General features: G+C 41.5%; 3 protein-coding genes across 12 annotated transcripts; all 3 read left to right on the forward strand.

The window, feature by feature from the left end:
* The first annotated feature begins 2,832 nt into the window (after positions 1-2,832).
* On the forward strand, positions 2,833-45,703 carry nfkb1 (nuclear factor of kappa light polypeptide gene enhancer in B-cells 1). Of its 4 annotated transcripts, XM_084009547.1 has the most exons (24): positions 2,834-3,155; positions 4,601-4,644; positions 5,315-5,396; positions 12,480-12,520; positions 13,510-13,608; positions 29,635-29,786; positions 29,864-30,027; positions 30,178-30,336; positions 32,842-32,946; positions 35,600-35,691; positions 36,557-36,695; positions 38,764-38,916; positions 39,032-39,136; positions 39,798-39,959; positions 40,753-40,882; positions 41,040-41,154; positions 42,035-42,248; positions 42,788-42,957; positions 43,054-43,156; positions 43,545-43,684; positions 43,988-44,057; positions 44,898-45,061; positions 45,361-45,493; positions 45,587-45,703. In XM_084009547.1, the coding sequence occupies exons 2-24, from the start codon at positions 4,606-4,608 to the stop codon at positions 45,670-45,672; spliced, it is 2,817 nt and encodes a 938-aa protein (XP_083865673.1). In that variant the 5' UTR covers positions 2,834-3,155; positions 4,601-4,605; the 3' UTR covers positions 45,673-45,703. The 4 variants fall into 4 exon arrangements, with proteins under 4 accessions (XP_083865670.1, XP_083865672.1, XP_083865673.1 ...); XM_084009544.1 differs by having other exon boundaries at positions 2,833-3,155; positions 45,361-45,703; XM_084009546.1 differs by having other exon boundaries at positions 2,833-3,147; positions 45,361-45,703.
* Positions 45,704-50,828: 5,125 nt separating this feature from the next.
* ube2d2l (ubiquitin-conjugating enzyme E2D 2, like) lies at positions 50,829-63,625 on the forward strand. 2 transcript variants are annotated; one of them, XM_084010358.1, is made up of 8 exons: positions 50,829-51,163; positions 57,957-58,020; positions 58,117-58,148; positions 58,643-58,720; positions 59,817-59,922; positions 60,348-60,441; positions 61,017-61,069; positions 63,026-63,625. In XM_084010358.1, the coding sequence occupies exons 1-7, from the start codon at positions 51,140-51,142 to the stop codon at positions 61,063-61,065; spliced, it is 447 nt and encodes a 148-aa protein (XP_083866484.1). In that variant the 5' UTR covers positions 50,829-51,139; the 3' UTR covers positions 61,066-61,069; positions 63,026-63,625. The 2 variants fall into 2 exon arrangements, with proteins under 2 accessions (XP_083866484.1, XP_083866485.1); XM_084010359.1 differs by lacking the exon at positions 61,017-61,069 and having other exon boundaries at positions 50,833-51,163.
* Positions 63,626-70,390: 6,765 nt separating this feature from the next.
* On the forward strand, positions 70,391-218,000 carry LOC311013136 (transcription factor COE3). 6 transcript variants are annotated; one of them, XM_084009081.1, is made up of 17 exons: positions 70,391-70,580; positions 71,146-71,264; positions 90,024-90,180; positions 91,981-92,044; positions 94,743-94,798; positions 100,975-101,048; positions 108,683-108,751; positions 159,332-159,413; positions 159,494-159,611; positions 164,167-164,300; positions 165,820-165,946; positions 186,454-186,542; positions 199,992-200,057; positions 200,801-200,975; positions 205,951-206,130; positions 211,358-211,447; positions 213,602-218,000. In XM_084009081.1, exons 1-17 carry the CDS (start codon positions 70,503-70,505, stop codon positions 213,631-213,633), a joined length of 1,710 nt encoding a protein of 569 aa, XP_083865207.1. In that variant the 5' UTR covers positions 70,391-70,502; the 3' UTR covers positions 213,634-218,000. The 6 variants fall into 6 exon arrangements, with proteins under 6 accessions (XP_083865207.1, XP_083865203.1, XP_083865202.1 ...); XM_084009077.1 differs by lacking the exon at positions 70,391-70,580 and having other exon boundaries at positions 70,846-71,264; positions 164,170-164,300; positions 211,319-211,447; XM_084009076.1 differs by lacking the exon at positions 70,391-70,580 and having other exon boundaries at positions 70,847-71,264; positions 211,319-211,447.
* Positions 218,001-288,358: the final 70,358 nt, after the last annotated feature.

Raw genomic sequence — 288,358 nt, forward strand, 5'->3', positions numbered from 1 at the left:
CCATAATCATTTATATAACATTTAAAAAAGATTCATACACAAAGCTTTAAATTGCAATGAATGCGTCAAAAATAAATACAAATCTGGGTTTCAATCTATGTGACATTTGTAAAACTTAACATCAGAAACAGAATAATCCACACAACGCACGTCAACAAAATGTACTGATGTTTAAAATGATTGTTTCCGTGTGATCTTGTATTACATTTGCAGGAAACCTGCGTTGACGTAATAAATTACATGAGGCAGCAGTGCCTGATTCTCTTATCTGATCTCTGAATATAATCAATTCAAAACATCACCTTACAAACATTTAACTTTCCTCTGAGGTCAAGAAATACTTTTTTAAGAGACAAAAAGACAAAAATAAGGAATTTAATACACTTAAAAAAAAAATATATATATATATTTTTACACAAGCAAACAATGCTGAAAGTTAAATTAATTAATCATAATTTGTAACTGAGATGGATTCAATTCATTGATATATAATTAAATTATTTACCAGCCTTTTAATGTGTAATTAAGCTTTGGTCTTTTCTCACTGTTTTCCTTGAGTTGATTATTTTTTGATGGTCACAAAACCCGTCGCCTCACAGCAAGAGGGTTCAAGTCCCAGTTCAGGTTCGGGTTTGCATGTTCTTTGCAAAGTCATAGAGGTCCAGGACGACAACAAGGACCTGGAGAAGCTCTGTCTGAAACTGAAGAAGAGGAGAGTAGTCTTCTCTCTCCTCAAGAAGAAGATCCAGGACCCGCAGGCAGAGCTGCAAAGGATGAAGGACAAGATGCACGAGAAGGAGATGAAGAAGAAAGCCAAGCAGGAGAAGGAGGAGAAAGAGCAGGAGGAGAAGCAAAAGAAGAGGGGTATGTTCAGCCACCAGGAAAACCGGTGTGGCAGCGACAGCAAGGTGGAGGAGGCTGCCGGTTGTTCAGCGGAGGCTGGACAACAGTAACTCCCCCCTTCCCCTCTCCAGCCTTCCCACCTTCCCCTCTCCACCCTTCACCCCTTCCCCTCTCCACCCTTCACCCCTTCGACTCTCCATCCTTCCTCCCTCCCTCCTCATCTACCTCCGTCACCTCCGTCACCTCCATCTACCTCACCACTCCTTCCACCCACTCCCCCCCCCCCCCCCCCCCCCCCCTCCCCCTCATTCAGCAGCACGGTGGCTCAGTGTTCAGCACTGCAGCCTCACAGAGACGCTGCCACCCGTCCCTCTGTGTGGAGTTTGCATATACTCCCTGTGTCTGCGTGGGTCTCCTGGTTACCAGGTTTCCCACTAAATCCCAATCCCAATATGCACTTTAGGGTTTTCTCCTGGCGCTCAGGTTTTCCCACATTGTATACATATATATAAAAATATATGTATGTATTTAAAAAAACACAAAAATATGTGTCAAAAAACAAACCCATATACAAGTTCAAAATAAGAATGAATGACATCATTCCATTCCATCCAACAAAAATGGTCATGTGACATCATGTGTGTGTGTGTGTGTGTGTGTGTGTGTGTGTGTGTGTGTGTGTGTGTGTGTGTGTGTGTGTGTGTGTGTGTGTGTGTGTGTGTGTGTGTGTGTCTGACACACAGGGTGTGTGTGAAGCGTCAGTGCAGTACTGTGGTAGTAGTGCTTGTAGCTAGTGCATGTTGCATGTTGCTTCTACTTGCTTCCTTCTGCTTTCAGCTACGGCCACCGGCTAGCCTCCTTTGGGGGTGAAAAGAGGAGCAGAGTTTGTCTCCTCCTGCCGGTACATAGCCTCTCCACCACCAAGACTCCTACAGTGCCTCCTCGCGGCCACACACGGTTAACTGGGTACCTCACAGTCCCAGGCTAAACTGTAGGAGATCGACTGTATTGAAACCCAGATTTCTATTTATTTTTGACGCATTTATTGCAATTTAAAACTTTGTGTATTAATTTTTTTAAATGTTATATAAATGATTATTTTCATACCTTGAAAAAAAAATGTCTCTCTCTTCATGTCTCCCTGTGATAGACTGGTTACCTGTCTGTCTCTACATGTCAGCCCTGTGATAGACTGGTTACCTGTCTGTCTCTACATGTATCCCTGTGATAGACTGGTTACCTGTCTGTCTCTACATGTCAGCCCTGTGATAGACTGGTTACCTGTCTGTCTCTACATGTCTCCCTGTGATAGACTGGTTACCTGTCTGTCTCTACATGTCTCCCTGTGATAGACTGGTTACCTGTCTGTCTCTACATGTCTCCCTGTGATAGACCGGTTACCTGTCTGTCTCTACATGTCAGCCCTGTGGTAGACTGGTTACCTGTCTGTCTCTACATGTCTCCCTGTGATAGACTGGTTACCTGTCCAGGGTGTGCCCTGCCTTCACCCAATGATAGCTGGGATCGGCTCCAGCCCCCCCGCGACCCTGAATACAGGATAAGCGGTAGACGATGGATGGATGGATGGATGGATAGATTGATTATTTTTATATTATTTGTTACTTTTTCTTACGCATAGATTTATTTTATTTGTATTATTTTGTAAATAGCATAAACGTTTCACTCTTAGTTGGATTTATTTAATTTAACCTTTTTAGCATTGTCTTCATGTCTGTGGGTTAAACGTTAATGTTGGATTACATTTTCTTCGTTTCAATTGTTTTTTAGTTTTTTTTAGAATATTTGAATTCTTTGAAGTTTGTTGTACAGACATGATTACAATTAGTTCAGTTGCTGTTCTGCAATATAAAACAAAAAAGGAGACTTTTTTTCTTCGTTTTTTTTTTTTACAAAACATACTTTTAGATATAAAGACAATATTTCGGCCTAAGAGTGAGACCTCTTCATATATTGCCTCCTCTCTGTACGTCACAGGGAATTTCCAGTGGGGAAGGAAATCAACTTTATGAACAACTAAGACAAACTTCACCTGAAGGATTTTGGCTGCTTGCTCTTGGGATTAAACATCACTGTACTCTCTCGGATTAAAACTATTTTCTCTAACTCGATTGACGCCGTCGTCTCGCGTCATGACGCACTCCAATTAAACCTGGTCGTTGTAAATGGATCCGCTGGTTCAGCGCGAGCATGGCGAAATGATGTGCAAAAGTCAACCGAAGTGAAGTAGATTGAGGACTGTCACTCATTGTTCATGTTGAAAATCCGACTGTTACCCCGAGCGAAGTAAGCAGGTAAGAACACGTCAACCGCACACTTCACATTAGGGCCAACTATATTCACATTTATCACCATTTATCACCATTTACAGTTGTTACAGTGGGTAACAGTGCCACAACAGTGGCAGCTTGCTTTGTTATGCTACTCACTTCCTTGTTAGCCAGGTATCTTTGAGAACGTCACACCAAACTCAAGTCTTAATAATGGCAACTTGAAGTTTCATTTCTTGTCAGCAAACGCATGGATTTCGTACTTCAGCACTAAGTATAGGTTTTGAAACAATGACAGCCACTGGTGAGTTCGGCTTGTGTACTCAACATGAATTCCTGTTAGTCGCAGTTCGAATTTAAAATAACTTTACTTGCTCGATTTCCTACCGCGGTCCACGTTTTCTCGGCACCGAAAGACACTGTGGAAAAAGCCGAAACTTATATTTAAAGTAAAACTGTTATGTTGGTTTTATGTTTGCCGAAAACAGGACGGGATTCGACTGGCTCTATAAAGTGATGCGCTATGTTTTACACTTCAATTTCTTAAGGTGGGTAGTGAAACAACCGTTTAACTGGCAGAATTTTGAATGGAGTTTCGTGTTACGGAACCTTTGAGGGCTAGCCTCCAGTTAGCTAGGACAGGTAGGCGGTTTGCACTGACTCTCACTGTAATGTATGAAGACACGAGTCAGACAGTCACTGTGGTTCTGTTGGTGCTGTAGACGTATTAACTGATTATTACAATTTATTTTTTCAACTGTCGCTTTAATGACACGAGTAACAAAAACAGTCCGGTAGCGCTAGCTAACTGTTAGCCGGAGGGCTAGCACGGTTTACACAGGCGCGTTCATGTGCGTGAACGCGCGGCACGAAGCAGCAACAAGTTTCAAAGGGATTATTTATTATAGAGAACAATCATTTTATTAAAAGAATACACAACATAATATTTAATGTAAATAATACATGATGTATTGTATACTTAATACAGAAATGTTATTATAAAAAGTAATGCACTAAATTATTTGAATGATCATAATAATAGTTATTTTAATAAAATATTAAAACAAAAAATCAATTATATATATATATATATATATATATATATATATATATATATATATATATATATGTGTATGTATATATATATATATATATATATACATATATATATATATATATATATACATATATATATATATATATATATATATATATATATATGTATGTATATATATATATATATATATATATATATGTATGTATATATATATATATGTATATATATATATATATGTATGTGTATATATATATATATATATATGTGTATGTATATATGCCTAGGTAGGAATGTTTCTAGGCGTTTAAAATAGTTAAATTATAAATAAACAGTATAGTGCAGAGTAATACATGTATTTACTAGTGCATGTTAGACTGTGAGTGTAATTTGTATTTTGACCTTTGACCTGCAGACACCATGGCTGGAGACGACCACTACCTTCATACTTCCAACCAGGTAAACTCACCTCTAACTGTTCTTCTTTTTGTACAGTAATACAGCAAGCCACATATTGTGTTATAACAAGATTTACCTAATTATTATGAATAAAATATCTTGCCATATTAAAAGTTGTAGCCCTGATCCAGGACCAGAAAACAGACACTTCTTTCTCAGTGACTCGTAACTTGTCATGTTAAAATACATACTTGCCGTGTGAAAGAAATACTCCGTCCCAGAAGTGGCCTCCATTAAAAGATGACGATGATTTGAGCATAGAAGTTGAGGTATAAAATCTACAAAATCGAATCATAATGATGAAATGGATTAGAGCTGCAAAAATCATTACCATTGATCAATTACTTGTCAACCAATAAATTAATTGCCAACTATTTTGATAATGGATTTATTTGTTTGAGTTACTAAGAAAAAAATTAAAACTTCTCTGATTCCAGCTTCTTGTGAATATGGTTTCTTTACTCTTCTATGACAATATACTGGATTTATTTGAGTTGTGGACGAAACAAGACATTTTAGGACATCATCTTTGACTTTAAGTCTTTACTTTCTGTACTTATTACCTGATCCATTCATTAATAATTGACAGCGACATTTCTACATTTAGCTTTTGTTGTGGAAAGGTTTCACCTCGAAGTGTCCTGACTTCATGTATGACTTTTTCTTTCAGATTTTCGACAACATCATGTTGGACCAATCGTGGGAGTTTACACATTTTCCTGCAATGTCTCAGACCACCTCCCTGCGGACAGGTGAGAGTCTCACCTTCACACCTTATTTTAAAGAGCTTGAAGTGTGAATTCTCCCTCAGGTCGAACCCTAACCCCCCCCCTTTGGAAAAGTGGGCAAAGGTTTGAGAGATGAAACCACACCCACTTCCATATTACAAAAAGCCTTGATGTAGCATCGAGCCAGTTTATTTATATAGCACATTGAGCACATAACAACGTGAGTCGATCCAAAGTGATTTCTAGTTTAGGCGGATGGGTTATGATCTGTCTCAATACAGGTATGCATAATTAAAGACATACAAGGTAATGTAATACAATACAAGTAAAAATTAAAACCACCGGTAGATTAAAGACCAGTAAGAGGCCGTTCAAAATAAATGAAGACAAAAGCCATTGGTGTGCTTCAAACATAACTAAAAAGCAAGTGAAAGAAGGTCTTTAAATTTGATTTAAAATTGTCAGTGGTGGACCAGGATGTAATGTGGGACGGGAGGCTATTCAAGCCTGGGAGCAGCAACAGAAAAAACTTGTTCAGTTCTGGTTTTAGAGTGGCTGAAGGACTGAAACAAACATGGCCGCTAGAGTAGCTTGGAAAATGGTGATATGGCATGGAATTTGATGGATTTAGGATTAATGAGAGTTACACCCCCGAGGTGCCTGTGCCTCACTCCCTGCCGCTGGGAGTCCAGTTCGCTGGGAGGAGAGCCACGCCAGCTTAGTAAACGGACCATTGCAGCTATCAACTGGATTTCAGCCATTGCATACTCTAGCATCTCCATCTCCGAATTGGCCGTCTCCTCTCCTCCCAGCTGTAGTCTCCTAGTGGCAGGGAGCAGGGACCCCACCAGCACACTATTACACTCACGTTACGTTAGCACTTTTCAAAAGTTGTTTTTTTTTGGGGGGGGGGCTGTTTTTGCCTTTTATTGAGAGAGAGAGTGAAAGGGGGAGAGAGAGAGATGGGGCTGACATTGCAGAAAGGGCTGCTGGTCGGATTCAAACCCGGGGCCGCTGTGGTGAGGATTGAGCCTCGGTGACGTGGGGCAACAACTCTACTACTGAGCTATCCTGGAGCCCCGCGGGGGAGCGCTTTTGTAAAGTCACCTTGTCAACCACCGTACCTGTCGAAGTTGTTCATATAGTATTTGAGCGCCAGATTAACGCGGTACAGTAACAAGATAACATCATCCAGTTTATTAAACCACAGAACTTTACAAAAATAGCTTCAATCTCAGCGTCCGAGAAGTTTTTCTTTCTCCCCCTCTCTTTTCTTGCTTGCTCTTTGTCCACATGTCGACAGGATCTACTTAGTAACCATCACCTCCTTATATGGTGCTACAAGGGCGGGGTCTCGGCTAAATGTTGACCAGCAGTCAGTTTACGATTGATTGACAAAATCATGAACCACAGACATGGTCAGGATTTTAGAACAGAAGTGAATTATGTGCAAATCTACTCACCGGTTTCAACATGTCATGAATGAGACCCATGGTGTGTATTCACAGTGTATGAAAGCTAATTCCAGATGATCAGTCAGTAACACTGATCCACCAGATGTTGTAATGTGCTGATAGCTTAATTTCCGTCCACAGAAAGGAGAGAGCAGACTTGTGCTGTGATTGTAATGTAACACGGTCGTTATTGAAAAAGTCAAACCTATAGGACGGTGTGGGGAGACGAGGAGGAGTCTGATTAGAGAGCGTTCAAATTGTTGTATTTCATGATGTAGATTAGCCCCAAACGGTCCACTCTCTCTCTGAAGTGGCCTTGAAGATTTTAGAAGAAGTTAAGAACATTAACACATTGTTAAAATGTGACATGAAATTTGATGTGTTTCATCACATTTCATTTATTTAGTTTAGGCCCCTATTAGACTGATAGTTTGCTTCTTTGCGCTTTTTCAATCGAGGAGTTCAGGGTGCTCCTTCAAAAACATGGGGTGCGTCGAACGGAAAACACGAAGCGCTCAACAACGCAAAAGCAGCTCATTGAAAAAAACAATGACAGAAATTAGCCCCGGGCTGCAAGAATGTGCTCTGTCTGATCAGGAGCTCATGGTGTTCAGTTACTCTTTAATGTCTTTATCTAACTGTTGGCCTAATGTTCAATCAGCAGCTGTTTGCTATCAGTGGCAGCTCCCACTTTACATGGTGGATGTAGTTTCAAAGAGCCGTTAGTGACCTTCTGTCTTCAGATATCAGTGTCACGTTGTGATCAGAGCTCGGTTCTCTCATCTTAAATCAGAGTTTGCAAACCTGCTATCCCACATTAAAAAAAAAAAGTGTTTTTTGTTTGGCACTCCCTCTTCAAGTATTACTGCCCTAACTACCTGTGTTTTAACTGATGTGATCCATGGGAACCATTTACACAAACACACAGGCCTGATTGTTTGACTGATTGTTTGACACAAAAACCGACATTCCATTAGACAACTGATTTAATGTGTCACGACTCCAGTTAACAAGGATCTGATTAAGTGCATTTATTCAGTACTTTTTTTAATCAGAAATGATGTAGTGTGCCTTTATTGTTGGTGAATCTGTTTGTCAACCTAATGGATTGTTTGGTCCGTATTGAAACAATGGATCTTTAAAGTTAAAACCTTTTTTTTTTAACACTTGTAGTTAAAAGCTGAGGTGGACAATTTATTTTATTGTTGGTGGTCAATATTCTTTAAAAAACAAACGTATCTGAACAGTTGGAACTGCCACTAGGAAATCCTTGTTGTCATCTTTGATTTGTGATTCTGTTTGCAGCATTTCCGATATGATATGTTCTGCTTTTTCTGTTTTAGATCAAACTTAAAACTGAGAGGAAGTCAGTTATTGTACTGGCTGCACATTTGCTGCTGATATTCTCTGGGTCATAACTCATAACGTTCATAAAACGTGAACACACAGACATAATACACACACATTTAGATTGGCGTGACTTACACTTCCTGGGGATATCATTATGTCTGATGTACATTCAGAAAAAACCACTGACAAATCGTAAGAAAAAAGACGTTGCAGAACTTGCGTGAGAATCTTAATGTCTTAAAGTTTTCTTAAGGATTAAAGTGATCCAATGATCGCTGTCATTACATTTGTAGTTACAGTTCAAACAGGAGCTGATCATCGATCATTCAGCAAACTTTTAATGGAGGGAATTTGACTCTTTGACATGTTAACAAATAAACAGGGACTTCATAGCAACATACATACACTTCCTGTTTACAGGTGTGTTGATTTTGTCTGAGGGGGTGTCCACAGTGTCAGATTTAGAAAAATCCCGTCTCATTCTGAGACTTAGACAACTAACAAAGTAATAACAGTACTAATACCACACTATTCACATACTGTTACAGAAAAAGTACTAATACCACACAGTACAAATAGTCTGTTACATTAAAGTACTAATACCACACAGTACAAATAGTCTGTTACATTAAAGTACTAATACCACACAGTACAAATAGTCTGTTACATTAAAGTACTAATACCACACAGTACAAATAGTCTGTTACATTAAAGTACTAATACCACACAGTACAAATAGTCTGTTACATTAAAGTACTAATACCACACAGTACAAATAGTCTGTTACATTAAAGTACTAATACCACACAGTACAAATAGTCTGTTACATTAAAGTACTAATACCACACAGTACAAATAGTCTGTTACATTAAAGTACTAATACCACACAGTACAAATAGTCTGTTACATTAAAGTACTAATACCACACAGTACAAATAGTCTGTTACATTAAAGTACTAATACCACACAGTACAAATAGTCTGTTACATTAAAGTACTAATACCACACAGTACAAATAGTCTGTTACATTAAAGTACTAATACCACACAGTACAAATAGTCTGTTACATTAAAGTACTAATACCACACAGTACAAATAGTCTGTTACATTAAAGTACTAATACCACACAGTACAAATAGTCTGTTACATTAAAGTACTAATACCACACAGTACAAATAGTCTGTTACATTAAAGTACTAATACCACACAGTACAAATAGTCTGTTACATTAAAGTACTAATACCACACAGTACAAATAGTCTGTTACATTAAAGTACTAATACCACACAGTACAAATACTGTTTTCCAGTAAAATGTTCTATGTCAGTAGAATCAGTCAAATGTAGTTAAAGTATTCAACTCTGACTGTTGATTCTACTATCATTAGATTATTATGATTTAGGATTAATGTAAAAGTAGGATTTTACTGTTGTAGTTGTTGAGCTGGAGCTAATTTGAACGATTAATTAATAATTATTTTCATTATGGATTAATCTGCTGACTGTCAATCGACTTGACTTGATTGATTTATGGACTAATCATTACAGCCGTATAAACTGTTGAGGAGTTTAATTTATAACTAAACGTGATATTTTGTAAACTCTTCATGTGTTTTATGTGTTAAAATCTCCATTAGTAGAGTAACAAAGGTGTCAGATAGATGTAGTTGAGCAGATATTAACAGTATTTTGGATGGTCCAGCTGTGGAGGAAGAACATCAGAATCTGTATTTTCACTTTGGAAAGTGAATGTGTGTGTGTGTTTCTGTATAAAAACTTCCCATGTGATGAAGGTAAAATGAAAGGTGAGTTTCATGACGTGTTGGTGTCTGTTCTCTGTGGAGACGGTGGGGCGGAGTTTCTCTGCTCTCACTTCCCTGTTTGAGTGTGTTACTCGCCCAGAGTCAGAGGGGAAACGGGCTCCTCTTTAAATCTACATGTGAGAAATGATTTGATTCATCAGTAGTAGAAGCAGTGACCTTGAGGTCGGCAGTGGTGGACAAACTACTCTTTTTTTTTTTTTTTTTTTAAATGGGTCCATTATTGGAGAACGCTGACAGGCTCGGGTTGTTGTTATAAGTATCTGACAACATTATGGAAAGGGGAAATTAAACCTTTTTCTTTACCTTTCGCTTTCTGTCTGTTATAGACCGTTTTACTGCCAACGTCATCAGAAATATGCGTATGCATGTTGGGAACCTTGGTGGCATATTGTCTCTGCCATCCAGACGAGTTAGAAGCTTTAAAGTTGAATTAAAGCTGTCAGCAGCAACTAAATGTCTGGCTGTTACATGTTTATTCATCAGAATGGATATTCCAGCTCGACTCGAGCTCTACCTGCATCTGTGTTTGCTAGTGGAAACTGACATAAATGGTCGGCATAGATAATAAACACGGATATATTTCCACCTAAAAATACTGTGACAATAACAATGCTAAAACTACGCAGTAAAAATATTCTGTTACAGTAAAACATTGCGGCTGAGAGTCACCAGCTAACATGGTCGCTCATTAAAGCGGAACACCGGCGGCGTCCACATCTGCAGGCTGTTGGCGTGTCGACTACCACTGGACTGTTTGTAGCGTCATCACTGAAGTCAAAGCTCTGATGTCCTGCTGTTTGACGTAGTTGGATCATCTAGTTAGTTGATGCTCATAATGTCTCACTGTAATGTTACACAACAAATACATGTTCATATGTGGCCACTAGCTAATGTATTCTACCCACTCACTAATAGCACACCCATCTGGAGTCATTTCTTTAGGCTGCATTCACCATGTTTGGTGGTTGATGTTCTTACATAGCTGACTAGCTGTTGCACTCGACTGTACATCCGTTACCTAACTGCGTACACACACCAGCGTACGTCATTATCGTTGACCAAGTGAAGAGGGGTCTATTGTGTCCTCGTCCCACATAAGGAGTTTCACTCATGTGTCACTCTTTACACTGCACTGTTTTGCAAACTGTTTTTCTCTGTGCACATGTTTTTAAATGAGGGATCTAATTCCCAAGAGACCTTATTTATAAATGAACACTCCTGACCATTTTTGCTGCCATTTCCACCTTATATTACCTTGAACAGGTACATTTTTGGAAGTAAAGGACTCTATGAAGTTTAATTACTCTCATAACTCTGAATGTGTCACAAGCTTCACAATACGGGTTGGGACCCAAATGAAGACACAGATGAAGAGGTTGCAGGAACAATGATTTAATGACAAATAAACTTAGGGAAGGAAGTCCAGGCAGGCGGGCAACAAACAGGCTTGCAATTAAAGAAAATCCACAACAGCACAGGGGAACAGGCTGGATTATAGTAAACCGATTAAACGGTACGAAGTGTCAAAGACACGGGAAACACACAGACTAAATACACAGGGGACTAATTGAGTAACAACACACAAGTGGGCAGACATGAGGGCAGGCTGAATGTTGATTGGAGGAAGACATAAGGATACAGGGCAAGGCTGATGAGACTAGGGCCCATTATCAATGTCCGCTCTCACGGTCTCACAGACTTGGCTTGAGGCTTAGGGCGGTCCACTGGCACATCGTCAGGTGCATGAGGGCTTGTAAGCGGTTTTCTTGAGCCCTTCATGCCCACTTTCTGTAAGTTAGCATCGATGCAGACTATGCCTGAGGGAATTACCCACAAGTCATGGTGGTGTGACGTGAAACAAGGGGTTTCCAGGGAAAATAGGTCAGCACATGTGTGACATATTACATTTAGCCTACACAGAAACATTAACATCGGAGATTTAATATAGAACATAAAACACTTGAAATCATAGGAATAGGAGGATTACACACCTGGTTTATTCATCAACTGGTTGTTTTTAATTTGCTTATTGAACCCATTTAAACTAAAATAACTATTATTAACACTTTGATGATTCAATAGTTTCTTCTTGTCTGTAATGATAAGAGCCTGGAAGACATTCAAATCAGGCTCTAAAAAATAGCAAATAAAAAATGGCACTTTTAAATAAAATGCTTTGTGTCATTATAGTAACGTGACATGTCCAGTGCTGTCTCATTTGTATTTACCATTACAAGTCATCGCAGCCTCTCATTCAACCATCTACCAGGTGGCATCAGTTCAGTCCCTGAGGGTTCAGGGTTTAAGGGGGGGACGTGGAGATTGGGCCAAATACCACATAGGTGATACACAGAAATGTGGGATAACTGCAAGAACAGGAAGTAAAGACAAAACAAGACAGAAACTACAAAATACAAGAGGAAATCAGCAAAACAAAACGAATGTTAAAGTTGACTCTGAGTTTGTTCTGTGTGTTTTCAGCTGACGGACCGTTCCTGCACATCATGGAGCAGCCCAAACAGGTAACACTCACCTGTCCTTTATGCAGGATTTACTCTGATTATTTACACTTTAGTTGAAACTCCTGCTGCATGATATTTGGAAAAGTGCAATATATTGTGACATGAAAAAAAAAACAGGAATTATCAACAGATGATGACGAAGTACTTTGTTGTTCAACAGCATCATTTGTGGAGCTGGAATATTTCCATAGAAAGCTGAAGTTGCGTTTCTTTCTGCAACCCTTTCAGTGTTTTTCTCCTGTTCCGTGCTCATTTTCGGGTTGTGGTTGGCAACTGGCTGGCCCTGCTCTGATTGGTGGTTTGCGGTTTATGCAGAGCTTGCATGTCACTCACTCACAACAAACTCTAATCAACAAACTGTATCCAAGAACATTTAAATCTGAGTAAAATGTTCCATTCGACTTCTCTATAAAGAAGTAAAACAAAATAAAATAAATAAATAAAAACAAACGGTGTACAGAGAGAAAATTCTGACAGAATCTGAAACACAACATACCTTTAACACATCCATACATTTCAGATTTAACTACAGAAGATAGTCACGAACAAAATTGAAATCTACTGAATTATCTCCATGGACACAAAACGCATCCTGGTTAGGTTTAAACATGGACTACGTACAGTTGGGTTTAGGCAACAAAAGAAATGTCAGGTTCACTTTGGGACACGTGGTGTCCAACACCGGTCTCGTGGTTGAAAGTCCTGTGTTGATGGACCCATCCACCTATCGGTAGTCTTTTTCAAGATTGAATCCCTGGCTCTGAACGTTGCATGGATGTGTTTAATTTGTGAGGCGAAAAAGGATCCTTACTGACTCTCCATTGGCATTGATTTCATGCTCAAATCGAAAAATAAGCTGTCCCCGTACACTAAACCAATCTATTAAATTTGGCAACTATTGCTGCCATGAGACTGGGTTGCAGTTTGTGCTCATGTCTTCTTATGAATGTGTGTTTGTATGACGGTGTTTGTTTCTGTTTGTCCTGCAGCGTGGCTTCAGGTTCAGGTACGGCTGTGAAGGTCCGTCTCACGGCGGCCTGCCGGGAGCCTCTAGTGAGAAGAACAGGAAGACCTACCCCGCCGTCAAGGTAACCCTCGCCTTCTCTATTCAGCACTCAAACGCTAAGTGTTGACCTGCCAACGTCCACAGACATTTGGGTTTCAGACATTAATGAGGTTGTGCTTTGTCTCTGCTGAATATACTGCAGGTCATCAGTTGAGGTCACCTGTGTGGTGTTGAAAAGCCGGCAGGTGACATTTGAAACTTGTGTACAAAAAACATAAAAAATGATGAGGCTAAAAGTATAGTCCAGGAAGTCATATCACTGACATGTCAGAGAATAATGAACACGGAGTGAGTGTGGTTGACTTGTGTCTGCAGAAACACAGTTTCCTGTCAGCTGACTCGCTCATTGTAAAGTAGACGGGCTTTTTGTTGTCGCTAGTTTGAGATTTCTTTAAAGAGGTTTTGTCTGAATGACAAACTAAATATGTCATGTAAATAACAGATGAGACATTAAAACAACAATAAAACATGCTGATATCTGATGGTTGTGATGTTTCTCACTGGAACACACAATCTGAACTCTTCTTTTTACAGTTTTAAATTTTTTTATATATATATATATATATATATATATATATATATATATATATATATAGCTTATTTCTATTTTGATCACCCACGCCATGTTTGGGGGAAACACCCTCGTTGCTGATCTTTAATTACTCTAGTATAGTTTCTATTGTTACTTCTCTTTTCATTCAAGCTGTATTTACCACTTACTATTAATATATTTATTTCTGAATTTATGCTGATGAAACACCTGAATTCTGGTTCCTCTGGGGCTCAATAAGTTCTACTCCCATTTCTTTTCTGGAGCTTACAGTCACCTTTAAAAGTGTTGGTAAACACTGTAAGATATGGTTGCGAGCTCCTTGAAAAAGATGGCAAATGGATTTTATAGATTTTAAAGACAAAGCTGTGAACTAAAATGTTCTAAAATTTGCTCTATATTTAAATTGCTAGTTCCACAATGTCGGTCTGAAGGACCAGGACGTACCTTTCTTCCTTTTAATTGCTGAGCTATTATAAAATAAAACAGTCTTCAGGATTATTTTGGAGGATGTAGTTTTATTCATTGACTTTTATTCATTGACTTTTATTCATTGAGTATTCAATTATTATTCTGAATATAAGTCAATGTTCTCACTTTGTAAAGTAAGACTTGGTAAACATTCAATTTGGATATTCTGAATAGGCTATATTATTTATTTATTTTATAGGGACAGATACAGTATGAATAGATGAACAGCTCTTTGATGCAAGTATCATGGTGTTTATAGTGGACGGCGACGCTATTTGGTAACACGCATCCGAAGGGCATTTATGAGATTTGAGAAAAAAGTTTAATAAGTAATAAAGCATACATTAAAAGCTCGACATGAGTACAGGTTTGTTCAATCAGGATTTGGTAGCTCTCTTCAGACATGTATACAGTATATGTCCAAATTATTTATGTTTTAGCAGCTTTGGACATTTATAGAGCCCATTCAGAATATGCATCTTGCATGTTGGCAATTAGTTCTGTGTGTTGAACACAAACCGTCTCGCCAACGGTTTACAAGGCTGGAGTAGAGATGTGTGCCCAAAAGAAAAGAACAAGAACCACACCTGTTTTTAAACATTGCGGGGCTTGACATTAACCCCTGCCCAGTGCAAGTTAACTCTGTGTTGCTGCTTGTAGAATACCTCATCCATTTGTCCAATCGATCAAGTGAAAGATAAATCTGATCTTTATTAGGCGCCATATTCAGTAAAAAATATGCAATTGGGAGATTGTCTTTAATACTTGTTGACATTGTTAACAAATCTATTGAATTCAGCAAGAGGAGAGCTAATTATTTAATGTTAGCTGTTAGCAGCCGGTTGGCCACAGGGTCCTGCATAGCAACATGTTGGAAAAATAACCTAATCAGACACTGTAGGCCTATAATATTGTAATTCATTCCCATCATGCTGCTCAGAGTAATCACAGTGACGGTTCTCCCTAACACAGTCCTGCTTACAACGGAGTTAACCGCTGAGGTCAACAGAGGCTGCATTGAGCAGATGTATGAGAACTATATTAACATAAACTCTCACCGGCCACTTTATTAGGTACACCCTGAGAGTACCAGGTTGGACCCCCTCTTGCCTTCAGAACTGCCTTAATCCTTCGTGGCATAGATTCAACAAGGTACTGGAAACATTCCTCAGAGCTTTTAGTCCATATTGACATGAAAGCATCAGGCAGTTGCTGCAGATTTGTCGCTGGCAAGTCCATGATGTGAATCTCCCGTTCCACCACATCCCAAAGGTGCTCTATTGGATGAGCTCTGGTGACTGTGGAGGCCATTTGAGTGCAATGAACTCATTGTCATATGATTTGAGCTTTGTGATGTGGTGTGTAATCATGCTGGAAGTAGCCAACAGAAGATGGCTCCACTGTGGGCTGGACATGGTCAGTATCAATACTCGGCTGTGGCATTTAAACGATGCTCAGCTGGTACTAATGGGCCCAAAGTGTGCCAAGAAAATATCCCCCACACCATTACTCCCTCAGCAGCCTGAACTGTTGATGCAAGGCAGGATGCTTTCATGTTGTTTATGCCAAATTTTGATCTGATCATCCAAATGTTGCAGCAGAAATCGAGACTCATCAGACCAGGAAACGTTTTTCCAATCTTCTATTGTCCAATGTTGCTGAGCCTGTGTGAATAGTAGCCTCAGTTTCCTGTTCTTAGCTGTTCTTAGCAGCACCTAGTGTGGTCTTCTGATGCTGGAGCCCATCTGCCTCAAGGTTCCACGTGTTCATGTGCGTTCTGAGATGCTTCTGCAAACCTTGCTTGTAACGAGTGGTTATTTGAGTTACTGTTGTCTTTCTATGCGCTCCAACCAGTCTGGCCATTCTCCTCTGACCTCTGGCATCAACAAGGAGATCATCTGTGAAAATCCCAGTAGATCACATTTGTTGAAATACTCCGAGCAGCCCGTCTGGCACCATCAACCATGCAACCATCAAAGTCACATATCACCTTTCTTCCCCATTCTAATGCTCTGTTTGAATTTAAGCAGATTGCCTGAATGCCTTGAGTTGCTGTCATGTGATTAGCTGATTAGATCTGTGTGTTAACAAGTAGTATGGAAAAATATGTTCACCCTCTGGGGGGCAGGGGTTCGTTTAGCCTCTCTCTAGTGGCTCCATGTGGCTATTTGAATATCACACACAACCTCAACTGGACACTCGATGTATAGAGACCGTACTGAGCAGCTGCATATGGAAATAGCAGTGCCTCAGACAGGAAGACTCTGCAAAGATTGGTGACAATTTGAAAAGCTGAGAAAATCATCAGGACTTCACTCCCATCCATTCAGGACATGTCACTCACACGCTGCCTGACAAAGACCATGAACATTGCTAGGGATCCCAACCCATGGACTGTTTGCCCGTCTACCCTCTACTTAATATACATATGGTGTACAGCTACTAGGGATGCAATGGTACAGTTTTCCCACGGTTCAGTATGCATCACGGTTTTTGGGCTACGATAACGATACGGTTTCGATATTTTAATATACAACTACTCAGACTAGCAAAGGCAATATTGCAATGTAAAAATAATTAAAAGCAGCACAGATATAATCAAACCACAAACTTTATTAAAAAACAGTGATCAGATCAAATTAAACAGCAAACATAAAACCACACATATTAAATATTAAGTTAAGTACTAAAGGTACAGACACACCAACTCCGGCAACAGACGTCAAATCAACGGATCCCATTCATTGTCTATGTAGAGCAGGAGCTCCGCATGATGGATACGGCACGTCGAGTTGGCGGCCCTGTCGCCGTACGTGAATTTGCATTAAGTTCGATAGATTGGACTTTATGCAAATGACGTCCGTCCAACGCAATGCCGCCGGCTCCAGAAACTTCGTTCAAACTATCAAACTAGGCAGTGTTGATCAAATATGAATCCAGATTCTGTTACTGCACTACACATTTCCCGCCTCAAATGTTTTCAGAAACATGCTTTAGCGTGTAGTTTAACTGTAAAATGAGATCGTTTGTGGCCCGGCCGCCATGTTGGAAACGGCATAGCGAAACTCAAGTCCCGCCCACTTGAACACAGACCTGCCCACTCGCCGGTGCGTTCGACGGTCCGTTGCGTCCGTATCCGTCGCTGCCGGAGTTGGTGAGCCAATCAGAAGGTCCCAGGAGCCAGCCAGCGCTCCTCAGCGTTCAACATTTGCATGCAGAGCGCTTATTGGCTCCTAGGGAATTCAGGGACGTTCTGATTGGCTCTGAGGCGGCATGACCAGTGCATGGCACTGAGCCTACTTTGGCCTGAACAATGTGCTGCGGCTGCTCTCAGTCACTGCTCCCGAGGGACAGACACAGCATGCGCGGCTGCACAATGTTTTAAAAGTTTTTTGCCAGGGAAACGTACCGAAAATACCGTTGTTTGCCGTTGTGCATTGAACCGAACAGGGCGTATTGAACGGTTCGGTAAAATACCGAATATTGTTGCATCCCTAACAGCTACCACGTTCTGCAATGTTTTCTCCCCCTGAGCCTTCAGACTGCTTTACTCCCAGACAACCTTGTTAAAATCACCGCGTTGTTTATTTAATCTAAAATGACTGCATTACTCGAATTAAATCCATTAAAATTCACGCCTTGATATCAAATCACGTCTGAGTCTGAAGCTAGAAGCAGGTTCTGGGTTCACTTGTTGCTAATGTCTGGCTGCTTCCACTAAGTTTTACTAAGTGGCCCGGGTGAAGCTAGCTGAGAGTCTCATTTCAACGTATGCCGACCTCAGTAACAAGCACGCTCTGTCGGCACAAGGAACACATGCTCCCTTGGCTGCATCCCACTGGTCAAACTTTTCTGGCTGGCTCTGATTGGACTTTGTAACCAGGAAGCAGTGAGACAAACAGGCTTGTATGAGATGCTGCTCAACATTGGTTTACGATCTGCAATTCATTGTAGTGAAGAAGATCCTGGTCAGAGAACCACTTCCAAATATGTCCCAGTATGAATATGAGCAAGGCATACTGCGAGAAGATGAATGGCGACTGTTGAGTCGTATCACTACGAGCCTGAAACACAAGTCGGAGGTCTAACTTTCAGCCAATCGTTGACCTTCTTCATACTTCATAGGTCGCTAGACCTCTTTTACTAGGGCACGTGCCCCAGTATTGATCTGCCGTGCCCCAGTAAAAACTCCCGTTCGAGTTTTAACGAGCTACTATATTTGGCAGTGGATTAATTTATATTGATAATAACGGTAAAATAATGGATTTTCTTTCTCATCCACAATATCAAACCAACGCAGTTTAACCCAAAATACAAGCTGAGGCGCACACCTTGTGGTCCGGGTCCGGCGCACACATTACGTCCGTGCACGGCAGTGTGCATGTCGTAGCCGGGGCACCGCGGCGCGCACGCATAGATAAACGCAAAAAAAAGATATCAGTCATGTTGTTTTTTTAAACGCAAGTCGGTGTTTGACAAGCTTAAACATGGTCAAAAAACCATAGACAGGATATGGTTTACTTTAAAAATACAACAGGCCCCCCACCACTTCTCTCTCCCACCTGCCCCGCTCGCCCCGATGCCCGCAGTAGCCGGCGTGAAGCGGCACAGTGCGCGTAGTTTCTGACAGTGTTGCGGTCGTTCCAGTAAGTAACAACAACGACGTGTTACACATTTCCATTACCACTCAATAATCACCACCAGTCCTCATTCCTGCTGCTCTGAATCACAGACCACTCTGTGTTGTTTCATAGGAGTTAGATAGCTGACGGTTTACCGCATTATCTTTTAATTTGAATACAATTTAATTTATAGTACTTTGTAAACCAAGTGATGGCTCAGCATTAAAGTAAGATTTACAGTGATTTCCCAAACCCCAAAAGTCTGATGTTCTTCATTCACAAATGTGGGAATGATACTCCAAAATCAACAAAAACATGTTGAGCATGTTCATAATGTATGTTGAAATAAATATGAATTAGAGATTAATATCTCTACATTTTTACCTTTCAGTTTTAGCAGCAGCAGTATGGCTGTGGCAGTAATAGTGGGCTAAGCAAGGGAAGTTAATATAGCACATTGTATAGCACATTTCATACACGCAGCGGGAATTCAAGGATGTTTTTTGTGATTTTAGTAATAGGGGGCCTGTGCCCCAGTAGAGCTTTATGTCTAGCAACGCCCCTGGGTACGGCCCTCTGTGCTGTCAATCACAAGAGAGCATAAGGACATAGGAGGACATACTGTCTTTTCACCATCCGAGTAATTCAAGAAGACACAGTCAACAGTCCGAGACCCGAATCTGGCAGAAGATTTCCTCAGCTTCGGGTCTCAAAATCAGAGAGCTGTCAGATTTATTTTGTGTTGTTTTCAAGGGAGGATCATTTAGTAATTATATATTTTTTGTTTTACTGTTTATATCAACCAAATCTCCCACAATCCCTGTCTGCAGTAAGACAACCCTGTGAGGTTTGTGGTCCATGTGTTGAGAAACTCGGTGTGAGCTTCCATCATATGTTGTTTCTGTTGGTGTTTTGAGTCTGAAGCTCCCACATGTTCTAACTAAAACCAGAGGAGACAGGAAATCCCCAGATTCCTGTCTGCCTCTTCGTCTCTACTCACTCACTTTACTGCACTTCACTTCAGAAATAGATCTGAGACTTGATTTTCACTGTCGTAACTAGGGTCGCAACTCACAATTATAGTCATCGTCGGTTTATCAGCAGATTATTTTCTATATTCTATTAATTAATCGTCATATATATATATAACATTTCTGAAAATATCGAAACATTAACATTGTGATGTCTTTCAGTGTCTTGTGTATCAGAAATTCAGTTTAACTTGATATAAAACAGAGAAAAGCAGGAAATTCCATATTTGAGAGGCTGTAAAATAGCATTTCTGCTTGAAAACATTTTATCGATAAAAGAATGTATGATTATTTTTCCGTTGTTCGTTGGACCTCTAGTTGTAACATCTCATAATCCTTAAAGCAAACCGTCTCCCAGTGATGTGAAGTTAGTTGTTTTTCATTCTGGATTCAATTATTTGTTCCAGAATAAAATTTGCTAAATAATTTTTTTTCCCCTTAATTTTATGCAGTTTTGCGTTTGAAATTAAAGTATTTATTCACATGTTCATGTGGGTATTTTATGTCGTGAGTGAGATTAAGTCATCAGAACAAAGAAGGAAGTGTTTTACTGTGACTGTGTTTGGTTTTTGCGTCATGTGCGCGTTGCATGTCGAAGCTGCAGAGTGGGAAAACCCCTCCTGTTGTTCTGGTAGGAGCAGTGGGATGATGGTGATTATGACGATTATGATGATGAGGTTTCTGACTCACCAACATTCTCTGTGAGGACGTCTTTAACAGAAATATGTTAATATTTTTCCTGGTAATTGATAAATCATCCCTGAAATCCATCATTCATGGCTTTTAAGTAGCTGTTGCATTGTTTTCTGCTTCACTTTTTATCCATTAATTATTTTACAAGGTCTGTTCCCAATAATTTCCTCCTAAAGAAGTCTGTCATTTTGTACTAAATGTAGGAAAAATCCCCCTGAAAAATGTGATTAATATGCACACATTAAATATTCCTTCAATATTAATTTATTATCATAAATGTATTATTTTTATTCTTCACCTATGTTGAATTCTATGCTTGGCTCTAGACCTTTTTAAACATCTCAAGGTTATACTAGCGGATAATTCAAATGAGTAAATACATATGTTTTCACTATGATATGTAACAAATTATATACATAATTATATATGTAGTTTTCTGGAAATGATTCATAACACTCTTCTTATGTAAAGCTTTAGTAAGGTTTTTACCGCAAAGGTCAAAAAAAGATGTTTCCAACAAGAAAAATTATAAGATGGCAAAAACAAAAACCCTCACGCTCCCACCGGGCTCGTTCACGCCCTCATGGCCGTAACATCGTTATAATCATTTCTCTTTCCTATATCACAAGCTTTTCACAACATAAAAATAGATCAATAACTATGATTACCATATTCCTTAATAATTGTTTCTATAAACAGTGCGTTTGGACTTTATGATGCTCTGGAGTTATTGGAATTGTTTGGATCACACAAGAACAATCCTGCACAAATCTACAAAATATTAACGTGGTATAAATACATAAATGTGCAATAATAATATTAGCATTATTAGCCTGCTATTTACCTGCACAAATACTGACGTTAAACACAGTAAATCGACAACAAATAAAGCATTTGAATGTCAACATAATAAATTATGTTTCAAATTTGGTACAGCCCAAAAACGTTGTAGATGATTTTAATGAATGGTGCAGAAGCCAATTCAAACTTTCCACACATTATTTGAATAATTATAGAAACTAATATTTATTGAAATAATGTATGGAATTGTGCAGCTCTGGCAGTGTGTGTGTGTGTGTGTGTGTGTGTGTGTGTGTGTGTGTGTGTGTGTGTGTGTGTGTGTGTGTGTGTGTGTGTGTGTGTGTGTGTGTGTTTTATAGCTGACATCAGTGGAAATCACAGAAGTAGGTTGAGTTTTGGGATAAAGAATCTTCTGCTGGTCTGGACCTGCCCAGGTTGATAATATTTCCCACACACCTCTGCTGCTTCATGTCTGTTGGGAATTTCCTCCTTTGACACCCTCGTCATGAACACCAAAGGTGTTGAGTTTCAGCTCAGAGATGAAACATCCAGAGGTGTAATATCTCTGTTAGCGAGCACCCACTCTGGCCCAGAAATACTGTTTAAACCCTTTTTTGTGACGACACGTCGACACATCGCCGTCCTACTTCCACTACATGTGACTCCAAGTGGCTCACTTACAGCCACAGGCTGCTGACATTTCTCAAATGTTTCCGCTCAGCCATCGGTGATGTTCCACACAGTTTTCTGCTTAAAGATACTTTTCACTCAGTTATTGATTTACTACATTTACAAAAGTGCACTTCAACAAACGGCGGACGAATTATGGTGCATTCACTTGCACCTCAGATGGTCCCATTTCCTGAGTCAGGAAATTGTTCTTCTGACTATGGTCAGTACATTCCCTATAACTATTCTAATACTGCTTTATCTGACTTGTCAGGGTTAAAGCCAATAAATAACCTTTCTAACTAATTTAGGTCAAAACGATGTGAGCACAAATGTATCTGCAATACGTGGATAAATAATACAAATTCTAACCATCAACCCGACATTTCTGCGTAATATGATTTCAACTTTGCATGTCATGTACCAAATCTTCATTGACTTAAGGGGAGTTCATGTGAAGTTTCCCAGTGGGGAAATCAAACAGGCTGTAATGTTATCGCATGTCCACTAAAATGTCTTGACTTGTTTAAGTTTACTGTGATTTATCAGTCCACAGTATGTGCAAGCTGATATTCTAATAGCACTAACCCTAGACTATATCCTTCTATTTCTATTGTGAAATTTGAAGAAAACGTTTGCTCAAGCAACATGATGTTAATTCCAGCTTGTTACAGGCTGCAGTATTACAATACGGAAACAGGAAGCTGTTCCTGTTTGAATCCATGCCTTCTTTCACCGAAGACTCTACCATCCTACTTCTCACCTCATTTATCTTCAAGCCAGCATGATGTTCATTGAGTAAATTATGGTCCATTTAGAGTCCAACAGACCAGAAGGCAGGGGATGCTTTTGGGCCGGGCTACCTGGTGATTGACAGGGCGCTACCGCGGCCTTGCTACCGTGATCTCGTCCAGTCTGGGACAACTCCAAGAAAGTTAATTGGAACATTTTGTTCACCTAAAAATGCCACCTTCTTGTGTCACTTGACTCAAACCAATGGGTGACGCCATGGTGACTACATCCACTTCTTATATACAGGTTGCCACAGACAGGAGTCATTTCACAGGTTCTGAAAGTTTGTAAATGCTCTTACACTTTGCTCTAAAAGAACAATTTAACTATTAAATCTTCTTCATTCAGGGTTAGGGTCAGATTTGGTCCATTGGGACTCATTTCTTCCTCTTAATAAAAACATGTCCTGCTGTGTTATTTAGAGTTCATTGTCTCTTCTTCAGATTTTCTTATCAAGTAATAAATGAAAGTGTATAAGAGTTTGTGTTTTACTGCCTCAGGATCAGTCAGATTCACTGTTTGCAGCAGAACTCCACCAACTGTTTCAACCTGCTGGCAGTGACAAATACAGCAAATACTAGTGTGAAAATGTCAAAGCCAGGAAACCATTTTAAACAGCAGCACTCGGTGTGTTTCTAGGAACTGGGCTTGTGTGCCGGAGCGCTACGATTGGCCGACAAAACCGGGAAGAGGAAATGGTGCTGGTGTTGATTTAATGCGGCAGTTGCAACGTTTCTGCAGGCAAAATACCTGCAAAGACATGATTCTCTCTCTCTCACACACACACACACACACACACACACACACACACACACACACACACACACACACACACACACACACACACAGAGAGTAGACAAAGTCTTCGTTTATCTATGAGAACGTTATGAGATAACATGTAAATCAATGAGTGTAGGAGAATTTTTAAATGCTGCAACCTCTCTTCCTAATGTTTTATTAGATGATGTTTTACTCTTCAGAAAGTTTATGGGCTGTAATCAAAATGTCCTCTTTGTCTGAGACAGTTTATCTCTCTATCTATGCAGACGGAAAGTATTTGAATGGAAGCTGTGGTTGGCTGGTGATCGTCTTGATTGTAAAGATCACTGTCATTATCAGTAAATTATGATGTCAAATAGGCATATTATGAAAAGTCTGTTTCCAACGAGCCTTTATAACAACCTGTCTGTATATTAAAGATCTATACTTAAGTGATGTTATCAACACAACATAGTTATTTGGAAAAATATTAAATATTGTGATTTAAATGAATACAGTTTTGACTGAAAGCAGTCAGCTCAGCTCTTCTGGCAGCATCTAAAGAATTTCCCAAAAGATGATTTTTGCAAACAAGATTATAACTTGAATAAGGTTGTTGTTGGTCAATTTTAGCAACTTAACTATTTTGACTGATTTAAATAAATTGAACACAGTTATGCTTGAAAGAATAATCCCTGTCACATTTGTCATGATCCTCTGTTTACTGGTAGTCTTCAAGAGTTCCATATTATTCAGGGTGCCACAGAAAAACAAATTAGTAGCATTAATTAATAAAAAAACATGACATATCTGGAGGTGTGGCGTTGGAAAGAAGTGAGTTACCAGAACTCTCTTAGTCAGAGATGCAGTTTTCTATTCCCTGTCTTTCAGGGCGGGACAGGTTGTATAGTCCGCTGGATGGTAGGGCATCCACGGGGAGGAGATCAGTATTTATGGGCAGTGAGGTGGTCCCTACAGATGACCTCACTGAGATCATAATAGACCGCCGGTATTCCACTGAGGTCTAGAGCTTGTGAGGTCTGTGTATCCGGGCCGTCAGAACCTTCACCTGTAGAAAAGGCAGATTTCATGTAGCAGGAATGACAAAGTACTCCAACTGGTTATCCTCCCCCTAGACCAGTGTTCTAGCAGCCAGAGGTGACCCAGAACCAGAGGAGTTGACGGGTCCCAAATCCATAAAGTTGTCTTCGGCTCCTTGATCAGTGAGAGCTTGGAGGGGCAGAGCAAGAGACCAAAAGTTAAATGGATCAAATGTATACAATGTAACTAAATACAACCGTTGCTTTGGACCTTGGTCCAAACTTTCAGGTGTGAAAATCCCCTAAGTCTTTTAGTTCCCGGAGCTCACATCCAGCCTGGACCCAAGACCCAGTTCCATTTTTATCACAGTTTATTCTCACTTTTTTTTAAATATCAAGGACAAAAATGTATAAAGAGTCAAACCTTTATTGTTTTATATTTTACATTTACATTTACATTTAGGTCATTTAGCAGACGCTTTTGTCCAAAGCGACTTACAATCAGTACATTTGTCAAAAGAAGGAAACAAGGAAACCACAACGTATCATTGCCGATAAAGTAAGAGCTAAAAATAGAACAAGTGTTAGGTCCTCATCTGAGTAAACTATCAATCAATCAATCAATCAATATCCTTTATTTAACCAGGTAAAATTCATTGAGATTAAAATCTCTTTTTCAAGAATGACCTGGCCAAGAAGGCAGCACCATGATATAATAAGAACAATCAACCACAATTCTCATACACCACATTCAACGTCAGGTAAAGTACAATACAAGATCAGGGACAAGACTATATGAAGATTGAAATGAGTACAGTTAAAAATTAAATAAATAAACTGGTGACAGATGAATGAAAAAACCCGGCCATTATCAGAAAATAGCTTTACAAACAATTGCATTGACCAAGAGAACTATCTTCTCTGTCCTTCAGGATTCCTTTGAATTCTCCCAAGGTGACCAGCTCCGGCAGCTTCAGCTGCTTTTGCACAGTGTTCCAGGCATAAGGCGCAGCATATTGAAAGGCCTTTTTCCCTAACTCAGATCTAGCTCTGGGTACCAACATCTGTAACACATCCCTAGAACGCAAACCATAGCTACATTTATTTGTGGACATGTAAACACATAGATATGAAGGGACCAGCCCAATAAGACACTTGTAAACAAAAAACAACCAATGTGAGAGTCTGCGTACAGATAGCGATGGACATTTTGCAGTGGCATACAGGGTACAATGATGGACATGATTTCCACAGCCAGTTAAAAATCGCAGAGCACAGTGGTAGACGGTATCCAATTTCTTGAGGTACTGGTCAGGGGCGTTTATGAACAGCAGGTCACCGTAATCTAACAACGGTAAAAAGGTCGCAGTGAACAGACGTTTCCTGGCCTGCCATGAGAAGGATGATTTATTTCTAAAAAAGAAACCTAATTTAATTTTTAATTTGGAGACCAGTTTCTCAATATGAAGTTTAAAAGACAAATTTTCATCAATAATGAAACCCAGGTATTTGTACGAATTTACCCTTTCAATTTCGGTCCCATGACTAGTTAAAAGCTTTGGCAAAACTTTTGGTAGAGCTTTTCCATTTGAAAAAAGCATTAATTTAGTTTTATCAGTATTTAAAACCAATTTCAATTTTGTCAGCTGTGACTGCAGAACGTCCAAAGCAGACTGCAGGAAATGAAAAGTGTCTGCCACTGATGGGGATGAACAATAAATAATAGTGTCATCTGCATAAAAATGACAGGCAGCATTGGTTATTGAGTCACAAAGATTGTTTACATAAATAGAAAACAACAATGGCCCTAATATGGAGCCTTGGGGCACGCCCTTTGATACAGGGAGAGAGGAGGACGAGGACCCAGCAAACTGGACACATTGCGTTCTTACTGACAAATAATTCGAAAACCAGTCTACAGCCTGCCTAGATAAACCAATTTTGACTAGCCTGTCTACCAAGGTGACATGGTCTACAGTATCAAATGCCTTGGAAAGATCAATAAAAACAGCAGCACAATACTTTTTACAATCCAGTGATTCAATTATATCATTAACAACTTTTAATGTTGCAGTAATTGTGCTGTGTCGTTTTCTAAAACCTGACTGGTGTTGGGATAAAATATTATTCACGTCTAAAAAGTCTTTCAGTTGGTCACTGACACACTTTTCAAGGACTTTGGCTAAAACACATAGTTTAGAAATAGGCCTGTAATTGTTTAAAACTGTAGGATCACCTCCTTTCAACAAAGGCAGGACATAGGCAGATTTCCAAATGTTAGGAATCTCATTATTAGAAAATGTCAGATTAAAAATATGGGTAAGAGGTTCTGCTATGAAATCTACAGCCAACTTCAAAAATAATGGCTCAAGCTTGTCAGGACCTGCAGATTTAGCAGGGTCCAAATGTTTTAGGGCTCTATAGACCTCAATTACGTCCAGTGGAGCAATAATAAAAGATTGAACACAATCGTTATTTGGGAGTGGAGATGGAGAGGTATTCTGCATATTATTAGAGTCCGGATGTAAAGACTCAAATTGAGAACCGGAGGAGACAAAATGTTCATTGAAGCAATTAAGAATTTCTAATTTATCAGTCAGCCTACATGAATCCTTTACAATACATGTTGGTAGGTCGTTTGTGGCCACATTTCCAAAAGAAGATTTGATGGTTTTCCAGAATTTTTTAGGATCATTTAAGTCGCTAGTGGTTTTTAAGAGGTAGTATTCAGCTTTAACCTGTTTGACAAAAGAGGTAAAGCGGTTTCGCAGCTGTCTGAAAAAACTAGTAGTTCAAGAGCAACAGTGCTACGATCAGAGTGCTATAGGTAAGGGGTTTTTTTTTGGGGGGGGGGGGGGGGGCGGGGGGGGTTAGTGGGTCATGCTAGTCGAGGTGAAGTCTGAACAGGTGAGTCTTGAGCCTTTTTCGGAAAATGGCAAATGACTCAGCTGTCCTGACATTAGTCGGGAGTTCGTTCCACCACTGAGGCGCCAGAACAGAGAAGAGTCTGGACTTTGCTGAGCGACATTTGTTTGATTTCAGCGATGGTGGTACCAGCCGGCCAGCTGAAGTAGAGGAGCGAAGTGCTCGCTTCGGGGCATGAGGTTTGACCAGTGTTTGAAGGTAGATGGGTGCCGTTCCATTGATGGCCCTGAAGGCCAGTGTCATCGTCTTGAATTGGATGCGTGCTGCAACAGGGAGCCAGTGGAGGTCAGGGAGGAGGGGGGTCACATGGGAGAATTTGGGTAGATTGAAGATAAGGCATGCTGCAGCGTTCTGGATACGCTGCAATGGTTTAATCGCAGAGGCCGGGAGTCCGGCCAGGAGAGAGTTGCAGTAGTCAAGGCGGGAGATGACCAGTGCTTGGACCAAGAGTTGCGTTGCATCCTTTGTGAGGAGGGTCCGAATCCTGCGGATGTTGTAGAGGGCAAATCTGCAGGATCGGGCCACAGCAGTGATGTTGGGGGTGCAGGATAGTTGGTCATCGAGGATTACACCCAGGTTCCTCGCAGTTGACGACGGCAATACTGTGATGCCCTCGACAGTGACCGACAGGTCCATGCGAGGGCAGTCTTTCCCTGGGATGAAGAGGAGTTCGGTTTTATTCAGGTTAAGCTTGAGGTGATGTGCAGTTGTCCAGACAGAGATGTCAGCCAGACAGTCCGAGATGCGAGTTGCAATGTGAGTGTCAGAGGACGGGGGAAAAGAGAGGAACAGCTGGGTGTCATCTGCGTAGCAATGGTAGGAGAATCCATTTGATGTGAATACAGAGCCTAGTGATCTGGTGTATAGTGAGAACAGAAGCGGTCCTAATACTGAGCCTTGAGGGACACCCGTGTCCAGAGAACAGGGTTTGGACATAGAGCCATTCCATGTGTCCTGAAAGGTGTGATTTGTCAGGTATGATGTAAACCAGGCGAGAGCAGAGTCAGTTATGCCAAGTTCAGCCAGAGTGGAGAGGAGGATTTGGTGGTTGACTGTGTCGAATGCAGCAGATAGGTCGAGGAGAACGAGAACGGAGGAGTGGGACGAGGCTCTGGCGTCTCGCAGGGACTCGGTCACTGTGAGGAGGGCCGTCTCAGTGGAGTGAGCAGTCCTGAATCCTGATTGATTAGGGTCTAGGAGGTTGTTCAGCGAGAGATAGGATGACAGTTGGTTGTAGGCGGCACGTTCCAAGGTTTTAGAGAGGAATGAAAGAAGAGATACAGGTCTGTAGCTTTGGATATCAGTAGCGTCTAGGGTGGGTTTTTTAAGGAGAGGCTTCACGGTAGCTGTCTTAAAATCCACTGGAATGACACCTGAGGTGAGGGAGGAGTTGATCAGGGTGGTGAGGAATGGCAAGATGTCGTGTGAGATGTCCTGGAGAAGAGAGGAGGGAATCGGGTCGAGGGAGCAGGTGGTGGCACGGTTAGATGTAACAAGTGCGTGAACGTCTTCAGAGGTGAGGGGGCTAAAGCTGGTAAGACCATCCGAGTTGAGGGTTGGGGGAGATGTCTTCTGGGAGGGAATAGGCGTGAATGAGGAGCTGATGTCATTTACTTTCTTGGTAAAGTAAGTAGCAAAGTCATCGGCAGTAAGAAAGTTATGTTTTTTCAATAGAATATTATTTCTGTGTTTCAGATCAGTAACTACCAAGGTCCGGCCCGGGTGGTGGTCCAGCTGGTGACAGCGCTGACCCCCCACCTTCACCTTCACGCTCACAGTCTGGTGGGAAAACAGTGCGACAAAGGGATCTGCATCACCGACCTGCAGCCCAAAGACTCCAACATCAGGTCCGCAGACACACAGGTTGTAAATGAAGGTGTAAACAGGTCTAAAGGTGTGAGACTCACAGGTGTGTTTCTGTTAGTTTTCCCAACCTGGGCATCCTGCATGTGACGAAGAAGAACGTGGCGAAAACTCTGGAGGAGAGAATGATTGAGGCCTTCAGGCTGGGATACAACTGTGGAGTCTCCATCCACCCAGAGATCGACGCCATGCTGGGGGAAGTCCGAGTCCCGCGAGAACTCACAGGTCAGTCCTGCTCAGTGTGTGTGTGTCATCCTGCAGCCTAAAGTTCGATTTTCTTCATTTTAAGTCTCTGCCTTCTTATTTTTGAGGGATTTGTCTTCTCATGTTGTTTTTTAAAGTATGTCTGACCGCCCCCTTCCTCTCTGTCTTCAGACCACCAGCACAGTGTGATCAGCAGCGCTGCCTCTCTTCAGGCTAAAGAAATGGACCTCAGCGTGGTTCGGCTCATGTTCACGGCGTTCCTCCCCGACAGTGACGGAGGTTTCTCCAGACGACTTGAGCCCGTCGTCTCTGAACCGATCTACGACAGCAGTGAGTCTGAACGCAGTTACACATCCAGACGCTGTAGGCTGCTTTGTTACTATTGGATTGCTTCTTCAGGCTGTTCCTTCATTTACTGATGAGACGGGTTGAAATAGTCACTGTCCCGATCGATCGACTCATGTTTGTTATTTACAACCCGTCTTTGGAAACATTTTGCTGTGTGGGCTTTACCTGAGATTTTAAATCTGTATTTTCTTAATCTAGTATTTAACCACAGCAGAGTTAAGATTCATTTTCTCCTTAGTTTCACATGGTGCCCAGCTAACTTTTCATCTCAGTCATATTTTCCATCTGGTTGAAAGACTCATCTGTGTCTGTTGAGGAAGAGAAGAAGAAATGTGAATCAACATACACAATGTCTGAAATGACATTGATGTCACATGCAAACCTGCAAACAGAGCAATAGAATAATACCGATATGAAATTATTTAAAGAATATACAAACTATATAGAGATTAACCCCACACTCACTCACCGACAGATGTGCAGAGACACCTGCAGGTTGCCTCGGTGTTTGGGATCTCTCATTAAGTAAAATGATTTAGGGGGAAGAAACATGAACAGAGTTTTCATGTTCTATGTGGATGTTGTTTGTGAAGTTTTTGACCATTTTGGTTTGTAAGGATTTAATGCTGACAAAATGTGTTTTGTCATTTGTTGCTCTCACATGAAGAAACAGCTTTCAACACTCAGAGAGAAGAGAAAAGAAAAGCGAGGTTTTCTTTTCTCTTCTCTCTGAGTGTTGAAAGCTGTTTTTAAATGTCAAGATTACATACTCAAAGCAGTGTTTAATGGTATTTAGGAAAAATACTTTTCAATAGTAATTTTCATACATTTTTCTGTAGTAGTAGTAGTAGTAGTAGTATGCAGCTGTGGCTCAGAGTAATATTTTGTTTTTTATCAAAGACAGGAGTTTGTGTGGGATGTTGGCCTGCTGTGAGCTGCACTTCATATTTATAACTGACCTCTGATCTATTGTGCGATCGTGGTGATTATTGAATCACAATGGCCTGATTCAGCAGTCCAATCATTGCTTTGTTCCATTGAACTTTTGCCTCATTTAAGACAGTTTACCTGGGAAACTGACCAATTTTCCAGTCATTGAAAACATTGTGTTGTCCTGGAAATTTATTTCAAAATTCTGGTCTTTTACTTTAGCTGAGAATCAACTATTATTTGTTAGATCTTCTCAAATTAGATTGCAGTGCACGCTAGTATAGATTTCACAGATAAGTTGTAGCTATAGACTTGAAATCATCACTGAAAATGTCATGGAAAATGATCTCGGTAACCATCTCATACTGTTGAAGTACACCAGCATGAGGTGATTACTGTGTTAATGCAATACAACTCTCTGCACTGTTTTCTGTCTTGAGCTCTATTCATACCCAACACAGTGTACGTGTCCCCAGTCAGAGGATTAGTGTGAAGTTGTCTCAGACCGCCTGGTTTCATTTCCCTCTTCCTGCTGGTTTGGTTTCCGTACGTTGCAGCTTCCTGTCAGAAAAGTGAAAATCATCACTTGAGGACTGCCCTGCACTTTGACTTGAGAACAGACTCAAACTGTAGAGTTGAGTTTATTAATCCTCTGTTAAAAGTTTTCGATCTAACGTTCAGTTCTCCACTAGAGGCTGCAGAGTTCTTGACAGCCACAATAAAAGTTTTAGGGGGAACAACAACATACTGATGATTTGTCTGTTTAACAGTAACAGAGCTAAACATGTGAAGTTGGTCCTGAAGGTAGCGCTCCAGGAAAAACGGCCACATGGTCTTCCAGGAAAGTCTAGGGCATATTAAACCACAGCACACATAGATTATATATTCAGGTTAAACACTTAAAACATATTTTTAAGGCTGCGCTTTTCAAGGTTTTCAAGGAATCGTAGGAAGCCCAAACTTTCTTAACAATGTTTTCTGGTTTTGCATGCACAATAAATGAGACAAAAGTTCAACTTAACAAAGACATTATTGAACATTGTTAAATAATGTTCATTTAAGTTCAGCAGTGTTGTGTCTCATTCGTTATTATTAAGTTGTTGTATTTTATCAGATGCAAACAAAACAAACAAAGTTCAAGGTTTGTTATTTGTCACATGCAGATACAACGAAAAACATGATATCGGCATTAAATATCAGCATCAGCCATTGACCAGTCCCAGTCGTTGACCCCTAGTGTGTTACACAGTTATCATCATTACTTGTATATCATGACAGTTTGTCATTCAGGGGAAGTAACGTTTACTGGAAATGTCTTTTCTGGATGATGAACTATAAATCTGTCCACTGAAAAAAGATGAATGAGCCTCTTTAACCTGCTGGGAAAGATAAGGAAGCATGAAGCCGCACAGATGTTATGGTTTACGTGTAGTTGACAAACCCAGCAGGCTGAACACCAACAGGCGTATGTATCAGTGTCGTGGCTGGGAATTGAACCCGCAGCGTTTTGTTCTCTCCACTGATCGCCCTCCTGTCTTTCTGCCTTTGTTCCCTCAGAGGCTCCGAACGCCTCCAACCTGAAGATCGTTCGGATGGATCGAACTGCTGGCTGTGTGAGTGGAGGAGACGAGGTCTACCTGCTCTGTGACAAAGTCCAGAAAGGTGAGGCGGGATATCAATGTGCAAAGTGCAATCGACAGCAACACAGCACAAACACACAGTTGATGCATAAAAAAGCCCCATAAAATCCCAAAGCTGAAACTCAGTCCTAGCTTTGATTCATCGTGAAGCTTTTTCCTTTTCTGGTTTCTGTAAAGTTCAGACTGGATGTGAAAAAAAGATTTCCATTTTCACTTCACATCAGCCAGACGTAAACAGTTTCCCTGCTTTCACAACGTCACAGTGATGTTGAGGTGTGTGAAATGTAAATATAGTGTTCTATATTGGTATTGATCAGCTGATATCACCACCTGCTGGAAGGAGTGTTTAATCCTCCTCGCACATGTTTTAAAGCAGTGGTTTTATCAGTGATGTTCCTGAAGGTAGATAGATTTTAACCGATCTGATTGGTTAGTAGCCATGTTATAATACCTACATACCCCTTCTATGATCTAGCATGTACTAAAACCACTACAAAATGTTAACTTCTAGCAGGTGTTTTATTTTACGGAAAATAAAACACCTGCTAAACGACATGCAGCGCTATGTAAAGAGGAGGTTCCACAATGTTGGCCAGAATCTGCAAACGGCAGCATGAATACACCAACCACTGCCTTTCTCTGCTGTTTGTTAAGTGCATTTCCTCCGTGGCGTTGCGTTGGCTTTTAAGTTGGCTTGGAAAGGCCCGGGCTGACATTGGCTCACGTCTCAAGCTGTGATCTTCACAGCACCCCTCGCCCAGAGAGAGGCCCTTCCCCCCTCCCTTCCCCCCTCCCCCCTCCCCCCCCCCCTCCCTGCGTGAGGGGTCTGTGGCGATGCGGCGATGTCGACAACCCACCCGATGCGTCTTCAAATCTTGCTTGCTTTGTGGCTTGACTTTCTCGCTGTGTCATCACAATTCCTATTCATGTACAATCATTGTGTTTATGATTAAATTATTTACTGGATCGGAAAGTTCTTCATAGATGGAGCCTCTTAATTTTGCTCTCAAAACTAAACAGATATATGCATTTACCTTTCAAATGTACATTTTTTTCCTTCTGGGTGAAAAGTTTGGTATTTTTTATATATCATTATATATATTAGGGATAGACCGATTATCGGCGCCGATATTCAGCATTTTGACGCAAATCGGCATCTGCCTTTTTCTTAAATCCGACGGCCGATAAGAGATCAATTTAAAACTGGGTTATTTTGGCTCTGATGGAGCCGCGCCTCTCTGTCTGCAGCATTGTCCCACCCACAGCACCATCTGATTGGTTACACACAGAGCCATGGCATGGGTAACAGCCAATCAGCAGTGAAAGCTGTGCATGCTCAGTGCTGCTCACACACGGAGTGGAGAAGCTGCGGAGGGCAGATATACGTTTCGAAGAGAAGTTAACGCAGCAGACTCTCCTGAAATTGTAATAAACATCCCAGTCCTTTACAACTCACTACTAGTAACGTTACCATGAGCCCAAAACACAAACATAAGCGGCAGCTCTGCTCGCTCGCAGTCCCTCCAGAGGTGTCTGTTAACTGAGACCCATTGTAGCGTAGACGCTACAAAAGATCATGTTGTCTTTAGAGCGTCATAACTCCGTAATGGTTTGCGCTAGAAACATGCCGTCTTTTTCCTCTTAAACTATAGAAACGGGGCTAAATAACGGTACCCTGGTGCCTATGTGAGCCATTTATTTCTGACAACAAAACGAACGCGTAAAGTCGTAAAATATGTGACTAGATGTCTCCTCGTCTCCGTGGCGCATTTCTCCGTTTTGTTTATGTATATCGTCGATCACTTCTCATCCGCCATCTTGCTAGTGACGTATAGAGTTACGTTTATGTCTCGGACACTCCTATTGGCTCCCGTAGCGGCTTTTACAGCCAATCGGAAAGCCTGATTTACGTTTGGCCGTGAGTTGTTGTGTTTGCCCAAACGGGAGACACAGAGGAGTTCAGAGCAGAGAAAAGAACGGTCAAAAAGTTACTGTAGTGATAGAGAAAGTTAAATACATAAATGGCACAGAAGTAGTACACTATATACACACATATTTAGGGCAGGGAGAGGAAAGGGCCATTGCTGGCAAAACAAAACGCCCATGGACACTACTCAAAAGAATATCCATATTTCATAGACAGAAGCAGCTTATTATTATTATATTATTATTAATATTATTATATTATACATGTTGCAATTCTGAAAAGCTGTTTAATAAACATATGCTTAAAGGCATTTAACAGAAGTTAAGTGTTGGTGTTTGTATTATTCAAAATTTTGACACCAGTATTTTCACTTTTACCGCAAATGAATATCGGCTTCGAATATCGGTTATCGGCCTCCTTGACTACTAATAATCGGTATCGGTATCGGCCCTGAAAAAACCATATCGGTCTATCTCTAATATATATCGCAGGAAAAAAAATATTGCAATGTCAATTTTTTCCAATGTGGTGCAGCCCTACTCTGGTCTAATGTTATATGAAGCAGTAACATTTTTGTTGCCATATGTAAACCAAATTTAACTACTAGAAAATGTACTATTACTATTTCTTGCAAGATAATTATGAATGTGATGCAAATAGTATAAATAGTGTGTGTGTGTGTGTGTGTGTGTGTGTGTGTGTGTGTGTGTGTGTGTGTGTGTGTGTGTGTGTGTGTGTGTGCTTCCAGATGACATCCAGGTTCGGTTCTATGAAGAAGACGACTCGGGGTTGACCTGGGAGGCTCTGGGAGATTTCTCCCCGACAGACGTCCACAGACAGGTCAGTACGAGGAGTACTACTGTTTATAGTAGTATTAGTTAGTTATTTTTTATCCAAACATGAACAGATTACGTAGTAGTAGATTCATTTTAATCTTGATGTGTGATGGTATTGTATTAATGCCATAATTAGTAATTAATAATAGTCGTTGTATCAGTAGTAGAGGCAGCATTATCTAGAGCAGTTGTTATTGTCATCATATGAGTAACTACCTAAATATGTCTCAATATTTTAAAGCTATACTTTAATGTTCACTTCAGATTGTCCTGATAACGTCTGAGTGACACACAACTTACTAACTTTCACACAATTATAGTTATCCCTGAAATACAGTGTGTATTATTCATTCTTTTTATTATTTAATTAAATGAATGTGAAAATACCCATCACTTTCACCAGAAGGTCGCTTTTAATTTAAATTCAGTTCTTATGTATGTATATTCAAACCCAGTGCAATTTTTGCACATTTGGGTCAGATTGATACAAATTGACGTGGTGATGCTAAAGCATCGTTGAGATTCTCCTCCTGTCATCACTGAATCAGAAATGTAGGCCAAACATGTCGTAGTGGTCTGCGGTCACACAGAGGTCTACCATAGAACCTCACATTAGTACAGAGACCGAACCAAACTAAGTGGAGAACCCAGAGACTCTCCGGTACAAGCAACACTTATTTATGTGTTTATGGAGCTGCTACTATTGATCACCCAATTCATACGAACTCCATTCAGAAAACAAGCATTTTATTTGCTTATCATCTTGCAGACAGAAGTATATAAACGTACTGCAACAACAACATGGAGGCTAGTTTCAAAATAAGCAGCAGGGTTAAACATGACATTAACGTGATGGTCTCTGCCGTCAGTTCGCCATCGTGTTCAAGACTCCGAAGTATCGAGACCAGAACCTGCAGAAGCCGACGCCTGTGTTCGTCCAGCTGAAGAGGAAGTCTGACAACGAGACCAGCGAGCCCAAACCCTTCACCTACCACCCTCAGATCATAGGTAGGTCAGAGCCTCCACCCTCAGATCATAGGTAGGTCAGAGTCTCCACCCTCAGGTCATAGGTAGGTCAGAGTCTCCACCCTCAGATCATAGGTAGGTCAGAGCCTCCACCCTCAGATCATAGGTAGGTCAGGGCCTCCACCCTCAGATCATAGGTAGGTCAGAGCCTCCACCCTCAGATCATAGGTAGGTCAGAGCCTCCACCCTCAGATCATAGGTAGGTCAGAGTCTCCACCCTCAGATCATAGGTAGGTCAGAGTCTCCACCCTCAGATCATAGGTAGGTCAGAGCCTCCACCCTCAGATCATAGGTAGGTCAGGGCCTCCACCCTCAGATCATAGGTAGGTCAGAGCCTCCACCCTCAGATCATAGGTAGGCCAGAGCCTCCACCCTCAGATCACAGGTAGGTCAGAGCCTCCACCCGCAGATCATAGGTAGGTCAGAGCCTCCACCCTCAGATCATAGGTAGGTCAGAGTCTCCAGCCTCAGATCATAGGTAGGTCAGAACCACCCTCAGATCATAGGTAGGTCAGAACCACCCTCAGATCATAGGTAGGTCACAGTCTCCACCCTCAGATCATAGGTAGGTCAGAGCCTCCACCCTCAGATCATAGGTAGGTCAGAGTCTCCAGCCTCAGATCATAGGTAGGTCAGGGCCTCCACCCTCAGATCATAGGTAGGTCAGAACCACCCTCAGATCATAGGTAGGTCAGGGCCTCCACCCTCAGATCATAGGTAGGTCAGAGTCTCCACCCTCAGATCATAGGTAGGTCAGGGCCTCCACCCTCAGATCATAGGTAGGTCAGAACCACCCTCAGATCATAGGTAGGTCACAGTCTCCACCCTCAGATCATAGGTAGGTCAGAGCCTCCACCCTCAGATCATAGGTAGGTCAGAGCCTCCACCCTCAGATCATAGGTAGGTCAGAGTCTCCACCCTCAGATCATAGGTAGGACAGAGCCTCCACCCTCAGATCATAGGTAAGTCAGAACCACCCTCAGATCATAGGTAGGTCAGAACCACCCTCAGATCATAGGTAGGTCAGAGCCTCCACCCTCAGATCATAGGTAGGTCAGAGTCTCCACCCTCAGATCATAGGTAGGTCAGAGTCTCCACCCTCAGATCATAGGTAGGTCAGAGCCTCCACCCTCAGATCATAGGTAGGTCAGAGCCTCCACCCTCAGATCATAGGTAGGTCAGAGTCTCCACCCTCAGATCATAGGTAGGACAGAGCCTCCACCCTCAGATCATAGGTAAGTCAGAACCACCCTCAGATCATAGGTAGGTCAGAACCACCCTCAGATCATAGGTAGGTCAGAGCCTCCACCCTCAGATCATAGGTAGGTCAGAGTCTCCACCCTCAGATCATAGGTAGGTCAGAGTCTCCACCCTCAGATCATAGGTAGGTCAGAGTCTCCACCCTCAGATCATAGGTAGGTCAGAGTCTCCACCCTCAGATCATAGGTAGGTCAGAGTCTCCACCCTCAGATCATAGGTAGGTCAGGGCCTCCACCCTCAGATCATAGGTAGGTCAGAGTCTCCACCCTCAGATCATAGGTAGGTCAGGGCCTCCACCCTCAGATCATAGGTAGGTCAGAACCACCCTCAGATCATAGGTAGGTCACAGTCTCCACCCTCAGATCATAGGTAGGTCAGAGCCTCCACCCTCAGATCATAGGTAGGTCAGAGCCTCCACCCTCAGATCATAGGTAGGTCAGAGTCTCCACCCTCAGATCATAGGTAGGACAGAGCCTCCACCCTCAGATCATAGGTAAGTCAGAACCACCCTCAGATCATAGGTAGGTCAGAACCACCCTCAGATCATAGGTAGGTCAGAGCCTCCACCCTCAGATCATAGGTAGGTCAGAGTCTCCACCCTCAGATCATAGGTAGGTCAGAGTCTCCACCCTCAGATCATAGGTAGGTCAGAGTCTCCACCCTCAGATCATAGGTAGGTCAGAGTCTCCACCCTCAGATCATAGGTAGGTCAGAGTCTCCACCCTCAGATCATAGGTAGGTCAGAACCACCCTAAGATTTGTGTGTGTGTGTGTGTGTGTGTGTGTTCAGACAAGGAGGAGGTGCAGAGGAAGAGACAGAAGACGTTGCCAAACTTCCAAGATTTCAGCGGTCATGGAGGAGGAGGAGGTCTGTACCGAGGAGGAGGTGGAGGAGGTCCTGCTGCAGGAGGAGGGCCCGGCTCAGCAGGAGGAGGAGGGGGAGGTAAAGTTATAGACAGTTTGGGCATTTCAGAAAAATATAAAACATGAAAACTTTCCTTCCTCAGTCTGAGAAGCCTGTCAGCTGATATTGTGGGTGTGTTTGATTTGTCCTCCAGCTTACCTCCAGGGCTTCACTACCTACAACTATGGCGGAGTAGGAGGAGGTGGAGGTTTCTCCACTGGATACTCAGCTGGTCTGGGAGGAGGAGGCATCAAACACGGTGAGAGGAAATAACAAAAGCTACTGTTGGTTTAAGATGAATTGGGCACTGATGGAACGTGTCCACAGAGAGAGAGGACGTCACATTTACTGCTCTCATTTACATAGAGTTGTGATCTAGGCTATTTTATTCAAATCAGGGTCAACGTCCATCACGACTTTTAGGAAGTGATTCACCAACTGTGTGGCTTATTTCTCGCCTGAAATGTATTCAGAAGTGCTTGACATAAGAAAAGTTTCAGAATGAGCTGCACTGTTTGTCCGGTTTGAAATCTGGGAGCAGACATGCAAACGATCCTGTATTTAAACACCACTACTGTCCCTCTGATGCTTGAAATAAAGCTGGGAAAAAGTTTGCATGGTTTAATGATCATAAGTAAAGTAAATCAACAAAACAATGAGGTGTGTAAGTCAGCAGGTCAGTGTGGATGTAGTGATTGGCTGAGAGAATGGTAAAGATGCAAACAAAGGGAGGTGTCAGTCAGCAGGCCAGGGAGGAGAGTGAGGGCATCTTGCAGGTGTGATCTATAGCCTCCTGAGCCCCGCCTGCTCAGGTGTGCTGCATCAAACCAGGTCTCAGCTCCACCCATCAAACTACTGAATCAAAGTAAACAAAGCCAGCGATGGAGAACAGAGTGCTCAAACCAAATGTTGTGTTACAGCTACCGAGGGCAACACGGCAGACGACAGCGGCGATGACAGCGATCCAGGTGATGACTCAGGGTCAGGGGTCGTGCTGGGAACAGACCAGCCAGGAGGCCTGGAGGTGGGGGAGAGGACTGAAGAGGGAGGGGTCAATGTGGAGGAGCCAGAACCACACAGAGGTACACATCTGCTGCTGCCATCATTTCAGACACGTGCTTATACTAAGGCTGTCCCGAAGGTTACAGGTTATAGGTTCATTACTGAAGAAGCTTCTCCTTCAACGTGTGAGATAGGAAGTCAAATGTCACTATTACTAAACTAAAGCAGCCAGAATATGCTGTGGTTTATCCAGCTGTGCAACAGAGCAAAAGGCTTTAAAATACTTTTGAAGCAAAAGTGATTGATAAGAATTAGCAATACAAAGCAGTAATAGCTAAACTAAACTTTATTAGATTTAGTAACTTTGTGCAGTTATTTTTACTGTCTTCCTTGATTTGAACCTGATCTCCTTCGCTGTCCGATGCTTGTTAAATGTCCTTGTTAACATATTTTAGTTTAGATCTGGGGTCAGATTTATTTTCAGGTTTTGTTTAATACTATTATTTATTTTCATTGACTAATTGTCTGGTCTAGAAAATGGTGCCCATCGCTGATTACATATTCAGATCCAACCAGCAGCCAAAACACAGACATTAATATAATAGAAACAAAGAAAACAATCAAATCTTCTCAGATCTGAGATGCTGGAATCTGTGCATTCTTATCATTTTTTGTTTTGTTTATTGTTTCAGTAGATTGTGTGCCTCTTCATGAAACTGTCCTTGTATGATCAAACGTTTGATTTGTTTGCTTAACTGTGATTAACATTGAGTTTTATATTTTTTATTTTTTGTTTGTGTTGCCTGCTGACATTTGACATTAGGTACGATGTTTTGCTGTCTGTTAAAATGATGTTTTGTGTGTGTGATGCAGATGAGCGGTTGGTTCAGGCGACCAGCAGACAGTTGGAGGCTCTGTTTCAGTACTCAGTTACAGGAGATTCAGCATTCCTGCTGGCTGTACAACGGCATCTGATGACCGCGCAGGACGAGGATGGAGACACGTCAGTAAAACACAAAACACACACTTTTTTATCAGACTCTCATTAGAAGTTCTGTCTGGCAAACAATTTTAGGAAGTGTTCCTTAGAATAGAATACAAATTAAAGTACAATGAGTCTTTCCTTTTAATTTTCTCCATTTACATCTTTGTCCATTCAGTGGGCTCCATCTGGCAGTCCTCCACAGCCAACAGGAGGCGCTGAAGAGTCTGACTCAGGTTGCCTTTGCTCTGCCTGGAGAGGAGGTGCTCAACATGAGGAACCACCTCTACCAGGTACTACAAATAGTTCTCGTCTAAGCAGGTCGCCTCCTACTTCAAGACCAAGAAGAGAAAACCTGTTTAAAGTAGACTTTCTAGTTGGGGAATAAGCAATAATGAAGCTCTCTGATGAAGAGAGAAGTAGCACGAAAGAAACTCACTTGGGAAGTTGGAAAAAAAGATGTTTTTATTGTTAAAGAACGAGGAAATGATGTCGGTAAGGAAAGGATACTTCCTGGTCCATTGAGCAAGGACGTTTACTATAGATAGGGATCATGGATCAGGAGCACTTCTGTGGTTAGGGAGCAAGGATGCTTACTAAAGTAGTTGCAGTGCAAGTAATGAGCAAGGAGGAGACTTAAGTTATTGAGAAATAAACAAGTTAGTGACTATTTAGGAAGCAAGAAAGGTTCCTTGCTATGTAGGGAGCAAAGAAAGCAGCAAGAATTGAAATAAGAAATTATTTTGGGGGTAGGGGGCAACAAACAAGGATGCTTAGAAGTCAATGGGTCTCACTAGCTGCTAACGAAAGAAAACTTCCTGCTTGGAGGGATGGAAGTATCATTCAGGTATCATTCATTAGAATTCAGGAAGCTATGGGTTAGAAGGGAACTCAACTCTAAAAGCAATGAGGAAGGAATTGAGAATTAAGAAGTTAGTGCAAGGAAGGCAGCGTTGTGTGTAGGGAGTAAAGAAAGAAGCGTTATAGTTCGGAGGGAACGGGATATGAAGCAAGAACCAAAGACGTTCTCTAGTTGGAGAATGAGAAAATGATCGGTAAGTAAGTTTCCTGGTTGGAGTGAAGTGTACTGCTTAGGGATCAAGGAAGATTATTAGTTGCAGGAAAGAGAGAAGACTGGTGGCTCTCTGTAATCTCTTCCTCCATGTATCCCAGACTCCTTTGCACCTGGCTGTGATCACCCAGCAGAGGGAGGCAGTGGAAGCGCTGCTGTTGGCCGGCGCCGACGTAACGCTGACAGATCGTCATGGCAACACTGCGCTCCACCTGGCATCCCGGCTGGAAGGAGGAGGAGTAGGAGGAGGGATGGTCAAGTTTTTACTGCAGCACAGAGAGATGAGAGAGCTGCTTGACCACACCAACACAGCAGGTACACACACACACACACACACAGCAGGTACACACACACACAGAGCAGGTACACACACACACACACACACACAGCAGGTACACACACACAGAGCAGGTACACACACACACACACACAGCAGGTACACACACACAGCAGGTACACACACACACACACACAGCAGGTACACACACACACACACACAGCAGGTACACACACACACAGAGCAGGTACACACACACAGCAGGTACACACACACACACACAGCAGGTACACACACACACACACAGCAGGTACACACACACACAGCAGGTACACACACACACAGAGCAGGTACACACACACACAAACACACACACTAACACAGCAGGCACACACAAACACAGCAGGTACACACAACGCAGGTACACACACACACACACATACACGGCAGGTACACACACACACACACACACAAACACAGCAGGTACACACACACACAAAACAGGTACACACACAGACACAAGAAAACTGAATGTTTAACACGTTTAAGAATCCTCAGTCTATTTCCATGGTTCCAGGTCTATGTGCGATCCACCTGGCAGTCCTGGCCAATCAGCTGTCTTCTCTCAGGGAGCTGCTGGAGGGTGGGGCTAATGTTGAGACTCAGGAGCGCAGCTGTGGACGAACTGCCCTCCACCTCGCCACCGAGAGTGACAACGTGTCACTGGCTGGCTGCCTGCTGCTGGAGGTACAGACCGGACTGGGGATACTGGAGTGACTGGTCATACATATCAAGTAGTACCCGGTTAGGTCTAACAGTGTGTTTGATGTTTTCTGTCGTTAGGGAAACGCCAAGGTGGACTGCTTCACCTTTAATGGCTCCACACCCCTCCACATCGCTGCAGGGCGGGGCTCCATCAAGCTGACAGCTCTCCTGATGGCTGCAGGTACACACACACGCCAGGACATTGTCAGCTTAGCTTAGTATAAAAACTTGAGGAAAGGGCACGATAGTGATCGCTGAACAATACAGTGTTTTTTACAAAAGCTTTAAAAATAGATGATTAAAATGAATTCAAAACAGAGCTTTTGTCTGTGAAGATGAATAAAACACGGGCTTTACAACTACTTCCTGTGTTGATGTCGATAGATGTGGTGGGAACAGTGGGACAATGGCAAATGCAGGTGTAACGTTGATATTAATGGTATTTAGTTACGATGAACTCTGTAAGTCGAGGTAGTTATAGAGGCATTACGAGTTTCTGGAGCAACTGCACCTGTAGCGACGCGTCTCTCTGATCGGGCCCTGTGTGTTACTGTTTTGTGTGTTTTCAGGTGCAGACCCTCAGAAGGAGAACTTTGAGCCACTCTTCTTCAGGGAGGATGAGTGCTGTGATGAAGAAAGGGATGAAGATGATGAAGATGAAGGCTACATCCCAGGAACCACTCCACTCAACATGGCCGCCACCACTCAGGTACACTAACTTCCTGCAGGACTTGGGACAATTGTTTGTACATAACTGTCACCTCCAGGGGTGTGTGAGTACGCTGTGACATAACTACTGGGTGGGGCTACAGGTGGAACACTGTACCTTCAAAATATATTTAAAACAATACTCATACTTCGCTTAAAACATCAAGTCCCACAGATTTGACCCAACCTTTAATTCTTAAAGCTGCATTAAGTATCGTTGAAAACTAGGTGGCAAACAAATAAATAAAATTTTTCACTATATAGGAAACATGCACTGTTTGTCTGATGGTGTGTGTGTTTGTAGGTGTTGGAGCTTCTGAATGGAAAAGAGTACAAACCAAAATCTCCACACAAAGCCTTCACACCTCCTCAAGGTGAGTTCAGTCTCTAATCAAATATATGTATATATATATATATATATATACTCTTCCAGTCTCTGGGTCTCCGTAGCAACCTGCTGATGACACTCTGTGACTCTCTAAGCTCATTGGCCACTTCCCTCTGACAACATCCTGTTTGAAGCCTTGCATGGCGAGGTGCTGTTGATCACTTGTTAGGTGTCGTCTTGGTCTCATGATGTCAACATGTGAACAGCGTGATGAAGACGATGTTTAAATACCAACTCTAATTGAACCAGGACATTGATTGGTCGATTCAAGGATCAAACAGCTGTTGTGAATTTTGCCGTTTAGCTTCTTGTTAGAGAACAGCAATTAAAAAGTACTGAAACATTGAACAGTTGGACACGTACAGTCAAAAGTTTAGTGCATTTTAGGTTCATCCTGAAATTTCACCTGAAAGCCAAATATTCCTAACTTTTTGTGTGTGTGTGTGTGTGTGTGTGTGTGTGTGTGTGTGTGTGTGTGTGTGTGTGTGTGTGTGTGTGTGTGTGTGTGTATATATATATATATATATATATAGAGAGAGAGAGAGAGAGAGAGAGAGAGAGAGAGAGAGAGAGAGACATGTGTAACCTCCGACCTTTGAAATATCAGCAGCGAAGAGTAATTCAATTGTGTTTCCAGGGGGAGAGAAGGAGGGAGGGAGGGAGGGAGGGAGACGAGAGAAGTGGCATAACAGACACCATATAAAAGTAAAAAATAAATAAAAAAAACAAATGAGTTGGGATAAGAATCCTCTGACACATACAGAAATGCATGGCCTGTTTCCCTTCATTTACTTTCATGTATATAAATGTGTGTGTGTGTGTGTAGGCGACCTGGCTAGTCTGGACATGGAGGTCAAGCAGCAGGTGTGTCATGCTCTGGACAGTGAAGGATGCTGGGAGAACCTGGCTCACAGCCTGGGTCTCGGGATCCTAAACATGGCCTTCAGGCTGAGCCCCTCCCCCGCCAAAACACTGCTCAATAGCTATGAGGTAACACACACACTCACACATATTAAAACGGTTTTGTGTGTCAAATGAGAGAGTAGGAGAGAGAGCTCTCAGAAAAGTGTAGAACTATTTAAAATAAGTGAATCCAAATGTTTAAATCCAGATTAAATTAGATACATTCTGAAATAAATGAAGCCATTTGTCTGCATTTCATAAACTTGACATGTATTGTATTTGAAATTTAGTAACAATTTTATCTACTTTAATTGTAGCTGTCTTCATACAGGTGCATAAATTGTCGAGTCATGACCTCTGACTCTTGGAGTGTGTTTCTGCTGCAGGTTTCAGGCGGGACGGTTAGAGACCTGTTGGCTGGTCTGAGGTCAGTGGGGGAGTGCAGAGCGCTGAGCGTCCTGGAAGTGGCGCTGCGTCACCACGACGACGAGGAAACGCAGATAACCAGTGAGACGAGCGGTAAGCAGACCCGTGATGATCAACGGTCAGATCACATGACGTTCCTGTTGGTTAAAACGTTGAGTCACTCAGCTGTGGTTTGTGTCTCTGCAGGCGGGTCTCAGGTTCAGGACCTGAAGGGGGACGTTCGAATCGACAGTGGGGTCTGTGACAGCGGGGTGGAGCTCTCCACAGCGTGACCACCTCATTGGTCCGTCTCCAGTTGGGTTTTACAGAAAAAGCAAAGAAAAGAAACAAAAAACGAATGATTTGGTTTGATGCCTTTTAGCCCACACTACACTCCAACTGCTCAAACAAAGAATGTATTTTTGTTCCTCACATCGCTGTTGGTTCACCCAAAAATACAAGCAGAGTCCCTCAAACGTCACACGGTAGAAAGGTATAGATTTGATTGACTTCATGGTATTTGGCGTTGTGTTCTGTTGGCTGCTGAGCGAACATATGAAGGGGGAGTGGACGGTGGATTTTCAGACTTCAAACCTGCAGGATGTTTTTTTCTGCAGCAGACGTCGACTGTCTGCAGGGGGAAAGGTGCTATTGATACTGAAATGATTGTAAAGAGGTTAATTTGCTGAATCGGATCGTTTAAGATGGTTTCAAATCTGTCTTTAAGTAACATTCACATGTCCATGGAAGAGTTGTTCATAATAATTCCTTCTGTTCATACCGAAGTTCATCTGAACACACAGCTGTGTTAAATATTTGTTCTCTGTGATTGTGTTTTCGCTAAAATGCAGGATGCTACAACTGTTGCTATCAGGAGATAAACTGCAGTAAAACAGCGTTCAAATGAATCTACCAGGAACTTTGAGCTCACATCGTTTTTTCTTTCAAGGCTAAAATCAGTCTGAAGTCTTGTCTTCACTGTTGCAGAGACTCTGGGAAGTTACTGCTCTAGGCCATAAACCCTCTGTAAAACCACAATATTTTGGTTTTTGTAGCAAGATATAACATGTAACTTTGTGAGCTTTCAGGGTGCCGATAGGTGGATGTTGTTACCTTTAGACAGAGCCAGTCCCTCTGTTTCCAGTCATAATGCTAAGCTAACTAGCTGTAGCTAATTGTCTAGTAACTAAAATGTCAAACTGTTCCTTTAGGAATAAATTATACCTGATATCCCCCACACCATTACTCCAGCAGTAGCCTGAACTGTTAATGCAAGGCAGGATGCTTTCATGTCGTTTATGCCAAATTCTGATCTGATCATCCAAATGTTGCAGCAGAAATCGAGACTCAACGGACCAGATATTTGGGTTAAGGAGCAGGTGGACAGGTGTATAATAAGTGTATTAGTGTTATGAAGGGATGTTTTCAGTCAGTATAAGGAGTGGGAATCATTAAGAACAACTCTTCATATGTGAATATGTGAAACTCCTTCAGGTGTGCACGTTTTTAAAATCTGTTTAGTGTTTTCTAATTTTAAGGGCCATTTATTTTCTGTCCGTTTCACCACTGAAAACTTTTAAAGACTCATAAAAACAGAAACTTAATGAACTTACTATGAAAATAATGTTTTTTCGTGTATCTTCAGTGTGTTCCTTCTGTCTTCCTCTGATAAGATAACTGATATATTTGAGCACAAAGACGGAAGCAGCCTCAACACATTATGCAAGGCATTGTGGGTAAGGAAGTCCAGAGGTGTGAGGTGTTGTAGTCTCTTCTCGGCATGAAACCAAAGCTTTTCTCTGATATTTATATCTTTGCCCTGCACTGTACAGTTCAACAGCAGCATTTCATTGGTTGCTATTTTTTAAATAAATTTGTTTTTTATATATATAATCTCTTGTTACGTTTTTTTGTATTTCTAACTGCAACTTAATTACTTTATTCACATAATTATTTCAATGTGTCCTTGTATTGTAAGTCTGCAGGTGATATTCAGTGTTGAGTTCCTATACCTCTGAATATTTTTAAATGTAATATTTGCCCAAAAATATACATAACGTATATTAAAGCTACAGTACATATTTAATTTTACATCTTTTTTTCTATTCTATATTAAATATTTAAATATTTCTTTATACTTGTGTAAAAATGAAACGTATAAAACTGAACCATCAACAGAGCATCATTCAAAAACAAGCCTGTAGTTTTAAGGTAGTTTATACATCAGTATCGTAGTAACTGGAAATACTTAGAAGTTGTGGGTGCAGCAGCGCAGCTGCCTCACTAGCTTAGGAGGACCTCAAAGTTCTTTTTGCACTCAACACAGAAAATCAGGAAATAAAAGTCTTCAATCCAAAGTTCTTCTTTTGTCTGTTTACTTATGAGCTGCAAAACATACAGTGTACAAAAACTTAGGATCTTTACTTTTCTGGATAAACTAACTGAAATTAAGTGTAGGTAAAACGACTGTATTACTCCAAGGTCCAGTGGCTTCTGGCTGCTTCACGGGTTTCTTCACATTCATACCAAATCTAACAGCCAATCAAATTATGTTATTTTATCACTCATATTTATCACCAGTCAACTATTGTATTCTAATTTCAACAACAAATGCAACACAGGATTTCTTAATTCTAGAAAATATAATATAACTTAAATTATTTCAATAACAAATTGTTCTTTATCTAGAAATGATAATTTCCATACAAATGGCTTCAACAGAAATGTTTGGGGTTGAGTTAAAATAATAAAGTTACCATGCGTGTTTGGCCTGTATGAATGTGTTATTTCTGCATACTAGGGTCCCTAAACAGTCTTGTTTGCATACATTGACAGGAAAGCTGAGACTCTTGTGGATCGGTCCAGTTCTCTTCATGCGTGATGATGTTTGTCTTCATTGTAGACATTTGTTCAAAACTTGAGGTCACTGTATGTTCTGACCTCTAGAATAATCACAGCCTGGTGAGACGTTATAACCCCAAACTAGGGAGCGAGGACGTCAGAGGACGGGTGGCTGTCACAGGGAGATTGACAATAAAGGGGTTCTGAACAGTTTACAGAACAGAAGAGCTCGCCAGCCGTCACTAAAAATGCCACTCCTGGTGTTATAATGTGGTATTTTGGAGGGATTTTTGATGCTGACTTATGAGACATAATAGAATGTGAGGATAGTCATCAATTCAATCATAATGTTCTAAGCCCTTTGACACATTCACAATGTCTTTATTTTTAATAATAATGAAATAATGATTTCTCATTTATAACAAGAACAATGTGACTCACACTGCTGAGCTGCATCTCAATGAATATTCAGGTTTCTAGCTTTCAGATGAAGTAAACCATTTTAATGTGGCCTCTACTGTGGGTCCTAAGGGTTAATAACACAACACATAAACAATATACTAACACACACACACACACAGTTATATAAAACTGTGTGTGTGTGTGTGTGTGTGTGTGTGTGTGTGTGTGTGTGTGTGTGTGTGTGTGTTGTGTGAAGTATTACATGGGACATTCTACAGTACTTTTACTTGAGTAAGAGTTTGAATGCATGACTTGTATTTCTACACTGTGGTGTAGAGTACTTCCTCTGCCCGGCTCACTGTGATAATAATACAGGCTTCTCTATTGTTGACTAGTCCAGGAAGACAGTCCAGGTTAGTGTTTGTGTTGAAAACAGGAACTTAAACTTTGTTCTCAACATTATTTTGTAACTGGGGAAGTTTTTTTCTGAACATAAATGTAAATACTTTAAAACTGGACCCAGTTGAACCTCTCGACAAAGTCACTGAAATTGTCAAAGACTAGAAAGCCATTAAGTAGTTTTCATTAAGTTAACTGCAGCAGTGGGCTGTTTACTTTATTTGAGTACAATCTTGAGGTATTTCCATAGTTTGCTACTTTATACTTATATTCCATTTCATATTGTTTTTTTATTCCTCTAACTATTTGATACTTGCAGTTACTCGTTTTTAAATAAAACAAATTATTTGCTTTTATGGTGATGCTACTAATCTCCCAGTAATGATCTACGTGGCTCCACATTGAATAACATCAACATTCAAATGCTCTTACGTGTGTTCTTTAGTGAGAAATATTGAATAATAATATTCTACAATCATAAGAAAGAGCCATATTATATAATACATTTTTTTTATTTACTTTCTGCACCGTGCTATTTCTACTTTTAGTATTGAGTGAGTATTTCCATCATTTTTGTATTTGGTTTTGAATCTTGCTCAACCTGAGGTACTTGTCCAAAACAACTGAAATAATAATAATAATAATAATAATAATAATAATAATAATAATAATAATAATACCAATAACATGTATTATTATCATTATAAACATTTGAATACATTTGTTAAACTGTAAACAAATAAAGAAATGTGAAAATGTGTTTTCCTTTTTACAAAGGGAAGCATGCAATTTTTACAAGAAAAGCTTTATTTAAACACTGAAACTCACAACTGGTCTGCTATTTCAACAGCAATAACAAGACAATGTATGCTGGAGGCAGTGCATGGAACACAACACAGAGCTGGAGGACATGAGGGGACATGAGGATTAAAGGCAAAATACACCTAATTAAATAAGTTACAAATCAAATATATTACACAAGGCTCTGGGCTGCATAAGGATTGTGCAGTACTAAGAGTGTGGGATTTAAGGAAGACATGAAGACAGTGAGGTTGGGTTTCTGATTAGAAACTTGGTGTGTACATGGAATTTTCCTCATAACATAATTAGATTAGATTGACAGGCAGTTAATTTGCAAAAAGACCAAATGAAATACAGTCAATTCATATCTTGAGTTGAGTAGCCTCTCTCATTCTCTGTTTAAATGTATAGTGCCCAAAAAGATGGCTAGTTGTTGTTTCATCCGTGTGGTGACAGAAGGAACAAAGAGAGACAATGTTTAGACTGTATTTTAAAAGATTTGAATGAAGTGCATAACATCTGTGTCACATTTCCAGAGACACCTCTTGCACCTTATTTGAAAGTAAAACCTCCCTGGGTAATAACCAGGTCTATGTCAGCATGATTCCAGACGAATACAGAAGCAGGTGAACAAATTGAACCTCTCTGGATTATTCCTCTTACACATTGGTTGTACATTTTCAACTCCAGATAAGAGCAAACTATCTAAGGAGTATATGACTGTTACATTCTGATAAGAATGCATGTGTATACACCAATGACACGCATAAGAGTAACTGTTTCAGAGAGAAATTCAGAGAGTTTCATGGGAAGCATTTCTATATTGGATTTTTGTTACAAATGGTATATTTGTATTTGTATGTATTTTATTGCATTTCTATATCACTCTTGTAGTTACATTTTAAACCTGGCGTTTCTCCTGCCACCATGTTGGTTTTTTTTTCGGGTGCCTTGAAACAGCGTCAGAGTGAGACCTCCTGCTCCCGGTTCTCTGACAGCTGCTCTCTGGATGAAACGGAAGACATTTTGAGCTGCTGCGGTCGGTCAGTTGTTCGAGTGTCAGCCTGAAGTCAGGGCTGACTTGCTGGAGAGTCTAGTCTCCAGGCTTGAGCTGTTAAAGTCCGTTTGAAATAGACAACATTTAACGACACAGTTGAAGTTTAACCGGCGTATGTGTAGCAGAGCTAGCTAAGCAAGCCTACAAAAGCTAGCAAAGTCCTAGATGCTAGTTAGTTAGCGTCACCTAGCTGGCCTGCCCTCCTCCTTCTCCACCTCCTCCTCCTCCACCTCGACAGCCGGTCCCTTAACGCAGACACAATGGCTTTAAAACGAATTACCAAGGTAACGGATCATCTTGTTTACCCCACATTTAATGTTGACCTAAATCTGACCTTTTGTAACGTTTACAACTGGTGTCTGTGTGCCGTTAGCTCGTTAGCTAGCAGTGTTAGCTTCTTCAGCGATGACACAACATTTGACATTTAAACCGTCAAAGTGTAGCCGGTTTGAGTTGAGGCATTTTTACTTATATTTTGCGTGTTTCGTTTCCGTGTGTCAGTATTTACTCGAGGCAGCTTTTCTTTGGGCAGAAAACCCTCCGTCACGGGTCGGCAACGTTTCAAATGAAACAATAACCTGGTGTTAGCTTTAGCTTCAGGCCTCTGACTGAAATGTTCCCACTTAATTACAATAACCCAACTGTCTTTTTTTTACTGACACCATCTTTTGTTATGTCCAACTTTAGCTTTCGGTTGTCTGTTTCACTTTCGACTCTTTTCATAAGGAAATCTGGTTTCGTCAGGTGGAAGAAGCACATATTTAACGGAAGTAAAACTAGTAATACCACAATGTTGAAATAATATTACTTGTATATGTCCCGCACGTAAATGTTACTAAAGCCAAAGTAAAAAAAGAAAAGGGATTTAGAATTATGTTATGTATTTATGAGTCATTCTATTATGTGAATAAAGAATCCTATTATAAAATATTTCCATGCAAATATACTGTATTATTTTTCTCATAGTAATAATAACGATTAATTCAAGCAATATTATATATTTTTGGGGTGAAATTTCAACATAATCTGATATTTTCACTTTATGGTGATTATATATTTGTACTAATTGTATTTAATTTTCCATCAAAATATTATAACTTACTCTCTAAATCTGTTTTTGTTTCTGTTCTTTACAGGACCCAGAATACCTTGTGATAGTTTATGATTTTATAAGAAAAATCACATTATGGGCATAAATAATGTAATTATTTTCACAATTTAATTTCATATCTCAGTAACAGTGTATGATACCACATAGCATGTTTCTGGTAGTTCAATAAATAAATGGGTAGTAGTCTGTGTACTCCTGTGTGAAGTCAATATCGTTCTCATTTGATTAAAAACTGCAAAATGAACACAACAAGTGAAACGAGACGAAACTAAAATATTTAAATATATATATATATTTATTTATCTCATTGAACAGAGTGGTAATATAAAGTGTGATGTAAAAACAAAACCACAATCTTCAAATTATATATATTATATATATTCAATTTTTTGTGTATATTAGTTTCCAAATATCGCGATATATGATTTTATCACCATATGATTTGATTGAAAGATGATATATAATCATATTGGATTAATGCCCAGTCTTAAGTAAAAGTAGTAATCCCATACTGTAGAAATACTCAGTTACAATAACAGTCCTGTGTTGATACGGTTAAAAGTACAGTTGTCCAGTCTGTTGAGGAGTAGTCACTAGTCATTCAGAACGTAAACATTGGTCACATGTTCCAACGTACATTTAGAGCCAGGACTAGTCGAAGTGCAGAGTGAGCCATATAGCCCCGGGATTAGGTTAACAAATCAGGGCTCAACAAGTAGGATTGCCTGCATGACCTCAGGGCAAGTAAAATACCATGTCAGGCTATTTAATATGAGTAAGTGGTTAAATCATTTTTTTCAGCTAATGATGGACGTGGCTAAGGAATGAGCCTTCTTCTATACTGTATTTCTGTTTTACCACTGAACTACGGTTAACTAAAAGTGCTCCATAAATATCCGAAAGCTGAAACTTGAGCCATCGCGCTTCCTTCTCAGCTTGGTTCAACTGCACATGCTCCGTACCCATCGGGCGCTCGCGGTAAAAAGGCGCAGCTGCAGTTTGAGAAAGCATTCAAATAATCCTGGAAACGTGAGTTTCGTTGGGTGGCATTCTATGTTGTGGGCCAACGTACAGCTATCTTACTTTGCTGAGTATTTCTTTGAAATACCATTTACTACTTTTTAAGAGTCTCTTTAGGTTGTCCTCACACCAACGGCTGGACAGAACATACTCTAGAATGACTAAAATTCCCCAAATTCTGTTTTCTTACCCATTAATCGACTGAAAAACAACCAATGCTTTTATTTGCCTGTTAGAATATGAAACTTAATATATCGGAGTTGGTCAGACAAAGACATTTGATGACGTCAACTTGAATATCTTCCAGTATTTTTGTGAGATTTTAAAAATTATTTTAGGAATGAATGACTGAAACCAGTTGTTGCAGCCCTTTTAATATGGTATTTTATAAATGGTTCAGTAGGCCGTAGGTTGTTTGGACTATTGAGCTGTTTAGGGGTCACAATACGCATTTTGTTGTATTTTGCACACTATAATAACGGTAAACTCTAATATTTGATACTCAATACTGCAAACATAATTCAGTAAGTACCCTGAAATTATGTGGCGCCAACTACATTTTAAGTAATATATTAAATAATTGATAAAAAACAGTCAAACACAATATAAAAGTATAATTGGCAGGGTCTTTTAATAGTCTTGCCAGTTACCAGATGCAAGTAAATTTCGTCTTTGAGTAAATCATGGAGACCACCTGCCTAGAATTTCCAAGCTGCTGGTTTGCTGTCACTTTAGTCCAGTGGTGTTCTGGCCATCTGGCATACTGGGACCAGTCCCAGCTCTTATCCTACCCCTAATTCTCTGAACTTATTACTGCTACTCATTTTTGCACGCTACTATGATATTGATTGAAAATTTCACAAGACCAAGATGACATGCTAAATAGTAACTGATATAGTTAAAAGCAATTTGTTGTCTTTGGCTGGTATATATTTATTATTTATATATCTATCTGCCTTCTTGGCCTGGAAGCTAATAGTTAATTTTGGTCCCTGATAAAAGGATTAAAGTATAGTTCAATAATACTTCCTATGTTAAAGGCATAGTTTGACAATGTAATACCAGTGTGGCTATCAGACGCTAGATAAGTTAAATTAATCAGATTCATCCGGGAACAATGAAACAACACAAAGACGTGGAAGAAGAAAGAAGTTTATATTAATATCTAGACAGCTGTATGATACCCAGGACAGGTTTTTAAACGTAATGCTCATCAAGCAAACGTGTCTCGAACAAGTTATGAAAGACTTAGGTTAGCTTTCAGATTCTGTGTGGCAGCAGGATGTTTTTCAGTGTCTAAAACTTTAATGTAACTTGCTTTTTATTTGCGGAAACAGAAAATCATTTCAGTGGAAAGAATCAGTTTATGTTCTTAATATTTTTCTAGTATTTCATCATGTTCCCTCAATATTTGTTGAACTTAGGGCTGTACTGAATGTGAATGATTTATTTTTTTAAATTTGTTGCATAAATGAAGCTTTGAATTTCTGTCTTCATATCTTATGACTCACTTTAAATCAAGTGATTCATTGGTTTAAGTTAGCTAGCCTTTTATATGAATTCACATCAGTTAGTGTGTGCCTCCTATTGTGTACGGCAAGCAGGAGGTAAACCGTTTCCAAGGACTGAAGCAATATTTCATTAGAAACAAACATTTGAATATTGGAAATAATTACATTGATCTCTTTTAAAGAAATGGCTTGGATTTTACAATGCGTTATTGGAAATGTTTGGATCACACGAGTCAAACAATCCTCCACAGCCACCACTGGAATCTAATTCAACCATTATATTATTACTATTGTGTAACCTGGTCTTCATCTGCTACCATTTGCTTTAAACAATGAATAGCTATGCAACAAAGCATGAGAATGTTTTAGATTTTGAATGTCAACATTATGAACTAAGCTTCAACTATTCGGTACAGACCTAGTTTTAGTTTATAAATATGAAAGTGGTTCTGAGGATTTTCCAGGGAACATGTTTGGTGCAAAAATAATCGATTGAAAAAGTAATACACTTTTTTTTGCCCATCAACATCACACATACTTTTACATCAGGGTAATGGTTTGCTCTCCCAGCTGCTTCTGTCACAGTCACTTCTGAATTCCTGACTGTTTTCTCGCCTCCCAAACCCAAGTCAAATCTGAAAGATGAGCTGTGTGTGTGCCGAGCCTGTATGACACACGCACGCACAACACACGCACAACACACGCACAACACACACACACACACACACACACACACACGGCTTGGCTTCTGCAGGCTGGAAATACAACCCCGTCGTCCTATAAGCAGCCATGTGTTTTCACCCCTTCCTTTTGGCTGATATATCCTGATCTGGCCTCCCGACTCTTCTGTCCACACGACTCTGCGGAGTAAAAATAGACGTGCTGCTTACACATCAATAATGACTTGTGTGTCTCGGTTTGTTTTTAATGCTGCATTCACATGACGGATAAAGGTTCAGCTTCAGGCCTTGGCAGCTGTTGTTTCAAAATACAGGCCTTCATTTGTAGTTTTGTTAACTACTAACTTAAAACTTTTCCAATCAATTATCTGGTCATAAAATGTCAGACATAGTGAAATATCTAAATTAGTACTAGGGCTGCACATACAGATTTTTGTTTTTTATTGATTCTTGAGGATTATTTTTCAAATACTTTTTTCCCCAAATAAAAAACATATTTCAATATTTTATTAAATTATAATTTTCTTAAAAATACAATCAAATACAACATAATGCCTGATCAGAGAGATATTGAACCTTAAATTCAAAAGGATTGCTGTGACACATGGTTCAATTTAATTACTGTATAATTTCTTTGTTTGTATTGTATCAAGCAGCATTGGCTAATGCTAGCTAATGCTAACATTCGCTATGAGTTTGTTGACAGCTGATTTGATTTGTCAGTAGATTTAGGTTCTCTGGCATACTGTATAACATTTTTGTTTTAGTTTGTTTTGCTATTTTAGTTTAGAGGGGTGCAACATTACGACAGTCAATGGAAAGTCACAAATATCACCTGGCAAATAAACGCATAATCCTAGCTAAGTGTTTCAACTGAATTATGATGCTCGGTACCAGCTTGGACCCATGGTTACTTACTCTCAGCTGATGTCATTAATACTGCAACAGGAAATAAACGTAAGGCGTTTAGAATGTTTACGCTAAAATGGCTTAGTGGTTGTTCGAGTCCGAGTCCCAATTCAGCAGCAAGGCCTAATGCAGTGGTTTTCAAACTGGGGAGCGCGGCGAGAAGGGCCCAATGATTTCCGCGATGCGGAAAACGAACGGTATCACGGAATTTCACAATGAAAATTGAATCAAATGTAAAACGCGGAATTTCGTTGAGTTTATAAAACTGGGGTTTCCCCGAACATTCTACGTGTACGTGTAACTGTTCTTTTGTTTTGTCAACGTAAGAATGACTCGACCCCCAAGAATCCGTGTGATGAGCAGCTACAAACAGAATCTTGCATCAGAATCTTTCAGAAATGAGGGAGTTGCCGGCAGCCTCTGCCCTCAGTGTATGAATAGTGTGAGTGGGTAATGTAGACATGTAGCGTAAAGCACCATCAGTGGTCAAAAAGACTAGACAGCGCTATAGAAATGCAGGTCCATTTACCATTTCATAGGCAACCACAGCTGGTTGCTAGGTGATGGGAGCGGCAAAGGTGACAGGAAATCCTCTGTAGACCACACCGTCTCATTTTGGACTGCTCAGTTTGGCCTTCGTGGTCTACTTGAATTGAGACACAGCTAGAGTCTACCCATGTCTCAGACATGCTCACCTCCCTGCCGCTCAGTGACTAGACTACAACACATCTTAAAACGCTGTGTTCTAACAGGAAACGTACGTCTACTGCGTTGCATCCTGCACGTCATCTCTACAAACCACCTGTTGACTGTGTGTTTGAGATCAGACTGGAGACGTAACCACTTAGTGGATGGGTGATACTTCCTTTCTTCACATTTGTACTTTTAAATTGGGTTATTTACTGAAAATGACGTACAGTAGGCATCAACAAGATTGTCATTAGTTATGCTCATTTACCTTGATAAGGCAACTGAAGCTAGACGACACCTTATTTAGGTTTTTGTAGTTAAATGAGATGGTATTGTATTGATAACTCCTTAGTTTAGCTTAATGAATCAGCCGTTGCCTCGTCCATTGCAGCACTTTCAAACTGAGCGCCAGGAATAAATGGAGACATGGTGTCCGACAACAAGTCTGTTAAAATTGGCAGCGCCAGCACTAACGTACAGCGGTTCAATTGACAACCTGGTTTGCTGTTAAAAAAAGAGCTGATCTGTTATTCTCCACAAATATAAAGTATGGTTGAAATGTGAAGTCTTGACAGTTGCTGCTCGTTCTTTAATAATGACCATTTCCTGTCTAACCTCATCTGAACTCAACCCACTCTCCCGCTGTTTTAATTTGTGACTCCTGAGGACTGGTGGCATTGATTAGTCCTGAACTCTTTGCTGTATTATCAGTTCAACACATTAATAATAATTTAATGGGACTTCAAGGTGATAATTAACCAATGAGCTTATTATCATGTTCATATATCTTCCTGCCATAAGTTAAAGGTAAAACAAAAAAAATTCTTTAAAGCCATCCAACAAGTCATACCTTTTATAATAACACAAATCTTGCTATGGATGCCCCCTCAAGATTTTTAGATTTATTTATTAAGTGACGATACTGTGTGGAATGTGTCTTATTTTCCAGGCTTTAATATCTAATTTAGTGAAACTTTGACTCAAACTGTTCAAGTGTGTGTTTGTCACGTAAAAGACGGTGTTGTAAAATCAGTACCGTGGCTGAATTTGAGACCGGTGACTGTGATGATACCGGTCCACCGCCCCCCGCCGGGACTCTAATCCCAACATGTCTCCTTTATTTGAACTCTTTGTTTTTGTTCTCCTCTCTTTTCAGGAGCTAACCGATCTGTCCAGAGATCCTCCGGCTCAGTGCTCCGCTGGACCCGTCGGTGAAGACAGTAAGATGATTTTTCTTTTTTTTGCAAATCCTGTTCTTCATAAATAAAACAAATACAGACAGATAACCAACCCTCCCTTTTTCTTCCTCTTTCCAGTGTTTCATTGGCAAGCTACTATTATGGGGCCTGTAAGTGTCAACTTCTCTGAATTAAGTCTCAAGTGTCATGGCTGCTCGTCTTTCACCGTGTGTGTTGTCGTCCCTGCTCTATTTCTCTCTAGCTTTTTCTTTCTTCGCTGTGTCGTGATAGTCTATCGAGGAATAGTCAAAGGCGCAGGGCTATTGTTGCCATAGTAACATAAGTTTCCTCCATGTCACAACACCATCGTTCCTCTTTCACCATTGTTTACAGTTGTTTACAGATCCGAAAAATCGACATGCTAGACTTTCTATCGTGGCGTCCCTGATGCGCCATTATTTGTTGTTGATGTATCTGTGACAATTTCTGGCAATATTCATTGTGAGTAAACTGTAATGCGTAATGTGAAGTAAATGGCTTGTAAAAGTATATGAAGCGCAACTATAAAAGAAATATTAAAACATAGTATGTAAAGTATTCTAAGGAGTAATGATGAGTTAATGTATAAATGTGTAATCTGTTTTCTCTGTTTTTTCTGCTGCAGCCTGACAGTCCATATCAGGGCGGTGTATTTTTCCTGACTATTCATTTCCCTACAGATTATCCCTTCAAACCACCCAAGGTCAGTAAGCAGCTCCTGTCACTCATGTTTCTGATGTCTTCAGTAAACACAGTTTATTATGTGTTTTATTTACTTTAAAACTAAAACTGCACCATGCCAATCCTTTTTATTAAATGTGAAGAATAGAGCTGAGCCAAAAAACATCAACAAGGCAACGTGAAACGTGTTGCTGCTTAACTCTCTGCTTCTTCTTATAGTGTTTATTGGTAGTTGGCAAACCAGCTTTGAGGTGCGTTACCACCACGAAGTGGACTGGAGTCGCTACCCTCTCAGGCTACTGTCCAAAACAGGGTCCTCAGAGTAAAATGACTCAGAAGTGTCTCAGTGTTAGCCATGATGAGAGCTGTTTGAATTCTTTAAATGCTAATTAAGGTGCTTCAATGCTTCCTTCCTTATCTCCTTTAGCACAGGTGAACAGTGAAGCATCCTTTACCAAAGGAAAGGAGATAATGCCCCACAAATCCTTGCGGCAACAACATTTTAAAGACACAAAGAGTCCAGCCGTTCATGAAAACAAACGATATGCCTATCTTGCATATTTAAAAATTCTCTTCATACAGACGTATAGAAATGGTTTCCTTTTAATGAAGATGAGTGAACACCATTTTGCTTCACTTAATTTGTGTTTATTTATTTAATGTGTTCCAAATTAGGGGTGGACAATATCTCTAATATATGCGATGAACAACGCCATAGGAACGCACGGGGCAACATTGTAGTTTCACCACGGCAGCGTCAATCAGCATCGTCGCATTGTAGTGTACGAGGCTTAGTCAGGTCCTCTGTGGTCGTCTTCTCCTGAATCCTCATGAATTCTCCTTTACGTCTTTCCAGAACCCCATGACGTTTTCTGTCAAGGATAATGTTCTTTTTTTTTTCAGCCACATCCTCCATCTCATTATGTTCAACTTGGGAGTAGCTGCTGAGTCAAATGTGACACTTAGTGGTAGAATTCTGTTTACCAGTCTGGTCTGCTGCTTGGCTTAGTGTCAGATAGGATTATATTAGGATATTTTTTTAAATGATACAATCTGTTAATTAAGCTACTCTGATCTGTGAAGTTGATCCTCAGTTTATTCTCTTCTTCCTCCTTCAGGTCGCCTTCACAACAAGAATTTATCACCCAAATATTAACAGTAACGGCAGCATCTGCTTGGATATATTGAGATCACAGTGGTCTCCTGCATTAACTATCTCTAAAGGTAAGACTCGTTAAATTTAACATGATGCAACTACCATTCACGAAAACAAAAAAGTAAAAATAAGTATTACTTTCTTTTAAGTTTCACCAATTCACCAGATGTTGACCTTTCATCTGAAAACAAAGTAATTTGTGCTTCAGAAGCCAACTTTGTTTTTTTTTATTGTAACTGATTATTGATAAAATCCTCATGATGATCCTCAATGTTCAAATATGAATGATGTAAAATAATAGCCACCAGATGGAGCTGTGTGCTGCTTTAAGGTGTTGCTGGTGTAATTTAAATATTTTGTAAATTCATTACAGTAATCCATTTTAGTTAACGTAAATGACAGTTAGTGCCACTTTTTGTAATTTGGACTAACAGTAGACTTTGAAGATATACACGATATTATATAAATGTTGATTGTGTTTTTCTCTCTGCAGTCCTTTTGTCCATTTGTTCTCTGTTATGTGACCCGAACCCTGACGACCCGCTAGTGCCAGAGATCGCCCGCATCTACAAAACAGACCCTGTTAAGTGAGTTCTGTTCCTTTTAAACATACAACCTACTGCTAATATCCAGGTGTGAGTTACATCAGTTAAACACAGAAACAAACTCAATCTTTAATTGCTTCTTTCTTTTACATTACATTTTTCATTTTCAAATCATTTAACCTTTATCGTTAAATTTATTCACAATACAATTTATACTGTATATAAATGGCAATGGCCAAAATAAGGGTCAGTAAATAAAACACATGGTGCAGGATAAATGAAAGCAGTTACTGAGAATAGTTTGAAGAACAACAACAACATGGGATCATCCTCATCTCCTGAGAAAGGACCATAATGCTGAATTACAAACGAGCTTTATAGATGTTTTAAATAAAGTGTTTGACCAACAGTTTGGGTCACAGATAGAATCATACGTCATCTTCATGAAGCAGGTGAGAGATGAACATGTGAAATATTTGGTATCTTTTCTCTGGAGGCTGGCGTTCAGTGTTCAGCTGGGGCTACAAACCTACATGAAGCTGAAATTAAAACGTAGAGTCTGTAGTGAAGCAGCAGCAGCAGCACCATGATGTTTGTAACCAACATGTCTGTCTCAGGTATAACAGACTAGCCAGAGAGTGGACAGAGAAGTATGCCATGCTGTGAGAGGGTAAGAGCTGAGCTGTCGTCTGATTGGACCTCACCTGAGCTGCCTGCTGAGTCTCAACAGTCTTTCTGTAGAACTGGACAGGCCGGATTTGGACTGGAAGCACGTTGATGCAAAGCATGGCTCAAGATACAGAGACCGAGTCTGAGCTGCTGATCTTTCATGTTTTAGCCATTTGATTAATAAATCCTTTACATTCCTGCAGTTCACCAAAACATGTTTTAAAATACGGAAACTACTTTAAAGGATCCCTTTAATCAGACAGTTTAGATGATTAAAGTGATGGTTCAGAGTGAAATGCACCCTAGGTAATTTCCACCATGACATCCAGCCAAATACCCCCTCAGAAGCATTTTTAGTGAGGGTCAGCATTGGTCAAGATAGGGCGATCAGCCGAATGGCTTAGTACTAGCGCTATAGTACAGAGTGTACAAACTTCTGCAGTAGTACACATAGGGTCTGTACTCACAAAACGAGGCATTTGAAAGTTTGTAAGTACATCAGGACTCAACGAAACGTTTTCATACTCTTGCGTGAAACTTGCGTCACGGCATCGGCTGGGTAAACATGGAAGCTGCTATGCTATGCTGCGGTAGCATAGCAGCCGAGGATAGAAGCTATCAGGCAAATGTTCATTTAAATAAACTCCTGGTGTACTTACAAACTTTCAAATGCCTCGTTTTGTGAGTACAGACCCTATGTGTACTACTGCAGAAGTTTGGTAACATTCCATGTATTATTAGTGGGGTAATTTACGAGATATACCCTCTGTACCGTAGCGCTAGTACTAAGCCATTCGGCTGATAGCCCTATCTTGACCAATGTTGACCATCACTAAAAATGCTTCTGAGGGGGAATTTATTTGGATGTCATGGTGGAAATGACCTAGGGTGCATTTCACTCCGAACCATCACTTTAAACTGTTGACTTATAGTGAGAAAAATGTGGAAGAAATGTCTGTTTAAAAAAAAACAACAACAAATTTGAGTTAACATTTATGGAAATCCACATAAAGAAACCGTTTGTAAAGAAAGAAGATGATTAATCTACAAATGTTCAGCAGGAGTGGAACAATAAGCTAAAACATGAAAACCTCATTACAGTTTCTGCCTCATTTGAATTAATTGCTGTTTTTTGACCTGCATGCAAATTCAAAGAGACTTCAATGAATTCCGTTTAAACCTTGCAGCAGCGAAAAACTTAAAAACTGATAACGAGACAACAATTTAATTTGTAACATTCAAAGACTGCTCATGCAGCAAAACAAATGTTATTCATTCTGTGTTCACATTTAACTTCAGTCAGGTTCAGATCCTTTACTTAAGTGAATACAATAGAAATACTCCATTACAAGTAAAAGCCCTGTATTCAAATTCCCACTTATATAAGTATAATTTAAGTATCAAAAGTAAAGGTAATTGATAAAAAAATCATTTTAATAAAAATAATTTACATGGAGACACAACTAAACATTCTTTTTTTTGGTAAGAGGTCAGAAGTTAAGGTGTCAGATCATTCTAGTGCAGTGAAAATATTTTCCTCTCAGATTTAGTGGTGTAGAAGTATAAAATATATACATATATATTGTATTTATTTTAAAAAAAAAGGTAAAATATTAGTTAATGTTAAAAAAAATCAACAAAATATTCAAATTGTCAAATAACTGAATAAATATGGGTAAATCTAAAACATTAAGACAACTATTGTTGGGAAAATAAAAGAAACCTGTGAAAAACAAATTAAATTAGTTTGTTTAACCTTAATTTCTCCAGGATGAGTTGGCTGGATGTAGCTGCTCTTTTAGGGCTCTTTCATTTGGAATGGAGACCAAATGAGGGACAGGAACCTGCAGCAGGTGTTGCAGCGCTGAGTGTGTGTTGTTTGCAGGCATGGCATCATCCCTGTTCCCTGTTTGACCCGCCGGTCCACGTTGACTCACCTGCATGTTTCTGCCTGCAGGTACAACAAGACCGCTCAGGAATGGACTCAGAAATACGCCATGTGACCCATCTCCTCCTCCTCCTCTCTCACTGCTGGAATAAACTGTTTGATTTTCTCATGTGGCCACGCCCCCTCCCACTCATCAGCCAATAACAGCAATTTGTTCATTATTTCTTTTTTGTCCTAAATGCTTTTTAAATTCTTGATTTTTTTTTCTCTCTGCTTTTCAAAATAAAGTAAAACAATAAACCACGTGAAGGGCTGAGGATTGAGCTGTGAATGTGCCAACTGCAAATCAAAACGAAAAGAAAACACAAAGCAGAGTGGGCTGAAGAGAGAACTGTTACAATAAATAAAGTAATAATTTAATGCATGTCAGTGATTGGTTCATGTGCTGCTGAGATAAAAAAAAAGAAGAAGAAAAGAAACGACAGCCTTTTTTGGTTTTATTCTGTTTTTGTTTTGTTGTTTTTAGACGAGAGAGCCGTTAGTTCATCCATCATCCAACACTGTTCTCCTCTTTTTGCACTGAAGATGAAACTCAAAGCTCTCAACGGCTGATTGATCAACTAATAGCTCTGTGATGTTTTTTTTCTCAATAAAGTTGAACAAATTGCAGTTTTTCCATTGTACTGTTTTTTTTTTTTTTTTTTTTCTATATGTGTATTTTACGGAAGCAATTATTTCTGACCAATAATCGTTAAAACATTCAGTTTCTTGTAAAGAAACCATAAGACTAACTACTTTTGTTGATTGGGATTTTATTCAAAAGTTTGATTTGACATTTAAAATTGATGAGCTCTTAAAAATGGTACTGGAAGTACTTGGATAAGTAACTGCCTTGTTTTATAAATACTCAGTTACAAGTAAATGTCCTGCAGTCTAAATTATACTTCAATAAAAGTACAATTACCTGAATGTAATTGGAGTATGTAAAGTACTTTACTCACTAAGCCTTACTCAACTAAGCCAAATGTTAAAGTACATTTACTTTTATGCTACTTTCTACTTCTGTTTCAATACATTTAGTTACTTTACAAATGAAGATACTTTGCACAGAAAGCATACAGGATTTTATCAAAATGATAGCCATTAGATAAATGTAGGGCAGTTGAAATCTCAGTGTTTACCTTTGAGATGTAATGTTAGTGGAGGAGCAGAAAAGTCAAGTATCTCAAATGATGCAGCAATGGAAGACTGCATGCAAATACAATGCTTTCTTTCATGAAGTATGAAATAATGTCATATTTAAATTGCTTAAGCGCAATTATCATGTAGGTGTTGAAACATGGGGGGGTTGACATATTTACTATTTTCAGACATTTAATAGATGAAAGGATTCATTCGTTTGTGAATCAATTAATCAATTTATCTCAAATTGTTTTCTCAAACATTTTAATGTTTTTATATTCATGTAAAAGCAGTATGAATGTAGCGGTGTAAACAGCACAATATTCCCCTCTGAGATGTAGTGGAGGAGAAATGCAGTAGCCTAGATGGAAATAGAATACTCGAGTAAAGTACAAGTACCCCCAAATTATACTAAGTACACTCTATGTACTCCACCATTGTAGTAAACGGGTTTGGTTAAAATGTGTCAAAGGAAAAAACACGCAGGAGAAGAAGTGGAAGCTGAAGGCGCTGGCCGATGAGAAGAGACTGAGAAGTTTCTGTAGCTGACCCATCGGACGGCGAGCAGCCAAACAATACACACGGTAAGCACTCACGAGAGTTTCTATATCAGTTAAGCGGCTAATAAGTGTTCAAACGACTGTATTTAGTAGACATACAGCGGACCGCTGTGCTAATAGCGCTCAAAGCTGTTAGCATAACATTAGCCAACAGCTAACGTTAGCTAGGTGTCACGTCGAAAAGGCCAGTCTGTAGTCAGGTGGAAAGTTATACATTTACTCTTTACTTGTACTTTTCTTATACTACTTTATTATTTTATACCTGTATTATTATTATGTTATTGCACTACATGTATCTGATAACTTTATTTACTTAAATTATTATGATTAATACATAATGTAGTCTAGTTTTGATCCTTAAAGTTAAGTAAATAACTACTTTACTCTGAAGTTTACTCTGAACTGAAGACATTTGAAAACCTGGGAACAGTCATTTATAAGAGTTTATTATCATTTTAAATGTTGGTTATATTATAAATAATGTAGACGCATTAATTATTTTGAAGCATGGGTGTAATGTGCTGTTCCATCCATTAGATGGCGCTCTTTACCTTTGAGTGACTTGTTAACCAGCGAACTGGTTTCATTCTTTCTTCTAAATCCAACAAATACTAAATACAGTCGGAAACAGCTCGTTCTGTGTGAGATGTGTCTCAGTTTAAAACATGTCTTTTTAGCACACGTGGGTCTGACATGAAGTATTTGACTCTTGTACTGTAACAAAATTGCGTTTGTGTTCTAAAATCATACGATTTAACTTTCTTTTAAATCTCAAATATTTGTCATTCGCCACATTTCAAGTAACGTCCTTTAAGGAGTAAAAAAAGTAAACGCACTTCATTTTGTAGTCAAAAGGTATTCTTTAATTGAATAGTATCTATCATATTACATCACAACTTCCCCCAAAACATTTACACATGGGGCCTTTTTGGTAAATTTACTTTAACTTGTGTAAAACATTATATTGTCTGTCCTGGTAATGACAACAAAAACAATTTGTTGATGTTACAGACAGCGTCACGTTCACCACAGCCTCCAGACTCTTTCACGCCTGTCACATGTGCTCATTGTGAACCCCCGCCCCCCAGCAGGTGGTCTGCAGGGTCCAGGGTCCTCTGATCCACCAAGCCTTTAGTCTCGTTGTTACGTCCACCTTTAGAGACATGTTCTGTCTTTTTGACGTGTTAATTGAAGAATTTGTGGCCTGAGCTTTAGAGTTTCCCCTTTTGCACTGCATGCCTTTCCGTCATTGTAAAAGGTACCGAGACGGAAAGGGCTGTCAGAATCGTTCTGCCTCTGAGACGGCAACAGAGGAGGAACAAGCCGGCCTCTTTGTGAAGCCTGAACAGAGCCTGCTTGACCGGGACTTATTACAAGCTCACAACGTTGACCCGAAGAAGAAAGAAAGCCGGTAGTTGCTCGCGCAAGGCCGCCTTATTATCATCAACATGTTTATGATGCACAGCAACTTCACTTGCACTTGAGTCGTGTAAATGTTCACTACGAGCAAAAGTTCACCTTTATTGTCGTTTTGGTGTTTTTGTAAAGACACTGTTGAGGCTTCACGTCGCAGATCAAAGTTCTTTATAAACGTGCGATTGCAGCATTGAGGGCTTTCTTTCTGTGATTCCGGTCGAATCCCTGTGTAAAAACACTGAGTTTCATGACATCTTTGTCACATTTTACTCTCTGTGGCCTCGTTTTACGCAGTACATTATCCAGTATGATTCTTTGGAAACAGCACAAGCATGACGAGAAGAAGAGAGAACTCAAATGTGTCTTTTTAGGGTTATGCTATGAATCATTAAAAAGAATAAAATGCAAGTTGATTTTCTTTGATAAGTTATTTTTTATAAAATTTGCAATAAATGGAGTTTATTTATCCAACATGTTTCCAAATCCACACTGTTTCCGATATTGAAAAAAAGAGCTTTACGTGGTGAACTAGAACCTCTCTGAATGTATGATTCATAACTGTCAATCATGGCTCCTCAGAGGAATTTAGGTTTTTTAAAGGATTTGATTACATTTAGGACATTTAGCAGAGGCTTTTGCTTACAATAAGTACATTTGTCGAAACAAAGAAACCACAACATATCATTGCCGATAAAGTAGGAGCTAAAAATAGAAACACGTGTTAGGTCCTCGTCTGAGTAAAGTAGCTGTTCAGCAAACATACCTTAAGAACAACAGTGCTATGATCAAAGTGCTATAGACAGAATTAGTACAACACCTTTGTCTAATTGTAGAATCAATGGATTTGACGAAATATTACTATTTAAAGCTTTAATTTGGTTTCTTTTTCTGAAAAGTCACACACTTTTTTTACAGTTCCTGGCTATGATAAATGGTGTAATTCTGATTGATCATCTTTAACTCTGAGAAGGTTGAGATTTTTTCACTATTTTTTGACACCGACCAAGTGATTCATCTATTAATAGAAAAACACAATCACCAGATTAATTGATTTAGTTTCACAATGTTTCTAACAAGCACTTCATCAGTTACCGTCACTTCATAGTTATGTAGTTATTGTACTGCCTATTTACCCATTTCTATATGGTTTGTTCCTGTTCTGTGTCTTTGTTTTGTTCAGAGTACTACAGTTAGTATACGGAGTACTTTCTAGTAGGACAAAACATTCTTGAACCAAAAAATCTTTGACGTAAATTTGTCTTTCTTCTGTCTTGAAGTTGTTGTATTATTTGCTGATGAATTTCCCTCCAGGTTTAATATAAATATCATCCATAGCTTAGTTGAATCCTTGTTGCATTATTAGCACGCATGTCTATTAATATTGGCATCTTTATCTATGTGGTTGAAAAGATTCTTCATCCATCATCGCCGTGTCTGATATGCAGTACCTGCTTGTGTCCACTGTGTGGCGCCGTGTGCTTGCAGACTGCAGCCAAACGGAGCAAAGTGAAACATTCCCCTCTTTCTTATAAAACGTGAATAAAGTAGAAAACATATTTAAAAAGCAGGTAAATCTGAATTCATATGTCTCCATAGAACCACGGGGCAGAGATTTGAAGAACCTTATGAAAGACTAGAGAACCATCTCAGGTGTTAGTTTGAAAAGAAAATGAAAACATGTTTGTGAATTGACTATTTGTGTGTTTGTAATGTCGGTCTGAATTAACCGGCTCATTTCAAACTAACATTGTTCTTTAAGGTTCTACAAAGGTTCTGCAGTAGGTTTTACACTGATTCTCCAGACGGTTGGTTTGATGAGGGTTAAAGGGATCCGAGGGGGAACTGATGGTTTCTTTAGGAGGTTCCAGGAGTGCTTGAGGCAGTTCCAGGTGTTCCTAGGAGGTACTTTGTGTTTTTAGTGGGTTCCAAGGCATTTCGTTATAAGGGAGCTTCTGGTAATATTCAAGGAGCTCCAACAAGGTCTTGGAGGCATATCTTGGGTTCCACGGCTATTAGGGAATGTTCTAGGAGTCTTAAGGAGTTTCCAGGTTGATACAGAGTTTCCTTCTAAGGTTCTTGGGGTTCCAGAGTATCTGGAGAAGATTTAGGGTGTTGATCCTTTTTACGGTGCTTCAGGTTATTAGAATGACTGAAGGAGGTTCTAAGAGGGTTCAAGGAGCTCTCTGAGGCATTGTTCTTTCTTGAGTGGGTTCTATGGGTTTTAAATTACGTTCCAGGAGTACTTATAGGCTTTCCAGTCTGTTCTGGTGTTCCGCAGGATGCTCAGAACAGGTTTCAGGGCATCTAACGGAGGGTCATGTAATTTAAAGAGGAACCAGGGGATCTAGAAGCGGTTTCTGGTGCTCTGAGGTTGATCTCTTTCGTGGGTTCCACAGGCTTAAAGGAATTTCCTGGACTTCAGAGGTGATCTTAAGGGTTCCACAGGAGGTTCCGGGAGTACCTGGAGCAGTTCCAGGTATTTTTAAGGGGTCCCAGGAGTTCTAAGGGAGTTTTTAGGGAATACTTCAGGTGCTTGGAGATCTACGGCGCGATCCTGATCCCTTTTAGGTCTTGACTGGCTTCCTGGAGTTCTTGAATACATTTCAGGTTCCAGGGTTCTAATACTGACATAACATCATCATCATTATGTTATTTTTTTTTAAATGACTAAATAACGGAAGTATTATGATCACCAAAATAAAATCAACTGAAATTAAATAGATTTTGAGACATAAATTAAAACATCTCACTCAAGTTTTTTAAAATAAATCCAACATGTTGTTTCGAAATGAGGTAACTATTATTTATGACACATTTTTTATTAAGTCTTTTTGTGTGTTTATTTCAAGCACAAGGTTTTATTAATAAATGGAAGCGTAAATGTATTTAGGTGTTATTACTGAAGACATAATAATAATAATCATCATCATAATAATAGTAATACTAATAATTGTCTTAACGAAGTGTACCGATGAGCCTGTTGGTTTATAAGCCGGACCATCTTCTTCATCACCTTCCTCTTCATCGCCAACATGTTTGCAGCGTCTCATTGACTTTTTCTCTCCGCGCACACAGATATATTTCCAGGCTTTCCAGACGTTTCTGTCTCCCTGGAGGAAGGCAGCGGGCTAAAGGAGGATAAATATTTAATCAGCGCTGCTCTGGAGTTTTTGCTTAATTAGAGGAATTCTGCTCCTGCCACGAAAATGAACAAAAATGACTGCTGGAGATGTCAAACCCCCCAAAACATCAAGAGGGATGATCAGAGACGCGCACAAATATACTATTATTATTATTTTGATTGGTAGAAGTATTGATCGATGCTGCGAGGCCTATTCTGTTTAATGTAAATTCTAAAATTAAAGTCAGATTATATAAAAGTGTGAAATAAAACACTTGTACTAAAACGCATCTTATTAGCAGCTGCCTCCCGGTGCGTGTGTGTGTGTGTGTGTGTGTGTGTGTGTGTGTGTGTGTGTGTGTGTGTGTGTGTGTGTGCGTGTGTGTGTGTCGGTGTGAGTGTGAAAGAGAGAGAGAGAGAGATGGAGAGCGCCATATGTCCGTGCGTAAAAAAAGCGCAAATTGGTGCCAAATTTACGCGTCGCCCGTGTCAGTCAGCCTGAACGCGGGATGACAGAGGAGATTATTCCACATGAAACCAGTTAATCCCCCCCAAAAATCTGAAGGAAGTCTGTGAGCTTGGAGGAAGGGAATACAGATTTGTGTTGCTGATGAGGTTCAGTATTACAGTCTCGTCTCCGCTGAATAAATGCGGATCGGGCCCGAGCGGAAACAGACGTGGAAGGTTTGGATGAAGGAGATCCAACCTTCTGCTGCTGCAGCCCGTCAAGCTCAACAACTCATTTCATGTCGGATAGAGGCGAACACAATAACACCACGTCTATTTAACACACCTGCGGCGTCATAGAAACACGTATCGGAATCAGGCAGTGGATGGGATGTGAGCACATCAGCGGACGTTCAAAAGACTTTAGTCAGAAGCGTCGCTCCTCCTAAATGTCACTCATTGTATTCTTACGTTTAAAACCTCGTCCATCACCAGCGCTCACATCTGTTTATCTCATTAACTGCGATCCTTCCCGACTTGTTTTCACTTTAAAAGTTGATTTTTTTTTGCAGCGCGCGCGGCCGAACACGCGGAAACCCTTATTTGGCGCACGTTTGAAAAAGCAATGACGCAACGCGCGCCTTCTGCCAATGAGACGCCAGAGGTGCGACCGATATTCAAATGAGCTGGCCTTATTTGGTCGTGACTCCACCCCCTCCCTATCCACGCCGGTCCCACGGGAGCTCCAGAGCCCCGGACCCCGGGAGAAGGAGCTCTCCGCCGGGACAGAGGAGCCATAAAGAGCCGGGGAGGGAGGGGGATGAGATTTCTCGCTGCCCAATCCCCCTGTTCCCCCGGGAGCAGCAGCCTTCCACGGTCCGTCCCTCCCTCTTGTTTGCTAATCATTTCATTTTACTCCTTTTTGAAGCAGTGGCTTGTTTTTTATCCCACTTTTCATTTTCCACAATCCGCGGCTGCTCGCCTCCCTCTGATCCCCGGCTCTCCACGCTCCGTTCTCCCGGCGTCAGGCTCTCCGGATCCCGACTGATTCTCGCCTCTCTCTTTCGGCTCCTCTGAGATGCTCTCCCCGCTCTCCGCGCCTCTCTCCGCCCTCTTTTAACTTCACAGAGACGCCGGTTTAAAGCCCGGACTGCTGCGAGCCGCGGCTGGGATCTAAAACAACCCCGGAGAAACCCACAGGGATCCCGGGCTCTTCTTTGGATCAGGACCCGGTACTTTGGGGAAGCTCGCTCGTGTGTCCTCCACCCCTCCTCCTCCTCCTCCTCCTCCTCCTCCTCCTCCTCCTCCCCTCCTTCCTTCAGCATCGCTCCTCTTTTCTCCACCTTAATCCAGGTGGTCCTTTGGCTTTTTGAGTGGCTGGTACAGGGAGGATTATTCTTCTTCTTTCTTGTTTCTGGTGAAGACAAAGCTCCCAGAAGGACACTTTGATGTTCTCCATCCAGGACAGCCTCCCCCGGGGGGCCCTGACCATGAAGGAGGAGCCGCTCCCCACTGGCATGACCCCGGTCCGCTCCTGGATGCAGGGCGCAGGGATTTTGGACGCCAACACAGCGGCCCAGAGGTAAAAATATCCCCAAAACCACCAACTTTCATCTGTGTTGTCTGCGGTGCCAATGAATGCCACAGTTAGCCCGTAAAACCCGGCGTGAAGGTGAAAGTCGCGTTTGAAAAGTGAGGTTCAGTGTGCAGAGCAAAAAAGAGGAGAAAAGTAATTGAAGCACATGGTTGTTGTGTTCCTGCAGGAAGAGTTAGTCACCGCTCCAGGGTCAGTTTGCACTTTGCAAAAATAAGAAACTAAATCCAAAGGACGAACGCGTTTATCTGGGAAATGATACAATAACTAAAGCACGCAAAGTTTGAGAGAAAACTGTCAGAGCAAACAGGAAAGCATCAGCTGGACATTTAGCGGAGCTTTGGTTTACTTCTCAATGCAAAAGTCACCGGATTGCGTTAATAATTCAGAAAGTAAAACAAAAATGTCCTTGGACATCAAACATAATACAAGAGAGCATGACCTCACATCAGTCATAAACTGTCTTTCCTCCTTTTCTCACTAATGCAAACCAGCAGGGTTAATGGTTTCAGCGCTGAGCAGTAGCCTCCTCATCCCGGCTCACTCCTCCTCTCCGGCGGATTCCGCTTCACCAGCTGCTCGGTGCGACCGGAGACGGGAGCCCAATTTCCTTCCCCGCGTCCACGTATCGTTATAAACCAAAAGTCAAGTTGAAATAATGTTTACATCTCCCATACCGCGGCTGTGATTATTTATTGAAACAAAGCTGACATGCGGTTTGGTGCTGCACGAACACACCGCGCGCTAACAGCGCAGAGACGCGGCGGGCAGAGCGCGGAGCTGCAGCCGCTGCTCGGGTCCGTTCTCCGGGATTCTTAAAGAACATTTAAGGGTTATTTAGAAAATACTTGTGAGAATTAATACTTTACTATTCAATGAGATCACTCGGCGGTTTTATCTTTCCTACAAATTACCTCGTTTGCTAATTCTAAGGCGGAGGGTCGAATAAAAAACCCGTGAATTTAAGCGATATTTTATTTATGAACAGAGTCGAGGAGGAAATAAATCTCAATTAAAGTGGGTCACAGTTTAAATGAAGAGGTTCTACAGTTTGTCAAAATCCAGATAAAATATTTGAACATGTTGACCTCCGTGATACAAACACGAAGCCCCGCAGAGTTTCACTTTGAAATGAATGGATTAAACCGTTCTATATCATTTAAAAAAACCCTAAATCTCAACAATTGAAGAAATAATTTAAAGTAGAAATGTGATTGACCAAAACCCCTATTTTAACACTAAAATATATGTGCAGTTTAAAATATAATCTAAATCTATCTGTCGGGGTTTTAAAAGTCACAAAATCCTCCTTTGTCTTTGTCTGGAAACTCCAAAGTTATTCCCGGTGAAATATGAAGTTAATAACGAGAGTTTTGAGGGGCTAAATTGCTGAAGTGTCTCTCTCGGGCAGTCGCAGGTGAGCTGAGGTGAAATTTGACCGCTTTACAGAAATAAATCAATGCAGGAGTCGCAGCGCAGCCCGGGTTTAAATCAGCTGAACATGACGAGCTGCTGCTGCTCTCAGGCTGATGAAGCTGCAGCGACCAAAACGCACATCCATCACCTCCGGAAAACTTGAACACGGCCCCTTCTCATCCCGCGGGCTTTTACATGTGGTCCGCGCGCAGAGTCCAGAGACACCTGCGAAAGAAAAACAGAAAGAAAATCCAGTTTTATTGTTTTAATGTTTAAATATGTGATTCCAACAAAGCATCATGTGTGCAGTTTAACGCACAGAACAGACGAGTTTTAAAGCAGCGTCAAACATCAGAATCCAACACGCAGCGGAAACACAAACTACTTTCAAAGAACACAAAATACAACATTCAAACAGAAATGTGCAAGAGGAGCAAAGATGGCAGAGGAAATGCAACAGTTTGAAACATGCTATTTAAATGCACAATTAAATAGCTGGATAACAACCATTTGTTTTAAATGTAATTGATTATTTGTTTTATAGAAAGTCAGCAAATTGTAAAAAATAAATGTCCACATTGACATTAAAATGTCCAAAACTCAAAGAAACTCAGGTTATGTATTAGAAGACTTAAGAAAAGCAACAAATATTTACATTTAAGAAGCTGCAGAATCTGTTTTTAAAATGACTGTAAACAATTAATCAGTTCTTCAAATGTTAAAATGTTCTTCTTGAGCTAATCAATGAATCTCCTAATCTGCATGCAGATTAAACGGTGGGTTGATGTTGCACTAAACTCCAGCTGAATAAATAGAAGTTTATGTACCTGCGGAGGTGGAGTACGTGTTGATGAATAGATGTACTTGTACTGTATATTCCATGTCCCTAACACTTTAATATATCTGTTAAACTGACACAAAATAAAATGTACTTCTGCAAAAACTTACTTCACAGTAAACAAAGCTGTGGGGACGTAAAATATTCAGAAAGCTGCTGTAATATTTTAAAGTTCAGATTTACCAGCCGGCTGTCAACACTGATTCTAAAGTAACGAGAAGAAAAAACACCATGCATGTCAAGTCTACATGCAGGAAGGAGACATGTTGGTGGGAGGCTTGGAACGGTCCCCACAGAGGCTCCTTTTGTCCTCAGCACTCGATTAATTTCACGTCTGATTGAAGAAGTTTGAGTGTCTTTGTGTGCATTTAAACAGTCAAACTCCCCTCAGATGGGAACCAGTCACTTTGACCCTGAGCAGCTAACAATCGAGATCTGATGTTAATGTCATTTGAATCAGAGAAGGTGGAATACATTTTTACGGTTTTATAGAAATTCTATAATGATTAGTTTTCAGTGTTTTTGTCTGCTTGCCGTCTGTTTCTTTAAACTGCAGATTTATTGCATTTAAAAAAAAAAAAAAAGGAAAAAGATAAATAATGAAAGTTTCAGATTACTGAGTGAGTGTGTGTTGTGCTTAAAACCCCAAATCAGACACCACAAATGTTGCCTTAGAGGGCTTTACAATTGATTCAACATTAGACACCTTCTATCCCTCCATTCAAGAGAAAAACAAGAAAAACAGGGCTGCCTCGCCGTGGTGGAGCCATGTAGAATCACAATGAGAGGAAAGAAGGGGACGCTGTCGGTGAAGAAAGTCTAATATGATGTAAATATGAAGGGATCCGACAGAAACAGGATAACAGTGATGCCGAGCTGTTTGTCTCCTTCATTCTGAGAATCTATACAAACACGAGCTGCAGCTGCTTGTTATTGAATCCATCAGACTGTTAATGATCAGGCTGAAGAAAAGAGGTTCACCTGAGACCTCGGTGGAGACGCACTTCTAATCTTTAACTCCTCTTATATTTTAAATTCATCTGTTTCAACAACCAGCTGTGTGTTATTTTTGGATTAATGCTTTTAGACTTTAAAGGGAAAACCTCAGTCAGGACAAATAAAGAGCAAATACAAACGCGTGAGAAATGAGAAAGTCATCTTTAAAACCTGGAACTTTAGCTGTTTTACAGCATCTTTAAATAATGAATGAAGCTGTAATCTTACCTAAAATAATAACTGAAAATCCCCATTTTGACCTGCAGTTTTTGAGATGTGATCTTTAATCAACATGCAAATGAAATACATGCAATAAAGCAAAACCTGCACCCAGAGTGGTCTGACTGATGTAGAAAGTTCCCACTTTAGTTCTGCACTTACGGCACAAATTATCCTCTATATAGCATATGTCAATATCTGTGTAATATTTAGTGTATTTATATGAAGTTTCACACCAAAACAAGCAGTTAAAATCTGTCTTTTAGTCGGTGCTTTACACAAGTCTGCAGGATGAGCAGGAATCAGGCAATTTCTCTTTGGACTCTGGTAAAAACCTGTGACGGCACGTCATCAATAATTACACGTGAAAATAGGAAGAAACAAGACGTTTAAAAGAAAGGAAAGTCATAATCCAAAAAAACAGAACATGAGATGCAAACAGACGGTAAAATTCAGTGTTGATGGAGCAAAATGTTCTTCATTTCAATTTAAAGTGGATGCTGTTTTAGAGGAGAGCGTCCTCAGAGTCAGAGCAGCTTATCTGTAAGAGGCATTTAACGGTCACTGTAGGAAACAATCCTCCGTTTACAGACGGGACACGAACCTGACGCTGCTCGCTCTCATTTTCACATCCAACATGAAAGAAGTTCCGCTTTATTTAAGGGAAGACGAAGCATTCAATTCACTGATATGAGAGCAAATGACAGGAGCTGTGTTGTCTGCTGTAGATTTGTGTGGTTTATTTCTGAATAGTGAAGCTCTCCGAGTGTTTGTTGTTGTTCTTGGTGCTGAGAGTCGCAGGAAGACAGCGGTTTGATTCCCCGTGTGGAGGAATCCGTTTGTGACGGCGTTAAATCAGCGCCATCTAACATGAGTTCAGGATTCCTGTTTTCCCTCCTTTATTTATTTGTATTTCCACGTGTGAGTTTTGGTGCGTTGTTCCCGCGCTCACATTCCAGATGTCTGAATGGAGGTAGCTGTCGAGTCCCAGCAGACCATCATCGGGGAGTTATTCAGCTAAAATCACACTCTTAATGGCGTCCCAGAAAGCAGCTGAAGTCCCTGATTACAAAATGCCAGAGAAGAAATGCGACTCTTTTATGTCCAGATGAGAAAAACGTATAGTTGTGCAGCAGCTGCATCACAAAGTAGGGGAGAGAAATGTAAGCTGGTGATGTCTACGATCATTCATGAACTCGCTGGTGACTTGTATTAAAACTATCTTGAACTCAAAGAAGCATAAATAATTTTTCCTACATCTTCTGGCAGTTTCTCAGAGAAGACGTGCGTGTCCCTGCCAGACTGGACGCAGGACGTTCCAGTTAGAGATGATGGTTTGGAGCAGAGAAAAGCCGATAGAGTCGATCACATGCACGCCAATGATCAGATGTGAGACCAGCCGAGTTGTAACGACCGTGACGACAGCTCAGCAGAGACAGCATTCCTGTCTGATGCTTTAATAATAATAATAATAATGACATATAAACGGCCGTGTCCTGCTCATAACTTAAGAATGAAGCTGTGTTTTATGAAGTTAACTTTCGTGAGAAGAGATCTCCGATTCAGAACAATAATTTACGTTCGGCCGCTATCGGACGCCAGGTCTGCCGGTAACGACAGTGTGTTCAGTCGCTGTTGTTCCTGCTGCACGGCCGGCGCCGTGAAGCCCCCGTGAAGCCCCCGTGAAACCCCCGTGAAGCCCAGTGAAGCCCCCTGAAGCCCCCTGAAGCCCCGTGAAGCCCTCGGCCACCTGCAGTCTGCAGCGACGTCTCCACATGTGAACCTGATCAGGTTTTAAAACGTTCCTCACGGGGGGATCTATTTCACCTGCGACGTGTCGACGGCTTTCCTCCGTATGAAACCTGAGACTGATTGTTTAAATGCACCTGTGACTTGTTGTTGCCCTTGTAAAAGGCGTGTTAGAGGTCAGAGGTCAGCGCTTTCCTCAAGTGCACACACGCTGCTGTGGTGTGTGTGTGTGTGTGTGTGGACGTATTTGTGCGAGAGAGAGAGAGAGAGAGAGAGTTTCAAACCGCTGTGAGTGAACGCATGCATGAAAGTAAATGAAAGCGCTAACAGAAAGCAGACGGCCTTGTTAGCCGCTGACCTCTCGTCTCAGGTTGCATGTCTTCCTCTGAGTTGTGAGCAGTTTAGTGACGTTTCAGGTCCGAGCGTGCAGTAGTTCACACAAAAGCAAAACGCTGGAAACTAAACGGGATTCAGTGCAGCTGAAATTTTAGAATTCAATCAAATGAGAAGGCAACATGTTGCGCTCCCGTCCCGTCCGAGGAGAGGACGGGACGGGCGTGCGTGAGTGTTTTAAAGCAGTGTTTCTAACGCGGTGTTTCTTCTTAAGATTCGAGAGTAAAGGTGATGATTTCCCACGACATGAGACCAAACCATCACATGTAAACGCTGTAAAACATACGGCCCACAAATCCAACCCAACACTTCTAGTCTGTTTACCCTTTCATCAGGCTTTCTCTGATTTTTAATCATAATTGTATTTGTCATATAGAGATACTATTATACGCTACTTTACCAGATCATATATTATGCTTATTGTTATGTTTATTTTTGAAAATGATTTTAAAGTATTTTAAACCACTTTACAGTTATTGCACTTGTCGGCTGGAATGACAAACTTAGCGTTGTTGACTTGTAAAATCTCGTGAAAAGCATGTTTTTTGTGTTTTGTTCTGTAAACGTCTCCTCTGTTTGTAACCGAGTCCTGAAACTTTTATTTTCTACAAACTATTTAAATAATCAGCCTTTACTCTCAAATCTCTTCATGATTGCATCTTGAAAAATGCTATAAACCCTCCTAAACTCCTTCAAGTAGTGATTGTCTGTTCTAATGATTCCATTCTAGTTTCTACTCTCTAATATTTCATATTTCATATTTCATATTAGAGAGTAGAAACTAGAATGGAATTATTCATATTTCATATTGATAAATGTTGGAAAAACACAAGTGACCAAGACTTTATTGTTCCGTCAATGTGTTGTTTTTTTAAACATTATAATAATGCCAATATACAAAACCAAAATCCTGAGTGATGGAATATAAAGCCTGTGTCAAGGAGTTTTCAGGGTGAAACATAATTTTCTTGATGCAATCTTAAACCTTATTATATCATCTTCAATGACGCTGAAGCTCATTTCGGGAAAATCTCAAAAACAAGTCGATTTGTGGTAAAAACTGGTTTTAACCATCACAGATTTTTGCACTTGTTTTAAGAAAAAATACACTTTTATAACTTAATAACGGGCAAAAATGATGTGTTGACGGAGGTTTTTCCTGCAGTGTTGACAGGTGTGTGTGTGTGTGTGTGTGTGTGTGTGTGTGTGTGTGTGTTGAAGGTTCAGGTGAAGTGATTTCCCTCGACCCTCCCTGACATCGCTGTAGAAAGAACAGGGTAGAGAAAGAGTGAGCAGAGTGAGTGATCCTGCCCTCCACGCCCTGTCGGTGTCCTCTGGGGTTAAAGGGGGGATGGACTGCAGGTTCCCAGGCTCCGTGGGGGGAGGCGGGGGAGTCCAGGTAGTGTTTGGATGAGGTGAATAATCGCCGACGGGGGGATTCCCCACTTCGCTGTCATTCGTCATCGGCTCAATCATCGGGCCGTTTGGCGTTCCACCCGGTGCTCCCCGGGGGCGTGCAGCAGGGCGGGGATCAGGAATTCATACACGGTCCTGTGGAGTCTGTCAGTGATGGATCTGAGCGCTGAGAGACTTTTTATCAGAAAGCCGTAACTCGCGAGGGTGGCGAGGAATGATGGAGGAGGTCAGCGGAGGCCTCAACCGCTCACTACCTGTTTTTTCCCTCCTTTTAAAGCTCTTTATTCTCCCAGCCGGGTGTGAAAAATGCACTTCCTCCTGCATATGCATTTGTCAACAACCTCCTCCCTCCTCCTCTCCACGTACACACAATTAAACTCTCCTGAACGCCGCCGTAAGAGCGTGTTAGATAATTAAACAGCCAGCAGATGCCGCGTCAGCCTCTTTACTGTAAATCCTCCCCGACACGTCGTCCTCCTCGTTGTCCTCATCGCCGCCGCGGTGGAAGTGAAGTTGACTCGTGTAAATAAACCGTCGACACTCGAGCGAGGCTCTTTTGTCTCCTCGTGGCCTCACAGAGTGTCAGCCGCCGCACGCCGCCGCTCGGCTAATCACAAGCAGCCCCGCGAAAAAAAGGAAAAGCTGCAAACAATTAACCCCGAGCCTCGTCTGAGAGGAGCAGGTGACCAGGCTAATGGGCTCGGCCAGGGTGTGTGTGTGTGTGTGTGTGTGTGTGGGGTGTGTGTGTGTGTGTGTGTGTGTGTGTGTGTGTGGGGGGGGGGGGGGGGGGGTGTTTTGGAGGAAGCAGCTGAGTAGAGAAAACATGCAGCTGCATTAGCTCGGCTCTCCATCCATCCTGAGAGGTAAAATACCAAAACATCGGAAGTAGAACCTTAAAGATGTTAAAAAAATAAATCCTCTTCACATCTTAATAATGTGAAGAATTTGGTGTCAAAGAGACGGAACATAATTTCCCGCCAAAAGAGCCATTTAGACACATTTCCTTGAACAGATTTACTGAATTGTGAACGCGCCAGTATTTAGATTTATTCACCAAATTCCATTTGAATGATCTGTGTTTTTACAGCTTTCAGACGACATTTTGTGTTTTTCTTATTTTCACAGTTTTTCATTTTGTCTTAATATGTCAAAGAGTAAAATCACTGGAGAGTGACTGGAAGTAAGCAGGGTACCCTCAATGCACCACAGTGACCAGTGAGTGACTTTTATGAATGAGTTGAAAGAATCTGACTTATCGTGTTTTATCCGCCAAAAAACTGAAAAATCACCTCTTTTACATCTCGAGGTTAAACCTTCTCCTTTCTGCTTTTGTCACTTGTTTTAATGTACCAGTCAAACACAATAATCCATAATAATAATAAGTATTTAGAGTACATTTCTAATATTGGGATATTTTGAACCCTGAATGCATCACACCAACCAGAGTTTGATGACTAAATGAAATCAACAAATTAATTTGGGGTGTACGCCTACAATTACATTTCTTATTTTCCTAATGATCCAAGTACGTCAAACATGGCAGACTAATCACATGGACTGAAAGTAATCTGATTACAATGCGTGAAAACCCCTGAGATTTACTGACGCCTGAACGCACCACACACAGTTTGATGTCTTTGAACAGATGCAGTTTTACTCGCTTCTGAAGGCTCGCCGTGAGTTTAATGTTACAACATGTTACTGGAACGTAAACGGTCATGATTTGATTGTTTCCGGTAGCAGCTTTGACTTTTAGCATTATTAGTATTAATGTGTCTAATAGCATTATTATTGTTCAAGTCGAAGGTGAAGCTGCAGAACAAACAGCTGCAGGTTGGAGTTTGACGTCCATGAAACCTGCTTATAGGATGCATTTTCACACATTGAGAACCTCACAGAACGTTCTAATTAACACACACACGCGCACACACACACACACACACACTCGGGCAGTGTGTGATCGTGTGCAGAAGCTCCTCAGTCTAAAGACTAATTTGTTGGTAATTGCAGCATGACAGGAGCAGCCATTTCAGCATCGAGCCACCGTTTCCCCGAGCCAGTCGCCCTAATTAGGAATGACACACGCTATTAAGGTGCACAAATGGAAATCAGTCAGCGGGCGTTTCCTCCCCAACGGCGGCATCGCCACTGGCGAACCCACAGCCAGCCGGCGTAACACCAAAAAAAACCTCCCACAATGCATTTGTGATAGATTATGCATCTTCAAATCAACATGAGAAACAAATCAAATCAATTTGTTCCTTCGGCAAAGCAACTTAGATTAAGTAGATCAATAAAGTATTACATAAATCAAATGAATCTGATTACTTCCCGTTGCTCTCAGATACATTTGACTCTTTGATGAAAGTTAAGTCAAACGTGGAAAAGAAGAGAATGATTATACGTACTGTCTCACAAACAGAAAACACAAAGTGATACATTTTTCCTATGGACTTGGTGGTTGGAGTCTGATTAGAGGTGTAGGATGTGGTGGCGTCGAGTGGTGGGGTTGCCTCTGCCAAGTATCTAGAGCCAGTGTGTGGTTTGTCCATTCTGGGCTCCCGTAGAAACATGCTGGCCGGCTTCATGACGAGGATCTACTTTATATGTAGATATGAACGGCTTATTGTGAGCACAAACGTGTACTATACTAACGAGTGATAATACACACAAGAAAACACAGGGCTGAGTAGAGGACTACATAGAGGACTATATATAGGACTACATAGAGGACTACATAGAGGACTACATAGAGGACTATATATAGGACTACATAGAGGACTACATAGAGGACTACATAGAGGACTATATATAGGACTACATAGAGGACTACATAGAGGACTACATAGAGGACTATGGAGAGGACTATATAGAGGACTACATAGAGGACTATGTAGAGGACTTTATAGAGGACTTTAGAGAGGGCTACATAGAGGACTACATAAAGGACTACATAAAGGACTACATAGAGGACTACATAGAGGACTACATAGAGGACTATGGAGAGGACTTTATAGAGGACTTTAGAGAGGGCTACATAGAGGACTACATAAAGGACTACATAAAGGACTACATAGAGGACTACATAGAGGACTACATAGAGGACTATGGAGAGGACTTTATAGAGGACTTTAGAGAGGGCTACATAGAGGACTACATAAAGGACTACATAAAGGACTACATAGAGGACTACATAGAGGACTACATAGAGGACTACATAGAGGACTACATAAAGGACTACATAGAGGACTACATAGAGGACTATGGAGAGGACTACATAGATGACTATGGAGAGGACTACATAGATGACTATGTAGAGGACTACATAGAGGACTATATAGAGGACTACATAAAGGACTACATAAAGGACTACATAGAGGACAAGCATCTTTTGTGTTCAGAAAAGCTCTATATAAATGACATTTCTTATATTATTATAGAGGATTATATCATCTCCCTTCAGAGCGATGGATGATGGTATAACGTGCTCGGTTAGTGACCATGGGTACTTTTCAAGATGAATGGTGGGATACTTTGAGTCACTATATAGGGTATAATAGTTGTCATTCAGGCACACTACAACATGAAGAGCTCACTATAGAATGATTAGTGAGTGATTTCAGACGCACGCCATGAAGAGAAAACTAGAATACCAAACACATCATTTTAAATTGGTGACTTTTCCAATGGTTTTATTAATTCACTATAATCCAGAATGTTCAGATCATTTGTTCACTGATCACACACAGACTATTACTGGTAAATGCAGGTCCATTTAACTGAGTTGTGTATTACCTGACATTGATAATTGGAATTTAATTATTGATTAATGAGTTTCCTGTTGCTGGTCATTTAATGAAGGAAAAATCAGTACAACAGGATAAAAGTGGAGCAGATTCAGGAGGACGAGGATACAACTAGATTTATTATCAACATTTTTAGTTTTCAGTGATAAGAGGACGAGGAAGAGGAGGGATGTGTGTTTTGGACAGTGGTGACATGACAGCACACACACACACACACACACACACACACACACACACACACACACACACACACACACACACACACACACACACACACACACACACACACAACACACACACACACACACACACGCCTGCTGTCTTCCCACCATGCTTCAGCCTCAACTCATTAGTTCATATTACACGGCTAATAAGAGCTAACCAAACAGGTGTGTGTGTGTGTGTGTGTGTGTGTGTGTGTGTGTGTGTGTGTGTGTGTGTGTGTGTGTGCTCACAGGCCTGATAGGGTAAATGTATTCGTGGGTAATTGTGCAGTCCTGCATAAATCACCACACACACTGTACATGAACAATATGTGCATATTTTAACCGTCCAAACTCGACTTCCATAGCAATTAGAGAGGAGTGTGTGTGTGTGTGTGTGTGTGTGTGTGTGTGTGTGTGTGTGTGTGCGTATATAATTACATTCATGCTGGACGATCAGCAGGGCACATTACCATCCGACGCTAACACTCAGAGCCAAAAACAAAAGAAGTCATGTGATGTCAGGAAGTGGGTCATATCCTTTTCTGATTCTTCTGATTATTATTCATATCTTGCACTTCTTTCATTAAAGTTGAACAGAAACGCGAGTTCATATATGTCATACATGTTTACAGTCTATTATTGTGTCATCCTGATGATCTACACTGTAATCTTCTTTTGAGGAGATTACGGAGAGTTTTGTGACTTGTGATATTGGTATATTAAATTGTAAGGAAATACAAAACAAAAATACTCATACAGGGATATGATATGAACAACAGAGAAGCCGTCTTGGATCTCAGGCTCCTCAACAACACTCATTACATACAGTATGTGTAAAACAGACAATCTAAGACATAAACAGTGTTGACATATATATAAAACACACAATAATTTCAAAGTGAATAAACCAAATTGAAATTTCTTAGCAAAAAGTAATTGCAGTTTCAGTTAGACTTTAAATACATGTAATTATAAAATACTTCGTCCCTCAGCAGGAAAATGAAGGTGAGGCTGCAAACAGACGATTCTTTTCCATGCATAGAGAACAACAGATGCAAATATGACAATGTGGGCTTCACCCGTTTCAGTTTCAGCATCTGTTGAGTTTGATTTCTGCTCAGATTAACTTTCAGATTGAAATGTACACTCAAACCACAACCTGTAGTGTTTGTGTGTCCTTCCAGTCTATCTGTGTGTGTGTGTGTGTGTGTGTGTGTGTGTGTGTGTGTGTGTGTGTGTGTGTGTGTGTGTGTGTGTTGTCTGTCAGGATGTGTTTGCTCTGACTTTGTTTCCCACTGAATCAGATTTAAACATCCACTGTTTATTTGATTAACATTCTGGCAGGCAGCCAGTGTGTGTGTGTGTGTGTGTGTGTGTGTGTGTGTGTGTGAGTGTGTGTGTGTGTGTGTGTGTGTGTGTGAGTGTGTGTGTGTGTGTGTGCGTGAGTGTGTGTGTGTGTGTGCGTGAGTGTGTGTGTGTGTGTGCGTGAGTGTGTGTGTGTGTGTGCGTGCTGTATGGCTCATTAGTCCGCTGTGTGTATTTATGTGTGTGTGTGAGACGACAGGCCATGCTGGTTAAAGACTCAAACGGCGGTCACACTCCATCTCCTGTTTGATTAATGTCATGGTGTGTGTGTGTGTGTGTGTGTGAGTGTGTGTGTGTGTGTGTGTGTGAGTGTGTGTGTGTGTGTGTGTGTGTGTGTGTCACATTTAATGTGCTCATTTTGGAGGTTTACGTTCATGTTGGATTGTTTGACCTGCAGCCGTTTGTTCTCCATATTATTTACTATTTCAGTGGAAAACCTTTTTTCAACCAATCACGTTGCAGAACAGACGTATCAGAACGTACGCTGTACAACAGCAGGAAGGCTCAGTAGTCCGGGACAGCAAACTTTATTACTCCTTTCAACCTTGACAAAGAGCTGCTCTTACCTTTCACAATAAAAGCCCTTGCCATATGCACCGTGTTTACCAGAGGGCTCTCAGTCAGAACCGTTCACTAAAAGGAAACTCAAATAGATCACAGCAGCTTCGGCGATACAACAGTTCAGCGCCGACTGACTTCCAGGCAACTTTTACGTGTTTTCGTGCCGTATGTTTGCCAAGCCCCTGCTGTGAAAGAACTTTAGTGGGCAAATCTGCAAGACAAGATCCAAAATGGCGTGTCCAGTTGCCCCTTTTCTAGTGTTTTTTAATGTCTGACTAAGTCCTGTAGGAACTGCAGTTGCTGTTCGTTGTTGTTGCAGGTGTGGTCATTTAGGAAGGAGCACACATTGTTAGCAGCATAGCATGCCGTGAACAATGTGTTTACATCAGTAATGTTGCGTTGTCCCAGTCCTCCGGACAGCGTTGGTGTCTCTAGACTCTTCTCTGATCAGTTCTGGTTGCTTGCAGCTCACAGGCTGCTGATTCTTAAACAGAAAAACAAACTGCTCAGAGAGCTGCAGGAAAACTCACAACATTAACTCATATATATATATATATATATATATATATATATATATATATATATATATATATATATATATATATATGAGTTGGAGCTACATGATGTTTACACTGAGTGAAACCACACACTCTGTATTTTGTTACGGCTGCTGCAATCCATCACATAGAAATATTCTGCATCATTTTACACACATTTCCTCCAAATTAACCTGACAGATTTGTGGAAATGTGATATTTCTGGGAACTGCGAGTCCTCCCCTAGAGTTTAAAATAAAGTTTTGCTTCCTTGAAAACAACAACGTGTAGGTGAAGCAGTAGATGTAGAACCAGTAGAAGACATTGTTTCAGGGATCTCTGACTGACCCTCATTTTAATTTGAGAAAAAGATCAACCTCACAGTTTAAATTGCAATATTCAGGCCGAATTTATTCTCTCTCTCTCTCTGTGTGTGTGTGTGTGTGTGGATATGGACTGACTGCACAGGACCGGCTGTCTTGCTCAGTAATTGTTTGCAGAGTGCTTGACACGACTCCCGCTGACCTTTAATTTCAGGCTTTGTGGTGGAAACGTGCAGATCGCCGGCCGCAGCCTTGTATTTGCTCTGTGTGTGTGTTTTATTTTTTGCTCTCCGGCTGCTGGCGGTTGATTTACACTCCGGGCATGTTCGAGTGAGCCGTGTGCCATCGATACTGTTTTTATTACACCTTGTGCCAAGTGCTAACAGCCGGATACGAGGCGCTGTGACGAGTGGATGCAGCCGCAATTAGCATAATTGAAATAATAATAATGCTAACGAGCTTTCTGAGTGGAGGCAGAGCAGAGAGGATGAGCAGCGATCGCTGCAACGCATTGTGTGTAATTGGGATAATGGTCTGGTTTAGTCGATGCTTTTGATTCCGGATGAAACAGGTGCCAAATTCACCAGAGCCAGTTTGTTTTAGAGGTAAAACCTACACCTGTATATCAGGTCTTTGTCTTCATTTTATTACAAACGGAAATGAAATGTATCCCAACAAAAGCTTTGTTTGGATGCAATGTCATAATACTGATATTAAAGGACCATTCTGCATGTTGCAGCTGCAATTTATTGAAATGATCTGCGAGTGTAGCAAGAATATGTCCACCGGTGTCCATCTGCATCTTGAAGCAAGAGAGTCAAGTCGCTGCACTACAATTCAGATAAAGATAAATGTTATTGATCCCACAGATGGAAAGTGAGGTGTCCCAGCAGCAGAAGTACAAAATGAGACAGATGACTAAATAACTTAAATATTGCATGAGCATATTCTGTATACAAAATAAAGCATGGAAAAATAAAAACGATAGATACCACCTAACACACGCTCCAAACACAAGGTTAACATTCACTGTAAAGTGTATTTAATTGAAAATGATCATAAATAAATGAGGAGACAGAATCCTGACTCCAGACCTCGTTCAGAGATATAAAGTGTGGTTTTCACTGAGCTTTGCAGGCAGAATTAAGAATGAGAGCATCATCTTCCTACTTTGCTGCCAAAATACATGATGAACTTACAGAATCCACCATGTGGGTGAGATATCATGAGTTACAGAAGTAACTACTCTTAATCAACATTTTTGTGCGGTTGATATTCATTAGGAGTTTTTGTGTTTGTGTCCAATATTCTCTCTTTTAGTTCTGTTTTGGTTTCCAGCAACTCCTGGGGGAAATGTCTCCTTAGCTGCTAAATGAAATAAAGTCCACTATGTTCACCAGCTCGTCTCTAGCGGGGTCTGTCTGCTGTCAGAGTACCTTCTTATGGGAAAACGACAGAGCGGTGATAGTGACCGATGTGGACAGATAAACAATGAGCTGAAATTCAGTTACAAGTAACAACATTGTAGTAAAACCCAAACTAGGAGCTAAAAGAGGCAAATAAGCTATTTTTCTGTAAAGTTCAATTGATAATATACTTAGAAATATTGATTTATACCATTAAGAATATATGTTTTGCAGTGTAGCCTGGTCTAAAGGACTATGACCCTGGAAACAAACTCAAAGATGTTAATTTGCTAACAAAAATCACTAAAACGATAATTAATCATCAGAATAGTTAACAATGAATTTATCTGCTGATGCATTAGTCATTGAGCTTCATAATATATATAATATAAGATAGTTATTATTAATTCCACCTCAGCAATAATCCACTTCATATCATATTTCTGCATAATGAGTACTTGATACGTATATTTTGCAGATGATGTGATGTTTTATCTTCAAATGCAAGCCTGTACTTGATGTTTCCTCCACCACTTATGGCATCAAAATAGCAACATGGATAAGGACAGATGCTCGTGGATGTTTTTCTCACAGGAAGTCATTGAGAATATCTGGAAGTGTTGACGTCTACCACGCTGTGATTCCTCTTGTGTTATTCCTTATTTTAACACTGTTGTGTTTTCTGACACTCGGCTGCTTTGTTCCGACCGAGCCTCCTTTTAAAACCAGACTCTTAACCTGACCGACACACACCTGAGCTGCCCCCCCCCTTCCCTCAGACTCTCGACGCCACCGTCCTCCCAGCCAAACGCTTCCAGTCGGAAGAATCAGCTTCCAACAAACTGGCCTACAAATGAGGCATTAAGTATTGGTAATGGAGGTGCAGAAAGGTCACGGCTGTATTAATCTGCCGTCTGGGGAATACACCCCTGAGCCGGGAAACACAGAGGCCGAGAGAGAGCAGGCAGGCTTTCAAACACAAACCTCCAGCATGAATAAATATTTATCAACACCCGGGCGATCATATTGATCATAAAGCGTTTTAGGAAGCAAAACGAGCAGGGAAATGAGACTGATGTAAAAATATTCTTCTGTTGTTTGGAGCGTGTTCCCCATCGGATGCTCGGGGGTTCTCTGGGCTGAGCACAGAGGTCGCTTCCTGCAGGAACATACACACACACACACACACACACGCACACACATACATACACACACACACACACACACACACACACACACACACACACACATACATACATACGCAGGAACATCGATTTTATTTCAGGATCAACAAGGATTTTTATCCACTTTTCCTTAAAATCAACTGCTGACATTAACTCACTGATGTTTTTGTCTTTACACACTCAGTTAGCACACACACACACACACACACACATACACACACACACACACACACACACACACACACAGACACACATTAACACACACGCACACACACATACACACACACACAGTGAACACATTTTTATAGTTTTAGATGTGATGCTAAAGTAAATTCTGAGATTTTAATAAAGGCATTAAATCAAAAGTATGATGACATCTGACCTCCATTATAATGAAAACAATCATAAGGAACCAAAATAAATGTGTAATCCCATTAAAGGATAAATGTTTCCTTTATTTCAATTCAATTCTCAATCAATCCAGCTTCATTTCAGACACATGGACCCATCAAAGATTTTTCTTTTGAAATTTGAAATAACGTTTAATAAACACGTGATCTGTTTATGATTCTCTTAATATAATAATTACATTTACACTAGTTTTGTGTGTATACTGTGCCTCTTTTAAGAGATCCTTAATTTTATGAATAAAATATTACATTTAACCTTTTTACAAACGTTGGTTAAAACAAACACAACAAGACAAAGCAAATCAAGATAAAACAAAGAAGCAATAAACCATATCTTTGGAAACGTTATTCCTCAGTTTTTGTGCCTCCAGATCTCCTGCAACATGCGTCTATTTCTGCTCATCACATGGAACCACTAATTGCCCGATGCTAGTATGAATGTGTATGAATGATATGAATGTGCGTGTGACGGGTAAAGGTGACTTGTAATGTGAAGCGTCTTGAGTAGCTAGTAGCTAGAAAATAATGTATATAAATGCACGTCAATTTTCAAAATCAACTTTGTGGTACGTGGTTTGGGTTAAACTAACCATGTAAGTAAAGCGACAACCAAGTGAATAAAGTAATAAACACTAACTTTTGGTTGCCTATGGGACACCAGCAGCAGTCTACCAGGTGAAAGGTTTCACTTTTACAGGTTAAACTCATCATCATGTTATATATGGAAGTCCGTGTCTTCTTCCTCCTCCTCTGTTGTCCTCCTGTCCTGCTCCATCATGACCTTTTGTCTTCCATCACCTGTCTTCCTCCATCACCTGTCTTCCTCAATCACCTGTCTTTCTCATCACCTGTCTTTCTGCATCACCTGTCTTTCTCCATCACCTGTCTTTCTGCATCACCTGTCCTCCTCCATCACCTGTCTTCCTCCATCACCTGTCTTTCTCCATCACCTGTCTTCCTCCTCCACCTGTCTTCCTCCATCATAACCTCTCGTCCTCCGTCTCCTGTTGTCCTCCTGTTTATTGGTCATTCTCCTTTATTAATGTGAGGACAGTGACAGAGTGGAAGAGAGAGGGAATGCGGCTCAGTAAAGGGCCACAGGTTGGATTCGAACCCTCTCCAGTAAGGACTCTTGGTACATGCGGCTCAGTAAAGGGCCACAGGTTGGACTCGAACCCTCTCCAGTAAGGACTCTTGGTACATGCGGCTCAGTAAAGGGCCACAGGTTGGACTCGAACCCTCTCCAGTAAGGACTCTTGGTACATGCGGCTCAGTAAAGGGCCACAGGTTGGATTCGAACCCTCTCCAGTAAGGACTCTTGGTACATGCGGCTCAGTAAAGGGCCACAGGTTGGACTCGAACCCTCTCCAGTAAGGACTCTTGGTACATGCCGGCTCAGTAAAGGGCCACAGGTTGGATTCGAACCCTCTCCAGTAAGGACTCTTGGTACATGCGGCTCAGTAAAGGGCCACAGGTTGGATTCGAACCCTCTCCAGTAAGGACTCTTGGTACATGCGGCTCAGTAAAGGGCCACAGGTTGGATTCGAACCCTCTCCAGTAAGGACTCTTGGTACATGCCGGCTCTACCGAGTGAGCTATCTGGAGAGACGATTTTAGAAAGACTGACACCAGACGAGTGAAAGTAATCCAGATCAAAAGATCAACATTTAGACATTTAGAATGTAAACAAACCAAATCTATGAAAGAATGCACGTGTGTGTTTTACTGTTAATGCAGCCAGCGATGTTCTTATAGACCACAGTACATGTTCTATAAGAACGCAAAGCATTACCTGGTTTCCTGCAGGAACATGTCAGGGCTTCATGACATCAGCCTGTTAATACGACCTGGTGTTCCTAATGTTTGGGTGCATCCTTGTCGATGTGGACTTTTCCAATAATGCCGTGTTGTTCTGTGTTTCAGCGGTGTTGGTCTGGCCCGAGCTCACTTCGAGAAGCAGCCGCCGTCCAACCTGAGGAAGTCCAACTTCTTCCACTTCGTGCTGGCGCTGTACGACAGACAGGGTCAGCCGGTCGAGATCGAGAGGACTTCCTACATCGACTTTGTGGAGAAAGACAAGGTGACGTGTCACACATGTTCCTTCATCACCATCAACACACGCTGCAGTTTATCTGGACCCAGTGTGGACGTCATAACACCAGTGCCTCCCTCTCCTCTAGAGTTCACTCTTCAGCCGGAGAGTTTACAGACTGTAACCGACAATGTCACTACTTATTAAACCTTCCAATAAATGTGAGCTAAACCAGCCAATTATCCCAAGAAACAACATGATATCATTCATATATTTCACACCTACAAATAGACAAAACATTATAATAATTCAATTTCACAATGGAACATTAATCATGGCTATGTTAAATTTGTGATAATGGAACAAACATCTTGTGTGGAATTATATCTCCATCCCAAATACGACGACGACGACTACTACTACTACTACTACTACTACTACTACTACTACTACTACTACTACTAATAATAATAATAATAATTATAATATCCAGACAGGTTGAGGAGTGTTTGTTGTTTGATCGGCTGCCAGCTGGCATTAAAATCTTTCCCTCCACCCACCCACTCACTCACTCACCTCAACTCTGCTTTGACCTCTAGTCTCTCGCCCGATACCCCCAACACACTCACACACACTCACACTGGGAGTGAGCCAACACTCCCAGGCACAGTTGGCAGCGAGTGACCGACCGATGGAGACTGAAAGGAAAGAGACAGAGCCGAAAGAGGAATAGAGAAGAAGGAGGAGGAGGCGTGAGAGAGGATCAAGAGAGAAAATAAAGTGTTAAAGAGACATGAAGAAGAGATGGGGATAAAACAGATGCTCAGATATTTGTTAGTTAGATTTCAAACCTGTAACAACAAGAAAACAAGAATAACCAATACATTAAATAGTAATCATATACAGCACATTCTCTATCAACAAAATAAAAAAACCGATCTATACATATAAATAAATAAGTGCCTGTATACAAGAAGTATACAGTTATTATGGTCCTACCTCTTCTACAACTTAAATCATGTTTATCATAAACAGAATAATTCATTATTTACCTTAGTGCTAATCAATCAAACATTAATCAACTTATTTTACAGATAAAGCATTTTACAAAATATAAATAATAAAAGTATGATGGAAGCACATACCCACTCTGAAAAGAGTGAAATAGATACAAATGTGATAATAATAATAATACAGGTTATTTATAATGCACTCAAAGCAATGTTGCACAGTGCTCTAAGTGGTTGAACCAGTAAATAAAACATTTCAGGACTCGGCAATACAAATTATTTTTAATAAAATACCCAAAAGCAATGAGTAAATAAACAGCAATAACATTAAAAATGACGAAATATTGTGTCCCGATTACAAATGGAAAAAGCTGATTTTGTAAGTCAAACCTATGAGATAGTGTTTCTCCAAGTGTCTCTCAAAATAAAAATTATCATTATGTTTCTTGAATTTGACCAAAAATCAATAATAGACTGTGTAGCTCATTATTTTTGACGTATCTCATGTAAGTTTGATTTAAAAAGACAATGTATTATTTATTATCAGGCTTTATTACTTAGTTATTTGTAGGGAGAACGACTGCCTCAATAACAATCCAACTTTGATCTTTTGTTCTTTGGGTTGGTTCTTCAAATACTCAGATTACTGTCAAAGTACATGGATTTGAAGTGAGTTATTTCCAGTACTGTAGTGTACTGTGTGTGTCTGACTTTGACAGGACCAGCTCTGGCTGTGAGGCCTGCAGCTGCTTGCTGAGAGCAGCATCACTTCCTGGTGGACTGCAAATGTTGTATTATCACACCTTCATCACAGTCACTCTCTGTGTTTGTGTGACAGGAGTACAACGGAGAGAAGACCAACAACGGGATCCACTACAGGCTACAGCTCCTCTACAGCAACGGTGAGTCTTAATATAATGTCATCAGCATATGTGTGTATATGTGTTTCCTGTTTGGTATAAAGATGTCACGCTACCTGGACTAGAAGCGTCAACATTAACCAGGCAGGTTATGTATTCAGTGAAAGAAATGAGTCGAATGAAAATCTACATTTGGTAGGATTTAATGCTAACAGTAGTCCTGCCCCTCAATTAACAGACCGGCCAATACGAACGTTGCATTTCTGACCCGGTCCAGCAACTATCCAGCTCCGCTCCAGACACTCTCTGCCGTTTCAGATGTTCTTCTAATACTCGCTACCTGGACTGCTCCGAAGGGGATAGACGTTTAAAAATGCTACGTTTCTACCTAAAATCATATGGAGCTAACATTAGCAGATTACGTTGGCACATCATTAACTAGCATTAGCACTTGTATGCTAGGCTAGCTACTGAAGGTTTACTGAATGGCCTTTCAAAGATTGTAATAGTGAATAAACAAACAGTGCTGTTCCTTCATTTTATCGTCTTCTGTTTGATCACCGGCGACGATGCTTCACTTTTACACTTTAGCTTTTCGACATCCTGGATTTATCCTTCAAACGCAGATTGTAGACCTTTCTGTCTGCTTCTCTCTGAAATCAATTTTTAATTCTTCCAAAAATGTGATAATTCTAGTGCAGATAGTGATAGTGTGTAGCTGTGACAGATTAGAGAAGATTAGATTTCCCTAACAATCACTAGAGACCGTCATAGCCACAGTCGACACTGATGCATATCTATGGTTTCAAGAGCGGAGCAGAGTAAAAACAAATTACGATGTGATATCTCTGGTGGATTCGAAGGTCTGGACCCAGACAAAATACTAGTCTGGTCTCCTAAAATGATGTTCCCACACAACCAAACTGAATTATGTTTCAGGGTTCTTTTATTTCTGGAGTATGAATGATGAATTAGATTCAAATGAGTCTATGTAGGGAGAAGATCTGGGTGGTGGAGAGGTCAAAAAACACAGGACTTTCACCCAGGAGACTGCTGTTCGAGTCCTGTCGTAACAAAGTACTTTTGTAGCATTTTTGTTTAGTTTCAATTTCATAGGAATTTTAAGTCAAACCATGATGGTTTTTTTTACAAAACAAAGTACTATGCAGCGTTGTACCCGTTTTAATTTAATTTTGGTTGTTAACCACGTCTTTCAACCAACTGTTTGGTCTGGAAACAAATTCCCAGGAAAGGTAACTGAGAGTGCAGTTTAGTTGCAACTTACCGTCGTTTTGTTGGAGACGGCGTTGGATTGACAGCATGAAGTTAATACTAAATTTCTCCATCTGTAAATGGCAGCTCTGTAGGTCAGGTGAGTCTTTGTTCAGACTGGAGTTCAGGGGAGCAGTATTGATTGATGAAGTGGAGCTAATGATTGGTCGCTCCCACAGGTGAACGCGTCCTTTCCTGCATGAATTGGAAGTTTGTAGAGGGAATTTATATTAAAGGTCACCTCAGCAGACTTATAGTTGAAGTGAACTGTGAGGCTGGAAAAAGGTTTTCATCATCAGCACACACACACACACACACACACACACACACACACACACACACACACACACACACACACACACAGGGACAGACATCTGGAATATCTGACAACTAACCAAACGTGAACTCTGTTTTGTCCATCGGGGGAAAGTGGAGGGATCTTTTACTGATTCAAAACACACAGCTCGGCTTTGCGCTGGCACGAGTCCAGAGCTGCAGGAGGAGGACGGCCGTAATGCTCTCAGACCCCTGCAGAAACGCCAGATAAAGTGGGACATAAAAGAGCGTTTTCTTCCAAAGGGGGATAAATCACTCTAATATGAGTCGGCATCGTCGGATTAGCATCGTACAGAGGTAATTGACCTCATCTGCAACCCGGGACAGATAGCCGCCATTTAGGCTGCAGACTGCTGCAGCACTCAGAGCGCCGAGCGAGGAGTGAATCATGTCAATTAGAAAGCACAGGAAGCTGCGAGGAAACGGCCAGAAAAACATGAAGGGAGGAAAAAAACTCCCAGCATTGAATACAATTAGAGCTACTCCGCCGCTAACAGGTGTTCCCTGCAATTTGCTTCCTCCACCCCATGTCGTGTTTGTGTCACATTTACGCTTGGATGCATAGCTAATAAAAGACAAGCAATCCTGATTGATAATTAATTTGTCGGAGAATGAGGATTCCTTGTTATCCTTGAGGAAAAAGGCAGCGGGGGGGCGGTGGAGGGGCGGGGGGAGCTCGGCAGTTAAAGGCGGCGCGGCCTATAAATAATAAACAGCTCTGGAGCCGCGCTAATGTTTGTTTTTGCTGAGGGGGGTGTTAGCGTAGCCGAGACGGGATGACAAGAGCTACAGAAAACATAAATACACTACCGGGACATAAATAATAACGGAATTCATTAACGGAGCATTATTAGGAGTCTCTTCTTTTGTTGGGGGAGGCTCTTTTACTTCACATACTGAGATAGCATTTGCATAACGGGCTAATACATGCATGCATGCATGTATGTATGTTGGTGGTATGTATGTGTCATCGGGCAGTTAATTCTGCTCAGACTCACAGGGAACGGTGCCAGCAGCGAGTGTGTGTGTGTGTGTGTGTGTGTGTGTGTGTGTGTGTGTGTGTGTGTGTGTGTGTGTGTGTGAGTGTGTGTGTGTTGCAGCTGACTAATGTGTGTGTGTGTGTGTTTTTCAGGCATCAGGACAGAACAGGATCTTTTTGTTCGGCTGATAGACTCCATGACCAAACAGGTAAGAAGACTCACACGTTATCATTTATCATAACAACACGACTACAAACAACAACAAACATGTACATTATCATAAGAGACTGGCAGGAATTAAAGAGGTTGACCAATCAGTTGATTTAAATGATGAGTCAAGGGTTTTTTACAGTGGGAATTTCAGATACATCTTCATATCACTCCATAAATTAGAAAATATCGTCAACAGAAAATACATTTTCACCTCGTTCTTAGTAATAAATGTTGTTCAAATGACGCTGTGAATGATATATAAATAAACCCCAAAAGAGACAAAGATAGGAATGAAAGTGTATGGTTTAATAATGTAAGTTATACTGAAGTGGAGATTTCTGAGAAAATGGCCTTTAAACCTATGGATTGTAGAATGTCAGACATTTGGAAGACACTACAGAAATGAACTAAAATATATCAGCATGAAACTTCAGCAGTTGATTACTGACATGAAGACAATACTTTTTGAAATATTCCAATGAGGCATTATATATCTGGTGGAGAAATTTAGGAGAAATCTACAGATGCAAACAGAAAAAGTAATAAAATAAACATCTAAATCTGGATTCTGGATGTTTTCTTTCCACTAGTCTGAAAAAAGTTATGCTATGGAAGCAAAATAGAACAAAATCCCAAATCAAAGTGCGTTAAATATGTTTATTTCACATAAATTCATTTGATGCTCAGTTACCAGTATAGAATCAGGTTTATTGGCAGGTAGACTTCTGTCTGTAACAATTAACCTACTGCAAAACTATGAGAAAAATACTCTAAAATATGTACATATGTGTTTTTAAGAGAGCTGTGCAGCAACGTGTAAAAGTTAAGTAGTGATCGATATTCAATCAGTAAAAACAACTTAAGTCATAAATCCAGTCACAGTTAGATGCATCTGGTCTCTGCTGTCTGGTTAGCGTGGTTTAGCATAACGACTGGCAGCAGGCAGAAACAGCTAGCCTGTTCAGAAACACATATCCTAACACCTCTACAGCTCACTGATGAACACCTTCTAAATCGCTTGAATCTCAGCTGCTTTCCTGGCAAATAGTTCCAGCATGTAACTAAAACCACACATTTCTCAGACTCGCTGCGACTCTGGAAACACATTACCCATAAATCCAATTATATAGTAATGCTCAACCAATCAAGCACGTTTTTAACCCCAAAATATTCCCTCCAAATCTGGTTCTCCTTCCTCAAACTTTAACCAACACTTAAAAACTCCCCTTCCCTTGGAGAAACCCTTCGTCTCACTCTCACGCCTCCTCCTCCTCCTCCTCCTCTACACTCCTCTTACTTACTTTCCTAAACTCTGGCAGCGCTGATGTGTTTTCCTTTCCAGCTGTGGAGCTCCATCTTTAGCTGACTCCCACTTTTCCGGTTTTCACTCACTCAGAACCCCCGTGTGGGATTTGAACCTGTGAACAGTTTCTGTGCCAAGAAAAACCCCAAAAATATTTTCAAATTCCAGTCGATCCTGCCAGCCGACCGCCCGGCTTCATTCCTGACGTTCACTCGACTCCAGATCCTCCGGTTCCTCCAGTTCCTCCAGTTCCTCCCACCTAATGCTTTACTCTGAGATGTAATATCCATCTGAGCACAACGATCTAAACAGTTTTGGGTTCCTACGTTGAAGATCTCTTTACAGAGGATCATTTAAAACAAGAAATTGCAACAAACAAATGAAAAAGTCGACATGCAGCGGATCACAAAAGTCACTGTGTGGACCGTGAAAAATCAATTCCACCACTCCGAAGTAAAAGCCTTCAATTCTGAATGAATGCTTTTACTTTGTTATAGTCATACTTTTATTTGCATAAAACACACAATTCAAATAATGATTAAATGATAAATTATTGTAATTTTGTTTAGATTAGAAAAATCCCCAAAATGAATTACAGCATATCAGCTTTGAAATGAAATTAATCATTCAAATCAGCAGCTTTATGTTTATTAAGTTTCATGATTTATTGTAGACAGACTTTGTGTTTTTATTATGCGTCATGTTTCAGTTTTATCCACTACTTTTAATATAGTTATTACAGTTTAGATTGAATCTATTTTTGTTTTTCTGTTGGTCCACATAATAAGGATCTGCATCGCAGGGATGCACAACGAAACGCAGGTGTAGATCATTGGCTTCACAAGAAAAACATGACAAATAAAACAAAACCAAAACAGTCGTGAATTCCTGTAGTGCATTTTTTTTTATTTTTAAAAAAGAAACCAAGTCCTACCTGGCTCCACAACTCTACTTTGTTGAGGAAAATGCCAAAACTAAACCTGGTATGTCAGTGTGTAACTGGATTTTAGATGCAGGATTCCCAAACAAAATGACAGTTTATCAAATAACCAAAACAGAGCGACACACAGTGAACCTGGAGCTTTGGTGGTCCCTGGGGGTCCGGGCCCCTGGGGGTCTGGTTATCCAGCCGTGTGCTGTAGGAGCCAAGATGATAGAAATGAATAATCAGTACTACATAAAATGCTCTAAATCATAAATCATGGCCACACACCTGTGTAAGCGTCGACCCGTCCTCTCGGCTACACCTCCTCCTTATGTATCCCCCCCCAGTCATATCACCCCCGGCCCCCCCCTGCTGGTTGGCCCTGTCGGCATGTCACCGATCGATGTACCAAGCGGCTCCACCACAAAGCGTCAGCCATGGAAACCGATCAATAGGCCCTAATGTGGCACAGCGACGGCACACTGGAGACAATAATCCTGACATCTCCCCCCTCCTCCCACATGTCTCCACCTTCACCTCCCATTACATGACACCCCATTGGTCGACAGTCAGACCTGACAGACGGGTCGGCTGGAGTCCCCGCGGATCGATAAACCCCGTCGAGGGCCTGTTAGGGGCCCCGTGTCCGTGGGATTGTCAGAGCGGGGAGCCGCTGAATTAATGCAGATTGGAGGCTGAAGGGCTCAGTGTGACTTCAGCTGTCAGATCCAAAAATATATTTTGAGCAACAAACAAAAGTTGTTGAAGAAACAAATCTGAGACTGAAGGCAGAGTCATGACATGCATTAAACCCTGTAAGGACCCTCACAGACCCTAAACCTGAACCCTAAAACAGAGTCTGAACCCTCCTATGGCCTTTTAAAGTGAAGACCAGACATACAGTATGTCCTGACATATTTGTACATTTTTGGGAAAATGCACTTTCTAAAACTTTCCAAAAGTGTTGTTCATTAAATTGTTCATTAATTGTCCTCACTTTCTTTTAATGACTTTATAAAAATGTACTCAATTTCAACTTTCCATTTTTAACTTTCCAAATATGTCCACACCTTCCAAAATATATTCTCAATTTACCAAACATTTAAAAACATTCTTCCAAAATGTACTTATTTTACAAAAACTGTCCTCTCCATTTTCAAACTTCACTCTCCAAAAGCTATTCTAACTTTCCAAAATATCCACTATATCACAAGATGTCCTCCAATATTTCGAAATATAAACTTTTCTATCCTCACTTTTATTCATCGCTTTCTAATAAAGTCCCCATTTCATAAAACACAATTTTAAGTTTAAAAAATGTTCCTCTCCTTCTAAATTGTTAACCTCCAAAAGAAACATTTCCTTTATTTTAAAATATCCTGCCAATACCTGTTGTTTTTATTCTAAATAATAATATTCTAAAGGGTCCAAGGATGTTGCCACTTTATAAAAAAAGGCTACTTTCCCTAAAAGTCCTCACTTCACAAAAACTGTCTATACTCCTCAAAATTCTGAAAAATGTTCTCACTTTTTGAAAATGTCCTCCTCTGGTCTGCATGAAGCCGGTCCTCACAGAGAGGGACATTCAAAGCTCGTACACACAGAAGAAATGTGGACGTTAACCCACAAACAAGCATGGAAGTGGACGTGCAATCACACACACTCACGGGACTCCTGCATCACAAATGATGATGTATAAATATCGACCACCAAATCTACACACAGTGTGTGTGTGTGTGTGTGTGTGTGTGTGTGTGTGTGTGTGTGTGTGTGTGTGTGTTAGAGAGAGTGTGTGTCTCTGATGCAATCCACATCCCTCCTGGTCAAACTGGAGCATTTTAATCCAGAGGAACAGAGCCAGGATCAGGATCAATAATGCAGAAGTGGTCGTTATCCTAAAAGTATTGTACCCCAGGGGTGTGTGTGTGTGTGTGTGTGTGTGTGTGTGTGCAGGGCGGAGGTCTGTTTTGACTATAAAGGTGGATGAGGTAGTGGTAGGTCATCGTAGGAAAAGAGGGGAGGAAGGGGGGAGGACACATACACACCAACACACGCACACACACTAACACACAAAGACACACACTCTTACTGGAGTTCATTTACAACCACCAGGGTATTACATACACACCTACACACACACTCAGCTACACACAGCGGTCATCCGTCATCCGGACGCTGACATGACAGCTCGGTGGGGGTGAGGAGGAGGGTGGTGGTGCTGGTGGTGGTGGGGGGGGGGGGGCTTCATCCTGGGGCGCCGCCCGCCATCTGGCAGGGAATTCTGGGAAGGCCAGAGGAGGCTGAGACCACCAAAAGGGGAGGCGGTGGTGGTGGTTGGAGGCCATGCTTGACTTTGTTGTTGGTGCTGAGGTTCAATCAAAATAAAAACAACACCTGCACATATCAACACATCAGCTGTCCCATTCGGTCACATGACCTGCATCTAACATTAGGACTGGTTCAGAGGCTCAGTGAATTGGTCCCAAAGGTGCCTTCTTTGGGCCCCTGTAGTTTTCCTGATGTTCTTTTATGCTACTTTTTCATTCAAAGTTTGATGGTTTTTATGATTTGGGTGTTGCTTTATGACCACCTCCATTGGTGATGACATGCCACCTCCATTTGTTACCTTCTCCCCCATGCATCCTGTCTTACGCTGCTGGCATGACATCAAGGCATTTCAGGCTCTTCATCTACTCGTCTGATGGTTACTCTTGTCTCGTAGCTTCTCTTTCATAACCAAATCCCCCCCCCCCCAAAAAAACCCCCAAAAAACACAAGACAAGCAACAAGCTAGCATCCAATACACACATTCAGTAGCAGTTCATCCATTCTTTCTGCACCATTGTACACAACACACACATAAAACACACACTTTAACCTTAGATAATCTTTAACTAGGTTCTTTAGAGAGGAGGCGTTCTGATTTATCTCAGCTGGGTGGAATCCTTCACTCTGACCCACAGACTCAGGAAACAATATAAGGCTGTGTTTGCCTGAGAACGTTGTGGCCTGAGTTGCAGGTTGATCAGGCTGGAGACGCTCTATTGCCTTCACTGGAGGCAACAGCGTTTATTCAAGTTTTATAGTAATCCATTTTATTTATTGGCGCCTTTTAGTCTAAAACTGAGCTGGCTCCAGAGCCTAACTGGAAACAGTGTTGTGCTCCAGTTTGAATAGCCCACGTTTTCCTCCTACTAGAAGAACCGTAAACCTGGAAACAGTGATATCACACTTTCCAAAATGGTGCATCTTCCGTCCTCATGATCTCTCTGGGCTGCTTTACTGATGTCTGGTCCGACCTTGTTCAGGACAACTTCAGGCATGTTCAGGCATGTCCCTAATACCATCATTTTCAGTGATTCCCAGAGTCTTTTTTAATAGTTTTCATGTACAACCTCCCTGATGTGTATACGATAATACAATTCCTTCAATCTTAACATTAGATATTGATTGTATTTACAGTTTACATTAAGCACATTTTTAATACAGAGTTCAAAAACTAGTCTAGACAAGTCTAGACAATGAAGGTCATCTGCCAAGTAAACTGGTTAACATTTGCAATAAACTGGTTTGTCTGTATAGTGCACACTGGGTTATCTTTGGGTTAAACTGGTTTATCTGGAGATTAAATGGATTTATATTCAGACAATTGTTTTACATGTGCAATAGGATTCATATGCAGTGTCAAATCATTATCATTTTAACCTCTTAACCTCTAAGAAACCTAACCTCAACCCTTCAACCATATTTGATGGTGATAATGTTAAAACATACAGCCTTGTGTGGAACTACCACTTCTAGTTACCTAAAACGTGCAAGTAGAAAATGTATCACTTATTTTAGTGTAACAATGTGACACTTATGAAAACCATTTAGACGGTGTGTCAGCTCTGTATTGAGTAAATCAGTATCTCACTGCCTGGGTGTGTTTCTGTCCCATCAGCCCATCCTGTACGAAGGTCAGGACAAGAACCCGGAGATGTGTCGCGTCCTCCTCACCCACGAGATCATGTGCAGGTAAGACACGAGCACTTCACCCTGTGATGATGTCACACAGACGATGATGTCACACAGACGATTGCTGTGTTGTCCAACCTGCTTCTTTTAGACTTTTATCCACAAGGCAATTTCTTCTATGGTACAGTGTTTAATTTTATGCCCCACTTTTTTTCATTTAACTGTATTTCTAACTCCAGCTGCCATCTAGTAGATTAAAGTGTAGGTCAACTTCATTCATTTCACTCCGTTTCACAGAGAAGAAAATAAACAACCCGACGTCTCATTCTCGTACAGCCAGCTTAACGTTCTGGTTTAAATGTGTTTACATTCACATTATGCACTTCCTTGTTTTTATTATTCCCAGTGCATTTTTTTGTTTACTGTTCCTAAAATATTAATTCACAAAGAAAAAAGATTATGTTATAAAGACATCCAACCTTATTTTATATATTTATATATATAATGGTTACATTCCTGCTCAATATTAGAATTTTAGAATTATTTTGCTTTCTATTTTATTTTAATAACATTTATAAAATGTCTTAAAATATTATTATTATTATTTATATTATGTATATTATTAATAATAATATCACTTGCTATTATTATTAATACATTTTTTTTTGTTTTAAGATTGTTTATGGATGAAGGAGGTTTGTGTGTGTGTGTGTGTGTGTGTGTATTGTGTGTGTGTGTGTGTGTGTATTGTGTGTGTGTGTGTATTGTGTGTGTGTGTGTATAAGAGAAACAAAGAGCAGCTGTTGCTTTGTTGTTCATCACACCAATCAACACGTTTCCTGCCCTGCGTGTCTCTGCTCTTGTCTGTGAGTTAATGGGTTTACTGGTTCACACTGAAGAAGAAGAAGAACAATAAGAACAATAAGAATTAGAAGAAGAAGACAATTGAAGAAGAAAAAGAAAAAGAAGAAGAAGAAAAGGAAGAAGAAGAAGATTGAAGAAGAATAAGAAGAATAAGAAGAATAAGAGTGAGGGGGAGAGGAGGACACAAATAGGACACACACACACACAGTCTCAGAACATATGTGTTTAAAACAAGTTTATACTTTACATTTTATTTATTTATTTCAGGTCTGATGTTCATGAATGTTCATCAGCAAACTGGTTTAAGTGAATAAAAACCAGTTAGTACAGCAAAGTGTTGATAAGTATGTGAAAGTTAAAGTGCTGAATCGTTGGTCATCACCTGCCTTCTGGTGTAAATGTGGAGTGAACAGGTTTGGATGTATTCAGCCTGTAACAGAAACAGGTCAGGAGTTTGACCTCCCAGTGTGTTTCATCTCTTTTTATCCCACACTTCAGTGGCTCTTACCTTCCGCCTCCCCTGACTTTATCGGTGTGTCGAGCTCACTCCCCCCCGCCAGATTCCTCCGATACAAGCTTCATTTCCATAACGACGGCTGGCTGTCTGCATCTCTGAGCTTCAGTCATTATGTGATTGAGTGCGATTATTAACCAGCTTTCCCCTGATGGATGCTGTGTTTCCATTCGCTAATGAGAGAGGGATCAGAGAGCGGCTCTCTCTGTCTCTCCACCATCTCGCTCCCAGGTGAGCCCATCTTCATGGCCGTCCCTGTTGGTTTGTCTACCTGGATCACACTCGGCAGGCTGCGGGCCTCAGGTGGAGCACCTGTTTCAGGTGGAGGGACACCCTGTTACCTTCTCATGGGATTATTAGAATAACCGGAGTCAACTCTACTATTTCCATTTTGGAAGAGGGGAAAATAGTTAATAATAATATTGACTCCACTAGATTCGTACTGAACATTTACGTTTTAAAGCCAATAGGAGATAGATATGACCAAAATATCAGTTTATAAGCACTCTGCTTATGTATGTACTATGTCTAGTACAGTGCAGATCTCTGCCAGGTATGTGACTGAATAAATACAACACACGATTGGCTAACCGTCTAGACAACAACGGGCTGTAAGGCGTTGTAAAACACATTTCTGTTCAAACTCAAAAACAAGCAGCCATTTATATCAGCTCAAATTCATTGTAGAGAACTAGAAATCTTACCAAATAATGAAACTCACCCGTCTGTTCACGTAGGTACAGCAGTGTGTGTTCTCGTACTGCTCTGCTGTAAACAATGAGAGATTAGCCGTGGACAGACACAGAGATGCACACTCACTCAATCTTACATGCACTCACACACGACCAATCAACCCGTTCTCCTTGCCGAGGCGTTAATGACGCGGCTTGGTCAGTGCTCCTTTGTGTCCGACACTCATTTAGTGTCTGAGCGTAGCGACGTAGCCACCCAGTGCATTATGGGCTCTTTAGTCACATGAGTCGTTAGTGTTGATAGTCTGACCCTAGTTGTTAATCAGTCATGTTAACATCAACCTCGCTCTTTTCCTAAACCTAAGTGCTTTTGTTGCCTGAACCTAATTTCCTGTGAGGACGGAGGTTTATTTGTTAGACACTTTACTTGTAACTAGTGTATATTGACACTCGAGGGGAACGTAGAACCTCATGGAGCTCTGAACAAGCTGTGTTATTTGCTGCATTGGACCGAATGCATGATCTTCCTGGCAGAGAAAATAATAATTGCCATAGGGCATTTTTACAGAATGTTTTGGAAAGATGTGTTGGCAACTTTACACGTCATTTATTCATATAACGCCGAATACAATGAAAATATACAAGCATATCACAGTAAAATAGGATAGATAGAAAGATAATGTTTTAAGGGTATTTACAGATCGTAATGTTTGAAATAATTAAAGTAATTTAAATTCATACAATTTACCTTTAATGTTTTAAATTTAAACATCATTCTTTCTTTCAGTTGCCTCCCAGTTACTTTTTACTTTCTCTATTTGCTCTTGAACTCTTGTGTTTATTTATGAATAATAACAATAATAATCTACAATAACCTTTTTATTAATCAAGATAATGAGGAAATATTAATTAACTGGCAAGTTGCAGAAAATATTTTTTGCCATTTAACAATACCATATTCACTCACAGCATGTTTAAACATTTTGTGATTTTGTTATGGTTATAGTTGTTTAATAAGAAAAGTCACTGAGACACGTGTTGCAACAATTAAAGATGAAAAGTAACTCCGATCTTTAATTAAACGTAGAGAAACAAAGTCTAATAGAAACATACTCTCTTGGCGGTCTGTGAAATTTACACCAAGACGCTCCTCAGTCAGTTTATTTGAGATCCTCCAGACATAATGGTTTAAGTGTGAGTGTTGGTGCTGTGACCTCCTCATTGTATCATTGCAGCACATTAACCAGCCTTAAACGGGACTCTGCTGCTTTCCAAAACTACCAATCACAAACCAGTGAGCAGCCAGGTTGGCACGCCGGCGTTGCCAGCGGGCTCCCGGAGGCTCGCCAGCTCCGGGCCGCTCTCCTCGCCTCGCGGCCACCTTTCCTCTCCACCGCTTGCTGCCAGGCTGCAGGCAATGCTGAGGAAAGAAACCCGCTGCCACGCTCACCGAGAGGAAGCGTGGCTTCCAGGCCAGGCGGCGCCGACTGCCGGCTGGCTGGCTGGCTGGCTGGCTGGCTGGCTGCAGCGCATCATCAGGCCTGGCTGCTGCTGCTGCAGCCGAGGCGTTCCAGGCCTTCGGGTAATTACAACACTTGCCCTTTGAAAGCGAGCCCTTCGCTGCCGGCCCCGTCCTGCTCGGTGTTATCTGGACGCTGTGATCCGAGCGCCGGGCCTCTGACGCTGCACGGCACTGTCCTCAGGGAGCCTTTGAAGTGCTCTCTCAGTTTTTTTTATTATTTGTGTGATAGTGGAGCGCTTACATGCCCGCACAAACCTTCTCTTTGTTGCCTTAAGTAGATTCCACTCGTGGCCACGTCTGAAGTGGCTGCTGAGCGGCGAGGAGGAGCAGCCAGCAGTAATGATGCCTATGTGGCCCCGGCCGAGGCTCGCAGGCCAAACTGGCTCCTGTGGCTGAATTATTTTTGGGGCCTGAGAGAGTATGTGATAGTGTGTGTGTGTGTGTGTGTGTGTGTGTGGTTTGTAGAGCGACCTGAGGAGGTTCTCTGCAGCAGCGACCAGGCACAAACGCTCTCCACCAAAATGAGTGACAGTGGCAACCACCCACCCACACACACACACACACACACACACACACACACACACTTTTTCAGCCTCTCACACACACACTCTCAGCTTCCCTCTCAGGTTTGTGTGTGTTGTTCCTCTCAGTCATTAGCCGGCCGTGGTGTTAGCCTGTTTGCGGCCCGGGGGGAAACGTCATTAAGGCGATATTGTGGACGCTCAGCCAAGGTTTGTTTTTGTCTTTGGAAAGGGGCCCCGGGTCCCTGGAGGGGCCCCGGCAGTGCTCCTGGGGTCCAGTTTGTTTATAACACTTCTTTGGCAGTTTGGAGGAGGTTGTCACCACAGCAGCACCAGTGGGTTTCCAATGCTAATTGGTCTCCTGGAACTTTCACTAATGGTTCCAAGTAGCTGGGGGAATAAATTATTGTGGCGCATTCTATGGCAACAGTCACACATACACGTACATGCAGACGGCGGGGACACAAACACAGCGCTTAGTTTATGATTTTTCTGTACTTAGAGATCAAACGGCGTGATAAATGATTCATAAAGCGTCTCATTTGGCATTCGCAGCCTCGATTTGACGCTTGTTTGTCAAATGGCAATTTGATTCAGGACAGCATGGGGCGAATGCAGGAGCGTAATTGGACGTTGCGGGTCATATGCAATATGATTAATTTTTAAGAATTACCGGAAGATATGTTAATGACCCTCGCGGCGATAAGGAAGATGTGAATTCATTGTGTGGAGCAGCTTGTCGGGCGATTATAGGCAGATAGTGTTGTTGTTATTAATGATAGATGATCAGCTCTGTCACGTTCTCAGAGAGCTCCACTGATCTTCACTCTTCTAAATTAATTCTGACAAATCTCTCACATTTCTGCCTCGTCGGAGGATGAAACGTTTCTTCTGAGGCTGAACGTTTCACTCTCATGTAAGAGAAGAGATGCAACAGTTTAGAAGAACTCTTCTGTAATATGCAGAAATGCTCTCATCTTAAATAAATGTATGAACATACAAAAAACTTTTTAACCAAAGCTTAAAAAGTAAAACCCACTTTGTTGCAGCAGTGCTCCTGTCAGTGTTATATTATATTACCAGAACAATGAATTATCCTTCTCAAGTCAGATTTGAACCCTTTGATGACTTTAGACTTGACTTAATGAGTAATAATAATAATAAAAAAGGATTTGCTGCTGGTCCCTTTACTTTGAACTCATAATCATAACTCAGATAACCTCCTTATGCCTCGAAGATTAAAAATGATTAGAAATAAATGTTGAAGCAGCCAATTAACTCTTTACACATAGCAGGTGAAGGTCCCTCAGATTCAGTTTGAAAGAATCTAAAAATAGCATTTATTTTGGTAAATATGAGTTGGACTTGTTATTCATAAAACCGAATCAGTAAACCAAGACTGTTTGAAGGCAGCACAAAGCCAGCTTCTACAGTGGGTTAAGAGATGCTGAATGATGTGATTAATGTACCTTCATTAACAGCAGATTTTGCACACCAAAGACAGATTTCTGCCTTTTGGACTCAATAACTAGAAAATATTGTTTTATCTTCTATTCAACACTTGAGACACATTAGTTTAGTTGATATTTGTAAACCAAAAGGATGCCATTTCCCTCTGAATAGCAAACATAAAAACATTTCACAAGTACCGTCAAAGTGTACTTAAGTACTTTACTTCAGTAACTTTACTTTATCATAAAGTTTTGAATGTAGTTTAATTTGTAAAAAATGCTGCGGTAAAAAAAACATGGAAATCATCACCAGTACCTGGGGAGATGTTTAACAGGAATATGGTGACGTTTAAATATTTGGTTAATTTTCATGGAATTTAAAAATATATACCTGTAGCACAGTGCATCTGCATATAATATAATTATTAAAAATTGCTGCAGTAAAAAGAAAAGAAACAATACATGTCTACTACTTTGATATAAATGTACAGTACTTTATTATAAAGTACTTTGTTATAGGTGTACTTTTATAACAATGTACAGTACTTTGTTGTAGATATGCTTGGTTATAAAGGTACTATGTTACCTCCCCTGATGGACTCTGAAGCTCGTGGTGCATTCACTGACTTCCTCCGGCCGTCAGAAACTAAGTGCAGCACATCTGAACAGCCTCCCATCTGTCTGATGATATTAATGTGTTGGATTCAGTCTGCTGCTGTTCAACATGCCACACTGACCCACGACACCAAGAGCCTCATTTGGCTCCACCCGTCCCCCGCGGAGCTGAAACAGAAACCCAGCGCTCCCTCCAGATGCCTCCACAGACTGCCGACAAGCTTCTGGTTTCCTGGTTTAACGTCGGAGTCGGTGGGCTGTTTGGATGAAACGCTCGCTTTGCCCTCTGGCTACCTGGACGGCTGTTTTAGTGAGCAGCTGTCCGGTTGGCTGGCTGGTTGTCAGGGGCGACGGCACCGTGGGTTGGGTTGGGGGGGTCCACAGTGGTGCCTCCGTTGCTGGGTGTCATCCAACTGTTAGTGACCTTGACTTGGACCCCACCCAGCTGGAGAGAGAGAGAGAGAGAGAGGGGGGGGGGGAGGGCTGCTTTTCAAAATAAAAGAATATGGCAACACTTTATTTTGCAGGTCTTTCCTAATACTTCCCTGAAAGTTTCCCGGAGAGAATTATGTCATTTGATGTCAGATAATGTACAGTTGAGTTTCAAAACAGTTTTTCCCCTTAAATAAAACTGAAGTTAGAAACCTTTTAGTTTTGTTGCTGCAACCTTTTGGAACAACAGACATTTTTAAATGAACCAGTTTGAACTGAGTGATTTCCTATTTCTATGTTTTAAAGCGTGTGCATGCATTATTTCTACTTGCCTAGTCAGAAGTTGCACATTGATCAGTTTGTTGCTTCTCTCTGAGGAGCAAAAACACAGCATGTGCTGTTTGACCAACAGATACTTTACTGGAGTAAATGTACTGCAATTCAATGTTCCAAAAACATATAGTATGCAGTATAAAGAAAAAGTATTATGATGTCTGTGATATATTCGACTTTTGGAATATTATTATTGACAATGCATATGTGTGCATATGATAAAAAAAAAATCTCCTTATGAAATCTTTATCTGAAAAAGTGTTTTTTTTCTTTAAAAACAACCTGCAGTAGTTTTAATCTGAGTTCTGTCACAGCGTCTGATTCATTCTCCTTTCAAGACGAGAACACAGACCTTTCTAAAAAATATTACTGCTGCTCTGGCAGATTTATTCATAAACAGAAATGACATGATGTATTGAAGATTCTTTGAGTGTAATCTTTGAATGTCTTTATTTTTATTTCAAAAATATTTAAAATGTATTCCATTGTATTTTCTGTTTTTTTTTTTAGCTTTAATTAGTGAAAAAAGGACATATTTAATGTGTTCATGCAGAAATACGACCAACACCTTCTTGTCTGTGTCTTTTTATCGATGCTACATCAACATGAGGGCTGATGCTAACGTTAGCCGCGCTACATGTACAGTGTCTGCGGTGTCTGTGTTGTTTCAGCCAGACCACCATTAAAGTGGTAAAACCTCCACCGTGTAAGAGGTTGAGTTAACGCTCAGCGTGTCTTTCTCTCCTCCAGTCGGTGTTGTGACAAGAAGAGCTGCGGGAACCGCAATGAGACGCCCTCTGACCCCGTCATCATCGACAGGTAGGAAGTCACCTGATCTCAAACTCTACCGCCGTGTACCTGTCTGTCTTCTCTCTTCCAACACAAACACACTGTTTCACGCTGAACTCGTGAAGTCGGGTTCAGGTTTGTCCGGCTCAGTCCGGGACGCTCATGTTTTCATCAAGCAGGACGTTTATGGAAAAGAGTTTGAGTCAGTTCCATATTTGGATAAGTCTGCTGAAAAAAGAGTATGGGAGTATTTGTGTTTCCACACTATAATTCTGTTTTCTAAAACATAAAAGTGATAGTTTCCAATAATATAATGTTTTTCATGGCGTTTGGAAAGAAACCATTCGACATCTCCAGTAACAATTTTATGCCACAAGGAAGATGGAAAATAGTGTCGTCTTGACAAGACAAGTGGCCTGAAAAATGTGGAGAAATAAGAATAAATAAGAAATAAGAAGAAAAATGTGAAGTGTATAGGAGCCCTGATTGGGTTCATGTAATAAAGAAGAGGACTGAAACATGCAGCATCTTTAAATCTGCTGGGAAGTATTCTCTTTCATGTTGAAGATCATAACATCTTTAGTTTCTTTAAAGAAATATGTTGCATCTGACAGTGAGACTGGTATAGAAGGAATGATTTAATCATCAGCTGTTGTCTTGAGGTGAATCTTTCTGTTTCCTGCTCTCTGGTTGCTGCCGTTGAACATCTTTCTTATCCTGCTAACAGGACCAAAGTGGTGTTTGTTTTGTTCTTCACTCGTTTACATTCACTGCTTAAGTTGCTACTCCAATGAACATCAACTTGCTGCAGAAGGATAATCCATCACACTCAGCGTTGAATCATCTTTCTCTTGACAAATGAAAGCTAACTGAAGGTCTACTGACTCTCTCTTCACCCAGCTGTCGTCCTTTTACAAACACAGCCGTCCTCGTCATCATCATGTCGGATCTCTCGGCTGTTTTCTGGTGTCTCACTTCTCCCGCACCTCTTACTTCCGACACGATACTCCACTGTGTGAATTGTGTAATCAACACCAGGCGGATAAATGAGCTTTAAATGCTGCAGTATGAGCGCTGATCAGATGTGATGGGACGGACTGTCTCCTTCCTGTTCTCGTCATAATATCCAGATACAACTTCATCTGTCGGAGCGTCAGGTTTCTGACGTTTATCTTGTAAACGTAAATATATTTTAACCGAGCAAGTCAATCTGAAACCTTTATACTAAAGTAACCTGATACGGCAGGAAGACCAAAACACGGACAAGGAAGCCTACGTTGCTTCCTGGTCTGTTTGACCCTAAATGGACCATAATGTACTAAATGAACATCATGCTGGATTGAAGAAGACTTGGAACTAGAGATCGAGACCATAAACTCATGTTTACAATGTTTACTGAGATAATACATGAAGAGAGAAGGAAGTAGGCTCATTTTCTTATAGACTTCCATGCAATCAGATCTCAGAGTTTAAGGCACTTCTGCATTGGCTTCACTCTTCAGACGTTGACGCCTGAGTGATATAAGACGGTGATGGTTTTTGGAAGTAGAGTTCCTTTAATGCTTTGTGACATGTGTTGCCATGGAGTCAGTGAGTTTTTTAGTTTCCAGTCTGCCTCTCAGACAAAGAAGGCACTAAGTGTTTTAAAGTAGCTTAATCTCCTCCATTGGGTGTGTGTTGGTGAGCAGCCAGACTACAGTCACTAACTTGTTGTTTTTAGAACACCTGTCCCTGTCACCCCCTCTCTCACCCGTCATTATCCTTTTACTTAGCTGATGGGAACAAAACCATATATATTTTAAAACCAGCATTTCATTTATATTTCATCCAATGCCACATTAAAAAGAAAACTCATCCTTCAGTATGAATATTAACTCCGACAGCCAATCAGATGATTCCACCAACTCTTTAGCATCACAATCCTTTATTAACGCTGCGTTCGTCCTCGCCGTCTAATCCCTCCGCCCTCGTTGTCCTTGGAGTCGGCGGCTGTCCGTCACAGCGCCCGGCTGTGATTGGCCGGGTCGCAGTGGTGGGAGCCAATGACCTCAGAGGGGGTCAGGAGTGAGAAGGGTGGGGTGGGGGGGCGTCGGTAGCAACTCCATGTTGGCTCATTAGAGAGGCCTTGGACTGCGGCCAGGACACACACACACACACACACACACACACACACACACACAAACACACACACACACACACACACACATGCTCATAAAGATGATACACACTCTGAAGACATGCTCGCTCTACATATATAAGAGACAATGTATGCTCACATGTTTATACATGCCAGAATGGGAATACACACACACACACACACACACACACACACACACACACACACACACACACACACACACACACACACACACACACACACACACACACACACACACACACACTTTCCTGTCACCTCAGGCTGTGTGTTGTTTCTGGGTGTGTTTGATGGGTGTTTTTAGAGGTCTTGTCACCTCTCTGTGTGTTCTGTCACACATGAGATGGACTCTATACACCACCCCCCAAACACCTACTGACACAATGCATTATGGGTACTGCGGGTTCAAGTTGTATAACCACTCAACTGCATCAAAACTGTCCAGTGTGTCGCAATAAGGAAGATAAAAGTCCCCCAAAATGTATATTTGTGCAGATAAAATACGTTAATTCTATTATTTAAAATGTTGTTAATCACAATTCTTTTGCAAGATATGTTCTACTTTCAAGGGATTTGACTCTCAATACACACAGTGCCTCTTACACTGTAGGTAAATGGCTAAAACAATGTCAGACATAAACAACAGCCATTATGTTCAGTCAAGTAGGTTGAAAAGAATACACATATCTATACACAGGTTAAATATTTGCTAAATATTTGAGCAACAGTCAAAAACCACAATGCCTTTACAATAAAACTATGAAAGGAATACTTAAATAATGTGTTAAATATTATCTATTTTCTTTATCTAAGAGGTGTTCAGTTGTGTGCAGACGTTCATGCTATGAAATATAAAAACGTAAGAGTCCAGAAGATGTGGAGACTTTCCGTTAATGTGATGTCTACGGGGCATTTATATATGAAACTGTGAGATATTGTTTCTGGTGTTCCAGGGATCGACCTTTGAGTTCTCTACCTCTCACAGAGTATAATGCTGCACTCACACTGTTGTGTTGTGACATCAGTGTGAGTTCACAGCAAACTGTCTATTTCCTGGTTTCTCTGCAGCTCCACCGCTTTAATTAGGACACGACAGGACACTGATACTAGTCCACTAACCCAGGGAATACACACACACACACACACACACACACACACACACACACACACACACACACACACACACACACACACACACACACACACACACACACACAGTTATTGTGTGCATATTAATGGACATGGACACACACACACCCACACACACACTGTGATTTACTGCAGCGCTGCTTGTTTCTCTGCATTTTAGTGCCTGTTAAGAAATGCAGGATTTATTACTGTGACCGCTCTGATACACACTTAATCTCACACACACACACACACACACACATATATACACAACACGTGGGGGGGGGGGGGGGGGGTGTTTAGTGACCCATCATGCAAATGATGTAGCTCAGTAGCTACAGTAAAGCAGTTTAATGTTGCGAATGCACGTTTCGCTTCAGTAAATCAAACTGAAGCACACACACACACACACACACACACACACACACACACACACACACACACACACACACACACACACACACACACACACACACATCATTTAACAAAATGCTGTTTTACCATTTTCCTTCATCATGTGCGATTATTTGATTTATGGATATTTCCTCATCTCCATGCTGTGACCTCTGACCTCCTGACTGCTGATTGTGCCTAATCCTGAAGAGCGTTGATCAGTCTTAGCAGCAGTGATGTTCATAATGGTTTGTCCCTGTGTTGTTGCCTTAGAGAGCTTTTATCAGACTTAGAATGCGGTTTATTGCAAAGTAGGTTTTCACATACGATGGATTTGTCTTGTCGTTGGGTGCAAATCAACAAACAAATTATGAGAAAATAAGAGTCAAGAAATCTAAATATAGAACAGAAAGAAATAAAAAGACTGAAGAAAAGAGGTAGGAGACAGCATGGGTCAAAATGGCCTCGTTTATATAGCGCTTTTCTCCAAAGCGCTTTACATTAATGACTGACATTCACCCATTCACTCACACATTCACACACCGACGGCGGAGTAAACCATGCAGGGCGACAGCCAGCTCGTCAAGAGCAATTAGGGTGAGGTGTCTTGCTCAGGGACACCAGGCACTCAGCTAGGAGGAGCCGGAGATCGAACCGGCAATCTTGCGGTTACCAGGCAACCTGCTCTACCTCCTGAGCTAAACCCCCCAAGTTTAAGGTGCTTAACAAACTGCGACCAGACGACATGGTGCAAAAACAAATCATGAAAAAACGAAAGAAATCACACAGAAAATTAAATAAAAACAAATATTTCAAGAAGTGGTCTAACCAAGGTAATAATATTACTCTGTGGAGGCCGACAGATATCTGAGACGTGTAGAGAATATCAGAAATATGTTTCCTGGCGAGTTAGATGAGCTAACTCCAAAACACCTACCGAGCAGCTTTACTCCCCAAAACAAGTTATTTTACATTTCAGCCAGTCATAGTGTGTGTGTGTGTGTGTGTGTGTGTGTGTGTGTGTGTGTGTGTGTGTGTGTGTGTGTGTGTGTGTGTGTGCATGTGTGCGTGTGCATATAAATGTGCGCTGATGTTCCTCTCAGAGGTCGCTTTGTTTCCTCCGGTTTGCCGTTAATGGCTGAAATCCTGCCGAGGCAGCAGAACGCGGCGCTGACGGATCGCCGTAACACCGCCGTTATTACACGCTAATATTGCAATTAGATGGGTGGACAAGTTGCCCGAGCGGGGCAATAAATTGCCACAGAGTGTCAGTGCGTACGAGGAGGCCGAGCTCTAATTACCCAGAACACACCTCTTCACCCTCCCTTCCCCCCCAGCTCCTCTGCTGTCTGACCATCACCCTCCTGCTTTAATGGCTGGGCCTTACATGGAGGTCATGACTCCCACTTTTACACACACACACACACACACACACACACACACACACACACACACACACACACACACACACACTCACACACACACACACACACACACACACACACACACACACACACACACACACACACACACACACAGCACTTGTTCCTCTAACACCATTTGCAGCTTTGATGTCATCTGTAGAGAGGTGAGTTTCGAGTGATGGAGAGCGACCTCTGACCCCCACCATCAGCCTCCTGCTTCACCTCCTGCAGGGACACTCCGGTCCAGTCAGATGTCGGAGAGGACGAGTGTAACGTCTTACTTGTAACGTCTTTACAGATAGATGTCATTCAGTTTAGTACATGGAGATCAAACTGTACGATGGCTCCACCAGAGCAACCTGCACAGCCTCATGGCAGTTTAAATTGAAATCTACTGATTCTTGTACATGGACAGGAATTTTCCTTTTTTTTTATTGTTGTTCAGCACGACTTTCATACTAATGTAGTTCAATTGGAAGTTTCATTCGTGCTTGAACCGTGGTTTCAGTCGGGGCGACGTTACGCTACAAACGCTTAGGCAACAAAACCACTGCGATGTAAATAAAACATTTAATGTCTGAATCATACTGTTCATCTTTGTTAGAATAGCTATTATTGAAGGAAAGAAGAACATTAATATAACAGAGCTCAGTGACTTACTGCAAGATTACATGTTAAAACTACATTTCCCATCGGCCCCGCTGTCTGCTCCCCCCTCCTTCTCTCTGAGAATAATACACACATTGAAAGGGATTTCCTCTGCCATCTGAACCAAATTAAAGGAAATGTAAAGGGAAAGTCAAGGCCACTCAGTTTTTATATGATGTTTTTACTTTTATTTTTGAGAATGAATCATCGTTTGCAACAATGAGCCTCTGCACAGCGTCTTTTTCTCACAGTTAAGATGCTTTATCTTGTTCCGGGAGCAGAAACAGCAGCGAGGAAGCTTTGATTTACCACACAGAGTTTTCTATTGTTCTCCTTCATGTCAACTCTTTATTCTTTCATTCCTACCCCGTTAGAAGTCTGCCTTTATTCATTTGCTCTTCATAGTTGAATGTTTTTCTTCCACCTGCTGATTTGTATAGAAGAGTTCACCAGCCACACTCCATCCTGATTCCTAATGATCGGCAGGACATGACTCAGAGGTTGTTTTTCTGACGCTGCATTCATGTGCATGTTTGATGTTAGTGTTGCATCATATATATAAGTGACGGCTCCATCTTAAGCAACAGAATGATAACTTCAGATGGATCATCGATTGGTCAAACATGTTGTGCTGCATGTTAATGCAACAGTTTATTAGAGGACAAAAACCTCTAATTGAACTCTTGATTGTTAGGAATTTACTGACCCTGCAGACAATGGAGGGTTTGAGACGTTTCTGTGGATATATTGACTACATAAGGTCCCATGGTGGTCAACAGGAAGGGGCGGGACTTAGCCTTTCTATTGTCAGATGGCAGCGCCAAGCCAGTAATGATGGTTTGAAGAGATGCGTCCTGGGTGAGAATCACTTGTTGTGGTAGGGCCTCCGAGTGGTACCTTTAAGTCTCGTTTCAGTGTTGGACCCTATGGAGGGTTAACTCCATAGGGGGCTGGTTGGCGGTGGTGGTTATCTGCCCCCCGTGGACCCTTCCCAGCAATCGTAGTGTATTGATCGGGGCGAGCAAGGCCCATCGGAGCCGGCCAGATTAAGAGTATAGATTTACAATAAAAGCAGGACATTACTGGGCGGGCGAGGCTAAAATTGAAAGGAGAGAGAGAGATCGGGTGAAGAAGGATGGAGAGGAAGAGTCAGTCAGAGCTGGAGAGGAAAGGCCTGGAGTTTGCCGCAGGGGATTCTGGGTAATTTGAGTGGAGGATCTGGGTGCAGGTCAACTGCTGCGACGTGATTTCTGGTTTATGTTGAAGGAAGCGGTTGTTACGACTTGTTAATGGGGTTTTATGGAACCGACATGGATGGAAGACCTACAGGGCCAATGCATCATGGGTAAAGTGGGATCATGTTGTACTGACGGGTTTTACTTTGAAGGTCGATTGTGATAGAGAGATATATTTAAGATTTTGTAGCAATATTGAACGTCCCCAATCAATTTTTACTATTTCGAGGCAACAAACAGGCTCCATTTGTTGAAACGGTCAATAAACAAAATGAGTGTTTTGTAATGACGTATTTGAACAGATGACGCTGCTTCTGGTCACTGTTAAACCTCCGAGACACAAGCACGCCTCGGCAAAATATTCAACATATTTTCAAGTCAAAGACAAAATGATCAAACGTAGTACTGTTACTAGCCTTTTCACAAGCTTTTAAAATATCCTAATCTTCCTTTGTGGGTGAGTTTACGTAATACAGATGGTTTTAAATGGGTTTAGATATATGTAGCTGTTTACCAGGCAGGTAAGGTAGACTTGAATGGAAGATGCACAGGTGCATTATGGGAGATATAGCATCCCATTTATTGTACTAATAAGTAAGTATTTAAAAAGTATTTAAAAGTGATACAATACTTATTTTGTGTAATAAGAAGGTTTTTGATTGAAAAACAAGTATGGGATAGAGAAGTTTATGTGTAATAATTATTAATATAATGACCTTTATTTATATAGCAAAGCTATTTAGAACATTAGAAGAAGAGGTCCTCCCAGTCCTCCCAGTATACTGTAATGCAGGAGGCTACCTCTGGTGTGGGACGTCAGTGTGTCCAGCGTGGATTTGGGCAGACTTTGTGTGTTTGTGTTTGACGATGGTGTAAAATATAGATGGCGGCAGGACGCGGCGGCAGGTGGTGGCCTGATGTTCTCGCTGAATTATTCACACAAGCACCCGAGGACACACACCTAGTTTACCTTTAATGTTTGAGTCATTTCATTTCTTATCTGTTCTCCTTCACATTAGAGTCATCCCTTCTTGTTCATGGCTTTCATTACAACCCTTCACGTGTTCCCCTCGGAGCACGACAAGATTATTTTTGCAGCATTTCAGAAGTTGACTTTGAATTTGTACAGAAACGGAGCGAGGTGAGAGGTTAAGCATCGGCCCCGTTTTTAGAGTCGTGTTTACTTTCTGGGACCAAGAAGAGAAACGAGAATAGCTCGGAGGAATGACGAGCGCTGGCTGTGTCTGTGTGTTTGACCTCAACGTTCCTCTCTAGAAAAACGACAGCATCAGTTGTTTGTTTATGTTCAACTGAGGAGGAGGAGGAAGAAGGAGGAGGACGATATCTTCTCCTCTGTCTGTCCAGCTTTTATTTAGATTCTCCAAAGTGTTTGTGGTGGTTTTGGTGGTTTGGTGGGTTAATAACCCTCCCGGTGTCTGGGTGCCTCCATTAGGCCCCGGTGGAGACGGCTGGGCCTGCGGGGGCCCTCGGGGCTCGCTCAGGTTTGATGTGATCCATGGAGAAATGTTCATTGGCCCGCGGGTGCCCACAGGAGAGGAGGTGTTTGTATGCAGGCAGGATGGATGATGGAGGAGAGCTCACCTGGTGGACTGAAGGGTCCATGACCTGATCCCTCAAATCCAGATTCACACACAGGAGACCGGAAATCAGAAACAGATTTATTTGGCCGGGTATGCAAACCCATACAAGATGACTCCATTTATTTCATCTCTCACAATATTCTTAAGAGAAATAGAAGTAAAAGCAAATAAGAGAATATGAAATGTGAATGTACAAGTCAAGTATAGTCAAGTAACTTGTAAACAAAACAAATAAATAGCTAATGGGTATATTATACATGTTAGGTTTAGCCAACACAAGTTAGTTAGGTTTAGGAAAACCATCATGGTTGGGTTTAGAATAATAACCTACAGTTTAATTAAATCTACACAAGTGAATGTTAGTTTCACTTTGAGACATGTGGTGTTTAACACCGGTCTGGTGGTTGAAAGTCCGACATCACTAGCTCTGGACGTTGCATAGTCACATGGATGCATTTAATCTGCGTGTCCACCATGAACAAATGAATACTTAACTAATTAACTTTCAATAGAAATTCAGTTTACTGAGAAATGAAATGGAGAAAGCTTTTCATATCTGCGATGCTGCCTATTTTTGCTGCATTTTCAGAAATTAAAACCGATTTAACAAAAAGAAAACTCACATTCGAGAAAAGATTAATTTTGAGGATCCACTCCATAGATTTACGTCCAACCTTGGATATGAACCAGCCTTCATCAGCTGGTCAATGTGATTACATCTGGAGCATAAACGCAACTAAAACAGAAAGTACGGACGTGGTAGAAGCCCTGAAGGCAGCACCGTCTGTGGTCTTGGTTCGGAGTCTCAGGTCTTGGTTCAGGTGGGAGCAGAACTGAGCCCGCCCCATCAGCCAGCAGTCAGCTACTTCCTGTTGACTCTTAATTGGATTGAGGAATTACATCCCCACCTGCAGGTTCGTTAGCTGCCTCGGTGTCAGCATCCAGCTGTGCTCAGCTGGAAACACCCTCCCCCATATATGCCCCCAACCCCGACCCAGGGTGGGGTGCTCACTGGGGGGTGATGGGAACTTTGGGAGTCCCCTTCCCCCCACCCTGCACCTTCTCCCCTCTCCCTCCCCTCTCCAAATCCCCCTCCCAGCATGCACCTCACCCCCTCAAGGCAAATCACCTTGTTAATCTCAGCACACACACAAACATCAGTCCTCCCACCACCAGCAGCTAGTTATTACTTAATATCATCACACCTATTCTGTCTTTTTACCCCTGAAACCGTTTTTTAATCCTGTTTACGCTGATATAAAATGTCGTAGATTTCTCCTCTAAACGTTAGTAGCATCACATCCACTTCAGGTAACATGAGAGATAAAGTAAACAACACGTTAGATCGGAATTATGAAATTACAATAAAATAAAAACATGAGATTGGATCGCGTGAAGAACTGGCGCTAGAGGGAAAGGTAGAGCGCCATCTTTTGAAGCTTTGGAGGTTGCATTGGAGTGAGAACGTATTGACACAGCACACCATTACAACATGCAAAATATACAAGAGACAATAGTGCAAATGGGCAATGTACATGTAAATAATACTAGACATATCTCCATCATCTGTATTAATGCTTGTTGTTCCTCAGACAGTTTGAAACTCTCGTGTTTTGATCAGGTCTCATTTTAATATTTTTGACATCCCAACTGAGATCATTAAAGTCCTGCTGTTTCAGTTTGAGGGTTCAAATCCCGGTTTGGGTTCCTTCTGTGTTGAGTTTGTTTGTTCTCATGTTAGCGTGGGTTCTCTCCGGGTTCTCCATGTTTACGTGAATTGATGACTCTAAATTGCCTGTAGGTGTGTGTGTGTGTGTGTGTGTGTGTGTGTGTGTGTGTGTGTGTGTGTGTGTGTGTGTGTGTGTGTGTGTGTGTGTGTGTCAGCCCTGAGATAACTGGCGACCTGTACAGGTGAACCCTGCTTTAGCCCAAATGTCTGCTGGGATCGGCTCCGGCCCTCCACGACCCTTAACAGGATAAGCAGTGATCTATAATGGATGGATGTTTCAGTTTGAAGATCTCATGAAACAACTGCTCCCATTTAAATGCGTTTTATTCACCAGCGCATGCTTTAAAACGAATAATGGAGGCTGTTAGAAGAAAGGAATGGTGGCAAACATTTCTGCCCGGGGGGCCCCAGAGCGGGTGGCCCCGGCCCTGACTGAGGTAGCCGAGATAAAAAAAGGTGAAACGATGGTGGAAACGTCAGGTGTGAGTTTATTCAGCGTGCTGTTGGTCGGTTTCAGTATTCAGGATGTCGACACTCTCTTTCTCTTTCGTAGCTTTGCTCAGTCTCAAGCTCGCTCGCCCTTCTTCCTCCTGTTAATCACTCGAGTGTTTTCCCAATTAAGAATGCACTGATAACCTTCCAACATGCACACACACACACACACACACACGCGTACACACACGCAGACACGCACACACAGACACACACAGTGGTTTAATCAGGAATATGAGTGCGGTGTGGCTAATTAAGGACGACCATCCGTGGGCTCCTGCCTCGCCAGCAGATGTGGGGGAGGGGAGTTTGTGTGTGTGTGTGTGTGTGTGTTAATGTGTTAGCAGACTTTTGTTTGGCTCTCCTGCTACTTTCTGTCAGAGGACGGGATGATCACTGGTGATTGGTTAGCAGTCACAAATGGTTATGGCGATGTGCCGCCATGTTGGAAGCTGATTGTCTGATTCTTTTGGTTGTTTTTGATAATATTGATCTTGATATTTTCACTCAGCTTCACTTGGTACAATTAGATTTGTCCTTCTTTTTTTCTTTTTTTACCAATTTAAGTGAATTAAACCTGAGGACTTAAAACAGAATGTACAGTTTAATTATTGCTTTAAGGACAAGAATAGGTGTGTGTGTGTGTGTGTGTGTGTGTGTGTGTGTGTGTGTGTGTGTGTGTGTGTTTCTGTGCGTGTTTGTGTCTGCAGTGTGAAGAATGAAATGTGAGGCGGGCGAGTCCAGACAAAACGACAGCAGGAAGAGCGATGGAGAGACGGGTGAGGGAGGGAGTAGTGTTAGGTGTGGATGGACAGGTGGGGGGGGGGTATGTAGGGAGGGTGTGTTTGATGGAGGGGTGAGAATGAGACAGTTGGGGGGGAGGAGGAGGACAGAGAAGAGGGCAGATTAAGAGGGTATTGATTTCTATATAAAGATGGGGGATGTGATATGGGGGGAGGCAGAGAGGAAGGGGGAGGCAGAGAGGAGGGGGGAGGAAGAGAGGAGGGGGGAGGAAGAGGAGGGGTGGTTGCAGGAGGAGAGGAGATGGCTGGGGAGGAGAGATGGCGGTTTGGGTTACATAATGACCAAAGGCCTTTTTCAGACTTCTGAAATGAGTTTTTTGAAAGCTCTGGAAAAGATAGAAGGTGGACTTTTGGGTGAAGGCTAATTTCATCCCAGGTTTTTATCCTAGTACAGCTTCATCAGGGCGCGTCAGGGGTCGGCAAGTACTAATGTCAGTCATCTTCTCCATGGTTACCTTCTTACAGTAAGTCACATAAGTGTAGTCAGCGAGGCTACATGAGAAGTAGCCGACGTGTATCTCCACTTTGAGAGTAGCTAGCGCTGCAGGACGTAGCTGAAGACGACGGGACCTAGATTACTACAACTGGACGTAGGAGACGTAGAGCCGATCCCAGCTGACATTGGGCGAAGGCGGGGTACACCTGGACAGGTAACAGTCCGTCACAGGACCGACATGTAGAGACAGACAACCATCAATGAATTCATCAATGAACCTATCCCCATCCTGCATGTCTTTGGACTGTGGGAGGAAGCCTGAGAACCCAGAGAGAACCCACGCTTACACGGGGAGAACATGCAAACTTAAACCCGGACACAAACCATATCGTAATTGCTATATCTGTGTGTGTGTGTGTGTGTGTGTGTGTGTGTGTGTCTACAGTGTGAAGAAATAAATGTGAGGCGGGCAAGTCCAGACAATGATGGCAGGAGATGGAGAGACGGGTGAGGTAGGGAGTAGTGTTAGGATGGACAGGTGGGGGGAGTAGGTTAGGGAGGGTGTGTTTGATAGAGGGGTGAGACGGTTCGGGGGGGGGGGGGGGGGGGGCAGAGATATAACAAGATGTAGATGATGACGACAGGATGAGATGACAAATACAAGAGACAACATCAGTATGTAGCGTATGATGTCGATTATTACAGGATGTAGGTTATAGCAGGACGTAGGCCATGACTATGATGACGATGATGGTGATGATGATGATGATGATGGGACGTAAGTTTGGACCTTTAAGTGTGAAAACTCAAAGGCCCTTAAAGCTCTGCTGACAGTTTAACATGCTGTTTAAATGACATCATATGCACAGGTAGACAAACACACACACACACACACACACACACACACACACACACACACACACACACACACACACACACACACACACACACACTCAGCAGCATTTCTGAAGCATGACAGAGTGTGTTTCTACCTGCCGTATGGAGCCGTGTAATCCCTTCGCACCACAGCGGGCGCCCATCAGCTCCACCACCGTGCCAGGATTAGCTGAGAGTGTGTCTGTGTGTGTGTGTGTGTGTGTGTGTGTGTGTGTGACTGCTGGTGTACTATGGGTGGGACCGCCAGGGGAGGAGGCAGCGTCACCCTTATTCAACAGTAAGACACGTTCTGTAACTGAGGTTTCCTCAGGGACGTTTTGTTTGGCTTGAGGTTCAAAAACAAATTCCTGATTGTGTTTATTCGTATTTAAGTTCTACCAGCTGACATTTGAACACAGCGAGGTGCTGTTGAGAAACTAGCACTGTTCCGTTTTTAGAATGTTGTTATGGACCAGAGTCGACCAAAGTTCAGCTGGACGCCCAAGACACAAACCGGCCGTGTGAACGTCTGTGGACCTGTGTGTGTTCACTCACATGCAGCATGAAGAAGCTCCAGGAACTGAAATGTAGCATTAGGAGGATTTTGCTCTGACAAATTAACAAGTCTAGGTACACACATGCACACACACACACACACACACACACACACACACACACACACACACACACACACACACACGCACACACATTTTCTGTGAGTTTTTCCAGCGTTACAAACAAGCAGCTCCACATTTTTTTCTGTGAAAGCGTGAAAACAATCGAGCAGCTGAGCTGCATCCTGCTGCTCGACACACACACACACACACACACACACACACACACACACACACTGCAGCTCACTCACCCACAACACAAATCAATACCAATTTATAATTCAGGATTGCTGGAGTTTGGGTTTTAGGGCAGCCTGGCTTCCAGCCTTCATAAATATTACAGTGTTATTGACTTGATCTCAATGAATTGGAGATTTTCTTCTTCTGCGTTTTTTTCTCTTCATTGCACCCCCTCCTCCCCCCTCCTCCCCCCTCCCTCCCTCCCTCACCCTCCTCCTTTTCTTTCGAGTCTTTCTGAGCAGTAAAGTCTTCTTTATTTATTCTCTTTGAGTTGGAGATGAGACAACTAACGGGAGATAACGTTGTGGCTAATAGCTGACGGCTGGGATCTGACCCTCACCCGACACACACCACACATACACACACACACCACACACACACACACACACACACACACACACACTGCAGCGTAGTTCGTTCATTCATCAGATGGAGCAGAGAGGATTGTCGACCTCAAATCTGAACAAAGACGTCATCGTGTTGGACACTGATCACCAGGATCACACACACACACACACACACACACACACACACACACACACACACACACACACACACACACACACACACACACACACAGAGAAAATCAATTCCAGACAATTGATTTATATATTTTAATATTATTTGTGTAAACATTTATACGTCATTGACAAGAATAATACACATATAGTAGAGAATACAGACACAACGTATACTGGACACAATAATGAAATACACAATAATGACATCATGCATGAATATGTTCTTATGTTTGAAGACAGGATTTACCCAGAATCCTCCCTTCCTCCTCCCCCCTCTTCCTCACCCTCTCCCCCTCCTCTCGCTTCCGTACAGTAAAGATGGAGGTATTGATTTTCCTCCTGACCACCAGCACAGTTTTCTTATTTTTGTCTCATCTGATCCGCCTGCTCACCAACACTAATGACGGACTGTGTGTGTGTGTGTGTGTGTGTGTGTGTGTGAGATGTCAATAAAGAACAGCACTATTATGCTGATCAATGTGAACCCCCCTCCTCATCTTCCTCGTTGTCTGGAAACATTGAAACTGGCTTTAACTCCAGATGTAGACACTAAAGACGGGGAGATACTTCCCATAATATCTAACTAACCCTGTCCAGTGTTACCATGCTCAGGGTTGTCCCCATCCAAATCCAAAGTCATGACACTAGAGCAGAAGCACCAGTGGATGACGTTCAGCTCCAAGGCTTCTCTACGTTCCCCTCCCTGTCAGTGGCAGCGATTTCAAATATGCTTGTCACATTCAGAATACACTTACCATTCACATTCTTTAAGTTTCACACGAGACACTACGCGTCCACCTCCCTCCCTCTCTTTGCACTACATCTTTTGCTCTACCCATAATGCAGCGGGTGACTGCATCACATACAAATGCTCACATGCTAAATGAGCGTCGGTGTCTGACGCCAAGGAGCAGCGATCAAGCTGCATTATTTGACACCTTGGCAGTGAGAAGGGCTTGTTATTCCACAGGAAGCCCTTTGGGATGGGAACAATAAAACTGTGCCGGGACTTTAATCTATCAGGGTTGCAAAGAAAGGGGGGCAGGACCGTGGAACCAGCTTGATCCACGAGTGCCATTAGCTGGTGATGCCGATATCATTTGATTAAACTCCTCCGATCGGTAGGCTTAGCAAAGAAAAGAGCAGCTGTTAGTGTTTTGCCATCTACTCTATATCTGCATACATGTGTCTGTGATCTAACTGGACGTCTGACTGTTTCATTAACAACGAAGGGTTTCTTAGACGTCTGCAGATTCACCTGCAGTATTTCAAATATGTTTCAATAGCATCGGCATTTAAATGTGTCGAATCAATAACGACACAAATAAAAGCAGAGCAGTAAGAGGAAACAATGAGACATATCACAATAATGAATATAAATGGAGACCAAAATATCCAGATTACAGTTTTTTTCAATTGTTTACACGCAATTTTGAAAACTGGGCTCTTTTTTTCAAAATATAATCACAATTATCCAAACACCAGACTCAATTTGCATAATTCCTAGATTGTTTGCAAAATGACACACTTCAGTCAAAACATACACACTTCAGTCAAAACATATACACATATTTGTGAAAATGCTATTAGTTTTCATTTAACCAACACAGTCCTCAATGATCAGACACTATTGCAGCCAGTTTCACACTGCTGTGATAAATAAAAAACACATTTTAGGAAATAGCATGTGCTAGATTTTTGGCCAGACATTATGTAAGGGATCATTTAGAAGCAACATTTTTACTGACGCAACAGTATTTCTGCTGAGATTTGGTTGAACTCTTTGTCCAGCTTCCATCAGTGTCAGTCCATGGTTGATAACATGTGTTGCACGGATTTCTTGAGTCAAATTTGGTCCTCGTCTTCTTTGTTCAGGTTCTATCAACTCTTCAAGTCCTTCTCTACCTCTTCCTCCTTCTTCTCCTCTTCCTCTACCTGGGCCTCCTCCTCTACCTCCTTCTCATCTTCCTCTACCTCCTTCTTCTCCTCTTCCTAGGCCTCTTCCTCTACCTCCTTCTTCTCCTCTTCCTAGGCCTCTTCCTCTACCTCCTTCTTCTCCTCTTCCTAGGCCTCTTCCTCTATCTCCTTCTTCTCCTCTTTGAGCTCCCCCTCTCATTCTCACTCTTCTTCTTCTTCTTCTTCTAGCTCCTTCCATTTTTGTTGAAGACAGGTGAACTCACCGGCTGCCTTTTATAGCACACCTGAGTGCTGCATTTTCAAATAAGCACATGTGTGCTTCCACACTTGGTGGATGTGATTATCCAATGTGTTCATTAGTGTGGTCATTGGCAATCCGGGGCTTTGTAATGACAAGGAAGTAACCTCACAATCCTTATCTGTGTCTAAGGTGTGAAAATGTGTGTAGCGTTTTACAAATCCCTGTGTGTAATGTGCAAAAAAGGTGAAGCAGACATTGTGTGTAATGTTGTGCAAATCTGTGGAGGTGTTTTGCTCCTTGGAGTAGAATTTCACAAATTGTGTGGACATTTTTATTTTAGTGTGTAAACAATCGTAAAAAACTGTAATTCATGTTGAGCCAATTGATCACATGACCTTTATTGATCCCATAAGGAAGACTGCAGAGGTTTGATTAGAAATAAATTTGAGTGAATGTGAGGTAAATATGAAAAGATTAACAGGATCATTTCTATAAAGCACCTTTATATGCAATTAAAAATGTACATTTAAGTAAAATTAAAGATTTCTATCTGAACAATGACATCATCCTTTACAGACTATCAGATTAATAAATTATAGAAGAAAATATTTCCCCTAAAAACTTTACAACTGAAGATTAAACAAAAATAAAGTATACAAATCATCAGAACCAACAACTAACAAAAACTCAAAATAACATGTTTCATATCTATCATAAGCAATACGTCATGTTAATGAATGATTAAAATACTTAAAAGGCATTTCCTTCAGTTCACGAGAGACCAAACACTATTCGGATCACCATAACAACATGCTCACACTTACACATGTGAGGAGCAGGACTATTGATCTGCTGATTGACACATCAATGGTGGGAGTGGGAGGAAACTGGTGTTTCAGTGGGATTAATGGAGTTTTCATACGGCAGTAGAAGTAATTCTTGTCACGTGTGAATACTTGAGTACTGGTTGCCTTTGCACCTGTCAGGTCCACAAAGTTCACATGTGTGTGTATTGGAGAGAGCTGAATAAACGTGAAGCTGGAGGATGTTGGTGCAGGAGGGGTTGGATCACGACACCGGCACGCCGATCCACCGGCTCTGCCCTTTTGGCTGATAGAGGATCATCTGCTGCCGGATAATCATGACTGAAATATTGAAGCGGTGGCGTTTTGGAGGCGAGTGGAGCTGAAATTTGGCACTTGGCAAAGGGATGCAGGAGGAGGGAGGGAGGCAGGGGTGAGGAGGGGAGGGAGGTGTGAGTTCATCCTCTGCCCGCCCGCAGTCGTCTTCCTTCAGCCCCGCAGTAAAACCCCTCTTAGTGGGTAGTGCCATCTGGCCGGGGCCCCTGGCGGAGGCGTAACGGCGCCCAAAAAACTTGGGGTCGCGATGCTTTACTGCCCAAGCCTGCCGCCTGCAGATGGCAGCGGGCGTGCCGCTGGAAAACGCCAAGGTCGCTGCGGCATGTGGCGCGGTGGAAGGGAGAGCTAAATGGCAGCGGGGATGGAGGGGGGAGGAGGGGGAGGCACCGCTGGAGCCATAGCAACATCAGGGCCGTGCTATGCTACATTAAAGAGCAGCGCTAGCTCGCCATATGGGAGGGCTACTGCTATCAAAGCTAATAGCTATGTTAGCTTAATGCGTGCACACAAACACACACAGACATATACACACACACACACACACACACACACACACACACACACACACACACACACACACACTGAGGCAGCAGCTGGTGGAGTGAAAAGCCTCCCAGTACAAAGGAATTTAATAAGAGAACAGCTGAACGAGACAGACAGACAGACAGACAGACAGACAGACAGATGCCTTGCCTCCCAGTATGATGAGCTCCACACCTCTAGTTTACCTGTCTGTCCTTCCATCTGTCCAGCTCACGTTTGCACTTTAAATGTGCTTCATTAATACGACATGTCTTTCCGTTTAAAAAGACGGCGACTCAAATACAAACTGCTCATCTGAATGGACGAGACCGAGACACGATGCATGTTCAATAGTACATTCAGGACAAATAGTTCCAGGAACTATGGAGCCGGATCAACCCGCTGCAGGGCCCCATTGACCCCTATGTGTGTCCAACCGTCCAACCACCCCAACCTGACCACACCCACAAACCACCAAATGCTTCATACAGGTCTGAGACGAGGACAGAGATTAAGGTGGACGGGGATGAAAATAAAGAGAGACATGTCTTTGAGATGTTGATCCCATCCTGTTAGTGTCTTGTCTAAGTTTTGGCGACATTAACACTATTTTGCAGAATTGAATGGTTAATTGTCTTTGACTTAGTTCTTGTGTCCAGCTTTCTGGATCCAACCCAGAGTGGTGGCGTCTCTGTTCAAAAGTCTGTCCTTGATTTCTCCCAAAATATCCTTGAAACGTATGACGGAGAGCCAGTGAAACTCAGCTGTCTTCTCTTGGTTCTGGTCAGGTGTGTTCCTTGTACCTTCTTCTCTTTTGTTCCGTTCATCTCTTTGTCTCCGTCTCTACACCTGCCTGTCTGTCTGTCTGTCTGTCTGTATCTCTTGCTTCCTTTCCTTCCCTCAGTCTCAGTGTCTCTCGTCCCAGGCTTCGCTCGCTCTCTGCCTGCAGCCGAAGATGAGACTGAAAATTAATTTGAGGGGTTTCATTAGATTCACTTTTTGGCCCATTTCCCTGGGTTTAGTCCCCGAGCACAGACACACACACACACACACACACACACACACACACACACACACACACACACACACACACACACACACACACACACACTCGTCCATTTCAGCTCAGGGATGGAGAGGAGGAGGAGGAGGAAATCAGAGGTATGTGTGTGTGTGCTGTTGTATTTTAATGATCAGTACCAGAATGCCCCGAGGAATCATCAATACTTCTGTCCCTAAACAAAGTTATTCATATCTGAGTGTCTTATAAACACACACACACACACACACACACACACACACACACACACACACACACACACACTGTTGTGTAGTCAACGTTGTTCTACTGAGCTGTGAGGAACACAAGGCAGGTGAAAGGTGTTGTTACCTTGGTGACATGTCGTACTGAGGTGTGTTGGTGCAGTCGGAAAATGTCACCGGTATTCAGAACTTTGATTTCAGCAAACGTAGGAAGACTACAGTGTATACTTAAAGTACCAGACGTAAGTACTCAGTATGCAAAAGAATATATTTTATATTATTGCATTATATGTATTTATGCATTAATTTGTTCATCACTTCAATGTTTCCGCTGATAAAGGTGGAGTAGCAATGAATGGAAATACTCATGTTCATCTTGAAATTACACGTTACATGTATTTATTTTTAAGGTACATTTTTTTAAGACTAAATATCTTAAAATGTGACCGTTGATTGATAGTTAAACATTTAGATGAAAAATGTACAGAAGATAATTGAATGGAAATGAAATGTCAATATTTTGTGTGGATTCAAACATCTCATAGGTGGGTTCTTAACTTTGAACTTTGACCGTCTGCCTGTCTGTATATCCATTGATCAGCTGTCCGATCAGCTCAGTGATCGTGAGGGTTTTTGTCATTTACATCAGATTCACCTTATTTTCTCAGGCTTCAGATTTTAGACACAACTTTGTAGTCGTTAGAACACAAGATTTAATGTGAGTTTCTCTGAGATGAATCTAGCTGTGACCTTCCTGTGCTGCTGAACACACACATAGATCTCATTTCTTGTTTTGTTTCTGTTAACGCCTCAAACACTGGTTCAATATTCTCTCTGTCCAATCTCACCTGCTGTCACCCAGCACCACCTGCTTCTGCTTTTTATTCTAAGAATTTGTTCTTTTTGAGAAATCTTCAGCGTCTCCTCGCAGCCCGCTCGCTCGCTCTTGGACTCTCACCTCCTCAGGTAGATTGAGTTTTCAAGGTGAACGTCCCATTACAGGAGAAGGTTGACAAATTAATTTGGTGGGCGCCTTGTTGCGGTGTGGGTAGCGATAGTGACCGGCCTGTCAATTTGAGAAATGAGGTGTAGCTCAGCAAGCCAGATGGGAGAGAAATTGAACAGCACATTAGCTAATTACTTATGCAAATCACCGCCAGTCGCTGCACCTTAACTTAAGCAGGCTGGATGACACTCGGGGAGGCTGGTGGAGAGTTTTAGCTAATACTAATCCAGACGTACACCCCGAACCCCCCACCCCTCAGCCCCTCACCTGCTGCAGAAACAAAAAACCTGCAGCCCAGCAAAAATAGATCTCACCTCAGAGAGGGAGTCTGTGATCAAGTTAAAAACGCTTCTCAACTATCTATATCAAGTTTATTCATAAAGAAATGTCAATGCTTCACAATACAAACAAAGCAACAGACATACAATCAGTATAACAGTGAATAATGATCAATTAAACAGGTTCTCAGCTGGTTTTTAAAGGTTGTACACAATCATATGTGGGTTGTTGTTCGCAAGCAGAGTTTGTATTTGGGTGTTGAAACTTTCAAACGGTTCAAATCTGTCGCAGATTTTTATGAATGACTGTGTAGAAATTGCCAGCTGCAGATTTGAACCTTTTCCAGAGTCTGAACACACAAATGAGCTTGTGAGCAATAGCCCTATTGAACTCATGCTGAATGTACTCAAGTGTTAACGAAAAGTCAGTGAAGAGGAGAAGAGTTTAATTTCACTCTAAATAGAATAGAAAATGGAAAAAAGTATTTTGTATAAATATAAAAAAGTATTTTGCTCATCAAAACAACATTAATACAAATTCTAGTATTGATATGATAAACAAATATATTTGCTGCTTACTATGCTTGCTATATTGCCTGCTAGTCATTGTGGACGGTTGTAGTCGTTGTGGACGGTTGTATCGAGGTGGACGGTTGTAGTCGTTGTGGATGGTTGTATCGAGGTGGACGGTTGTAGTCGTTGTGGATGGTTGTATCGAGGTGGACGGTTGTAGTTGTTGTGGATGGTTGTATCGAGGTGGACGGTTGTAGTCGTTGTGGACGGTTGTATCGAGGTGGACGGTTGTAGTCGTTGTGGATGGTTGTATCGAGGTGGACGGTTGTAGTCGTTGTGGACGGTTGTATCGAGGTGGACGGTTGTAGTTGTTGTGGACGGTTGTATCGAGGTGGACGGTTGTAGTCGTTGTGGATGGTTGTATCGAGGTGGACGGTTGTAGTTGTTGTGGACGGTTGTATCGAGGTGGACGGTTGTAGTCGTTGTGGACGATTGTATCGAGGTGGGCGGTTGTAGTCGTTGTGGACGGTTGTATCGAGGTGGACGGTTGTAGTTGAGGTGGATGGTTGTAGTCGTTGTGGACGGTTGTATCGAGGTGGACGGTTGTAGTCAAGGTGGACGGTTGTAGTCTTTGTGGACGGTTGTATCGAGGTGGACGGTTGTAGTTGAGGTGGATGGTTGTAGTCGTTGTGGACGGTTGTATCGAGGTGGACGGTTGTAGTCAAGGTGGACGGTTGTAGTCTTTGTGGACGGTTGTATCGAGGTGGACGGTTGTAGTCAAGGTGGACGGTTGTAGTCTTTGTGGACGGTTGTATCGAGGTGGACGGTTGTAGTCAAGGTGGACGGTTGGAGCACCTGTAAATAAACTCTGCTGTTGAAACCTTTTGTCCATGACAATCATGCATCTCTTGAATCAGGTTTTATAGTCTTTTTATGATTGAAACAAACTAATTGACCTGAAATCTTTCTAAAATTATTAAAACAAAGCAGGAAACATATTATTGCACCTACAACAAAAGATATCTCTAGTTACTGACGGAGCCGAGGAAAGTAAAAATATGAGCCTTTGGCTCCAGACCTCCAGGGGACCAGAGGTTTCAGGCTCATTTGGTTAATTTGCTGTTGGCAATTTGACTTAACTACAAATCTGTCAGGGAGTTTGCACCATTAAAGTACAATATGAACTAATATTTAAGTCATTTTGTGGCCCAGGAGCTCTGTGTGAATAACCAGCTCTTAGACCTTTATTATTCTAGTTTATAATATGTTCACGTTGTGTATAATCCGGAGGAAGAGTGTAACAGGAAACCTTGATCCGTAATGGGAGTACTGGTTGATTACTGGGTTAATTGGAGCCCAGCAGCAGGTTCTTGCCTGAGGAGCCCCTGACAGGTTAATCTGGCTGTGGTCAGGTCAGGATGCTCGGGGCTTTAACTCCACTTTAAACACATTCATTCATTCATGCATTCATTCATTCAGAAGAGTTAGAACAGGGGAGAGAAAGAAATGATGATAACATCCAACGATTCATTTTGCAAGTCCCCCAACACACACACACACACACACACACACACACACACACACACACACACACACACACACACACACACACACACACACACACACAGTCAACCTCTATTAGTTTATTAAGATTCCTACATTGACCATCAGGAGCCTCCTGTGTAGTTGATCCCTCCCCATCTGCAGACTAACTAAAACCACCTCCTCCTCCTCCTCCTCTTCATCACTACCCAGCGTCCCGGCCTGAGACTCGGTGGCCAGGTGTTCATTTAACGCCTAACGGCAGCTCAGTAAGGACGCCCCTGAGTCCGCTTCACGCCACCGCCAGCCGAGCGAAGACTTCGCTCTGCCAAAACTCCCCTCTCCCCCATAAACCCCAGTTCCTCTCCTCCTCCTCCTCCCTCCATCCCTCCCTTCTTTCTTTCTTTCTCTCCTTCCCTCTCTCCATTGTTTAAACTCATACACGTTAACCTCGTCCTCGTCACCTCCATCCTCTCCGTCCTCTTCCTCTCCTGGTGATAAACTGTGCCGGCATTCGGCAGCTGGACACCGAAGGCTCCTTCACAGCTGGATGTACGGGAAGCAGGATGGGACACATCTCTTTTACATACATGAGCAGCTTTTTATAGCATTGACCAACCTGCTGGTGAATTATAAAACAGACTGACCCCAAAATACGGTTGAAAAGGAGCTGAGAAGGAACGAACCCTTGAATAAAATGAATGATTTTTGATTTATTTTGTATTCAATTTAGAATCTGAATTTTTGTCATTAACTAATTTATAAAACAGGCCATTTTGAGGACATGTCACATAGAATTTAATCATTTAAAAACAAAAGAACAAAGCCCCCTAGTATGATGGTCCTGGTCTGGGGTTTCGCCTCTAAATGTCCAAACCAAGTGATATTGAACCAGTTCCGATGCACGACCACAGTTTAACTGTGTCATATTTCATCTGCACTCATGCTCACAAATAGCAGCTGTGAAATCTGAAACTGCTTCAGACTTATGAGGTTTTGGTCTTTTTTGTTAATGTTTAGAGAGGATTCAAATGGATCAAATGAACATGTTAATAAACCTCCTTCACATGAACTACAAATTAACATTGACTTAAATATCCATGTTCTTTAAACATACATTAGAATGTTAATACAGGCCCAACATAAGCAGAGCATAAGATCCAGCTGACGGTCCTCATTGTGGACGTGGATCAGAGGGTTACGGGAGGTTGTGGGGGTTGAAGAAGCAGATAAGAGGGGCGGCGTCCTATGTTTTCTCTCCCAGCATGCTTGGCGTTCCCTCTCTGGGCTTTACAGCGGGGCTTAGCGTTTTGTACGTGGACCGTCTTCCTAATCAAACCTCGCTAATCCGACCTGTCAAAACCAAACCTGATGCTCCAATCAAAGACCTCCTAGATCCACCCGCTGCACGGTCACCCTTTAATTAGCGCATGGAGGCTCCTGCTAGAGGATGCTGGGAAAAAAAACAAATGGAGTGAGTGAAGGAGACGAAGACAAAGTGAGTATTGGAGCTCTGCTCCTCGTTCCTCTGGAGGCTCCGTGTCCGTTGAAATCGAGCCGAGCCGGGGGCGCCGGGCCACCTAGTTCGGAGAGCAGGTGTGTGTGTGTGTGTGTGTGTGTGTGCAGGTGTGCATATAGGAAGTGAGAATGATAGACTCGGCTGTGTGTGTGTGTGTGTGTGTGTGTGAGAGAGTACAAGCATTGATCCATCGATCGGTGTCGGTGTGGCCCCCCGAGCGCCAGCAGGCTTAACTGTTATTACTGCTGTGGCTGTTTAGCCGTCAGTCATTAATTAATGCACTCACACTGTTAGCACTCTCCACCTGTCAGTCAGTCACACACACACACACACACACACACACACACACACGCACCACTCAATGTCCACAGAGTGTTTGATTCCTGCCCGTTGACGGTAATGAAGTGTATGCTGCTGACTGAGGACTGATCTCATCTGTCTCTCTGTCTGTCTCTCACCTGTCTGTCTGTGAGCCTCTCACCTGTCTGTCTGTCTGTCTCTCACCTGCCTGTCTCTCTGCAGACGCTTTAACTATTTAAATCGGCAGCTTTTGATTTATTCTATGACAAAGATGAGCAGAGAGGCGTTTGATGCAACACGCAGCTTGTTCAGAGTTCAGAGCGTCTACGTTTCCCTTGAACGTCACGTTTCAGTAACGGTGTGTCAAAATGAACTTCACAGGAAGTGAGCTTGAGGCGACGGAAACACTTAAACAGTTTTAGGAAAATGGTGTTTGTGTGTGATGAACCCAATGGACGGGTCAAACGATGTGATTTTGGTTTTGTTGCCGAAACCTAAATTCCTGTGAAGAGGACATTTTATTTTGAAACTAACAAGCGTAGATTGACTCCTGTGAAAGTCATTCTAGAGGAGAACGTAGAGCGCCATAGTTTAAGCATAGTGTTGGTGTGAGAACGCGTTGCTGTTTCATAATCATAGGACAGATTGATCATAATCAAAACAACATGGGACTCACAGAAGTGACAGTCAGATGTCCCGGATTTAAAGCATGTGGCGTTACAGGATGTTTAACCGTCGTCAGTTGACCGTCGACATCACTGTTCACACGCCGTAAATGGAAATCTCCGTCATCCATCACACGTGACCTGAACATGGCGACATGTTGGCCTTTAGCTAAACAGACACTTTAAATCTGCTCGCTATGAAGCTGACAGTCCTGATGAACGCTGGGTGATATCTGTTGTGGTGCAGTTTTTCTTTTTACAGTATATCTCTCTAAACAACCGCTCCTCTCTGAGCAGCACAAACTCAAGCTGCGTTCACAAGCTCTCTGTGCCCACGCTCTGCTTCATGTCACAAATCACTACAACATTTGTCAGCCCTCGACTCTCCAAACCCCCCCGGGACGTCCCAACCCCCCCCTCAGTCAGGGGGAAAGTGTTTCTGTTTCTCAGACGCCACACATCACATCGTCCTCCTGTTCGCCTCCTGAAGCAGCTCCGTGGTTCTCCGCTCATGTACAGAACAAGACAAACAAACCTGATTAACGCAGTAATTACAACAAGCTGCTGCTGTAAATAACCAACACTTTGTGTTACACATTAAAAAACATCATTCCATCATTAGAGTCCTTGTTTTAGAAAACTTCTGCTCAAACTTGCTGCTCCAGTTTGCGACGCAGTGGCCTTGCAGATGTTTCTCGGGGGACGTTTGTGAGCGCTGCACCGGTATGCAGATTAGCGGCGACCTTGGCTTCACCCGCTCTGGTTTTCCACCCACCACTTCACAACGAGGCTGCGACCTGCAGCTCCTGCAGCTGGATGCAGCACACACAACCTGCTGCAGGTCTCCGGTTCATAGAAAACTACCCGGGTCCACTTTAGTCCTTCAGTCCAGAGGATTTCTGTCTCAGAGCCACATCACAGGGAAATGTTGGAGGCTTCTCCTGCATTTCTTGTTCGTAGTACTGTGGAGGTTCAACGTTTTTATTGAAATCCTTCTTTACTTTCCTTCTTTCTTTGTAATGTGGACACCAGTTTTATTAGATTGCAATAGATATAAAATATTGTTGTTGTGTTTAATTTTACACCATAATGCAGAGAGAAGCAGTTGAGACACACATACTGTGTCCAGCTGTAACAGTTTATTGTATTTAGTGTTCAGTTTGTGTTATTAATATAAAAACTAATAAACATTAAGATTAAGATTTGATGGAAAATGCCGACCCGCGGACATTATGCAAATCTGCTAAATGCAACCGTCCATTAAACTTCACATAGAGAAGCAAAATGTTATTTTTTACTTAGATTCTCGTTCCTTCAGCACAATATGTTTTAATGTTATCGCTTTGCATTGTGGGACAGTAGTCCTTCACGAGTCACTTTATTATTCCAGTGTGAACACAGACTGAAAGCATTAAAATGGCATGTTCCACACTTTAACTTCAGTTGGAATCAGATCCAGTTTCAGTGTTTTTACTGGTTTCGTGTCTGAAAGTGAAATCCTCATCAGGGTGGACGTGGTGTTACAGCGCAGTAACAGTAACACATTAGTGTTTGTCAGTATGCCGTGGCTCTCTGTACGTCTGTAAACGCCGTGGCTGATGTGTAGAAACACGAACCTGCAGCGTTTAACTGGTTTCATGATGTGTAATTGATCCTCGGAGGTTTGCAGCTTCCACCAACTTTATGATCCATGATGTGCAGCTTCCGGTCGGTGATAGAGCTACACATGTTTTCTATTTACAGAGAGAGAGAGGGATGGATGTAGTGGGTGGAGGAGAGAGAGAGGAGAGGAAGTGGATGATGGGAGTTTCTCTTGGGAAACCTCATTTCTTCCAGCTGAGTACAGATGTTGAACCGCCCAGTCCAATCCCACAATTCCACAGCCCGCGACCTCTTCACCTTTACACAAACTGTCAGCAGCAGCTCTCACTGTTAGTTTCCAACACGACGACGAGTCAGCACAAAGTGTTTCTTCTCCACAGTTATGAAGTGTAAACACACACTGACACCAGAAAGGAACGAGAGAACACGCCGGCAATCTGTACATGAAATCACATTTTAAAGTTACCTGCTTACCAACTTTATTATTAAAAACCATAGCGTGAATATAAGAAGCGGCTCATTCTGAAAATGCTCACTAATAATAATAATAATAATAATAATAGTAATAATAAAAATTGTAATAATATGTAATAATAATAATTACTATTGATAATAATAATAATATTAATTTAAATAATAATTATAATAATAATATATATATATATATATATATATATATATATATATATATATATATATATATATATATATATATATATATATATATATATATATATATTTTATAACATATATATTCAGTTTAGAGATCATGTTCCATAAAGTCGTGCTGCTCCCTGTGGCTAAAAATACCTAAACGGATCCAGTAATCGGTGTTTTTATTTCAGCTCAGCTTCATCGACTGATTTTATTGGCTGCAGTAACAGCAACAATGAATTATGGGATTTCATTGAGAGGGGGGCGGGGGTGGCGGGTGTTGATGGGTGTAAACAGAGATAAAAGACAGTTAATGAGCCGAAGCCTTTTATTGGATCTGACTGTGTAACTCAGTGTGTTTCTGCTGTTCAGCTAATTTGACAAACTGGAAGTCGTCATTCAGAGGAGGTCACGTGACCTAAACAAGCAGCAGATTAACATGCGAGGTGTCTCCTCCTGACCCTCCTCCTCCGTGCGTTGTGTTCCCTGTTAGTGCACACGGCAGCTGTCAGCTTTAAACCAAACTTCTCTACAAGATGTACCATTTCTTCTCACAACAAAGGTTAAAGAACACAGAGTTCAAATTGTTTCATCGGTCAAAGCTGTGTTCTTTTAGCTCAACCGGCGTCTTAATTAACCTATAAGAAGGACCTGCATTCATTACAAAGAATGGATGAAGGATTTCCTGTATAAAATAAACACTATTAATAATTCATATTGGACTTTTACAATAAAACAAAGAGAATCTAATATGAAGGCTTTAATAAGTGATACCTCCGGAGTCAGAGTGCTTTGCTTTTCTTCTTTGTCTCTCAGGGTTTTTTTTTTTAGGTTAAAGTGGTCCAGGCTCAGTTCAGGTGAGCTCAGCTCTCTTCCAGGTCTAGTCCAGGTCCAGGTCTGATTCAGGTCTGGTCCAGGTCCAGGTCTGATTCACGTCTGGTCCAGAGGGGCTGCTTGTGTCCTTGGTGTCCTCTCCTTTGGCTGGCCAGCTTCTTCTCTGGCAGGTCTCACTCTCCCACTGAGACAGACCAGCAGTCCAACTGGCAGAACGCCCTGTCTCCCTGCGTCTGTCTGTCTCTCTGTCTCCCTGTGTCTGTCTGTCTCTCTGTCTCCCTGTGTCTGTCTCTCTCTCTGTCTCCCTGTGTCTGTCTCTCTCTGTCTCCCTGTGTCTGTCTCTCTCTCTGTCTCCCTGTGTCTGTCTCTCTCTGTCTCCCTGTGTCTGTCTCTCTCTCTGTCTCCCTGTGTCTGTCTCTCTCTGTCTCCCTGTGTCTGTCTCTCTCTCTGTCTCCCTGCGTCTGTCTCTCTCTGTCTCCCTTTGTCTGTCTCTCTCTGTCTCCCTGCGTCTGTCTCTCTCTGTCTCCCTGTGTCTGTCTCTCTCTCTCTCTCTCTGTCTCCCTGTGTCTGTCTCTCTCTCTGTCTCCCTTTGTCTGTCTCTCTCTGTCTCCCTGTGTCTGTCTCTCTCTCTCTCTCTCTGTCTCCCTGTGTCTGTCTCTCTCTCTGTCTCCCTGTGTCTGTCTCTCTCTCTGTCTCCCTGTGTCTGTCTCTCTCTGTCTCCCTGTGGCTGTCTCTCTCTCTCTCTCTCTCTCTCTCTCTGTCTCCCTGTGTCTGTCTCTCTCTCTCTGTCTCCCTGTGTCTGTCTCTCTCTCTCTGTCTCCCTGTGTCTGTCTCTCTCTCTCTCCCTGTGTCTGTCTCTCTCTCTGTCTCCCTGTGGCTGTCTCTCTCTCTCTCTCTCTCTCTGTCTCCCTGTGTCTGTCTCTCTCTCTCTGTCTCCCTGTGTCTGTCTCTCTCTCTCTGTCTCCCTGTGTCTGTCTCTCTCTCTCTCTCCCTGTGTCTGTCTCTCTCTCTGTCTCCCTGTGGCTGTCTCTCTCTCTCTCTCTCTCTCTCTGTCTCCCTGTGTCTGTCTCTCTCTCTCTGTCTCCCTGTGTCTGTCTCTCTCTCTCTGTCTCCCTGTGTCTGTCTCTCTCTCTCTCCCTGTGTCTGTCTCTCTCTCTGTCTCCCTGTGGCTGTCTCTCTCTCTCTCTCTCTCTCTGTCTCCCTGTGTCTGTCTCTCTCTCTCTGTCTCCCTGTGTCTGTCTCTCTCTCTCTGTCTCCCTGTGTCTGTCTCTCTCTCTCTCCCTGTGTCTGTCTGTCTCTCTCTCTCTGTCTCCCTGTGTCTGTCTCTCTTTCTGTCTCTATTTCTATCTCTGTATATGCTTCTCTTTGTCGTTGTCACTGTGTGTGTGTGTGTGTCTCTCTCTCCCTGACTTTCTCTCTGTGTCTGTGTGTCTGTGTGTGTGTGTGTGTGTGTGTGTGTGTGTGTGTTTACATCATGGACACATTCAGTTTGTTTGATGGATTCTAGATTTAGGACAATCTGAATCCCTTTTTTTTTTTTGTCGATCAATAACCAAAATGAAGGTGAACTTTTCTCCGTGAGCATTTATTGGACGGAGAGCTGTCGGTGTTGGTGACTTCTTAAAGGTCACGCTCTGCAGGTTTTTGTTCACTTCATTCTTCACGTTATGACAGATGAGTCATTCATAAAAGTAGAAGAAAGGCCGGTTAAAGCCCTGCTGTGTGCTGTGAAAGTGGTTTGGACGTGAGGTGAGACCGTGTGTCCGTGTGTCGGCCTAATAAACTCCGTCTCTGAGGAGGAGGCGGAGCCGTGATCTCAGTTCATTAAGTGACTCGGTCCTCCAACGTGTCACGGCGCTCGCTCACACTCTGCTGCTTTTTAATTAATCTTTATTTTTCCTCGGGACTCTCCTCCTCCTCCTCCTCCTCCTCCTCCTCCTCCTCCTCCTCCTCTCCGTCACACCCCCTCCTCTCTGATCCTGCGTCGTGTTAACACCTCGCAAAACGCCGCCGAAGCTTCGGGAGGGAAAGTGTCGGGCCGCGTTGCTGCATGGGAACTGGCGCTTTTAGGTCTGACGAGCTGCCGTCAGGGAACCGTCGAAGGGAAAGCGTCTCCATAAAGATTTGATTTGACGAGAGTTTCAGTACCTGCCCGAGCTGCTGCCGCCGTGGAGGTTTTCCACTATTTATCAAACATTCAAGGTCCCAGCCTCCGGTGTGTTCTGACAGCAGGAGAGTTAAAGAGGGAAGTGTTGCTTCTCTCACCTGGAGGCTCTGCAGCTCTTAGTATTCCCTCTAATGTCTCTGACGGAGTTTCAGTTCAAACAGAAACTCTAATTCTGCGTAAATGGTGTTCTGTTTCTCCCAAAAGGCGAGCCTCATCGTCGGGCCTCTCGACGGTGGAGTCAGGCTTTCATCTCCTCCACCAGGAGAGGATGGAGCTGCTCTGGGACGCCGCCAACCAAAATGGAGCAGCGGGCAGCTCCTTCAACATTAAAACAACTCCATTGTCTAAAAGCAATCCCGAGAAAACGGCCTACAAATTTAATGACACTTATTGTCTCAAAGGCTACAAATCTGCTTTGTAGTCTTTCCCCTCCAGCACGCCCCCCTCCCCCCCCCCCCCCCCCCCCCTCCCCCTCCCTCCCCCGTCTCAGTCAGACACGTTGAAGTCTTTTCAGGTGAGTTTAACTCGTCTGTCGGCCTTTAAAGCTCAGCGTTTCTGATGGGGGAAGGCAGGAAATGGTGAAAGGTCTGGAAAATAAAAGATTAAAATACTCCTCTAGTCAAAATGACGTTTAAGACAATGATGACTTCATTTAATATGTTCTAATGTTACTTTAAACTTTTAAGTATGTTTTCACTTCTAAAGTCATACATTTGATTAAGTTAGTCTAAAAGTTGACTTTATCAACTATATCATCATTTTGTGTTCCCATCTGTAAATTCATTTTCCTTCAAAGCGTTTACTCAGTCCTCATGACTTGATATTTCTCACTTTAAATCTCTTGGTTATAATGTGAAAGGTCATCGTTATGACTCATAAATTGACTTCATATTTCATAACTTTGGTTGGTTTGAATTCAAGACTTTTTTCCCATAAAAATAAATAAACGTGGCAAAATATAAAACCTTTATATAACTTAGATTTTAAGATTTAAGTTTAATCAGTGTCTTAAAAAGTCAGGATAATGACTTCCTGTTATAATTCTTATTTAGTATCTCATAGTTTTAACGTGAACGGTCTTTATTATGTCTTAAAAAGGACACAATTTGAATTTTTTTTTAACTTAAAATCTGGACTTTATTCCCATAAAAAGGTCATAAATGGATAATGTTTCTTAAAATTGAGATTTTTAGAATCAAAAATTGACTGACTTAGTATGAAACATGAAACTGGACTTTTAATACAAAATTCATGTTTATCATTTTAAATTCCTCACATTTCACCTGTTTCTCCTGTCAGTGTTTGGCATCCGTACCTGACTGACTGCAGCTTAGCCAGTGTGTGTGTGTGTGTGAGTGTGTGAGTGTGTGTGTGTGTGTGTGTGTGTGTGTGTGTGTGTGTTCAGCGTGCAGGTGGCGCTGGTCGAGGTGCGCTTGGTTCACGCTGTGTAACACTCCTGCCCTCTGTTTGCGCTGACGGTGCAGTGTCACCGGTGACTGCTGGCAGCCAAAAGAGCCGTGAAAACAGCAACAACAAAAAAGAGGGGAAGCTGCAGCAGCAACACTTCACCTCCACGCGCTGAATCAAAGCCGAGGACAGGAAGTGGAAAACAACAGAAAGGGGAAGCAAAGATTGACACGGAGCGTGTACAGCACTTGACAAGCGTCCTGGTGGCGTTTGTTCAGCAAAATTAAACACTCAGGACTGTTTTCACCTGCTCAGGCAGGCAGCCGCGCATATGGCCCGCAAGTTAAAAATAAAGACAATGCGCATACATTAGCATACATAATGCAGAGCAACCCCCATTTAATATGCAAATTCTCTGAAATATTACTGAACACCTTCTGTTCGGAGGGAATACATTTGAATTTGCAATTAGAATTATCCTGTATAATTAATGAAAAGCGTCAATTTTTGGCTGCCTGCTAATTTGATTAAACATGTTGATGAGGCGTTTAGAGGTGCTGCTGGATCGCAGGAGAAAAGAGTTGCCGAGTGAGGACCTGCAGGTTCTAGTGATCAGGTGATCAGGTGATCAGGTGACCCAGTCCTTCAGGATGTCACAGAAAGGAAGGGGGGGGGGGGGGGGGGGGGGGATTGGGGCAGGGTGAGGAAGTGAAGCACCTGCAGTGTGCAGCCTTCATTTCCCATGATGCCTTGTTTCAACGGCGACTATTTGACCCCTTCTTCTCACCTCTCCTTCCCTCCTCTCCTGGTATCCTGTCCTCGTCTCCTCTCTACTTCCTGTCTCCTCTCCTTGACCTCTCTCCTTGTCTCAGCTGCACTCTTGATTATAGATGATTGATTTATGTAGATCTGAAGCTGCTGTTATCAAAGGACTCGTCTCAGGAATCTCTCTCCATGTCTCTTCTCTTGCTTCTAGTTTCCCAGTAAAAGTCTATATTTATTTAGCCTTAAAAGATCATTCGAACACAGTACATGTAATCTATTATTATGGTGTCAATTCAAATGTTTTGATGTTATTATTCCATATGGATTCAATCACCTGCGGATGTTTCTCAGTAGAGCATCCTACAGCTGATTGAGTTTGTGTGAGGCAGACTGCTGAGGACCAGTTCAGTGAGGACTCGACACCAGATCCGGTTCCTAAAAGTGAAGTGACTGAAAGTCAGATGGTCTGGATGTGTTAATCAGCCACAGCAGCAACAGAAGCTGCTGTTGGTTCAGCTCGGCCAGTCTGACTCTGAGGTTTGAGGGGAAGGAACGAGATTTATTTAAGGTTTTGAAAGGAGGCGATGATGCCATTACAATACGGTTGTTGTTGTTATATCTAGATATAGTGGATGTTGTTGTGATTATGCACCTGTGAAAAGTACCTCGCTTTTCAAGGTCAGACTCGAGGGTTTAGGCCGTCCTTTGGAAGCTCACAACCCCTCTGCTGTTTTTCTTGGGAACACTGAGCAGATTTTGGAGTAACTTCCTGTTTAAATGCAGACAGTTTCTGTCTCCAGCCACAGAGAGGACGAGATAAAGTGCTCCTCCGTATCTGACCCCGGCGCTCATTTAGTGTGTGAGCTTGTGTATGCGACGCACCCACCTGCTGCATTATGGGTAAAGCAAGTGTGTACAGAGAGAGAGTGCACACAGGTAGGGGAGGTGGGCGGGTCAAACAAGACTTTAGTCCAGGAGACCGCCGTCTGTGTCGGGTGCAAAAACTAAAAGTAAACGTCAGTGTCAATAGTCACATGACTCATTTGTCACTCCTTTTCATGTTAGTCAACCACGTGGTTTTGTTGCCTAAACTTAATTTCCTGTGAAGATGGAAGTTTATTTTGAAAGGACACGACACATACAGCGTCATAGCATGAAGCTTTGGAGCTCTGACCACGTCGGGTGATTTGATGATTTGTCGTCAGCTCACACTTGGCGTTCGAACACATCTCCAGTGATCAGATCCAACTTACCCGCTCCATATGCAAATAAACAGGCATATCATTTCAGTTTTAAAAAACAGATGCATTGTTGGAGGGAACAATGCACTTCCTGTGTCTAGTCTGCCAGAAATAAAAATCCAAACAATACAGACTGGGTCCATTTCTTTATGTGTTCCAGGCAAACCAAATCATGCAAGAAGTTTGACACCTAATATATCTTTAAGACATCGTGGATTTATTGCCCGTCATGCTTGAATTTCAATTCAATTCAGATTTAAAGCCCAAAATGACGATCTGCCTCAGAGGGCTTTCAATCTGTACAACATACGACGTCCTCCGTCCCAGGACCGTCGGACTGGGAAAATCTCCTGGAAATCCTTTAACAGGGAAGATGATATGACGGCGTTGGCGTGTGAATGAGTGCGTACTTCCGCTTAGAGGAGGCGGTCCTTCGCTGTGGCCCAGGACACATTCACATACACACTGCTACAAGAATGTGACCCCCCTGAATGTGGTCTCAGAGATCTGGTCTCAATGTGTCCTCGATAGGTTCTGACGTTAATGCCAGGTGTGAACAGGGTCTCTCTCTCTCTCCCTCTCTCTCTCTCTCTGTTTGTCTCAGTGTCTCTCGGCCGTCTGGATGCCATTAGCTCTGAATGATTTCATCAGTAATCCACTTACAGCTGGCTGGAAGTATGAAAAGATGGATGCTGACATCAGTCTGCTCTGTGGACGAGGTCTCTCTCTCTCTGTCTCTCTCTGTCTCTCTCCCATGAGCAGGGGAATAAAATAAATAAATACAATGAGATATAAATTCAGATTGACTGTATTGCTTGTTGTGTGGTTAACGGCTGAGCCGAGGTCAGATCTGGTGGCAGAGCGTAGACGGATTCATTTCCTCTTCTGTTTAGTCATATGTTTGATTCTGCTGCACCTTTGGGGACGAAACGTCCCGTTGAGGCTTCAGTTGCAAGTAGAAGGCCGAACTCAAATATCAACCGTGGACAGAAAGACACAGCCTTCCAAAGAGTTGAGTTGGCTGTGACATACAGTGTACCACCGACCTGCTGAAGACTTGCATCGTTAAAACACAAAGATCTCGTTTCATCCTTTGTACGGGAGGAAGTAGTGCATCTGTTGGGCTATTTTCAGCAGCGCAGGAAACATTTTCCTGCACATTTTCTGTGAGCACTCGTGGCAGCAGGATGCTGGGACTGTGTGTTGATTGAGTGTTGATTGAGGATCGGTGTTGTGTTCAAGTCTGTTTCCCCATCACTTGAGAACTGTGGGTTCACCCTCACCAGTCATGTACATGTACATCTACACAGGAAACACTATTAGGAACATTAACACAAGTCAGTGTCCAGCATATTGATCCACTTTGTAGTTTTACCGTTTCTTCTGCAGTGAAGCTTTATTCTGTGTTTAGAGTTTGTCCTCTTCCATTAAGCAGTAAAATGGACGTTTTTTGCGTTAGTCGTCCTTGACGTGATGTGAAGTCGACCAATCAGCATTGACAGCGCTGCTGCCGACCCCTGAAAGCACGTTTAGTTCACGCTTAGTGCCAGAGACTCCTCTTCAAAGAAGGCAGGGAAGCGAGGGAACAAAAGAAGAACATGGCAACACATCACGCCACGTTCCAGCACTCACAACACAAACACAACACCGGTTTTTACAGCGGAATAAACTCAGATCTTTGTGAGTGATTAAATATTGTTGGTATCTTTCCATAAGCAGCCCTGTGTCCTAAAATAACTCAACGAAGCTGTTTGTGAGTTATGTTTTGAGGGAAATGTATTTTGTGGATGAAGTTTGCTTTTGTTGTGTCATGAACAAGCTTCAAGTGAGTTAGCCAGGTGGCTGGACGGGTCAAAAGCAGGACTTTCACTCAGGAGACCTCTGTGAGTGTCCCATGTGAACCAAGTACTTCTGTTACGTCCTTGTTGTGTTTGTATTTCATGGTAACTCGAAGCCAAACCATGATGTTTATAACTAAATCTAACCACGTAGTTTTCCCTTCCTCCTTAGTTGTATGTGAGCATCATTTTTAAAAACAGAAATATGTGAAACACGTTAATAGCCGGATGAAATACTGGTGGATGAACCAGAACCAGCACACAGAATGTGTTCATTTAACAGGATGAGGATTCCCGCCCCGCTCTATTTTCTCTCCCCAGTCCTGCCTCGGATATTCAAGCCTCCGTTGGTCCGAGTGCGGCCCAAGGTCAGGCCAGATGGTGCGGCTGGCTTCACCTTGCTGCCGACCGCTGGTCCCAGCGCAGCAGAGTGGAGCCGCCGCCAAACAGATGGAGAATAGCAGCGAGCTTTAAATCTGCAGAGGAGATTCAGCAGGAAAACACAGTCCACGAAAAACATGTTTTCTCCGAGCTGTTTGTGCCAATTAGGTGTAATTTTTCTTTACTCTGTCTTTTGGATACATATGTGTGTGTGTGTGTGTATGTGTGTGTGTGTGTGTGTGTGTGTGTTTAATTTGGCCGCACCGTCCAACGTAGTTTGGTGTTGACGCCGACTTCAAAGGAAAGTAAATTACATTTACTTTGTAATGCTTGCATCATTATTCCTCGTCTTTATCAGCAACCAATCAGCACTGTGTGTGTGTGTGTGTGTGTGTGTGTGTGTGTGTGTGTGTGTAGGTTCAATACACTTCCTCTATATTTAAACAGTTTTATTACCAGCACCACTATGACTAATAGTACTTCTACTTCGACCACCATCTCTGCCATAACATCATGATGGTCAAATCAATCACGTCTAAAAAAACACAGAAATTTCACAGCAATTAAAAAACGAAATAAAAACTAAAAGCATCAAAGCAAACGATGCTCTGTTGCTCAAGGAAAATAATTGATTTAAATATGTGGAAGTCTATGAATGTAAGTTATATCTATACAGACAGCTGGACCAGTAGGACGGAAATGATACAGAAAATTAAGAAGTCAGGTCCATGAAGGAGGTTTTGTATTTGCATATTTTCTACAAATTCTGTAAACATCTCTAAACCAGTCTGAGTTTACATAATATTGAATAAAACAATTTAAACTAATTCTAATTACATTTTCTAAAAATCCTACTATATCTCCATATACATAATCACTTTATTAAATTAAAGGGAAAACTAGACTTTTAAAACAAAGATCTTCAACTAAACTACTTCAACAAACAAACAAACAAACAAACAAACAAACAAACAAACAGTGAGGTATTACACAACATACATAACATAACTTGCACAGGCAGAACAAGTACACAAGAGATAAAAAAAGGAAATAGAAAAACAGAAATATAAGCATATGAATAAATAATGTATGCACATAAATATAACACATATTCAAAAGTAAATAGACTTCTGCAGATTTCGTTCCCTCTGAAACTCCACAACAGATCTGTGCATCATTGAAGGTAACTGGTGATGAGGTCATTTTCATTGGAACTAAAATCCCGAACCAAAAGTTCCACTTTAAGTTCAAGTTGTATGTTTTCTACCGATTTGAAGATAAGAAGCCAGAAACATTCTGGGGGAAAATGACACAATTATTTGTCAGTGGAGCCATCTTTTTGATATATTAAAAACATTATAATGAAATAAAATGTGATTAAATAACACAAATGGTTGAAATAATTTCATTTTATTTTGAATATTTGCAGGCGTAGACTTTCATACAGGGCTCCTTTAAAGAAAGGCAGCGGTTGTTCACATGCAGAAACCGCGGTATATTCCTTTAAAAACCAGCAGCTGAAACTCCTCGACGGGAAAACAGAAAAAGACTCCGTTCCCTCCAAGTGTTTGTAATTATTGAAGTTTCCTGTTCAGGTGACACACGGCAGCATTTTATTTTCCTCCAGTGTGTGAGTGGAAGCAGCAGCAGCAGCAGGAAAAGGTTAAAGTGGCATGAAGAGATATTGAAATGAAATGGTTGGAAGGCAAGCCCCAGGCGATTATTCTAATGACCACGTTTTTTCCTTTAATTTTGGTTCAATAAAGCTGGACGTTGAACCATCAGCAGTCAGACACTTAATTAAATACCTCAGCGAGCTGTACAAGCCGACTGAAGCCTGCTCGGAATAGTAATGGATGTAAAGAGAAACATTTGTCAGGCTCATAAGTGAGAGATAAATCTGCTGCTGCTGCTGATCACATAAATAAAGTCAATGATACACACGGATGATCGACACGCCATGGCTGCACGTACTAATACTACGACTACCACTGGTCTTACAAACACTGACAGTTTGTAGAACAAATACTATGTTGATGTTGCTCTCACTTTGTTAAACTGGCACTAGTAGTAGTAGTAAAACCAGTAGCAGTAGTAATAGAAAGTAGTTGTTGAAGTATAAGTCATATTAGAGGCATACACATTAGTACTAGTAATAGAAAGTAGTGGTAGCACTGGTAGTAATAGAACATTTTAATAGTAGTTGTTGAAGTAATTGTAGTAGATGCATAAATACTACTAATAGTACTGGTAATGGTAGATGTAGAATTATTAGTAATATTAGAGACTTGAATACTAGTAGTAGTATTTGTAATATTAGTAGTCATTGTCGTACCAGTCGTTTATGATCTATAGCAACCTTTGTTAAATAAAGTTAATGTTCCTGATTTTAGATTTGATCGTCTTGAGGTTGAAGCTTTGATGAAATACAGTTTTTACATTTTCTGAATATCTTCCTGAAAATTGCAGGATGATAGATAAATAATGACTAAATGAGGGTAAATCCTTCAGACTGTTTAATGAGCTGAATCACATAAACAGTGTGTGACTTTAAATCCAATCATCTTTATTTATAAAGCACTTGTAAAGGATGGAGATGTAGATGTGTGAGCCGTGTGCTGTGGTTGTGTGTTTGTGTGTTTCTACATTTTTGTTCTTTTCCATTGTGGGATATTGGAGCTTTGTATTTATCTACTACTAGCTGTAGCAGCTGTATTTTGATTTATATTACATAATGTTTCTGGAATCTGGAAAACAATGAAAAATACTTAAAAAAAAACCTTTGAAAATATTGAGCAAAAGTTAACAGTCTACTTGACTGGTAAACTCATAAAAACCCAGACTTGCCCTTTAAGTACAGGATGTTTCTGTGATGGAGTGAAGGCAAAAGAAAACATATTTCACAGGATGTAAAACATTAATTAAAATCGTTAGCGTCTATCTTGGTTTGAGTGAGGAGCAATCATTTAATCATGTTGTACATATTAAGAATTTACTGCTCAGGCAGGCGTGAGCAGCCAGTGTGTTAAATGAAACATAAAACTGAGAGCAAGATGTTTCTTATAAAGGAGGTAGAAGTGCAGAGAGAAACCATTACCGTCACTTAGAGTGGGATCTGACCTTTAGGCAGACGTAGCGGCAGGTTATTCAGAACAAATGAGGTTACAGGCGGGCAGGTTAATATTTCATTTTATAGGAAATACAGCCGGAATAATCAGACACACCTTCCTTCTTCCAGTTCTGTTTCACTTGATCCACTTCTGTCTGCAAGAAACCAGGAATCGGACTCATTCAGCTGCTCAGGTTCAAGCTAATACCTCCATCCATCCATCCATCCCTAAAACAACAATATGATCACAGCTATAAGAACGTTAGTCTTTGATCCAAACTCAATGTTTGGGGTGCGTGTTTCTAGCCAAGTTGGCATTTGTTAGTTAGAATGTGTTAGAAGTCTGATTTATACCTACAGATAAACAGACCTTGTTATTCTCTGTGAATATTACAGTAGTAGTGGCAGTAGTACTATTAGTAATTGTAGTAGTTGTAGTTTCACTAGTAGATGTTGTAGTGGTGGCTGTAATAGTGGAAGTAGTAATAGTAGCAGTGGAAGAGTTGGTGGTACTATGGATGATTGTACTACACCTACTACTTCATTTAGATCTATTGTAGGAATATTTTAATCTTTATAGAGAAATACATAAAAATACTCTGAAGTCAGATAAATAATGTAATAAATACAAAGTAAAGAGTAAATATAGGAGGAAATATTAGACACAGTGTTTCCCACACAGAATGAAGGAGCATCCCGAATGGAACAGAGGAGGAGACAGAAATCAATAGGTTGTGTTTCCACCATGAGTCCATGGGTTTGTGGACAGGACTGAAGCTCCGAATGTCTCAGCAGCATGGCGTCCCTGAGGACGGACACTCTGCTCCGTCTGCTTATACAAAGAGATTTACTGCGTGTGGACATACAGGCTGGACTTGTTTGTTTCTCTGAGTCCTGACTGCAAACTGAAGGAAGCATTCTGGGATTTGCAGGTCAGAGAGGAGTTGACGGGTCTCGAACTCGCTGAGGTTTTTGGAGGCTGGAGTCCCCAAAGCGCCGCCTCACGCCTCTTTGTGTGTTCTGATCTTATTTTAATAAGTTGATCTTTGATATTTGGAGGTCTGACCCTAATTTGGAAGGCTGCTTCTTTGTCCATGAGCAGAATTTGTTGCCTGATATCAGCGTCTGAAGAGCCTTTGAGCCACTCGACCGTGATGAAATTCATATCAAACATCACGTCTCCATAATGTCAACTTTTCAGGAAAGAAATCGTCCAGTTTTTCTTTTTTTACCTTCAGGCTGTTTGGAGTTTATCTGCTGGGTTTTAGGAGGATTTCATCAGACTAGAAGTTGAAGGATTCTTCTCCGTCTGGAGAGAATAAATAAATCCGTCAGTTCAACACAGAAACTGGTAAGATGACGATGGTGATACCAGGGTTTTTTGCAGGATTCACACTCATACCTGGACTTTTATTGTAGATCACTGAGAAACAGAATAAAAAAGAATGATTGGACATGACGTCCGACTGTGTGTTTAAGATTTTTGGACAGCAGGAAGAGAAAGTTTTAGTTCAGAGTGAGAAAATAAAAGCTGGAATGACATGGTGTTTTTTTAAGGACCTGAGTATTTCCTGGAAATGTATAGTATGTGACCTCTGACACCAGACGGATACACATCAACCCTCAGGCCCAGAATTGATTGGTTTCAGTCCCAGAGAGCTGAATATCAAGACTTGAGCTGTTGACCTTTTTATTAAGCTTTTTCTTGAACCACAGTGGAATCTGGTTGAGAGAAAACTCTGAAATAATAGAACACCAACAACACAGAGTGGAGGAAGAAACGTGTATGCACGGGAAGTTTCTGTCTAAGTTGAAGTTAAAACATGTAAAGTGTGTGATAGAAGATGAAGACCTGTCTGAGCGGATCCTGCAGACTATTAAATATACACTCCGACACGTCTTTAAATTGGGATGATTTCTGCTGAATCGAATTCCAACATTAACATCTTTTGCCCCTGGAACTTCCTGCAAGATTGCCTGGAGATTTGTGGACTCTAGGTTGACAGCCACCAATTATATTTGCATATTTAATAGGACAAATTGCAGGTAGTATATGTAAATGTAGCCTTGGATTTTTTTTGTTCATTTAAATGTGCAGAGCCCTCTCTCTGTCTTCTTATTGAGCTGACTGTTCCAGGTTGTTTCCAGGCTGTTTGTAGACTTCAGGGTGTTTATAGACTGATTTACCAGGTTGTTCCAGGTTAATTCCAAGTTATTTCCAGGCTGTTTTCAGCATGTTTATCCGGCTGTTTCCTGTTATTTCTGGGATTTTTCTAGACTCTTTATATTCCGTTTTATCAGGGTGTTTCCAGGTGGTTTCCAGGCTGTTTCCATGCAGTTTCTTGACTGTTCCCAGGTTGTTCCCAGGTCCGTATTTCTCACTGTGTCGGTCGTCTGCTGAGGTTTATATGGTGGCAGCTGCTCGGGCGGTGCTCCCTCTGGTTGACAATATGCTGTCAAGCTGTCCACATATACTGCACAACATACACTACAACTCCCATGATTCCCTGGGGCTCCAGCTCGTCCGTGTGGCGGGGGGATAGTGTGGTGATCCCTGCTCTGTGTTTACTGGTGTTACTGGTACACAGGAGACACTTGGATGTACTGGAGGAGTACTCCCCTTTAGAGAGACTCAGCACTCCTGAAACTAAACTGTTCAGGATTTTGGCAACGACTCGGTACCAGAGTTTGGGTTCTCACCCCTTATCTATATCATGGTGAAATGTTATTACATGTTTTACAAGTCAGTTACATCACTTTTATTCCATTCCATCTGAAAACTGTTTTTTTTAATTGTTTAATTTTATTGATAATGAGAGGTTAATATAAAAATGTATAAGAATACGTCTTTGAATGCAAAATAAAAATCAATAAAGCCAGTCTGAGACCCCTGCACCATATTAGAATCAGTTTTAATATCAACATCAGTATTTACTCATCTCACTTTGACTTTTACAAAGAACTTGAATAGAAGGTGGTGCTTTGAAATGTGTGTGTCCCTTAAACGCACCATGGGTGTGTGTGATGTTGCGTGTTGTTCTTTAGTGGAAGTCGAGCACACTGGATGTTTTTCTCCTGAATTTTGAATCTTACTCCGATTTCCACCTCATTCTTAAGTCATGATGTCACCCACACACACACACACACACACACACACACACACACACACACACACACACACACACACACACACACACACACACACCACACACACACACTCTCCGGCTGCAGTGTTGCGTCACATGGATGACTTTTCAATCATGGAGACAAATATCCTGATCGTCATGACAACGCTGCCAAAATACAGCTGAGGAGTAACCTGAGTTCAGTGTGTTGTGAAGGAAAAAAAGATTCCAGGGTCTCTTTCAAGCAGTATGAAATAATTATGGGATGTTCTGTTTGTCTCTGCGCTCCAGGAACCCGGCGTGTTTTTAGTTGTTTTTTATACACAACATTCTCTCTCTCTTTCTCACACACACACACACACACACACACACACACACACACACACACACACACACACACACACACACACACACACACACACACACAGATTAGCGTCTCACCTCCAGCTAACAGGAAACAACAGGACACAAACAGGAAGAAGCTGTAAGCCTTTCATGTTAAAACATGTCTGCTCTCTGCTCCTGTCGGCTCCAACACGACTCAGATCCACTTTATTCAACGTCTCCTGTTTGTCTAGGAGCAGTGAAAGCACTTATTTTTATCTTTATGATGCAAAATTCACATATCTATAATCCGTTACTTGAAGGCAAAATGAGCACAAACAGTGTTTAACTAATAATAGCAATTATTACAATGACAGTCATTTAGAGTTGTGACTGGCCGATCACATGTCCATCCTGAAACCGTTTAGTATGAGAGGAGACATCACTGATGGACAGCATGTCTGTCTAATGATGTGACAACGCTGCGGTTGAGGTTTATAGAGTGTGCTTAAGGTTACTAAGAAAACAATGCTCAGGCTAATAAATGAAAGTAAAAACCCCTAAGTGTTGACGTGTTGGTCCAAAGAGACGTAGATTGGTAGACGACGACTTCCGAGAGGAGGGAAGTCCACCGGACATCCAGAGTGGGGTAAAGCCTCCAGCCTCACCAACAGAAAGGCCCCCGGCTGACAGGTGAAGTGCAGGTCTGAAACACTTACCACCAAAGAAGAAGACTTAATCAAAGCCTCCATGGTGTCAAACGATTTCCAGCTCCAATATTCCTCCCTACAGACAAACGCCTTCATGTGTTTTTAGACTTGGTCGTCAGCGATCGATCCGGCGATGGAGTCATCACGTTGTCCACTTTTTTTCTTTTTTTTTTCCTGATAGATTTTATGTCACATTATTTTTAATGCGGAAAAATTTCCCTCCGGTCACAGAGGAGGGTGTAAGCATCTCCTTTTTTTATTGCGATCGATTCAGATTGATTAGTTTCAGATATTTAATGCGACGCCCTCCTTCCTCCTCCCTTCTCCTCCTGTTTGCTTGTTTGCTCTCGTCACTGTTTGCATTATTTGCAAAGACAAAAAAGAGGCGGTCGGCGAACCGCAGCCTCCCAGAATGCATAATGGTGGCACTCAATATTTCAGACGGAACAAATGAATTGCGCGAGGCTCTTTTAGCAGAATAAACTGCTTTTGCGTGTCAAGACAAAGTCTGGGGAATAAGGGACCAAGGACCTAATGTGTTGTGACAATAGACAGTAGAGAGGCTGTGTTTATGTGTGTGTGTGTGTGTGTGTGTGTGTGTGTGTGTGTGTGTGTGTGTGTGTGTGTGTGTGTGCGTGTGTGTGTGAGGCAAAGAAAGAGACAGAGAGAGACAGAGGCAGATCTGTTCCAGGGACTGTTTTAGTGCCTCATCAAATATTTAGTTTGATTGTACATGGTCCTGTAATTGCCATCTTGGCTTGTGAATTATTGATGGCCTGTAGCAGAGCCAAGGAGGGCCCTCATCCCACACACACACACACACACACACACACACACACACACACACACACACACACACACACACACACACACACACACAGCTCGCTCATGTGCTGTAATAAGGCCAGACAAACACACACACACACTGGTGCAGTGAATCATCATGTAATGGTAATGGGCATGAAGCTGCTCTTGTTTCATATCCTAATTAGCAGCAGAGGAGCATCATCTGAATTCCTCAGTAATTATTTGAAGAGGGCGTTTCAACAACACGGCAGAGTCAATATTAGACTTTACTCGACCTTCTAATGAGGCGACGCCTTCCCCTCCTTCTTCTTCATCTTCTGATGTTTTTTTTTGTAGCACAAACTGCCTGCGAGCTTGTTTCTTTTTCCCTTCTTTTGTTTCTCCTCCACGGTTTGTTCGTTAGCTGCAAACAAATGAGATGTGACGGCGAGGCGCTTAGCGGGTTAACCAGGACGGATCGTTCCTCAGCTCGGCAGTGGCCTCTGCTCGCCACGCTTGCTTTGTGCTTCGTTTCAGTTTGTCAACTCGTAAGATGAGGCGGCGGCGTGCTGGCAAAGGGCTCGCCGGGCGGTCAGGTGGTAAACTGGCGGCGGTGTGGTGGCTTCTTCACAGAGAGGATCACACTGTGAGGGCGAGCGGCGGCAACACGGCAGCCTTTAAAAATACTCCTGCTGAAATATTGATTTTCTTTTTCTGCTTCTTTTTTCTTTCTAACGTAATAAGTGAGAGACTCCAGGGAGTGTGTGTGTGTGTGTGTGTGTGTGTGTGTGAGTGCATCCTCAGCCTTCAAAGTGTGTGTGTGTTCACATGAGCTGTGTGTGTGTTCATCAGGGCCTTGTAATCTGAGCCCAACGTAATTGCTTCCCATAATGCACTGGGTGTGGTCGGGGGGTGACATCATCTGGAGTGGCCGGTTTAAAAATGCTGAAGTCAGACCATGCCGTGTGTGTGTATGTGTGTGTGTGTGTGTGTGTGTGTGTGTGTGTGTGTGTGTGTCCCCCGACGCAGAGCTAAATGAGCTTTAAATCCGCTCCACTGGAACACCTACCTGGTTCACGTTGCTGCTTCCAGGATGAAAAGGCCTCAGACTGATGGTAAACTTGTGTCCTCTCACCGTCTCAGAGACAAGATGCTGAAGGTTCAAACCCTCACCTCCTTTAATGTAGTCAAACTGAAATTATGATTTAGAGTGAACACTTCCAGCTCCTCTTCTAGTCTCCATCTCCCTTCTGTCACATGCAGCTGTTTATCCCACCCAAAGTTCCCCAACACACCTTTAGTAGGCATGTTGTAAGTGATGGGTTTGTGATGAATATGGTCACACAGAAAACAAAAGTTGTGTGACGATAAGGCATCAGAGTTCACCCCGTGAATAAAGGCATCAGCGAATCACTCCAACGCTAAGGCGCTCTACGTCGCCCTCTAGCGTCACTTTTTCACGTCAGTGGCGACATGTCAACACATGCTTTGTTACATGCACATTGTGTTTTCAAAGTAAACTTCACAGGGCATGAATTTTAGGGAGCAAACCCACTTAGTTAGGTTGAGGAAAGTCTAACATGTGACTATCGACACTAACGTCTGACATGACAGAGGTCAGACTTTAGTCTTAGGTTCACACGGGACATAAACTGCGTTCTCCTGGATGAAAGTCCTGTGTTTGTGAATGTGTTTTATCGTACATCTCGTCTGCTCTTGACGTATCACAAATGAATAACAAATGGTTGTGCAGACGTCCGCGTAGGGACGAGGTCGGACTGGTGGACAGGTCAACAAATATAGGGCTTCACCCAGGAGACTGATGTTAGTGTCCCATGTGAACAGACTCATGGCTGTTTATGATTATCAGCCTTTTATAGAGATAAATGACCTGGACAGAAGTGATCACTAGATGAGGTTTCCTCTATTTGTTTTCCCACAACGTCAGCTCTTATATAGATGGAGGTCCCGGGTAAATTATGATGAAAAAAGTGACTTAAAGCACAAAAAGAGATACTGTAAGTGCTTCATTAATATTTACCCAAAACCATACGCTACAAAAACATAAGACTTTTTAAGAGGAAACAGCTTCGACTGAACATAAACCTGCTGTCAGTTATATTATATTATATCATATGATTAGTTGTATTAGATAATAATATGAATGTAATGTTTTGGACATTGAGTTGTTTCTGATATTCTGCCTGCATTGATACAAATGAAAAAGAGACTACAGCTTCCAACATAAATGTGTCCAAAGTATGTGTTTGACGGGGTCAGAGGTCAAGTTCCTCCACAGTGAACTCCAGCAGACTGAACAAACAGCTCCAGCTCTGCTCTCAGGCTGTGAGTTCAGAGCTGCATTAGCTCCACTCTCCGTGCTCCTGTAATTGATTGTCGGGTGGTGTAATGAGGTGACAGCTTACACCAGCAGACTCCGGCTCTCTCATTATCTTCGCCTCCTTTTTAAAGAGCCAGAGGAGGAGGAGGAGGAGGAGCTGATGCCGGAGCTTCATCATGTCCTGATACGTGTGTTGACAGATCCAGAGATGAATCTGGTGTTTCCATCTTTACTTTGCTGCTGTTTTGTCCGGGAAGGTCCCTTCGTGCAGAATTACATTATTATTGATGCATTAATGTGTTCATCATGTGGAGTAGAAGTATAACATGCCATACAAGTACCTCCAAATTGTACTTGAGTACAGTATTGACAGATATAAAAGTACTCAGTGGACCGATGTGTAACGTGTGTGTTCATGTAAACACAGTGAATCTGAGACTTCAATCATTTGTGTTGTGTTGTGTGTGTGTGTGTATACATGAGTGTGTATTTGTGTACAAATGTGTGTCTGTATAAATGTGTGTGTATTTGTGTATGTATGCATCTCTGAGCAGCCTGTTGTAAGCGTGTGTGTGGGAGAGCGTGCGTGTGTGTGTGTGTGTGTGTGTGTGTGTGTGTGTGTGTGTGTGTGTGTGCATGTGTGTGTGAGTGTGTGTGTGTGTGTGTGTGTGTGTGTGTGTGTGTGCATGCGTGTGTGTGTGTGTGTGTGTGTGTGTGTGTGTGTGTGTGTGTGTGTGTGTGTGTGTGTGTGTGTGCGTGCGTGCGTGCGTGCGTGTGTGTGTGTGTGTGTGTGTGTGTGTGTGTGTGTGTGTGTGTGCGTGCGTGCGTGCGTGCGTGTGCGTGTGTGTGTGTGTGTGTGTGTGTGTGTGTGTGAGCCTCTGGACTTGTCTCCAGCTGCGTTTTAATTCAATCCGTATTGATCCATATCAGCTCTCTGAAGGACTCGGTATCATCTGAATGGAGCTCCATATTATTCTGTTCACTGCCATAAAGGGCATTAGAGCCTCCAGAGCAGCAGATCAGTTTTCAGTCGATACACACACACATCTCTGCCTCCTGCTCCACGCTCGCTGTGTCTCTTTAAAGGGTCACTTCACCCACATTACAACCAGCAGAGGAATCTGGGCATGCCGGCCGTGCATCAGATTCCTGCTGTTACGCTGCAGCGAGAGGACTTTCCTTCAAACACCAGCGTCTCCGGCAGAAACACGTTTGTCATTTGTTTCCACTGAAGGAAACGGATTGTTTCTTGGTAATCTGGATGATCTGAACCCTGTAAATCAAACCGTAACACACTGACATCCCAGTTTACTGAACGCTGGCAGGTTACTCTCCTTATTTTTTATTCATAACTGGTGACTGTAGAAATACATTTAATGGCTTTTCTGGATCGATTAAGCAGTTTTATAGCATAAAAAACCCTGAACCACAGCTGCCCTTTAATTTGTACTTTAAATAAACCTCAATATTTCAATTAAGGTGCACATTTCAGAGATACAGTACTTAATAGATACATGTATTGATTATAATAGGAAAAATATTTTTTGAGGTCATTTTTTAGTTGTGAAAGCCAAAAAAAATAAGGTCCTGTTGAAGGCATGCATTTCTTTCATCTCATTTGGTACATTTTTAAATTAAACACATCATTATTTATACATATTGAAGAAGAATCAGCAAACAAGCTCCATGGAAGGCTGCTTCATGATAAAACACAAGCCGTCAACACTGTCACACATGTCATATCCGTCTTCACAAATCAAACAATACCAGAATATATATATCAGAAATGACACCGCCTACCATCACACATCTGGTTTAATTTTGTTAGAAATAATTATTTCTTTGAGAGAAAACGTTTGATCTCTTCCTCTTGATTCAGTCCTGTAGGTCTGAGAGTCTGAAGAGAGAAAATAAATGATCTTTGTCTTTGGGGTCGAAGGTATTTAAATCCCCTCCTCTTCTTGGACATTTAACATCCTCAATGATCCTTGTCCAAACAGCAGTCATGTGCTCTGTTATCCTGGGTTTTAATGCTCTTTGTGTTTTTCCTATAAATCATATGATTTGGGAAATAAATAATAATAAAAAAAAAACCTGGCACCGACCAGATAGTCCATTAAAACCCTTCTAAAGCCACTTTAAGGTCCAAATAAAGGGGTATTCCTCATACTGTTTTTGTAAGTTCGAATAAATTATCCCCTACAAATAATCAAATAAAGATTGGTTTTTCCATCATCATTAATGTGAATATGAATGTAGTTTAAGGTGAAATTTAAGGGATTCAGCTTCTAATAATAAACAGTAAAAATGCCGTCAGGGAGTGAAGACCTGACTGGACTCCCGCTGGTGTTTTTGAAGATATTGTTACTGTCTTATTAAGGTGGAAATCGATGCCGACCTCACAGAGTCACCATTAATATCCACACCCCCCCTGCCCATGCACTCCCAGCATGCCTTGCTGAAGCAGGCGGCGGAGGAGGAGGAGGTGGAGAAGATGGGTGTGGGTATTCTGCCGAGGTTATCCCCTGGTTAATGTGACATGTCTGTCTGCGACCTTGCCGCTTGTTAACTGCCCGGATTATTATTGTGATAATGTGGCAATTAAAAAGGAAGCGCTCCATCAGTACGGGAGGGGGGGCTTATGGTCCGAGAGATGGATGTGCACAGATTACAAGGCAGTGGGAGATGCATTAAGGTGGCCATCCATTCTGACCCCCCCGGTGTCCTCCTGCAAAGCTGCGCGTTATTACCACCCGTCCTCATTGATATCCATTCCCAATCAATACTCCTCTGCTGCCGTAAAAACGGGCGTAAATCAACGCGCGCCGGGGCGAGAGATCGGACGTGCAGGAGGAAAACTCAAAAGGCGGGTCCTAATGAGACGCCATAAGTCTGCAGGAAGTGTCGACTGTCTTTATCAAGACGCCGCCGCCGCTGAATGATAATTTCATCTGCTGCCGAGAGACGAGTGACCCGACACCCAGAAACTCAAACAACACGACAGAGAGAGAGTGGAGGGAGTGTTTTATCCTACAGCCATGAAGACAAACGCACATTTGGTCACACCTCACTCACTTCTTCTTAACAGACGTATAAATCAGGAACTGGGAGTTCCTTTGAAACTGCTTCTAAATTTGAAATTACTTGATTGTAATTTACAAATTGCTCATCATTTTACACAATAAGACAAGATTAACACGATGTAAAGAATGATTAACTTCAACAATACACCTTCATTTATTTTCAAGAATCCTAATAAGTGCTTCATTTTAATCCAAACATGATGTCTTGTAGCCTTTTTTTGTTTTGTGTTGTTCGACGTGTTGATATAACACCATGTAATTCAGCAGTAAGCTGATATGAGTTTGCTTTAACGTCTTCATTAATGTAACTGGTGCATAAACAGTTACATAACGGCACACATTGTTAATGATAAGCAGGTAAATCATTCACAGGAGGGTCTAAAGTATTTGAATAGGTTCTGTTTATGAACATGTATATACATGTCTATATACACAGCACGTTGTACTTCAGTAGCTGCTGAATAATATTTGTATTATATTATCGTAAATATTTTTTCAATTAAACATTTTTAAAAAGATATTCTTATTTTATTTTCTTGAAGCAGTTTAAAGGCCATTTTCATGAATACTCTCACACCAAGCACGGAAAAGGGACATGCTGTTTTTATTTATTATTATTTATTATTATATTATTTTCAAAATGAGATTTATTTTTTTGGAGCTTCACCACATGCAAAGGCATCAGCCAATCAGGTTGTGTGGATCGGACCTGTATTTATGGACCCTCAGTGGTCCAAACTGTTTTACTCTACAAAGGCAGTGCAGACCTGATCCACTCCTCCCATTCTTACCTTTCACAATAAAAGCCATAGACAAATAATAATTGTATGTTTTTGTCATGTTGTTTTTTGATCATGACCCCGGCGTCTAAAGACCTTAACGGCTTCATTCTCTTTGGATTATGAATCATGAGACTAAACCTGTGTTGATGTAAATTGAGCGTCCAACTGAGCCCGACTTCCTTTACACTCAACATTCTCTCTGATCCTGGTTCAGTATCTCTGGACCTCGACACTAATCCGTCCTGTTGTTTCTATCTGCAGATTCTTCCTCAAGTTCTTCCTCAAGTGCAATCAGAACTGTTTGAAAAATGCAGGAAACCCACGAGACATGAGGAGGTTCCAGGTAAGAGACGCACCAGTGAGCCGTGAGTCATTCATCAAGCTGATCCCGAGCCGCTCTAAGTGTCCTGTTTGTGTGTGCAGGTGGTCATCTCCACCACAGTCAACGTGGACGGCCACGTGCTGGCGGTGTCAGACAACATGTTTGTCCACAACAACTCCAAACATGGCCGCCGCGCCCGACGCCTGGACCCATCTGAAGGTTAGACGTCGCTCAGACTCACCCAGGTCGAAGGACTCGTTGGAGTCCGATGATGAAGCTCACATGATTTAAGAAGTGTAGTGATATGAAGGAATACAGCAGGATTAATACAGGAATATTCAGCATTAGCTGGAGCTTTTCATACTTTCAAAATAAAGGCAAGATTTCCATTACGAAACCTACAAAATAAAGAAGTAAGCCTCAGGCACTCACTGAGGAATGCACCAAATTACAGGTTGTGTGTATTAAGATACAGAATCAGAGGATGATTTGTGTCCATCACTTCACATAATTATTTTATCTCAGTTACACACTAAACAGCATACACATTGATTCCATGAAGTTGCTGGTGAGACACTTTAAAAAGAGAAAAGTCCACATCTGATCAGCAGAGGTGGAGATATCCTGATGTTCAGTCCCAACACACTGGGACCTACATTTCCTATAATGCAACTGTGTCTTTCTCTAGTCTTCAAACTACCAACCTGCAGACTGTTTGCAGACTACAGCCATTTGTAAACTCTGAGCTACAGACGACATTTTACAGCTGTGTCCTTGCTGTAATATATAGCTGTTTTAGAGTTTTGTAGGTCAAATCAGTGGAATGACCCTTTAATTAACAGTGTGATAATCACAGAGTACCTTTTGTATAATGAAGCACAACAAGACGCTCATTCATAACATTTAGAAAGTCAAAGGAAAATGGGAAATTTTGAACAAAAGTCCAAAAACCAAAGACAGCAAAGGAAAGCTGAGTGCATCTGAAGAAATCCTCCTTTAAAGGTTGAAACAGGGACGGCAGGTCTACATGAACCCGTCCAGCTGCTGGCAGGTCGTCCGTCCAGCCGCGTGTTCCCGTTGGACGTCCCACACCGCCGAACAAACGCTCCGTTCTTCCAGTGTCCACAGCGACCAAATAAAAATGCATCACTCGTGTGTAAACTTCACACGATGTAACTCGACTCTGAGAGCCGGAGCTCAGCGGTAACATTTCCTCTGAAGTTGTAAACTTTAATACCACTTTGCCCTGTCCCCACTCTAATAAAACCCTCCGGCCTCGCTGCTCCTTCCAGGAGCGATGACATAAGTCTCACGTTTGATTCGGCCCACTCTGAGTGCCAGATGGGTGGGGCTTAGCCACCACCGGTAACACCATCAGAAACCATGTTGGACACACGAAGGTGGACTAAATGAATACTCTGAACCGCGGTGCACTCATCGTTTTGTCCTGTGTGGAAAGCCCCACCCACCTGGCACCTGCAGGAGTGTAAAACAAACTATACTTGCTAAAACCAATCAACCATGAATAGATCGATTTATCTTCCAACTTTCCAAACCTTCATCTGCAGTTTCCCCTCAGCTCACTTTAAAGTTTAAGACTCATACAAAAGTCTCTTGTTTGTTTCGTCCTACTTGGAACACCAGACGGGTGGAGTTTATAATATAAAGGCTTTAGATAGTCTTGGGTGAAATGTCAGTCAGTGGAAAGTGTAACGAAACTGACTCAGATACATGTCAAAAGCTCTCAACACTTATTGAGTCATCCTGTTTGGCCCGTCCAGGGTGTTATAACAAACCCTAAATAGTTTTAAATACCAATCTGACATCAGCAAGCCAGCGTGTCTTCCATCTCTCTACCTCTGAGTTTCTCTTGACTCAGGGAAAAGTTTGAGGGGTTTCCAGGAGAGCTGGTATTCACTTGTTTTAACCTACTTGGGATGCCAGGTGGGTGTATCAGTTAAAACTGAAAGTCACAGAAGAGTTGACTGAATGCACTTTCACTTTCATGTACTATAGTCTAAACTTAAATAAAACCCCACCCATCTGGGACATACAGTGGAGTAAAACAAATCTTTAGCCACCAGTCATAAGTAAAACGTAGCGTCCTCCATCTCTCACACCCCAAAAGGCTCAGTCTGCGGTTTCCTTTGACTTAAAGTTGAAGGCATTTTCAGCAGGGCTGGTGAAACGGGTCTGCTTGTTTTAAACTTGGAACACCAGCCGGGTGGGGTTTACCATTTCCGGGCATCCGATAACAGCTTTGAGCCAGTTCAGACAGGAGTGAATGAAAGTGAAAGTTTTTTTTTTTTTCAGCCTCTTCTCATGTAGTCTTAGTCGAATCCTTCCCACCCCTCTGGGACATCTAGCTGAGTAAAACAAACCCTTAAAACAATTTGGTACCGGTTAGACATACAACTCTGTTGTGTCCTCCATGTTTCACCCCCCAGACCGTATCACTCTGCAGCTTTCATGAACAAAAAAGAAACGTTTGAGGCTTTTCCAGGAGAGCTGGTGTAACTTGTTCGCTTGTTTTAACCAGCTGGGAGGCCCAGACGGGCCCTTCTTACAATATCAGGGCATCAGAAAGTATCAGCTAAAAGCTTCAGTCACAGAAAAGTTGACAAAGCAGACTCTTGTTAACTTTTGTATTCTTGACATCGTGTTCGTCCTGTGAGGTTCACCTCACCATTCTGGGACACAACAGACCCTAAAAAGAAACCCTAAAACAATGTGCCTCTTCCACCTCCCAGACGACAGCGCTGCTGTTTCCCTCGACTGGTTTGAAAGTTTGGAGGCCTTTCCAGGAGCAGATGTAACTGTCTCGTTTGGTGTAACCTACTTGTGGTATTTATCACACATTTCAGACAGGATAAGGTTGCAGATCAAAGAAGAAGTATTCTGACTTCCTGTGACTGAAACTTTGTGCTTTCAAACTCCACCTGTCTGGCACATCCAAAGGGATAAAACAAATGCTATTTGACACGTATGTGTCATTCACATGAAGCTGTCCTCACCTGTGATACCACCTTGGGACACAAATCCGGACTTAAACATTCATGTAGAGGCGCGTTTCTGCTCCGAGGGTACCAGGCGTACTGTACGGTGTCCTACAGGGGCCAAAAGCGGCCCGTTGTTTACCAGACGGCCCGTATCTCAGCCCACGGAGGAAAGCTTGCGGCCTTTCATCTCATCCAGACTGGGATGTTTCCAGAGCCGATAAAAAGCCCCAACATCTGCTCCCGCCTTTGTCACCAACCCTCAACCCCCCCGTGTCCTCGATAAAACTTTCCACCGCCTGCTCCTCGCCTTTGTGCTGCGTTTGTTTCCATCAACACCACCGGCCCCCTCAGACCCGTCAAACTGTTTGTTTACTGCTGTGACAAAAGGGGGAAATTAATAAGGAGATGACAATCAACTCCTCGGGGCGGGAAAAGCCTCGACCCTCTGCTGCTGCAGGGTTCAGGGTTTTCTTTCATCTGGAAACTCTGAGTGACTTTCAAAAGTTGATGGAACCAAAGGGGGGGCCGCAAGGATCCTTCGCATTAGCTGTTAGTTTGGTCTTTTAACTTCCAGCTAAATATCAGGACGGGACTGAGTTCAATCACGTAACATTATCTATGAGAACATGAACCTTTCAGAAAGATACCAGTCACACTTCACGACTTGTACGTCGGCGTGGGAATCACCAGAGACCTCACCATGTGATAATCTCACCATGCGATTCATTGCCATTTTAACCTCTGAATATTGTGATAACATTGGGATTTATTACCTTTTTTCAACTGCAAGTTAGGTAGTTTGTCAACATCTATTTTATCTAATACGGTAATGTTTTCACTTGGTTCATCTCACTGCATTCATTGCAGGAAATAATGTGAATTTTGCACATTCTGAGATAGAACGATCCAAACATACTGTATAAATTGGGCAGAAAACCAAACAGGACTCTAGTAAAAGTCTTTTTCGATCTAGTGCACATGAAAATACAACTATTTGCTTCTCAATTAAAACATTCCCTCCATGAGCTTGTTCTGCCAGTAACTTGTGGAAGAACATTACTCCATTAATAATGGTGAAATGTGTAACCCTAATGTTTAATAGAGTCTTTGAATGTAGCTATAGATCAGATCACATAGTAAACAAAAGGAAACTCTGACTGGAATATCAAATCATCCTCCCAATAAAATGTCTCTCGGTCCGGGAAAAGGTTGTAAACGTTGCGGAGCCTGGTCTTATTTCCTTGCCGCTCTGAGTCTGTCCGACTCTCTGACTCGACTGGACAACAGTCTAGTCATCACGGAGACGCTGTTATGTGGAGCCCCTTATTGATCTCTGTGGTATTGGAAAAACCAATCATTTTGCATGTATTAGTGGTGGACTGACAGGCTGCTGGTGGATCAGAAATCTGCCTGAAAGCTCTCTGTGAATTCAGTAATTAGCTGCAGCTTTGTTAAAGATGTGTTCTGAAACTGATGATCGAGAAGTCACACACATTCTCTTCAGTGATTTGGAAACTAAACATGACAAACTGTGTTAAACTGAGCCTCCAGATTAACCTGGGACTAAGTCTTTAAACTGAACAGCGGTTTGCTAACGGGAACAAAACTATTGTAGGTGTTAAAGTGATCTGAAACCTGAAACAAACTCTTCAATCATCCTCAGTATTCTAATGGTGGGACTTTATCAGTTGAACACACACTTTGTGAGATGATTTAGTTTTGAAATCATTTTTCTAACTGTACCGTGCATGTTGCTGTTGCCTGTGTTTCCGAAGCAGCCACGCCCTGCATCAAAGCCATCAGCCCGAGCGAGGGCTGGACGACCGGAGGGGCCACCGTCATCCTCATCGGGGACAACTTCTTTGACGGCCTGCAGGTCGTCTTCGGCACCATGCTGGTCTGGAGCGAGGTGAGACCACTTTCGCTTGATTTCACTTTTTCATAAGATCTTGGCAAAGCCGCTCTTGCTCCTTTGCTCGACTGACTCCTGACTGTGATGTTTGGCTCTGAAAGAGCTTGAGTCGGTGGAATTAAGTCCAGCTGTGAACTCGCCAGTCAGATCTGTGTTGCAATGTTTGCATTTAATTTATCAGACGAAATCAAACAGAAGCAGCAGAAACAGAAAAAAACAATATTTGGCAGCAAGTCGCTGCTCTGAGAGCAGCTGCACATACTGTACATCATGTTCTCCATCTTCTTCATCATCCACAGACACACACACACACACACACACTGGTAGAAACACCTGCATCTGTATCCGTACAGCTCTGCCAGGTCTGCATGCCCCAAATATATGTAGATTTAGTGCGCGTCGGGGTGCAGGAGGAGCCGCGCATACGGCACGCCATGAAATATTGAAGCAGGTCCAGAAGAGCAGAACACCTGGCGGGGGAAGGAGGGAAGATATATAATATCTCCACACGCTGTTTGCTTCACATCACACGCCGCTGACGGAGATCCTCACTTTGATCAGTGTCGTCTGGCGGCGAGCAGACGGACTCCAAAGCCCAGAATCCCTCTGAACGCAGACTGCGCGCCATGCTGACCCAGATTGGAGGCAGAGAGTCGGACTGTTTTCAGCAGAAAGTTTGTTACTGAAAGAAATGCTGCAGGATGCCCTTTTAGGCCTGATAAAATAGCAGCGTCGTATGATTAGCAGCCTCGGCCTGTATGTCGGACACGAATCACAGTTCAACGTCAGCCTAAAGCGTCCGCTGGAGTCAAAGTGTAAATATCAATAGAGTTGATTTGAAGCGTATGTTCACGCTATGTTCACACTCAAAGAAAGGAAACAGCCGTCAAATCCCAAGGAGCACTGGGAGCAGCAAGACTACGTTATTCTAACATTATTAGACGTAGTGGAGGAGGGAGAGAAGGTTAAACAACAAGATCTGGTTGGTCAAGCCTTTCTCGGTGCCAAGAGTCAAATAATGAGCCTGGACAGTGCTCCTCGGCGTCTCGTTTAGCGTTTGAGTGTTTCTAAGTGATGCAGCATTATGGGCAGATCAACAGATGTAGTCTAAAGAGAGATATAGTCCACACAGGGAGGGAGGGGAGGAGGATGGGTCAAATAAACACAGGACTTTCACCCAGGAGACTGCTGTTCCAGTCTCATGTGAACCTGAGGTGAAACCCACCTGAAGGCCCGACATCACACAGCATTAAGTGTCAGTTTGTAGCTCCGTATCAACAGCTTTGGTATGAAATAACGTGCTGCTTATAGCTCGCAGTGTGAACACAGCTGGAGAGAAGTGTGAGTCCATGACTTGGTGGTGAAGTCATCAGCTTTTGAATGCTGCTGTTGATCTTTATTAAATAACTTGGTTTCAGTTACTGTTCTTTTTCTTTCTTCACCAGTGAAAACAGAGAAACAGCTGCCAGCTTCAACACTTGTTTTGATCCTCTTTGTATTGATTTTCATCTTCCAGCTGATCACCCCTCACGCCATCCGGGTCCAGACTCCCCCTCGTCACATCCCCGGGGTCGTGGAGGTCACGCTGTCCTACAAATCCAAACAGTTCTGCAAAGGAGCGCCGGGGCGCTTCGTCTACACCGGTAAGACCTGAGGAATAAAAAACCCAGCTGTCGTGATGTAAGGTCCTGTGATCATCACTGGGGGGATGATTGGATGTGATGTCAGCGTTTGAATACCTAATACTCGTCCGACGTTAGCCATGATGATACGAGTATCTTTCGGCCTCGTAGGTCTTTGTGAATCCAGCTAAATCATGTTGGACTGTGATTGTCAGGAATGTCCTCATGCGTTCATCAGACTGTCTCTTCTGGACTTGTTTGGGAGAATTAACGTTGGACTCCCTGTTACCTGCCTCTCACTGTGTTAAAGACACAAGTTTACTGATCACAATTCTCTCATTGATTTGGTGTTTTTAGAGCCATGATATGAAGTATTTTGGTTCTTTAGAGGCTTTTCTTACTGATCACAAATCAAACAGTTGTTTAAAGGAGGAGTCTGATAACTTATTAATTACCATCAAATATTTTTACCTATTAAAGAAAATGTTTTTTGAGGTTTTTTGGAGTATGAAGGAAAATTAAAAATGAATTCCTTACAAAGGGGGAAACTGATGTATTATAATAAATGTAAGGTTTCATTGGTCACCATCCTCTGCACCTAAAGCTCTTACATGTTCCACTTTCAGTTAGAAAGAACTGTGTTTCTGTGCCGTGGCATTGGATGACTATATTCTGCCTTGCACATGATTTTTTCCCACAATGCAGCCTGAAACGGAAACCTCTACCTCTAGTGAACAAACAGCATGTTTATGACAGTTTAGTGTTGCATTGAAAGTCTGTGGGCTTGAAGAAGAGCTTAAACTGAAGGTTTAAGGTTTTTGGGACTGAGGCCTGGTTTAACCGACCCGGATCAGCTTTCTTATTCGCTGTAAACTGTTTTCAACACACTGAGAGTGAAGTAAACATTTTCCCCGGTGTGTCAATCCTCCCCTTCTCTCCGGCTCGTCGTCCTTCAGACTCAATGTCTGCTGTCCAGAGTCGTCCGAAGACTCCTTATCTCTCTCTTGGTGCCTTTACTGTCCTGATTATTCCGTCAGAATATCCAGATGTCATTCAAAGTAACGGAAAGGTCAGATTGAAGGCTGTTTAGTGCGATAAGTAAATGTCATTGCGTCCGGCTGTGAAAGAGGCTAGCGTGTTCCGGAGTTCTGTTTAACAGCAGTTTATCACCGCTTCCTTCCTTTCGCTCTGGTCTTTGTTGGAGGCGGCGCCTCCGCTGACGGCGGCGCGGTGCAGAGGAGGGACGCGATCCCTCACAATGGACCGGCCGCCACCTCCTTTTGCAATGCTAATCTGTGATTCCATTTACAGATAGGACTGACAAGAGCTCCGAGCTTTGCTTTCATACGGAGGTGTGTTGTGAATGGAGCCTGTTGTTATCGGAGTGTCCGGTGGAGTGAGTTCTCCTCTGAAACATGCTGAAAGGAACCAGTCCTTTAAATCCAAACCACACATTTATTTATATTTATACCGTCACAAACCATTGTTTGCTTTTAGGATGCAGGCCCAGACATCCTGCAGAATGTGTGAATTCTCAAAAGGAAAATGAAAAAAATATTGGAAAATGATTTTGGTCTGGTTCTCTAAAACAATTCAGAATAAGGTACAAAAAACGGAGGAATAAAAGAAACAATTCATTCATAGGTTTGAATCCATTTGTCCTTCCGGGCTTCCGTAACTTTGCTTTCATATCAGGACAGAATGACAGTAAACAGATTTTTCAGTATTTATTGCTGTTAAATATGACAAAGGATCTCTCAGCAGGTTTCAACACTCTACAAGTTGATTTAATAGAACATTTATCATTTATTAATTTAAAATGTTGTGAAAAAAGCAAATAAAGAAATAAGAGTTTACAAGTACAATTAAAATACTGTATATTTGATTATACTTCAATGCTATAACAAGGTAAAGATATTGTTTTAATGTAATTAAAAATGCGTTGATATCAATCTCAAGTATAAAACTGTGTGTTACAACAATAAATGCTTCTTGTTCAAATGACAAATAACATATACAAATATTATATGTCTTATACATTATAGTATGAAAAGATTCTGAAATATGTTCTGATACCAACTCCAAAAATAAAATCAGTCCATCATGATAGAAACTGATCAGCAGTAATGTAACACACAGGTTTTGCAGTAGAAAACGGTTTTAAAACCCCGACTTTCCTCAAATCCAATGAAGAAACGTGAACATCTGACTCCAGTTTGATTGATAGGAAACAACAAAAAGCTGCGCGTCCCTGAAGGCATCGTGCGTCTGAAGCCCGACAGGTGGCTGCATCATAATGTCGTACAGTTTCTTGTAATTCTCCCAAGTCTTCTCCCCGCTCCTCCTGCCAGCGAGGCGGCCATATTGTGTGCACACATCGCCAGTTCATCTGATTTACACATCCATGTTTTCCGGTGGTGAGTCGGCCTCGGCGTGCGTCTGCAGAGCGCGGCGCTCGCCGTTGCCAGCAGTGTGTTGTGTTCATGAATGTGAGATGAGCCGAGCTTTTAAATACTAAACAGGCGAGCTGTGGATAATTGACGAGGAGAAGAGAACGCTGATGTCATTCCCTCCAGGAGTTGGTCTTTACTCATCTCTGCTTCATCAGAGTCCAGGCTGCCGGTCCGCCTGCACACCACAACAATGTTTTATTGGGGAAAACACCTTTACATTCAAGAAGGATCCAAGTTCACTGATGCTTTACTGGACTGGAAAACACATTTGACATTCAAGTGTTCTCCTCTGTCACGTAACACTGTGGAGGTTTGAATCATTTCAATCAAATTATTTCACATGTGTAATATTACATTTATTTCCATTGATATAGTTACTATTAAAGCCGAGAAGAACTTCAATGAAGCTTATTTATAACTTTTAACCATGTAGTTGTGTAGTTTTATCATCCCATATTTTATATTTTATTTTAGTAATTTCTTAGTTGGACAGGTTTATGTTTTTTTGTGGTTCTTATTTATACACGTTGGTAGTTTTGTTATGTTTCTTGGTTGTACAGGTTGGTAGTTTTGTTTTGTTTCTTGGTTGTACAGGTTGGTAGTTTTGTTATGTTTCTTGGTTGTACAGGTTGGTAGTTTTGTTATGTTTCTTGGGTGTACAGGTTGGTAGTTTTGTTATGTTTCTTGGTTGTACAGGTTGGTAGTTTTGTTTTGTTTCTTGGGTGTACAGGTTGGTAGTTTTGTTATGTTTCTTGGGTGTACAGGTTGGTAGTTTTGTTATGTTTCTTGGTTGTACACGTTGGTAGTTTTGTTATGTTTCTTGGGTGTACAGGTTGGTAGTTTTGTTATGTTTCTTGGTTGTACAGGTTGGTAGTTTTGTTATGTTTCTTGGGTGTACAGGTTGGTAGTTTTTGTTTTGTTTCTTGGTTGTACAGGTTGGTAGTTGTGTTATGTTTCTTGGGTGTACAGGTTGGTAGTTTTGTTATGTTTCTTGGTTGTACAGGTTGGTAGTTTTGTTATGTTTCTTGGTTGTACACGTTGGTAGTTTTGTTATGTTTCTTGGGTGTACAGGTTGGTAGTTTTTGTTTTGTTTCTTGGGTGTACAGGTTGGTAGTTTTGTTATGTTTCTTGGGTGTACAGGTTGGTAGTTTTTGTTTTGTTTCTTGGGTGTACAGGTTGGTAGTTGTGTTATGTTTCTTGGGTGTACAGGTTGGTAGTTTTGTTATGTTTCTTGGGTGTACAGGTTGGTAGTTTTGTTTTGTTTCTTGGTTGTACAGGTTGGTAGTTTTGTTATGTTTCTTGGGTGTACAGGTTGGTAGTTTTGTTTTGTTTCTTGGTTGTACAGGTTGGTAGTTTTGTTATGTTTCTTGGGTGTACAGGTTGGTAGTTTTGTTTTGTTTCTTGGGTGTACAGGTTGGTAGTTTTTCCATGGTTCTGTAATTTGTTGCTTTTGACCTGAGCCTGTCAGCGTTGACATTCTCCTTCTGTCGTCACTGAATCAGAAATGGAGATACAAACATATGGTAGCGGTCTGTGGTCCCCCAGAGCTCTACGTTAGAAGCTCACATTAGAACAGAAACAGAAATGCATAAGCAGCACAACCATGTTATTCCTATGGTATGAAACCCATGGCACAGTTTTGAGATGCATTTAAAATTTAAAATTCGATTCAGCAGAAGAAGCAGAGTGGCTCTACTGGTCAACCTGTGTTGATGGCGGTAGATGTGGAGGAACAGTAGGACACAGACTAAAGGTTGATGAAATACTAATCCACTACTTCCCCCCACGTTAATCACATTTGATCGCCCGGTTGAGCACGTAGCCCCGTAGGAGCACCATGCTGTTTGAGTAGCGATGCGTCACAGTGTGATCAAGGCCTCGATGAGGTTCTAGTGGTCTTTGCATGGGTTCTAGTAGTTCTTCAGGAGTTTGTAGGTGTCCTGAGGAGTTTCCAGTGTTCCTTGAGCAGGGTATGGATGTTTTTAAGGTTTCCAGAGGTTCTTAATGACCTTCTAAGGCCCTTGAAGAGTTCCCAGGGGCCCTTAAGGAGTTTCCAGTGGTCCTTGAGCAGGTTACCGTATTTTTTAAGGAGGTTACAGTAGCCTTGAAGAGTTTCCAGAGGTTCTTGATGAGGTCATAAGGACCTGGAAGGATTTCCAGTGTCTGTTGCAGTAGTTATATGTCTCCTCCAGTGGAGGTGCAGCTGCAGGTGCAGCCGAAGGTGAAGTGACTAGCAGTAAGAGTCGAGTGTTTTCCCAGAATCCCCTGCTCTCTTCCTCTCTGTAGCTTAAAGCAGCTTCACGATTTGATCCGCTGGCTTCGCTCTGAAAAATTGGCCAAAGGCAAGGAAGCGTCAGCAGAATGACAAGAAGGCTGAGAGGAGTTTTTGTGAGTCGTGCACCTGAGATCAGTCTGTCTGTACTGATCTGCAGCGGAGACACATTAGAACTTAGAAGAAGTACATGCTTCTACAATACGCACAGTACTCATGCTCAGTTAGTTACTCTTCTTACTCCTGCTGCTGGTTTCTGTCCATGCAAACACAACTGTCTCTGAAAAGACTCAAATGAACCTAATGTTACATGCAGCTTGTAGTTTTTTACTGCTACTGCTGTTTGTTTTTGCAAGATGTGTTTGGTTTTTGGTGGATTATGTTGTTGTTGTTTGCCTGTGTAGTTTTACAGCTTTTTGTTTGGACAAACGTTTGTTTCGTCTCATCTGTAGTTTTGTAAATTTACCTGTATTCACTTTGACAATGTATTTTTGTAGTTTCTTAATTGTGCAGGTTTATACTTTTAGTTTTTTTCTGATACTCAGGTTTTTGTAGTGGTTCTCCAGTTTTGTAGTTTTGTGGTTGTGCAGATTTGTAGTTTTTGGAGGTTTTTGTGGTTGTGCAGGTCTCATCACCTTGCTCAGCTTGAATGAACCGGGTACTGGGTCCACACCGCCGGCCTCGGAGCTTGTAATGCACGGATCAATGCTGCCCGCGTGGGGGGAAGGATGGGTGAGGTAGGGGGTTAGGGGTGAGGAGGGGGGTGGTATTGTGGGATCGATGGGTGCTGAGTTATTGCGGCGCTTGGCCACTGATTTTTAGAGAGCTGTGTTTTCCCAGGAAAGTCAATACCTCCAGGCTCCTCTCATTAATTTCAACCCCGAACACCTCCCCCCGCCTCCTGCAGCTGCACCAGGGGATCTGCAGTCCCAGAGAGGGAGAATGGGGGAGAGGGAGAGAAACTGAGATGATGGAAGTCAGAGATTCAGATGACAAAAAGGGCAGGATGAGGAGAGAATAGAGGAAGAGATAGAGAGGAAGATATTAAGATGATAAAGACAGATTCAAGTGAAAGAGAGAGGAGAAAAGAGAGGAGGTGGTGGGGAGAAAAGGAAAGAGGAGTGTGTTTATGAGGAAAGAAGAGGAGGAGCAGGAGGAGGAGGAAAGACGGTGTGGTTCCTGGTTTAGAAAACAGACAGAAGGGAAAATATTGATTCCTAATATGGAGATCATGTTTGCAGCAGATTATTGATGCGGACTCTGTTTCTGTTCCCAGTCTGTTCCCAGTCTAAGCCTCACTGGAGTTTATCTGTGTGAAACTTTAACTGGTGCACTCAGATGTTTGGTTCCTCTGCAGCGCTGCCTGTTCACTGAGTTTCATATAAATAATGTGGAGAACATGGAGCATTACTCTTCATAATTTACCCCAAAATGATGGTTCTGCTCTCCCTGAAGGAGGCCTGGCTTTCAGCTTGTGTTCAAGATGCACTGATGTGTGTGTGTGTGTGTGTGTGTGTGTGTGTGTGTGGGGTGGGGGGTGGGGGTGGGGTGGGGGGGTCCTCCAGGGGGTTGCCTCTGGCAGGCCTCGACATGCCTGAACCCCTCCAGAGAGGAGGTGTGGCTGAATTGTGAGTAGATAGTAAAGACGGATGACATCATGTCAGATCTCTGCGAGTATTCAAACATCACATGTGGCCAAAAGTGTGTGGACGCCTCAACAGCCCACCGGCTGAGAACATCGGTGAGGTCCAGCAGCGATGGTTGGATCACAGTCGGTGCTCCAGTTCACCCCAAAACTGTTGATGGGGGTCTGGACCAGTCCCATCCGTCTACGCTGAACTGGGAAAACCACTGAACCGAGAAACAAACAGTTGCAGTACGCTGGTGTCTCGTTAGGGACTAAGAGACCAAAGCAGGCACCCGGGGAGGTGTAGTTGTTGCCAAGGTAACAATTAATAATGATACAATAAATTCACAAGATGATTTGTTAATAACTAAAAAGCTATAACCTAATCTGAGGGGCAGTTAAGTGAAACCATCTCCCTTCTGACACCTGCTGGGACAAAAAAGACTAAAAACAACACAAAATACTAAAAATAAAGCAACACATCCACAAAAAAAAACTGAAAACCATGAGATTAGTGATGTAATGTATATACAACAACATCCATATTACCCAGCAATCATCTGCAATCATCATTTCATATTGGAATATGAAAATAACAAAATAAAGCATTATTAAATCATTTGTATCATTTTTTATAGTTTGTGTTGAAAAAGCAAATAATTTCATTATTAAAACGAAAAAAAAAAAAAAAAAAAAAAAAGATTTGCCAACACATTGTTGGGGGCCCCAAGTCAAACACGCTGTTTGCACTGCCTATGTTTACATCCCTGCATGAGACGCTAAACCACCACAGAGACACAAAGCACAATAGGACCAGGGAGAGGCAGACAAAGGATGGAGCTAAACGACCATAGAAAGACAACACAATTCAAAACAACCGCAGAGAGACACGAAATGATGCAAAATGACCACAAAGAGATGCAAAATTCCTATAAAGCGACACAAAGCGACACAAAGTGACACGCGGTTTTGTGCCTCTGGGGGTCTCCAGTGTGGGCGGGGTGGGGCTCATCGTCTCAGCTGGAAAGTGTTCGGAGTTACGAACACCAGCTAATTACTAACGTGAAGAAACAATAAATCACACCTGCTGGGTTCTGTAGTTTTCTAGTGCTGACTAGAGTTCACTCCTGCATTAGAAACCTCGTGTCTGCAGTTGGTGAAGCAGGGAAAAGAAGCTGTTTCCAAGCATGTGAGTAGATTTTCTTTCTACCTCTGGGTTTGAAATGAGGCCTCGGAGGATCGTGGATGTGGAACATGTTAATGGATGCACATGTAGCTGCTGCACCACACAGCACCGGGAGGAAGGAGGTCGGACTGAGATAATGAGATCTTTTGGCTCCTGCAGGGAAATATTCTTAAATATACAGATAGAGCTCTGATGGAGGTCAAAGGTCACTTTATTTAAAGTCTGCTTTCTAAGTAGGTGGCTTAAACATTCCTCACCTCAGCTGTGAAATGTGTTGTTTTTCTTAATTATTTCACACATTTTGTTCTATTGTCTGAGAGTGTGTGCGTCGCCGCTCTCTTCCTCTCTCTTCCTCTCTCTTCCTCTCTCTTCCTCTCTCTTCTTCATGGTATATGGAGTCAGTAGTGGTGCAGTGTGGGTGTTCAGATCCCTCTGGGACCGTCACTGAGATTAAGGAGCTCTAGAAATACACTCCACTTGAACGTCTAATTGTTTTGATAAAAGATCTAAAGTGGATTTAGTGCTTTGTCTTGGGGGGGAAACTCAAAATTTCTGCTGATTTGATGCCCGGTATTCTTATTGTCGGTTTCATCCTTTTCTTCTTCCTGTTCCCTGGGAGGTCAGAGGTCAAGGGTTATCTACTAGTGCAGTTGGTTATTTAATTGTGGCAACATTGTGACAGGCTGTAAAATGTAAGCAGTGATTTAATTTTCTCAAATGAATTTGATTCATCTGAATACAGTTTAAGGTATAAACTACGCAGAATTCTGCAAGAAAACAAAGCAAATATCTACTTAATTAATTCATATTTCTGGCATTAAATGTTCTAAAAGAGGTTTTTACCACAACTCTACCTGCTCTGAATGTTTCACACTCAAAGGAGGCTGAAAGCTGCTGACGCTGGGCAGTCGACCAAAGAGCTGGAGTTGAGTTGACTCTGCACATCTTTGAAAAATGCCACTCTTCCCCTCAGGACTCTTTAAGTGGCTTTAGGTCTGTCTGCTGCATGACAGTCAACATCCAAGTGAAGCTCGTTTTTAGGTCCACCGAGTTTCTTTGGGAGCACATAATTCTTCCTCGGCCCAGGCTACAGCCTTTCACCGACTTTCAGAGTTTCTTTTTCTGTAATCCTTTTGAAAAAACAGAAAACATAACCTCCTCGGTGAAGGAAATAACCACAAGAAGAAGAAAAACCGCACAGACTAAAAATGACTACAAAAGGGAAAGGATGCAGCAAAAGGCAAAATTACCATAAAATGATGCAAAAGATACATTAAAGCACACAATTTCCAGAAAACGGTTGCAAAACGACCACAAAAATATGTAAAACTAGAAGGTTCCTTGGAGAGTACAGGCCGAGGCCATGGCCTCGCTCACAGTGTCCTGAATTAAACCGGATCTTCTTCCACCCAGGTTCCATCCTTCAATCAGGACGATAGTTTTTCTGTGACCCTGCTTACAAAGAAAACCAACAAACCATACATGGATACACAACCTCCCTGGCAGAGGCAATAACCACACAAAGATGCACCATGACAAGGACAGAGAAAGGGCAAAGAAAGATGCATAATGTACACAAAAAATACAAAATGACCACAAACGGTTGTAAAAACATGTAACACAAACATTTAGTTCACCAAATGACCACAAAGATGCAAAAGACTCAAAAAGACTCTGCTCTGTGGTCCTTCACGTCATTCACAGTTATATTAAGAGTATTTAAAGTTGTCAGTCAGTAAACAATGTAAACGCTAATAATGTTCTTTTGATTGTTTGCCAAGAATCACAGCATGAAATTAAACGCTGAACACGTTTTATATTTTACTGCTCGGCTTCGACGCTCTCAGGAAGTACAATGAAGCACTTTGTACGTTTTGTTCTTCCACCACCACCGCGACACACACACACACACACACACACACACACACACACACACACACACACACACACACACACACACACACACACACATGGAAGGCATTAGCAGATTGTTCCATAAAGGTCTGCTAAAGGTCTTGTGAACATGTAACCGAGAGCCCAAAGTTAAACCTCCAATCTGAGCCGCCGTAAAGATTCCTGTAGGAGAAGAAGAAGTTTCCTCCCTCTCTCTCTGTCTCTTTCTCTCTCTTTCTCTCTCTCCCCTCCCCCTCCCTCTCTATTGTGAAGCTGCGTTCACTAATTAACTTCTGAATTTTTATTGTTTAATTACTGTCACAGTAACACATGGAGGCAATTATCATTAACTGTCTCAGGATCCGCTTCTATACGACAAAGAAACACTCATCATGTTTCATGTTTTATGGTTCCACTCACGGACGGAGAACGCTGCACCCTTTTATTGGCTTCAAATCGACACGTTTCAGTCTGAAAAACAGCAACTTCACTTTTCTAGATCTGCTGTTTGCCTCGAAAGCAAGAGAGTGTTCATTGTTCATTTCCAGATGTGGTGTGATGTTTTCATACTGAGGTGCTGATGGGAAACTATTCACTTAAATAAATACTTTGAGTGCTCATTTATTTCCCTGCTTTAAGTAACTTTAGTGCCTTTAATAACTTCATTAATGCACCAGATGTTAATATCGGTCGTGTTTTAGGCCCAAAATGAGCACATTGCCTTAAAATAGTCTTAAGTCTTTAAATAAGTTGATTATTCAAGGGTTATTGCATGATTTCATGTGAGCACTTGTTGTGTTTAATTGCAGTTTGTGTTTCAAAATCTAATTTGAAAACTGTTTTACACAAACAGAGAAAGCAGAGTTTTTAGGGGGTCATTGAACTTGTTTTATGGTTACACAAATGATAATTCAAAGCAGAGTATTCATGTCTTCAAACTGGGTTTAAAGGAGTCAGGCATGGCAGCCGATCAACACGGGAACGTTGAAAAGAAAAGCCAGTGAACAGCAGGATTGTAATAATGATTCGGGAGTCTCACCTTTCTAAACTCAGGTTCTATAAACGATGTCAAAGCGTCCTCTTCCTCGCTCTGCCGTGGTGAAAGGTAACATCTGTGAGAACACCCACACGTGTTCTCAAAGAAACTTTTTGACGACGTTACCTGTGAGTTTTAAGGCGTCACACCTGCGTTTGAACCCACCGTCGGTCACACCTGTGTTGTTGCTGCTTCGCTTTCACACGAACGCCTCGCAGCATGTCAGCGTGTTCACAGCAGAGAGGAGGAGCAAGACACGCCATCAATCAGTGGAGTCACTAACACCATCCTCAACCTCCTCCTCCTCCTCCTCCTCCTCCACCACCTTCTCCACCACCTCTTCCACCCCGCCATCCTCCTCCTCCTCCACCACCTCCTCCACTCCGCCATCCTCCTCCTCCTCCACCACCTCCTCCACTCCGCCATCCTCCTCCTCCACCTCCTCCCCCTCCTCCTCCCCCACCTCCTCCACCTACCCCCCTCCTCCTCCACCACCTCCCCCCACTGGTCTCCCCCACCTCCCTGCTGCAATCGATGCTCATAGAAATTTCATGAACTTTAAACTGTGATTGACAGACAGATCTGAAGCCTTAAAGACTGATGGGCCCGGGGTTTGTTTTCAGAGGTACAATAATAATAATAATAATAATAATAATAATAATAATAATAATAATAATAATAATAATAATAATAACAATAATAATAATAATAACAATAATTATTATTATTAATTAAAAACAAATTACGATGAAATTGGAGCTAAACGTTAAGTCATGATGATGGTCATTAATGGACAGTTGATACCTTTTGAAAGATAATAAACCACATTTACATTAGTCTTTTATTAATTTTCCAAATTCTTAATATATAAAAATAAGTCAGTATTATTATATCTTATTATTTTTTAATGTTTCTTGCTTTGGTTTGGTATGTTTTACTTGTGTATTCTAACGGGTTCCTCCTTTCCTTTTCCACTGCTGGAATATAAACGTGTACTCTTAAATAGCTGGTGATAACACTGTTTTAAAAGTTACAACCTCGTAAAGCTACTTTTATGATTTCTAGTATTTCTAAATGTGAAGTTGTATCATGTTCAGGAAGCCAGAAGAAGCTGCTGAATAATTAATAATTATTCATCATAAATAGTAATAACAATAAAAACAATAATATTGTACTGATGAAGAAGCATCAGTAAAGATCAGATAATAAACAGCAGAAACCACAAAGACAGACGAGGTTCAGCTCCTCTTCACATGCCGACCCGTGTCGACCTCGACCCAGCCGAACACGGCGAACCTGACGCGTGATGCAGCGAGACGTCGCCGCCGTCTCTCGCCATCATCACACGCCGCTAACGAAACAACTCCAACTGCTTTCGTTTGATCTCTTGTCTCGTCTTTTAATAGACAGCAGAAGTGTGTTCTCCGCCGGGGGATTTCCTTCCACTCTCGGCAGAGACGCACCACATTTCATATATCAAAGAGCACTGCTGCACCGTTCCACTTAGGAGGACGGGGACTTGTGGGGAACTAATGTCGGGTAATTAGCTGTTTCTGCAGGGGCATTTTGGGCCGCGACTCCAGAAAATAATAACTTCTCAGGTGGGGGGCCTATTTCTTTGAGGCACTCTCCTCGTGGCTGGGCTCTAATCAGGAGGAGGTAATTATTCACTGATTAACATGCTGGATCTGGGCGGATGTTCGCTCTAATCACTGAGGTCGTTGCGTCGGCGGCGCCTCTCCGAGGAGGAAGCAGAAGGGGAGTGGGTGTTCTTCTGTCACTCTAGTCTCGGGAGCCGCAGGACGACAGGCGGCGAGATGTTCATCCTGGTTCCAGTGGCTCTATGGAGACAGTGTTCCCCCAACGACAGTCAGAGAGGAGCAGAACCAGGCGACGTTACCTGTAGTTCTGGGATTATCTAGCAGCTGTCACTCAAATCTCTCAACACGTCATCACGAGGAGCTGCAGGTTTAATCTCTCTGGACGGGCACCGTCCAGCTCTCACTCCATCATTACTGCTCACTCATATGAGATATGAAGAGATAAATCTTCTTTAGATCTCTCAGGCAGAGAGAGGATGTTTGGTTTCAGCAGTGATTGAGACACAATTAGGTTCTTCAAGTATCCATTCTGTCTCTCAGCAGTAAAACAAAGGCAATGGAAAGTTAATTAGGATCCTTTCTCACAGTGGACACAATACAGGACTTTCAGCCACAAGACTCCGCCTGTCCAAAAGTGTTTTTAAGTGATGAAGAGGTGTTTTTTGCCCAAACTTTCACTTTGTAGCGTTAATTCGTCCCGACTGGCAATTAAGAACATTAGTTTGAAAGTCATGCTGAGTGAAACCATTCATTTCCATGTACACACATCAATTTCTGGAACAGCCAAGAAACGTGAACGTTGTCTCATAACTGTTCGTAGCTTTATAAAGGTTTTCATTCACTTTCACATAATAGTGAACAAAGAAGTTTAAAGGGAGACAAAGACAGCGTAGAGAGGAAGTATGGGGGACAGGTCTAAAACCACCAGGCTGCTCTCACAACATTGATTCATGTGTTACTTCTGTACGTTACATCCCATCCGAATCACAATCTTTTTCCTCAACCAAACTAGATTTGCTGCCTAAACCTTTTCTATGAGGACACTTTAAATGAACATTGTTACAAGCGGAAATCAACAATGAGCAATAACTCTTCATAATATATCAGATAAGCCGTTGGACGAGCAGCCGGCCAGCTCATCTAAAAACTATGTTCCAACAAGTTGTACTGGCTGACGTGTTTCGACATCCCCATGAACACACACTGTAGTTTATTCTGACTCAATCCCACATATTCACTGCAGCTCCAAATGCGGATTAATCCGCAGCTTAAAATAGTCCCCTGCTGAAACTATATGTGTGTTTTAAAGATTGCCGTCTTCAGGAGGAAGTAATGAGCCACAGACAGGAAGTCAGACAGCAATGAGAGACGGATGAACATGAGATTTGTTGACAAGGAGAAATAGAGAATAAGATTGTTTCTTTAAATGTCCTGTTTGCTGAAGGTCGAGGTAAATCTGCAGATTGACAAACCAAACGTAGCATCTCTTGTTGTTGTTTGCATCAGCCTTCTTTCTCTGATGACTGAGTGATGAATTCAAAGTTGGAGGAATAAAGCAGGAGATCAATAAGCCGGTGAACGGATGCATCCAGGGTGTTATGGCTGCTTGTCAACAGCCTCGGCTGACGCCAGTTGGCCACTTGACAAGCAACAAAACAAATCAGCCTGTCCACTTAAGGCCCCAGCATGTTGTGCTGTCTGTCAACCCCCCCCCCCCCCCCAACGACGAAGGAAGTGAGGAATCATCAACAGTGGCGATCTGTGGGCAGCGAGGCCAAACGGCGCTCCGACCTGCATCAATCATACAGCCGGGGGAGATGGGAAATTGCAGTACATGCTGGTGTGGGATGGAGACGTGTCGGGGGAGTCGCCACTCAGCCGCCTGTTTCATATGGAATATGGAGTCTATTTGAAATGATAAGTGTAATTCAGGAGGAAGCCATGCAGAGCTGCTGCACAAAAAGTCTTATCTGCGGCTCATCGGGGGACATGACTGCGCCTTCGACAAGGCCATCACCGCGAAACAAAAAAAGGTAAAGGTGAGCAGGGATCCCCCCAAAGTGCATATTTCATCTCCGGCTGGTAAATATGTACAAAGCAGCGGTGTAGAAATTCCCACTCAGAGAGGCCCGACGGCGGTGAGAACCAGCAAATGAAAAATAGCGAGCGATAAATAAATGTAAACAGTTGTGAGGAGGAGGATGTAAACAGAGGCTTAGTGGATGTATACATGCTCCTCTGAAGCATGGAGGCCTGTGGAATTGTGGGAGCTGATGTGAGCGGGGTAATGAGCCTGCAGAGATGTTCTAGTAATCCAGCATCCTCCCTCCAGACCTCTGATCCTCTGATCTGTTATCAGCCGGCATCTGCAGCACCAAAACACAAATTATCACAGACTGAACAGAGTGAGGAAGGGTTTCATCCTCACTTCATCTCTGATTCTCTGTCAGAACAGGTGAGCCTCACCTGGGGCTCAGGCTCACACTCTAAACAGATTTATGACACGAAACACATATTCTGTCCATTTACATTTTAAAGCAACTGTATCACCATCATCTCTCCATGTTATCAAGATATGTATGCACCAAATTAACTGCTAACATTGGTGAGCACCACAACACCAAAGCTGGTTGCCAACTGGGCAAAGTGGGCAGGATATATTCAGCAAGCAGCTCAGGAGGGATACTGCCATAGTACCTGGTCTTGTGGACTGTAAATAATGTCTGTTAAATCAACTACCATGACAGTTGATCATGAAAGTTTTAGGATTTTTATATTATTTCAGTCTTACAAACTGGGTGTCTATGGCGATTTTCCTGGGATAAAACTGTATGACAGATTTTCACCATTGTACGCAAGAAAAATTAAATTGTGCACACATTGGGCCTGTTTCTCAGCAGTCATTTTGACTTTTCATTGTAGGTAAAAACAGTGTAATTAATAACATAATGTATGGCCCTGTTCCATTTGGTTTGGCCAGGACCTGCTCTTGTGCATGCTGGTTCACTGGAATGGCCATAATACACACAGAATGGGACGATTGAAGGTTATTCCAGGGGACCTAGTATTGTTCCTTGTGGGACTTTTTCTACTTGATTTTGAAACCATTGGCAACAAGGGTTGTCCCACAATGCAGTGTACATCACAGCTAGAAACACTTGGTGCTGTGGCTTCAGTTACAGTTCAGAAATGTAGAAATAAAGTGAAGAATCTTTGTAATGTTTCTCTGTGAAGTTTTCAGGCTTGAAGTCGGCATTGTTTTTAGTATCGGTTGGTGATATCTTTTTCAGCACAAAGTAAATATTTCAGGGTATCTGGGTTCAGGTTTTGATGTGTTGTTGCTTTCAGGTCTGTCTCGTCTCACTCTGACGCTCTGGTGACGTTGTTGCAACCCTGATTTGACCTCTGACACTTTTCAGGTGGCCTGTTTTTTGTGTGAGAGAAGCCAGGTGTTACCATGGGAACAGACTTTGAGATGATGATGTGATTGGTCAGCAAGGCCTTTTGTTAATGGGTTTGGACAGCAATGCCTCCTGGGAAAGTGGCCAGATCTTTGGGTCTGTGTCAAAATGTTCAACCTGCTTTTATTTTGAAAGAACAGTTAGATCATGCTTACAAACATGACACAAAAATGCTACGTAGTACTTTATTAATAGTACTAGTAGCTTCTTTAGATTTTTTACAACAGTATGCTACTATTACTGCAAGTACTTCTATATCTACACATTGTTCTATTACTGAAAGTACAACTGTAAATAATTCTATTACTACTACTACTGATACTTTATATGGAAAACCATTGGAAGTGGTGCTCACTCCCTGAAAGTATCTTTATCACGACTATTACGACTACTAATGCTATTACTACTAATCTTATGACTACAACTAGAATGTACACTGTGTTCATTCAGGGATTTGGGGGCTTTTAAAAGGGAGTATTTTTTTCTACAATTTAAAAATGACACATGATGTGTATTTTATTGACTGATTCCAGTAATGATAGTCTACTTAATAATGAGAATATGATCTCCAAATAATGATAAAATACCCAAACTCCAAACTGTCCAAACTGATGATCTAAAATACATGCTGTGGCCTTGTAACCGGTACTCTTACTACAACTACACTACTCTCAGTACTACAGTCTTCTGCTGTCTGTACAGTTTTATGTACACTGAATTCTTACTCATATTATTTCATTTTACCGTCTTCTCATCGCATTATTTTATATTGCCGTCTGGTTTCATTTTACAGTATGTAAAAATATATTTTATATATATGACACTGGCTTTTATTTGACTGTTAAAGCTTCTTTGAAAACCAGCCATTCTGATTATTTGAACGTTATTAATCAAACAGGACCTTTTCGATCATTAATCAGTCTGCAGATGTTTTCACACATAATTTTAGTAGCTGGAGGAAGTGAACGCCTCGGCTCATAAATGTGTAAATATTCACAGCTCTGACCTGCTGTTCGCGTCTGCTCGTCTCCTCTGATGCTGCAAATCCACAGTCAAGAAATTAGTTTAACATGTAACCCACCTCCCCTTTCTTCTCCCGTCTCCCCCCCACCCCCCTTCCTCTCCTCAGTCACTTAGTCGCCTAATAACAGAGCGCTCCGATCAGCAGGACGCCAACCAACCGTTTGATCACTTTCACAGTGAGGAGAAAGAGAGAAAAAAAAACAAACGGAGAGAGAGAGAGAGAGCAATAAATACTTGATTAAATGTGTAAAGAATCCCCCTCCTCTCCTCTCACCTCTGAATTATCTCCCTCTCCTCCCTTTTCTGATTTATAAAAAAAAACGTCAGACAGAGGGAGAAAACGACGGCTGCTCAGAAAAAAAGAGAAATAGAGAAAAATCAATACAAATTACGATGGAGAAAGTGGCACTGATGCCTGGAATTGCAGCATATGTTTACACTAAATCAGGCAATCTGTCTTCATATGGGCGGTGTAATGCGTGGGGGGGAGGGGGGGGAGGGGGGTCAGGGTTCGCGCTGCCAGCCGCCGCTCTCCAATTACTCGAGCTCTTTGCAGGGAGGCAGCCGGTATCGATTGGCTGGGAGGGAGTACTGGGCCCTGCAGGCAGCCAATGGGGCGCTGGGGTCAAAGTGCGGCGAGATTTTAATAAGAGGAAGTAATGGGCTTAATTTCTGCAGAGGGAGGGATGGGAGTCGGATCTGTCCAGAGGTTCATTAAAAGCCTCTGTCTTTGTTTCTGTCTCCATCTGCGATCTCCTCTTCCTCTGACGATGACGACCGACTGAACAGATCTCCTCCTGCCCGAGGCCTTTCTTTCCTCACGCTTAAGTTTCAGCCCCGTCTCGTGGCAGATCGTGAACTAGTCACAAATACAACACATTGGTTTCATGCATGTATTGTTGGTGTCGCTCAGCACGAAAACAATCCCCATGTAAAGTGAATTAGTTCTTGAGAAGTTCTCCCCCTTCGTGTTCTTTCCCCAGTAAACTAGACTACACTAAGGTGGAGAACCAACTGGAATGGTGCCATTTGACTAAGGTGACGTAGCACCTTGAAAGATGGGTTCCATATAGCACCAAACACCGCTTTATGTACTGTTTTACTGTCATTTGTGTTTAGAGAGTAACTGTACGTCGTTATTTTAAGCCCAACCATGGCGTCTTGGGTTTGATAACCCGAAGAGGAAAGAGGAAACTAACTGAAGTCCTATTTACACATCCTGAAATGATGTTGTGTCCGACATCCATCTGTGTGAGGTTTCTTAGTACAGAAACAGAAGATGTGGAAGCAGAAGGACAAGAACAATAACTTAATAACGTACTATCATGATACTAACGATGTGAGGTACTAATCCTGGTAGATGGTCTGAGACGCCACGTGGTCACAGATGAAGTGTTTCCTCCTTAACGTGAAGAGTTAAACATCACTGCTCTCTCTCTCTCTCTCTCTCTCTCTCTCTCTCTCTCTCTCTCTCTCTCTCTCTCTCTCTCTCTCTCTCTCTCTCTCTCTCTCTCGCTCTCTGAGTTTAAATGGGCTTTTTATTCAATTGCAGCATATCCCATAGTGCCTTTCACTTGTTTTATAAGTTGGGATGTATGTACGCTACGTCAAGAGGCAATCCGGTTTGGGACTGACTGCTGATTGCTGCTCGTGTCGTCCCGCTGCATTATCTCCATTCATCCTCTGCTGCTCTGCATCCCCCAAAAAGTCTCTTTGGGATCCAACAATGAAATCCCTCTTTCATTGGCGGCGGGTGGGAGGTAATAGATTCACTCTCTGCTTCCTCTCCCAACATGGCAGCAGCCCCTGCAGCGAGGGGCCACGTCCCTCAGCGCTCTGTCACCCTTCAGATATCCTCCCCACCCCAGTCTCAGCCTGAAAGCCCTCTTTCTCCACCGCTTGAAACGCGCTCCGACAAATTTGATTTAGCAGCTCGCGGTCGCCCATTCCCCAGGAAAGAAAACAAATATTGTTATAATGGTAATAACATCTATTTGGGAGTGCAGGCGACAAACGGTGGCGGGGCCCTTTGAAGGAGACCCCTCTGCGCTGCCGCATATAGCTGCCTTATTCTTATTCATGAAAGCCGCGGTTATGCATATTAGCGCAAACTAGCTATTCTACTCACCGGCATTTGGTGTGTCAATCATCCTTACAGAATACAAGAGCCAACGGTGACAAAAGCGGAGTGGGCAAGATCGGCTGACAAATTGTCCCCAAAGTCAAATTTGACAGCCTTTTATGATTAATGGGCTTGATTATGGAGAAGTATCTCCCCGAACTCATTTCCGGGTGTTTCTCCAACGTATGGAGAGGAGGAGGAGGAGGAAGAAGGATTGTTTGCGTAGGTGAATGAGTGGAGGAGAAAAGAGAAGGGAAAAAAAGGAAAGGTTGGATTGAATTAGTGGTGAAAAGGCAGAGCGGGGAGGACAGATGGAGTGTGAGGTCTCCGGCTTAATAAACAGCCGTAAGATAAGAGAGAGAGAGAGAGAGAGAGAGAGAGAGAGAGAGAGAGAGAGAGAGAGAGATCAACTGACAGCGCTCTCTCTCTCTCTCTCTCTCTCTCTCTCTCTGTTAGTGTTCACTGTTAATATGAAGCAACAGCCTAACGCTGAAGATCACTGCGAGGTCGCACCGTGTTTCACCAGCACTCGATCTGATTTCACCTCAACACTGACGTCTGAGTCTCAATCAAGAACATTCACACCTGGTTTTAGGTTAACTTGTTTGAGTTAACTTGTTTTCGGTAATTATGAACTGACTTACCTTCATCACAGTCGGGTACAACAAAGCAGGATTTGACTTTTTACAGTCCGATGACTTTGAGAAAACGCACAGAGCCAAAGATAAAATCAAGATGTTATAACACAAAAGGTTAATAAGGCTGGAGAAAACAATATCCATCATAAATGTGAAAAAAGTAGCATGTAAAACAATATAGACTGACTGAGAGTCAAAGAAAAAATGGGAGACGAATCAAACTTGAGAGTCACAAATCTGGAGAATATCTTTCAACAAGTTTTCTGTTTGAAATAGTCAGACTGCACTTTGAATAAGTAATAATCAACATAAATGAAGAAGATGTTTTTCAGTGCAGACGGGTCCTGTTTTAGTCTGGAGTTCGAGTAGAGCTTCATCTGTTTCAGAATCTGTTTATTGTTACTTTGATACATCCAACATAATATGGAAGCAAAATGTCGTTCTTCAAGTCACAAATAGTCACATATCAAAATAACATCATACGTCAGCTGCTTTTGTTCAATGAAAAAATGGATTTCATGTGAAACTGGTTTATATTTTTTGAAGTTCTCAATAGAATATTGAAATAAAATATTGTTTTGGTTCCCGTGCTCAGAAATCTGGAGCTACTGGTGATCAGACAAACGTTTTCCTTTTTTATTAACGATGTTTGAAGATGTTTTCATTCTTTTGAAATCAGCTTAAAACTTATCCATAACATAGACGGTGTCTAAAATAGTTTTTTGTTCTTTAAAGCTGCCTTATTATAATGTTAAGGTTGAAATTTGAGTTTCAGTGATCATAAATTCCCCCAGTGACAATCAAGGTGATTTAAAATCTCCCCAAAGAGAGATTTCTATGTGTTACCTCACTGTGCAAATTCCTTCAAAGCCGCAACCAAGTTTTTGTGGGATTGCATTTTTTTAAACCTATTTTGAAAATGACATGGACTACATGAAAGATATTTCATTTTTAGGGTGATGAGTAATTGTTTTTATTGCTTTAGTTAATGGACAAAGAAATGTAACCCTTGAGCAAGGCTCCTTCCTGCAATCTCTCAGTTTGACGAACTCCATGAGAAAATTACTGAATTTAATGAAAACCCTGTCAGATGTGTGTAATTGTGAGGTCAGTGTGTGTTTCTGTGCTGCTCAGTATATTGGTGTGTGTGTGTTGAATTCATCTCCGTCTTCACCACCGTTCTCTCTCTCTCTCTGTCTCTCTGTCGGTCCTGCAGCCTTGAACGAGCCCACCATCGACTACGGTTTCCAGAGGCTACAGAAGGTCATCCCTCGCCACCCCGGGGACCCCGAGAGGTTGCCTAAGGTCAGTGGAGACGAGTCATTAAGTCACTGCTGCATGCTCAGGTCACGGGTCAGAGGTCAAGGGTCAGAGCCAAGTCCAGGAAGTGAGCTTTTTTGTTGTCTGGAAGGTATGTCCCAGAATGCACCTGTCAGTCAGAGCTGCTGTTTGAGTGTTTAATCCGGTTTTACAGCCACATTAAAGGCTGATTTAAATGTGAAGTGGCTGTTTGTCCCTCTGTGGACACCGTAGACCACCTGCACTCTATGACTTGAAGGCCTCTTGTACTGTTTAATGCAGCACGGGACCAAGTTGCCTGATTGGATTTGTCGGTTCTGCTCGGCACACTCTTGGCACCGCCGGCCTTCCTCGCTGCCAGCGGGCAGATTGTTCCTGATCCTTCAAACAGGAAACAGCTGTTTATGTGAGCAAATCCTGCCGCTGCTGCTCTCGCTGTGTTTTTGTTTCTCCCCCGACTGGCGAGGAGGAAGGTTTGGATGGCGGCGAGTCGCTGGCTGAGACGCAGAGAGGGAAGCCGTGATGTTAGAGAATGAGTTGGTCAGGACGCTGCAGCTGCTGAGAGCTGATTGGTCCGTTAGTGTTTGACTTCCTGGACAGACTCATACAAAAGTTTGTCATTTGGAATATAACATACATTTGATCACTTTTTTGATGAAGTAAATGTCAATCCTTCAGGTGAAGGACATTTTCAGTGAAGATGCTGAAACTGCAAAATATATGTGTGGAAATATGAGCTGAAGTGTAAACACTGAAGGCAGGTCAAGTAAAATGAAGATCTGAAACACCGAAAACGGATCAACTCTGAGTAAAAGAATAAGGGATGAAAGCAGTGTAACTGTCTTAGTCAGGATGTAGTTCACACATGCAGACTGCTTTACAAGTGATACGAAATTAACCAATATGTATGTATTATTTTATAACAATGTTGAACTTGAGTTAAACGATTCTTCAAACAGGAATGAATGGTTTTCCTGTTTCAGCTCCTTTATTGTTTTTAATCTTAAAGCACAGTGAACTGAATGTCTGTGGGGTTTGGACCGTCGGTTGAATAAAACCAAATATATGAAGATGTTTCTTTGGACTTTAGGATTTCTTTGTGATATTTTTTGATTGTTGAAGCTATAGACTTGAGGATAGCGACATACAGTTGTACCAAGTCTCTGCATGTGGATTTCTTTTTTATCAGAAATGAAATAAGAAGCAGCTGCCTGGAAAAACGGAAGGAAGGGAAAGCACATTTAAAAATCTATTAAACAACAGCAGGCTTTGGAAGCAGTGAAGAAAAGTGCCTTTGATTTGTAGTTAATGGTGTAAAAAACAGGAAGCTCCTTTAAGATTTGTGTAGAAAAACATCAGTAGTGAAATCTGCCCGGTTTCAATATTTACCCACAGAAAGACATTAGTATGCACACACACACACACCTGCCCTGGTTAGTATGAAGAGATTATTTTGGCTGCTGCCGGCTGCGAGGCTAACTGAGGCAGATTCTTTGAGGCAGCGAGCAGCGGCGGCGGGCGGCGAGCGTCAGATGGGCCCTGACACTCGAAAGCAGCTGCCAAATTGAAACCATTTATCAAAATCTGACATTGGAGATCCAGTCACCAAAAAAGCAGTTTATTTGTAAATTGATACTAATAGTGAGCACACATTGTCTGGCCCCTTTGATGGCCTGATTTGCAGCCAGAGTGGGACGTCAAACGCCCTCCATCCTCCTCGCCGCCTTTTAAATATTTATTTATTCAGAGGAAAACTCAATAAGACCACAGGTTTTTTCCTCCCAGACGTTTTTGGACAGAGCGGTGCAGTGAGCTGCTGGCTCGCAGCCGGCGATGCGTCAGGACGCCGCGTTTCAGCGGCGGGGATCATGTGACCGAGCAAGCGACGGGTTAACTCAGCTTGTCACTTCTCTTTTGTTTTCACCTGCCGCCGCTGTGCCGAGGACAGGAGGAGGGATGGAGAGAGATGTTTGGACGACGAGGTTTTCTGTTTTTTGGACGGGCGGCACGACAGAACAGATTGATTTGTTGTAGGGCATCAGGTGATGCATTATGGGTGCACCTTAGAGGGATTGTTCACCTAAACATAAATGGTGGATATGGAAACCAGGAGGAGGCAAAAAACATACAGCTAATTTTATCTGAAAGATGGGAAACCGCTGTGGAATGAACTCAAAGATAGGGTTAGCTTAGCTTAGCACAAAGGCTGGAACTAGGAGGAAACTGCTAGCCTAGCTTCATCAAGTCCACCTCCAAGGTTTTCTGATTTACATGTTGGATCTTGTTAGCTAACAACCCCGTCAATCTATCAGCTGGGTTTTGTTGACTAGAGTTTCACATAGCTTTGCTCAAAGGCTAGGGAAAGGAAGGTGTTAGCATAGCTCCACCACATGTATAGTTTTTTAATCCATGCACTGGAGATACTAACATGCTAACAGCGAACAGCAGCACGTCCTCTCTTAGTGTGGTGGACGGACGTTGAGGTGTCCGCTTGCAGCCGAGCCAGACTGGAAATGAAATTAGAGGGCTGAACCTGATCCCGGAGAGACCCCGGAGGTCATCAGTGACCAGTTGGCCTCACAGCTTGTCGGACTGCCTGTTAACTGCCTGTCTTTCTGAGTGGTGGACACACCGACATTAAACTGTGCTTCCTTAATTATCTGAAGATAATGTCCCTTAATTTGTAACATGAAGGTTATTTAAAACATCACTTTGCTCTTTAAATGACCAGTCCACCTTAATTTGCTTCATTTTAAGGTATAAATAAAGAGGTTCTGGTCAGTAAATGTAGAGACTGTTGGCTTCTCTTCTGTCGGCTGCAAGAAGGATATAAAACTGGCTAAATTATCTGAATATCATGCCTCATATGTCCCTTAATTTGTAAGATAAGGAGAATTAAACAACAACAACACAACAAAAAGTCATGACAGTCCACCTTAATCTGGTTAATTTTAAGGTAATAAACAGATTTTGTTCAGTTTGATGGCATCACTTCTCTCTGCTGCAAAGATAATATAAAACTTAATTACACCTTATTATCTGAAGATAATGTCCTTTAATTTGTAAAATAGGGTTATTTAAAAAAGCCATTAATCTAAGAGCCGAAGCAACATTTAGAGCTTCACTTTGCTCCTTAAAGCTGTTAAATTTCTGATTCCACCTTAAGCTTCAAATGAAAAGCTTCATTGGGAGGTATAAATAAAGAGGATCTGTTCAGTAAATACAAAGACGTTGACTGTTTGATGGCTTCACCTCTCGCTCCTACGACCTGAACTCTGAAATATGTCGATTTTTGTTCAATAAGGGCGGTTCTGTGACGGAAAACAAACACGCTTTCAGCACAAAACTGTAAATCAAATCCAAGTGTAACATGAAAATGATCTGCAGAAAAAACATCTCCTTTTTCTCCTCTGCTTCCTGGTGATTTGTGAACATTAAGGTGGAGATTAAACGTGTTTGGCGTGTTGCGGTTTGCACCTTTAGCTCTGATCATTGACCCCCATCCCGACTCGAGGGGGGAACGGGCGTCCATCCGTTCAGGGATTATTAATTCCAACCCACTTCATGAATGAGGAGATTTCCTGCTCTCATTGAGAATAATGAGCAATATTCAATTCATGAGCTGAATTTCAATCCATTTCCTGTGAATGGAATTAACCCCACACCATGTCCCACATCATTAGAATAACCCTTCGCCTGATGATCGCTAATCTGGAGATCCGCCGCGATGCGGCTCTGCTCCTCCTGCTCAGTGCTCTGGTCCATCCATATTTTATAGAGATCAGCGGGGCGGCCGCTGTATCTGTAGCTGTGCTCGGGGTGATTTATCATTGTTAAGGCCGCTGTCTGATGGCTTCTCCTCCAGGGTCACACTGATCCCTGTTCGCCCTGCACCTCCTCAACCACGGAGCCGGCCCCCCGTAATTAAGCCCCTAGAAACCAATGGAAGAGAATAGAAAGAAGGAGAGAGAAGAGGAGGAATATGTCAAGAGATGGACTGAAGAAGGGCAAGGTCACGAGGAGGTGCTTCTGGGAGGAATACAGTGTGATAGTGAGAGGGCTTTTGTTTACATTGAGGAGGATTTAACCTGAAAAATATGAATTATTTACACATTTAGTCCATCACAGGCAGCCGGATTTGTTTCTTTAATATTTCTCTTTATTGTTACACTTCTATAGCCAGCCAACCAAACTCTACTATTTTAGTAGTATTTAAAAAAACACAAAAAAAAACGAATCGCTTTAAAAAAAAAAAAAGTATATACCTTCCAGGAGAGAGGAGCAGGTTAGAATGGATGGGGTTGTAGGGGAGGAGAGGAGGAGGTAAGGCAGGATAGGGGAGGTAGGGAATGAGAGCAGGACATAAGGGAGGAGAGGAGGAGATAATAAAGGAGAGTGGAGAAGGGAAGTAAGAAAGGAGAGAAGGAAATAAAGCAGAAGAGGAGAAGGTAAAATGGAGAGGGGAGGTATGGAGGAGAGGGTGATGTAAGGAAGAAGAGGAGGACATGAGAAAAGAGAGGAGAAGGAAGGAATAGAGGAAGTAGAGAAGGAGTGGGGGAGACACAGATGAAAAGGATGAGGAAGGAGGGACAACATGAGGTAAGGGAGGAGATAAGGAGGTAGGGAAGGAAAGGAGAGCAGAGGAGTAAGAGAAGGAGAGCAGGAGACAGAGAAAAGGATAGGGAGATGACGAGGGAAGGCAGGACAAAATAATGTAAGGGAGGAGAGGAGGAGTTAAAGAAGGAGTAGAGGAGGTAGGGAAGGACATGATGCAATCGTGTGGGAATCTTTAGTTTAGTGTCAATGTTAGTCCAACGCCTGGTTGTACTTTAGTTGATTAAGTTCTTTGTCACCAGATATTTCATCTGAAACGAATTATAATGTAAAAATTCCTCTTCACGTTGTGTTGACCTGTTTGTGATGAATATGATGACTCGCTGCAGGTCAGGACTCTCAGTCAGCTTCTAAATGCCTTCAATGTATTCAACCCTAAAGCTTTGTTTGTTTGTTTTTATCCACTGCTCCTGGTGCATGATGATCCTGAGAGGTTTACCATGACGTGAGGAAGAGGAGGATGAGACATGTTACACTGTAAACAACTTCTGTTTATTATCTATTCAACAAAAACACAGAGGAAGAAACCGTTTGATTCTCTGGTTCAGATCGTCCCTCCTCCCATCTGTTTATACGTGCCTGTGTGTGTAGTAAAAGTACTCCGAGTACTTTTTTTAAATGAAACTGTGTTTGTTGGGTGATTTATGAATGGAAGTTAATTCTGCTGTTCTAAGTCTCCAAAGAAATCTTAGAATTAATAACAAAGTCAGGACCCAGCTGGTGTTCAGACGTGATGGATTTATTTTTGCACTGAAAACATTTTAGAGACGTTGTATTAAATGATCGCTAATCTAACGGAGAGAGAAATGAATGAATCCAAAGTGCAGGGATGTGTTTTCATTTCCTCACTTGAAGTAGTCACACTCTTTTTCTCTTTAATGTATGACCCAGTTTGAATTCTGCAGACAGTCAGATTATCAGATTAGATTATAGTCTGTGTTTATTTGTAGTTTCTATGGAGTTGCTCAAATTTAAAGGGCTATTCCACCACTTTTTTTACAAGTCAAAGGAAAGAGAAAACAGCTGTTTAACGTCTTTCTGGAAGATACTGGAGAACAGAAAGCTGAAGTTTGAAAGACACAACCTGGTTGCATTATGGGAAATGTAGTATCCAGCTTCCAGTGGCGATATTGTGAGGGATAATTTATACAAAAATGTGATGATTGTGTTACACATGTAGATCTTATAGTAATACATATTCACTTTTCAACCTGTGACAGTCAATAAAGACTGTTGCATAACTTTCTATGTTAATTTTTGGTTTAAAAACATCAATGCCTTACTGTAAACAAGTTAAAAACATGCAACATACACATTAATGCAGCAGGAATATGAATCCATAAAGTCAGATATGATAGTAGAACACTTTACTGCAGCGTCAATACTTTTACTTTAACTATACTTATGTACTTTGACTTCCGGAGGTTTTCAATGCAGTACTTGTACTAGTAGTAGAGTACTCCGCACTGTGGTATTAATACCTTTACTGCAGTAAAGACTAAATACTTCTTCCATAGCTGTCGCACCCAATTATTAACCAGATTCACTGAACGCCAAACCCTCATTGGTTTGAAGGAGAACATCCAATCAGCGGCCTCCATCTCAGAACTGTTTTAGAAGTCCAGTTCTCCACTCTGACCCCCACCCTCCACCCCTCCCATCGCTCCCTCTCCTCCCACGAATCCATCCATCTCCTCTCATCTGAAGGGAAACACCCAGAGACCCTCTCCTCCTCATCTCCCATCCCTCTCTCCTCCATCTTCTTCTCCCACCCCCCCCCCCCCCCCCCCCCCCTCCCCCCTCTTGGAGGTGTGGGTCAGTGATAAGAGATGATGATGATAACCGGGAGCCAGTGCATTACCGTATCGATCGGGGCAGGCCTTTCAGCGCCGTTAAAGCGCCCAGCGCTCTGATTGCCGGTACTCGCGCTGACAGGAATCCAATGGCGCTGTCTCTCTCTGAGTGTGTGTGTGTGTGTGTGTGTGCGTGAGGGTGTTAATATGTGTGTGTGTGTGTGTGTGAAGGGTGTGGCTGAGCAGCTTACGTGTGTGTGTGTGTGTGTGTGTGAGAGGGTGTTATTATGTGTGTGTGTGTGTGTGTGTGTGTGTGTGTGTGTGTGGGTGAAGGGTGTGGCCGAGCAGCTTACGTGGTGTGTGTGTGTTAGGGTGTGTGTGAGTGTGTGAGTGTTTGTGTGTGAGGGTGTGAGTGAGTGTGTGTGGGTGTGCGTGTATGTGTGTGTGTGTGTGTGTATGTATGTGTGTGTGAGGGTGTGTGTGTGTGTGTGTGTGTGTGTGTGTGTGTGTGTGTGTGTGTGTGTATGTGTGTGTGAGGGTGTGTGTGTGTGTGTGAGGGTGTGTGTGTGTGTGTGAGGGTGTGTGTGTGAGTGTGTGTGAGAGGATCTGATGTATAAAAACACAAAAATCAACATCACTTGGTTTCATTCAGAGCAGGAAAGAAGAAACACTGACAGAGTGGAAACTGTGTTTATTTGAATGGTTTTGTAAGGATTCACACATTTAATCAGCCATTACAAAAGTGACTTTTATTATTTTCTAAATGACTATTATTACTTTTCACTTCTGTAGATCACAACTAATGACACTCTGATGAGTTAATCATCCAATTATAATAAGACATAATGACGTCCAAACATGGATGGTGTGAAAAAGACTATGCAATTAAAAAATGCAAGTTAAAAAATAACTTCATTTTAATTTTGGTGGTACATTTTTTTACGAAAGAGGGTCATGACGGGGATTATTATTATCATTGTTTGTTATTATTATTTTCCATTCTCTCTATTATTAATTATAATACACTGTAACAAATCCAAAATTAATGTCCATAAATAATTTGGTTATATTCCTCTTCTTAAAATAGAACCTGACTTACATCTCACAAGTTGGAGTATCCTTGAACGCCTGCACTCCATTATCATATATATATATATGAATATAATATAAATATGATACACATTAAATTGATTTTTTTCAGGCTTCAAAGCACTTATTGCTGGGAAAACATGTGATGTTTGATCGATTGCTGTTTCACACCTTCAGCCAATGAGAACAGAGTATCATGAGATACACACATAACAGGCAGCTCCAGTTTGTTGTTAGGCTAAGCCTGCGTTGTTGCTTGACAGTTAGCCGAACAGTTAGCCTGACAGTTAGCCGAACAGTTAGCCTGACATTTAGCGGGATGGTTAGCCTGACAGTTAGCATGACCTGGACCAGGTTAGTTTCCCAGCATACGTTGCTATAGTAACTACTGTATGTTGAATATCCTTCATGGAGTCTGACTAATCTAAATGAACTTGGCTTGTTTAGTAAATGTGCTTTTTGGAACGGCCCTCTGGACATGGAGGACTTTCTGATTGATTTGCTGCTCTACTTCTGGGGTTTGCTTTGAGGGGGAATCATTTGTGTAGTTGCAGTAGAGTTCTAGTGCCTGATTCACAGATCAGAGAGTGGCGGCCAAAAACAAATGAACACACACACACACACACACACACACACACACACACACACACACAGACACACACACACACTCACTGAGCAGCAGTGGCTCTCCAGCAGCGAAGCCTCAGAGGCGTCATTAACTTGAGAAGGCTGTTGTGTCTGTCAGGACCTAATGAAAATAGAAGGAGGACACACACACACACACACACACACACACACACACACACACACACACACACACACCAAACACACACATGTGTCTGTGAACTGTATTTTTCAGGTGTGTGCTTCGCATATTTTTGGTTTGTGTGTGTGTGTGTGTGTGGGTGTGTGTGTGTGTGTGTTTGATGGGCAGCTGCTGCCTCATGGCATCTCGCTGCTGCAGCCGAGTGAAGGAGACATTAACTAACTTCTGTTTTCTAATGGAGATTAATGAAGCCAGAGGAGGAACACACACACACGCACACACACACACACACACAAACACACACACTGGCAGACACACATCTTTTCACCTGCTGGTTTGGGGTTTAGTTTAGAAAATAAAAGTGGACGACCTCAAATGAAAATCAAGGAAAGAAAAATAATTATAGACAGAAGAGAGGAAGTAAAAAAGGAGAGAAAGGTAAGGAAACAAAGAAAATAGAGGAAGGGAAAAAGGAAAGGATGTATAAATGGAGGGCAAAAAGGAAAGGAATGGTGGAAAAGAGATTAAAAAGGCCAATTAAGCAAGGAAGGTAGCCTATAAGGATTGAAAGGACAGGAAAAGAAAGGAATGAGAGAAAAGTAATGGGCAAAGAAATGAGGGAAAAGTGAACAAGGAGAGAAATCAATTAAAAGAAAAATAGTTCGGCAAAAGAAAGGAGGGAACACGTAATGGAAGGAGTGAAATGAAGGAAGGATAATGGATGCAAAAATTAAAGGAATGGTAAAAGAGAAAAATAAACAAAAGAAAGTGAAAGAAATACGTAAAGATGAAGGGGAATATAGAGAAAGAAGAAAGCAAGTAAAGAAAGGAGAAAAGGGAAAGTTAAAAAAACAAGGAAAAAATGATTGAAGAAAATGTGAAATAAGGGAACATAAAGGAGAGAAAATAATAATAAAGTAAGGGGAGCTAAGACAAGAAATAAAATAAGAAATTAAAGGACAGAAACAAGGAAAGAGAAAGTGATGTGCAAACATACAAACCAAAAATACACGTACACATGCTGCATGCATCATAATGCACGCACACACACACACACACACACACACACACACACACACACACACACACACACACACACACACACACACACACACACACACACACACACACACACACACACTGTTGGCAGTAGCAGAGTGACAGATTTTGCTACAATAGAGATGGATGCTCAGGGGGGTTAGATTGACAGGAGGCCATTCATTCAATAAAACACACACACACACACACACACACACACACACACACACTAAAACCAGATGATGTCACACAGAAACAAATTCACCTTGTGGGCATTCAAAGCACATCTAAGATCAGATGAACTGAGTTGTTGTCTGATGACAGTTTCCCGTACTGCCGGTCTTTGTGCTAAGCTAAGCTAACACTACCCCTGCTTTCAGTCTTTTTGCTAAGCTAAGCTTATAGTTGAAGCCTTCTTCCCATCTATGTGCTAAGCTACCGTTACCGTCCCCCACTACTATCAAACTCTGGACTACGCTTGGCTAACTTGTCATGGCTAACCCGTGGCTAACGATTTTATTTGAGACTGCTCCTTTAAACGATTAAATGTAGTCCATTGTTTTCCAGGAAACTACAACTATGGCCTTCAAAGCTAACCAAACCACTCTGATTTATTTCACAATCCCTTAAACGTATCAGAGATTTGAGAGTCGGCAGAATTCACTCTTAAAGGAGCTTTTATGCTACCGCCTGTGATACTATCACTCAACAGACTTCACTCAGAAAGTAACAAAGAATTCATAGCAATATGGATTGTGTGTTTGTGTTTATTGATGTAGCCTAGTGAATTTGGATCTTTCTGACAGTACATGAAGCACATTCACAGGCTGAATAATTTGGACTAAGTTGATATAATGTGCAGAGTTATATGGGCAAACGATTTTTCATGTCTGATGAAGTATCGATGCTCAGATAATTAAAGGGAAGTGAAGAGAAACTTTAATTCCATTTAGTTTCTTTTATAACCTGTTTGGAAAGCAGCACAACAAATCCACATGAATAACCAAATATCAAAACCTTTTAGATTGATTATAGGAAAGGTCAGGAACTTCAGGAAACAAGTTGGGAGACGTCAATATTCAAATTTGTTTTTATTCGATTTGAGGCGATGACAGTGAACATGTCATAGTACATATTAAGCCTGAGGAAAATCAGTGTTGCATTCAGTGATGAACTCTGCTGTGGGAAAACCAAAGACATGGCTGCTGTGTGCTAATTTATCAATAGATACCGACAAAAATACAGTGACGGTAATTTTTTGGAGAAAACATTTTTTAGTGTTTATTGAAGCTCACTTCAGTTACTCTTTGTGTACTTTTACTTCTACTTCTTCTACAATGTGTGTTTTATTTTATTTTACAGTGTTATTATTTTCATTTCAATGTTTTTATTTTAATTTTAATTTTACAATTTCGTATTATTTTACAATGTTTATATATATTGTTTTCTTGCTGTGGTTTTATTTGAATTGATTTAATCATTTTCCAGTGTATCAGTCACTGTTTTCTCTGGTGGATTTGAAAAGTTTTTGGGGAGAAAAAAAATCTGGATGTTGTTCTGTTTCCATCTCAGTGTTGGATCGTCTCCTTCGAGGTCATCGTCTGTCGTGGGAAATGAGAGCTCTGTGTGTGTGTGTTGTTGCCAGCAGTGAGGGCTCTCTCTGATTGGCTGGGAGGAAAACAATGTGGTTAATGGCGACTGTTTCTCCTCTGAGTCACTGGAGACGTTTGTTTGGATGCTGCTGCTCGAGCAGAAATCTAAAATAGATTTTTAAAAAGCCACAGTAGAATCCATAGTAGAAATCCCCTGTAATCTCTCCCCATCGGAGCGGCTCACATTCTGTCTTCAGAAATAAGATCCACAGATGTGACGGGACGGGCAGCAGGTGATTCAGGCTGACAGCCGAGAGGAACAAAAACCTTTCCTCTGAATCTCTAATGTTCAGTTCAAAGACTTCAGTAAGAAACAATCATTCTGGGTCAGTTTACACATTAATGATCAGAATCAGTATTACTACTGTACTTTAACTTGTACTTGGATATCTTACAATATTAATCAACTGAAAGAATCTGATTATCATCATCTAATAATATTCATCAGTTATTGAGTTGCAGCATTTCCATATTTATTGAAGCACTTTAAATATGTTTATATAATATATTTACTTTGAGAACAGCGGTAAAGTACCACCAGTAAAAGTGCTCAGTGTGCATCTCAGCTGCTTTCATTCTGTGTCTGTTCTTCTAACTCCAGAGCTTTGACACTCCTCCCATAATACTCAGATTATTGTTATGCATTTCTTTTAATTTAAGTACACAGAAATATACAGTAATAGTAACATTAATAACTGCATTAAAGAGTAAAAGTCAAATGTTGCATGAAGTGACAACACTCAATTAAAACAATAATGCTCATGATATTCTCATTTATCTCTCCTCTCTTTTAATACATATCCAGAAATAATAAAAGCTATTGTACTATTGTATTATTATTATTATTATTATTATTATTATTATTATTATTATTATTATTATTATTATTATTATTATTATTTTATCAGTAGAATAATAATAATAGTAGCACATATTATTATTTTTTATTATTATTGTACCTTAAAAGGTGACTTTACAGAGAGAATCCACAGAAACCGAAAGGTTAAATACACATCACATGACTCATTCAAAGTCTCTCATCCTCCTCGGTGCTGTAATACCTCAGGGACCTCCAGCAGAGGCCTCCACCTCCCCACTGCTGCTCCTCAGGGACTCCACACCTCCTCTTCGTCACCCTCCTCCTCCTCCTCCTCCTCTGATCATCCTCACAGTGTGTGATGCATTTTCACCTGAGGCTGTTGTGTGAAAAAAACATTCACATTCCTGGGAGTCTGTTGGCTTTACCTTCCCTTCTTCATTCAAGTCCCTTTCCTTTCTCTTCCTCACTTCCTTTTCCCTGTTTCCTTCCTTCCCATTTCCTCTCCTTTCCTTTCTTCTTCCTTTGCTTCCTTTCCCCTTTATTTCCCTCTTCCCCCATTTTCAGCTCCTTGCTTTTCTTTATTTTCCTTCCTTCCTTCCTTCCTTCCTTCCTTCCTTCCTTCCTTCCTTCCTTCCTTCCTTCCTTCCTTCCATTTTTTTCCTTTTTTCTTTGCTTCCTGTTATTTTTCTTTTGTTCCTTACTTCCCTGGCCTACATTATTCTCCCTTCTATCTCTTTCTTGTTCATTCCTTCCCATTCTCCTTTTTCTCCTTTTGTCCATTTTTCCTTTCTTTTTCCCTTTTTCACTTCTCCTATTTTCTTTTCCTTTCCTCTCTTCCTCCTCTCACATCCTCCTCCTCTGTGTGTGTGTGCTTGTGAGAGAGAGAGGGAGAGAGCAAGTGTGTGTGTGTGTGTGTGTGTGTGTGCATTTATCTATTTATCAGTCCTGTTATTGTTATTAACAGCCATCGCCACGGCGCCCCGCTGTGCTGCCAGTACTCAGACTGTACGCTTCCTCTCCTATGGGCTGATGGGAAAACAGCCCCGGGGCGTGAGTTTGTGTGTGTGAGCGTGTGTGTGTGTGTGTGTGGGGGGTCTGCAGCGTTAATGGCTTCCTGCTGATTCTTCTTCTCTTTTTTCCTGCCCTCCGGGTACAAACATTCATCTGTCCATCTTCCTGGATGTGTCCATCAGCAGCCATTTTGGATCTGATTAATCTGCTCTCAGGTGTTATGGTGAAGGTGGAGCTCAGACAAAACACGTGTCATCAACCTGTAGCTTAAATGAGACTCAGGCAGCTCTGATTGGTCGGTTCTGCTCTGTGCAGATGTAACAGACTGTGCTGTCGCAGGTTTGGTTTGTGGAGAAGCTTTGAGACGTCCGATTGGACAGATTTGAGTGATTCTGAATTTCAAGTTGAGAGTTGAAACAATAAGTCTATTAATTGATTACTTACTTAGGATTACTGGTAACTTTTATAGTAAATTGAACACATTTAGGTTCTGATCAAATGAAACAAGATGCTTAATTAAGTATATTTAGGAAATTGTGATTTGGGGAACTATTTTCTGACATTTCATAGATCATACTGGAGTTGAATCATTCAGTGGAAGTAACATTTAAAGTTTTAAATGGTCTCTTCTTACTTTCTCTGAATTAACTGTGAACTCTCTCTCTTTCTCAGGAGGTGCTGTTGAAGCGAGCAGCCGACCTGGTGGAGGCTCTTTATGGGATGCCACACAACAACCAGGTGAGTCAGCACCTTTTCTTTGGGCTCCTCAAAAGACTTAAACACAGTGGAGGACGAGCCGAATACACACTTTCTGACGTCTTATTAACTGGAACAATCTTCCACGACCCTTCACCACGCCGCCACTGTAATTATAGAAAGAAACTCTTTTTAATACGTTGTCGGTTCGACAGAATCCTCCAGATGTCGAAGTCTGGTTGAGACCTTTAAATTAGCCAATTTACTTTCTAAAATGACTAAATGAATCCCCTAAACTCCTCCTGGAGTCGGGCTGTGTGTGGTTGGTGGAGGTGGTTTACCTGCAGGGCTTTTTCAAAAACGTATTTAAATGATTCAGCTCTTAAATTAAACGTGTTAAACTGAACCAGGACACGGTGCTTTCACTGTCTCATGTTCACTCAGGAAAACCAGTTACTGATAAACTCTTAAGGAGGGCTGATCGCATTGATGGTTGTGTTCTTCCATTGGAGATTTGTTTTAAGACAGAGTTGACTTCTTTTGTTGAATCTGAAAAGGGATTTGTAGTAAAACAGGTTAATGTTTTTAAAATAAAAGTATTGAAAACATTTCTTAAAGACAATCAGAAGTAAAGCTCATGAGGCATCACAGAAAATCCAATTATTGTGATATTATAAGAATACTAACTGTACTCGCAGGACGATCCAAAGACAAGCACTGACCTTTGACCTCTGGTGCTCCTTGTACTTGTACCCATGTCTAATAACTGTCTACCCCTGGTGCAGGAGATCATCCTGAAGCGAGCGGCCGACCTCACCGAGGCTCTCTACAGCGTCCCTCGCAGTCACAACCAGCTGCCGTCTCTCACCGGCTCGGCCGCCCACTCGGGGATGATGGGAGTGAACTCGTTCAGCAGTCAGCTCGCCGTCAACATCTCCGAGGCCACGCAGGCCGACCAGGGTGAGAGCTCGCGACTACCCATAATCCTCTGGAAGAAACTAGAGATAGAATCGAGTGAAGGGGGAACCCCAGAGACCTGGGTCCACTAACAAGTCCAACCATCTGAAAATAGCCCCGTGTCTGAACTCTGAGGCCGTTTAGTACTGTAGGCTGCAGTAGAGACCAGTAGAGTTTAGGAGAGACCAGTAGAGTCCATCAGAGAGTAGTAGACTTCAGTAGAGTCCAATAGAGTTTAGGAGAGACCAGTAGAGTCCATCAGAGAGTAGTAGACTTCAGTAGAGTCCAATAGAGTTCAGGAGTGATCAGTAGAATTCAGTAGACGTCAGTAGAGACTAACAGACTTCAGTCAAGTTGAGTCGACTGCTGTACAATTAAATAGACATTAGTAGTGGTCTGGACTCTGCTGTTCCTGGTGTCTGCTGGTCCTGGACTCTGCTGTTCCTGGTGTCTGCTGGTCCTGGACTCTGCTGGTCCTGGACTGCTGTGTTACTACGTCTCTGAGGAGCACAACAAACAAACTGTCTCTGCAGTTTGAAAAGTGTCCATGTCAGCTTCCCAAAATTAAAGATGTTTGTCATAAAGTTCAGAACACACTCACACACACACACACACACACACACACACACACACACACACACACACACACACTCACACTCACACTCACACACACACACACACACACACACACACACACGTCTACTTACGATAGTGTTATTGTTTTCTGCATCGGAAGTATTTTATCACCCTGACGCTTCATTTCTTGGTTGTTTTGTTCTTTTTGTTCTCCTTGTTCTGGGTTTTGTTCTTCCTCTTCCTTTTTAATTTTCTTCTTCTTCTTCTTCTTTTTTTATTATCACATTATTCTATACATAATTATTTCCAACTCATCTCACCTGCAGACGTAAATTCATAGATTTCTTTTAATCAAACAAACAGGAGGAAATTATGCATTTGGGACTATTTCCAGTAGTGGATTTATCCCCGTGTGATTCTCCAGTGAGTATTTGTATGTGGGATTGATTCAAACTAAATAGAAAAGTGTGTGCTCATGGTGATGAAGGAACATGTCAGCCAGAGCAACAGTGAGGCTGGCTGATGTGTTTTTAATGGAGCTCTACGGCTCAGAGGAAGAAGATACTTGTTAGGAGATACGTTCGCTGCTGCTTTGATTCTGAACATGAAGAAGTTTAAAAGTTTCCTTTCAGCAGTCGTTCTGCTTCTGTCACGGACGCTCAGCAAAACGTGCAGCAAACAGCTTGTGAACACGCGTCGACAGGAAGCAGATAGAGCTGCTTTTACTCCCCGGACACCCCCCCACCCTCCACTAAACCGTCGTCTGCTTTTCACATCGGCCCGGCAGCGAACACCTTACAGGAATCTATGAGGTCATGGGAAACAAGGCTGCAGCCACGCTGAAAATTCATAACTCGGTAGTTTATGTGCGTCGAGCTCTCCGGTCGGAAACATTACACCGAGGATCTGACCGCACCGTCCTCCCCGCTGGTATGAAGTATGAAACGGCTCTTTGTCCCCCCTCGCAATTATCCGCCGTGATTAAAACATTAATAAAAACAGGGGCTCCCGAGTCCAGGCCTTATCAGACGGACGAGGCGAGTAATTTACGGCGCTAATTCAGAGCAGCGTGGCCTGCTCAGCGTCACGGCGTCCCCCCTGCTTCAGGTTCCTCCTCTGGAGTTTGTCTTCATTCTGCAGCTTCACGCTGACAGCTGATAGCTGGAGGTGGGGGAGAACAGGGCGAAGACACGGGTCTGACATCCCCGACCACTTATTATTATTAAAACAAAACAAAGGTGCATGCTGGTGTGACTCCTGTGATGGTTCAATCAGTGGTAAAATATTCTGAACTCAAGGTTCACTTTCTGTCTTTTAATGGCCTTCTTCAGCCAGTGAAGCCTGCTCAGGTGGAGTAAGGTGGTCATGTAAGAAGGAAAAGCATCATTCAGGATGAACTGAATAAAGCAGAGGGATGAGGGTGGACGGACCACGGATGTCATCTGTCCCAAACATCAAGACTCAACCGGACATTCTTCCAGTTTAGCTTCAAACTGCTGCTGGGAATTCAACTAAGCGTGTCGTAAACAGACATAACCCAGCTGATTGGACGTCTTTATAATGTTCAGAGCTGCAGCACCATCACAGGAACAAATGCACCGACCTTATGTGACATCTGGCCGGAAACTCTGCTAACAAACATCAATTATATTTTATGAGAACTCCTACACGTATCTCTTAAGAATGGCTTGTGTATCTTGTAATTACGGCTTCACGTCACAGTTAAACCCAGTCTCACGGCAGGAAAACGATCTATTGGTTTTGTGTACAGGGACATGATTTGCCCATTTTTTTGTGTGTCGCTCAGCACAAAAACGACGCCAATAGAAAGTTAATTAGGATCCTTTTTCATGGTGGACAGACAAATTAAATGCATCCCTGTGACTCTGCAACATCCAGAGCTACTTACGTAGTATTAAATACTGAGAAAGTCTACTTATGGGGGGGGGGGTCCAACCACACAGGACTTTCATCCTCGAGACTGTGTGTTGTGAAGTTTCCTGAACCTAACTAAGAGTTAGCTTGAACGTGACTGTATGGACTTATTTCAAGCCCAACCATTACGTTTTTCCTAAACCTACCAAAGGGGCCGATCACACGTTACCTGAAAAACCATTGTTTTCCACCTGGTATGCACTCCTCTCTGTGCCATCCAGGCCTGCTTGAATCCACATTTGATGACCCGGTTGATCTTGCACCTTTGCTACACAGGATCATCAGCTGTTTAGCCAAGGGTTGTTTTGAAGCGGATGCGTCTGTTGCAACACATCTCCGTGTGAATCGGGGGCAAAGTGTTTTTTTTTGCCTAAACCTCATGTTTGGTTTGTCGGGTCATGTTGTCCTGACTGATAGAAATATGTTACTGAGCGACACGAGAAATATGGACATTTTTTTGTCTATGTACAGGAATCAGTAGATTATAATTCAGCACAGAATAATAAAGAACAACACAGATAATAATAAGAAAGCAAAAGGTCCGAGTTTTTAAAATGATTCCCAAATCGGAAATTCCCTGATTGAGGTACATTCATAAAAGTAAAAGTAAAGTCATAAGCTCGCCTGCAGGTTTTCATTCACACCAGCTGTTGTGTTTGTTTGAGACACCTGACTGAAAAGTCAGCACTGGAACCTGTAAATGATCAGCGTTGTGTCAGGAGTCCAGATCCCCAAATGAAAACCAGTGCGCGGTTACAAAGAGTTGAACAAAGTGTCCACCTGCATCAAGTTCCTCCCCGTTTGACGGTTTACTCAGTGAAAGCAAACCGTCCGTTAATCAGCAGGAACATTAACTGCAGCTAAACCGTGGCTCTGCAGCCAACACATGTTTCCATTTGAGTCATCAGTGTGAGGTCGAAGGATGTGATCTGATTCCCACGCTGCTGTGGACGAGGGCGGGGCAGGGAGCGGGAACACAAACACCACAACACAGCCGCTCCGTTTGTTCAACATTTCTTATTTCATTTATTATTAAAGAACAATCCTGACATTTTGTGTTGAGCTCTGACACGCTGCAGCTCTCGGCCGCTCCCTGCACTGTTTTCCTCAACATGTGTTTCCCATCGCCAGCTCTCCTCGCCCTCCTCGTTCCCCGGGCAGCGCTCCATCAGCCGCCCCTGCTGGGAATTGCGTTGGCCCGAACCAGGAAGTGGGGGAAAGTGGACGAGGGTGGAGGTGTGGGAGGGGGGTAGAGCTGTAATGTGCTACTTGGCACACTGTTGGCTCTGCTCACTGAGCTCGGCCCGAGGTCGGTGGGAACTCAGGAGCCTCTTGAGGGGGTCAAAGGTCAGCCTGAGTGCTGCAGGGAACATTGGTATTCAATGCATCTTGGATGAGGGTCAATCAGCGGGAGGAGGGGAGAGGAAAGGGGGGTGTTAAGGTAAGTACAGCGCAGCAACGAGGTGAGAGATGAAGGGCAGACCTCGCCTGGGGGGAGGCGAGCTGTCGGTAACAGGAGAGCAGCAGCGACAGGCGTGATGATGTCACCGCTGAGGTCACAAGAGGAGGTCAAGGAGATTTAGAGCAGACAGTCCTACAGCGTTACGACATTTCACTTACGCTCGTTTTCAATCAAATGCTCAGGAGTTCATCCCGAGTCCACTGGATTCCTTGTAACCAAGACCCAACACGGTACCCGAGTACTTTAGAAGCACTGATCACCCGGTGCATCATCATCATTATCTGAGTCGTGATGTTTGATCCTGATGGTCAATCAATCGTCATTGTTTTTTTTTTTTTTAAACAATTATTAAATGCAATCGGTTAGGTTTGGTTCTGCTGGTCTGTTTCGTATCAGGAAAACCTCTGACAGGAAAAAAGAGTCCCTGTTTTACTTTATTTCTGCCACATCTCAAGAACTGAGCTCATCACACATATCAGTCCAATAATGGACCGATGGACCAGTCCAAGTATGGTTTTGGGGGGGCAGGAACTGAATTTAGATGCTGGTTTTTCATCGAAACTCTCAAAGAAAAGTTGTGGTGGAAAAGAGCTGCTGTTAGAGGTTTATATTACTGATGCATTAATATGACATAATCTACAAACGAGTATAAACATCCTCTCTAGTTTGATTAAATTACTTAAAACTTAAAATATGATCAAAAAGTCAGTTTTCAGAGTAAAAGCTGACATTTTTGTCATGCACTTTATTTCATCTTTTTTAATTTGCATCTCCGTTTGTGTTTAATACAGATATGTTTGCTTTTAAAATGTAACGATGCATTCATATTTGAAATAATATATATATATTTTTTTTCATCACATGAACATCATTTTCATTCATGTGACTGTTTGGTTTTATTCCAGGCTGTGTAAAACTTACCTGGGGGTTCAGCAGGTTTATAAACTAATAACAAAGAGCTGATCTTGCATGCTGATCTGACGGTGGCGTGTTTCCTTCTCGCAGGTTACTCCCGTAACTCGAACAGCGTGTCTCCTCGCGGCTACGTGCCCAGCTCCACGCCTCAGCAGTCCAACTACAACACCATCACGTCCACCATGAACGGATACGGAGCGGGGATGACCAACCTGGGCGTACCTGGATCCCCCAGCTTCCTCAACGGCTCCACCAACTCTGCTTACGCAAGTGAGTCAATTAAAGCATTTCATTTCTACAAAACCAAAGCTCATCCATCTGAGAGGAGCAGGAAGGATCCTCTCAAACTGTCTGAGAGTGGCTGAAATCTTTACAATCCAAAACACACTTTGCTGTTTATCATTTCAGGGAACAAGGGGAGACTGACTGATTTAGCTAAAGGCTACATTTAGCAAAACATCTGTCACATTGTTCATGAAAGTTGCAGCTGAAGTCGAAGAAGCAGTGAAATATGAGTTGGAGGGACTATTGAAAGGTGTTAAGGTCTCAGTTCAACTGTTGATGTTACAGTGAGTCTTGGCAGCACTTAGCTGAAGGGTCAGATGATGTGTAAGCACTGAAAGGAAACTCACTTTCATGTCATCAGCTGATTGAATGGCTGTTAGCTACAAGTTAGAAGGGGCTCGTTACACCTACTAGCAGGTTCAGAAGGCCGTTACTACACATGGTTGATCTCCAACACGTAGATGTAGAACAGGAGAAGAACGGACATTCAGTGGTCATTTGACGAGTACAAAAGAAAATGGTGATTGTTGTCAGCTGTTGTTGTGTCAACACCATCAGCTGGAAGGAGGACGCAGAGACGGATGCTGGTTAGCTAACAGTTGAGCATTGGGGGAGTGAGTTCAAGGGACTATTAAACCCAGCGCTGCCACTGGTCATAAGCCTGTTGGGCTAATCTATAACCAGTGTAGCATTAAAGAAATACAGAATTAACAAGCTAGCTAGCTACCCAGCTGTTGGCTAGTTAGCTTGCTAATTCCACTGCTTTAATATTCCACTTGTTACAGTAAATGAGCCGAAGAAAGTCGTCACTCACCCGACAATAAGAATGTTGTTTCCTGTGCCATTAGTGTGTGCATGAAGCATTAGTTGTTAAATTTGACAATAAGTTTGTCTCGATGGTTTATAACGTTGCTGCTGTAAGTCAGTTTACTTTATACAGAGGTGGCCGTTACAACGTTCACAATAGCAATGGTACACATAAAAATGGCCGCCGCTCTGACCTTCCTGCTCTGTTGATTCAAATAGGAATGTCCTACTCTCATTTTATTCCTATGGCCCGTGTTTTACTTCCATACTTAACTAACTCCACACACAGTCTACGTAAGTAACCTAACCAGCACACTTATTTTAACCCCAATCGCACTTTTCCTGAACCTAACCAAGCTGTTAAAATGATCTAGCAGTAGGTGCAGTGTGCCTGAAGCATTAGAATGGTTGTCATGATAACCACATTCAATCGGCTAATAACATTTGGAATGGGCGAAAGAAACCAAACTGCAAGTCGAAGTGAATATTTCTAATTAAGTGAAAAATTGTGTTTAGAGTTCAGAGTCCTTTTGATGATACATTGCCTGAAGCGTTTCAGAATTTGGGGCATCATTTTTTGAATAGCCATTAAGGAAAACTGTGTTGCAGCAATTTCCCCCAGGAACGTCACCACAGACACTCAGAACATCATAATACTTCAAATATATAAATATTACAAAACTGCTGCTCAATCACTATTGTGTTACCTCATTTGGCAACATGATGTTTCCAGACATGTATTTAAATAAATATTGCTAGTATAAGGTGTAAGAAATGAATGGACTTATGTCAGTTACATCAACTGACACAATTCCATTTGTGTTCACTGATATTAGCTGAAGTACAAGCGTTTATGTGTTTAAGTGTAAGTCATGAAAGCAGTTAATTGGAGACTGCAGTATTCTGATGTTTTGAGTTAAAGTGCTGAAAACAGTCAAAATGTTTTCTTCTTAACCCTGAAGCTATGTGGTTAGGTTGAAGTGTATTTACTAAAAGCAGTTAAAGGTCCAGCTGATACTAAACATATGATTCTCTCAATTGGATTAGAAAGAGAATCCCAAAAGTCAGAGTTTTTGATACTTTAGGGTTGGTGGATTTGTGCATGAGAAAGGCAATGTGATGTAATGAATAAGGGAAGGGAACAGCTGGAAGCCGTTAAAGCTATTATCTTCGTCAAACTATCAGATTGCACAAAAGGTAAACATGTATTCCTGTAGCTCATTGTAGATATATTTATATTGGCGTATATGTTGACCACTAGAGTTCGTGAGAGTAGAAGACAAGTTTATTTTTACACTGTTAAATGTTCTGCTTGGCACATTTCTTGGTCGCTATTGTTGAAAATATAAGATAACCTTATCAAAAGTGTTTATTTGTGTTATGTCTTGTGTGAAGTCAAGAATAGCAGGTATTTCATTGTTATATAAAGTCTAAAATATCAGTGTGGCCTTTCCTGATCAGGCTGGTGTCTTAAATCATGATCTTGTTGTATTGATACCTTGAATATATACATGGAAGTGAACGTTGTATATTAACTAGATGAGGAGTAGTCGTTGTCTCTTCCTGTTGAGCTGTTTGGACTGATACAGCAATAGTTGTTGTGCACAGAATAAATAAATGAATAAAAGTGATGTGGTTCCCGCTGCAGTAGACGAGTTGATGCTTCACTAGTTTTGAGTCGGCCCCGTTGTTCCTCTGAAACTTTCCTCTGATTAACACGCCTGGAGTCGGAGCTTCTGCTTGGAAGGCGCAGGTGTGTTTTGGAGACCGGTAAAGTCTAAACTCGCCCGCGGGGAGCGCTCCATTGTTTTGGCTTCTGTATCAAAGCACTCAGCGAGTCTCAGCGAGACTCGTTTAGAAGGTAGCGAGCTCAAACTCTGTGCCAGGTGATGTTGTCGTCCCTGGCGACCAAACAAAAGGTGGGCTCACATCTCGCCTGGCTGAGCTACAGTTTCCCTCCGCCGAGGGTCTGAATGTGTGTGTGTGTGTGTGTGTGTGTGTGTCGACCGAACACTGCCACGCATTGTTCACCTCCTCCCTCCTCCTGACTGTCCCCCTGTCCATCCTCCTCCTCACCCTCCTCTCCCCTCCTCGACTAACCCCACTAACATCCTCACTGCATCCTTCATGCATTCACGCTTTGGGCTGAATCCATTAATATCAGCTGGAAAAAGAACAATAAGCAGGAGCCAAGAAAAGAGAGGAAATGTGAGGAGGAAGAAGCAGCGATCCAGGACACACTGATAGTTGTTGGCATGAGGCGATAAATCACATTTACATTCCCCGTTTCATTTTACAGTTCCATTTTCAAATGCTGTCCTTGAATCATTTACAGACTCACTGTGGTCCATAAACTCTGTGGAAGCTCTTAAAGGGACAGTGCAACATTTTCTTAACTCTTCTTCTTCTCTTTCTGCCAGAAAGTGAGATTTTCAGATATCAGTATCAGGTCTCTGTGTTGAGGACTGAGTTAGCTTAGCTTGGACTAGCTAAGACTGGAAAGGTAAAAGCTAGCCTCGTAAAAATACACCTACCAGCACCGTTTATTGAAATTAGGTCATTTTACTTTTTCATTTTCTTCACTTTGGAAACAAACAAAAAATCCACTCCAAGTCTGATTAGTAGTTGTTCTGGAGCTTTCAATCATATCACATGATCTTCATCAGCAAATGGATTTGTCCAGATGTCATTGAAATTTCAAAACGAGAGAAAAGGTCTGAAGAAATCGTCAGAAAAGAAAAATTAACAACAGGGCAAACTCCTTGCCGAGGAAGACCATGTGATGTGATTGAAAGCTCCTGCTCCTTAATGGATCCAAGGTGAGATTTTGTCATTGAAAGTTTAACTCACTCAAAAAATATATAACATCAATACTGTATGTTTTTCTGGAGCTTTCAATCATATCACATGATCTTCGTCAGCCAAAGGATTAATCCAGTCCTCATTTAAATGTGAAAACAAAAGAAAAGGTCAAGGAAAGAAAATAAATAATAATAAAAAAAAAAAATATTGAAGAAGCTCATGTATTGTGATTGAAAGCTCCAGCTACTAAATGGACGCTGAAGTGATATTGTGTCATTGAACAAAAAGTCTAATAAGAAAAAATAATACTCTGTTACTCAATACTCTTCTGGGACTCTTGATAATATCACATTATCTTTGTCTGGTTGTCATGGATATTTAGTTGTTCAAATTTATCTTTTCAATAATAAGAAAAAATATGTTTGTATGACATCTTCATTTCCGTCACAACTAATTGCTGATGAAGACCATCTGCTATTATCAAAAGGTCCGGAACAGCTAAATATTTCCATTTATATCTAGTGTGTTTTGGGGGCATCTGATCACTTAGTTTTTTTTTCTCTAAGATGTATTTAAAAGTTAAAATAATAAAACAACTCCCTCCCATTTAGTAGCTGTTTGCTCAGCAGGTAGAGTTGTCATGCAAATGAAGATGTTCAAATGTCTTTTTACTGATCTCTTTGTCCATTTTAACATAGTCTAAAAGTCACTATATTCTTTGTAAAAGTATTTCCCAATGTGATCATAATGTCCCCAAGAATAAAAGTGTTTACAGGAAACAAATCAGAAAGCTCTAGAGGTATTGGTTGCTACAAAATATACTTTAAGGTTAGATTTTTCCAAAGCACAAAATCAAATAATATTTTGTGTATTTGCAAAGTGTCAAAAAAAAAGTGCCACATATGCTATGACTGAAAGCTCTAGAAGAGCTACCAAATCAAATACATTTTCTCTATGGTATTTTCAGAAAATATTTCGAATTTTCAACAGAGCTGGGCTAGCTGTTTCCCTCTGCTTCCAGTCTTTGTGCTAAGCTAAGCTAAGCTAACTGCATCTGAATATCTCACTCTGACAGATGGAGAAGAAGAGGAGTTCAGAAAATGTTACATAGCCTCTTTAATTGGAATCATGTACCAGTTATTGAACAAAAGAACACAAATGATGGGTTTACTAAAAAGTTATAACACACACACACACACACACACACACACACACACACACCCCTGTACAGTTTGTGTGGATGAAGCTGCTGCTGCTCTCAGTTTGGATCAGGTTGGTTTTTATTTTGACAAAATCAAAGTGCTTCAAGTTATGGATCAACTTTGCCAGATGTGCAGCTGTTTGTGTTGGGAGCATGTTTGGTCCTCCAGACCTCTCGGCCCGATCTGAGGCAGGGACCCATCCCACCTCCTCCTTCTCCTCCTCCTCCTCGTCCTCCTGCATGATTCATCTCCATCCGATCACTCACCTCCTCTGTCCGTCTGCCTGCTCGTTACCGTCACCTCCTCCTGTTAGGACTCCCCCTCCTCCTCACCTCCTCCTCTCTCTTCCTCTGCTCCCATAGGCCCTTATTCATTCTCTCCTGTCCATATGGTTTCTGCAGTCAAACAGAAGAGCGCCTTCGCCCCTGTCGTGCGGCCACAGACCTCCCCGCCCCCCACCTGCACCACCACCAATGGCAGCAACCTCCAGGGTGAGCATCCCACCCCCACTCCCGCCTGTCAGCACGCCCCCGTCCTCTGCTGTCCATGTCCCACCTGGACACACAGACAGACGGACAGTCACTGTAATGATAATAACTCTTTATTTGTTATGTCAAGACCTGCTTTTAAACACTCCAAGGTCAAAGTTGATCCATAACTTCTGGCACAGGATATAAAGAACTGCTCGTCATTCATCTTATCAAGTACCGTTGGTCTGTTATTGAGTCCTGTTGATGACAAACATCGAACAATTCAACGTAACAGACACAAATAAAAATGTTTCAGGAATGTTCAGGTGATTTTTCCTCAGAAAGTGGAACAAAAACAGGTAAAAATGTTTAAAAAGCACTTATTATATAATAATAAAAATATTATTAAATATTATAATTATAAAATTACATATTTTTCAAAATCATCATCAGTACTGTTAAAGTAAATTTAAAAACCTTTCATTCCTGTTTGACAAAACTAAGATAAACATATCATCATGTCAATTTAGCCTTTAAACCTCAACATCTCTGATAAGTTTCTCATAAACATTAAAGAATTTTCAAACATTTCCATTTTTCATGATTCCAGTTCCTTCACCTCAAGGTTGGCAGCATCAGTAGATACATGTGTAATATTCATATCGGAGGGTTTGATTACAGAAAATATCTAAAGTGGTAGGTTTTAGAAACATGGATGGTGTCACGCTTCCATTTAATCAATGTGGAGCCGTCTCTCTCTCTCTCTCTCTCTCTCTCTACAAGTCTAAACGTCGGTCACATTTCATGACAGAAGTCGGCCTGCTGAGGTCCTGAGGGTTTTTATGGACTACAATAAGTACATCTTTATTGGAAAGTGATATTTTCTTCATTCATTTGAGGAAAATGTATATTTCAGGCTCAATAATAATAATGTGTGTAAATTAATGAAAGACTGGAACAAGAGGAAAACACAGTCCAGGTTTCACATAAACCATGACCCAATGGCTCGTAGACCTCCAGGTTCCATCAGGTCTCCAAGGCCACTGAGACTGTGTGTCTCAGGGCCACTGAGCATCTCTCTATTTATTCTGGTCGCTGGTTTGAAAGCGCTACAGTCGAGGAGAAGCAGCTGATTCGTGAAGTTGAAACGAGGAGTTATCTTTATAGATTTCAATTATTAACATCAGCTGCTAGTGGGCAGCACATTCTTTCTTGGCCAAATGACAGTGCTAATAGCTAACGCTAACAGATTCCATTTGATTAAGTTGTGTTGAAGCTCTATTCCAGAAACTCTTGCCTCTAGTAGTAGCCTCTATGAGTTAGAAACATAAAGGAGATATTTGAAAAGAAATATAAGATAGGTATCAGAAAGGGAATGATAGCACTCTCCCTCGACAGCAAAATGAAATGCAGTGATGTCTTTTTTTTTGTTTTTGTTTTGTTTTGTTTCTTACGTTCAAAGCTTCTATCAAGGTTGTCGAACAAATGTCATTATATTATATATATATATATATATATATATATATATATGATCTCATCACCTAAAAAGGGGGGGGGGGGGGGATCAGATTTAATGTTTTTGTGGTTATAGGTATGATTGATGGTTCTGTCAATTTGCTGTTAGATCGTCCCGTTAATTCAGATACTATTTGTGGCCACAGCGAATATATTTTTGAAAGGCTAAACACTAATATAGATTTGAGCAAAATATCAAACATGATAACTTTACAATGTTCTAGACTCATTAGAAAGGTTTGGTTCACAAGAGGCTGAAACAATCCAATAGGCAGCTGCCACTGGAATCTAATTCTTCATGTAGTACTTATAATATAAATGTATCCTGATCTTTATCTGCAACTGTGGCTTTAAACGCAAGGAATATTCATGCAAAACCTTTAATGCAGATAATGAAGCTTCCTACTATTTGGTACATCCATAATATAAAAGTATACATATATTACTCAATATTTTAAGAAAACAATGCTTTTCAGGCTCAATGAAGAACAAAACCACTTGATAAGATGAAGGTTTTTGCGGTGAAGTTTCAGTCGGCGTATTCATCCACATTTCCTCCTGACATCTTCAGCGGAGACGACTTTGTTGTGCTTCTTGTGTAAAGTGTGTCGTTCAGAAAGACGTTGAATCCAACTGAATGTTTGTCTGCTGGTCTCTCAGCTATGGCAGGTCTCATCGTCCCACCCATGTGAGGAGGATTCTCAGCCAGATTCCCGACGACCCTCCTGAACACCCCACCCCTCCCCAGCAACGATGGCCCCGCCCACCTGAAACACCACAAAAAAATCCTTCCCATCATCCCCCAGAACGACCCAGAATCCATCACTGCAGCTAAAGGAAAAGTTTGACTCTTCATCGATTCATTTACCGCCAGTAATCGTGTTCGGTGTGGAACTTAATCAACGAGCTGAAGCCGCCGCGGATGTTGAAATCTGACAGAAGTGTCTTCATCAGTCGGAGTCAAAGGTCGGAGAGGTGAACTGTGGGAGGGAGGGCAGGTGTCTGCAGTTCTACATGTTGTGTGAGTATTAGTTGTGTTTGACTTCAGAAGTCTGTAGAGACTGAACAGGTCTCAGATCAGTTTGAAACACTGTGAGACAGGAAGGAGGCGTGTCCACCGAGAGCTTATGTTCACCGTGATGACATCACTCAGAAAGTCTTAGATCTCTGTGAATTATAAGGCAATCAGGTTGGATCAGAATTAAAAGGGCCATTCCAGTGCTTTTCCATATTTTAGCCATTTATCAAATCAAAGCTAAACATTTTGCAAACCGTTATTTCTTTCTGTCATTCCAGGTCTCCATTTATTCCATTATAGTATGAAACATAATGTGTTGTGTAATCTATCAAGGCAACCAAAACAATACATTATTGTTAATACAGCGCAACTCTTCAAAAATCGATCTGTACTTAAATTAAATTCTGCATGAGCCTTAAACTGAGACCACAACCTGTAATCACACATTTAAGACCAAACTGAGCCTCACTGACTGGCGAGGCTGAATTTTACACCTGAACCAGGCCATCAAGAGGTTTTTTTCTTAATTTAATCCAAAGACTCAAAAATAGAAACATTTATTTATGTAAAAATATTATTTTTATATACAGTTTTCTGGAACGATACATTGTGTAATCTGAAGGAGGTAACTGACACCTGAACTGATTTAAAATACAAGTCAAAATACTTAAATGTTAATGGATGCAGATCTACAAAAAAAAAGATTGATTACACAAGATAATAGTCTGTTGATTAATATTCATCAATATATTATATGGAAATGAGTGGAGACCAATGGACCTAAACAGAAAAATACATTCAAATGTGCAGACAGCATGAAAATGAAAGCGTATAAGCACGCTGGTACGATGCCACCAGTGTTTCTGCATGGTTTAGTTTGATCAGTTTGGACATTGATTTTCTTCCCGTTTTTACGTCTCTTGTTATTTTGTTTTAACAAAGTTCAGACATTCTGTACTTTTCAAACATCATCATGCAACGATAAATCAGACACATTGGGAAATTAAATTAAATCTCATGATTTGCAAAAGTCACCAGTAGTAAGAGGATATGGTTGTGTAGGAAATGGGCTAAAATATGCAACACAGGTGTCCTTCAGTGCCTGAAATCTGTTTGTAACAATAGTATTTAACCGTAGTTTACTCTACGTACTCTACATTAAATATTCCTTTGGTCACAATCACAAATATCCGAAGATCTACAGAACCTCCGATTGGTTCTCGCTGGATCAGAAGCTCTCGGTGGACGCTGAACCTGAGCTGGACCGAGTCCAGAAACCAGGAAAGGTCAAACTCTTATATTCAAATCTGGTGAAAAACCGTCAGACGGTTTCCGGATTTTCAATCAGAAATCTTCCCCCTGAAAGTCCAGACTCCTGAAAGACCTCTGATCAGTATCACGTCTTCTAGCGTTTTCCTTTCTGTACCATAGCTTTTAACAATGTTTGTGTCAAGTTCTAAAAAGGAGGAAAATGCAGTAATTTTCTAAGCTAAAGAAAGAATTAACAAACTTCCTGCAGAGAGAAGAACAAATGTTACACTAACTGAGTAAAGTCCAGGCAGCCCAATGGTTTTATTTTTTTAATTGTTATCATTTTCTGTTTTATTTTTTTTATTTTTTTGTTTTGGACATTTCTCATTTTAAAAAATCCGGTACAATAGTTCTGTTTTCGCGGGTGTGTCGAGTGGTAGATTTTAACCAGAAAAAGCTTGCAGCAGTTTTAATCACATTTAGGTACCAGATTTTCTTGTTATTCTCCTGATTGTGCTTATTTTATATGTATTTATAAAAGTATGTTTTGGCGAGTTCCTTTTGTGATTTAGGCCTGAATGATAGTCTCAAATATATATGTAAACACATTTGATGTCTTAATACCTTTTAGATATTGTAAAAAGAGTGAACAAGTGAGAGGAATTAACCCTTTTGTAAAAACAAAAACAAACAAACAAAAAAAACACGTCACGACATGGTCACCCTGTTTTTTAAAGCAGGACGTAAAAAATGCTTTCATCACTTTTGTATAAAAATGCTTTTCCGATATGATATTTAACTTTTTGTAAACAGCATCTTTTGTGTTTCCCCTGGTTCTTCTCGTCCTTTGTGTATTATTGTGAAATGTATAATCATGGTTATTTCTTAATGCACTATTTTGTTGGGGCACTTAATAAGAGCAATGCATCTTAGCAAAAAAGAAAAAAAAGCTAAAAGTTACAACAACAAAAAAAAAAGAAAAAGAAAAAAAGAAGAAAGCTAGAACGATATGCACCAATATGTTTTTTCTGCCGTTCGGAAACGGCAAAAATCCTTGTCATGTGAAATTTTTATATTTCAGAAGCTTATAACGTCATAATATTCCTCCACTCTTACTTTTGGACCGAACGTATCTCTTGGTTTCGGTGTTTAGGAGACAATATTTTATCCATCTTACTATTAGACCCGATCCTAGTCTTTGTGTTTTTGGTGAGAATGATTGTACGATTTAAAAACAGGCAGCAGATTTTAAAAGCACTTCTGAAAAATGAGTTTTTGGGTCACCGATCTCAAGGAAACTTCCATCAATGTTGGTGTTGTTGTTGATGGTGCTGTTCTCGTCGTCGCACACAATCTGGATCATTTACTTATGCAACTGTGTTCCTGTTCTGTAATGCAAGCTCGTCTTCCGCGTTTCCGTGGAGACGTTTGGAAAATTTAAAGAACTACAAGTCGTTTTTGATGCCTTACGATCGACAACACAAAGTTTTCTCTTTGTTTGACAAAGTGTTAGTTCTGCAGCGTTTAGCATCGATTGTCTTTTTTCTCCAGTCAAACTGTGAGAATTTTTTTTTTCTTTTTTTAAGTCTGTCCCTCAGGTTCCCCCCCAAAAAATATGTTTGCATCATCAGCACTGAACTGAAAGTGGAAAAAGCAGTTAGCCTTCCAAACAGCAACGCCTTTAAATGTTAACCTCCGTGTCAGACAGCGCCCCCAAATCACACAGGAAGTACTACAACACCATCTGGGAAGTTACTACAGAAGCGCACCTCGTTCACAGAAGATAAACGTTATCTTCTTATAAATACTACAGTATGTTTCTCTAATTTAGCATCTCATGATCACGACAAAACCATTTTTGAATTACAAGATTTGTGTATCAGATTACATGAATCTCAACTGGCATTTATAAGATCAACATCTCACAATTTACAGGTTCAGATTCCAAATTTACATAACGTGTTTCTATCAAAATGACAAACACACTTTTACATTTAAGAGAAAACTATCTTGTATCTTACATTTATGAGATAACTCATAACTTTGAGATGTTAAACTCAAAAGCTGCAGGTCTCAGATCAGTGTAACTTGAATGAAAGAAGAACCACCCAACATCCCTTTAATAATGAATAATACAATCTAAAAACGAGGTGAGGGCAGGAATATGAAGTTTGGGCAGATTAAACTTTTGACTTTATGCAAATCCAGCAGGACTGACGGAAACCTTCAGTCACTGCACAACATCAGCCAGACGCCATCGTGTTGGCTTGTGGTTGAACATCTGTCCAGTGTCTTTAGGAACAGCCATTTTTTTTCAATTACGCTAATGAAACGCAGCCGGTGAACAGTCACACCTCGCACTGAACGCTTCAGTTCGACATGGACGTCCGTCTCCGCCGTTCAAACAGCTTGCTATAATACTCTTTTTTTCCTCCTTTCTTTCGGTCACAGTTGTAGAAAGGTTTCTTCTCACCATCCTGGTTTTCAGCCGAGGTTTTAAAAACTGCAAAATGTACTTTTTGCGATGTTTTACTTCAATGTGAAAGAGGGCAGAGGTACTGCATCTTTGTGAAATATGAAATATATCATAAAAGTATATCAAAGCACAATGTTTAATTAATGTCTTTAGAATACAAACAGGGGGGGACACCCCCGGCTTTCTTTCTTTTCCTGTCTCTGGCCATGCTGTAAATAGATGCATGTCTTTTGTTTTTTTTGTTTTGTTTTTTTTCCTGTGATCCAGTGCTTTTTGTACAGAAACAGTCTAATAAAGATTACATTTGGCTTGAACTCAAGTGTTGTTTTGAAATGTCTCACGTTGAATAGGAGTTTAAGTTGGTGTCATTGAAGCAGCTTCAATGTTAGCATAGCCTAGCACCCATCAATCAGAGCTCCGTTGAGAAAATTAGCATTTTAAAAGTTGTTAGCTTGTCATCTTAAATACAGACCTAACAAAGCATGACTTCAGACGTTGTAGGCTACTGATCACCATCATTATGGACTCATTTCAGCATCCTTTGATCCATTTATTGTAATACATTCACAGCTGTAAAACTTATTTCAGCGGTGATTGATGAAATGTTGGTATGTCCTAAGCCCCTCCTACTCTCCAGCATGTCTAATGTGAGAGACTAATAAACACAGATGATCCCACAGGCAAAGATGGCTCCATGTTTGGTGTGAATGCAGCGTAAAGGTCAACAGCAGGCGGTATTGCTATAATTTCAAATTTGAATTTCGATTAGCTGTAGGCAGTTGATTTTCTCTCATTTGATTTAAGAATCAAAACAACTTCATCTGTATGTATTTGGAGTAAATATTATGCTGTAATGAACTCAAATAAAATATATAACTGAAGCAGACTAAATGCCAAGTAATCATTCCATTCATAATTTAATCATCATGGCTCACCAATTTTCTGACTAGTTTTTTCATTCTGTTATATTCTGTAATTCAACATATTTCACACACACACACACACACACACACACACACACACACACACACACACACACACACACACACACACACACACACACACACACACACACACATGCATGCACTTGAAATATAACATGACAGTAGTTGAAAGATAAATTGACCTCAGCATCATCCTCTGTTCTGTTTTAAGACCTGACAGTGTAACATCACCTAGTGCAGACTTTCATAGTTAATATCATTATTAATAATAATTCAAGCAGGATTTGTTCATTCACTAAAATGCTACCAGAAAGCTGAATGAAAATGAACCTCCTCACAATCAGGAAATATTCAACAGACTGAAACAAGCAAAGTTTGTGCAGTTGAGAGAGTCCACTACGAATAAACACACAACAATTACTTGTTCCGTATACGTACACCAAGAAAACTCTCACAATCACACAGTCCGTGTTGACACTGACCGGAAACTGATTATTAGTATAAAAGTTGAATAAACAGACTGAAGGACTCAAGATGAAATGTGAAACGCCTCCATCTAAAATAAAAAAACAAACTACTAAACTTTCCAACATACAATGGAAATCTTCTCAAAACAAGCTCCATGCTGACAGTTAATGATGAAACTGTTGGCGGAGGACGGTGCAGACTGGCGCTCTAAGTCGAGCTGAATCAGTCAGTGCAGCTCAGACCCAAAGCAACAATACTTCCTTCAGAGTCTCTGCAGCAGGTAAAAACATCAGCCGGACAAGAAGGGAACATGTGAAGGTTTGTATGGAGGGAAGATTCAGGAGGGTTTCGATGGAGGCTTGTGTTGACAGTCAGGAATCTCTCTGTGACTCCACAAGACGACAGGCTGAAGTCTGAAGATGGATTGACTAGTTGCTATGCTTTCATCTGCATCCATGAAGAGCTTTTATGAAATGATGACGTCTGTAGTATCAACGTTTTAACAGTGAAACAGTTTGACGTTGAACAGATTTTACAGGGATGCTCACCAAAGCCAGTATGGATGTATGTCTCTCTGGGAGGTGGGGTGATTTTAACATCATCTGTGCTGGTCAATAATTTAAACCCCATCTGGAGCAACATGCTTGTATGTTTCATTCTTCTCTTTCTTTTTCTCTAAATATTCTCGGTTTGAAATTTTACTTTTGTCTTAAAATGGAGGAACAGTTGTTTCTAATCTGATTCAAATCAATTCAATTTTATTTTATAGTGTCAAATCACAACAGCAGTCATCTCAGGACACTTAACACATTGAGCAGGACTAGAATACGTTTAAGATTTTCAGAGTCAATACAATTTCAGAGTCCCAACATCACCCAGGGGCAAGCATTACAGCGACAGTGGTGAGAAAAAACTGCCTTAATTGGCTTTTAGGCAGAAATCTTGTGCAGCCCAGGCCCTTGGGTTCCAACTACAGTTGGTGTTGGTAGTAGTATAGTAGTAGTAGCATTAACAGTAGTGGTGGTATTAACAGAAGCAATAATATAGTAGTCCATGGCAGCAGGCACAGCTGCTATCTGATAGATAGAAACATCTTATTTAAAACAACAATCTGGGATCCAATAAGACAAGCAAGAGCAAGACCTTTTTGGTCTTTTTTGCCTTTATTAATTCACATTTAGTAAAATGATCTCCATTGCTGAATGATCAATGACACTGACCTCTTTGCAGCATACCCATAAATGTCAGAAAACTATGACCGGATTTCTGTGATACCGAAGACCACCTTAAAGGCCTTATAGGTCATTCTAAAATTTGAAAAAACCACAAAGATGTTTGACTTTGAACGCATCAGCATACCGGAAAGATCTTTCCTGCTTGGTTCAGACCTGTTGAAAGCCGCGCCCCCCAGAACACGTGAGTTTGCGCACTGCCCTTACTACAACATGAAAGAGGAGCCCAGACGAGGAGCACAACACTGCTAGCTGACATTTACAAGTAAGAAAACACCTAACATTATCATAATGAACGTAAACATCTAACACGGCTGTTGTTGCTAGGCACATATGTCAAGCTAGCATGTTAGTATTAGGCAATGTCATTGAAACTTATTGCTGGCTATTTAGCAACAGCTGCCGATGCTAACTGCTCAATCAGGCAATGCTAAAATAGCAATAAGGTTAGCAATACTACAGAGCTAACTTATATTAATTTATAAACGTGCATTTCTGCCATATCATCTGCAACAGCTGCAGAACCTCCCTGGTTTTCTGCTGATATGTTGGTCAGTGTTCTCTGTGTAGTCTACCTGACATGTACAGTGGATAAAAGGCCTCTTTGAGGACAATACAGCTCTGTTCAGTAAAAACTTCTTGTCAAGTCTGTTACTTTACAGGCCCGAATTTGAGGACTGAGCTTGAAGCAGTCACATCAGCTGTTGGACCTCTGGCTGACACACAAACACCAAGTCAACTTACTGTGTGGCAGCAAGGAGCACTAGGACAGCAGCACTGGGACAGGCTCACAGTAATGACACCCAGTTGCTGTGTTGCTGTAAAGATAAGTGCTCACTACCCAGATCCAAAGGGATAATATAAAGTTTCACCCCTAAGAGTAGAGGAGTGAGTGTAGTATTTTTTATATATTTTCAACTTAGAAGACACTATAAACTTCCATTGTTATGCAGATGATACTCAATTATATCTATCAATCAAGCCTGAAGAAATGAATCAGCTAGTTAAACTCCAGGCATGTGTTGATCCTGGATGACCTGCTATTTCCTGAAGTTAAACTCAGATAAAACGGAAGTTATTGTACTACTAAAGTGCTTCTAACATACACCTATTGGTATGTTACGATGATTTCAAGCAATATAACAGAACGTGTTCTGAATAGAATAACCTATGATGCCTTTAAAACATGATGATTCACAGGCAAATTCTGCAGCGTCTTTTTTCTGTGTTTTGAAGTGGATTCATGACGTTTATTCTGGATGGACATCAGAGACGGTGATATCCTCGGGAAGTCACACTGAATGAAATCGATTTGTGTTTCATGTCTGTGTGTTCACATTTCACCGAGTTAATCCACCCTGTAATGGTAATCCCATCTGAACGGGAGTGAGAGACTGAAGGAGACAAGGATACACTACTAAATCGAAGGGAGAGATTCATCTGACGAAACATGACATGAGACATTACAGCGCTGTTTTTTGTTTTGCTGATTTTACGGATATTCTGTTGAAATGTTCGCTTCATTTGAATGGAAACTTCTTTCCAAAAAGCCAGTGGAAGGTTAGAACAGATGACCATGAATTCATAGCTTGAACGTGACAGGTAAATACAGTGGAAGGCTGGTTGGGATGCTGGGACTAGGTAGATGTCAGGTGACCAATGTAGGAGGAAGAGAGGGCAGTCTTAGAGAAAGGGACACTTTGTGTTCATGGTATGATACATGTTTTTTAAAGTCTTAAGGTCAGCAGTGGTCTTTATCAGGCCTGCAGTCCTGAGCAGGAAGTCTGGTTTCCATCGCCGCCTGCTATCAGAGACTGCAGCAGAGGGGCGGGGGTGGAGGTGGTTATTTGGCAGCGTTGGGCCTGCCGAGGCTCCGTTACAGGCACAATTAACTTCAACTCCACCGTCAGCACCAACCGAGTCGTGTAGTCGGTTTCTTGAGTACACAGCGCTCGTTAGCAGAGAGCGACGCCCGAGGCTTCAGCAGCTACCAACCAAAACCTCCAACCTTCCTGAGTCCACACATCCTCAGCCAAAACCTCCAAGCTGTAGCCGCCAGAGAGGAGAACAGCTGAACACCAACCAACACTTATTCACAGAGAGAAGAAGAAGAGCTGGACACAGACCAACTCATGGTGACGCCATCTCAGAGTTTTTGCAACCAGTGAACAAAGTGACGAAATTCCGACTGTGACGGGTGGATCTGATGAACACAAGCACACTGAGCAGCACCTTTACTGGATCTGGATCCATCTGGATTCTGGTATGAAGCTGCTAACTAAGTTAGCTTCATAATTCAAGGTCAACTTTACATCTAAGTGTTAAAGTCATCTTAGTAGCTAGCGATATGTGGTTGCCACGCAGCAGTAGTAACCTGTCAATCACAAGGTCGCGGCTACTTAAAACATCCCCTACCTTATGGTCTATGTGACTCTAAATGGACCATAATGTACTTCATGAAGACTTGAGACCATAAACTCGTGTTTACAATGTTTACTGAGATGATAAATCAAGAGAGAAGTAGGAACATTTTCTCATAGATTTCCATACAATCAGACTTCTTTTTACAACTGATGGCCAGTAGAGAGAATGCAAGTATAAGGCACTTCCAGATTGGCTTCACTTTTCAGAATCTGAAGTTGTCAACTTTTCTGGACACATTTAGAAGGAAAATATTGACATAGACAGAATAATGAGGAGAGTAGTAAATGTATTTAAGTGCTATACAAATTTTAGATACCTGTGATTTTTAATATCATGCTAAATATTGTACTTTTTCACACAATAAATATAAGTAACTATTGCACTTTTTACTCTGCTATATTTGTCTAACTTACTTACTTACTTTTCAGATGACAGTTTATCATCCTCTGACTCTTTACTATGATTTGTACCTACATACTATACTGTGATTTTTTGTGACATTTTTTATGTACTGTACTATGACCTTTTTATGACCTTTTTTCAACAAACTATACTATAACTTTTTATTACATTTTTCGACACTATAATCCAACATTTTATGAATTTCTTGACATTCTTTGACACACTACTTTGTCTTTTGTTTTTTTTTCAACATAGTATTTTATCCCTTCTGTCCACATATTATACTATGACTTTTTATCACATTTTTTACATTCTTGACTTGCTTTTAAGTACTTTTTTGACATGCCATGCTACGAATTGAAACAACATAGCATAGTATGTCAATGTAAAGAAAGTTAAAGCATAGCATGTCAAAAGAAGTCACAGCATATCAAAACTTTTCCAAAAAGTCACATTATAAAGTCGTAGTATAGTATTTCTGAAAAAGTCATAATAAATGATGTCCTAGTATGTAATAAAAAAAATAGTATGTCACAAAGTAAGTAATACAAGTTAGTTTACTATGTTTTTTATGGTGATAACATTCCAAAATATGACTTTTGTGCTCAATACATTCAGAGGGAGTTTTGTTTCACCTCATTGGGAAGAGGTTTGTTCATAGCACCTGCTGAGAGCTACGGGAAGGGAGAAGCCCAAAAAGATCTAGTTACAGCTCAGAACTGTTGATGTTTTGGCTTCACGAATAGTTTAAATATTTTTTAATCAGTGGATGAGGTGGTACAGAGTGAGTGCAGGTGTGTTTGGTTTGGGCGAGTGGAGTGGAGTTATTATGTCACTGCTGCTCTCCGTACATGTGCGCTCTTAAAGAATTAGACCATTTCCTGTGAGGTGATGATGTCACTGTGATACGACTGCAGGCCCAGTTTTACACTTTTTTCCGTGTGTGTATGTGTGTTGTTATAAAGCAGTGCTGAAGTCTGAGGGGGGGGGGGGGGGGGGGGGCTGTAAGTCATCTCATACAGGAAGGGCCCCAGCCCGGCCCTCTTGATGACACCAGAGCTCCTCGCCAACTGGGCTTGGAGCTGGAGAAGGTATGTAAATCACTAGTCCAGGAGAGTCACGCTCGCCAGCCTTGTTTCCTGGGAAGGACATGGTCCTGGACGAGGTTTGGAAATCTGATGTAGGTCCATCGAAACCATGTGTTGCTCGACTCTGTAAATACAGAGAGAATACTTCAGAGAGACTGTCAGCAGTTACCTCAATTCTAAAGGGGACGCCTGAAACCAAGTCTGCAGATTTCAGCAGGACTCTGACAGACCAGGTTCAGCTTTAGTTAGATGTGGATATGGTTTGGTCCCTGACAGGTCTGGTCTCTGACACAACAGGTTCAGGTACAGTCAGGTGTCTGACAGACCAGGTTCTGGTAGGGGCAGGTGTGTGAGTCTGACAGACCTAGTTCAGGTTTAGTGAGATGTGGATATGGTTTGGTCCCTGGGAGGCCTGGTCTCTGACAGAACAGGTTCAGGTACAGTCAGGTGTCTGACAGACCAGGTTCTGGTAGGGGCAGGTGTGTGAGTCTGACAGACCTAGTTCAGGTTTAGTTAGATGTGGATATGGTTTGGTCCCTGGGAGGCCTGGTCTCTGACAGAACAGGTTCGGGTACAGTCTGATCTCTCGCAGACCAGGTTCAGGTACAATCAAAATGTCAATCTTTAATAGGAACCAATACGGACGGAGCTGAGAACCACAGACAGGAAGTCAGACCGTATTGACAGACGGACCAACGGACACACGGTTTGGGTCTAGACATTTGAGATTCAAAGGCAAAAAAAAGAGAAAAATCAGGCGAGGTTGCAAGAAATGTGTTATAGTGATAGAAACGTCATCGATTATATTTGTAGCCACAATAAACATGTCACTTGTTCATTCATTCACTATTTCTTACTACATTTAGTTTTTTGTGTCTTGGCTCGGACTGAAATCGCTCAACAACTGTTGGAAGAATCACTATGAAACTTGGTGAAGTCATTCAGGTTCCTGAGAGGGTAAAATCAATATGTCAACATTTTTAGAGACAGGAATAAATTAAGCATCTTTGTGCAAAGTTCAACTTTTAGTAAGATATTCAAAAAGAATTAGGTTGTTTTTTTTACTTCACAAAAGTCCACAGTGTCACACAAAAATAATCATTTTTGAATGAATGATGCAATATTACAGTGTGCGAGACTGGCTATTTCCTGGAGGTAGATCATAATCATAAAACAACAAATAAACTAAGAAATAATTCAACAATAATTTCTTATGATTGACTGTCAGTCTGAACTCTGCTCATTCAAATGTGTTTCATGTTGAGGAAACAAAAATTTGCTGCCTGGCAGCATCTGCAGTGAAAAGTATGAAAAGGTAATAATAAATATGAATCATAAAGATCTGAAAAAACAAATTTACAAAGCACAAACAATCTAAATATACAATATAGTAGCAAACATAAACTGGACATACATAAAGCATGGGCCTCACATATAGTATAGACCATAAATAAGTAATGCATGCACATTTATACCATGACCTCGCACCATCTTGAACCACTGCAGCATAAATCCACCCCATTTGCCTTCTGCTCTTAGACCGTAACAGGCCACACAGCAACACAAGCGGGTAAGCAGCCTAATAACCACGGAGGCGGGTGCAGACTGGTTCCCCTCCCATTAAACACACCTTTAACATTTCCCATGGACAGTGTTCAGTATGTGCAGGGATATAGAGAACGTTTCCCCTTCCTCCTCCTCCTCCACCTCCTCAGAGCTCGGCGAGATGATTTCGGAGGACAGACTTTGTGCACACAACACCTCCTGCAGAGGACAAAAAGGCGAAGCACTAGAGTACACTTTACACCTGCTTCCCTTCTTCATCTGTCTTCATTTTTCTGGTGGAGGCAGGATGTTTGGCTTGGCTGCGACCCGCACCATGACTTAATCCCTGGGTGCTATTGTTAAATTTTTTCGAGCAAAAAAATAATGAAAACCAAATGCGGCTGAGGGACCCCGTTTCAGGTTTCAGGGCCTGCGCTTTAACAACGTTACGTTTCCAGCACGTCGAGGCCAAATAACTCACTTATGTTTCCCTTGTAATATTACGCCAAACATGAGATCTTTACTTTGTCAAATCTGGTAAGTATCAAACCAACTGTATCAATAGGAAAACAGTTTTAATAAGCATTCCCAGGCGAGGGCCGAGGAACACCTCTCACCTGGAAGCTATTAGAGCCGAAAGGAAATGGAGGCAGAGATCGAGTGCTTCCCAATAATGTGTGTCCCCCCGGAGAGTGGAAATATGTAGATTCATCATAAAACATATCTGAGAGCTTGGACTGTAACAGAGGAGAGAAAATCAGCAGAGACAGCTGGGCACCTCCAGCCCTCCAAGATAATATCGCACAAACATCTGTGGATGCAGCGTGCAGATAGCGTTTCATCGCTCATGTCGTAGCATCTCTCCTGACAGTCAAACTGTAAACACCTTCTCCAGATGGACCCACGAGTTCCATATGGAAGACCACTCACGCCAACACAAGAGGGCTGCAGTTATTAAGTCAACATTCTACATTACTTAGGCAGAATTTATGACTTATGATTTTGATTCACAATCTCATCAATTTAAGCGCTGAACCTGAAAGTATTAACGTATTAAGTCAGGATTGGAAATTAAGTAAATATATCAAAAACATAAAGTCAGAATTAGTCGTATGTTAGGTCAACAACTCTGACTCAGTGTCTCATAATTCAAATAAAATCGATATCATGACTTCGTTAATGAACAGTCGAGAGAACGTATGTTAAAAACCTCTTTTGGAGCAGATGTTTAGAAGGAACAGTCGTGTCATCTCACACCTAAACCACGCCCCTCGCTGCCAGTAGCTCCTCACAGGACGCCGAGTGGTCCGGACACAAACGTTTTTATTCACAGACTGAAGAGGTGGATATTTGTGAAATGCGAGACCTTGTGATTCTGAACTACTGCGATAGAATGCAAGAATCCCGCTCCAGGAAAAATTCAGATTAATAATCTGACACTCTTTGTTTCTGTTCCTGGCAGCACTGGGCTTCCATACAAGCTGCTGCCAGTGTAGCAGAAATATTTGACCTTTTGACTGATGGATTTATTTGCGTCCTTCACATTACTGTCCATTAAAGTCCATCTACACGCCGGCGAGGTGAACCTTCCTCGTCTCCATTGAAATTCCTGAAGCAGAGCGATCATCATCAGGACGGTCTCCGAGGCAGATATCAGTGTTAATAAATCAATCCCCAGCCTGGGCGAGCTCTGCATCGCTCCCTCAGCTGCTTGCTAAACAAATGGATTCAGCATGTTTAATGAGGGGTGGGTGGGGGAGGTAACTAATACCTTTAATGATCTCAGCAGACCAAAAATCACTGGCACTGGCCCAGAGCGAGCGGTCGGGGAGATGGTTTGGACAGCGGCTCCACAGCGGTCCTGGATGAAGATGCTCTGGTACGGTCGCAGATTTACGCCCGGGCGCTGGAGATCCTGCCCCCCTCCCCCTCTTATTCCCCCTTCCCCACCCCCATGGAAAAGGCCATGAAGTAGGAGGAAACGGGCCACACACTAACATCACAGGCCGGCTGACCTCTCACTGCTACCAAACGTTAACTGTTGTCTGGAGTAACCATGTGATGACACGGGCAGATGATGATTCAGAAGCAAGACTTCGTCTTCATTTGTTTGTTGTTTGGAAAACTCGGAAACTTTAAAACCGGCTGCTCTCTTGTTCCTGTGTGTTTCAAAATAAAAGCAGAAAGTCATTGTGTGTTGTGTTGGGAATCCGTGGGTTTGGAGGCACTCAGGGCAGTGAGGAGTGTGTGAAGAGAGAAACGGTGGAGAAGGAGACTGCAGGACAAAAGCTTGGTTCAAAGAAGGAAGAAGGAGCCGTGAGCTTTCAGTTATGTGTCTCTGCTGCTTGCATGGGGTTGTGGGCTGTGGACTAATTATGTGATGAATTTCAGGTTAAAATGTAAAATATTCAATAAGTTATGTGATTAAAATGTAAGTTAAAATGTTATATATTTCATATCATGCGGGTTGAAAGCAGTTAATAATGTGGTGTATTTTTTTTATAAAGTATTCAAGCTAAAAGTAATTGATAAATGTGTGTATTTACGGGAGTTAAAAGCTGCTAAAATGTATAAGGTTAAAATCATCATTAGATATTTAAAAAATGAAGTATTTGATTTTGGATTATGTTGATTGATTATGGTTTCTTGGGTAACATTTTTCTTGACCTGTTTGTGTTTAAGGTTTTTTACTTGTGATTGGCTTTGGCAACTTTCAAAATAAAATAAAGTAAAGAAAGAAAGCTGAATCTTGGTCAGTGAGTGAATTCCAGTCCAATCTTCTGAAGCAAGCTGCCTTTTCAAGTGAGGGACGCTGCAGTTTAAACCTCACAAGAGTGAGGGCCACTTGACAAGAATAATGCCAAGCACAAAGTGGTAGCTAATTAAATACTCTGCAGTCACAGGAAGCTTTACTTTGGAAAATGTGTGAAATGTGAAATTGTTTTCATACTGACACAAAACAATGGACAATTGGTGTATCCTGTATACGTAAACAATAGATTGTATTTTGCAACAATTGGAGAAACTGCTGCATTGGACCCAGTTTGTTCAGTACAAACACAAACCATGAACACCTAAACCGGTTTGGTTAACTGGGTTTAACTGACGGTTCAATCCATCACAGGTCTGCATAGGATGAGCTGAACTCACTTAGCTTAGCTCACGGTTCAGTTTAGGACTTGAAACAATCACTTCATATTCAGATTTCTTGCTGACTTGCTAAAATGTACAAAAATAATGACAACGAAAAATAATAAGCATGCTCAACAAAGATGCACAATAATTGTTGTGGTTTCTACAGTGGCCTCCACGTTCAAGATGGCTGCTGTATTCACCAGAGGATGAAACCTCTTAGTTCCCACACACATAAATACATTTAATGAGCAGCTCCGTGATCAGTATTTGTTAAACAGTACATGTTTGTTCTGGTGCTGCTGTTAAGATGAAGTACTTGGCCTTTGGGGTAAACGTGTTTGCCTTTAAATGATTATGCTTCAAGTGATATTTGGATAAGAATCAGGCGTAGGAGTGATAAAGAACGATTCGTCCCAGGAGTCCGCCTGAGCCTCCTAAGATGTCTCAGGAGGACGGACGTTATGTGTGGAGGCTTCCAGCGACATGACGGAGGGCACAAATGGATTCTGGGGGCAACTGGCTCGTGTCCATTATCCACTCAAAGATGGCCTCTGTGAAGAATCTCGCTCGCTGTGAGTAGTTGATTAGATAATATTGCCATCAAGCTCGTGTAAAAGACTCACCTTTCTGTGATGTTCTGCCTTTCCATTATGGACAACAGGCGATGTCCTTCAACACCAAGGACCGTTTACGGCAGCATGAACAGCTTCCACGGGGAGCACCAAGGTTAGACCCGCCGGGCTGTTTGGATGTACATTACCTTTAGTGCAGCACTTCACCGGGGGGAAGTCCCACTGCTGCTTGAAAATGCAACAGTGTGTTGCATTGCAGATATCTGCACATGTGGTTGACCTCTAGAACCTCTCCCAGACCCGTCCCCGAGCATGTTGGCCTAATAAATATGCAATGTTGGGATTTTATAAGCTGACATGTTTGTACAACGTCACTTTAAATCAGACCGTGTTTGGCCCAAACAAGATAACAAACGGTGTTAAATTAAACAAATCAATTACTTGAACAATAATTAAGGGACATAAAGTGTACTGAATATCTGGATGGATGATGGATGGAGTACTTTATTAATCACAGTGGGAATTTTCACCAGTACAGCAGCTTAGACAGACTCAAGATATGGAGCAATACTTCTACGCAATGAATTAAAATATTAGGCTATATATATATATATATATATATATATATATATATATATATATATTCAACATTTTACTTCTTTTTGCACAACATCGTGTAGGTTAGAAAAGGGAGACGTGTTTTTTTTGTGTCTTCATTTTCATACCAAACCCAAAGACTTTCCAAACATTACCTCATGAGAAGAAAAGTGCTGCTTTGATTTAAGAGCTTGCAGACAAGCTGAAGTTGCATCACAGACTTATTAAGACTGCGGATGTATAGCTGCATAGATTTAAACCACATCACACCACTTTTACAAGACAGTTGATGAGATTCAAGTATCCTCCTTCACACAGCGGCGTATAAATATTTACCTGCAGTGCGTCTGATTCCATCTGTCCGGCGCTGGTGCTGCCCTCATATATTTCCCACTGGGAACTGTGAAGATGTAGCAGAGATCCGGGCTGACCGAGACTCTTATTAAAACAATGAAGCTCATAATTATCCTGGAATTCCAAAGCAGTGCTATAGTCGTAATGAGGCCACACAGGAGCCGGCTTATAAAGAATGAATGTAATAAATAAGCCATTAGATGGGCAGTAAAAAGAGGAGGGTATAAAAAAAAGAGACAACAACGCTGAAATGAGTTCAGACAGGTCTTGTTGTCTCTTGATGAGCACTAGTAGAAGTTTCTATGTTCGACCTTTAGCAGCGTTTGTGGGTCGAAACTGTATTAAAAACCGAATTCTGATCATTTGGATACTTTAAAAAAAACGATGATAATATGCTATAATTTTCTTATCTGCGATTTTGGGGAAAAAAGTATTTGAAATATTTTTTTAATGCAGCAAAGAGACCTGCTTTTAGTTTTAATATGTAATATTATCATATTATAATTTTTCTTTGTAAATTAAAAATGAAAGCACAATAGTTTGGTCAAAACAAGGAAGAACTTTCTTTTTAGAGAAATAGTCCATTCTGTCTCACCGGCGGGGACGAGTCACACAGAAGCCTCCATGTCATGTGCAGACGTTGCTTTTTGTCTGAAGAGTGATGGCCGCCAGCATGTAACCAGACCCAGGTGACATTTGCAGGTACAGAACATGCTTTTTAAAGCAGCCACTCAGCTTTAGATTTAGTTTCCACCTTTTCAGAATTGTTTTACCCCTTACATTTCTAATGAGAACTTCTCATGTATTATGTCATGTAAATGATCTCATTTTTGCTTTTGTTTTTTTTTTCTTGTGTGTTTGTAAAATCTGTATTTAAACGGAGCTCTGATTATGTAGATGTTTTGAAATCGTGAAACGCGAATCCAATGATCTCCTGCTGTGGAGAGTTTACAATTGTTTTCTCATGTGCCGCTGTGAATTGGTTTGATAAGTAGGAATACTGATAAGTAAAATGTTTCCTTTGATAAACGGTTAAAATATTTGTCTTTGCTCACGAAGGAGACTCTGCATCTCTGCTGTTTATTATTTATCAGGAACACTGAGGCCCCTGCAGAGCCGACAGGAGCCAGCTCCGTTACCCCAAATACCCGTCAAATCCAACAAGGCCTTCACAGCTCCATCACGGCGGTGAAAGGCAGTGAAAATTGTCCTCTTTTAATGGCTGCTTTGAAGTAAAAAGAATTATCATATCGCTGGAAGTATTAAAGTTCCCCAGAAGGAACCCTACAGTTTTATTAGTTTTACGGCTGCTGTCTTTTTACACATTTGACCGCCTTCCTGGAGCAAGTATAACACCAAAGTTAATGGCTAACGGAGAGAAAGTCAAAGGGAAAACTTGGCTGATTATAGCTATAACTCCTGCAGATACTAATTACCAGTGGCTGTAAAATAAGTCAAACTGGTCATCCTAATGAGTCCACCAGAGACCGATTGTTAAACTCCATTAAAAAGATCTATTTTCCTTCTCCTTTTTTTATTTGTGTTTTTTCCCGGCTCCACTGTCAGCGTCATCTTATCAAGAATAACCAAACAAAGACACGTTTTAAAGGTCATGACGCTGCATCCACCCACATACAGTAATTAATGTAAAATTAAACCCCACATAAACAGTAAAAATGGTATTTCACGGTGCCTCGGAAGAGGAATCCTCTTCATTAAATGCTGCGTGAGTGTGGACAAAGTTCGCCTTCAGACACTTCAGGTGAGTCATATGTGACCTTAACAGGTAGTGACCATGTGACGTCTCATACTTCTGTTTGAATGGATGTTAAATGCACTGCTGGCCTCTGTTTTTAAACCCAGCACGGCTTCAAGCGGTCTCGTTACTCCACAAGGAAACCTCAAAACGTAATTAACGAAGAAAAGGTGGAAATAAAACGTCGCTCTCGGAGCTAACGTTTTGCTTTTTAACTATGAGAGATGCTCTTCATTCCATGTAATGTATGTACACTGTGGTCTGCTGCTATACATTATCAGCCCATCCTTCACAATAAAGCAACTCATTAGATGATTAGATTAGAGGCAATGAAACGTAGTTTAGCATCTAACCAGGAGTGTAAACGCAGTATGAGTATATACAGAGTGGACGGTAATATAAAGATTAAATATAGAATGTGAACAGTAACAGTAAGGAGAAAATATGAATGTGCTGAATACAGTAACGTGTACAGCAGTGCAGGGGAAATAGATAAATGTACAGTGCAGGTATAAGTATGAGGAATGCTAATAGAAACGTTATATTAAACTACCAGAGGTATAATATAAATATGCTTACTAGATTCCATATATCCATATGTACACAGTTCACAGCCGTCTGCTGCTCTACATTATCAACTTAACTTATGATTAAATCATTTTAGTGCGACTGCAGCTCACACAGAGAACTCATCAGCCAAAATCATACTTCACTAATAAAACACATCAGAAACTCATCAGAAACTTAAACAGACTTATGAGTTGTGAGAATAATATGACGACATATTTAATAAATCCTCTAAGACCAGAACCAGGAGCAACCACTTTAATCCCCAAACTTTAATATAGTCCACGTCTGACAACGTATGTGCTTATTAATATCTAGACAACTGGTTCAGTGTAGCGGACATCACTCGTACACCTTCTTCCCCTCGTACATTTTGACATTTTGTCGGGTATATTTTTAGTTTATTTATTTATACTAATAATCACCATGTGTGTCCCAGAAACCACCCAGCTGTCATTCAATTAATTATTATTCCACCACGATCTTGAGAGCCTTTTTTCTTGAAATGATTTTAAATGTAGAATAAAGGACAGCTTTAATCAATTAATAATCACACACAAACAGAAATGCTGCCTTGTGGATGCTGTTATTTAGTTGTACCTGTATCTGTTATTTGTATTGTATTATTTTTTTCATTTTTACTTTAGTTTTTGTATTTATTCCTTTATTACTACTTTTATTTAATTTGTTCTGTTAGTGTTATATTCTATTTCAATTTGATATACCTGTTCTGTGTGTAGCATGGCAGAGGGTCACCGGGATATAATGTTGGCATTGTGTGTTTCTGCAAGATACGCTGAATCTCAAGGACTCTCAAGCAAAAATATGTTTCATGTTTATTCTACATAAATTATAGTGTTTTATCCGCTTGCTTTGGCAGTTTCTTTCTTCTTTGTTTAGGCAAAAAAGCCACTTCAGTTCAGGTTCAGTAAAATACCATGGTTCTGGTTAAAATGTTGCCTGCTTTTGGTTTTACACAGGACAAGAACACTGGCCTCCTGGGTGAACGTCCTCCCAGACTTAGACTTTGATTAAATGGAATTGTCATACATCAAATACAAAAATGTTCCCCTGACACATAATTAAACAACGGGTCAAAATGTTTCCTGTTTAAAAGCACTAAGAGCGTGTCGTCTTGTCCTCACACACATTTCATAATCAGGCTTATTTTAAAAAGTCCAGTTATTTTACATTAAAAACATTTTTTTTAATAAAGAAGAAGTTGCCGGGAGACATAAAGCCAATCAATGGAAGTGGTGCTTCATATTTGATATGAATTAGCTGAGAGGGAATGAGCAGCACGATGTGAAGGAGGGAGGAGAGGTCAAATAAAACAGGAAATATGAAGGAAAGCAGACGCTTGGCTGAGCTGGCGACACCTGCAGGGGAGACGAGATGGATCTTTCACCCGGCCGTCCGGCCGCCGGAGTTGTGGTCGCCGTGGCGACCTGCTGATTCCATCAGATGCACAGAACCGACCCTCCGCTAAAAATGTGTTGCACAGAGCAAATATAATAAATACGCACTGGATGTGAAATAAAAATAATTATGAGGGTAAATGTATTTTTAACAACTAAAAAACAGCCACAAATCTTTGATCCGTGTCCTTCACAACCGGACTTTTAATGATATTAACTGTTAATTAATTGTCTGGAGGCTACAACAAAGTAACAACAACAAACACATATTGTCCGTCGTTAAGTTTGATGTCTTATATTGTTTTACTATACATAATCTCCATTTATTTCTCAAGTTGGCAAAAGAGAACTTTTCCATGAGGTTTTACAGCCATGTGCTACAGCATTCTGTTTCAGCGTATCTTTTGTGGAACCATCAATGCAGTCAATAATTAATGACAATATTTTACTTCCATCAGAAAAAATAATGAATGGTTGTCTTCTGCTTTATTGTTTTTGTTTTTGATGGCAACAATCATAAAAGACAAGATAATACGATCCCACCTCATTCACACACACACACACACACACACACACACACACACACACACACACACACACACACACACACACACACACACACACAGTAAGGAGGCCCCAAAGAGACTCTTGGGGCCCCTGTTGTCTTGAGTGGGGCCTGAAGCAGCTTTAAATGAGTCTGACGTGAGTCAGTGTGGAAACGTGACGCCGCGTTCACACCGCCACAAAATATAACATGACTGATCAGATCTCAGCTCTGTGAGTTCTCTCTCTCTGTGTGTGTGTGTGTGTGTGTGTGTGTGTGTGTGTGTGTGTGTGTGTGTGTGCGTCTCCTCGTCTTTCTGTTTAGACACAACTGACAAATACAAACTAGACCATTTCGAATAAATACAGTGGCTGGATTTTGATATTTGGTCATGTGGGATGGGTTTAATGGGAGGATTGAAACGATGGTGGAGCAGCAGCAAGAGAGGGAAACGTGGGATGCATATTTTATTAGAATCAGATCATTGATTTCATATTTATCATTTATATTGTTTATAGAGATGATCAGTGTGTTTTCTTGCCCGATTCGATTGTGGCGCGCAGAGAAAATAGACCAGACGGAGGTCTGCGGTGGATCCTGTGTGAAGCGTGGGCACAGCTTCACGTCCAGTGTGGACGTTTAGCTTCCACTGCTAACTCTGCCCTCGCTCCTTCCACCAGTCTCTCCTGGTAAACAGACAGCAGTCTGCTGAGATTTCATCATTGTGCATGTATAAAACGTCATGCATTATGTCGATGGTTGGCAGACGGTTGTGTAGATGTCATGGACTGTTGATTTTATTTATTATTTGTGGCTTTTAAAGGAATACAGTCTAAGAATTCAGACTCACTGAATGAGTGAACACCATACATTAAACAGGGAGAGATCGTGGAAACATCCTTCATGTCACGGAACAAGCCTTCTTATTCCCTCTCAACAAAAGTCCATTTTACCTCAGTTGTTCATGAGCTGCAGACTTTAATCATGGATCTGCACAACATTCCAGTTGATGCATACTTCCAAATGCACAGAAAAATATGTTATCTCTCCTTTTAATTATTTACTTCAGCATCGTGAATTACCCATGTTGTCTTCAGTGAAAAGGAGGAGACGTTTTGGTGAATGTACAGAAACGGTCGTCGTCTTCAGGTTTCCTGCAGGAACACGTAGACATTCAACGTACAACAGTGATCTGATAATGGAAACGCAGCACAAACCACATAATGAACCTGAGCGTCTACACAGAACAGTAGACATCCATACGCGTCTCTATAAGAACCGCAAAGCCTCCATACGAGACAGCAGCCTTCCTGCATGTACATATTCAGCATTGTACGGTGATGAAAGGCGGATCATCGGGGAGCGAGCGGCTGTTATTTTGGCACGGCTCTCCTAATGTTGCTCGCAGCTCTATATATGCCATCCATCGCCCGAGCATCCAGGGACTCCCGGGGCTGCTAAAACCCTGCAGGGTGGGTAGAATCTAATAAAACGCACTTGACGTTTTAATTGCATTTTCCTCATCAAGGAGTAATCTGCAAGATGGTTGTGGCATTTCTGTTGAGACCAATAAGGCTGATATTATGATCAGTCATTTCTTTGATAAACACGCCGACGCCCGAGCTCTCGATTGTGTGAGGAATACCGAGCAAAAATAAAGCTCTCACGCATGCTTGCATCATTTGACTTGATGCATTCTTCGACATCCCGTGTTTTCCCTCTAAATATTGTCTGGTGCAATATTTCTGCATTTGTGTTTGCGTCAGACCGTCAGGTGTAATGTAGTGTAACTGGCTCCTCGCTGACAGCTGTTTGAACATGTTGCAAACAGAGTAAACAGTGATTCTGGACTCGGTACAGGTTTGTGAGTTTAGCTCAGACTGCAGAGCGAGCGCTAGCTGCGTCCCTGCAGTGTGACAGTATGATAATGTGGCCCATAATGGCTTTCAATTAGCACACTCACGAACCCTGCATGTGGAAAACACTCCGAGCTCCGAGCTGTGGAGGTCAGGATTGCTCTGAGTTTGTGTTTCTGGTGAATGACGCTTTCCCCAAGATCATGTTTCTCATCTTATAGCAGCTCTTAATGGGGAGCTGCAGGGATAATGCAGCTAAACGGTCACGTTTCCAGGGAAATACATTATTCTGGACTGAACGTTTGCACTTATGAATAAAATGACACATGCAACATTTAAAAATGCCATTCTTAGATTTAGTAAAATGGTTTGGCTTTAAATGACTATGAAAATGAAACACACAAAACAAAAACGCAACAAAAGTACTTGGTTTACAGCGGTTTCCTCGGAACTCATTTGTGATACGTAGAGAACTCATACGTAGAGAGCACGAAACACATTTCCCTTGAAACTTGAGTTAATTTGCAGTTCAGTTGTGTTTCGGAGACCTGGCTGATTTTTGTACGTCTGCAATGGATGTTTTCTCGACAAAAAGCATTTCCTGTTTCATTTTGGGTCACACAGACAACAAGCTCTGGGTAAAGTAACATTTAGGGTACTTTATGATACACGTTCATTCAGACAGAGAATATTCACAATAAACAGCCTTTTTAGGATATTTGGATGATGGCTTCCATAAATTTGCCACATTTTTGTCTTAGTTTGTTGTCTTTTGAGTTTATCACTGGAGCACTTAGAGTATGACAGAATACACCGATCAACATTGGAAAAGGAAGTCTGGAGACTCTGTTCAGTGAAACAGACCTTGAGACGATCCTTCTGCCAGGAGAAGCTAAGCTAACCCAGCTAGGACCTAACGCTACTCCAGTACCCAGCATGCTCCTGGCTGTCTGATGTCAGCCAGGACGGAGGACGGGACAAGGAGGTGGACTCAGAGATGCTCAAACACATATTGATATATTCACATATTTCCCTGAATATATCATGTTCTGATGTCGGTTATCTGGAGTTGTTGCTTTGCTGCTGTGTAATTTCATCTTTAGGGTAAACGAGCAGAGGTGCCATTTCACACAGCACATCCTGTGTTTAATGAATGTTAATATTGTTCATCCCATTAACTTCTGACTGAAATGATCAAGAGATAAGATGCGTCGGAATCTGGGGGGCTGACCTTGCATTTGCAGAGGATTTAAACATTAAATCTATGTAACGATGTGTGTGATCCTCTCTGATGCTGTTTCTGCTGCTCTTGTTTGTTTATGCTTGTGTTTTCTTTGTCTCTGCTGTATTCATCTCTGTCTGGAAACACAGATCTTGACCTGATTAACGTCCACTATGAAGCAGGGTCATGTTTTTCAAGCCATAATAGAAAGAACACATTAAAGAAATCATGTAATTGTGGTGACGGTGCCAATAAACCACTTTATGTGCGAAACCACAGGAAATAATTTGGGACCTTATCAACATAAATATCCAGGACAACCATATGAAGAGTCCTGAAGAGGGATCTAGTTTCCTGTTCTAAGATCACTGGTGGCAGTGTGATGCTGAAAAGGAACCCAAACTGTTCATGGAAGGTGGCGTGAGTTCCTCTGTGAGCCTTTATGAAGCCTTTCTTAGAAAAGTCAGATGTCCAGCTTTAACCACGAGGCTACCAGGATGCTCCTTCCATTACATTCTAACTGATTACTTTGTATCACAAGTAATTAGTAACATTACTCGTTATATTCATCATGTATTTACTGTGTATTTACCTGTTCTCCCGGACTTTCAATCCACCTCCCAAATGATCACATTTTAAAATCCATCCACGATATTTATGACAAATAGCCTGCAGCCTCTGTTGTTTGTGTTTTTATGTTTTGTATTTATTCCACATATTTGTCAACTGTGTCTGAACAGAGAGCACTTAATTACTGCTAGTCGTTACTGCGTAACCTCTCCTCAGTGAGTCCGACGTGTATGCAGACCTGATACAACAGTTGCATAATGGATCATCCTGCTGCCTTGATTTGAATGGGAATGTCTGTTTTTTTTATTTCTATGGGTCAAACAAATGCAAGACAAAAGTGAGGAAACGTTTAAAATTTAAACAATAAAACAATCTATATAATACATGCAGATAAAATCATATTTAAAAGAATAAAAGCACTTAAAAGACAACGTGACATCTCACAGTTTGTGTCCAGACATTGTTAAGAAACCAAACCAGAACCAGTGACCTGCGTCACACAGAAACTCACACACTGCTGAGATATGACTGTATGTGCAGCTGCTCCGTTAATATGAGACGACATGGAACAAAACCCCCCGTCAGCCTCATTGTTTATCAATTAAGTCATTCCTCACGTCTGTTTCAATCTCCCTCCAAACTATCTGATACGGATCTGTTCCCTTTGACCGCCGCTGATCCAAAGAAAACACCGCTGCTCGCTGCATTTTGGGGGTGAGAGCTGGAGACGTCGGAGTCTCTGTGCTCCCTCGCCGCTTTAAATGCAGCAGAAAGAGGAGTAATTGGAACTAGTGAGCTATAGCTACAAACAATCTCCCTCTTCTCCCCGAGATTCAAATTTACAGTTTGAATGGCAGAAGAGGAAAGAAAAAAAGATCTTTCAATTACGGCTTTTCTCTTTTTCTCCCCACATTTAAATTGGAAGTGATCTCAGAGGAAATAGTTATCATTTTAATGACGGTCTCCATTCATTAAAACTCTCATTCTTCCCTCTTTGCCCTCTCTCCTGTGGATTGGAAGCAGATTCTTACAAAAGCCCCGCTTCAATTACCTCCGAGTTAACCCCCCCTCCCATCCCCTGATGTGTGGCCCTGAGAGCCCGGCCCTGGCCCCGGCTGGCCCCTGCTGCTGTTAACAGGAGAAACCTGAACTCAGAGCTTCACCCCGCTGTCTGACAGACTGGCATCCGTCATGTGTCACTCACAGAGTCCTGGTGTTTGTCATGAACCAGCACACGGAGGTCGAGCGTACGCGGTTCCAGCAGGACTCACCGCCGCCGCTACACCTTCAAACTTACTCTACACTGCACAAAAACCAAGGTTGGATTTTTAACGTATCTTAAATCCTGTCTTTTGTCCTCCTCACTTTGAACTGTCCTTAACATCTCTGACTGTCTGAGAAAGAGAGCAGCTGATTAACATGAGATCTCTGCACCCGGTGGCTATCGTTAGCGGCCGTTGGCTTAGCAACCGGACTAAGGCTAACGAAGTTGATTGTTTCACAAGTAACAAGATCAATTCTATCCACAACAACACATTCTCACACCAATATGTCAAATGATGCAGCTTGGTCAGACGGTGTGTCATGGTGCTTTAGTGGATTTTCAAAATAAACTTCCATCTACACTTAGTTGAGTTGAGAAAAACCAGCATGAACGTTGACAACGCGGCGTGTTGAACACTGTGTGTGTTAAACCCCCCACCATTTAACTCTGAGTCCCCAGCTCTGGATATTGCAGAGTCACATGGATGCGTTGCACTTGTGTGTCCGTCATGGAAAAGCATCCTAATTAACTTTCCATTTGAATTGTTTTATTGCTGAACACAGAAAAATGGACGGTTTGTGTTTCCCTTTACACCAAACCAACAGATTGTCTTTTCTCCACAAACTGCAGTGAGATGATCAGTTTATTACTATTTCACACAGACGTGTTATAGGATGAAATGATGAAGTGATGACCTTTTGGACAAACGTTGTAATCTAGTTTGTTTTTATGAGACTGCCATTGTTAGATATTATATCATGTATAATAGAGTGATATCGATGTACGAGGAGGAACATTCCTGTCTGTTGGACACTGAAGTGACTGGTTTCTGTGGAGTGTTTCAACTCTTCCATTGTTTGTCTTCTTGGCTTCTTTTGTTTGTTCCTTTACTTTCCTTCCTGATCGGAACCCATTAAACATAATAAAACAGCTAAACTCACTGTTGAACCTTTGCTGGTTGACAGAAGTAAAGTTATATGTCAGAGTTTTACTTGTGTTTTTTGCATCTGAAAAGAACTTTGTGCTTGAAAAGTATTTTGGAAAGATTTGTATTATTTATTTCCTTCTTTCCCTTTTTATGGACTAACTCTGTCTGTCCAACTGTCCTTCCTTGTTTCCTTCCATCCTTCTCTAGTTTGCTTTCCTCTGCTCTTTATTTCTTCTTTCTTTCCTTAGTTTTTTCATTCCTTTGTATTATCCTCCATTCTCTCCTGACTTCTTAGTTTAATTGGATTTCCTTGTATTCTTTTCTTCCTGCTATTTGTTTTCACCTCCAATATATGCAGATTTCTTCCACGAATACTTTTTTCTTTCCTTCCTTCCTTCAGTTTCCATCTTTACTTTCTTCACTGCTTCATTCCTCAGAGTTTTCCTCTTTCTATCCCGTCAGTCAAACTATGCCTGAGTGCATATTAACTCATTAGGTGAAGACGTGTACTTGAGTATGTCTAAGTCGTGGTATTTATACCACGGTGAAGTGTCAGTGTGTGTTTTCCGGTCGGCTCAGATTGCTGCTGGTTGCGCGGCGCTGCAGCCGCTGGCAGCTAAACGATGTGAACAGACCCACGACTACAATTATGATGAAATCAAAGCAATTTGGTTGTTTCTTTTTGTTTGAGCGTCTCATTAATACAAGATAAACCGCAGACATCAAAGAGAATCCTCAACGACGACTCAAACGCGGAACATGATCCACATTCATTTGTTTCTCTAAAATCTCCTCCGAAAAGAAGTGTTCCAGCTAATTGCAGATTCTGATGAGCCGCGGCTCATTTGCATGTCGGCGGAGCGTCTAACTGTGTTTCTGAGAGCGGAGAAAGGCTGCTTCCTCTCACCTCGGGGCCGACACTGTTACACCTTTTAAAACGGCAGAAACAACATTTGATTAGGGACTAATCACGATTTTCTCTGAACAACACTTTTAATATTTCAGGCTCCTTCTCCGGATGCAAATGAGCGCGGCATTAATCGCATCACACATTAGGAAGTCAGAGCACAGCCGAGTGTTTTTCACTCTTTTTTCATTGTGTAATTAGGGCCCAAATGTTAATGAATTATGCTAATTCCTAACAATTAGCATATAATATTGGAGACAATCAACAATTAGCATATGCTGCGTTGAAGACAATCTGAAGCTGCTGCAGTCCCACGCCGACGCTCGGCCTGATGTATAGAAGGCGGCCGGCGAGCATGCCAGGGTGATCTGATTACATGCAGAATCAGCATGCTAATTACTGCCCCCCCCTGTACTGCAGCTCACACACTGAACACCCTCACCCGTCAAATCCCCGGGGACACGCAGACACAAAGAGGAGGGAGGTGACGGACGCTGTGCTCTGTCTTGTCGGGGTTACATTTTACAGAGGTGGACGTCGTGACCTCGGCTTCACTTCCATCCAGCTGTTTGTCTTTGTTCCGAACCAGAGGAGACGTTTGTTCACGCTGACTCGTTACGAGTCGACCGAGACTCCTAAGCAAAAGGTCACGACTGGACACGGACTCTTCTAGAGACTCCGTTCATGTGTGATGCCGTACATGATGTCATGGCGTCTTCGTTTTCAAGTGATAAAGAAACCGGTGAAACTCTTCTCCACAGAATGGAATCCACACCGGCTTGTTATATTCCTCCAGTAGCAACGGTTCAGAGCCACGGCAGGAAGTCAAGCGTCCTCTCTGTAGAGGAGAGGACCGTAGACAGGAAACCCACACGGGGGGACGGGGTCAAACAAACAGGACTTTCAACCATTTTAATCGGTGGTTGGGACATGTTTTCCGTATTAATGTGCTGTTGTAACTGAATTTATGTTTTTATTTTAAGCCCTAATAGGATGTTTTTCCCTGAACCGAACTACATGGTTTTGTTGCATAAGTGTTTTTCAGAATGCACTGCAGAGTTTCCACCCTCAGGAGACTCAACAACACTTCTAATCTAATAATCTGATTTTAGTCCGTTTGACAACCTCAGACAGAGCAGCAGGTTGATAAGAACTGTTGAACTGTATTAACTCACACGCCATGTTTTAATCAACGGAGCGATCACAATGTGAACGTTTGCACTCAGCCCTCGGTCAGCTTCACCGATTGACAGTTCTGATAACGTACGTTTAAACAAGACGGCCTCGGGGTCGACAACGGTGTTGACTAAAAGAGAAAGGCAGCGTTTGTGTAATCCCGCTATGAACAGAAAGTCAGACTACAGTTTATTACAGATTTATTATTTAACTACATGTAAATTATTACTATAGTCATATATTACAATATGACTGTAGCATTATTAAAACAAGCTGACTACAGTTACAGTCATATCAGCTCTTTTAACAGCCATGTTAACTGTGGAGGTGTTCAAACATCCAACTTTCTGACCAATCGTCCATGAAACAGATTATTGATCGATCGGGTAGTTAATCAGATGTCGAGACCTCAAACCGATCCAATGATTCGTGTACATGGACATTAATTTGTTTTGCATCTCTCAGAACGACTTTCAATCAAATATAGTTCATTTGGAAGTATCATTCGTGCCTGCAACTCTTTTTCTCACGCTACAAATGAAGTAGTCTTCCTCAGTATCTATACGTCACTAGATCTAGATGTTGCATCGTCACATAGTCGATGTGTTTAGTTTGTGTGTCTAATAGTCTGTTGTTTTCATGCTGAGCAATACAGACGATTCATGTCCGTGTTCACAAAACCAATGGATGGCAGACTATTTCCTGACCTGCATGAGACTGGAACGTCACCAGGCATTTGGAGGTGACAGATTCAGGCTTTAGTACGAGCTTGTTTGCAGCCTTAGATCCTCAGACGCGGCCCTTCTAACCGAGAGGCTAAAACCAGAGGTGGTCGGGCCTTCTCCATCAGGAGGAGAGAAGGCTCTCTGAATCAGAGACTTCTTTGAAATCTTAAAACACATTTTTATAGACTTTATTTCGTCTTTTATTATTTTTTTATTTTTGTTTCCCTATTATCTGTTAATTTCATTTTTAGTTATTCATTTGTTTTTACTGTCCGTTAAAGGTGTCATATCTTTTATTTGATTTCACTATCATAAAGATATGTGAGGTTTATGTGTATGGATATATGTGCTTCTGCTTTGTCTGTCACTTTGTAAACCTTTGTTCTGTACAAATAGTTTATTAATAAGTTTATTATATTATTATATTATGTTTGGTTTAATGGGATCAAAATAAAGCATTAGTCGGTGTGAAAGTTAATGCAGCGGGTCTGAACACCAACAGGCTGCGTTCACAGACTCCACTTCCTCTGCACTCCTGCTGATCTCACAAACGCTGCTGAAGAATTTTAATCATTTGGACGTCAACATGTTTGCACCATTTGACTTCCCTCTTCAGGTTCCCAGGGTGCCAGGCTCGGGGCCCTGGGCCCCCACACAGCACCTTTCACTCCCTGAGCTTCAGTTGGCTGCAGGCCTGCAGGAGGCCACGAAGCCGGGGCCCGAGTCCTGCATATCCATTTGGAACTCATTAAAGATCTCCAACGGACACAGGGCCCCGGTTCCCACATCCTCTGGGGACCTCGCACTGTCTGAGCTCATTTACAGAGTGTCCTCTCCTACTGACAGCCTCTAATTCGCATTTGAATTTAGGTCACATTGATCTGGGCCTCCGTCCAAAGCTCGGTCCCCGAGGACCACAACCAGCCAACAACCAGCCAGGCAGAGTGAGAGGAAGCATCTTACCCTCCTCCTCCTCGCCCCGGCCCTCACCGTGGTTGGGCGGCGGCGTGGGGAGGCTTCAGCCCAAAACAGGCTGCAGCGCCGCGGGTCAGGACGTCTGTGACGGAGACCTGACGTGATGCAGAGAGCTGAGGACAAAGTCTGAATCTTTGGAAACTAAGTAACTAGAATTATACTTTAAACGACTTTAAACTTTGGAGAACTGATTTTAGTGAAATAATTTAAAGATCTAGGTGATCTAAACACTGTCTAAGAATAGTGACCCTTTTCCTCTCAGAAGTCTTTACCTGCTTGTTGAATTTAGGTCACGTTGGCCTCCGTCCAAAGCTCGGTCCCCCGACGACACCACGCCAAAATCCCTGTATGTGGAATAATTGGCAATTAACTCGCTCCTTATTCTGATGTTATTGGCCCCGCTTTTTAGTTATAAGCATATTTTCAAATACATTTCAGTAAATTGTAAATGGACTTCATACAGCCACTAATGCTGCAGGGATTCTGGAGCAAACTGGGGTTCAGTATGAACACCCTGCTTTGCTTCCTCTGCAGCCTGCTGTATGACCCCCCATTAAACTCTCCTCTCCTGATCGCCACATCAGAGCTAATGTACCCTGACTAGTGCGACGTATCCAGTCATCAGTTTACACAACACTGGGTTCACACCGGAGGCATTTAAAAAACACAGTCAGAAACAGCAGTAGTAATAGTTTATTTCTAAGAAATTCAGTGGATGGATTTTGAAATTTGATCAATGTGGGAGAAAATCGGGGGAAGTGAAACTACAGGAGAACAGCAGGGAGGGAAATCAAAAGCGTGGGATGCATATAGATTATCATTCATCAGGATGAGATCATTTGTATCATACATAACATATTATTTATCACGTTTAGAGGAGATTATCAGTGGGGGTTTCTTGCCATATTCACTTGCAGAGAAAATAGACCAGACCCTGAACACTACGCTGAAGATCATGAGCCCAGTCGTTTACTGTGCAGTGCTTCTCCAACATCAGGGCTTCCACGTCCGGTGCAAACCTCCAGACCTCACTACAGGAAGCTGGAGACCAAAAATAAAACGTTAGAAAACCCTGGTCCATGCCAGCGACAGCCGTGGCTGGAGGCCTAATGTTTACGGGTTGTGTGTCCATATGTGCACCTGGACTCAAGGTGGGACTGATTACATTCAGGTCATGTCCAACATATTCATATTAAGGAAGTAATGCCTGGAGGGACTTTCTTCAAATCTGAATCTTTATCAGAATCGTCATATGCAGCCATGAAATGTGACCTCAGCATTTCAGCCATCCGACACATTTAGGAGCGGTGAGCTGCTGTTAAGCTCCTCGGGAACAAGTAGGGCTTCAGGGCTTTGCTCAGGGACACTTGGAGGAGGAACCAGGAATCAAACCGTCAACTTTGTGGCTAAAGGACAACTGGCTCGACCCACTGAGTCAGGTGGATATTTACAACAAACTAAGGCAGGATGAACTGATTTAGGTGGTCAAAGGTCACTGTGACCTCACATCCGTCCCCTGATATCTTGGAAATGAGCACATTTCATTAATTTCGTCCCAAATGTCCACTTGGATTCAAATAATGTCTTGTTCTTGTTTGTTTGAAAGTCTCAGTTTGTTGTTGTCTAATTTAGTTCAGTGTGAAACTGCTCAGTGAACTACATCTCTCGCCTCACACAATATAGCTACATCACCAACACCAGGAGGGGCGGGGCTTAGGCTCTTTGTAGGATTCACACATTTCAGCATTTGAATATATTTAAATATAACAATTCAAAAGCATTTAATAACTTCACATGATGAAGAAAAACATGGTGTCCACACTGTTTTCAGTACAGTAAGTAAAAGTAAAAATAGTATTCCTACACAATACTGTCATGTTCCCACACTTTTAGGCCAATATCCAACATAACTCAGACTTATTATTAATGAGTAAATGCACTGATGTTGCAGGATGTTGGACCCAACACCAGCCGCTCCACTGACCCCTGCAACAAGGTGCAGGTGGATGTCAGTGTGAGGAAGAGGAGGGCGAGAGACGATAAATGGCGAGAAACACCTGCAAAAATGATGAGATGTATGTTATAATTGGATGTTATTACATGTTTGACAGCTAGGCGGCAGTACTGTTTGATAGTCGACTCACCGTACGAATTAACGGGTAGAGCAAGACTGCGTTAAGCCACATTATGTTATTGAGAACTAGTCATTAAAAATAAGTCACTTGCAAACAACACGGCCTCATCCTTGGAACACGAACATGACAATGTAGTGACATCATCAACCATACTGGACACCGCCAGGATCCAGACGGGCAAGAGAAAGGCCAGCGTTGATGCTAGACCACCTGGAAAGAAGACCAGATGTAGACCTACCACCACCCACACCATCTCACAAGAGAATCCCAGGATGGCGGCAAAAAAGAGAAAGGCCAGTCATGATGATGACACGTCTGCAAAGAAGAGCAGGTGTAGCGACTCCATGAACCCCACAGACTCAGGCGTTGAAGGAGATCGTGTTAACTGAGGAGGAGAAGATCTACCAGACGTCCTCCTCAGGAAACACGAGCAGAGGTAAGCTGACAGTGAGCTTAAGCTTCATGATAAGGTTGGCAATACAATCAGGATTAGTTAAACTTAAAAGGAGTCGGGTAGCTAAAAGAAAAGTATTTTTTTCTTTTATCGAATGCCATGTGTTTGTGTGTGTTTTGTTTGTGCCGATTTTGAGAACAAGTACGCTCAACCCGATCCGCCGAGGAGGCTTCGGCTCGTAACGCCGACCATTTACCTGTAAAGGCCCCTACACACCGCCCAGACGTCCAACTGCCTTATCCGACCACTCTCCGCCCACTCTGTTGCTTCTCGTCTGACCCGTTCAGCAGAAAAGTTGCGTTGTACACACCGCTTCGACGTGCTTCCGACAGCACAGCAGCGTGTACGTTCTGCGCTTGCGCGAGATGCAATAAGCCTCCTTAACAGCGGGTGGCGCTAGTCTCGTGACAGTACTCCAAAACAGGAAAACAGGAAATGACGGAACGGAGTGCAGATAAAAACAATGCACACACAGTCTTGGTTCAGTATTCGTTCGACTCGAGAAGACCTTTGTGGACTAAATACTTGGCATTTCTGGAAAGATGACTCTGGCTAGGGTGACACTCGCGTTGTGTGCTCTCGGGCTCATTATTTTACGAAGACGTCGTCTCAGTAGGGAACGAGTAATACGGAGTTTACCATCGTCACTTCCGCCCCGCCCACACACCGCCATTGGATACTCTGATTCGCTAGCACACCGCCAATCAGAGTATCCAATGGCTCAGACGTCCAACAGCCCACCTCCTCAGACTTCGCATGCTCAGTCTGATCAGACAACGTCCGCGCGGCTCCGAAAGCTTCCGACGCAGCTGTACACACCAAACATATGTGTTCCCGACCTCGTCCGAGCCTCTCCAAACGCTTCAGACGTCCAACGGTTGGGCCGGTGTGGTCCTGCCTTTAGTGTGAACAAACACATCCTCACACGATGTTCAGGATGTACCAACCAAATTATTTGATGTTTGATTTAGCTGAATTTAGTTTGATTTTAAAAGGCTGGATAGTTGTAAACCAGGCTTGTGGAGTTGTTTATCATCCTGTTAGATGAAGGTACATAAACGTGTTGCAACAAAGGCAATTAATAATAATTGTATAATTGTAATTCAATTGAAATGAACAGATTTTGCTGTAACAAAAAACTTATTTTACATGCTGGTGTGGCCTTCCTTTACAGGAAAATGTGTCTTCATAGATACAAATCATGCAGCTCAATTATTGGTAGGCCTATATTGTTGTCATAGGTGAGCACATCATGTCATCATCATTATGTTGTTTAAAAGATGCTCCCTGTCAAGAATGAGGAGAAACCACCACCTTACGCTGTCCAACTCTGTCTCTCTAGTCCCAGATGATCCTGAGACAGCTGGTGGACATGCACGCTAAGGGCGTCTTACACCGGGACATAAAGCCTGAAAACATCCTGATCCAGGTCAACTCTGGTGTACCGAGAGCGCGGGTGATTGACTTTGGCTGTGGCAGCTTCTCCACGGAGACGCCTTACAGTACCTTCTGTGGTATGATATCTGGCTCCTGCTATTCTCAATTTGATGACATTCGAGTTGAAACAAAGTTCCTCATCCTTGGTCTTTTGTTCACTCCATGTCTCCGTCCATTCCTCTGTCGCCATGGTTCTTAGGTACCCCTACGTTTGCCCCTCCAGAGTGGTTTTCCAGAGGGACATACAAGGCTCGTCCTACCACTCTTCTATTGGCTGCTGAGTGGACATGAACGTTTTACTACTAGGGCCTTCCTCCAAAAGCACATCAAAGTCAATGGCGCACTGTCTTAAGGTAAGACACACACACACACAAACGCACACACACTTCTATTTTCTATTCTCTAGTTTCTATTGTTTTTGATTGGGTCACTGCAACTGTCCACTTAAACATCTAATCCCCTGCTTTTTCCATGCTTTTCAGATGTGAAGACTTGGATATGTGTCTGGTAGAAACCCTGACGAGCTACTCTGGAGGACCTAGAGTGCTGCCCCGAACTCAGAGACCTCAGTCCTCATTCTGCCCAAGGACAAGGGGCCACATCTTTTGTTTCCTCTTCAAGATGCTAAGCGAGGAATCGCTAAACATGCCTCTCTCTCTCATGCCTCCCTCAGAGTCCTTGTGCGTTCTCGTTACGCAGGTTTTCCTGGATCATGGTGGAACCCGATCCTGACTACACAGATGCCGTGGTCTTATTTAACACACACACACACACACACACACACACACGCACACACTATTAATTAACACAATCTGCATCTCTACTGTTACCATCTATTAAAACCTCAAACAGACACCTGGGAGTCTGGCTGTGCTTTCTTGTCTTGCAGGTTCCCCGGAGGTCCTGACTGCTGCCTGGCCTGATGATGAAGAACGTATCCTGGTCCCACCTGCCCCGCTGTGCTGCTGCTCAACATGGACTGCTTTCTGGTCTACGGAGACATGTTGGAGATGGATCTATCGAAATGTGGCTGTGCCTGATACTACTGTTAATGCTACTACCAACGCCAAATGCAGATGGCATCCAGGAGTCTGGTCTGCTCGAGATTTCTGGCTTAAAAGTCTGTTAAGGCAGTTTTTTCTCACCATTGTCGCGCTGTAGCTCTTGCTCCTGGGAGATGTTGGGACTTTGAAGACTTTCATGAGCATGTTCTAGTCCTGCTCTATGTGGAAGGTCTCCTGAGATAACCTGTGTTGTGATCTGACTATAGGGTTGTCAACATGAACGCATTAATGCAGGACAATTCACATTAATGTGTTGTTTTTTGTAACGCATCAACACTGTTGGCTCTCTGGTTGGAACGTTGGATCCTGTTGAACCTACTGGACTCTAACAAAATATTGCACAGCAAAAATAAAATGTACTTCATTTGACATGCTTGCTTCTGCCATATTTGTGTGAGAACACAGAGCAATGTGCCTCTGACTGAAACATCATGTACACATGTGAAATACCTTCCTACAACATTATAACTGTCAGAACATGTTAGAATAGAAACTTTCAATGAAAGAAGTTTTCAGAATCAGCAGCCACAAACAAAATGATCACTCCACCTGCATCTCATTTTCTCAATTGCCACATATACAGTATTTATAATGTATAAAATGAACATAAATGGAGCTCCTGACATCATTGCATTCATACAACCAAACAGGATTTACAGGTTAGGAACATAACGTCCAATAAAGGGTTCATTAGACATGGTTTTATGTCATTTTTACTCTTTTAAAGTGATGGTTCAGAGTGAAATGCACCCTAGGTAATTTCCATCATGACATCCAGCCAAATACCCCCTCAGAAGCATTTTTAGTGATGGTCAGCATTGGTCAAGATAGCCGCTATCAGCCGAATGGCTTAGTACTAGAGCTATAGTACATAGTGTATATCTCGTAAATTACCCCACTAATAATGCATGGAATGTTACCAAACTTCTGCAGTAGTACACATAGGGTCTGTACTCACAAAACGAGGCATTTGAAAGTTTGTAAGTACACCAGGAGTTTATATAAAGGAACACTTGCCTGATAAGTTTCGCTGAGTTTTTATAAATGCTATAAATCTGTTGACCTGATTTTTATAAATCAGGTCAACAGATTTTTATAAATGCTTGTATTATCAGCATGTTGACCTGATAATCAGTGTTTGGCAAGTTACTTCAAAAGCGTAATGCATTATTTATTACTTGTTACTGTCATTTCAAAGTAATTAGTTACATTACAATATTACTGTCTTTGAATTGTAAGGCATTACACTACTTTTACATTACTTTTGCATTACTTTTCGCCAAAATAAAAGGAAATATGGATTTTTTGTTCTCAATAGATCTTCTTGTGTTCAATGCAGCTCATTACATGAGGATGTGATGTTTTTCACTTCAAAATAAAAGAACGAAAAACGGTAAATGACTCGTATCCCGTTATTCGTTTTAAAAACGGAAAACGAGTAACGGAAAACGACTCGTTAACTGATATTAGATATTGTGTTCATGAATGGGATTCGGGGATGAAATAACAGTGCCATTTTTCATTCCAGATTTGCTGTACGTCTTTTTTAATGACCCGGAAGACGCTGTGTTATGCTGCGAAATTACCTGAAAGCCTACCTGAGACATTTAGGGGAGCTCTAAAACACTGTTCAGAAACGCTCTGACAGCGTCTGACGCTCGCGTTTTGAAGTAAACCTACTGTTTTAAACACGCACCAAATGCGTTATGACGCGGACATAAAAGCGGTCCAAAACCGACGGGGAGAATCAGAGGCTCCGCCTCTTCGCCGCCGCCCCTCAGCTGTTGATCCTCGGTGTGACTGCGCTCTGACCGACCGGGAGCCGCTCCGCTAACAACAGCGATTCATTAACATAGTGTACGGACCGGATTTCACACTTTTCCAAAAGTGGAGCGTATGCCCATCTCACGCGAAGAGTCCGACTTTGCTTCTGCCGTCATCTTCTCCTCAATCGCTAGCAGTGAGGAAGTAAACATTTGCGCGGATTTTTTCTCCTCTGTGGATCTCGCAGTGAGGGCGAATTTGTATAAAAACACACCAATTGATTTCGGTTTTAAAATGCATTGTAACGCGCGTTACTGAGATTTGTAGCGAGTAAAATATTACCAATTTTTTTTTTGTAATGCCTTACATTCCCGCGTTACAGCAAAACGTAATGCATTACAGTAATGCATTACTTTTGTAACGCGTTACTCCCAACACTGCTGATAATACAAGCATTTATAAACATTTAGCGAAACTTTTTCATACTATCGCGTGAAACTCGCGTCATGGCATTGGCTGGGTAAACACGGAAGTAGCGTCTACGCTGCAGTAGCGTTAGTTAGCGTTAGTAGCTGAGGATAGAAGCTATCAGGCAAGTGTTCTTTTAAATAAACTCCTGATGTACTTACAAACTTTCAAATGCCTCGTTTTGTGAGTACAGACCCTATGTGTACTACTGCAGAAGTTTGGTAACATTCGATGTATTATTAGTGGGGTAATTTACGAGATATACCCTCTGTACCATAGTGCTAGTACTAAGCCATTCGGCTGATCGCCCTATCTTGACCAATGCTGACCATCACTAAAAATGCTTCTGAGGGGGAATTTGGCTGGATGTCATGGTGGAAATTACCTAGGGTGCATTTCACTCCGAACCATCACTTTAATTAGCTTTTTGGAAATTGATGTTTGTGGACTGATCTTGAGCCCTGAGCTGTACACAACAAAAACAGCTGATCTCCAACCAGTTGTCTGGAGGCACACCGGTGTGGTCAGAGGAAATGTGAAAGCTAAGAACGGAGGCCTTGGATCCGGTCTGAGGTCTTGATCCCTTTTATTGACGGGTAATATTAGCTTCTCATGACAGAAAAAACTGTTTGAAAAATACATATTGATACGCAAATCAATCATACAGAAAACCAAACAATTTTAGTATTTCTTCTTAATTTTTAGGGTTGTGCTGAATGACTCTGCTCTCTCCACACACACACACACACACACACACACACACACACACACACACACACACACACACACACACACACACACACACACACACACACACACACACACACACACACACACACTCCCAGACGGCCTTTATTACTGTGAATGTTCTCATTTTTTAAGAGAATAAAATGATTCCTGACAGAATTCAAGCTGCTGATACTTTACATCAACTTCTCAGTCTTTTATGTTTCACCTTCGGCATCTGTTACACATCTATTTTTAACCAACATCTGCTCACACACACACACACACACACACACACACACACACACACACACACACACACACACGGCACAGGGTGTGTGCTTTCACACTGGATCCGCTGCTCCAGGATCAGTTTAACAGCTAAAGAGAAGTGAAAGAGCGACACTGTGAGACGTTAAAGCTCCATTTAATGGTTTACAGGTACGACGGCGATGATGTCTCCCCTGACATCATCATCATCATCGTCATCATCATCATCACCATTAGAGAGGACGGCCCACTCCCTCCACCACCTGCCACCGTCGTCGTCTTCATTATTGACCGTTTTGTTATTGAGGAACCGTTCTGACGTCCGTTATGAGATCTGCAGAACAAATGATTTCTATCATCACCTGCAGCTGCTGCGACAGTCAGCGGTGCTCTGATTGTCTGTAATAAATAACCCTTCAGAGGGAGATGAATAACTCCTCCCGAGTCTCCCCTCGTTGTCGTGGAGGAGGCCGACTTTAGAGGAGAAACTCCTGCCTGCTATTTGATTTTTTCTCCTCTTCTCTCCCCATTAGAAGCTTCCCCTCATATTAATTTTCTCAACAGATTGCGGTGTTGAATTAATGCATTTTTCAGAGGAAGAAGAAGCCTCAGCAGCAGCAGCAGCAGGCTCGCCTCACATCTCAAGAACTCAATTACTCTCAACATTTAAAATAAATAAATTAAAGGTGTCCTGTACCCGGCAGCTGCATCATTACAAGTGCTCCTGGGAGACCAAATTAAGCCACAGAATGTATATCTAATATACAACCCCACTAATGATACGTGTTAAAAGAGCTGCGATGTAGGCGCTGCTTAAAAATTACACGGGTCATTACGGCGAGTTGAGACCAGATTTATCTGCTGCCAGCAAAACACATAATTTGTTTTACCTGGTAATCACGCAGGCCGGCTAATTACATGTGAAAACAAAAAAGTCCACTTTATGGTGTGTGTGTGTGTGTGTGTGTGTGTGTGTGTGGTTATGAATGGTACGTAAAATGTAATTTTATACAAACTGATTCAAGTTTCATGGAATATTCAGCTGTTAATGTGTTTTCATACACGTTGTTTTTATTGCTGCAAGAACTGACCATATTTTTCTCCCCATTAAAGAAGAGTTGTTCTATATTTCTCTTTGGGACAATAAATGTCACGTTCAGACACATTATGTGTTCGTCTGTCTCTTAACACAGCCTGACTTCCTGTCTGTCTCTCAGCTCCGAGCACAATGGTTCCTGCTAAAAAACCTAAGTCTTTAAAAACACAAACAGTAATTTCAGCTGCTTTTTTTTATTATTATTTTTTGTCAAACAAGAAGGAGCATTTGTTGCGGACTATTTTCAGTGGCGGATTAATCAAAAGTTGGTACATATTTGAACTGGACAACGTATCAATATAGCTGTATTTTTTCTTGTGTTCTGGAGTTGCCTAAATTACATTTATGTATCACTAACCTGTTTCTGCCTGCATTTTATTTGCGAGGAACCTTTTTTGTCTTTTGGCAAATGAAGCAGAACTTTCAAAAAGCGTAGCATGTTTGTAGGCCACAGATCAAAGGTTACGATGGACAGTGGATGTACAAAGTTAAAAAATATTTGGTTAATGTTAGTGAGTGATTGAGCTTTCATTGAAATGTCAATAAAAATGTCTTTGTATTATTTTTCTGTAGGAAACCAGAAGGTCATCCTCAAACCTGAACAGCCTGTTCTCACCGCAAAGACACCAAATACTGCAGCTTGGTCAGTGCTCCTTGGTGTCGGACACCGATGCTCATTTAGCGTCTGTTTGTGATGGACCCACTGCATTATGGGCAGAGCAACAGATGTATTAGGCTACAAAGAGAGGTAGTCCACACAGGGAGCGAGGCATGTTGACACATGGCGTCCCTGACTTGTGCAGAAATTATGCTAGATCAGAACGTTGATTGAAGATTGGGAGCTCTGACCAAGCTGCTTAACTTGTGTTGCTGAAAAGATTGCACTAATGGGTTTAGGTTGTAGCTACTTGAAAGCCTGGTGTGTCTCAGATGCTAAAGGATGTGACCGCGACCGAGCACCGCTAATGGGAACAATTCTTACTTACTGACAACAAATGAAAGAAAATCTTAAAATAAATCAATCTTTTCCTATTTAAATGCATCCGTAATCACTTTTGACGGTGCAATGATTACATTATGTGTCCCAGTTACCCAGGTGAAATTAATTCATGCATAACATTTGTTAGGCGCTATAAAAGACAAGATATTTGCAAATGATTCAACCTTCATGGGGGCCCCTTAATATAATATACTGTATATAATAATAATAATAATAATAATAATAATATTAATAATAATAATAATAATAATAATAATAATAATAATAATATAGTGTATGTTACACTATAATAGCATTTCACACCTATGACGTAAGCACAACCTGTGATTGGCCAGTGAGCCAAGTCTTGGAAAACTGTCTCGTGTGCAGTCCAGTAAGGAGACAGACAGGTCCACCTCCCCGCCGATGCGTCCCACTGGGATTAGTCCCAGTATGCCAGATGGCCAGTGCCCACTGGTTCTGTATGTTACACATGTTGCAGACTAAACATACAAGAAGCCCAGAATTATGACATTGAATTGAAAGAAAGAAAGAAGTTTTTCCTGGAGTATTACCTCTGGCTTCATATTTTTTTGGAGAGAAGAGATGAATTATGACATATTTATGTATTAGCTAATTTCCATTAACAAGCCAAAGGGTTCAACACAAACAGTTAACATTTTGGATCAATTATGACACATGACAACTAGATGTCCTGATTTTGAGTCCACAACCAATGGATCCTACATTTCCCATAATACATAGTGGCTTTCATTAGGGCCCCCCTTACTGGTAAACAGCCACGTCTTCCCAACACCACACATTTCTGTGTCATGTGTGCATTATATAATACATTATTTCAAATGTTTCATTTTTAAATTTTGAGCACCATTTGTGATTTTTGGTTGAGGAAATATTCATGTTTAGTTAAGACTGTGATTAACGAGATGTATTCTAATGTAGATTGATACAGTTGATTAGTTAAACTGGTGAGTTATCTGCAAAGCATTAATAACGATGCTCCTCAACAGATGAGGAAATGACTTGCAGGTTTATTTGTTTCCATGTGTGTTCAAGCGAACTCGATGTGATGAATATGAATATGAAGCCACACAAGAAGCTGAAGGAGTTCCTAGAAAGTAAAAAAAAAAGGCTTAATTACATCGACACAACGCCACCATCATGGCTTCCGTCGGATGGTGAACATCTGCATTTTAATCGATTTAGTTTCTTTCCTCCTCCTCTCCCTTCCATTTCTTTCGAGATCATTAACTTTATTGGATTGGACATTCCTGTTGCAAAAACAATTCAGCATAATCATTTGCAATGCAACTCCCCAGTGCAGGATGCAAATGCTGCTCGCGCTCGCCACCCCGGCCTGGCAATTACTGACGGAGCACAGATGCGGGCGGCCGCTCCGTCAGAATAAAGTCGAGACTGCAAATAATGTGATTACTCAGTCATTACATATTGGAGTGCATTCATTACGGGGCAGCAGTGGATTCTGGGCATTGTTGACATCGCCTTGGCAATGCCTGCGACGTAACAGGATGTCAACAACGTAATGCCCATAATGTCATCTCCTCCGCGGTGCAAGACTCCCGAACTGCTTCGAGCTCCAGGATTGTGGCGCGAGCTGAATGTCAATGAGAGGAGATGTCATGTGACTCGTGGGTGGTGTCAGAGGTGTCAGGTGACACAGGGAGGAAACACAAGGGTGGTGTTTGTTTGTGAAACGGTTCAGCGGTTTGATTTAAAGGCCAAACCTGCTACTTCACATCAGTCCAGAAGGTTTTGAACAAACAGACTCACAGCTGGAGACTCAGTGTGTGTGTGAGCAGAATATATTAAAGAATTAAATCTGCCGCCTTACTTTTCTGATTAATGGTCATTCATTTTGTCGTCTGTATTTTTATTTTGGAGATAATATACATTTTTGAAAGTCCTGAAAAATCACACCAATAAGAGAATGCAGCACATATTACCGTTAACTACGTGCTGCATGATGAGCTCATCTCCCGGAAGGTTCTGGATCAGCTTTTTTAAACGGTTTACAACACTGGAAGCAAAACAAATCTACACAGTCCTCGGACCTTGTGATTTTTAAATGTTTACAAATGTATTCACAATTTTTAAAGGTTCCTCCTGATTTTTCAGAATAATCCTAATATTTAATCTTTTAATGCCTCAATCCTATTCTCATCTACCGGTGTATTTCTAATAACCTGTAAAATTTGTCAAAAAACAAAACAAAACAAACAAAAAAACTACCAACTACCAGTCAACATCAGTGGAAGTTAGCGTTAGCTGTTAGCTCCCTATTCAGGCTGCTCTCACTCAGCTTTCGTACTAAAAAGTATGAAAAAGTAAAGCACGATATTTTCGTATGATTTCCTATGTATTACACAGAGCCGTAGTCACGTAAACGATGCGCTTTATGCTGGTAGTTATAGACCATCAGACCTAAACCTGACCATAACCTTCGGGGGGTTTAGCTCAGGATGTAGAGGGGGTCAGCCAGCAACCGCAAGGTTGTCGGTTCGATCCCAGGCTCCTCCAATTCTAACCTTAACCGTTACCCTAACCCTAACCAACAAATGAAAGATCATATACTTTCACTGAAGGATTAATATGAGAACAAAATGCATATTTTTTGCTAGGAATGTCATCAAAACGTACTTTAATGCCGAGACAGCTTTAAAATACTGCATTATGCTGCATTTTCCATTATGAATGAAAGGAATGGAAGCCATTTTCACTGCAGGGAATCGCGCATGCGCACTGGCGTCATTTTGATATTCGTAGGATAAAACACAAAAAAATTGCGCATGCGCACTGCTGTCATTTAGAAATTCGTACGAAAACATTGTACATAACTTTTCGTATGTTTCCATACGGAAATTCATGAGAATACGTTGCCCTATTGCTACGAGCAATCCGGTCCTTGTATAACCAAAGTGAGGGCTGTGTCCGTCTACTCTGCACAAATAAAACAAATATATCCAGTGGGTGGAATAAAGCTGTCCTCCCTCTCCGCCAGAGGAAGGAAAGTGTCCAGTTTGGGAACCTCAGAATTACGTCTCTGCTCTTTGCAGATGATGTGGTTCTGTTGGACTTCATCAGACCGTGACGTTCAGAACACACTGGGGTCGTTTGCAGCCGACTGTGAAGTGGTCAGCATGAGAGTCGGTACCTCCACGACTGAGGCCATGGTGCTCTGCCAGAAAATGGTGGATTACTTCCTCCAGGTTAGGAGTGAGTCACTGAGCGAGTACGGGAGTTCTCAGGATCTTATAGTGAGGATAAAATGAACAGGCATGGTAATGATGTGAATGTTGTGCCAGACCGTACTCCGCTCTCAATTTACCAGTCCATCTACGTTTCTGACCCTCACCTACATTCATGAGCCTTTGGTAGTGACCCAAAGAATGAGATCGCAGATACAAGTGGCCGAAATGAGCTTCCTTCTTAATATGACTGGCCTTATAGAGGGAGGGATCCGAGGGGAGATCGGAGTAGAGACGCTGTTCCTTCACGTCAAAGGGGGCCAGCTGAGGTAGCATGGACATCTGATCAGGATCCTCCTGGACGCCTCCTTTGAGAGGTTTTCCTGGCATGTCCAACTGGTAAGAGGCCCAATGGTAGACCCAAAACCCGCTGGAGGGACTATTCATCTTCTCTGACCTGGGAGGGCCTTGGTGTTCTCCGGGAAGAGTTAGAAAAAGTTGCTGGGGAGAGGGTCGTCTGGAACATCCTGTTATTCTGGACATTAATGGATGGATTGTTGGATGGGCCGTTAATCTCAAGCCTTGATCCCCTGTACGTACTGTGGGCCTACGATACCGTAGGAAATGAGCACTGTCAGTATCAGTTCTCGTGGTGCTATCAAGACGCAGAAGTCTCTATCGTGCCACACAGATCTGATGTAACCTTCCTCACATTATGATGTTAAAATAACACAGATGTCATATTTATATCCCATTATCTACTTTGTTTATCACCATTCGTGTGAAGACTGACACTTTTCATTTTGTTTATCCCTCTTCTTCTGCAATAGTATATAATGCAATAATGGTTTTCCACCTTCATATCTGAACATAAGACAGTTGTGTGTGACTGTATATTTCTGTCCTTTATCATCATTGGAGGGTTAATATTGAGTGTCTCAGAGTTATAAGGCTTATAATATATAAGATACAGATTAGTGGTGATTCAGTGTATTGAGTCACCCAAGGGACACGTTTGTTTATTTGTGAAATGTCCATCAGTGACGTCCAACTCAAAGTTTGGGGCCTTGAACACACCTCAATGTATTTATTTGGTCACCTGTATATTCACATTCTCTATAATTATAGTTGACAGTGTGATAAAACATTATTTTGGGATAATTTAAACAAAGTCTCACTAATGTTTTACCATTTATTTGTATTATTTTACAGAGACAAATGTCTTCTCTACCAAACCACAGCTGGATTTGATCATTTTATATTGTCTTTTATTATATGTACACTTTAACGCATCTGTCGACATGTGACTTATTGCATCTTCAGACTGAGTAAACACGTTACAGTCTGGCCTGTTTGAGCGGTGACACGCTTTATATTTTAATGCCTCTGCAATAAATTAAAGAGCAGTTTAATTTAGCAATTTGGTGCAATATGTTAATGTGCAAAGAAAAAGAGATTCATCCCGTAATACATTGAATGAAATGAAATGAAATAACATATATTTGAAAGTGTAATTTTTTCTTTAACACACATTATTATTATTTCAATCCTGTAATTGAAACTGCAATCCAGGCAACTTGTATTAAATTAGATTGTGGCAAAATTGCACCTTTGGTTTGCCAAGGCTGACTGAGTCCTTGCATCAAATGAATTTAATTATTCCTGTAGCCCATATATTATTAATCATCTATATTGATTTCTGAACTCCCAGACTGCTTGTGGATATGCAAATGCAGCCGCAGCAATATCGGGATGGGCTCATTTGCATGGGAGCCCATTATTATTTTATAAGTAAATTTTAATGTGGACTCAATTAAAACTCAGCCAGTGGAACAGCTAAATTGGCCCAAGGTATGAGCTCTCTGAGATTCATGTGCGTAGCCGGGATATATCAATTAGTAAAGATCAAACTTTGGCTTCTCTGGAGGGGAAAGAAAATGCTGGAATTCAATCAGAGCGATTGCGGCGGCTTTGACTTGCCGGGTCCATCTTTGGTGGGTTTTTGTGGAAACGGTCCAGGTTGTAATCAGATCTGCCAAATGGAATTATAACCCGGAAAATTCCTCGGCTCAGTTGCAGCTCCAACAGGGGGAAAGGAGGTCACTTCAATATTTTATCACCTTTAACGTGACCTTCCTGCTCTCATCACAGGTCACAGATCTGTCCTGCTTTTAATAAACTTCCCTGGAAATTACCCTTCAGGTTGAATTTAAATATGCACACGTATTATTTTTAAAGTTGGCATCGGATCCTCCTTCAGATTCACATTAAAATCATCTTTTTGGTCAGATTTAGACTGTTTTGTTTGAGTCTGAGTCAACACTCTTGTGAATGGAATGAAGTGTTCTCTTGTTATTATCACCCAAACTGTCCCTTTACTGTGACGTCCCCGAACTCAGCTCTCCACCATCAAATCAATGCAGGATCAAATATTTATTTAGCTGTATTCAACATTAATCTGAGTGAACAGCTGTTGCTGTTACGCCATTACTTATTCTTTAACTGTTCTTGTTGTGTTTCTATATTTACTTCTATTCTATTTAATCTTTCTGTACATCTTATACATGATTTATTTTTCTTTCTTCTCTGAAATCAATAAAGGTTTATCATGTCTTAACATAAACCACACAATTAGACTTGGAACTATGGGAAAAATACATTGCAAATCACTGTCTGTATGTTTGTTAAATAAATATACCACTTTTTAATCATTTTTAAATTTAAAAAACTTTGTTTACATCTTTTTGAGACAGAGAGTGTTGATTCTGTTTGCAGATAAATGACAAGTGTACACGTCATACTAATCCAACATCCACATAGACATTCAAATCAATATTTTAAGGTCACCATTTTAAACTGGACAAATTATTTAAAGCTGAGCAGCAGCTTGTCTGTGAAGCTGCCTTATGTTTTTAGCTAACGTAACGTTAGCTCCACAGAGCCGTCAGACTTGACATTATTCCCATGATTACAGCCTACACGGCAGTCAGCACAGAATTATAGTTCTATGTGATGTAATATATTTATCATAATAAATTGTTGTCACTAAGTGTGGGCAACATAAACACATATTTTAATACTGATCACCATGTTATCATAACTATCTGGACATTGAAGAGACACTGCCATGAATTGGACTATACTCAGAAGAAGAAAAACACGTTGATTTTTAGAGATATAAACGAATATACCACTTGAATGTCAGACAATGTCCAAGTTTTTTTCCCCTGGAGGTTTATGACTTCAATCTCAGAAATTATGAATATTTCTTGGAATATTACCCCTCTCCTCCAGCTCCATAATTCTTTATTTTACCTACAATACCCCTGCTGCACCGTCATATTATTAAACAAGGAACATGCACACATTAATCTCAAAGTAAGAGATGATTGATGCCAGATTTAGCTATAGCTAATTAACATCTGCAGTCCCTGGGCAGGTATGTGTGTGTGTTTGTGTGTGTGTGTGTGTGTTTGTTGTTCAGCTTGTTCTGGAGTCCTCCTCACTGAATCAAATCAATAATTGAATGCAGCTTCAGAATAACGTTCAGAGCACCTGAATAGTTTGGAGTCCATCAGGGCGAGGCAGCGAGGGCTCGGCTGCAGTCTGGTAGCCGTTTTGCACGTCTGTATATTTGACTCACAACAGAGAATTGAACCACTTAAAGTTAATATCATGAGCTGTCACAATTTATTTATGTCCTTTAAGTATTTCAGCATAGTTCTGGATCAGAAACAGGTCTGTCTATTTTCATCTCACTAACCTGATATTTCAAGTGTTTCTTGGCTCCAGAGGAGCAGCTGGAACAAATACAACCATTAACGTGAATGATAAGACTCCCCGCTGGACATGGTGAACATAATATATCTGATAGAGTTACTGATCGATAAAAGTGACTCGCTGATTACTTATCCAGCTGCTGAGACTTCTGACTTCTCAACAAAACTCAGTTTACAGCCTGGACTCTGATCTGGAGAAAAGTCAAGTCACATATCTGTTCTGTTCATTAGTGGGATTGTAAGTTTATAAACAAACATGATAAACACATATACTTACACTTCTGCATACACCATAAATAGTTATTAAGGTGTTTTAAATGGGATTTTAAGGCTTTAATTAATGGATAAATTATATTAATTGAATAACAAGGTAGATTATATTCACAAATTCAACTTTTTAATGTACATAATAATAATAATAATAATAATAATAATAATAATAATAATAATAATAACAATAATAATAATAATAATAGTAATACAGTTATTTTTATCAACTTGTGCAAAACTTTAAAACTTTAAAACATGAATATATTTTGATTTACTCCTCATAAACCCTTTCAACCGTAAACATAATCCATAAAAAACAACCTAAATATATAATAATCCACTAGTTTATACATTAATGTTATTTCAGTTGTATTGTGGATTAAAAAACATTCTAGTAGTGTGCTATGTAGTATACAGTTTTTCTAGTATGAGTTAGTAAAATTGGTGACGTTGGATTTGAACAAAAAGGTCCAAACTAACCGGTTCGTATTCTTCAGACAGCCACTGCTAATCTTTATCTACTGAGTGTTTTTCTTGTGTTATCTTGTTGATGTTGGATGCCCTGGTACTCGAATCAAAGTCACCGCTCTGCTTTCATGTTAAACAGTGAGTGTCTTAATGGTTCTATCAGCCGCACAGAAACACTCAGACAGAACCGAGTCATCTGGAAGTCCTCAAATCAGCCTTATCACCTGCCAACTGACCGCCTGTGTGTGTTCATCATGTTGTGGGGACTCGGATACATCCAGCCACATTGTGGGGACAAAAATCTTCATTCATGACACTTTATTTCAGGGTTAGGACCTGTCTTTAGGCTGGAATTAGCCTGAAATCAGGTGGAGGGTTGGGTTGGTTTGGCTCAGAGCTCCTTTGTTGAAGGAGTCCAAGGAATGTTACAGGGTGTTTCCAGAACTCTGAATCAACGCCCACATCTTGGATTTGTTTGGAAAAAAACAGTTTGTGCTCATCAGTTGGACCAGTCCAAACTGTAGAAGTGGGATGAAGAATGGTGTAACAGCACCATTTGTGGATGCAGCTGTACAGAAACAAGAAATTCCTTTGATTGTCACAAGTTAACTAACCGCCCTCCTAATCAGAAAGCAGCTAACAGAGAGAAATTAAGCCAATTGTCAATCTAGATCCCAACATCATCCCTGACATCAACTAAATGCAAGTTGGAGTGAATTTATTCGAAAAGCATTCATCTATGGAGTAAATAACAAATAACCTAATACGCATCCTTGTGGAATGCCTTCATGAACAGTTTTTTTTTTTTAATTTGTGACACTTCATCTTTTTTATTTTATTTTTTTTAAATGCAAGAAGACTAAAACAACCTCATCTACAAGCACAGAGCTCAGTTCCTATAATCTGCTGTAAATCCTGGACTGTAGCAGCTATTACCTCCATTGACTGAATATCATCATATTCTGTGTTCAAGGTTTAGTGAAAAGTTTTACAAAAAACAAAAATGACTTGATTTGAAACATCAGAAACAATCTGGACCTACCTGTATATAAGAAGGGGTGTGGTCTTAATGACATCACCCATTGGTTTGTGGATTGGCTGTCACCATCGTCTTATGCCAAATGCTGAATACTTTTGGCAACAAAACAGGAGAACACAGTGGTAGTGATCTGTCAATCACAAGGTATCCCCGCCCTAAAGTATCCCCTACTTTATGGTCTATTTGACTATAAATAACCATAATATTCTAAATGAATATCATGCTGTATTGAAGAAGACATGAAAGTAGAGATTGAGACCATAAACTCATGTTTACAATAAAAAAAAACTGAGATAATAAATCAAGAGAGAAGTAGGATCATTTTCTCATAGACTTCTATACAATCAAACTGCATTTTACAACCGGAGGAGTCGCCCTCTGATGGCCATTAGAAAGAATGCAGGCTTAAGGCTCTACAGAATTGGCTTCACTTTCAGATCCAGAGGTTGCTGCCTGACCTGAACTTCATCAATAAAATACCCTATGAACCAACTATAAACAGACACAATATGGTCTCTCCATTCGAAGATGTTTTTGCTGCTTCCTGTCTGAAGCTTAGTGATCTCAGCTTCTTGTCATTGCAGGTTTACTGTTAAATATCAGGTGTAAACTGACTCTGAGGAGCCAAAAGTGAAGCTGTTGATTAGTTAATAGTATTGATTGATTATTGACAGCATCCCTCAGAGCACCGAGAGGACTTTTAACCTCCAAACATGCCGACATCATCAATCATCAATTATCCTGTTGAACCTCTGAAGAGCCGCAGGGTTTTATTGGCCATTGAAGAGCTTTAACACCACCCTCCTCCTCTTCCTCTTCCTCCTCGTCTTCCCCCTCCTCACACATGGCTACAAAACAAACACTCACAAATAAAGCCCAACACAAACTCGGCGCTGTAAAGCAGGATTCGGCTGACACTTTAACATCGTCTCTGGGAGCGATGTGAGGATGCTGCTGTCTCTCAGTGGGGGTTGAGGAGCTGGCAGGAGGAGATCCCCCCACATTGCTGGCTTTAATCCAGACTGACCTGCCAGGATCCTTAAACAAAGACGGAAGACCGGAAACAGACACAAGATGGCTCAGTAATTTATCAGGATGCAGAAACATGAGTTATAAAAGCAGATGAGATGCTGTTCAGGCTGAGGGTCACAGATAAGCAACCACAGCTCCACCTGAGAGGAATATAACTTCATGTTCAGGAAGTGAAGACGTGCTGCGGGACTAAAGAAGCATGGAAATGTGACCAGATGGAAGACAAAGAAATTGACAGACATATCATACTAAGTCTGGTGGTTATTCATCATTTCTGTGCCTAATATTGTTATTGTGTCCTCAATTTGTGAAATAAAATTAATTTATTATTAAAATATATACCAGTTCTCTTTCTATGGAAAGCAGAATGACTGAATTTCATCACTTTGTATGAAAAATGTTTCTTGGTTCCATTTGCTGTTCATGGAGTCGTTGTTCTGGAAACAGCTTTCATTTCCGTTCAGTTTTATTTAAAGTGTCATATTATCACAACAGAAGTTATCTCACTTTACATATCCAGCAGGACTAGGACATGCTCATGATTTTCAGAGTCAATGAATTTACAACAGCAGCTGCAGCTCCAGCCTCTAAGATGAGTTGAACCATTTGAACCCAACTGAGAGACAATACTCAAACACCTTCTCTGACTCATAACCAAGTTCTGAATATTCAAGGACGGAAGATTCAAAGATGTGCACAAAACATTCCGGTCGTTGCCCTTATCAAAAAAAAAAAAAAAAAAAATCCTTCTAAGCTGTACGTAGATAATGAAATTGTATATTATACTAATATTCCCGTTTACATGCAGCCATGCATACTCCCGATTAACGTAAAAGGCCCCCGTGATGTTCATACTTTAAATAACTTAAATGTCTCTGTCGTCCTCCTCCGTCTTGTTGCTCCTGTGCTTTACAATCGCTGTCCATTCAGCCACTTTTGCAAAACTGTCTTCTTCGAGCTCTTCCTTTCACGGCTATGCACAAGGACAATCTCCAACACCGTAAACAGGCAAGAAGCCACGTGGCACGAACTGCTGGAAAAACCCCAGTTGAGACTCATATTCTGAATGTGCTTTGTACATTTCCAAAAAATCATTATCTAAATATTCCACTTGTTCTGATCGGAAAATGCTCTGAATATCCAAACGGAATATGCTGTTTTTATGACCCGTAACAAAGTCACAGTATTGTAATTTCCAGAATAATCTCCATGTGCATGTAAACATAGTCCATGATAAATGTCCAAAAAAAAAAAAAACCTGCTTCTCAGCATTGAACATCTGAAAGATGGAGATGAAGATCTGAGCCATTTCTAAGTCTTATTCAGTACGGACATTTATCAGCAATTTAGTGGTATTTGATTTGATTGTTATATTTCATACAACATGCCTGAAAGTGTCTCATCAACATGCAACGACCATTTACATCCTGATCCTCACTGATAGACTCTGTTCACGTACAGGACTTTTGTTTCATAAGTCGTGATGGAACAAAGTAAATGAGGGCTGAATTTAACAACAGCACAACTCTGTAAAACATGTTGGAGAGTGTTCGGTGATTAGTTGTGAATAACTCAAAGTCTTATCTCCACCTACGAACTGTAGAAGAAGAAACCCTGTGGTTAATGCTTGTGCTGCCGCACCTCTCACAGCCAGAGAAGAAGAACTGTGTAATGGTTTCCAGATGGCGGCGGGGCGCGGGGGTTTGTGTCGACACATCCATCCTCCTCACTCTTCAAATCTTGTACGAGTTGATTTTTTGGCTGCTCGGCGCTCCCGGCAGACTCGACCGAAGGACGCTGCAGGAAGAGAAAGAGCAGGCGGGTTTAACGGCGAGATCTACGGCGAGGTATTAATGTCTGAGAGAGCCGCAGCTCATCTCGCCTGATCCTCTCTGCGGAGCGCGGATACAGCCGAGCTTAGCAGCGAGAAGTTTGTGCTGCAGCTCTAATTGGTTGCACTTTTTATTTTTGCAATAACAAGGTGGTGCAGCAGCTGTCAGGTACACGTCAGGAAGAAGAAACACATACATGAGAAGACAGTCAGGTTGTTTTAATGAATAAGTTTGGTATTAAACAGTCAGATCTCACCCACGTCGCTGACTCGCAACATGTGGTCTCTACAGACATTTAAACTGATGGGCTGTTTCCGCTCTCGCCCACAAAGCAGCTCCACTTTGTGTGTGTGTGTGTGTGTGTGTGTGTGCGTGTGTGTGTGTGTGTGTGTGTGTGTGATCTCAGCAGCTTTTTAAAGGCTCTTTGTTTCTCTTATTCAGAGCCGGTGTCGTGGTTGCCCTCTGACCTCCAATCCTCCAGACCAGCAGTGGTGCAAAAAGTATTCAGATGCTTTGCTTGAGTAAAAGTAATAAAACCACAGTGTAAAAATACTGAAAGTGAAAGGTGCTTCATATGAAATGTGCTGTATAAATAAACTTGACTTGACTTCCAGCAAACAGTAGTTTAAGTATCAAAAGTAAAAGTACTGTGTAATCAAAAGAATTAACTTTCAAAGTGTGGAATTTGTGAGCTGACAAAGTCCCAGAGAATTATATATATGTATAAAGAAAATCATACATAGCCTATATATGGTAACACTTTATATATCTTACAATAATGCAGTACATGTAAATCCCAGCACAGAATCAACTTGATTCAGCCTGAACTGGAGCACTTATGCTTCTTTTGTAATCTTACTTCTGTTTTAGAGCGGAAATGTGATTTATTTGCACATAGCGTTGCTAGCTTTATCATCCTGTACTTGCCACAGTTTTTAAGCTTTATAAAAGCTGTTTTAAATGTGTTCATGTGAGAATGTAACCATTTAGATTCCCAATATGAGATCAGCCACAGTATGATAATTCTACTCTACTTTAATTGTTGCTACACTGGTTACAGAAATCGAGTTTGCTTTGATCGTTGCATGGACTAGCCTTCTTTAGCTCTGTTCTGCTAAAAGTTGCATTGGTTGAAATTGTCGGTACCAGCTGAGCACAATATGATCGTAGATGTGATCTAAAGGTGTTAAAATGACATTTTTCACTTCAGCTCAACTTTAAAATAACGTTACTTCACAATATTTCAACAACACTCCATGCATCTATTCATTTTCCTCCACTAATTTGCAGGGCAGCAGGCTTAGAAGGGCATTCCAGACACCCCTCTTCCCAGCAACACTTTCCAGCTCCTCTTAGGGGATCCCAAGGCGTTACCAGGCTAGATGGGTGATGTAATCCCTCCAGTGTTTTCTGGTCCACCCAGAAGCCTCTTCCCAGTTGGACGTGCCTGGACAACCTCTAACAGGAGGATCCCGATCAGATGCCCGAACCACCTCCACAAACTCTACTCCAAGTTTCCTCCAGAAGTCTGAGCTCCTCATCTCTAAGGCTGAGCCGAGCAAGCCTACAGAGGAAGAGCATTCCTGCAGCTTGTATCAGCGATCTCATTCTTTGGGTCACTTCTCAAAACTCTCAAAACAAACAGCATTACGAGCCACCTAAAGTGCTGTTAAGGAGTCATGGTCATTTCAGGTATTTCTGAGGGATCAGGCCGGCCGAACAGTCAAGACAACAAGTACTAGCTAATTACAGGACAGTAGGGCAGGACCAGGCCAAACAATCTTGGGGAAAAATAATTGATTCATAACATATAATCATGACAATCAAGAGCCCCAAAAATGTTTCACAAATGCATTACAAAGATAAACAATAGATACAATTTCAGGAGTTTATGACAAATGTATGTCAGAGTGCTTAAAAAGGTCTGCAGAGGTCATTGGAAATGCTCCTTAACCCTAACCCTAATCTCCAGTGGTCCATGATCAGGTTCCAGTAGCCTTGAGGATGTCCGTGCAGTCCTTGAAGGGTCCTTAAGGAAATTCCAGTTTTCCTCAGCAGTAACCTTGAGAAGTTTCCAGCATTCCTCCAGTAGCTTTTTAAACGTCCCCCACTAGAGTAGGTTTCAGTAGTAGGCGCTCCAGGTTTTTGAGGAGGTACCAGGGGTTTTGCGTTAAGAGGTAGCGTAATGTGAGCATCAGTTCTGTTGCTAGGCCAACCTGCAGTGTGATGGTGGTTTAACTATCGACCTGAACCATGTTTGAGGTAAGTTTAACACACGGATGCCGGCCAATCAGCTGGCAGTATTTAAACATGCCGGTAGCGTAACATTACGTCCATCGTCCCTGGCGTCCTCCACCAGCAGGACATCCTCTGTGTCCTTCACCCTCTCTTTGTGTCTGTCTCTGAGGTGAAAGTTAACAGTGTGATTCAACATGGCAGCAGGTCCGAGGGGAGCGGGCTGCGTTCACGGGCCAAATGTTAATCCCAGAACAGGAGTGGGGGGGTGGAGGCAGCGCCTCTGTACGTGGAACTTCAGGATCCGGTTTCACAGGGGGGTGAGCTTGGACGGACGCTCGCTGGCACATATGGAGAAGTCTCATGGAAGAACAATAAGGAAAAGCCCAGTGCATACTCCATTAATTTCTTTTTTTCCCCTTCAATAAGTAAACTTAAAGTATTCGTGAAATGAGCACTAAAGCCTCTTTAACAGTGTTTTCACAGCTGGCCGGCTCTCTCCCGCTGCTCTGGCAGTAAAGGTCCTTCCTGAATGAACATTAACATGGGAAGGCTGTAACATCATACTTGGCAGTCCTGCGTCGCCACTAAACACCTAGTGAACCCAGCACATAGACCCGGCCCTCCAGGAAAACAGATCTGCAGCACGGCCAGGATTTTCTGCATCCGCTCATCGAACCCAAAAGAAAAACTTGGATCCGTTAATTCAGGAAAAAAGTTACACAATAGGTCAATATTTCAGGAAAAGTAAACAAGTATTAGCAAAATTGAGAGAGAAAAAAACTGTGGTGAAAATCCCCCCAAATTCCCAAGAGTGAAAATCCCCTAAATCACAGATACATGGTTCAAACCTTTATTGGTTTTTGGCTCTTTAGACGCAATGAAATAAAACATTCTCCAAGTTTTTTTTATGGCTCTTGTCAAGATTTTAATTTGTCAAATACTTTGGTTTATGACCAAATACCTGCAGAACTAATACATTATCTCTTGATATATATTAAATAATAAGAACAAATATATTATCACATATGAAACCAAACTTACCAGTTAGATTCATATAAGTATATTAACTCTTACAAATGTGAGGTACTTGTACTTAATTTGGGTATTTCCATTTTCTGGTACTTCTACTCCTCTATATCATAGAGAGACATATTGTATTTTTACTGCAATACATTTATCTGACAGATTTAGTTTGCTGATTATTAAAACAAAATATGATCAAGTAATTAATCATGATGTATTTTAGATCAACCCAGTCTCACCCAGGTTATGAAAAAGTCATGAAATGCAGTCATAAATGCATTGGTTTTCCTGTACAGGGACACAAATTGATTTGTCACTCAGCAATAAAACAATGCCAATGGAAACTATTACAGTTGTAGCAGTATTAAATATTAAGAAAGCCTTATAATGGACGGGGAGGTGGACTTTCAACCACCAGACTGGTGTCCGAGGCTGCTTGTCCCAAAGTGTTGTTGTGCCTAAATCTAACTAAGTGTCTTTGTTGCCTCAACCTAAATTGTGTTTTGCAGCATAACGTCGCCCCGACTGACAGATTACAAATCCGTGAACGATACTTCCGATTGAAATACGTTAGTTGAAAGTCTTGCTGAGCAGCACGAGGAAAAAGGGACATTTCAGCTCCATCTACATGAATCAGTAGATTTAAATTTTCTTGACTATTTCTCCAGCTGCCATGAGACTTTGCTGAATAGATTAAACTACCCGGCCGTATTTAAAGTCATTAAAACGAGCCCCGTCTTCACCAGCTGGAACAGGAGTGTGAACATGAACACATTAATGTTAGAATGGAACAACATCCCAACACATATCAGAGGACTCGACTCATATCGGTCATTTAGGACTCATTTGAAACAGTGGCTCATTGCTAATCAAATCTGCCAGCACTAATACTGATCCCCCTGCTGTTGCCACCGTGTGTCAAGATCTGATTGTGTCTTGCGCTTGGCCATTGTGGGCCTGATGTAGCTCTTTCAATGTGTTTCATGTGCTGCTCCTTATGTATTGTATGCATTGCTTGTGTTGTGATAGATAGGTAATGCCTTCTTGATGCTTGTATGTATGCAACTAGCCTGGCCTATACCCTGGCAACTAGCTCTTCCCCTCACCCCTCCCTCCTTTGTTTTCTTTATGGAGCCTATGGTTACGTCTAGCCAGGGACTTATCGTGGAATAGCCTTTTGGCAAACTCTGGCATATTTACAGAAATGTTAATTATGTTGTACTGTCCTTGTTAAGTAAAGAGAAGGAGAAAAAACGTATCATCATTATAATCCCGTGATATAATATATACTATTCTGCAGAATGAGTAGTTTTACTTTTGGCAATTTAAGAATATTTAGATGACTTTTGTAATTTTACTTAAAGTTACCGTGATTTAAAAACTCTAAACTTTAGTTTGACCTACATGAGTAAACAAGAACATCAGTGAGGAAATTGGCTTTTTTCCTATATGATCTTCCTAATCCTTGTCATCATTGCCGCTGGGTCCGATTCCACACAACTCAGCTCAGATTCCAGCAGGGCCTCCAGCACGACCAGCCCGCCGCTGACAGACCCAGATCCGGCTTCGCTGCTGCCTTCGACCTGCAGTCGGAGCTCCGTTGGGAGGTGGAGATCTCGGTGCCCAGCAGCAGCAGCTCCCCCTCTGGCCAGGAGCGGAGCTCCGCCTCACTGGTCCCCACTGGGAGCCAACACGCTGCTGGAGGATCACCCTTTAAGTAATATTCTGAATACAGGACGTTTACTTGTAGAGAGTATTTCAGTATTAATAGTAGACCTGAGTACCTTCCCTTCCTCTGCAGACAGATAAGAGTCCATGCGTTTATCAGTTTACATGTGTGGCTAAGAGGAGGGCAGTGATGTTAACTCCGGAGAAAGTTGGAACTTTTGGAAGAATGCCATGATCCCGAACCTCAGGTTAGGAACTCCTGCTCGGGGTTTATGGAGGAAATATTGAATGAAATGGAAATGTTCAAGTGAAGTAGCAGAAGTGAAGATGGACTCAGTTTAACATGTGGATATTTAATCACAGCCTCTTTTCTCTCTGCAGCCTCACACCCACCTACTCTTCAGATCTTCGTCTTTTCCCAAATTTCTCTCGCTCACACATTTCACCCCTTCCAAGTGTGAATACCAAATGAGTCCATGTTTGGATCCAAGGATTAAATGCTCTTTTATGAGAAAATCTTCTGCGTCTTAGCCTCAGAAACCCTTGAGTTAACAACAACAAACACAGAAATAAATGAATGCATTGTCAGAAAGCCAAAGCCAAAGAGATTCAGCATTTGGTTTTCATTGGGCAGCAACTAAGACATTATGGAAAATGTGAGGAATGTGTCAATATTCACACTGAATAAGGATTCCACATGTTCCTTAAAAGGTTCAGCTTTTTGTCGTACAATATAAGATTGGACAATAAGATGGAACTTTATTATCCAGAAAGAAATTATATTTCCAGAGGTGGATCTAAAATGACAATGAGTGAAGTAACAATATAAACCTACACAAACAAAAGATTATTATAAATTTGAAAAATATGTAAAAGAAAATAGTAAAGGCAATTTACAAACAAATGAGCCAAAAAATAAGTTAATTTAAAAAAAAAGTGTTTAAGAGCTAACACTAACACCAGTGCCCAATAGAATAATCATAAAAGTAAGATACACTAAGAAAAATGTTTTCATATTGCACAGTTCTAATGCATATTATGTAATGCCATAAAATACATGCCACATACACAGAAAACACATATTTAAATTGAAATAGAATAAAACTAGCAGATCAAAGGAAGATATAAGTGGGACCAAAAGGAAGAGATAGACCCTATGTGCAGTAGCAGTGTGTTATCAGTAATATTAGTTATATTGGGAATATACAATGTTGTGGGAATGTATAGTAAAGCATGTGTGAAATAATCTTCACATTTCAAATTTTACTTGTGAAAAATATGAATTAATTATCAGTTAAACGCAGTAAAATGTGAGATTCAAATTTGTTTTGTTGTTTTGTGAAATTCACATTGAGTCTGGAATGTTTAGGTGTCCACATTTTAGCCATGAGGCAATTATTTTCTTAAAATGTATTTAAAAAAGCTATATGACTAGTTTCAGCTTAGTTTAAGCATGAGTTTCAATCAGGGTTAAATTGATCAGCTGTGCTCACTGCTGGACCGGTCCAGACGTCTCCACGACCCTCCACCGCCCAATTAACCAATTTCAGCAGGTCAGTCATTAATCGCGGCTGTTAGCTGCATCCAGGCGATCACAGCTGACTAATCAGCTGATAAATCATCAATCCTTCAGAGGGAGGCTGGAAATTGAGGTCATGTGAAGTTAACGTGGTGGAGGGAGGACACAGTGGACCGTTGTGTTGTCACGGTGACGAGGAGGAGGACGAGGCAGCATGAGCCTCCTGCCGGGAGCATCTCCAGACAAAACATCCGTCTCAGCAAAATGTTTCGTCTCATATTTGGTCTATTTAATTCCCTGAAAACAAGCCAAAAAGCCAACAGGGCGACATCATCCACTCATTACCGGAGCAGCACATGTGAAATTAACCCTTTCCTCAGTGAAATATAAACACACACACACACACACACACACACACACACACACACACACACACATACACAGCTATATATATTATGGATATTTGCATGGAAACATTTGATCTAGGAACATGTTAAAACCTGACAAATTACACATTACCTTAGTGTTGTCATAACTTTAATTTAACATGTGAAACATATTTCATATATGTGTATATTTTTTAATATAACTACATATAATACACATACGTGTGTGAAATATTTCATTTGTGGAACATGAAAAATGTTACCTGAATGTTAATTCAATATTTCTCATTATCACACATTATTTCACATCATGTGTTACTGGTAACCTCATCTTTGTATGATGTGTTTTTTTCCACGTGTGCCTAATATCATAGGTTTCACATGGAATGTCCTTAAACTACAGAGTATAATTATATGTGCATTTATGAAATGTGAAATGGTCCTTCACATGTGATCTCAAATGTGAATTAATTAACATATGAAATGTAACTTAATGCAAAATTACATGTTATGTGCGTGCGTTGTATGTTATGTATGAACACATTTAGACAATAACAAATGCTTGAATGTCAACAATATTTCTCATGGTAAAAGGATGTCCTTAAACTACACAGAGTATGTGTTATTTTATCAAATGTAAAATGTTGCTTCACATGTGATATTTAATGTGAAATCTGGTTATGTATGTTTAGAAATGTGTTTGTTTTAAATACAATAAATGTATTTATTTATGTATTCTAAACTTTGACAGCTGTTCAGCGGAGCATTCATTTTAATTTCCTCACGGAAGATTCTTCATTCTGATTGGATGCCAGCTCGATGACAGTCTGACCTCTCTGAATCGTTTCCTCACAGTGAAATGCAAAAATATCAACAGTACATAATCAAGTCTATATGCAGCAGCCTTGAAACACAGAGCAGCGATTACGTTTCCAGTGCTGCTCTTATCGTTTCCCTGTGAACAGAAACCAAACCTCTCTGGTTGTGATACACAACACCAACCAGATGGCTGAGAGTGATTATCGCTGTCTGACTCAATACCTACCTGTGTCCATCTCTGCCGTGAAGAACCGGCTCGCTTCCCGCAGGCCCGGCCAGTAAAAACACCCGCTGAGTGTGTTGGAGGTTTCTGATGACTCGGTGATGGGAGAGTTTACGCATGTTGGTGTCTGAATCTGCATGTGATGTTTCAGCAAGTATCTAGATGTACGTTACTGGTGAAGGGTCTGTGATCTCCTGCTGGTGTGAAGGGTTTGTTTTGAACATGGAGAACAGAACGCTGTACGATTGTTCAACCACAACCAGCTGAAAGAGACAAAGAACCCTCGAACAGTTCAGTAGGAAGAGAAGAACACACCCGTCATCGGTGAGAGAAACTGGAACCTTAGAGATATCCTAATACTAATAGTAATACTAAAACTATTTATCTAGCCCCTTTTTGACATGGGTTACAAAGTGCTTTATATTAACATCAGCGGAAAAAAAGAAAGAAGCAAACAACACGATTTCCAAATGCAAACCAGATACAACAACTTGAACACATGTTTTTTAGATCTTTTTTAAAACAGTCAACAGACTCAGATTGAACGTGGGGGGGGGGTTGTTGCACAGTCTGTGTGCTCAGACAGCAAACGAGCAGTCGCTTCTGGTTTTATGTTTAGCACCCATCAGCTGCATTGGTAGCTTGGAAGTGAGACCACGATGGCCTCAACGCTACCAGTCAATCATCAGGTAGCCCCGCCCCTAAATCATCCCCTGCTTTCTGGTCTGGTGGACTCTAAATGGACCATAATGCACTAAATGAACATCATGCTGGATTGAAGAAGACTTGAAACTAGAGATTGAGACCATAAACTCATGTTTACAATGTTTACTGAGATGATAAATCAAGAAAGAATTAGGATCATTTTTTCGTAGACTTCTATACAATCTGACTTCTCTATGCAACCAGAGTAATCCCCCCCTAATGGCCAATTGAGATAATGCTAATAAAGTTTAAGCCACTTATATTTGGCTTTACTTTTCAGAACTGCAGCTTTAAAAAGGAACAGTTTCTTGTTTCAGTGTCAAGTGTTGCACAATCATCCAGCCTGTTACAAATTGGCATCACCAGGCATCGTGTTGCTGTAGCGGTTGTTGGTGTTAGCATTAGCTGTGTTGATGGTACCTCAGAGTTAGATGTATAGTGTCTCATACCAAATTATTTTCCCATACAACAAAACTGCACAAGTTTTTCTTTTGAGACACACAGATAGTGTCATAGTCATGTCGAAGGCGTTTATTATAACTTTTCTCTGAGTTTTGAATTCGTGTGATGAGCAGCTACAAACAAAATCCCACATCAGAAACATTCAGAAATGAACTGATTCACTGAAAGTGAAACTTAAATAGCAGCGAGTGGATCGACAGATGGGTGGTATATTGCATATTTATGCCCATGTGTATGGTCTTTGAATGACAAGGAATACAAATTAGAACTACTAGAATGATTCTTCAGTAAATTTCTTAATTTTGATTAATCAACCACGTGATTAGACACCATTAGATGGGGAAAAAATGCTCTAAAAACACAGAATTTATAAAAAATAAAAATAAAACAGAAATAAGAATTTGGAAAGAAATAATATGTAATCTGGAAACATTTAAAGCAGATTTCATGGCCCTACCTACAGTGTCCTCAGACCACCTGATGGTGGTCCGCAGGTAAATGTGTTTTTCTGAACTTTCAGTCACCCCCCAAACGTCCCTGGTCACAGTTTCAAACAGTTTGAACAAAAAAGGAAAAAAAAAACCCAGCTTACTTAACCAAATATATGATGATATTGAATCAAAACAAAGCAAACACACAACAACAGTGCTTGGATCACTTGGGACAAGAACAGCGGTCTCCAACTGCAAACCTTGTATATTTTTGACCTGTGCACCACCAGAAGCTCCTCCAGGTGGACTTCCATTGAGTCGTTTGCTCCTCAGTTCTGATACATCAACAGCACGTAATCCATGAGAAAATACGTTACCTTGGAAACGTAAATCCCAACACAGTTCTGTGTGGGATTGTAATTTTCAGGAGACCAGGCTGGCCACACGGTGTTTGTGTCGGTTGCTTACGTTAGCTTGTGCAGAATCACGCTGCTGCTGGTGTTTGTTGTGGTGATAACGGTGTCGGTGAATGATGTCACGGCGTGGGGAACCCAGTCTGGTTACATCAGAGCCGAGGCCCCTGTGACCTCGGCAGCACCAGCTGCCATGTTTGAAAGCTGTGTGAAGTGGTAAAGACATACAGTCATTTGTGGTTTCTTTCCAAGGGAGCGGAGGTTTCCAATGGTGAACCTCTGCCTGAGAACATACTGTCAACACACACACACACACACACACACACACACACACACACACACACACACACACACACACACACACACACACACACACACACACACAAACACACACAGTCAGTTTACCCTCATCATAAACTCACTGTTGAGGAGTTACAACAAAACATGATACTACATGATGCATTTAAAGACGATGTAAGATGAGACAACACATTCAAGTATATTAGTAGTTTTATGAATATTTAGAATATTGTAATGAGCCACTGAAGCCTTACTGTTCCAGGTTTCTGTATGGATGAGAATATTAAACAGGGTCTCAAATGTTTCATGTGAATACAAACTGTTAATGAGCGTGCAGACAGTCTTCTTCTACAGTGTTACTAAAACTTTCTCAATGACCACAGGAATGTTCTCAATGACTCCAGACACTAGAACCATATTACAGCATTGACTCGTAGAACCTCCTCAGCTAAAGCACCACACGAACCTCAGCCTCTCACTGTACCTCTACATTAATTACATGACTTGTGTAATGTCCTCAGTGACCACAACCTAAAGATCTGGCACTGACACCTTAAAATGTAATTACAACCACCTTAAGGGCCCTTCTTTAAGAATGCTGTCTAAATGAAGTCAACTCTGTCATGCAGCTTGTTGCTCCACCAGACCAGCTTAACTTCTTCTTGGCACAGAGTCTCCAAACTAAAAGTTTCATCCTAAAATAACATGATTATTCTGAAGGCGAAAGGCCACATTTTTTTGTATTATTATTATTAATCACAGCTGGGAACTACGTTGATTTGGAAACATGAACTTTTAGCTGGAGGATATTTTGGGAATCTGAGTGAATATTTATAATTATAATAAAATCATGGAGTGTCCCTTTAAATGATCAAACCTATCTTAACACTTGAATTATGATAAACAATTGATTGTCAAGTAGATTCAGAAGAGAGCACATACATCTAAAGTTCTCTGAATATCTCGATAGTGATATGATTATCTTAATAATTTAAATTGTTTTAATCTTTAATTTAATAAAATATTTTTTTAGCCAGACTTTTGTTTTTGGCTCAAGGGCGGAGTTGACGAGTAGAAAAACAAAAACAAAAGTTAAAAGTGTCAAAATATATTTTAAAAACCTGGACCTGCACCAAAAACTAATACATTATTTTTTGGCACAAAGTCAACTTTCCACAAGTTTCAGACAAATCAGAAAACATTTAAAAAAACATTTAACCACCAAATATAACCTCTTTTGGCAGAAATAATGAATACAAATACATAATTATAAATGTTTGGTTTGTTGTATCATGTATTTACAGGTAAAACAATTCTGAAATACAGCGTTCAGATGTAATAGCATGTTGTTTCTCTGTAGATTTATGAAACTTCATCACTGCAGGATTTCTCTTATTCTAAAGCACATTAACAGTTCATTCATCCTCGTTATCAGCTTCTTACAAGAAAACACTATTTACACATCAACATTATATATTCTGATAAATTATGCAAAGATTTTGCTAAAGGCCTTTTTCTTGAGTTTTTGTTGTGATGCAAGACTTTCAGTTCCTTACAGCGATGAAGTCATTCACATTTTTATGCAAAAAAAAAAAAAAAATGCTTTTTCACGGCTGGCTGGAGTCTGGACAGATTCATCTTCTGGAAACTTTCCCGTATAGTTTTACTGTGAAACGGAGGGGAAAAGTTTTTTCCATTTTTATTTTGGAGCAGCGAGGACATCCTGCCTTTTGTTTCCCAGCAGCTCTTCTGCCATCTATAATTCATTCTGTGTAATGGGCGGCTGATATTTGGGGGAAACATCATTTGCAAAAATCAATGGATCAAATAACGAGCAGCTGATGTCGACACCGCCCAGACCTGACAGAAAGGAAAGGTGTTGGAAAGCAGCCGGATAATCTGATCTGAGGCCAAATTTAAGGCTGATTAATAAATAAATAATGTGCCTCCAACAAAAAATGAATAATTCAGTCGCTCAGCCATCAAAAAAATCATAATAAATGTTGGCCCACATATTGAGATGCACATTTTGGGCAACTAATGACCTGAATCTAAATGGTCGGCTGTTGACTTGAATTTTAAAATGTGCGCGTGTGTGTGTCTCAGCACTCAATCATCAGTGTGAATATTTAAAAGGAAAACAGGAGTTGACCTCTTTCTTTCATGTTTTATTGGTGAGTTTAAGTAGCTTCAGAGCATTTTCACTCAAGAGTCTGAAAGCAGGAAGATTTACTCTCTTTTACATAATCAAACACTTTAATATTAAACACTCCAAGCTGCAGCGGATAATCGATCATCTTCATCATCAATATTCAGATTCAGTACAGCTGTCTGTTTATTATTATCTCATCTGATTGTTGGAGACCAAAATATTTTGTGATGCAAACAAATTAAATGTAAGTAAGACGAATACCTGGTTTGATATCATACTCTCTATACTCTGTTTTAATTATAACTTGACACTTCCTTCACAATAAAAGTCTTGCTGGTAGAGCTGTAGTCAGGATGTCATGAGTCTGAATTACTCCACAAAGCCAAACAAATTCTTATTCTAGTTTTTATATGAACATTTGATTTCCATAAGTGGTCGTGTAAAGCCTCCCTATATGCTGTGGAATACAAATCTGGCAGAGAAGTATGAAATACTTAATATTCAATTTAATAGAATTATTTTTCTTCTCCAAAAACAAATTAAATAGAAAGATCATGTTGAATCAGCTTGGAGTTCAGGGAAGTTCAACTGGCTTTTAATGTGAAAGAGTTGGAGGAAACTCATTGAAACCATTGCATGAAACTCAGTGGTCAGAGCCGGATGTGCTACGCTATGATTAGCCCGCCCCAGTTCAATGTATCCTCATACATGATATGTATGATATGATATGTTTAACGCATTTTCCTACAAATGTTCAGCAACATGAACGATCAGTGAGCCTGCAGGGTTTTAGCAGCATAACTTTGTAGGTTTAGGAAAAGATTGCGATTAAAATAAATCCAGAAGTTATGACATGAACGGCGGTCTCATCGATGAAAGTCACTTGTTTTTAGACCCAACCTTCCACTCAGACCTCCTCGTTACATGGACTTGATCACTCTTCCACCTGATTACATTGGTTACATACTCATTGATTATGGGAGATATAAACGGTACAAATAATCTTTCTGGAGGTTTAGCTACAAATGGTCGGGTCATTCTAAGTTCACAGGTTTGATCTGGTTTTCATTCCTCCTACCTGAAACTCTAAACATCCAGCAAACTGACAGGAAGGGTCTGGGGAATCACTGAGTTAGCCTACGAGGAGGAGGAGGAGGAGGAGCAGGAGGCCTTCAGCTGTTCAGGACTCTGGATCAGGCTACAGTCTTGTTTTCATGTGTCAGCAGTCACAGAGCCAGCAGTGTTATTTGGCTGGAGGGTACTCTGGCATCCCTTCAGTGTTTAAGTGGTTCTGGAAATGTTCCCGTATCAGATCAGAACCATGAACACACCACAGAGCGGCAGCAGGACGGCACACCGGCTGCCTCAAACACTTTCAGGCTTCACATCCAGGTCTGTTCTCTCAGCCGCTGCTGGACTCTTCAGTTTGTGTTGGACGCTGTTGTTCCCCTGCAGCCTCTGGCTCAGGTTCCTGATGGTCTACCAGACCCCTTTATAGTCCCCCTTATTCCCTCTCACCCTCCTGACTCACACTTTTCAGGATCTGCTTCAAAACCCAGGGAGCTGGATCTGAAACCGGATCACAGTAATCTGGTTTCTGTAATGACAAACAGCAGCAACTTAACAAATCATGTCTGCAGTCGTGGAAGAAGTGTTCAAGCCATCAATCCACACACAGTGTGTGTGTGTGTGTGTGTGTGTGTGTGTGTGTGTGTTCATATTTTTAAATGCATTTTTTTCTAGAATACAGCTGTCTACTAGCAAACACTTGTCAGTTTCTTAAAAACATGAAATGATTTTTGGTTGTTGTGACATATCATCAAATGAAATCTGACATTTCTAATAGTAGTTTTTATAAAATAAAATGTTTCTCCTCCTCAAATGTCCATCAAAGCAACACTTGACATGAGTCAATTAATAAAAGTATGGATATCTTATGGATAAAAATGTTTTAATGTGCAACACAGTCTCACAACATTTTGTGATTTAGTTACAAAATGAAAATCTACTGATTGGCGAACATGGACACACATTTTCCAATGTTCTTGTGTCGCTCAGTGCAACAAACTCATTCCATTGAAATGATCTTTGGTGCCTTCATCAAGATTTCTTCTGTCTGTGGGGATGACATTACGCTACGAAACAAACATTAGCTTTAGGCAACAAAAGTTAGTTAGGTTAAGGAAAAAATCATGGTTGGGCTTAAAATAACTAAATACAGTTGGGTTAAGGCCACAATACAATCGATCGGAAACGTTACACATTAAAGTGGAGCTTGTTTTGTTCTGGGGAAACATGCAGTTTATACTGTGGTTTTGTAGTTTTCCTAGAGAATGAAATGGATGTTAAAATAAAGGAATCTGTGTGAAAATATTTTTACTCTAAACAGTAAACAATACAATCTAAATGTGCTGATATATAGCATGTCACCAGGACATGATTCTTCACAATATTGTTGTCTATTTTATTTGCAGCTTTTAAAAGTAAAGAACTGCTGTCACTGTTGTCATCTGAGAGCATTAATCTAACCTTCATGACTCTTGTATGTTTGTTGGCTTGTCGTTTCACTTCATACATGTTGATGCTCTTTAAATCTTCTTTCTTGTTCTCTGGAAAAAGAGATTTTATTAAGTCCAATCCTCCTCGACGCGTCCCTGATTGGTTTCCGTCTCTCAGCTGAGCTGAATCTGGTTCCTCGGTCTGACGGGAGACAAAGGAGAAGAAAACGCTGTTTAGCATCAGAATATTTCTTTCAGTCCCACCTGTCAATCGTATAGCGAGAGATTTTCTCAGAGACCTGGGGGGTTCAGGGGTCTCTAATCCTGTTGTCAATCTCTCAGTGTGGTGGTGGTGGGGGGGCATCCTCAGCAGGATTGCCTAACCTCTGTCCAGGGGAGGCCTGTCCTACGCATTAATTCCTCTATTGACAGATGTCCAATCAGAGCGTCCGGCTGCGATCGGCCCCGAATGCTAATGAGCCGCAGCCTGATGGACAAACATCCTCCATCAATCAATAAGTTCCACACTTTAACTCACTGACGGAGGAGAATTCAGAGAACTGACTGTCATCTTCAATAAAACTGTCCTAATTTATTATTTTATTAATATAATATATAAAGGGGATTTATTTTGATGACCCTCACTGTTAAACTGATTCTTTTCAGCATGTTTACATTTTTACACTTCCCTCCTATTGATAATCTTTATTGTTTATATTTTGTTATATTTGCACTCGTTCCCACTTTGTACTGCAACGGAGCAGCAGTTTCCCTCAGAAGTCCTAAAGTTGATCTGTTTCTCAAACTTACTTTGACAGCATCACGTGTGACAACAGTCTCACGGCAGATTGTGGAATAGCCATGAATTTGAAATGTGGTGATTTCTATACATGGATTTTTTTGTGTCGCTCAGCATGATTTTAAAACAAATAAGAAAGTCCTGTGTTTGTATCCAGTAGTCCGGCGCCAAGCGGTCTGACACTGCACCAGTATGTGCCGGTTTGGGATGAGAACCATTTTTTAGCCAAACCATGATTATTTTTACTTAACCTAAACCAAACTATGTAGTTTTGAAGTGTTTTTTTGTTTTTAAGTTTGATTCAGGAAATATGTTTCCCTGGAAGTTGTATGGGAACATGGTTTTGTAGGAGACAAGGTTGCGATGGTGTGCACGTCGTTCCGAATCGTCCCGCAGGTGCTCAGTCAGCAGTTTCATTACACATCTGCAGACGTGGTCTAAAACTGTTCACAGTGTTGGTCAATGCTGCTCAAACAAACTCAAACATAGAACTAACAGGCGAGGAGGATAAATCCTGAGTGTTTTATCGACTTAAAGCTGTTATCATTGGTCCACTATGCCATAATGGTTGTAAACAGAACATCATAATGCCTCTCAGTGTAGTTTGGTAACCAACATTTCAACAGCTTTCAACATTTCAGATATTTAGCAACCAGAAAGTCACCAGAGTAAAGAGCAGCTTCTGTCATTGGAGATGAATGAAACTCCTGAACAACATGTGGGAGCCTGTTAAGTCCTCGTTGTTTTATGTTGGAAGTGAAGTTTCCTTCTAGAACAAGCAGAAAAATCTCACCCTCCACAGATCCCTGCTCTGTCCTCATGAACTTCCTGTTCTGACCCTGTTTGGTCACCAGAAGAAGTCTTCCTGCCAGTTTTCTGACTCTAAACCTCATTTGGCTGCCGGATCAGAAACACTCAGGAGGAATTTCTGCCAGATTTTTCCCAGGAATCATTTCATGTGGTGAGCCTCCCGCCCGCTCCCTGATCCACTTCGCTGTGTTCCCATGACATGTTTCCTGACATGTTTCTCCGTGTGGTTTCTGCCACTGCCAGGACGACAACCCGCTTCAGAGCCGAGCGAGGCTTCAAACCTGAAGGAAACACATCAATCATCTGCTTTATTTACACACTTGTTCTCTAACCAAGAACAAATATCAAATGTGTCCGATCGTCAATGCATTTACGTAGAGGATTTTATAAAGGACTACATAGAGGACTACGTAGAGGATTTAATAAAGGACTACATAGTGGACTACATAGAGGATTTTATAAAGGACTACATAGAAGACTACGTAGAGGATTTTATAAAGGACTACATAGAGGACTACGTAGAGGATTTAATAAAGGACTACATAGTGGACTACATAGAGGATTTTATAAAGGACTACATAGAGGATTTTATAAAGGACTACATAGTGGACTACATAGAGGATTTTATAAAGGACTACATAGAGGATTTTTATAAAGGACTACATAGTGGACTACGTAGAGGATTATATAAAGCACTATATAGAGGACTATGTAGAGGACTATATAGATGACTATGTAAAGGACTATAAGGACTATGTAGAGGACTATGTAGAGGACTATGTAGAGGACTATATAGAGGACTATGTAGAGGACTATAAGGACTATGTAGAGGACTATACAAAGGACTATGTAGAGGACTATATAAAGGACTATGTAGAGGACTATATAGAGGACTATGTAGAGGACTATAAGGACTATGTAGAGGACTATGTAGAGGACTATATAGAGGACTATGTAGAGGACTATAAGGACTATGTAGAGGACTATATAAAGGACTATGTAGAAGACTATATAAAGGACTATATAGATGACTACGCAGAGGACTATGTAGAGGACTATATAAAGGACTATATAGAGGACTATGTAGAGGACTATATAAAGGACTATATAGAGGACTATGTAGAGGATTATATAAAGGACTATATAGATGACTACGCAGAGGACTATATAAAGGACTATATAGAGGGCTATGTAGAGGACTATATAAAGGACTATATAGAGGACTATGTAGAGGACTATATAAAGGACTATATAGAGGACTACGCAGAGGACTATATAAAGGACTATATAGAGGGCTATATAGAGGACTATGTAGAGGACTATGTAGAGGACTATATAAAGGACTATGTAGAGGATTATATAAAGGACTATGTAGAGGACTATGTAGAGGACTATATATAGAGGACTATGTAGAGGACTATGTAGAGATCTATGTAGAGGACTTTATAAAGGACTATGTAGAGGACTATGTAGAGATCTATGTAGAGGACTTTATAAAGGACTATGTAGAGGACTATGTACAGGACTATATATAGAGGACTATGTACAGGACTATGTAGAGGATTATATAACAGACTATTTAGAGGACTATGTAGAGGACTATATAAAGGACTATATAGAGGACTATGTAGTATGAAGAGGACTATGTAGAGATTTATGTACAGGACTATATAGAGGACTATGTAGAGGACTACCGTAAATCCTCTAATACTGGCCTGTATTCTATTACCGGCCGGTCTCTAAAATTGGCCCGTCTCTCTGTGGGCGGAGGTAAATAACGGCCGGTCTCTAATGGAGGTCGGGGCAAGTGTCCACAGGCAGCATTATTTCCACGCTTCCCATTCATTGTCAGCCATGCAATGCCTTCGCGTCACGGAGATTTTGTAAACGTTTGGTATGCAGCTACAGAGCACCTAGTATTTTATAGGTTCAAATAGACACAAAATCTAGTTTTTATTCATTCTACTGGTAGTCCGTTTTGCTCAAATAGAAATAGGGGCCTGTCTCTAATTCTGGCCTGCTTCCAATAAAGGCCTAGGCCGCGATACGCTTGAGTAAATAAAGGCCCGGGCCTATATTAGAGGATTTACGGTATGTAGAAGACTATATAAAGGACTATAGAGGACTATGTAGAGGACTATATAAATGACTATATAAAGGACTATGTAGTGGACTATAAAAAAGACTATGTAGAGGACTATTAAAGAATAGAGGACTATATAAGGACTTTGTAGAGGACTATATAGAGAACTTTGGGACACTACTGAACCTGCATTTATTTATTTATTTCTACCCTTGACATTTTCTCTGCTCCATTAATTACATCTCTGCTAAAATGTGTCAGATCAACAGTGGCTGGTGGAACATCAATAATAAATATAGATCTATTTGTTTGTTTGTTTGTTTGTTGTGATATTCTAAGCTAATTTATTGTAATTGAAGTTATCCTGTTGTCTAAGGCTTTTATTGCGAAAAAAGAGCGCTGTCAATTTGGGGAAATTAGTGTATTTTTCCTAAATTAATACGTAAATGAAAAGTACAGTCTGTGTTGTTTAACTCACATTAAAAATATTATTTGCATAGATTTGTCACAGTCACTCTGATCTCTTTACTCTCGTCTGTCTGTAATTTTTCCTCCAGAGCAATGCATGATGGTAAATCAATGGCACGTTAGTGACCATCTCTTGTTCACTACTTTTCAAGATGAATTATGTACTTTGAGTCCACTATATAGGTATTAATAATTCACACTATACATCACACACTTGTAATGGAGTACTTATACATAGTGGTATTAGTACTTTTGCTGAAGTAAAACAGTACTAATAAATCAGCCTGAAAATAAAACTCTTCAGATAAATTATGATTTTAGCTGAAGCATATGGAAATGAATAAAAATACCTTCATTTTCAAATTAAAACGTTAATCGTTTTAAACAAAGAAAAGCCACAACCCTGTAAACAGTCTGATTCACTATGTGACTGTGTGTGACGGGGAAACAAAGAGGAGATAAAGGATATATTGTGTTCCCAGAGACGAGGTGAGACACTGATCACATGATCCTGTCAGACAAGTGTTGCAGCACAGAGGGAAATAATTAGTGCAGCGGAGTCTTAATAGGATTCAGAGATTGTTTGCAGCTCAGTTAATGTGTCTATTATTAGAATCGCCTCACTGTGCTCCAATAATAGGATGTAATAAGGATCCTCACACTGTGTGCATGTAAACCACTTAGACAGGACATGATTACTGTCGTCTCACAGTGGAAACACACGGACACACACACACACACACACACACACACACACACACACACACACACACAGCTGCTCTGACTTATTAGAAAGCTTTCAATTTATTAAAAACAAATACAGCTGAATTAATGAATTAACACACAACATGGTAGAGCCAAGATATGAAATATCTGCTTCTTTGGAGACTAATCACATTTATTTATTTATATTTTTTTAAATGAACACGCAGTGGAATGTCATATTTAAAATACTGGCTGTAATTTAACTTAACAGAGAGCAGATTGTTATAAATCTGCCAATGAGAAAATTAAAAAGTCTCTCTATTGTCATACTGGAACCTCAGGTTGAACTAAAAAGTCCTCCAGGACACCTAGAATGTATACAACTTCCCCAAGGACTCTACAAGGATTAGATCTACAAGGATGATATGGACCTAGTATCTCCTAAAGGACTCCTGGATATCCCCCAGAACCCTTCTAGGAGTCCACGGATATCCTTAAGGGCTCCTTGAACCCCCAAAAGAACTTCTTCAATGGTAGAAATGTCCTCAATGACTCCTTAAACCTCCAAATGTCTGAGGCCATTGCAAGGAAAGAACACCCTCAATAACTGTTAAACCTCCTTGAATGTCCGAAGGGCATTTATAACTCTCAAGGACCCATGGTGATGCCAGATCCTTCTGAAGAAATTCTGAAATGTTCTCAAGGACTCCTTGAACCCCCTAAATAACACCTAGAATATCCTAAATGGCCCCTGGAGTCTTTGAAGACCTTTTACAACCTCTTCAATGATGTCTGAAACCCCTGCAAGGACCCTGACTGATCCTGCAATGTTCCACTGAACACCTGAAATGTCCTCAAGAATTCAATTAACCCCTAAAGAACACATTGACCGTCCTCAGTGGCCCCTGAGATTTTCTCAAGAACCCTTACAATGTGGTCCAATAACTTTCTATAGAATCACTGAAATGTCCTAAATGACTCCTTGAACCCCCAAAAGAAGATCTTCAATGTCTCATATAACCCTCAAACCTCATGGCATAACCTGAAGGGCATCACTTCTGAAGCAATTCTGGAATGTTTCCAAATAACATCTAGAATGTCCTCAGTGACTCCAGTCCTCAAAGAACCTTAAAATGTCCAAGGTCACCCTCATTGACCCTATAACTTCTTATTGAACCCCTGAAATATCCTCAAGGACTCCTTGAGTCCCTGGAAGAACACCAATGTCCTCATTGTCCAGTAAAATCTCCTTATAGGTCCCCCTTGCAAGGACCCTTGCTGATCAACCTCCTAAAAACACTCACCCAAACAAATACAATATGCTGATATTTATGTAATTGTGCATAAACACATATTTAAAGTTTCCATGTTTTGAAAATGACATGCAGTTGAAGATAAATAAACACACTGTCAGCAGATCACAATGCGGAGCTACAGTTGCTGCATCTAAATCACAAGTCCAAAAAATCACAATCGCATCTCTGCACATGCTCATATCCTCACAGGATGGCTGTGTGTGTGTGTGTGTGTGTGTGTGTTGACAACGCTGGACGGCTGACCTTTATTCACACTTTTTTTTTTAAAGGATTTCATTCTTTTTCCTTCTATCACTGCAGTGACGAGGTGGAGCGACCCTCCTATTCTTCTTCCTCCTCCTCTTCATCCTCCTCTGAACCTCCACAGTGGGGTTAATATAGGGCCACATCCCCTGACACACACACACACACACACACACACACACACACACACACGCACGCACACACACAAAATCTCTCTCTCTCTCTCTCTCTCTCTCTCGCTTCACTGTGGTTTGGACTGTAATTCAGAACAAAAACGAGTCAGTGTTTTCTGCTCCATTACAAACGTCTGCTGTTTGACTCAAACTTAACATTTTAGTGGAGGTCAAAATGTGTCCAGGGATCCAAAACATATTGATGGTATTCAAACGATAAAAGACTTCTAAAATAGTTCCACATCCTCCATGTCAGTCATTTCTCTTTTTAGTTGTTTTGAATATGTTGGGAAGCAGTTTTCGAGGACAATGTGAATATGTAGTGTCTATGTAATGTTCGGTGGAGGTTTGGGTGATGTGATGTGATGTGAGGGAACACCGAGAATGTCCTCAATGGCCTTTAATACATCCTCAAGGTTGTCTCAAACCCTTGCAAGGACCCCCAAAAGACCCAATAACTTCCTATTTGACCCCTAAAATCTCCTCAAGGACAACCTGAACACCCAAAAGAACACCAATGGCCCCTGGA

This window comes from Eutrigla gurnardus (genome assembly GCF_963514095.1).
Source record: "Eutrigla gurnardus genome assembly, chromosome: 5".
In the NCBI taxonomy this organism is placed as follows: domain Eukaryota; kingdom Metazoa; phylum Chordata; class Actinopteri; order Perciformes; family Triglidae; genus Eutrigla; species Eutrigla gurnardus.

Coding starts and splice junctions, on each gene's coding strand:
- nfkb1 (XM_084009544.1), top strand. CDS start 4,606: ATGGCTGGAGACGACCACTACCTTCATACTTCCAACCAG. Junction 35,692..36,556: donor CGACAGACGTCCACAGACAG/GTCAGTACGAGG, acceptor CTCTGCCGTCAG/TTCGCCATCGTGTTCAAGAC. Junction 45,062..45,360: donor CACTGCTCAATAGCTATGAG/GTAACACACACA, acceptor TTTCTGCTGCAG/GTTTCAGGCGGGACGGTTAG.
- ube2d2l (XM_084010358.1), top strand. CDS start 51,140: ATGGCTTTAAAACGAATTACCAAG. Junction 51,164..57,956: donor CTTTAAAACGAATTACCAAG/GTAACGGATCAT, acceptor CTCTCTTTTCAG/GAGCTAACCGATCTGTCCAG. Junction 58,021..58,116: donor TGGACCCGTCGGTGAAGACA/GTAAGATGATTT, acceptor TCCTCTTTCCAG/TGTTTCATTGGCAAGCTACT.
- LOC311013136 (XM_084009081.1), top strand. CDS start 70,503: ATGAGATTTCTCGCTGCCCAATCCCCCTGTTCCCCCGGGAGCAGCAGC. Junction 159,612..164,166: donor ACGCCTGGACCCATCTGAAG/GTTAGACGTCGC, acceptor GTGTTTCCGAAG/CAGCCACGCCCTGCATCAAA. Junction 164,301..165,819: donor CCATGCTGGTCTGGAGCGAG/GTGAGACCACTT, acceptor TTCATCTTCCAG/CTGATCACCCCTCACGCCAT.